The following is a 288,358-nucleotide window of genomic DNA, read 5'->3' as shown; positions in this document are numbered from 1 at the left end:
GTTCCTGGCCTTGGTCTGGGCCATCACTGAAAGATTCAAGCACTATCTGGCTTCCAGCAAGTTCACTGCCTTTACTGATAACAACCCCTTGACCCATCTTGAAACAGCTAAGTTGAGAGCTCCGGAACAACGATGGATTCGTCGGCTGTCAAACTACCAATTTACAATCAAATACCGGGTGGGCCGCAAGAACGCCAATGCCGATGCCCTGTCTAGGATGCCTCACCAGTCAGACACAGAAGAAGAAGTGGATGACCTGGAAGTGATTGAGCTACCTGCCCTTCATCGAAGTGGGATGATCCATGAGCAACGAGCCTCCAGGAATCAGCGTGGAAAAACGTTAAACCCCCTGCCTCAGCACAGCTGGAAAGAGACCCAGGATAGCGACCCGGTTGTCAGCCGCATCAAACAGCTGATAACTCAAGAAGGTGCCTCCCTGGAGAAAGATGCGTCTCTGCAAGCAAAGCAGCTGTGGAATGAGCGAAGTCGGCTGTTTATCTACCGTGAGAAGCTGTGCCGGAGGTGCGTCAATCCAAAGACTCATGAGATGGTATGGCAGATAGTAGTCCCTAAGACAGACATCCAGATGGTATTAGAGGCTTACCACGATCAGGCGGGGCACTTTGGTTGGAAAAAGCTAGAGACCCTGCTGAAATGTCGATTCTACTGGGTAGAAATGCGCAGCTCCATTGAGAGGTGGTGCTGGGACTGTGGACCCTGCGGCCTAAGAAGGAAAGACTTCAGCAGCCAGAAGGCACCCCTGCAACCCATCAAGACGACTCGACCCCTGGAGATCGTGGCCCTGGACCATGTTGAGCTCTCCCCCAGCAGGCCAGGGTACTCCTATGCTCTGACTATGGTGGATCACTACTCACGTTTCTTGGTGGTCGCCCCCGTCAAAGACCTGACGGCAGAGACAGCAGCAAAGACGTTCCAAGCGTATTTCTGCAGACCCCATGGTTACCCTGAGCAGGTGCTGACGGACCAGGGCCCGGCCTTTGAGGCTGAGCTGTTTAAGGAGTTCTGCCATCTCTACGGGTGTAAAAAGATAAGAACTACACCGTATCACCCGCAAACAAACGGTCTCTGCGAAAAGATGAACAACATTATCATCGACCTGCTAAAGACCATACCACTTGAGGAGAGAAACCAGTGGCCAGACCTACTACCTGACCTAGTGGATCTGTAGAATCATATACCAGTGAGTTCCACCAACTGCACTCCGGCATATCTCATGCGGGCAAGGCCAGGAAAGCAGCCCATGGATCTGGAGCTTGGTGTTGTTGAACCTGAAGCTGATATGACCACTGAGGACTGGGACAAAACCAGACAAGAGCAGTACAGAAGGGTACAAGCTTGTGTCAAGGACAGTCTTACTCGGGTGAGAGAAAAGCAGGAAGTTTAATACAACAAAAACGCACCCGCAGAACCTTTCACACCAGGTGAAACAGTGTTAAAAAGAAAAAGAAGTAACCACAAACTTGATGACCAGTGGGAAAAAGACCCCTACACTGTGTTACCGTCACGGTTTAACAACAAAAAGACATGCATAATTAGTCGTGATGGAGGAAGAACATCTGCTACAGTGTCCAGGGACCACCTAAAGTTGTGTCCAGACTTACAGAAACACCAAGAAAAAGTGCCTCTCACAACCCAGGAAGAACCTAAAGAAGCAGTGATCCACACTGACCTAGGAGACTTCCCAGCGGATTGGCCTCAAATAGGAGGTGCAGTAATTATTCCAGTACTCCAATTCTATGAACAGCCAGCAAACCCTCCACAGCAAGTTAAACCTGTAAGTGCTGTAGAAGAGCCAGCTCAAGAAGTATCCCCGGATGAAGGATCCCCGGCAGGAGCAGAGCAACAGGGCCTAGCCAATGGTAGACTTGCCAGTCCAAGAGAGAGGTTAAGGCAGTTTTATAACATGGTTACATGTAGAACTGGTAGAGTAACTGAGGATACAGACACTGACACTCCACCAACCACAGCACTACGCAGGTCAATATGTAGTACAAGAGGTAAACCTCCTGTTAGGTACACTCAGTAGATAGTTAAAAATCTCTGAAAATATATATAGTTACCCCTGGGGTATTGTATATTAAATTGTAATGTACTGCATGACTGTTTATTTTTATGCATGCTTATCCATTTGTGCTTTTTTCTCATTAATTTTTATTTGCCTAAGAACTTCGTGGCTGAGGACTGTGTGCAGCCCAAAAACTCTTACTATATATAATAGCGCTTCCTGGAGTGCCCTTTAGGTGACCTCAGAAGGAAAACCTGTTTGGAGTGGCTCTTTTGGAGGTCCAACTCGGGATCTTCATGCCCTGCAGCTACCCCAGGGCCAACGTAGAAGGTTTAGGACAGGTCCCTCAAAACTACCAAAGTACTCTACCTTGTGAGATGGACATCCTTGCTGGGAACCTCACCACAGGAGACTTGGATTCTGAGGACACTCTGTAATTGTTTTGTTATGCAACGTTTAAGATTCGTGCCTCCCATAAAGGGAATATTGTTCATGTATTGCTGAAGTTTACTATTGTTATTGTTTTATAAAATATACTTCAGCTCGGGAGTGCTGAGATTAACTAGGGGGGAATGTGAAGCCCAGCTGTGCTTGGTATGACAGATCCTAGAAGGGTGTATTGACGGATTCCTCCACAAGAGGCCCCCATAACCATTCACACATCTCCACCTTCCATCTCAGACCACCAGAGGGAGCCCGTTAGGGATATATAAAGAAGGGAAGGTGGAGCCAGGCAGTCAGTTCCTGCAGAGTGAGACACAGAAACAGGTCAGTCTGCAGTGGAGCTCAGTGACTCAGCAATTCCTCTGGAGAATTCAGTTAGTGCAAGCCTGAAAACAGAGTTGAGCCCGGTTGAGTCGTAGCTCAGAATAGTGAGCTTAGGTGTGCCGGCGCCATAAGATCGGTGAAGCGCGGCAAGCTGCCGTTAGTGTGAGTAGCCTATTGAGGGCCCGAGTAGGCCGAAGGCGAGAGGAGAGAGTTAGTACATAGGGGGCAGAGGAGCTTAACTAGCTCACCCCGAAGAAGAAATTACCGGACACCGGGTCCGAAGCTTACCGGGATATCCCCGACCCAGTAAGATATAACCGGAATCCCTGGAGAACTACAAGTCCCAGGATCGCTAAAGTGCTGATACGTACCAGAGCCAGGAGACACATAGGCCCCGTAGGTCGGGAGCGTGCACTCCAAGAGAAGGCCCTACCACAAGGTCAGCCAGCGCAGGACAGAGACAAAGTTAGGCCTAGCTCCAGGCAGGTCAGAAACTTACTACGCAGAGGCAAGGAACAGGAGGCCCAAAACCCGCTCACTGGGGAGGATCCGGACATACACTCTTCACCCTACAGTGCTCCGGGACGTGCCTGAATTTCCATCAGTAAAAGGTACTGAAGTGACTATCGTGTCTGTCCCTGTTCTTGCTCTGACGCGGCTGAGTCTCCTTGTCCTGCATACCCCGTCATACACTGCCCTGAGGCCTAGCTCCACCTGTGGGGAGCTATACCATCCAGCTGCTTTATCATCGGCCTCAGTGGACTGCGCAGCGCTGGTGATCCTCACCAGAAGCCACAGGTTGCGTCACGAACTTTTATAAACTTAACATCTATCAACGCCTTTTTAAAGAGAGACCCCAGAGTACGGGCCCGGGAGCCGACCACCGCGACCTCCTTAAGGCTAAAGGCCCGGGTAACCGAGTCTTCCCCCATCCCCTGGGCTAGTCACCTGCCTCTTCCTGCCTCTCTCCACACAAGCATGAGACCCGCAGTCTGCGTTTCCCACCACCCCTCCCCTTTTTTCCCATGTACAGTGTGTTTTGTTGGTATTATTTCGTTGTTCTGTATTTAAGTCACAGCAGCAGTCATTTGCTCTATCTTGATGTTTTTCTCCAGTACGAAGTAAGATATGCGCCGGGAGTCCGGCAGTGGAATATGGATTTGTACCCGTTTCAGCTGGCCAACAGTGCCTTAACCGGGTTTTATACCAGTTACGCGCTGAGCACGTCCTTTTTGGCTGTGACCGACCTCTAACCATTAAAAGGAGTTTTGGTTAAATTCTGTATGTTGTCGTTATTACATGGGACTTTTTGGGGAAATTTTGTTGTTGGGTCTCAGAAGTCATCTTACTACTGTTAATGGTAAAAATGATCATAGACATGTGCAATGTTGGTTAAAAAAAAATCTGGCCTCCTCCTCCCCTTAATAGCCGGCCATCGCACACCATGTTATTTCTTCTTAGCCCAAGACAGCACCAAAGACTGGAGCTGTTATGAGCAAGAGGAAATCCAATTACCGGTTAGTGTAAAATGTTCTGCACATGCCTATGAGTATAGTGAAGCGCAGATGTTGTGGCGCTTATACTTGCTGCCAGAATAGGAGTAGATCTGCTGGCATCTCTGTATTTGGTGTCATATATTGGGATCCTCTGTCATTGCTATGCTTATCTTCATTATTAACTGATCATTTAAAAAAAAAAAAAAAAAATCCGGCCTCCTTCCTCCCCTTAATAGCCGGCCATCACACACCTCTTCCCAACACCCATGACAGCACTTTCATGAGTGTGAGGAAATCTTACTACCGGTAATGGTAAAAATGATCATAGACATGTGCAATGTTAGTTAAAAAAAAAATCCGGCCTCCTTCCTCCCCTTAATAGCCGGCCATCGCACACCATGTTATTTCTTCTTAGCCCAAGACAGCACCGAAAGATGGAGCTGTCATGAGCAAGAGGAAATACAATTACCGGTTAGTGTAAAATGTTCTGCACATGCCTATGAGTATAGTGAAGCGCAGATGTTGTGGCGCTTATACTTACTGCCAGCGCATGATTACATTGTCTGGCTTCTTCATCTTTGGGGTCTGTGTTTTGGGTCCCTCAGTGTCGTATCCATGGTCATCTTCATTCCAGCAGTGCTTTCAGATGATCATCAAAGTGATGTCCAATCTTCAGTTCTTTAAGGTCTACTGGAGGCTGAGGAAGACAGCTGGCTCTGATGACTATGGAGCTGGTGTCTTGTCAAGGGTTTCCAAGTTGACAAAAGAAAATCCCTTGAACATGGCCTGGTCCTTTGCTGATAGAGGTGACTTTTTGGCCTCTGCTGCTTCTAATTTCTCCAGATGGTGTGGTCGAGAACTGTGATGAGCTTTAGATGGCTATAAAACAAACAAAAAAATAATTATTACCAAAATCTCAAACGTTCTGGAGAAGGATGATATGAAATGATCTGGACCATCAGACCAGGACCAGTAGCTCTGGATGATGTTGATTTTCCAATGTTAGGCTGTGTGCCCACGATGCGTTTTTAATGCGTTTCTGCAGCGTTTTTGCAGCTGCGGAAACGCATTAAAAACGCATGGTAGAAGGGCAGCAATGATAATCCGCATGTGCTGTGCACATGCTGCGGAAAAATCCGCTGTGGATTATCATTACGGAAAAAAACGCAGCACTACCAATTATTTTGCGGAAATGCTGCATTTATCGCCGCCATTGACTTGCATTAGAACGCGCCAATTCCGCAAGACTGCATCTGTACTTGCGTAATTGGTGCGTTCTAATGTGCGGATGGTACCCAGGACTAGAGGAGAGGAGACTCTCCTCCGGACCCAGGCACCATTAAAAAATCTGTAAAAAAAGAATAAAATAAAAAATAAATGTATATTTACCTTCCGGCGGCCCGCGCTGCGCTCCTACTTGCTTCCCGGCACTTTGCAGTGGATTGAAGGACCTGCGCTGACGTCAGAGTCATGTGACGGGTCATGCGACGCTGACATCGGCAGGTCTTTCAATCCACTGCAAAGTGCCGGCACCGAGCGAAGCAAGCCAGCGCGGGCCATCGGAGGGTAAGTATACATTTGTTTTTTTTATTTTTAACCACTCTCTCGGGTCACACTATATAAATCCATGCAGTTTGCATGGATTTATATAGTGTGACCTAGTTGTCACAAGCACTTTCCAAGTGATGCTAAAATCGCTTGGAAAGCGCTTGTCAATCCGCAGGCGGAAATGCATGTGAAGAACGCTTCACATCCGCATGTCCCTGGCAGGAAAAACGCATGTACAATGCGCATGTACAATCCGCATGTATGATCCGCACGTACAATCCGCATGTACAATCCGTATGTACGATCCACATGTACAATCCGCATGCGGAAATGTCAGTGAATAACGCTCCATTTCCGCATGTCCCCGGCATGAAAAACGCATGTACAATCCGCATGTACGATCCGCATGTACGATCCGCATGTACGATCCGCATGTACGATCCGCATGTACGATCCGCATGTACGATCCGCATGTACGATCCGCATGTACGATCCGCAAGTACGATCCGCATGTACGATCCGCATGTACGATCCGCATGTACGATCCGCATGTACGATCCGCATGTACGATCCGCAAGTACAATCCGCATGTACGATCCGCATGTACAATCCGCATGTACAATCCGCATGTGTTTTTTTCTGCCAGGGAGATGCAGAAACGCTCAGGAAAAAATCCTGAGCATTTCTGCATCGTGGGCACATAGCCTAAGTGTCAGCGCTAACTAATACTTAACAGAGGTGCAATGTGATCTGGCCATATACTTACTACAGGGATGTGTGGTGGAGGCACTTTCAGGGCTTCCACAGAGACCCAATCAATACACTGGAAAAACACGTGCTCTCGGATGTTACCATGGACTCCTAAGCGTCTGGCTGGATCTTTCTGTAGGAGCTAAAAACAATAAAGTAAAACCCATGAAGGTAAGCGGTAGAGGCAATAAAACATTCTTACGACATCACCATTTAAATGAATATTGTACAACCCCTAGTACTAATAACCTGGAATTATACTGACCTGTTTAATGATGTCATCAATGCCGGAGGATGCCTCATCGAGTGTCAGATGGAACGTACACTCACTGGTAACCATATCTTTTAAGATGACACCAAGAGAATACCAGTCTACTCCGGCGTTATACTCCTCGCCAGCAAAAATCTGTCATGGAAGAGAGAACAGAAAGGTCAAAATGTTAACATTCCCATGGACTGTAATTTTAGTGAAAACTAAATAGGAAAGCACTATTATCCCACCTCAGGAGCCATGTAACCGGCAGTCCCAGCGTATTCGGTGGCTGTTCGGTCTCCATGCATGTTGTCAATTGCGAGACCGAAATCTGTGATCTTAATATGGCCCGTTTCAGCCACCAAGATGTTCTCGGGCTTGAGGTCTCTGTGGATGACGCCCTTGGAGTGGAGGTACTGGATTCCACAGACCAGTTCAGCGGCATAGAATCTGACAGAAAGACATGAATGAGTGTAACTTCCCGAGGAGAAGACAAGAAACACAAAGATATTGCTTCCAGCCAATATTATCTACATTGACTAGACGATTAGAACAAGATGACCATATGCAGAACATACAACAAATCCTGCCAGATCCCACTGAAGAATAATGAGGCCACTCAGATTTCTGTCAATGTTCTGGTTAATTTCGCTGCAATCTACAGTATTTTTTATATTAAAAACACCAGAACCCAAAGGCAGATAATACAGCAGGGAAGTGAACGGATCAATGCTAGACATTTCTATAGTTATGATCAGGATTGTAGGTAACATAAAATGTACCTTGCGCTGGGGATGTCAAGCCGCCCCTTCTCCAGAAGGAAGGTGTTAAAGTCCCCGCAGCTCACGTATTCCAGACCAAGCAGCACACAGAGCTGGAGCACAGAAATACAGAAGTAGATTTGTATGCAGGTAAAGTGGCCAAAAGATCACAATATCTACACACCTACTACAGAATAGCTCCGTATAACTATAGGCCACAGGATAAATGGAAGGTGGTCTACATGTCCCATGTAAGAAGGATTACATTTCACATGTCCCATCATTTGTTTCAATGTTCTAGCTGATGACCATGAGACCCCTGTAATGACACCTTAGGGTTCATAGTGATGCTCCTGTGGAGGGTCACTTAAATATGCGGATATGTAGAATGATTTTCTTCAGGGGCATACAGAGATAGAAAGAATTGCTGTACATGTTGTTCAGTTAATGTTCAATGTCCTTTTATGTCAGATATTTATAGGGGTGTCCTGTGATTACTGATGCACAGGGCAGGCATGGTGCCAGTATCTCTTCCCCCGCAGCATCTGGCAGATTTATTATAAAATGATTCTGGTTTATGGTAAAAACACGAGGTCAGACCTTGTACAACACTTTAATAAGTAAAAAATGGAGGCATGTTTTCATGAAACTAGCTTCACGTGGCAAGACTCCTTAGATATGGTGCTCGGATTGAATCATGTTTTTCAAAGCATTTAACTCAGACAAAAGAATGAAATCTTTGTGCCCGGAGGTCTCACTAGTTGTATCAGCAGAATAATATATCATACAGAAAATACTTACACATATCTTACTGACCAACAGTCAGGGAGGCCCGACTGGACTGGACGAGTGTAGACTGCAGTGCACAAAGCATGGTTGTTGTATACCCTAATCCAAGCTACAATAATACCAGGCCATAAAAGTGGTGGTCTGAAGGACATGATGCTCCATCTGTTAACCGGTTCAGGACCGCCCACTGTACCCAGGGTCCTGCAAGCGCTGCGGTTCCGGTGCAGAGCGATAGCTCTGACATGTGAGATCATGGGGACCTGATTGGATCAGGTCCCCATGATGTTAACCTGTTCCTATCTTCTAGATGAAGCGATCCATAGCGATCGCGGCATTTAAAAGATAGTGACACCAGTGGTCGGTGATCCAGACCCCGACATACCTTAGCAGCGAGGGGATCCTGATGCTGTGACCTCTGACCTCATTGAGACCTGATTGGCTCAGGTCTCGATGATGTCAGCATCACACCAGCCAATCAGAGAGGGCGATCTGCCTGATAAATACACTGTTTCCCCTCCGATCTCAGTGAGAGAGCAGAGGAGAAACAGTGTGACAAGAGCTGTGTCAGCCTTGCCACTGTGAAAGTAGAAAAAAAGAAAGTAAGAGTTAGGTTAGGGTTAGTCAGTTCTGTCAGTCAGTCAGTCCGTCCTCTCAGGTCAGGTCAGTCAGTCCTGTCAGGTCAGTCCAGTCCAGTCAGTCCGGTCCGGTCAGTCCAGTCCCGTCCGGTCAGTCCAGTCCAGTGAGTCCAGTCCAGTTCCGTCCGGTCAGTCCAGTCCAGTCAGTCCAGTCCAGTCCAGTCAGTCCAGTCCAGTCAGTCCAGTCCGGTCAGTCCAGTCCAGTCAGTCCAGTCAGTCCGGTCCAGTCAGTCCGGTCAGTCCAGTCCGGTCAGTCCAGTCCGGTCAGTCCAGTCCAGTCAGTCCAGTCCGGTCAGTCCAGTCCGGTCAGTCCAGTCCAGTCAAAAAATATAAAAACAAATAAAATGGCCCGTCAGACTTTTACCGCAGAGGAGGTGTATGCCCTGCTATGTTCTGACACTGATGACAGTGCAATCTCAGATGGAGATGTGGATTTTGAGGGCTTTAGTAGCGGCGACACTGAGAGCTCAGAAATGAGCAGTGATTCTGGTCCATCCTCAAGCCCAAGGACCAGTACAACAATAGGGGCAAATAGCGCTACTGGAGAAACGTCTCCAAATCAGGGAACACTGCCCAGTACAAGCGCTGTCCCTGCTACTAGTGAATTGGCGCATGCCAGTGTACAAGGGGCTTTGCCACGTGATATAGCATTTCCCAGATGGGAGGCTTCTGATTCGGCTGCTCCATTCAGCCCTGATTTCAACGCCATTCCTGGTATAAATGTGGAGGTGGAAGATTTTGGACCAATTCATTTTTTTAATTTGTTTTTTACAGACAGCTTGCTAGAGCATATTGTCGTGCAAACAAATTTATACGCATCCCAATTCATAAGCCAGAATCCCCGATGTTACTATGCTAGGGCAAATTTATGGACACCAACTAATGTCCCGGAAATCAAAAAAAATTTAGGACTTACATTTGCCATGGGGCTTGTTAAAAAACCGAGCATTCGATCCTACTGGTCCAACCACCCTGTTCAAGCCACCCCTATGTTTTCAGTCGTTCTTCTTAGGACCCGTTATGAAATGCTCATGTGGTTTTGGCATTTTAACGACAATAGTCAATGCCTGCCCAGAAATGCCCCAGAACATGACAAGTTATATAAAATTAGACCCATCATTGAAAATTTGTCAGAAAAAATCTGAAGGCTCTACACCCCAACACAAAATATTTCTATAGATGAGTCCCTTGTAAAAATTCAAAGGAAGACTGCACCTCAAGTAATTTATAACATCTTAAAGGGCAAGGTTTGGAATAAAGCTCTATAAAATGTGCGAAAGTTCAACCGGATACACATCCGCTTTTCACATATATGAGGGGAAAGATAGCCAACTAAACCCACCAGGATGCCCTACTTATCTGGGGACATCTGGAAAAATTGTTTGGGAGCTGATAAGTCCATTTTTTCAAAAAGGCTACAATCTATATGTGGACAATTATTACACCAGCATACCCCTATTTAAAAGTCTGGTTGAACACAACATCGGGGCTTGTGGGACCATCCGTAAAAACCGTCAGGGGTTTCCACAACCATTGGTCAACCAAAAGTTCCAAAAGGGGCAGTCAGGGGCTGTACGCAACGGAGAGCTGCTTGCCCTGAAGTATAGGGATAAGAGGGATATTTTTGTCCTCAGCTCGATCCACACAGATGCCACAAGGGCCACTGTAGAACTAGGATCCACCACTCCGAAGCAAAAACCTGTGTCAGTCATTGACTACAACAAACACAAGGGGGGTGTGGACCTTGCAGACCAGGTTCTACAGCCATACCAGGTATCAAGAAAGTCCTATACCTGGTATAAAAAGTTGGTTATTTATTTGTTTCAGGTGGCCACATACAATTCTTTTGTGTTGTACAAAAAAGCAGGAAATTCCAATCCTTTTCTTGATTATCAAGAAAAGGTAATTGAAAATCTTGTTTTTGAAAGTGTTAGCCCCGCTCATCCATTAGAATCTGAGGATGTGAAAAGACTCACTGAGCGACATTTTATTGCACTTATTCCAGCAACGGAAACGAGAAGGAACCCTCAGAAAAGATGTCGTGTATGTACTAAGAGAGGAATGAGGCGTGATACCCGCTACTATTGCCCACAATGCCCATCATTGCCAGCCTTATGCGTCACTGACTGCTTTAAAATCTTCCACACAGAACCACGTTTTTAAACTGTAAAAATGTATCCCATTTTGTCATTCAAACATTTGGTTCATTTAGTGAATGACACATTCAAGTAGAGCTCACTTAATTTCCAGGGGTGGGGGGGTTCTCCAGAATCTAAACCTTCCATTGTGTGCTTGTTTCTGGTAATCATCCATTGAGTTAAAATGGTCACTAAACCCATAGATGAATTCCCAGACGGGTGTCAGTTCCAAAATGGGGTCACTTCAGGGGGGATTCTTTAGTTATGGTACTTAGCGCCTCTGAAAAGTGCCAGAACAGCAGAATCCCCCATGAAGTGACCCCATTTTGGAAATGACACCTCTCTGGGAATTCATCTATGGGTTTAGTGACCATTTACCTATCTACTTATTTTCCCACCACTAGATTAATTTATACAGAGGAGTAGATTGTAAAATTCGGTCACTTGTTGGGGGTTTCCTCTGTTTAGGCACCTCAGGGGCTCTCCAAATGCAACATGGCGTCCGCTATCGATTCCAGCCAAATTTCCAATCCAAAAGTCAAATGGCGCTCCTTACCTTCCGAGCCATGCCGTGCGCCCAGACAGTGGTTTTGCACCACATATGGGGTATCAGCGTGCTCAGGAGAAATTCCACAACACATTTTGGAGTCCATTTTTACCTGTTACCCTTGCGAAGATTAAAAAATATTGGCTCTAAGGTAATTTTTTGTGAAAAAAAGTTAAATGTTCATTGTTTTCTTCCACATTCCAAAAATTCCCGTGAACCACCTGAAGGGTTAATAAAGTTCTTGAATGTGGTTTTGAGCACCTTGATGGGTGCAGTTTTTAGAATGGTGTCACTTTTGGGTATTTTCTGTCATAAAGGCCCCTCAAAGTGACTTCAAATAAGATGTGGTCCCTAAAAAAATGTTTTTGTAAAGTTTGTTGTAAAAATGAGAAATCGCTGGTCAACTTTTAACCCTTATAGCTTCCTAACAAAAAAAAAATTTGGTTCCAAAATTGTGCTGATGTGAATTAGACATGTGGGAAATGTTATTTATTAACTATTTTGTGTGACATATCGCTCTGATTTAAGGGCATGAAAATTCAAAGTTTGAAAATTGCAAAATTTCCAAAATTTTCCGATTTTTTCACAAATAAACGCAAGTGATGTCGAAGAAATTTTACCACTATCATGAAGTACAATATGTCACGAAAAAACAATCTCAGAATCAGGGGAATCCGTTGAAGCGTTCCAGAGTAATTACCTCATAAAGTGACAGTGGTCAGAATTGAAAAAATTGGCTCGGTCACGAAGGCAAAAACAGGCTCTGGCGCGAAGTGGTTAACGTAGCATCTCAGGTTCTCATACAAGAAGTATTAGAAAAGCAGCTTTTCAAGAGGTTTCAGTAGACTTTGGCTGTGCCCGGGACATTTGCTTACTTGTCTGGGAGATCTCTTTTTTTCTGGAAGCCGACCATAATTTTTAACACGATTGTCTAGAATTATATATGTGTGTATATGTTGCGCCCCTGTGGGTTAAGTCGCCACAGAGGTACTGCATCTCACCCAGAGGTGTGGTATCTCACTCTCAGGTAAGGATAGAGCGCTGCCCGGGACCCTAATACCTGCATCCAACACTACACTACTCCAGACCAGCAGGAGGGGCAAGATGCGTCGCTTCCCTTCTGAGCCCTGTCCCTGGCTGGAGTGGGGGGAACCAAAATAGGAGGAACCATGTAGTGGGTGTGGGTGGAGGAAGTAAATCAGGGGAGCTCAGTAAGAAGTGCTATAAAAAGAAGGTGGAACAATCTAGAAGGGTTCTTCAGTGAGAGGAAGAGTTGGGAGCAGGAGCTCTGTAGGAGCTCTGCTCAGGAGGAGGGCCTAGCCAGAGAGGCCCAAGACTGAAGAGAGAGAGAGAGGAGCAGGAGAAAGGCTCCAGGAGCATGGAAGGGATCCCAGGGGTACGGGCAGTGCTGGAGGCCACCTGTATGCCCGAATCTGCCAGGCGGTGGAGGGATCAAGCCGCAGAGGGGACCGGCCCCTAACTAGTGAGAATTACAAAGTTCAACTAGGAACCGGAGGCTTCTGTACTTTCAGGGTGCAGTTGCCACATCCGCACTCAAGTCGCCAAAAAGGTAACCACATAGGATCCAGGGAACTCCAGGTTGCCCAGAAAGATCCGAGGATACCGACTAGGGACATTGTTTGGCGAGGCACAGGGCAAGAAGGGTGAGGGCCAGCGCAGAAAGACGGCTGAGAAGGTCATATAGAACGGGGTCCTGTCAGGCACTCTTGAAACACCTGGGAGTTTGCTGCACCCCTGCCTGGTGAAAGCAGCGCGATGTGGGAGGTCGTAGTCCAGAAAGTGTAACCTGAGGAACTAAACAACTGTGAGTAAGCCCTGAAGACTGCACCCCACTGTCTCTGTGAATTATTCTGGCCGCGCCATCACCCCCTGCACTACAACTGCAACAGCAACATCCATAACATTTCAGCACAGCCCTGGAGCTAAGCTCTACCTGTGGAGGGGTAAACCAACTCTACTGCATTTACACCAGCTCCAGAGGACCTGCTCCGCAGCGGCGGCTCCATATAGCCGCATACCACAGGTGGCGTCACGAACTGTATATAAAAACTATATATCCCCTGTAAATATCTCCTTTTATTGACCGCCCTGGGTCACGGACCGGGTCACCGCCACTGTGATATCTCCCCTGCACCGACCGGCCCTGCACCGAGTACCCCACGGCCCAGGGAGCGCGTCATATATTATAGCTAAATAGATTGTTGACTGTCAATCTTCCTTAATCTGGGGCTCCATGCAAGATCTCGCCTCATGAGATAATTCTGAGAAAGGTCAAAGGTCAAGAATGGGTCTTTCAGCAGGACAATGACCCGAAATATACAGCCAAGGCAACTAAGGTGTGGCTCCGTAAGAAGCATTTCAAGGTCCTGGAGTGGCCTATCCAATCTCCAGACCTGAACCCAATAGAAAATCTTTGGAAGGAGCTGAAACTCAATGCTGCCCAGTGACAGCCCCGAAACCTGAAAGATCTGGAGAAGATCTGTATGAAGGAGGGGGCCAAAATCCCTGCTGCAGTGCGTGCAAACCTGGTCAAGAACTACAGGAAACGTCTGACCTCTGTAATTGCAAACAAAAGTTTCTGTACCAAATATTAAGTTCTGTTTTTCTATTGTATAAAAATACTTATTTCATGCAATAATATACAAATGAATTATGTAAAAATCATACAAAGTAATTTTCTGGATTACTTTTAGATTCTGTCTCTCACAAGTGAAGTGAACTACGATAAAAATTACAGACCTCTCCATTCTTTGTAGGTGGGAAAATTTGCAAAATCGGCAAAGTATCAAATACTTATTTTCCCCACTGTAGAAATGAGCACATACAGTACAGACCAAAAGTTTGGACACACCTTCTCATTTAAAGATTGTTCTGTATTTTCATAACTATGAAAATTGTACATTCAAACTGAAGGCATCAAAACTATGAATTAACACATGTGGAATTATATACTTAACAAAAAAGTGTGAAACAACTGAAAATATGTCTTATATTCTAGGTTCTTCAAAGTAGCCACCTTTTCCTTTGATGACTGCTTTGCACACTCTTGGCATTCTCTTGATGAGCTTCAAGAGGTAGTCACCAGAAATGTCTTTCACTTCACAGGTGTGCCCTGTCAGGTTTATTAAGTGGGATTTTTTGCCTTATAAATGGGGTTGGGACCATCAGTTGTGTTGTGCAGAAGTCTGGTGGATACACAGCTGATAATCCTACTGAATAGACTGTTAGAATTTGTATTATGGCAAGAAAAAAGCAGCTAAGTAAAGAAAAACGAGTGGCCATCATTATTTTAAGAAATGAAGGTCAGTCAGTCCGAAAAATTGGGCAAACTTTGAATGTGTCCCCAAGTGCAGTTGCAAAAACCATCAAGCGCTACAAAGAAACTGGCTCACATGAGGACCGCCCCAGGAAAGGAAGACCAAGAGTCACCTCTGCTTCTGAGGATAAGTTTATCCGAGTCACCAGCCTCAGAAATCGCAGGTAACAGCAGCTCAGATTAGAGACCAGGTCAACGCCACACAGAGTTCTAGCAGCAGACACATCTCTACAACAACTGTTAAGAGGAGACTTTGTGCAGCAGGCCTTCATGGTAAAATAACTGCTAGGAAACCACTGCTAAGGACAGGCAACAAGCAGAAGAGACTTGTTTGGGCTAAAGAACACAAAGAATGGACATTAGACCAGTGGAAATCTGTGCTTTGGTCTGATGAGTTCAAATTTGAGATCTTTGGTTCCAACCACCGTGTCTTTGTGTGACACAGAAAAGGTGAACGGATGGACTCTACATGCCTGGTTCCCACCGTGAAGCATGGAGGAGGAGGTGTGATGATGTGGGGGTGCTTTGCTGGTGACACTGTTCGGGATTTATTCAAAATTGAAGGCATAATGAACCAGCATGGCTACCACAGCATCTTGCAGCGGCATGCTATTCCATCTGGTTTGCGTTTAGTTGGACCATCATTTATTTTTCAACAGGACAATGACCCCAAACACACCTCCAGGCTGTGTAAGGGCAATTTGACCAAGATGGAGAGTGATGGGGTGATACGCCAGATGACCTGGCCTCCACAGTCACCAGACCTGAACCCAATCGAGATGGTTTGGGGTGAGCTGGACCGCAGAGTGAAGGCAAAAGGGCCAACAAGTGCTAAGCATCTCTGGGAACTCCTTCAAGATTGTTGGAAGACCATTTCCGGTGACTACCTCTTGAAACTCATCAAGAGAATGCCAAGAGTATGCAAAGCAGTCATCAAAGCAAAAGGTGGCTACTTTGAAGAACCTAGAATATAAGACATATTTTCAGTTGTTTCACACTTTTTTTGTTAAGTATATAATTCCACATGTGTTAATTCATAGTTTTGAAGCCTGCAATGTGAATGCACAATTTTCATAGTCATGAAAATACAGAAAATCTTTAAATGAGAAGGTGTGTCCAAACTTTTGGTCTGTACTGTATATATATATTATATATATATTTATAATATGGTTTCCAAAAATAAAAAATCCTAATGATTGCACAGATACGTAGCACAATGTGAATGTTAATCTATATAATTGACATTAACTAAGGGGAAATGTAAGCGTCTGTAGAACTACTAAAAGGATATCTTCATAGTGTGACAAAGTCTCTGGTAGTGTGTCAGAAGGGAGGTATGTGTCGCTGAGACTCTTAGACTCAGTGATGTGAAAACATGCAAGTTCTCATGCACAAGTAGGTGCAGAGAGAGTTAATAGAACCACATTTACAAGGGAATGTTTTCAGTGGATAATGAAAGTGTAGGGTGGAACGTTATCCACCATCCTTCCAATCAGGGGAGTGTCTGGGCTTTAAATAGTCAGCCCTGACACTCAGGTGTGTTCAGTACCTGGGGAAACTTTGTTCTAGGAAGGAGCTAGCACATGCTGTGATGAACCTGTGTGTAGCTAATTGTGAGTGGCCAGACCTTGGCCGAGATAAGGACTCTGCTGAAAGTTCTGAAAGTTTAGCATTTTGTTTTGTCTCTTTAGCTGAATGGGCTGTGTTTTTATTTACGGACTCAAGGGTAGTTTATGACTGCTAAATAAACTAACCTGAGAATTTAAAGAGACAGTATCTTGTGTTTTACCTACGCATACAGCCGAGCTTGTCGCTATACCACAATAGACTCACAAGCCCAAGTGGGTACACATATATAGTATTTAATATTAAGCTCTATAAGGAATCTCCTATAAAATAAAACATCCAAAATGGATGTTTTGGGGGCCCCTGATGAAGCAAGGACGAAAGGTACATTGGTGCACATAGGACCACATCCCACATTTACTCACTTGGACATTTAAGTTGCCTTGTAACTACTGCTCCTCCATTTTGAATGTATTATTTTATAGGAGATTCTTTACAGAGTTTAATATTATATACTATATATGTGTACTCACTTGGGCTTGTGAGTGTAAGAAGCTATCTTCTTAGTAGTTCTAAAAACACTTACATTTCCTATTGGTTATTGTCAACTATATATAGACTAGATGGTGGCCCGATTCTAACGCATCGGGTATTCTAGAATATGTATGCGGCCGACCGGGCGCAATTAGCAAAGCGGTGTTTAAATTTGGCGGCAATATCGGAGATTGGTCACGGGCGGCGGCCGCGACCAATCAGCGAACCGTGTTAGTGAGAACTGGAGAGCGTGTTTAAATTTGGCACCAAAATCGCTGATTAGTCGCGACCAATCAGCAGAGCGGTTTTTAAATTTGGCGCCAATACTGCTGATTGGTCGCGACCGCTGACCGCGACCAATCAGCAGAGCGATGCAGAGCATTGTTTAAATTTGGCGCCAAAATCGCTGATTGGTCGCGGATGGCGGCCGCGACCAATCAGCAAAGCGGTGTTTAAATTTTGGGCCAAAAGCGCTGATTGGTCGCGGGCGGAGGTCGCGACCAATCAGCGAACCGTGGTAGTGAGGACTGGAGAGCGTGTTTAAATTTGGCACCAAAATCGCTGATTAGTCGCGACCGCGACCAATCAGCAAAGAGGTGTTTAAATTTGGCGACAATACTGCTGATTGGTCGCGGCCGGCGACCGCGACCAATCAGCAGAGCGATGCAGAGCGGGGTTGAAATTTGGCGCCAAAATCGCTGATTAGTCGCGACCGCGACCAATCAGCAAAGAGGTGTTTAAATTTGGCCCCAATACTGCTAATTGGTCGCGGCAAGCGACCGCGACCAATCAGCAGAGCGTTGTTTAAATTTGGCACAAAAAACGAAGATTGGTCGCAACCACCGGCCGCGACCAATCAGCAGAGTGAGGTTTAAATTTGGCGCCAATACTGCTGACTGGTCACGGCCGACAACCGCGACCAATCAGCAGAGCGGTGTTTAAATTTTGCGCCAATACTGCTGATTGATCTCGGCCAGCGACCGCGATCAATCAGCAGAGCGTTGATTAAATTTGGCACCAATCTCGTTGATTGGTCGCGGCTGGACTCCGCGACCAATCAGCAGAGCGTTGTTTAAATTTGGCGCCAATCAGCGAGATTGGTTGCGGCTGGCGTCCGTGACCAATTAGCACAGCAGTGTTTAAATGTGGCGGCAAGATCAGTGATTGGTCGCGGCCGCTATTTAAATGTGGTGCCCAAATCGGTGATTGGTCGCGGGCGCTATTTAAACGTGGCGCCCAAATCGGTGATTGGTCGCGGGCAGCAGCTGCGACCAATCAGCAGAGCGGTGTTTAACTTTAGCGCCAAGATCACTGATTGGTCGCGCTCTCCGCACGCGACCAATCAGCTAATCGTATTGGTGAGGAGCGGGGAGCGGAATTGTATTACTGAGGACTGGGGAGCGCCGCAGCCTGTGCGGGTACTTCCGCTGCGAGAACCCGGGACATGAGCGACTGCTCGCAGCAGAAGTATCCCGACCCGCAGAGCCGCTCCCCGGTCCTCCCTTCACACCCTAGCCGCTGATGTCACCACAGTATCCGCATGGTGTTACAAAGGTCTGGACATTTGTGTTAAAAATCGCTGATTGGTCGCTGGCGCTGCCCGCGACCAATCACCGATTTGGGCGCCAAATTTAAATATTGGCCGCGACCAATCACCGATCTTGGCTCCACATTTAAAGACCGCTGTGCTGATTGGTCGCCGACGTAGGGCGCGACCAATCACCGATTTTGGGGCCACATTTAAATAGCGTCCGCGACCAATCAGCACCGTAGTGTTTAACTTTTGCGGCAAGATCCGTGATTGGTCGCGGGCCAAGACAGCGACCAATCACCGATTTGTGCGGCACTTTTAAATAGAAGCCGCGACCAAATGGATGTCAGCGCCGCTCCCCGGTCCTCCCTTCACACCCTAGCCGCATGGATGTCAGCGGCGCTGCCTGTGAGGATACTTCCGCTGCGAGAACCCGGGACATGAGCGGGCGCTCGCAGCAGAAGTATCTCGACCCGCAGTGCCGCTCCCCGGTCCTCCCTTCACACCCTAGCCGCTGATGTCCCCACAGTATCCGCATGGTGTTACAAAGATCCGGACATTTATGCTAAAAATCGGTGATTGGTCGCTGGCGCTGCCCGCGACCAATCACCGATTTGGGCGCCAAATTTAAATATCGTCCGCGACCAATCACCAATCTTGGCTCCACACTTAAACACCGCTGTTCTGATTGGTCACGGCCGATATTTAAATTTGGCGCCCAAATCGGTGATTGGTCGCGGGCAGCGCCAGCGACCAATCAGCGATTTTTAACACAAATGTCCGGACCTTTGTAACACCATGCGGATACTGTGGGGACATCAGCGGCTAGGGTGAGAAGGGAGGACCGGGGAGCGGCGCTGCGGGTCCGGATACTTCTGCTCCGAGCGCCCGCTCATGTCCCGGGTTCTCGGAGCGGAAGTACCCGCACAGGCAGCGCCGCTGACATCCAATTGGTCGCGGCCGCTATTTAAATCTGGCGCACAAATCGGTGATTGGTCGCTGTCTTGGCCCGCGACCAATCACTGATTTTGGTGCCAAAGTTAAACACTATTGTGCTCATTGGTCGCGGACGCTGACCGCAACCAATCACCGATTTGGGCGCCAAATTTAAATATCGGCCGCGACTAATCACCGATCTTGGCTCCACATTTAAACACCGCTGTGCTGATTGGCCGCGGCCGATATTTAAATTTGGCGCCCAAATCGGTGATTGGTCGCAGGCAGCGTCGGCGACCAATCAGCACAGCGGTGTTTAAGTTTTGCGCTAAGATCAGTGATTGGTCGGGTCCGAAGACCGCGACCAATCATCGAATCGTCTTGGTGAGGACCGGGGAGCGGCGCTGCTTGTGCGGCTACTTACGCTGCGAGAACCCGGGACATAGCGGGCGCTCGCAGGAGAAGTATCCTGACCCGCAGCACCGCTCCCCGGTCCTCCCTTCCGCATGGAGGTCAGCGGCGCCGGCGGTCCTTCCGCTGATACCGGCCGGGAGATGAGCGCCTCGCGCCGCTCATCTCCCGGATGCATCTCAGTCCCGCAGATGGGTCCGGCGGTCGGGTTCCTTCAGCTGGTACCGGCCAGGAGATGAGCGCCTCGCGCCGGTCATCTCCCGGCTGCATCGCCGCTGAGCTCGGTCTCGCAAATGAGCCGCTAACGGCCGCCATCTTTTTTCAGAAATACCGCGGCGCTGATTGGCCGCTGGCGGACCAATGAGCGGCGCGGGATTTCCTGGACAGACAGACACACAGACAGACAGACGGGATAAGACGATTATATATATAGATTAACATTCACATTGTGCTACATATGCGTGCAATCATTAGGATTTTTTTTGGCAACCATGTTATAGGCATATATCTAATATATATAATTGTCTTATCCCGTCTGTCTGTCTGTCTAGAAAATCCCCCGTCGCTGATTGGTCCGGCCGCGGCCAATCAGCGACGCGGGATTTCAGAAAAAAGATGGCGGCCGTTAGCGGCTCATCTGCCGCACGAAGGTCAGCGGCGATGCAGCCGGGAGATGACCGGCGCTAGCCGGTCATCTCTCGGCTGATCGCAGCAGAACTACCCTGACCTCCATGCGGCTACCGTCGGGAGATCAGCGGCTAGGACCGCTGATCTCCCGATGGTAAGTGTGAAGGGAGGACCGGGGAGCAGCGGCGCCGCCGGTCGGGATGCTTCTGCTGCGAGCAGCCGGTCATCTCCCAGCTGCTAGCAGCGGAAGTACCCGCATAAGCAGCGCCGCTCCCGGGCCCACACTAATACGACGCTGATTGATCGCTGCCGACGGCGGCGACCAATCAGTTATATTGGCGCCAAGTCTAAACACTGCTCTGCGCCAATCAGCACAGCGGTGTTTAAATTGGCACCAATATCGCTGATTGGTCGGGGCCGGCGGCCGAGACCAATCAGCACAACGGTGTTTAAACTTGGCGACAATATCGCTGATTGTTCGCGGCCGTCAGCAGCGACCAAGCAGCGATATTGGCGCCAAATTTAAACACCGCTCTTCACAGAGGTCAGCGGCGATGCAGCCGAAGTACCCGACCGGCGGCGCCGCTGACCTCCATGCGGCTACCGTCAGGAGATCAGCGGCTAGGGCCGCTGATCTCCCGACGGCAAGTGTGAAGGGAGGACCGGGGAGCGGCGCCGCCGGTCGGGATACTTCTGCTGCGAGCAGCCGGTTATCTCCCGCAGCGCCGCTCCCCGGTCCTCACTAATACAATTCGCTGACTGGTCGCTGGCCGGGACCAATAAGCGATATTGGCGCCAAATTTAAACACCGCTGTGCTGATTGCGCCCGGTGTACCGCATACATATTCTAGAATACCCGATGCGTTTGAATCGGGCCACCATCTAGTATATATATATATTCACTACTGTCTCTATATATGTGATACTCATGTGTTGGTGACTTGGGGTCCTCCAATGTTATACTCTGTAGAATTGTCTTTTAATTTTTGCAATATTTATTTTAGCGTCAATAAGCACCTATTGTTTTATTTTGGTGGTATCTACAGTCATATACATGTATATACATACAGCAATATATATACTGTATAAGATCTGATGTCTGTAGTCACAGTATGTCAGCAATGTACAGTATGTACTTTATTGTGCACTGACATTAGATCATATATGCCCTGGACTGATCCTGCACCGACTACCAGACATCACATTGTATAGATGGCAGTATAGATATAATCTGTGATGTCCTGTACAGGCCGGCTCCAGGTTTTCGTAGGCTCAAAAGAGTCTCAGTGGCCCCTTTAACACATACCACAATTCATGATGCACAGATAAGGCAGAGAAATATAGATATAGTACAATGCCAAAGATTTCACTTACAGTATTTTTCGGACTATAAGACGCACTTTTTTCCCTCCAAAATTTTGGAGGAAAATGGGGGGTGTGTTTTATAGTCCAAATGTTGGGGGGTATATATATGTGGAGTGTGGGGGGAGCGGTAGAGGAGCGGGGCACAGGAGGCAGCAGCCGCCCGCTGCAGCCTACACTGTCCCCGCTGCTAAAGAAAATGAATATTCATGCTCCTTATTAGCAGCACACAGTGTAGCCGCGCTGTGGCTCCTGCCAGAATCGCCTGTGCCCGCTGTTAAAGGGCATGAATATTCAACCTCTCTCCACGTCCATGGGCATGGTGAGGGGGTGAATATTCATGCCCTTTAATAAGCGGGCACACGCGATAGCCCGGCAGTAGCAGGAGCCGCAGCGCGGCTACGGTGTGTGCCGGCTATGAAGGAGAGTGAAGTCACTGCTCCCAGCGCACACAGTCCCGGCATGGGGAGCAGTGACTTCTGGCAGCTGATCTCTCCTTGTGAGCCACGCATGGCAGTGATGTCATGCGCGGCTCACATGGAGAGATCAGTACGGGCAGACAGGACGCGGCGCTGGAGGAGAGAAGAAAGGTGAGTATCAGTGTTTATTTTCTTTTATGTGCAGCATGATAGGGATTAGGGGGACCATGCATACCAGGATAAGGAAGAGGGGGCAATACATACCAGGGTAACGCTGAGGGGGCCATACATACCAGGGTAACGCTGAGGGGGCCATACATACCAGGGTAATGCTGAGGGGGCCATACATACCAGGGTAACGTTGAGGGGGCCATGTGCAGCATGATGGGGATTAGAGGTGCCATACATACCAGGACAGCGATGAGGGGTGCCATGCATACCACTATACCAGGATAAGGATGAGGGGTGCCATGCATACCGGGACAGGGATGAGGGGTGCCATGCATACAGGGACAGGGATGAGGGGTGCCATGCATACTGGGGCAGGGATGAGGGGTGCCATGCATACTGGAGCAGGGATGAGGGGTGCCATGCATACCGGGACAGGGATGAGGGGAGCCATGCATACCGGGACAGGGATGAGGGGAGCCATGCATACCGGGACAGAGATGAGGGGTGCCATGCATATCGGGACAGGGATGAGGGGTGCCATGCATACCGGGATAGGGATGAGGGGTGCCATGCATACCGGGATAGGGATGAGGGGTTCCATGCATACCACGATGGGGACCACGTATAAAAGGAAGGAGGGGGGCATATATACCAGGATGGGGGATATTGTCAGAATTGGGGGACATTACCCCTATACCAGTGTCAGCAGAAGACCCCCTCCCCCTTAAAAGTGCATCATGAACACATTTTTGGCTTAAATTTTTATTTTTTTATTTTCCTCCTCTAAAACCTAGGTGCATCTTATGGTCTGGTGCATCTTATAGTCCGAAAAATACGGTACTTCTTACATTACATGAGTGATATCTATTGTAAATTCTATAATAGCTCAGAAACCGGCGAATCCTCACAGTGCATGGGGCGTGTCAAGGGGGGATTCAAAAGTTTTCATTTTAGACTGTACATTATAGTCCTCCATACAGTATTATGGGGACCACATAGTCCTCCATACAGTATTATGGGGACCACATAGTCCTCCATACAGTATTATGGGCACTACATAGTACTCCATACAGTATTATCGGCACCACATAGTCCTCCATACAGTATTATGGACACTACATAGTCCTCCATACAGTATTATGGGCACTACATAGTACTCCATACAGTATTATGGGCACCACATAGTCCTCTATACAGAATGGGCTCCATACTGAATAATGGACCCCATATAATGTTCCATAAAGAATAATAGGCCCCATATAATGCTCTATACACAATAATGAACCCCATATAATGCTCATTACACCATAATTGACCCCATATATTACTCCATGCAGAATAATGGGCCCCATATAATGCTCCATAGAGAATGGGCCCCATATAATGCTCCATAGAGAATGGGCTCCATACATAAAAAATAAATAAAATACTCACCTCTCCTCATACCCTGCTGGCTACAGGTCCTGTCTCTTCAACACTGAGACGTGACAGAGTCAGAAGACGCAGAGGAGACTGGACCTGCGGCCAGCAGGGTATGACGAGAGGTGAGTATTTCAAACACCGTAAAGCACGGGGGGGTTACACTGGGCCCCCCCAACTCACAGGCCCAATAGCGTTCCAGTGTCCCCAACTGTGAGTGGGCCCCCCCCCTCTTGCCCAGGGCCCTGGCACTTGCCCTGGTGCAATGGGTGGTTATGCCGGCTCTGGCCCTGTAGCTGGTGCAGGATCAGTCTGGGGCAGGGGTCTGTATAGTAAGGTCTGAAGTGTCTCGATCTCAGGTCCGATGTGATTTGAACATTCATACAGATCGAGAGCCGATGATCTCACACTGACAGCACGACCCCAACCTGCTTGAAGGGTCCATCTGCTACAATAAATCTTTCTGATCCTCAGCAGAGCGACCATAGATAACATTCAGGATCTGGCCCTGGACTTGTCAGGAGGTGAGCAGCATCCTGCCACTTCCACACTCTACAAAAAGTATAAATCTCCTGTCCTGACCACTATCCGGAGCTCAGGCTAAGGCCACGGCCCCACTATCAGTATTTGGTCAGTATATTTTCTCAGGAGTGGGAACCAAAACCAGGTCAGTAACAATCAGAGAAAAGGTATAATAGAAACAAGTCACCAATTCTGCATTTATCACCAACTCCTGGTTTTGTCTCCCACTCCTGTGAAAAAATACTGACCGAATACTGATAGTGGGGTCGTGGCCTTACAAGAATCAAAGATGTCTGCCCTCTCGTACTGCTCAGCGGCTGAAGCTTCTCTCCGGCAGGCATAAGAACGTGGCCTGTGCCGGCTGTTCTGGGCTGCAGATGCCCAGCTGGCACATGTACACAATGAAAGATACAGGGCCGCCCTGCAGTCTGTAAAGAAGCAGCTGCTTGGCCACCGGCCTGGAGGGCATGTGCCCCTCTGGCCCACCTCGCCCCTGGTCAATATGATACCATCTTTTTCATTAGTTGGTGAGGTTAGAAGAAATTTCACTCCAAGACAGTGGATTTTGTACTTTATTCCAGTATATTTATACATAGAAAACATGGCAATGAAAAACAAGTAGATGCACGTGCATAAAAATGTCCCAACATTAATTAAAAAACCCTTTAAGATACAGATAATACTTGTATACAAAAATATTAACACATTCTCAAATTGTATATAAAGTGCACAAAAGTCAATAGCCCTGACATATAGTGTACACAGGGTCCCCCACATGGTATACACAAAATACAATGTCATCCAGGAAATAACAAAAAATAACAAATACATTTAATCTATTCTGAAATCCCATGTCTATACAAGATAATAATATGTAAAATTCTACAGTGTCAAAGAAATGAGCTAGAGACTACTACATGGCGATGATGCCTACACACAAGATAATGCCCAGCTAATGCTGTAAATTATACAGATATTACCAGTCACCCAATTAGACACATGAGGTCCGGGCAAGTGATTTTCTACAGTTCATTGACCTCAATGATGACATCTAATATTTTCAATCATTTATACAGCGGGGTACATTGGGCCTCATTAATAAATCTGCTCACTAGAAAACTAGTAGCCCATACTAACCAATTAGAGCTCAGCTAAGGTTGTTTTAACGGACCTGGAAAAGTAAAAGCTGTTCTGTGATTGGCTGGGATAAGTAAAAAGGCTGTTTTAATAAATGATTCCCAATGTACCAAGCCCCGCCATAAATGTTATTGATTACAGTAGGGGCCACAATATCCCATGTGTATAGTCATCACATTCATCTTATTGTCTGCGGTTACCTTGGGACATGCTATATTGAAATGTAAGATGATATCAGTGAGGTCCATGAGGCAGAGCAGTGTGTGGTACGTGTGACATTTCCTAATATCGAGCAATCAATACTCTACCTTGGTCTGGAATGCAAAGTCTGCGTGGACAAGGAAGGGGCTCCCAGATGCCAGCTGTAAAACCCGTCGCTCCACCATCACACGCTCATCACCGTCAGCAAGCAGGGCTCTTTTGCCGATGATCTTAACAGCAAAATGTTTGCGGGTAGATGAATCTTCCGCCAGCAGGACCGTTCCATAGCATCCCCGGCCAAGCACTTGATGGAATAATAATCTCCTCTTGATGGTATCAGAGACTGTGCTTTTGGAGCCGGTTGGCCGAACACCGCTGCTTCCTGCAGCTTCTTCAGCCTTCTGCTTTAGATCCATGGGTTTCTGTCCTAATGTAATCCTTCTTCTTTTCTTCTCCTTTTTGTCCCCTGATGAGATGAAGATGGCTCCTCTCTTCTTGGCTCCCATCTTCTGACTTTCTACCTTCTCCTTTTCTTCCACTTCTTCTTTCTTCTGGACTGGTTGTTTTGTCCTGTTGACTGAAGACTTCCTCTCATCATCAGATGTGTCATGGGAAGGTCTTAGTCTCTTCGCTCCTTCTCTCCTCACCACGTTCTCCTCTACTTCTTTCTTCTGGACTGGTTGTTTTGTCCTGATGACTGAAGACTTCCTCTCATCATCAGATGTGTCATGGGAAGGTCTTAGTCTCTTCGCTGCTTCTCTCCTCACCACGTTCTCCTCTACTTCTTTCTTCTGGACTGGTGGTTTTGTCCTGTTGACTGAAGACTTCCTCTCATCATCAGATGTGTCATGGGAAGGTCTTCGTGTCTTCACTCTTTCTCTGTTCACCACAATCTCCTCCTCTTTTATATCCATATTATTGCTTTGCTTAGATTTAGCCGACATCTCCTCCACTGTTGTTGGTCAATTCCAACTGTCACTTACAACTGTCACTCAGTGCACTTCATATGGAATCATCATGCATGCACCACCACTGGTCATGTGATCAGCATCTGACCAATGATATTTAAGAGATAAATGAACATTAGCTGAGATTAAATATTCAGGTAATATTCAGATATTCTGTGGAACACAAGGTGCCACATTTACTAATAGTAATAGAACTGCACTAAGTCGCCAATTTAATTTACATTGTTACTACAGAGCATCAGATGAATGTAATATAATAAATATTAGCAAGATGTATGATTTCCATCCACTCTACGTATCATAGAAATACAGATGTACTATCTTTTTATATAGAGAAGTAGCAGAAGCCATCCTGATTGTTTGCAGCATGCTATGGTGATAGAGAAGCATGCATGACTGTGCCATGCAAATGGTGAGGAGCACCAAAATGGGACATATGATTCACGTAGCCAGGGGCGTAATGTCCGCGGTCGCAGTGGCAGTCACTGCGACCGGGCCCAGGGGGGGTTGGGACTTGTAAACGCCAGCAGAAATTTCAACAGGATGTGTGTATTGCAGTGCACAGTCGCTTCGGGTCCGTGCGTGACAAATCAGGGGCGGGCTGGGGCGGGGGCAGAGCCGGACTGGGGTGTCTGGGGCCCACCAGGGACATTGACTCCAGGGGCCCACCCACCCGGGCCCACCCTTCAGCTATTAGCAAATACCTGTTAGCCGTTATACCCATTATACTGGCGGCTCCTGCCCATCACTGTGCGCTCACCAGAACTGCGATGTACAATTACTGTAGTTTGCATTAAAGGGTTTTTATTGGTGAAAACAAGTTCTCAGCGATGCACAGGTTGGGAAGGTGATCACTTATTTATTGGTGGAATCCGCACTGTCAGAAGATTGCGGCACTTTGAGTATTTGGTGAGATTTTTACCTCTGTATTTATAAGACAAAACCAGGAGTGGAGCAATCCGAGGTCATGTTTTATGCATTTCTCACCCACTCCTGGTTTTGTCTTATAAATAGAGAGGTGAAAATCTCACCAAATGCCAACTTGCTTTCTCTGGTGAACCTCTGTAACTGCATCTCTGCTGCTGTGTAATAGTCACAGGGCAGGGAGGGGTTAAACATCTAAGTATTTAATATCTATTGGAAATAAAGAGGTTTCCCCTTATTGATATCAGATAAAACAAATGACCAACCACAATCCACTCTACCAAGACCAATATTACCAGATAGAAGGCAGAAATACCACCACACCGTGACCAGATCACATATTACCACCACATAGTGCCCAAATAATACCACATACAAGGCACAAATACCGCCACACCATGACCAAAGCACATAATACCACCACATAGTGATCAAATGCTACCAGATACAAGGTATAAATACTGACACACCATGAGACCACATATTACCACCACATAGTGACTGAATAATACCACATACAAGGGACAAATATCGTCACGTCATGACCAAAGCACATAATGCCACCACATAGTGACAAATAATGCTAAAATAATAAAAATGTAAAAAAGCTCAGTATATTGGGTCAGTGTACAGGTTATACAGTGATCACCAGTGACATTATGCACAGGAGCTCTGTATATAGTGTACAGGTTATACAGTCATCACCAGTGACATTATACACAGAAGCTCTGTATATAGTGTCAGTGTACAGGTAATGCAATGATCACCATTGATATTATACACAGGAGCTCTGTATATAGTGTACAGGTAATACAGTGTTCACCAGTGACATTATACACAGGAGCTCTGTATATAGTGTCAGTGTACAGGTAATACAGTGATCACCAGTGACATTATGCACAGGAGCTCTGTATATAGTGTCAGTGTACAGGTAATATAGTGATCACCAGTGACATTATACACAGGAGCTCTGTATATAGTGTCAGTGTGTGTGTGTATAGGTAATACACATACTCACCAGTGATGTCTCTAGGTGAAGTTCTTTATCTGCAGACCGATATATCACATCTTCTATGCAGGACTTATCTCTGCAGAAAATAACATAGTTAGCTATAACTGATCACTTCCAGAGCACAAGCCACACTTTTCCGAAGATTTCTACACTGCATGAAATGACAAAATGCAACATAGTGCCGCACTACACAGTAAAAATAAAACACAAAATACATTTAGGGACTCCATCTTTAATAAAAAAAAAAATCATGAGAGATCAGAGATTATGGGTCCCAGTCAGGGATCGTACATCGAAATCATGTGGCCCAGTCAGGGGCGTATACAGAAATCATGGGGCCAATCAGGTTAGGGGTGTACATAGAGATCATGGGGCCCAGTCAGCGGCGTACATAGAGATCATGGGGCCCAGTCAGCGGCGTACATAGAGATCATGGGGCCAATCAGGTTAGGGGTGTAGATAGAGATCATGAGGCCCAGTCAGCGGCGTACATAGAGATCATGGGGCCCAGTCAGCGGCATACATAGAGATCATGGGGCCCAGTCAGCGGTGTACATAGAGATCATGGGGCCCAGTCAGCGGCGTACATAGAGATCATGGGGCCCAGTCAGCGGCTTACATAGAGATCATGGGGCCCAGTCAGCGGCGTACATAGAGATCATGGGGCCCAGTCAGCGGTGTACATAGAGATCATGGGGCCCAGTCAGGGATCGTACATAGAGATCATGGGGCCCTATGAGGTGAGGCTCTCAGCTCCACAGTATGGTGCCCTCAGGGAGCTCCCACAGGGCATCACAGGCCTTAGTATGAAGCAATACTAGAAGACTTGTGGAATTGCTTCATACTAAGGCCTGTGATGCCCTGTGGGAGATCCTGAGGGCACCATACTGGGGAGGTGAGATCCTCACTTGGCAGTAGTAGGAGCAGCATCTCCATAGTGTGGCATTCACATCACACTACATGCTGCACTGTACAGGACTCCCAGCCGGCAGCAGGACAGATGAGGAGGTAACTGGGACCAGCGCCGGACTGGAGTACCTGGGGCCCACCAGGAAAAAATCAATCTTGGGGCCCACCAGCACCATGCAGTTACCGTATATAGGAATAACATAAGTCCACAAACTCTTTCAAAATGAATCAACTTTATTAACCAATAAATCTCTGCTGCTGTGTAGTAGTCACAACACAGGGAGAGGTTAAACATCCAAGTATTTAATATGTATTGCAAATAAAGAATGTTCCCATTCTTAATATCCGAAAAAACAAATGACTGACAACAATCCACTATACCTAGACTAATAATACCATATAGAAGAGAGACATACCGCCACACCATGACCAGAACACATACCACCACATAGTGATCAAATACTACCAAGTACAAGGTATATATACTGCCACACCATGAGAAGACCACATATTACCACAAAATAGTGACTGTCTGAATAATAACACATACAAGGGACGAATACCGCCACGCCATGACCATGGCACATAATGGCACCAGATAGTGAATGATAATGAAAATGTAAAAAAACTCTGTATATAGAGTCAGTGTACAGATACTGCAAAGATTATCAGTGACATTATACACAGGAGCTCTGTATATAGTGTCAGTGTACAGGTAATATAGTGATCACCAGTGACATTATACACAGGAGCTCTGTATATAGAGTCAGTGTACAGATAATGTAGAGATTATCAGTGACATTATACACAGGAGCTCTGTGTATAGTGTCAGTGTAGAGGTAATACAGTGATCACCAGTGACATACACAGAAGCTCTGTATATAGTGTCAGTGTACAGGTAATATAGTGATCACCAGTGACATTATGCATAGGAGGTCTGTATATAGTGTCAGTGTACAGGTAATACAGGGATCATCAGTGACATTATACACAGGAGCTCTGTGTTTGGTGTCAGTGTACAGGTAATACAGTGTTCACCAGTGACATTATACACAGGAGCTCTGTATATAGTGTCAGTGTACAGGTAATACAGTGATCACCAGTGACATTATGCATAGGAGCTCTGTATATAGTGTCAGTGTACAGGTAATAGAGTGATCACCAGTGTCATTATGCACAGGAGCTCTGTATATAGTGTCAGTGTGTGTGCGTATAGGTAATACACATACTCACCAGTGATGTCTCTAGGTGAAGTTCTTTAACTGCAGACCGATATATCACATCTTCTATACAGTACTTATCTCTGCAGAAAATAACATAGTTAGCTATAACTGATCACTTCCAGAGCACAATCCACACTTTTCCCAAGATTTCTACACTGCATGAAATGACAAAAAAAGAAACATAGCACTGTACTACACAGTAACAGTGCTCCAGTGTCATTCTGTGCCTGCTCATCTGTCAGCAGACATATTTGTCTGATGGCAAAGATCTAAGAGAGATGAAGACAGAAGACCTATGGATTACGTTGGGAGTGAGGATTTTTCTTTATTAAAGGTGGAGTCCCTAAATGTGTTTTATTTTTAATAAAAAAAAAAAAAAATTCTGTCTTTTTTTTTTTCTGTTTACTAGAAATTGATGGTGGCTATGTCTAATTTGGCGTGAAACCATGAATTTCGGGCTTAGTACCGGCTGATAAGGCAAAGCTGGCCTGGTACTAACCCTATTATTACCCAGGGTGACACTCACCACCAGGGCCGCTGGAAGAGCCGGGTAAAGCACCTGGAAATGGTGCTATGATGAATGTGCCATTTTCAAGGGTGGCTGTGGGCTGCGATTTTCAGCGTGGAGGGCCAAGAACGCTTGGGCCTTACCATGCTGCGAATCCCAGCCCCCAGCTGCCTGGTTTTATCTGGCTGGCGATCAACATATGGCGGGAAAAAAAAAAGTTAAGTAGTTTAAAACAAATATTCGGCTTCTCTGTCTTTTGATCGCCAGCCAAGGTAAAGCCAGGCAGCTGGGGGTGGCAGTACGTAGCTGTCTGCTTTATCTGCGGTGAGAATCAAAAATTCATTTTTAAAAATTTCTTTTCACACTTCTATATGTGACAGACCCAACAGCCAATTGCAGATGCTGTCAAAGAGGATGGGCTTCTGTGATTGGCTGTTTGAGTAATGAACAATCAGCCCATACATTCTAGTATGGTACTATGTATGGGCTGCTTTCAGGTTACTCAAGCAGCCAATCACAGACGCCCATTCTCTGTGTCAGCGTCTGTGATTGGCTGTTGGGACTGTCACACATATAGAAGTGTGAAAATAAATAAATAATAAAACAAAAATGACATAGCGCTCTGCAGAAATTTTGATTCTCAGCGCAGATAGAGGTGGCAGCCCGTAGCTGTCTGCTTTATCTGCCTGGTTTTACCTTGACTGGCGATCAAAAGTCAGGAAAGCCCAATGTTTTTTTTATTTAAAAAAAAAAATGCGTGGGCTCCCGCCATATTTTGATCGGGGGGGCTGGGGGCTGGGATTCTCAGCATGGTAAGGCCCAAGCATTCTGGGCCCCCCACGCTGAAAACGGCAGCCCGCAGCCACCCCTGGAATTGGCGCATTCATCGTAGCGCCATTTCCAGGCACTTTATCCGGCTCTTCCAACGGCCCTGGTGGGGGGTGGCACGCTGGGTAATAATGGAGCTAGTACCAGCTTTGTATTATCAGCTGGCACTAAGCCTGCGATTCATGGCATCACGCCAAACTAGACATGGCCACCATGAATTTCTAGTAAACAGAAAAAACACAACACAGAATTTTTTTTTTAATAAAAATAAAACACAAAACACATGTAGGGACTCCATCTTTAATTAAAAACAAAACCCTTGCTCTGACGTAATCCACGGATCTTCTGTCTCCAGCTCAGCTACATCTTTGCCATTAGACAAATATGCCTGCTGACAGAGATGAGCAGGCACAGAATAACACTAGAACCCAGTTGTCAGAGAAGCGCTCAGCTGGCCTCCAGCCGCCGACCATGTTTTCCTGATGATAATCATGCCCATTGCCCAGTAGTATTTACTGCCAGCCTCGGCCAGGGGTCCTCCCAGTCACCCCTCCCCCCTATCCCTTCCTCCCTCCCCCTCCCCGTTTCATACTCACGCGTCGAGATGAGCTGCAGCCGCTGCCTGGAGCGACGCAGGGTCCGTACTCCACAGCGCGCACAGGAAGCAGTCCCAGGGCAATGACGTCATCACCCTGAGACTGACCTCCTGCGCACGCGCCGGCAGTGTCGCGCTGCGCAGAGGAGGCAGAGGGCCCATCACTAATCATATCGGCAGTGCTGCGAACCGCGGGGGGGGGGCCCTCTGTTCAGGGGGTAGGGGGCGGGGCCATCGGGACCCGGGGGTTTTCCCAATCCTCCGGTGGGCCAGTCCCCCCTGCAGAGGGGCATATGTATACATGCAGGTCGGCCACATCCCAGTGGTGCAGACACATCCACACTGCACCCTGTATACTTGTGCACTGCCGTCTGCTGCAGTGGTAGGAGCCGCCTGAATGCATCTTCTTCCTGCCGGAGAGGAGCTTGTGGGCCTGTGCGGTGAGGAGGTGGACGCTGCGCACCTCCTGAGAAGTATATGGCACTCCATGTATCTGTGCACATAGTATACCACTCTAGTATATAGCAGAAAGGAGACATCGACCAGAAGAGTCCAGGCATGTGGGTGATGCTAATAATTATTATATTGATAACCAGGTGGAAGAGGAGGAAATGCAGAAAAAGGGGGGAATTAAAAACTATACGCAAAGGGGACGTCGAGACAGGAATTACAATTAACACCAGTGGGAATGGATCATGATTAGAACAGCAAAGGGATAATACAGAGAATCAAGCCACAAATTAATCCAGTATATAAAAATATATATACATATCATTAGCTAGATATATCTGTACATATGATTGTTTAATTATAAACTTTACATAAAGTGCAAGTGTGACGCCTCTACTCAGAGAAGCCCGTGTTTTACCCTGGGTGTTGGGGGACTCGGTGTCAGGCCCTGTGATGGAGAGGTGGGATGCAGCCGTGGCCCGGGCCCGACCCGTGCTCAGGGCCGTCACATTAGAAAGAGATGGTGTGGGCTAGTCCTGCTTGAGTGGCTGATTAACGACTACGCCACCTGTGGTGTCTGGTGAAGGGTCACCAGCGCCGCAACAGTCCGCTGAGGCACGGTGTCATGGCGGCCAAAGTTCTCACTGCTCCCCACAGGCGGAGCAGGGCCTCAGGGCAGGCAGACAGGATGGAAGGGGGGTAGTAGTGCGAGGAGTACGGGCACCGCGTTGCATGGTATGGCGCATAATGAACAGTCCGGAGGCCATAGGGGTGAACTTCCAAGGCTTTACTCACTTAGAGATGACAGCGGGAAGGCGACTCCCTGCTCCCCGCGGAGTCCTGCGGCCACCAGGGACGGGGGTCCGACTACCTCCGAGAAAGTCCAGTGTTTGGTAGCGACCCTACACCAGAGTGTTCCTGCACTACAGACTTCACCCTTTCCCGTCTGTGCGTGTGTAGCTAGGCCGAGTCTCCATCTGAGCTCCTCTCAGGATTAGGGCACGGGTGGCAATTCTTCTCCATCCGATGCCCGGTGGGATCCTCAGGGCCTAACCGGGCTTTCCTGTCCAGGACATAGAGTACAAGGTCGGGGGTCGGTACTCCTCATGCAGCCAGAATCCCTCTGAATAGATCAGGTAGGCGAGGACAGGTGGCGTACTCCGCTCCGTCTGCATCCTCCCCGGGACCCATTTGCTGGGGAGCCACACTCTACAGCTCCTGGGCCTTCTTGATCCTGGTCCTTGGCCGGGTTGAGACATTCCTTGTCTGCAACCTACCTCTCGTCCCAAGGCCAGGGTACAAGGGCTGTGTCCCATGCCGGTGCAGGCCCACACAGGATCTGTGCTCCCGGAGGGAAGTCACATTAACACGTAGTAGTTTGACAGCACAGTACGACCACTAGGACTTGACTAACCAGGACCAACGAACGACTAGCAGAAAAGGACTAAGATCAAAAATGGCTTTTCATTAAATATTAGATCTAAAGTGTAACTAACTTGTAAGTCCTCCACCCTCACCCACTAACTGGTTCCAACCACTTTGTGTTCCCCAGTCTCCCTGTAACCAGGGGAGCAGCACCTAGTGCATACTAGCTCCCTCTGGTGGAGAAGTGTGGTGTTGGATGCAAAAGGTTAGGTCACAACTATCACACTGGCCTTACCTCGGAGGAGGAACACTACACTCCACTAAAGAAATGCAGCATTCCTGTGGCGGTCGAACCCTCAGGGGCGCCACAGAAGTGCCTCCAAAGTATAAATATACATAAATTATATATCTCATATGTGAACAAATACAGGTGTTTCTCACTAAATTAGAATATCATCAAAAAGTTAATTTATTTCAGCTCTTCAATGCAAAAAGTGAACCTCATATATTATATAGAGTCATTACAGAGTGATCTATTGTTTATTTCTGTTAATGCTGATGATTATGGCTATACGAGTTTCACTTTTTTGTATTGAAGAACTGAAATAAAGTAACTTTTTGATGATATTCTAATTTAGTGAGATGCACCTGTGTATGTATATATACAAGGGCTGGTCCCTTATTATTTGGATGTCGGTGTGAATCCTGTAGAGAGTAGTGCACTGACTTGGGCATATGTGCTGTTGACAGATATGTATTTGTATCCACTTTAAGCATTTTTAAAAAAGGTGACCACATGTGCATTGTACTCACGCTATAGCAGATGCAGATCCCACTCCTGAATGGCGTCCACCCGACGTATGTTTCGGCTTCTTGTCTTCGTCAGGGGGTGGCATCATTCGGAAAGAGCTAAGAGTTAAATGGCCAACTATAGCCAATCAGGATGGAGGTATGTCTCCACCAACCAATGGGTGCTGAGGAGGCGCGGCGCGATACACAACGCGCACCAACGCTACGAGGCAACTACGGCGACATGTGACCTGTGACGCTGCGATCACGTGATGGAGACACATGATCGGGGGTCACGGGGCACATATAGACACAGTCGGGGAGGATGACGTGGAGACGTTCATGCGTATCGCCTCTTCAGCAGACATCTAATCTACTGATTGAGTGTGGATATATCGGATAAAGTGGAAAATCTTCTTAATTTATAATGATGGATAACGAGTATAGGTTATATATTACAGCAATACACAGGAATAGGGGGTAGTGAGTGTTACATGTATATAAGAATATAAAGAATATCATAAATTATTATGTGTGATCAGGTAATAAATAAATAATATATACTGTATATCATACGGATATTAGTCCCCATATACAATACAAAGATTAATGAATTAGACTAAAAATAACCATTATAATAGATGGAGAAAAAGGGGGAATAAATACTAAGTCATTATTAAAGGGGTTTTCCCACAAACAAAAGTTCATTTGAATCATTGTCTGTGTCTGACCCTGTACGGAACATACCACAGCTCCTGGGCAGGGGGGGAGCAAAAGACAATACAGACATTACAGCCGGGGATCACAGAGAATTCATTTTCTGAGGTAAAACATTTCACTGCCTGATTTATACAATATTGTCCCTCACAAAATGAATCCTCTGTTATTCCCTGCTGTAATGTCTGTATACTCCTTTGCTTCCTCCCCTGCCCAGGAGATGTGGTATGATCAGACCATGTTCTGCACACCATCAGACACAGCCATTCATTACAATTACTTCTGTTTGTGGGAAAACCCCTTTAATACATATATCGAAATCGTGAAAATCAATAGTGAATATGTTTATATAAATATATAAAAATACAGTGACATGTGAACAATAAATAAAGGGTGAAAAATATATATAAAAGAAAAAAAATGTATAAAATAATAAAATTTCAGGGACATGTGAACAATTAATAAAGGGGAAGGGAAGGAAAAAAGGAGGGGAGAGGTGTGGACGGGAGGGTTGGGGAGGGGGAAAAGGTGAACGTGAGGAAAAACTAAAAGATAATATTAATACATATATATACTGTAGAGAATTGTACTCAGCCGCGTTAGAGGTAGGCACAGGATACTGTTTCTTTAAAAATGTCCAAGGCAAGTTTATTCAGACCTCATAAACCGCACTTGCAAAGTAAACAAAAGACAACCTTGTCCAGCACAAAGTAACAAAATAGAACATAACTAGTCCATACAATACAGCAGGTTCACCTGCTCACGGTCAGTGTCCTGTAGCACAGACACGCTGGAGGTCTCCACACCTCCAGCCACAGACACTGAATGAGACACTCGGTCTCCATTTTATACACAGGCCCTTGGGTGGGGATATGTGAGCAGCCAATCCTTCCCAACTCTAATGACTGCTCGTAAAAACCAGCCCTGATACGCCCAATTAACTCTCTCTGGGTTTATATCACCGAAGCTACTAACCTTGGTAACGCATATCTCCCCTCAAGGACCTGTCCGGCAGCCATCTTACAATACATAATAACAATTAACGTAATTCTTTTATTAATATCCATATGTGTACCCTCTTAGTGTTTACACTATAGTATAACGAATAATACAGACATCAGCTGTTATACATTATAAACACTGTCATATATCTGTATATACAGTACAGACCAAAAGTTTGGACACACCTCATTTAAAGATTTTTCTGTATTTTCATGACTTTGAAAATTGTACATTCACACTGAATGAATGAATTAACACATGCGGAATTATATACTTCACAAAAAAGTGTGAAACAACTGAAAATATGTCTTATATTCTAGGTTCTTCAAAGTAGCCACCTTTTGCTTTGATGACTGCTTTGCACACTCTTGGCATTCTCTTGATGAACTTCAAGAGGTAGTCACCGGAAATGGTCTTTCAACAATCTTGAAGGAGTTCCCAGAGATGCTTAGCACTTGTTGGCCCTTTTGCCTTCACTCTGCGGTCCAGCTCACCCCAAACCATCTCGATTGGGTTCAGGTCTAGTGACTGTGGAGGCCAGGTCATCTAGCGTAGCACCCCATTACTCTCCTTGGTCAAATAGCCCTTACACAGCCTGGAGGTGTGTTTGGGGTCATTGTCCTGTTGAAAAATAAATCATGGTCCAACTAAACGCAAACCGGATGGAATAGCATGCTGCTGTAAGATGCTGTGGCAGCCATGCTGGTTCAGTATCCCTTCAATTTTGAATAAATCCCCAACAGTGTCACCAGCAAAGCACCCCCACACCATCACACCTCCTCCTCCATGCTTCACGGTGGGAACCAGGCATGTAGAGTCCATCCGTTCACCTTTTCTGCGTCGCACAAAGACACGGTGGTTGGAACCAAAGATCTCAAATTTGGACTCATCAGACCAAAGCACAGATTTCCACTGGTCTAATGTCCATTCCTTGTGTTCTTTAGCCCAAACAAGTCTCTTCTGCTCGTTGCCTGTCCTTAGCAGTGGTTTCCTAGCAGCTATTTTACCATGAAGGCCTGCTGCACAAAGTTTCCTCTTAACAATTGTTGTAGAGATGTGTCTGCTGCTAGAACTCTGTGTGGCATTGACCTTGTCTCTAATCTGAGCTGCTGTTAACCTGCGATTTCTGAGGCTGGTGACTCGGATAAACTTATCCTCAGAAGCAGAGGTGACTCTTGGTCTTCCTTTCCTGGAGCGGTCCTCATGTGAGCCAGTTTCTTTGTAGCGCTTGATGGTTTTTGCAACTGCACTTGGGGACACATTCAAAGTTTGCCCAATTTTTTGGACTGGCTGACCTTAATTTCTTAAAGTAGTGATGACCACACATTTTTCTTTACTTAGCTGCTTTTTTCTTGCCATAATACAAATTCTAACAGTCTATTCAGTAGGACTATCAGCTGTGTATCCACCTGACTTCTTCACAACACAACTGATGGTCCCAACCCCATTTATAAGGCAAGAATTCCCAGTTATTAAACCTGACAGGGCACACCTGTGAAGTGAAAACCATTTCCGTTGACAACCTCTTGAAGCTCATCAAGAGAATGCCAAGAGTGTGCAAAGCAGTCATCAAAGCAATCACCAGCGCTGCGACAGTCCTCTGAGGCAGATGATAGGGCAGCTTGAGATGGAACGGCTCCCCACAGGTGGAGCAGGACTCAGGGCAGTGTAGAATAAATGGAGGTGCGCTGGCTGGGCGTTGTAGTGCAGGGAGGGAAATGGCACCGGCGAAAGAAAGGAGCGGAGGCAGCTCAGTGCAGTCATCCAAGATTTACTCACAGTTCTTAGACAGTCCACAGGTGCACAGTACTGGTGCAAGCCTCCCACGTCGCGCCGCGTTCACCGGGCAGGGGTTCAGTCCTTCCTCAGGCAGTTCGGGTGTACCTGGCAGAACCCCACTTTCTTATGTACCTCTCTAGACCGACTTCATGCTGGGTCTTACTCCCTTCCCTGCACTTCCCACTGTGAATCCTGTTCGGGTGGCTGCGAGGTCCGCCCTGTCCGTCGGAGTTGCACAGACCTGCTTGACCTTACTTGGATTGAAGTGGGGGTTTGGCTCTTGGCTATAGAAGTCAGAAGCCTCGGGTTTTTCCAGCCGAGGCCTGAAGCTGCATGACTGGGCCAGGGGCCGGTCCCCTTCTTGCAGCCTAGATCCTCCTGACACTTGGCAGGTTCGGGGTGTACGGGTGGTGCCTGCACTCGCCGTACTCCCCTAGGATCCCTTCTACAGAACAGAGCTTACTCCCTGCTCCCCTCCTGGGCCTCAGTCCTGGGCCCTTGTAGTGGAGCAGAGCTCCTACAGAGACTCTGCTCCCAGACTGTTCCTCTGAACCACACTCCTCAACTCCCTGCTCTTGTTAAGATGTCTACCTTTTTATATATCTACTGCATGAGTGCTCCCATAAACTACTTCCTCCACCCACACCCACTACTGGTTCCCCCTAACTTTGGGTTCCCCCCACCCCAGCCAGGGCTCAGCAGAAAACTACATTGCGTCTTGCCTCTCCTGCTGGCCTGGGGTAGTGTAGTGTTGGATGTAGGTGTTGGGGTTCCATGCAGTACTCCCTCCTTACCTGAGAGAAGGGAGACACCACACCTCTGGGTGAGGTGCAGTACCTCTGTGGCGACCGAGCCCTCAGGGGCGCCACACTACTACATGGATGACTATGGAGATGCATTATACTTTATGGATGACTATGGGGCTGCATTATAGTACATGGATGATTATGGGCTGTGAATTATAATTTATGGATGACTATAGGGTGCATTATGTTTTATGGATGACTATGGGGTGCATTATATTTTATGGATGTCTATGGGGGTGCGTTATAGTACATGGATGACTATGGGCTGTGCATTATACGTTATGAATGACTATGGATTGTGCATTATAATTTATGGATGACTATGGGGTGCACTATACTACATGGATGACTATGGGCTGTACATTATACTTTATGGAGGACTAATGGCTGTGTATTATATTATATGAAGAATATGGGCTGTGTATTATGCTAATATGGATGACTATGGGCTGTGCAGTGTATTATATGGAGGACTATGGGATGTATTATACAATATAAAGGACTATGAGATGTCCATTATACTTCTTCTATGGAGCCCCGTGACTTTTATGTACGCCCCTGATGAGCATAGTTTATTTTCTTCTATACATTAAAGAACAGTAGCAGAATGGGGAAAATATACCAGGATGAGGGATATACTGTATATACCAGAATGGGCCCGGGATAAGGGACGTATACCAGAATGGGCGATATAGATACCAGGATGGGGCCAGGATGAGAGACATATATACCAGGATGAGTGATATACGGTATATACCAGGATGGAGGACGCGCATATATATATATATATATATATAATATAATAATTTATTCAAGATGGAAGGGGGACCCGGTCCAGATCTTGCACTTGGGCCCATAAGACTCTAGTTACGCCACTGCATGCAGCTATAACCAGTCAGTCAAATGTGTACATACAGTACTGTGCAATATTTTTAAGCAGGTATGGAAAACTGCTGCAAAACAACATCAAAGCATCAGGTACACTTGCATACAGTTTTGTGAAGGACCTCAACAAGGAGACTATTCCCAATATCTTGGCTCACTGAAAAATAACCACAGATCTTCTGTGGATGTAGGCTTGGACAAAAATACTTCTGTCTCTCTATGTAATCCAAGACTGACTTGATGATTTTGAGATCAGTGTTCTGTGGGGGCCATATCATCACTTCCAGGTTCGTTGTTCTTTTTTATACTGTAGATAGTACTTAGTCACATTGGCTTTATGTTTGGAGTCATTGTCCTACTTGTTAGGAATTGTGGTTCTGTGCTCCCACCTGGGAATGGATCAAGTCCAGTGCTACGCTACTTCGGTCGCAGGGGCCACCATTGTCCTGACTCTGCAGGCGAAACTACTACGCATGCAGGAAAACCGTCTCAATCTTATGGAGCATCGCGCTCTGGAGTAGTAGGATTTGTGAGGACGCGGGATGCCGTATCTCCCACTGATATAATGCCCGGTTAACATGGGATGCTGTGTTCCCCCGATTGCCAGGCAACACACGATACTGCGGTGTCTGGCACTAGGCAGTGGTGGGATTGGGTCCAAGCTGCTGTACAAGTTAGCAGGGAGTGGTTGTCTTTGGATGATTGAGAGGTATTCAACACCTGATCATTAGGCGGGCTATTTAAACCTGTTCCCTGCTCAGTCCTTTGCTGTTTATTACAGTTTCAATGTGCTGTGGTGGTGAGGGGTGCTATCATTATTAGTTGTTATCTTTCCAGCGTTTTGTCTTAGGAGTCTTCTCTTTCCCTTTTAATTTTTCCTAGGTGTTCTTATAGAGGTACCCACCCCGTTCTTGACTAAGCACCGGCCGTGTCACCAGACGCCAGCTGGCTGGCGACAGTGGGCCTGGGACGGCTCTGCCATAGTCCCCCTTCCATCACTGGGAGCTGAGTGAAAAGTGTTCCTGGTCCTAAAGAGCTCACCTAGCTGGGCAGCTTGCGCCAAGTGCGTCTGTCCCTGCGGATTTGCTGGTTTGGTGCCAGTCTTCCTGGGTCTTTCTGCGTTAGCGCATAACACTGCTGAATAATAAATTTAGAGCCAGTCAGACGCTTAACTGATGGTATTGCATGATGGATAATTATTAGTGTTGAGCGAGTATGTTCTGTTAACCCTTTCGGCGAGTATGCTTGGGCCGAGCACCGAGTAGTTACAGCTGCTCGGTGTTATGTTTAAATCACTCCCGTGTGCATGATTTGCGACTGTTTGACAGCTTTAGTACATGTAAGGAATGTCTATTTATTACACATTCCTCACATGTATTAAAGTTGTCATACTCGCCAAAAGTGTTAACAGGACATACTCGCTCAACACTAATAATTATCTGCTATATTTCTCTGCATTGAAGACACCATTAATGATGACCAAATCCCCAACTCCATTTGTTGAACTGGAGTTCCAAATATGCTAGGTCCCTCTGTAATGGTGTAGAAGATGTCTGAACACCCTCTCTGAAGACTCCTGACTGTATAGTTAGTGTGACCTGTGGTTTTATGTGTTTTATCCTTATGTAGGCTCCAGTTTTCCTCTGTACAGGGGTGGACATGGTTAACTGTAGGGCCAGCCCATAGTTTGGGGAGGAGTGAGTGGGCACCAGGAGTTAGTTCCTGTTTTAATAGAGAGTCTGAGTAGAGCTGCAGAGAAGAAAGGACAACTTCAATCGGATCTAGCCATAATTTTGTGTGTGCGAAGAGCAGACATACTAGGGAATACATTTCAGCATTCAAGTAACAGTGGCAGCAGTACTCCATACCAAAGGCAAGTTGGGGCACCCACTGAAAAATAAATCATTTTAAAGCTAGTCTCAGTGTTAGCCAGACCTGGAAGTCTTTGTGAAGAAATATGGGATCAGCCAGGCTGGTACAATGGTCACAGCGCAATACATCGACCCATGTAGCCCTGTACTGGGAATATGAAGGCCCTCGGTGGAGCTTGTTGTTCATTTGCAAAGTTCTACCCAAGTATTGCGCCACCGTCCTCAACCATCAAGTGTGAACCTCTGTCATACTATACAGATGAAAGTTTAAAGCATTATTCCTGCTACCCATTGTACATTTTTTCCAGACCTAGTAAATGAGAGTTTATTTTCGTAAACATGTCTGTCTTCTTCTTTGCGGAGTTAAAGAGTCCCAGTGTCTCACCAACTGTGGCAGAACATAGTCTGAATGTGCCATCAGCTGAATCAGTAATATGTGCACACAACGAGGAGCCCCTTGTCTCGTCCCTTACACCTTCACCATACTTCATTGTTGCTTGCAGACCCTCTATATTGGTCCACTCTCCAGCCCTTTGACAAACTAACTGTCTTCTGTGAACGGCAAATATTTCACATTTTTGCTCATTAGTCCATAGCCAAGGCTGACATTTTTCTGCACCCTTGTTTCTATGACTAAGATATTGTTTTTGATTACAATTCTTCCTTGAAGACCACTTCTGGCCAGAACTTTGGATGGGATGGGAGCATTTTTGTGCCAGCTCTGTGCTTAGGCTTGGACTGGCCGACAGGAGAACAGGAGAATCCTCCAGTGGGCCCCTGTGCAGAGTGGCCACCACCCTCTTATATGAGCAGTACTTGGCACAATAAACTTTACTCACTATGTGCAGACAAAGGTAGCATCTTATTCATTTACCAATCTACCCAGTTCATTGTTATATAAATTTGTGATTGAGGATAATGTCACATTTGCATGTAGTTGAGAAGTGGGGCCCTACAGTTGGATAGTCGGGGTCCCTGGCACCAGTCAGACACTGCTTGTGTCTCTTGTATTCGGTGGCTCGGTGTCCCGGTCTTGCATTTTTAAACTTTTCCGCAGCGGCAAAAACGCTGCAGAAACGCTTAAAAAACACATGGTAGAAGGCCTGCCATGTTCCCCAATGATAATCCGCATGTGTTGTGCACATGCTGCGGAAATTTCCGCTGCGGATTATCATTGCGGAAAAAAACGCAGCACTACCAATTATTTTGCGGAAGTGCTGCGTTTTCGCCGCCATTGACTTGCATTAGATCGCATGGATTACGCATCACTGTATATGTAGATGCGCATTCCATGCGTTCTAATGTGTGGATCGTACCCAGGTCTAGAGAAGAGGAGACTCTCCTCCGGACCCTTGTACCATAGAAAACTGTAAAAAAAAAATGAATAAAATAAGTATATATTTATTTTTTACCTTCTGGCGGCCCCCGATGCGCTCCTCCTCTCATGCCGGCAGTTCGATGGACTGAAGGACCTGCGCTGACGTCATAGTCATGTGACGGGTCACGCGACACTGACGTCGGCAGGTCCTTCAGTGTAACATGATCTGCCGGCAGCCGGGACGGTGAAGCTAGACACCGGGGGCCATAGGAAGGTAAGTATATTTATTTTTTGACATTCTCTTGGGTCACACTATATAAATCCATGCTGTTTGCATGGATTTATATAGTCTGACCAAGTTGTCAAGCACTTTCCAAGTGATGCTAAAATCGCCTGGAAAGCGCTTGTCAACCCGCATGCGGAAATGCATGTGAAGAACGCTTCACATCCGCATGTCCCTGGCAGGAAAAACGCATGTACAATCCACATGTACAATCCGCATGCGTTTTTTCTGCCAGGGGAGATGCAGAAATGCTCAGGAAAAATCCGGAGCATTTCTGCATCGTGGGCACATTGTTAGAACCCTCCTGTTAGTTTTTGCTATCTTGTGTTTTGCGGTCACGTGACGATCTGCCTATATATTCCAGCTCCGCCCTTCTGGCTTTGCTGGACTTTAGTGTTGTTTGACTGTTTTGCTAGCCAGGTGCTTCGGTGCCTATCTCTGTCAGTTTGCTTGGACCTCTAGTACTTTTTGTCAGTTTGTCTTTTGTGTTCTACAACAATTTCTGTTTAGGAGGTGTGCCATTTTTGTCCCAGCCCTTAGTGCTTTAGGGACCCCTCCCTTAATTCTATAGGTCTTCGTTCAGACTAGCCGAGGACGAAGGTGGGTCTGTTCACTATGAACAGGCAGCCCGCTACATCGTAGGGATTCAGCTTAGTCTTACTGTAGGGACAGCTTTCCCCTATCTTTCCTTAGTTCTTGTTGCAGATCACAACAGTAAGTCCAGCCCCAAAAAAAAACTAAAAGGAAAGAAATTCAGGGATCAGTATGGTTTCCGTCCAGGAGTTGGCTCAACGCCTGCAAGGATTGTCTCTGGAGGTGGTCGAGCTTCAGCAACACGTGAGTAGCTGTCCTGGAGCCCATTTTGTGGAACCGAAGGTAGGACTGCCTGATGTTTTTTATGGTAAACAGCAAGATTTTTTTCCTTTAAAAATGCTTATTTGTTATATTTTCGTTTGAGACCAAGATCCTCTGGGAATGAATCACAGCGCATTGGTTTTATTATGTCACTTTTGCGCAAAGAACCACAGGGTTGGGCCTTTTCTCTCCAGCCTAATGATCCGTGTTTAAGTTCTGTTGAAGAATTTTTTTCTGCTATGGGGCTATTATATGACGATCCTGATCGAATCTCATCTGCTGAATCAGAACTTAGACGTTTGAATCAGAGGTCTGATGATGTTGAAAATTATTGCACACACATCAGGAGATTGGCTTCAGAAGTTAAGTGGAATGATTCGGCGCTTAGATGTTTATTTCTTGCTGGTCTGAGTGAAAGGGTTAAGGATTTGCTAATTGCATTCCCTGCACCTGAGACTCTGCAGGAGGCTATGCAGTTAGCTGTTCGTATAGACAGGAGACTGAGGTGCAGGCTCAATGACGTAAAGACTCCTGTAATCTCAGGTCCTAGTCCCCAGAAAATCTGCACTGACGGCGGGGAACCGATGGAGGTTGGGGAGATGTCACTCCACTCTCAGGAAAAAGACCGGAGATTCGCCGAGGGATTGTGTCTTTATTGTGGTAAAGGTGACCATTTGATTAAGTATTGTGAGCGTCGTTTAAGTAAAGAAAAAAAAAAGGTCAGTTACGCCCGTATAGCTTGTTTATGCTCTGCAGGAGTATTTCTTTCTGGGAGTACTACTCTGCAGGGAGATTTGATTGAATTTCAGGTATTTGTGGATTGTGGTTCAGCACTTAATGTGATTGATAAAGGGTTTTTGGAAAACCTTAAATTGAAATCCAAACCTTTGTCATCACTTATTTCTGTGGTTGCAATTGATAACACTCCTTTGAACTGTATTACTCACAAGGTTGCTGCATTTTCTCTCACTATCAATGGAGTTCACCAAGAAATTTTGGACTTGGTTGTTTTGGATAATTTACCCTCTCCAGTTGTTCTAGGATTGCCTTGGTTAAAACTGCACAATCCTTTGCTGGACTGGTCTACTAATGTGATTAAGTTTTGGAGTCCGAAGTGCTATGATAAATGTTGTAATGGTCACTCTGCGGCTGTGGAAAAAGTGGAATTACCTGTACCTATTCAAGATTTTTGGAGGGTTTTTTTTGAGGAGTCGCAAGTTTTACCTCCTCATAGGGATTATGATTGCGCCATTGAGTTTGTTCTGGGTGCTACTCTTCCCAAAAGTCGCTTGTTTAATCTGACTATCCCTGAAAGAAAGGCCTTGGAGGAGTACAAAGAGACTAGCCTGGTTGCTGGTCACATTAGACCTTCTAAGTCGCCTGTGGCAGTCGGATTCTTCTTTGTTAAAAAAAAAGGACGGCGGTTTATGTCCATGTCTGGATTTTCATTAAATTAATAAGATTACCGTACGCAATTCCTACCCATTACCGTTAATTCCTGACTTGTTTAACCAGTTAGTGGGAGACAAGTGGTTCTCCAAAATTGATCTCCGGGGGGCATACAATTTGTTACGTGTGAAGGAGGGTGATGAATGGAAAACTGCTTTTAACACTCCGGTAGGTCATTTTGAGAATCTGGTGATGCCTTTTGGTCTTACCAATGCACCTGCATTTTTTCAGAACCCTATTAATGACATCCTGAGACCTCTGATTGGTAAGAATGTGGTTGTGTATTTGGATGACATTTGGATTTATTCACCAGATCTGGAGTCCCATTGGCAGAGTGTACGTGAAGTTTTGCAGTTATTGGGTGATATTTCACTCTTTGCTAATCTGGAGAAATGTGAGTTCGCTGTGCAGAAAATTAGTTTTTTGGGCTACATTGTCTCCAGCGATGGCTTTGAGATGGACCCTGTGAAGGTTCAGGCTGTGCAGGAATGGCCTAGGCCTATTGGTTTGAAATCTATACAGAGATTTTTGGGTTTTGCCAATTATTACAGGAAATTCATTAAGAATTTTTCTGTAATTGTTAAACCTCTAACCGATCTCACCAGGAAAGGTGCGAATACGGCCCAGTGGACTACTGAGGCCATTAAAGTTTTTGAGTATCTCAAAGAGAGGTTCAGTTCTGCCCCTATCCTTATGCAGCCTGATGAGACCAAGCCTTTTTTGGTCGAGGTCGATGCTTCATCGGTGGGGGTCGGAGCAGTTTTGTCTCAGGAGAACAAGGGTGGAGTACATCCTTGTGCCTTCTTTTCGAAAAAATTTTCGGAAACCGAACTGAATTATGATGTTGGAAATCGGGAGCTGCTGGCTATTAAACTCGCGTTTGAACATTGGCGTCATTTTTTGGAAGGCGCTAGATTTCCTATTCAGGTTTTCACAGATCATAAGAATTTGATTTATCTGGATGCTGCCAAGCGCTTGAATGCCCGTCAAGCTAGGTGGGCACTTTTTTTTTCTCGGTTTCATTTTTCTGTTACCTATTTCCCTGGTACTAAGAATGTTAAAGCCAATGCTTTATCTCGCAGCTTCTCTCCTACGGTCGGTGCCGAGGAGGAGGAGAGCATTTTACAAAAGGAGCTGGGTGGCGGCTTTGGACTCCGTTTTGGAGAATGGGATTCTGAAAGCTCAAGAAGATGCTCCATCTAACACTCCCCATGGGAGGTTGTTCGTGCCTGGAGCCTTTAGGAGAGATTTGTTTGTGGAGTGTCATGAGTCTCTGTTGGCAGGTCATCCAGGAATTTCGGAGACTAAGAGACTGATCAGTCGCAGTTTTTGGTGGCCTGGATGGCAGAAGGAAGTCATCAAGTGGGTGTGTCAGTGTACTGTGTGCGCTAGGTCAAAGGCTTCACATACTCCTGCTGCGGGGTTGCTTTGCCTTCTGGAGGTTCCTAGTGTGCCTTGGACGCATCTCACTATGGATTTTATTACTGATCTTCCTGTGTCCGAGGGTTTTACTGTCATCTGGGTGGTCGTGGACCGTTTTAGTAAGATGTGTCATTTGGTTCCATTCATTAAATTGCCCTGCGCCAAGACACTCGCTAAGGCATTTGTTAAGGAGATTGTCAAGCTCCATGGCGTTCCCACGGATATTGTTTCTGATAGAGGACCTCAGTTTGTGGCTCGCTTTTGGCGTGCTTTTTGTGACAGGTTGGGAGTCCATTTGTCATTTTCGTCTGGTTATCATCCTGAGTCTAATGGACAGACTGAAAGAAAGAACCAGGATGTTGAGCAGTTTTTGCGTTGCTTTGTGGCGGACAATCAAGAGGTGTGGTCGGAGTTTCTGCCTCTCGCAGAATTTGCTCTTAACAGTCATACATCCTCCTCTGCTGGGTGTTCTCCTTTTTTTTTGTTGTACTGGGAGACATCCGTGTTTTGGTTCTTTCTCCAAATTGGGGTCGGCGGTGCCGGAGGAGGAGAATTTTTCTGGTGATTTAGAGAGAGTTTGGACTAATGTACGTTGTAACCTTCAAGAGGCTAACAAAAAGTCCAAGAAGTATTTTGACAGGAAACGTAAAGAGGTTTTGTTTACTGTGGGTGACATGGTTTGGTTGTCCTTGAAGAACCTGCGTTTGAGGATTCCCTCTAAAAAACTGGGTCCTAAGTTTGTGGGTCCATTTAAAGTGCTTCAGGTTGTTAACCCGTCTGCTGTTAGGTTGGATGTCCCTACTTCCTGGAAGATTAATCCTGTGTTTCATGTTTCCTTCTTGAAAAAGGCTGACGTACAGTCATATGAAAAAGTTTGGGCACCCCTATTAATCTTAAGCTTAATGTTCTATAAAAATTGGTGTTTTTGCAACAGCTATTTCAGTTTGATATATGTAATAACTGTTGGATACAGTAATGTTTCTGCCTTGAAATGAGGTTCATTGTACTAACAGAAAATGTGCAATCTGCATTCAAACAAAATTTGACAGGTGCATAAGTATGGGCACCTCACCAGAAAAGTGACATTAATATTTAGTAGATCCTCCTTTTGCAAAAATAACAGCCTCTAGTCGCTTCCTGTAGCTTTTAATGAGTTCCTGGATCCTGGATGAAGGTATTTTTGACCATTCCTCTTTACAAAACAATTCCAGTTCAGTTAAGTTTGATGGTCGCCGAGCATGGACAGCCCTCTTCAAATGATCCCACAGATGTTCAATGATATTCAGGTCTGGGGACTGGGATGGCCATTCCAGAACATTGTAGTTGTTCCTCTGCATGAATGCCTGAGTAGATTTGGAGCGGTGTTTTGGATCATTGTCTTGCTGAAAGATCCATCCACTTTGTAACTTCATATTTATCACTGATTCTTGAACACTATTGTCAAGAATCTGCTGATACTGAGTGGAATCCATGCGTCCCTCAACTTTAACAAGATTCCCAGTGCCAGCATTGACCACACAGCCCCAAAGCATGATGGAACCTCCACCAAATTTTACTGTGGGTAGCAAGTGTTTTTCTTGGAATGCTGTGTTTTTTTGCCACCATGCATAACGCCTTTTTGTATGACCAAATAACTCAATCTTGATTTCATCAGTCCACAGGACCTTCTTCCAAAAAGAAATTGGCTTCTCCAAATGTGCTTTTGCATACCTCAGCCGACTCTGTTTGTGGCGTGCTTGCAGAAACGGCTTCTTTCGCATCACTCTCCCATACAGCTTCTCCTTGTGCAAAGTGCCTTGTATAGTTGACCGATGCACAGTGACACCATCTGCAGCAAGTTGATGCTGCAGCTCTCTGGAGGTGGTCTGAGGATTGTCCTTGACTGATCTCACCATTCTTCTTCTCTGCCTTTCTGATGTTTTTCTTGGCCTGCCACTTCTGGCCTTAACAAGAACTGTCCCTGTGTTCTTCCATTTCCTTACTATGTTCCTCACAGTGGAAACTGATAGGTTAAATCTCTGAGACAGCTTTTTGTATGCTTCCCCTGAACAACTATGTTGAATAATCTTTGTTTTCAGATCATTTGACAGTTGTTTTGAGGAGCACATGATGCCACTCTTCAGAGGAGATTCAAACAGGAGAACAACTTGCAAGTGGCCACTTTAAGTAGCTTTTCTCATGATTGCATACACCTGGCTATAAAGTTCAAAGCTCCATGAGGTTACAAAACCAAAAAAAGTGCTTTAGTAAGTCAGTAAAAAGTAGGTAGGAGTATTTAAAACAAGAAAATGATAAGGGTGCCCATACTTATGCACCTTTCAAATTTTGTTTGAATGCAGATTGCACATTTTCTGTTAGTACAATAAACCTCATTTCAAGGCAGAAACATTACTGTGTCCAACAGTTATTACATATATCAAACTGAAATAGCTGTTGCAAAAACACCAATTTTTATAAAACATTAAGCTTAAGATTAATAGGGGTGCCCAAACTTTTTCATATGACTGTATCTAATAGGGACGCCACTGTCACAGTTCCTCCTGTGGTGGAAGACGGCGAATATGAAATTTCTCGTATTTTGAATTCTAGATGGCATAGAGGGAAATTACAGTATCTTGTCTCCTGGAAGGGTTTCGGTCCCGAAGACTACTCCTGGGTAAGAACGGATGATGTCTCTGCTCCTAGGCTTGTTAAAGCTTTCCACAGGAGCTTTCCTGATAGGCCTGGAGGATTCAGAGGATCCTCATAGAAGAGGGGGTACTGTTAGAACCCTCCTGTTAGTTTTTGCTATCTTGTGTTTTGCGGTCACGTGACCATCTGCCTATATATTCCAGCTCTGCCCTTCTAGCTTTGCTGGACTTCAGTGTTGTTTGACTGTTTTGCTAGCCTGGTGCTTCGGTGCCTAGCTCTGTCAGTTTGCTTGGTCCTCTTGGACCTCTAGTACTTTTTGTCAATTTGTCTTTTGTGTTCTACAACAATTTCTGTTTAGGAAGTGTCCCATTTTTTGTCCCAGTCCTTAGTTCTTTTGGAGCCCTTCCTTAATTCTATAGGTCTTCGTTCAGACTAGCCGAAGAAAAAGGTGGGTCTGTTCACTAGGAACAGGCAGCCCGCTACATCATAGGGATTCAGCTTAGTCTTACTGTAGGGACAGCTTTCCCCTATCTTTCCTTATTTCTTCTTGCAGATCACAACACACATAGCCTTAATTTGTTATTTAGATAGACAGATAGATACTGTAGATAGAGGGCTGCCACCAGGAATTTCAGGGCCCAATATTGGCAACATTTTCAAGCTCCCTTGAGACTCCGCCCAGGCTCCACCCCAGCTCCACCTCCACCCCTCGAAACTTCCACAGTCCCACCACCCAATCTTGGAAAAACTCCACTTCTGCACCACGCCCTCACCAATCACAGATTTACAGTTTCCACTCAACCATATATCATATACATAGCCAGCAACTTTTGTTTTGGCCAAAAGATTTTTTTAATCAACCACCACGACAAGTTAGACTCTTTTGGCTGGGCCCTACTTTACTCTAACCTATTAAACCTTTCTTAAAATATCCAATACTCTTTTTAGGTATATTTTTATTTATTTTTCTTTAAAGGAATGTGTCACATAAATTTTTTAAAATGACTAATAATATCACATTCAAGGAACAAAAACCATCACACCATAGCCGGACCACAATTTACCATCGCATAGTCACCAAATAATACCACATACAAGGTATACTGCCACACCATGACCAGACCACATATTACCACCACATAGTGATCAAATAATACCACATACAAGGAAAAAATACCGCCACACCATGGCCAGACCACATATTACCACCACATAGTGACCGAATAATACCACAAGCAAGGAACAAATACCACCACACCATGACCAGACCACATATTACCACCAAGTGGTCACCAAATAATACCACATATACACTGTGTGCAAAATTATTAGGCAAATAAGTATTTTGATCACATGATACTTTTTATACATGTTGTCCTATTCCAAGCTGCATAAGTTTGAGAGCCAACTACCAATTAAGTAAATCTGGTGATGTGCATCTCTGTAATGAGGAGAGGTGTTGACTAATGACATCAACACCCTATATAAGGTGTGCTTAATTATTAGGCAACTTCCTTTCCTTTGGCAAAATGGGTCAGAAGAGAGATTTGACGGGCTCTGAAAAGTCCAAAATTGTGAGATGTTTTGCAGAGGGATGCAGCAATCTTGAAATTTCCAAACTTTTGAAGCGTGATCATCGAACAATCAAGCATTTCATGGCAAATAGCCAACAGGGTCGCAAGAAGCGTGTTGGCCAAAAAAGGCGCAAAATAACTGCCCATGAATTGAGGAAAATCAAGCGTGAAGCTGCCAAGATGCCATTCGCCACCAGCTTTGCCATATTTCAGAGCTGCAACGTTACTGGAGTATCAAAAAGCACAAGGTGTGCGATACTCAGGGACATGGCCAAGGTAAGGAAGGCTGAAAAACGACCACCTTTGAACAAGAAACATAAGATAAAAAGTCAAGAATGGGCCAAGAAATATCTTAAGACTGATTTTTCAAAGGTTTTATGGACTGATGAAATGAGAGTGACTCTTGATGGGCCAGATGGATGGGCCAGAGGCTGGATCAGTAAAGGGCAGAGAGCTCCACTCCGACTCAGACGCCAGCAAGGTGGAGGTGGGGTACTGGTATGGGCTGGTATAATCAAAGATGAACTTATGGGACCTTTTCGGGTTGAGGATGGAGTGAAGCTCAACTCCCAGACCTACTGCCAGTTTCTGGAAGACAACTTCTTCAAGCAGTGGTACAGGAAGAAGTCGGTATCGTTCAAAAAAAACATGATTTAAATGCAGGACAATGCTCCATCACATGCATCCAACTACTCCACAGCGTGGCTGGCCAGTAAAGGTCTAAAAGAAGAAAAAATAATGACATGGCCCCCTTGTTCATCTGATCTGAACCCCATAGAGAACCTGTGGCCCATTATAAAATGTGAGATCTACAGGGAGTGAAAACAGTACACCTCTCGGAACAGTGTCTGGGAGGCTGTGGTGGCTGCTGCACGCAATGTTGATCGAAAACAGATCAAGCAACTGACAGAATCTATGGATGGAAGGCTGCTGAGTGTCATCATAAAGAAAGGTGGCTATAATGATCATTAATTTTTTTGGTTTTTGTTTTTGCATGTCAGAAATGTTTATTTCTAAATTTTGTGCACTGATATTGGTTTACCTGGTGAAAATAAACAAGTGAGATGGGATTATATTTGGTTTTTATTAAGTTGCCTAATAATTCTGCACAGTAATAGTTACCTGCACACACAGATATCCTCCTAAGATAGCCAAATCTAAAAAAAAAAACACTCCAACTTCCAAAAATATTAAGCTTGGATATTTATGAGTCTTTTGGGTTGATTGAGAACATAGTTGTTGATCAATAATAAAAATAATCCTCTAAAATACAACTTGCCTAATAATTCTGCACACAGTGTAAGGGACAAATACCGCCACACCATGACCGGACCACATATTACCACCACATAGTGACCAAATAATACAATACTGATCATTAATAAAAAATAAAAAAAATACTAATATTACCATAAGTGCCATTATACACAGGAGCTCTCTACATAGTAGACGGTGTACAGTGATCACCAGTGACATTATACACAGGAGCTCTGTATATAGTGTCAGTGTAGAGGTAATACAGTGATCACCAGTGACATTATACACAGGAGCTCTGCATATAGTGTATAGTGTACAGGTAATACAGTGATCACCAGTGACATACACAGGAGCTCTGTACATTAGTATATAGTGTCATTGTACAGAGAACACACTGACTCACAAGTGACGTCTCTAGTTGAAGTCCTTCATCTTCGCTTTTTTTCACTTTCATCCAGCGCAGACCGACCTCACTTCTTACAGCCAGGACTCGTCTCTGCATAAAATAGCACACAGTTATCTAGAGCACATTCCCCAATTTCTACATTACGCAGCTGAATACAGATGTGCACCCACCATTAATATATAATTAGTTATTATGCAACCCACCATTCCAAATACAAATTGTAATCCACCACGGCACCCCCACTAACTGTAAATAGCCACTTTCTCCACCCAATAAATATATAAATTAAATAGCACCTGTACTCTTTCCCAATTCATTACCAGTCACACTCCTGCATCCTCAACACCCCCCACTCTGTACCTCCCGCTCCCCCAATTCATTATATTTACATGAACCCCTCCACTCCAATTCATTATGTCATGTTCGTGCTCTCTCCCAACCTGTATTCATAATCATTTATTCTCCCCCACTCCCAATTCATCATTTGCTCTCCCCCACTCCCAATTCATTATTTGCTCTCCCCCACTCCCAATTCACCATTAGCTCTCCCCACCCCCCATTCAACATTTGCTCTCCCCACTCCAAATTCACCATTAGCTCTCCCCACTCCCAATTCACCACTAGCTCTCCCCACCCCCCACTCCCAATTCACCATTTGCTCCCCCCATCCCCACTCCCCATTCACCATTTGCTCTCCCCATTCCCAACTCATCATTTGCTCTCCCCACTCCCAATTCACCATTTGTTCTCCCCACCCTCCACTCCCAATTAACCATCTGCTCTCTACCCCCCACTTCCAATTCAACGTTTGCTCTCCCCACCCCCCACTCACTATTTGCTCCATTCACCATTAGTTCTCCCCACCCCCTATTCCCAATTCACCATTTGCTCTTCCCACCCCCAATTCATCATGTACTCTCCACACTCCCAATTCACCATTAGCTCTCACTACCGCTCCCTCCCAATTGACCATTTGCTCTCCCCACTCCCAATTTACCATTAGCTCTCCCCACCCCCACTCCCAATGCACCATTTGCTCTCCCCACCCACCACTCCCAATTCACCATTTGCTCTCCCCACCCCAACTTCATCATTTGCTCTCCCCACCCCCAATTCACCATGTGCTCTCCACACTCCCAATTCACAATTTGCTCTCCCCACTCACCTCTCTCAATTAATCATTTGCTCTCCCCAACCACTCTCAATTCATCATTTGCTCTCCTCACCCCCCCATTCAGCATATGCTCTCCCCACCCCCCACTTCCAATTCACCATGTACTCTCCCCACCCCCCAGATCATTATCTGCTCTCCCCACCCCCAATTCACCATGTGCTCTCCCCACCCCCCACTCGCAATTCACCATTTGCTCTCTCCGCCCCCACCTTCAATTCATAATTTGCTCTCCCCACCCACCATGTGCTCTCCCCACCCCCAATTAATAATGTGCTCTATCCACTCCTCACTCCCAATTCACCATGTGCTCTCCCCACCCCCCACTCCCAGTTCACCATGTGCTCTCCCCACCCCTTAATTCCAGTTCACCATGTGCTCTCCTCACCCCCCACTTCCAATTCTCCATGTGCTCTCCCCACCCCGACTCTCAGTTCATCATGAGCTCTCCCCACCCCCCACTTCACCATTTGCTCTCCCCACCCCCACTCCAAAATCATCACTTGCTATCCCCACCCCCAATTCACCATGTGCTCTCCTCACCCCCCACTTCCAATTCTCCATGTGCTCTCCCCACCCCCGACTCTCAGTTCATCATGAGCTCTCCCCACCCCCACTCCAAAATCATCATTTGCTCTCCCCACCCCCAATTCACCATGTGCTCTCTCCCCCTCCACTCCCAATTCATCATGTGCTCTCCCCTTCCCCCACTCCCTATTCTCCAAGTGCTTTCCCCAACCTCCACTCCCAGTTCATCATGTGCTCTCCCCCAAGACCATTTAATTAATTCTATTAAAAATAAATAAATTGATACTTACCTCTCATATAATCCCCTGCAGCTGCACTTCCGTACTGGCATCTTGGCCCTCTATGCAGATGCGTACGCGATGATGTCATTGCGTACGCACCTTCACCAGCACGTCCAATAAGAGGCGGAGGGACTGCACGGCCGTTCAGGTTTTATGGCTGTGAGAGCTCCAAGGGTCTCGGCACACGATACCCCAGTGTCGGCATATAAGTAAGCAAAAAAGATGGTAGCACTTAATAGAAAATTACATAAAAAATGGTGTATTTATTGGCCCGTGTGAACAGGTGCCAATGTTTCGGCTCAAAAGCAAGTGGATTTTTAATGCAACCAAACAAGCCTTATCAGGTCTAAGAAATGTATTTATTTTAATAAAATAAACAGTTTGTATTGTGGAGTCGGCTCCACTTCAGAGTTATTACATATATTGGGAATAACTCTTTAACCCCTTCCCACTTAAGGTAGTTTTTACTTTCCTGACCAAGCCAAATTTTTTAAACTAATATGTGCCATTTTATGTGGTAATAATTTTTTTTTTAACACATTGTAGTTTATGTTCGTGGTAAATTTAGGTCAATATGATAGACATTTATATAAAAAATATCGGAAATTTGACAAATATTTAGAAAAAGTCTAATTTTTGAACTTTGAATTTTGTATGCCAATGAAATGTCCCATCCCTCAGTTTTTCAGGACCATCTACACATTTGAAAAGATTTTGAGGGATCTATATGTCATGTATACACCTCAAAATATTCAAAACCGTATTCAGAAATTTTGTATAACCCACAGGGCTTCATGCAAAGTTAAATGAAAAATTACTTTTTATTATTATTATTATTATTATTAGCATGTGAAGGTATTTGCAAAGGGGGGTAGCAGAGGAATAGTGAGGCGAGAGATGAACTAGTCGAGCAGCAGAGTTGAGGATGGACTGGAGGGGTGCGAGAGTGTTAGCAGGTAGGCCACAGAGGAGGGTGTTGCAGTAGTCGAGGCGGGAGATGATGAGGGCATGAACAAGCAGGTTAGTAGATTGAGGGTTGAGGAAAGGATGGATTCTGGGAATACTTTTGAGCTGGAGGCCACAGGAGGTGGCAAGAGCTTGGATGTGGGGTTTGAAGGACAGGGCAGAGTCAAGGGTTACTCCGGGGACAGGGGAAAGTGTGATGTAATTTATTGTGATAGAAAGATCAGGTGGGGAAGATATGCGAGATGAAGGAAACATGATGAGTTCAGTGTGCTGAAAAAGTTGGCTTATACTCGAGTATATACGGTATATACTTTAAACTGTAAAGTGTTAGTAACAAGGCAAATCAACAGTAGAACTAATAACAGTAAGCTTGGGATAGCAGAGAAAGTCTTTCACTATTTAACGTTAATGTTCTCTTCACAAAGGTGGTGTGCCCAGTCGTGTGAGTTTCCATGTAAGTTCTCTATGAAGCTCTGGCCCTAGCGGGGATCACTGGGTTTTCCGGCTAGGCCGCAAGTCTCTCTCTGATGTTCACTACTAGGACCAACCCTTCTCAATCACTATGTTTCCACAAAGTAAAATAATAGGAGCTATACTCACCTCCGGTGCTGGCACCATTCCAGCTGGATCACTGAGGGGCTCCCGCAGGAACTGAGCAGTCAATGTCTTTGATCCTAGCTGTTATCTTTAATTAACGCCTTTGATGCCGCAACCTATAATATCAGTGGCATCTAGGTTGTCAGATAAAGGTAGGGGGCTCTTTTAGTCAACCAACTCTACACAATGGCCCCCACAGCTGCAATTGTAAATCATGCCGCGCAGCATCGCGCAATAAAGCTCAACCAGGTTCACGTTCTGTAAAGGAACTAAAGTAAAAAAAGTAAAAAAACAAAACCGTTTATAGAAAAAAATAACACAAATCCCAGGTCCCGTTCTTTGATGTGGGCTTGGGAACTGAGCCGACAAATGATGGCTGCGTTATTCAGCCATCATCTGCCTCTAACAGATGCGAGTGGAGGGAAGCGACCGTTAACCTGTTATATGCCGCTAACAATCTGTGATGGCAGAATTTACAGTGACTGGTCCAGGTGGGGCACACTGTTCTAACTGTCCCTGCATCATGATTGTGGGGTGCCAAAGGGTTGTCATGACAGCTTGAGGTTTTCTGAACATCTCAGTGCTTGTCATGACAATACTCTGTAGTATCGGTGTCTCTGCGCCTTGACAGGCAGAGACGCCGTCCCTCTTACCGCCGCGCTCCCCGCCGGGCGTCCTCCGGCGCTCCTGCTTCTGCCGGCGCGCAGCTTCCGGGACATTGTGCTTAGGGGGCGCGCGCGCTCCCTCCCTCTTAAAGGGGCCGCGCACGCCGTCCTAAGGAGTCCCTGGCCAATGACCGGAGGACCTCTCATATAAAAGGCACCTCCTCCAAGATGGAGGTGCCCATGCAAGGTTGTAGCTTTGTGTGTTAAACTCTGCTTCAGCCCTCAGGTCCCGCTGCCAGCCTGACTACCAGTCCAGCCCGCCAGCCTGACTACAAGTCCAGTCCACCAGCCTGACTACAAGTCCAGTCCGCCAGCCTGACTACCAGTCCAGTCCGCCAGCCTGACTACCAGTCCAGCCCGCCAGCCTGACTACAAGTCCAGCCCACCAGCCTGACTACAAGTCCAGCTCGCCAGCCTGACTACAAGTCCAGCTCGCCAGCCTGACTACAAGTCCAGCCCGCCAGCCTGACTACAAGTCCAGCCCGCCAGCCTGACTACAAGTCCAGCCCGCCAGCCTGACTACAAGTCCAGCCCGCCAGCTTGTCTACTCTCCAGCCCGACAGTCTGTCTACAGTCAAGTCCGCCAGTCTGTCTATGGGCCTTGCCCGCCTGCTTACCTGGAAGCACATGCCTGTTACCTGCCGTGCCTACCAGCCAGCCTATCTGGAGGCTCCTGCTTGTTACCTGCTGTGTCTGCCAGTCCGCCTACCCGGATCACCCGTCAGCCTGCCTGCCGTGCTCATCTGCTGTACCGGTCAGTCCCTGCCTTCTGACCCGTGGGAGTCACCTGCTCTCATACAAGGTCGGTCCCAGAGTAGCACCTGGTCCCTCTGCTCGGTCCTTCCCTGGTCACGGAGTCGATTGAGCCGCCGTATGACCTTGGTCAGTCCGAGTTGACAGCTACTTATGCCCCTCTGGTCCCTCCTTGCACCGCAGCACAGAGGTTCCACCACCCGGATCCGTAACATACTCCTTTGAACACATGCCTGTGGAGAGTAGGAGACTGTGATTTTTACTACATACTGAAGCAGGGCTGCCACCAGGAATTTCAGCACCCCATACTGGCAACATTTCCGGGCACCCTTGAGACTCCACACCAGCCCCGCCTCCACCCCTCAAACTTTCCACCGTCCCACCTCCCACTCTTGGAAAAACTCTGCTTCTGCACCTCGGTTTCACCAATCACACATAAACAGTTCCCACTGAACACCATATCACATACACAGCCATCAGCTTTTGTTTTGGCCAAAAGATTTTTTAAGCCTGCCACCACGACAAGGTAGACTCTTTTGGCAGGGCCCTACTCTACTCTAACCTATTAAACATTTCTTAAACTATCCAATATTCTTTTTAGGTATATTTTGCTTATTTTTCTTTAAGGGAATGAGTGACGTACATTTTTGAAACTAATTGAAACCAGATTGTGATAATTTTTTTATAATCTGTATTTCTGACTTCAGATTATTGTATCCTGTTTTCTGTACATTTATGGAAATCTGCTGTCTTGCCTGTTTGGAGATATGAACAATAGACATATGGATGTATATATATCACAAGACAAAACAGGGGACTCTAATTCCTAGACAGAGTTTTCTATACATGTTCTCATGTTTAGTGACATGCAGATGTCATTGTGCAGGAAAGGGGAAGAGGTGAGCTGTGACACGACCTAATGTGAATGGTGGATTCTGTTATCTCTCATTGTAATCCTGCTGGCTATGATAATGAGGTGACTGATGAAAAGGGATCTCTTCTGGACGTGTTATTCTATTAGAAAAGCAATTTCTGTTTATTTATTATTTGTGATATAAGGGGTGACAAACTTTAAAGTAAATTCTTCCAAAAAGTTAAACTATGATTAAAAGGATTGGCAATTTTCTGGTTATTCTTTACCAATGTGTTTGAGATGATGATAAGGCACTTAGTATTATGGTCTTTCTTGAACTTCGGCACTAAATACGAAATATGGGAAATAGACTATATTTCTATGTTGAATTTCTGCATTAAGGGCCTTTTATTCATCTCACACACACATTGGTTAAGAATAACCAGAGCATGGTCAATGCCCTTAACATAAAAGTTTTGTAAAACATTCCCACTAAACATTTCGCTAATTAAATCTATTTTTCATAAGAGTCATTTAGTTAAATCCTTTGGTCAATTATGTAAAGTGCAAAATTATAATGTAATAAAACAAAGACAAAACGTATAACCAATTAATACAATGAAAATAAGGTCATTTTGTGAGGTCAGAAAACATATTAAAACAACGATCTAAGGAAATGAACCATAATAATAAAGACGTATTTCCATAAATTCAAGAACAACAAACAATAGTGCGCTCTATCCTAAAAACTGAGCCCTAATATTAAATGGGTATTCCCATCTGGGGTACCGATAGTGCATCGCAGGGTCAGTCAGGTGCAGGTCTCAGAACTGAAACATCACTATCCGATCTGTTACATCTGTCTAATGCTAGGACTTTGGGTCAGTAATCCCGCAGTCAGGCTAGGACACTCATCCATAATACAGGGGAACATAGAAGGCAATAACACACTAATGTAAAACTGGCTGCAATGTAGAAGATGTGAAGATGCAAATTTACATGTATGGAACAGGCAGTCGTTTTACCTGCTGGTTAGAAAAATCCTTAATCAGGTCTTTAATATTCAGGTGTCTGGCGAGCTCATGTTCAATTGACAGAAGGGCTCGGCTGTTTAACCGTTGTTCCGTCATTGTAGAATGCAGATAGTTCTTGAGAGTTTGCTAATGCTATCTCTCCTTCTGCTACTCAAAGTGGTTGGGTGATAAAAATTCTTACAATACACACCTCTCCAAATCTTGAAGCTCGAATTTGTAGATGGCGTTTAGTAAAGCCAGTGGACCCATGTTTTCTGTAAATGTAGCTTCATAAACTTTCCGAAGATGTTGCTACTCAGAAAGTAACGGTGATGTGAGATCTACCTGCCTTCCCATGGGTTGTTCCATCTCTTGCTATTATTTTGAATTATTTGGTTCTTTCCTAGAATGGGTGGTCAAGTATGAAACAGGTTCCTCCGCTATAATCCATTATCTTGACGATTTTCTTTTTGTGGGACCACCAGATTCCAGGTCCTGTCAATTTTTGCTGGACAATTTTATTTTTTTCGCGTCGTATTTTGGCGTTCCCTTATCCAGTGGAAAAACTTTTGCTACTACTTCGCTATCCTTTTTAGGAATTGAGATTGATTCCGTTGCCATGGTTTTTCACCTTCCCTCAGAAAAAAATTCAAAATTGCTGTCCCAGATTGAAGGATTTTGTTCTGTTCTCAAAGTAACACTATGTCAAATGCAGTCCATGCTAGGCCTCCTTAACTTTGCTTGCACAGTAATGCCTATGGGGAGAATTTTTTCCAGACGTTTATCCCTCTCGACCAAAAGCATCAAGCTTCCCCATCAAAGAATTCGGATAAAACCTCCTTTGAAAGCAGACTTGCTGGTTGGGAAGGAGTTCCTCTTGTCCTATAATGGATATACATGCTTTTAGTTATCGGAATTGACTAATGAGGATCTCTCCCTTTTTTCCGATGCCGCTGGATCTACTGGTTTCAGTGTCATTTTTGGAGACCAATGGTGTGCCGAACCTTGGCCGGAATCTTGGCGCACTGAGGGCTGGGTTAAAAACCTTACTTGGTTAGAGTTATTTCCTATCATCACAGCCATTTCTTTATGGGGCCCATCCCTCAGGGAAAAACGGATCTGTTATTGGACTGACAATATGAGTATTGTACACGCCATAAATCACTTGTCATCCTCATCTCCCCTGGTTATCAAATTACTCAGATTTCTGGTATTAAAATGCTTAAATTTAAACATCTGGTTTTAAGCCCGCCATGTTCCGGGTACAAATAATGTCATTGCTGATTCTCTTTCTCGTTTCGATTGGCAGAAATTCCGGGAATGTTTCCCCGCGGCCAAACCAGAGGGGCATCCATGCCCATCCCTCATGTGGAAGGTGGTAGAGAAAGATTGATGGAGTTGGTGAGATCTTCAGTGGCCTCGTCTACATGGCGTTCTTACGGTAAGGCATGGAATGAGTGGCATAACTTATTTGGGGATAGATCAGCAGCAGCATCCGACGCTGCCCGTCTGGAGGTCACAATCGAATATTTACTTTACTTGCGTAGCATGGGTGTTTCAGGAGCCGTTGCACAGAACCGCCTATCTGATCTCGGTGTTTATTTTCACCTCTTAGGTTGGAACGATGTTACTAAGGTTTTCATCATTCGGCAGGCTATTATGGGTTGGAGGAGGGAGCACACTCGTCAGGGGAACAGACGGCCCATTTCTTTCAGTTTACTTACCCGCCTAATCAACCCACTCCCGCTGTCCGCTCTTCTCCTTTCAAGTCTGCTCTACTCTCTGCCGCTTTTTGACTCGCGTTTTTTGGTTTGGTGCTTTGCGCATTAGTGAATTGGTGTCCCCATCCAAGCGCACTTCAGGAGGACTCCAGTATGATGGTGTCACTCCCTGTGACCGAGGTCTCCGTATCCACTTTCGGAAATCGAAAATTGACCCGTCCGGTATTTGTTCATGGGTTCCCCTTCTTACCATCCCCGGTCCTATTTGTCCTTTAACGCTTGTTAATAATTACTTATCGTTCTGGCGATCTGGTGACTCCTTTTTCTCACATGAGGATGGTTCTCCTCTTACGGTTTTTCAATTTCAATCCCTTTTTTGGAAATGTTTAGCTTTCGTAGGCCTTCCTCTCAAGGTATTTGGTACGTACTCCTTTAGGATAGCAGCTGCTACCGAAGCAGCCCGTGCTGGTTTGCCTAACTCCGAGATCCAGCGCATTGGTAGATGGCGTTCCTCCTGTTTTGCAAGATACATCAGACCGAATTTATTGCTTCACTAACTTTATTATCTCTTCATAGTTGGTGTAAAACACACAGTATGGATACTGGGCCACTCTTACATCTTCTGGGCATCCCAAAGAGCAGAACGTCGACCAGGTGGCAGAGGTCTTGGGTTCCACGGCATCAACGTTTTTTGGAGAGGAATAAGAGGCTTGACCTGGCCTCAGGTTCTTCCCGAAGTGGTGCGGATAGCTGAGACTGCTTCCTCTCCCTTAATTCTAGTCCTGCATGCGGGCGGGAATGATCTCTGCTCCTTTCACCTAGCGGAGCTCCTCACAATCATGCGCTCCGACGTGGATAAATTCCACAGACTTTTTCCAGAGCTTACTCTGATTTGGTCAGAGGTCATGTCACGTGTTGCATGGCAGGGCGCGAGAGATGCGGCGGCAGTTGAACGTTCTGTGCGCACGCTTAATGCCCGCTTGTCCCGCTTTATCCGTTTTAAGGCCGGAGTGGTCATGAGGCATCACCAACTTGAGGGAGACAATTCCAGTCTTATGCTACCCGATGGAGTCCATCTGACGGAAATAGGGCTGGATACTTTTCTCTCCGGTCTCCAGGATAGCATAGAACAAGCTTTTTACCAAATGGGTGGGGGGCGGAGCGCAGTATAAATACTCCGCTCCTCCTTAGCGGTCATTTGCTCCATCTTGATGTTTTTTTCCGGTACGAAGTCTGACTTGCGCTGGGAGTCCAGCTGCGGCATATGGATTTGCACCCGTTTCAGCTGGCTAATAGTGCCTTAACTGAGTTTTATACCAGTTACGTACTGAGCACGTCCTTTTTGGCTGTGACCGACTTCTACCCATTAAAAGGAGTTTTGGTTAAGATCTGTGTGTTGTCGTTATTCCATGGGACTTTTTGAGGAAATATTGTTGTTGGGTCTCAGCAGTCTGCAGGGCACGTCAATCTTTAATTGAATGCCCCTTGACTGCTGTGCCCTGCTGAAGGGGTTAAATTGTGTGTCCCATGTTCTTTTTCTCCTCTCCTCCTGGCTTTCACCCAATAATCCTCTTCTTCCTCCCTCTTCCCCTCATTATAAGTCCAGACCCTGTGTGAAGCCCAGCTGTGCTTGGTATCACAGATCCTAGAAGGGTGTATTGACGGATTCCTCCACAAGAGGCCCCCATAACCATTCACACATCTCCACCTTCCACCTCAGACGACCAGAGGGAGCCTGTTAGGGATATATAAAGAAGGGAAGGTGGAGCCAGGCAGTCAGTTCCTGCAGAGTGAGACACAGAAACAGGTCAGTCTGCAGTGGAGCTCAGTGACTCAGCAATTCCTCTGGAGAGTTCAGTTAGTGCAAGCCTGAATACAGAGTTGAGCCCGGTTGAGTCGTAGCTCAGAATAGTGAGCTTAGGTGTGCCGGCGCCATAAGATCGGTGAAGCGCGGCAAGCTGCCATTAGTGTGAGTAGCCTATTGAGGGCCCGAGTAGGCCGAAGGCGAGTAGAGAGAGTTAGTACATAGGGGGCAGAGGAGCTTAACTAGCTCACCCCGAAGAAGAATTTACCGGACACCGGGTCCGAAGCTTACCGGGATATCCACGACCCAGTAAGATATAACCGGAATCCCTGGAGAACTACAAGTCCCAGGATCGCTAAAGTGCTGATACCTACCAGAGCCAGGAGACACATAGGCCCCGTAGGTTGGGAGCATGCACTCCAAGAGAAGGCCCTACCACAAGGTCAGCCAGCGCAGGACAGAGACAAAGTTAGGCCTAGCTCCAGGCAGGTCAGAAACTTACTACGTAGAGGCAAGGAACAGGAGGCCCAAAACCCGCTCATTGGGGAGGATCCAGACATACACCCTTCACTCTACAGTGCTCCGGGGAGTGCCTGAATTTCCATCAGTAAAAGGTACTGAAGTGACTATTGTGTCTGTCCCTGTTCTGGCTCTGACGCGGCTGAGTCTCTCTGTCCTGCATACCCCGTCATACACTGCCCTGAGGCCTAGCTCCACCTGTGGGGAGCTATACCATCCAGCTGCCTTATCATCGGCCTCAGTGGACTGCGCAGCGCTGGTGATCCTCACCAGAAGCCACAGGTGGCGTCACGAACTTTTATAAACTTAACATCTATCAACGCCTTTTTAAAGAGAGACCCCAAAGTACGGGCCCGGGAGCCGACCACCGCGACCTCCTTAAGGCTAAAGGCCCGGGTAACCGAGTCTTCCCCCATCCCCTGGGCTAGTCACCTGCCTCTTCCTGCCTCTCTCCACACAAGCATGGGACCCGCAGTCTGCGTTTCCCACCACCCCTCCCCTTTTTTCCCATGTACAGTGTGTTTTGTTGGTATTATTTGGTTGTTCTGTATTTAAGTCACAGCAGCAGTCATTTGCTCTATCTTGATGTTTTTCTCCAGTACGAAGTATGATATGCGCCGGGAGTCCGGCAGTGGAATATGGATTTGTACCCGTTTCAGCTGGCCAATAGTGCCTTAACCGGGTTTTATACCAGTTACGCGCTGAGCACGTCCTTTTTGGCTGTGAACGACCTCTAACCATTAAAAGGAGTTTTGGTTAAATTCTGTATGTTGTCGTTATTACATGGGACTTTTTGGGGAAATTTTGTTGCTGGGTCTCAGGAGTCATCTTACTACTGTTACTGGTAAAAATGATCATAGACATGTGCAATGTTAGTTAAAAAAAAATCTGGCCTCCTCCTCCCCTTAATAGCCGGCCATCGCACACCATGTTATTTCTTCTTAGCCCAAGACAGCACCAAAGACTGGAGCTGTTATGAGCAAGAGGAAATCCAATTACCGGTTAGTGTAAAATGTTCTGCACATGCCTATGAGTATAATGAAGCGCAGATGTTGTGGCGCTTATACTTACTGCCAGCATATGAGTAGATCTGCTGGCATCTCTGTCTTTGGTGTCATATATTGGGATCCTCTGTCATTGCTATGCTTATCTTCATTATTAACTGCTAATTAAAAAAAAAAAATCCGGCCTCCTTCCTCCCCTTAATAGCCGGCCATCACACACCTCTTCCCGACACCCATGACAGCACTTTCATGAGTGTGAGGAAATCTTACTACCGGTAATGGTAAAAATGATCATAGACATGTGCAATGTTAGTTAAAAAAAAAAATCCGGCCTCCTTCCTCCCCTTAATAGCCGGCCATCGCACACCATGTTATTTCTTCTTAGCCCAAGACAGCACCGAAAGATGGAGCTGTCATGAGCAAGAGGAAATCCAATTACCGGTTAGTGTAAAATGTTCTGCACATGTCTATGAGTATAGTGAAGCGCAGATGTTGTGGCGCTTATACTTACTGCCAGAATAGGAGTAGATCTGCTGGCATCTCTATCTTCTATGTCTCCACTGGGATCTGCTGTCATCTTTATGCTCACCTGTAATTAAAAAAAAAAAAAAATCCGGCCTCCTTCCTCCCCTTAATAGCCGGCCATCACACACCTCTTCCCGACACCCATGACAGCACTTTCATGAGTGTTAGGAAATCTTACTTTTTTAAAAAAAAAAATCCGGCCTCCTTCCTCCCCTTAATAGCCGGCCATCGCACACCATGTTATTTCTTCTTACCCCAAGACAGCAACGAAAGATGGAGCTGTCATGAGCAAGAGGAAATCCAATTACCGGTTAGTGTAAAATGTTCTGCACATGCCTATGAGTATAGTGAAGCGCAGATGTTGTGGCGCTTATACTTACTGCCAGCGCATGATTACATTGTCTGGCTTCTTCATCTTTGGGGTCTGTGTTTTGGGTCCCTCAGTGTCGTATCCATGGTCATCTTCATTCCAGCAGTGCTTTCAGATGATCATCAAAGTGATGTCCAATCTTCAGTTCTTCAAGGTCTTCTGGAGGCTGAGGAAGACAGCTGGCTCTGATGACTATGGAGCTGGTGTCTTGTCAAGGGTTTCCAAGTTGACAAAAGAAAATCCCTTGAACATGGCCTGGTCCTTTGCTGATAGAGGTGACTTTTTGGCCTCTGCTGCTTCTAATTTCTCCAGATGGTGTGGTCGAGAACTGTGATGAGCTTTAGATGGCTATAAAACAAACAAAAAAATAATTATTACCAAAATCTCAAACGTTCTGGAGAAGGATGATATGAAATGATCTAGACCATCAGACCAGGACCAGCAGCTCTGGATGATGTTGATTTTCCAATGTTAGGCTGTGTGCCCACGATGCGTTTTTAATGCGTTCCTGCAGCGTTTTTGCAGCGCGGAAACGCACTAAAAACGCATGGTAGAAGGGCAGCAATGATAATCCGCATGTGCTGTGCACATGCTGTGGAAATATCCGCTGAGGATTATCATTACGGAAAAAAACGCAGCACTACCAATTATTTTGCGGAAATGCTGCGTTTATCGCCGCCATTGACTTGCATTAGAACGCGCCAATTCCGCAAGACTGCATCTGTACTTGCGTAATTGGTGCGTTCTAATGTGTGGATGGTACCCAGGACTAGAGGAGAGGAGACTCTCCTCCAGACCCAGGCACCATTAAAAAATCTGTAAAAAAAGAATAAAATAAAAAATAAATGTATATTTACCTTCCGGCGGCCCGCGCTGCGCTCCTACTTGCTTCCCGGCACTTTGCAGTGGATTGAAGGACCTGCGCTGACGTCAGAGACATGTGACGGGTCATGCGACGCTGACATCGGCAGGTCTTTCAATCCACTGCAAAGTGCCAGCACCGAGCGAAGCAAGCCAGCGCGGGCCATCGGAGGGTAAGTATACATTTTTTTTTTTATTTTTAACCACTCTCTCGGGTCACACTATATAAATCCATGCAGTTTGCATGGATTTATATAGTGTGACCTAGTTGTCACAAGCACTTTCCAAGTGATGCTAAAATCGCTTGGAAAGCGCTTGTCAATCCGCATGCGGAAATGCATGTGAAGAACGCTTCACATCCGCATGTCCCTGGCAGGAAAAACGCATGTACAATCCGCATGTACAATCCACATGTACAATCCGCATGTACGATCCGCATGTACGATCCACATGTACAATCCGCATGTACAATCCGCATGTACAATCCGCATGTACGATCCGCATGTACAATCCGCATGCGGAAATGTCAGTGAATAACGCTCCATTTCCGCATGTCCCCAGCAGGAAAAACGCATGTACAATCCGCATGTACAATCTACATGTACAATCCGCATGTACGATCCGCATGTACGATCCGCATGTACGATCCGCATGCACGATCCGCATGCACGATCCGCATGCACGATCCGCATGTACGATCCGCATGTACGATCCGCAAGTACGATCCGCATGTACGATCCGCATGTACAATCCGCATGCGTTTTTTTCTGCCAGGGAGATGCAGAAACGCTCAGGAAAAAATCCTGAGCATTTCTGCATCGTGGGCACATAGCCTAAGTGTCAGCGCTAAATAATACTTAACAGAGGTGCAATGTGATCTGGTCATATACTTACTACAGGGATGTGAGGTGGAGGCACTTTCAGGGCTTCCACAGAGACCCAATCAATACACTGGAAAAACACGTGCTCTCGGATGTTACCATGGACTCCTAAGCGTCTGGCTGGATCTTTCTGTAGGAGCTAAAAACAATAAAGTAAAACCCATGAAGGTAAGCGGTAGAGGCAATAAAACATTCTCACAACTTCACCATTTAAATGAATATTGTACAACCCCTAGTACTAATAACCTGGAACTATACTGACCTGTTTAATGATGTCATCAATGCCGGAGGATGCCTCATCGAGTGTCAGATGGAACGTACACTCACTGGTAACCATATCTTTTAAGATGACACCAAGAGAATACCAGTCTACTCCGGCGTTATACTCCTCGCCAGCAAAAATCTATCATGGAAGTAAGAACAAAAAGGTCAAAATGTTAACATTCCCATGGACTGTAATTTTAGTGAAAACTAAATAGGAAAGCACTATTATCCCACCTCAGGAGCCATGTAACCGGCAGTCCCAGCGTATTCGGTGGCTGTTCGGTCTCCATGCATGTTGTCAATTGCGAGACCGAAATCTGTGATCTTAATATGGCCCGTTTCAGAGGTCTCTGTGGATGACGCCCTTGGAGTGGAGGTACTGGATTCCACAGACCAGTTCAGCGGCATAGAATCTGACAGAAAGACATGAATGAGTGTAACTTTCCGAGGAGAAGACAAGAAACACAAAGATATTGCTTCCAGCCAATATTATCTACATTGACTGGACGATTAGAACAAGATGACCATATGCAGAACATACAACAAATCCTGCCAGATCCCACTGAAGAATAATGAGGCCACTCAGATTTCTGTCAATGTTCTGGTTAATTTCGCTGCAATCTACAGTATTTTTTATATTAAAAACACCAGAACCCAAAGGCAGATAATACAGCAGGGAAGTGAACGGATCAATGCTAGACATTTCTATACAGTTATGATCAGGATTGTAGGTAACATAAAATGTACCTTGCGCTGGGGATGTCAAGCCGCCCCTTCTCCAGAAGGAAGGTGTTAAAGTCCCCGCAGCTCACGTATTCCAGACCAAGCAGCACACAGAGCTGGAGCACAGAAATACAGAAGTAGATTTGTATGCAGGTAAAGTGGCCAAAAGATCACAATATCTACACACCTACTACAGAATAGCTCCGTATAACTATAGGCCACAGGATAAATGGAAGGTGGTCTACATGTCCCATGTAAGAAGGATTACATTTCACATGTCCCATCATTTGTTTCAATGTTCTAGCTGATGACCATGAGACCCCTGTAATGACACCTTAGGGTTCATAGTGATGCTCCTGTGGAGGGTCACTTAAATATGCGGATATGTAGAATGATTTTCTTCAGGGGCATACAGAGATAGAAAGAATTGCTGTACATTTTGTTCAGTTAATGTTCAATGTCATTTTATGTCAGATATTTATAGGGGTGTCCTGTGATTACTGATGCACAGGGCAGGCATGGTGCCAGTATCTCTTCCCCCGCAGCATCTGGCAGATTTATTATAAAATGATTCTGGTTTATGGTAAAAACACGAGGTCAGACCTTGTACAACACTTTAATAAGTAAAAAATGGAGGCATGTTTTCATGAAACTAGCTTCACGTGGCGAGACTCCTTAGATATGGTGCTCGGATTGCATCATGTTTTTCAAAGCATTTAACTCAGACAAAAGAATGAAATCTTTGTGCCCGGAGGTCTCACTAGTTGTATCAGCAGAATAATATATCATACAGAAAATACTTACACATATCTTACTGACCAACAGTCAGGGAGGCCCGACTGGACTGGACGAGTGTAGACTGCAGTGCACAAAACATGGTTGTTGTATACCCTAATCCAAGCTACAATAATACCAGGCCATAAAAGTGGTGGTCTGAAGGACATGATGCTCCATCTGTTAACCGGTTCAGGACCGCCCACTGTACATAAACGTCGGCGCTGCCTGGGCTCTGTGCAGCGCCGACGTTTAAAAACGGTGGGTGGTCCAGCAGCGCTCAGGACCCCCAGGGTCCTGCAAGCGCTGCGGTTCCGGTGCAGAGCGATAGCTCTGACATGTGAGATCATGGGGACCTGATTGGATCAGGTCCCCATGATGTTAACCTGTTCCTATCTTCTAGATGAAGCGATCCATAGCGATCGCGGCATTTAAAAGATAGTGACAGCCGGTGGTCGGTGATCCAGACCCCCACATACCTTAGCAGCGAGGGGATCCTGATGCTGTGGCCTCTGACCTCATTGAGACCTGAGTGGCTCAGGTCTCGATGATGTCAGCATCACACCAGCCAATCAGAGAGGGCGATCTGCCTGATAAATACACTGTTTCCCCTCCGATCTCAGTGAGAGAGCAGAGGAGAAACAGTGTGACAAGAGCTGTGTCAGCCTTGCCACTGTGAAAGTAGAAAAAAAGAAAGTAAGAGTTAGGTTAGGGTTAGTCAGTCCTGTCAGTCAGTCAGTCCTGTCAGGTCAGGTCAGTCAGTCCTGTCAGGTCAGTCCAGTCCAGTCCAGTCCCGTCCGGTCAGTCCAGTCCGGTCAGTCCAGTCCGGTCAGTCCAGTCCGGTCTATCCAGTCCAGTCCAGTCCGGTCAGTCCAGTCCGGTCAGTCCAGTCCGGTCAGTCCAGTCCAGTCAAAAAATATAAAAACAAATAAAATGGCCCGTCAGACTTATACCGCAGAGGAGGTGAATGCCCTGCTGTGTTCTGACACTGATGACAGCGCAATCTCAGATGGAGATGTGGATTTTGAGGGCTTTAGTAGCGGCGACACTGAGAGCTCAGAAATGAGCAGTGATTCTGTTCCATCCTCAAGCCCAAGGACCAGTACAACAATAGGGGCAAATAGCGCTACTGGAGAAACGTCTCCAAATCAGGGAACACTGCCCAGTACAAGCGCTGTCCCTTCTACTAGTGAATTGGCGCACGCCAGTGTACAAGGGGCTTTGCCACATGATATAGCATTTCCCAGATGGGAGGCTCAGGATTCGGCTGCTCCATTCAGCCCTGATTTCAACGCCATTCCTGGTATAAATGTGGAGGTGGAAGATTTTGGACCAATTCATTTTTTTAATTTGTTTTTTACAGACAGCTTGCTAGAGCATATTGTCGTGCAAACAAATTTATACGCATCCCAATTCATAAGCCAGAATCCCCGATCTTACTATGCTAGGGCAAATTTATGGACACCAACTAATGTCCCGGAAATCAAAAAAAATTTAGGACTTACATTTGCCATGGGGATTGTTAAAAAACCGAGCATTCGATCCTACTGATCCAACCACCCTGTTGAAGCCACCCCTATGTTTTCAGTCGTTCTTCCTAGGACCCGTTATGAAATGCTCATGCGGTTTTGGCATTTTAACGACAATAGTCAATGCCTGCCCAGAAATGCCCCAGAACATGACAGGTTATATAAAATTAGACCCATCATTGAAAATTTGTCAGAAAAAATCTGAAGGCTCTACACCCCAACACAAAATATTTCTATAGATGAGTCCCTTGTAAAAATTCAAAGGAACACTGCTCCTCAAGCAATTTATCCCATCTAAAAGGGCAAGGTTTGGAATAAAGCTCTATAAAATGTGCGAAAGTTCAACCGGATACACATCCGCTTTTCACATATATGAGGGGAAAGATAGCCAACTAAACCCACCAGGATGCCCTACTTATCTGGGGACATCTGGAAAAATTGTTTGGGAGCTGATAAGTCCATTTTTTCAAAAAGGCTACAATCTATATGTGGACAATTATTACACCAGCAAGTCTGGTTGAACACAACATCGGAGCTTGTGGGACCATTCGTAAAAACCGTCAGGGGTTTCCACAACCATTGGTCAACCAAAAGTTCCAAAAGGGGCAGTCAAGGGCTGTACGCAACGGAGAGCTGCTTGCCCTGAAGTATAGGATAAGAGGGATATTTTTGTCCCCAGCTCGATCCACACAGATGCCACAAGGGCCACTGTAGAACTAGGATCCACCACTCCGAAGCAAAAACCTGTGTCAGTCATTGACTACAACAAACACATGGGGGGTGTGGACCTTGCAGACCAGGTTCTACAGCCATACCAGGTATAAAGAAAGTCCTATACCTGGTATAAAAAGTTGGTTATTTATTTGTTTCAGGTGGCCACATACAATTCTTTTGTGTTGTACAAAAAAGCAGGAAATTCCGATCCTTTTCTTGATCATCAAGAAAAGGTAATTGAAAATCTTGTTTTTGAAAGTGTTAGCCCCGCTCATCCATTAGAATCTGAGGATGTGAAAAGACTCACTGAGCGACATTTTATTGCACTTATTTCAGCAACGGTAACGAGAAGGAACCCCCAGAAAAGATGTCGTGTACGTACTAAGAGAGGAATGAGGCGTGATACCCGCTACTATTGCCCACAATGCCCATCATTGCCAGCCTTATGCATCACTGACTGCTTTAAAATCTTCCACACAGAACCACGTTTTTAAACTGTAAAAATGTATCCCATTTTGTCATTCAAACATTTGGTTCATTTAGTGAATGACACATTCAAGTAGAGCTCACTTAATTTCCAGGGGTGGGGTGGGGGTTCTCCAGAATCTAAACGTTCCATTGTGTGCTTGTTTCTGGAAATCATCCATTGAGTTAAAATGGTCACTAAACCCATAGATGAATTCCCAGAGGGGTGTCATTTCCAAAATGGGGTCACTTCAGGGGGGATTCTTTAGTTATGGTACTTAGCGCCTCTGAAAAGTGCCAGAACAGCAGAATCCCCCATGAAGTGACCCCATTTTGGAAATGACACCTCTCTGGGAATTCATCTATGGGTTTAGTGACCATTTACCTATCTACTTATTTTCCCACCATTAGATTAATTTATACAGAGGAGTAGATTGTAAAATTCGGTCACTTGTTGGGGGTTTCCTCTGTTTAGGCACCTCAGGGGCTCTCCAAATGCAACATGGCGTCCGCTATCGATTCCAGCCAAATTTCCATTCCAAAAGTCAAATGGCGCTCCTTACCTTCCGAGCCATGCCGTGCACCCAAACAGTGGTTTTGCACCACATATGGGGTATCAGCGTGCTCAGGAGAAATTCCACAACACATTTTGGAGTCCATTTTTTCCTGTTACCCTTGCGAAAATTAGAAAATATTGGGTCTAAGGTAATTTTTTGTGAAAAAAAGTTAAATGTTCATTGTTTTCTTCCACATTCCAAAAATTCCCGTGAACCACCTGAAGGGTTAATAAACTTCTTGAATGTGGTTTTGAGCACCTTGAGGGGTGAAGTTTTTAAAATGGTATCACTTTTGGGTATTTTCTGTCATAAAGGCCCCTCAAAGTGACTTCAAATAAGATGTGGTCCCTAAAAAATGTTTTTGCAAATTTTGTTGTAAAAATGAGAAATCGCTGGTCAACTTTTAACCCTTATAGCTTCCTAACAAAAAAAAAATTTGGTTCCAAAATTGTGCTGATGTGAAGTAGACATGTGGGAAATGTTATTTATTAACTATTTTGTGTGACATATCTCTCTGATTTAAGGGCATGAAAATTCAAAGTTTGAAAATTGCAAAATTTCCAAAATTTTCCGATTTTTTCACAAATAAACGCAAGTGATGTCGAAGAAATTTTACCACTATCAAGAAGTACAATATGTCACGAAAAAACAATCTCAGAATCAGGGGAATCCGTTGAAGCGTTCCAGAGTAATTACTTCATAAAGTGACAGTGGTCAGAATTGAAAAAATTGGCTCGGTCACGAAGGCAAAAACAGGCTCTGGCGCGAAGTGGTTAACGTAGCATCTCAGGTTCTCATACAAGAAGTATTAGAAAAGCAGCTTTTCAAGAGGTTTCAGTAGACTTTGGCTGTGCCCGGGACATTTGCTTACTTGTCTGGGAGATCTCTTTTTTTCTGGAAGCCGACCATCATTTTTAACACGATTGTCTAGAATTATATATGTGTGTATATGTTGAGCCCCTGTGGGTTCAGTCACCACAGAGGTACTGCATCTCACCCAGAGGTGTGGTATCTCACTCTCAGGTAAGGATAGAGTGCTGCCCGGGACCCTAACACCTGCATCCAACACTACACTACTCCAGACCAGCAGGAGGGGCAAGATGAATCGCTTCCCTTCTGAGCCCTGTCCCTGGCTGGAGTGGGGGGAACCAAAATAGGGGGAACCATGTAGTGGGTGTGGGTGGAGGAAGTAAATCAGGGGAGCTCAGTAAGAAGTGATATAAAAAGAAGGTGGAACAATCTAGAAGGGTTCTTCAGTGAGAGGAAGAGTTGGGAGCAGGAGCTCTGCAGGAGCTCTGCTCGGGAGGAGGGCCTAGCCAGAGAGGCCCAAGACTGAAGAGAGAGAGAGAGGAGCAGGAGAAAGGCTCCAGGAGCGTGGAAGAGATCCCAGGGGTACGGGCAGTGCTGGAGGCCACCTGTATGCCCGAATCTGCCAGGCGGTGGAGGGATCAAGCCGCAGAGGGGACCGGCCCCTAACTAGTGAGAATTACAAAGTTCAACTAGGAACCGGAGGCTTCTGTACTTTCAGGGTGCAGTTGCCACATCCGCACTCAAGTCGCCAAAAAGGTAACCACATAGGATCCAGGGAACTCCAGGTTGCCCAGAAAGATCCGAGGATACCGACTAGGGACATTGTTTGGCGAGGCACAGGGCAAGAAGGGTGAGGGCCAGCGCAGAAAGACGGCTGAGGAGGTCATATAGAACGGGGTCCTGTCTGGCACTCTTGAAACACCTGGGAGTTTGCTGCACCCCTGCCTGGTGAAAGCAGCGTGATGTGGGAGGTCGTAGTCCAGAAAGTGTAACCTGAGGAACTAAACAACTGTGAGTAAGCCCTGAAGACTGCACCCCACTGTCTCTGTGAATTATTCCGGCCGCGCCATCACCCCCTGCACTACAACTGCAACAGCAACATCCATAACATCTCAGCACAGCCCTGGAGCTAAGCTCTATCTGTGGAGGGGTAAACCAACTGTGCTGCATTTACACCAGCTCCAGAGGACCTGCTCCGCAGCGGCGGCTCCATATAGCCGCATACCACAGATGGCGTCACGAACTGTATATAAAAACTATATATCCCCTGTAAATATCTCCTTTTATTGACCGCCCTGGGTCACGGATCGGGTCACCGCCACTGTGACATCTCCCCTGCACCGACCGGCCCTGCACCGAGTACCCCACGGCCCAGGGGGCGCGTCATATATTATAGCTATATAGATTGATGACTGTTAATCTTCCTTAGTCTGGGGCTCCATGCAAGATCTCGCCTCATGAGATAATTCTGAGAAAGGTCAAGAATGGGTCTTTCAGCAGGACAATGACCCGAAATATACAGCCAGGCAACTAAGGTGTGGCTCCGTAAGAAGCATTTCAAGGTCCTGGAGTGGCCTAGCCAGTCTCCAGACCTGAACCCAATAGAAAATCTTTGGAGGGAGTTGAAACTCAATGCTGCCCAGTGACAGCCCCGAAACCTGAAAGATCTGGAGAAGATCTGTATGGGGGAAGGGGCCAAAATCCCTGCTGCAGTGCGTGCAAACCTGGTCAAGAACTACAGGAAACGTCTGACCTCTGTAATTGCAAACAAAAGTTTCTGTACCAAATATTAAGTTCTGTTTTTCTATTGCATAAAAATACTTATTTCATGCAATAATATACAAATGAATTATGTAAAAATCATACAAAGTAATTTTCTGGATTACTTTTAGATTCTGTCTCTCACAAGTGAAGTGACCTACTAGAAAAATTACAGACCTCTCCATTCTTTGTAGGTGGGAAAATTTGCAAAATCGGCAAAGTATCAAATACTTATTTTCCCCACTGTAGAAATGAGCACATACAGTACAGACCAAAAGTTTGGACACACCTTCTCATTTAAAGATTTTTCTGTATTTTCATGACTTTGAAAATTGTACATTCACACTGAAGGCATCAAAACTATGAATTAACACATGTGGAATTATATACTTAACAAAAAAGTGTGAAACAACTGAAAATATGTCTTATATTCTAGGTTCTTCAAAGTAACCACCTTTTGCTTTGATGACTGCTTTGCACACTCTTGGCATTCTCTTGATGAGCTTCAAGAGGTAGTCACCGGAAATGGTTTTCACTTCACAGGTGTGCCCTGTCAGGTTTAATAAGTGGGATTTCTTGCCTTATAAATGGCGTTGGGACCATCAGTTGTGTTGTGCAGAAGTCTGGTGGATACACAGCTGATAGTCCTACTGAATAGACTGTTAGAATTTGTATTATGGCAAGAAAGAAGCAGCTGAGTAAAGAAAAACGAGTGGCCATCATTATTTTAAGAAATGAAGGTCAGTCAGTCCGAAAAATTGGGCAAACTTTGAATGTGTCCCCAAGTGCAGTTGCAAAAACCATCAAGCGCTACAAAGAAACTGGCTCACATGAGGACCGCCCCAGGAAAGGAATATCAAGAGTCACCTCTGCTTCTGAGGATAAGTTTATCCGAGTCACCAGCCTCAGAAATCGCAGGTAACAGCAGCTCAGATTAGAGACCAGGTCAACGCCACACAGAGTTCTAGCAGCAGACACATCTTTACAACTGTTAAGAGGAGACTTTGTGCAGCAGACCCTCATGGTAAAATAGCTGCTAGGAAACCACTGCTAAGGACAGGCAACAAGCAGAAGAGACTTGTTTGGGCTAAAGAACACAAGCAATGGACATTAGACCAGTGGAAATCTGTGCCTTGGTCTGATGAGTTCAAATTTGAGATCTTTGGTTCCAACCACCGTGTCTTTGTGCGACGCAGAAAAGGTGAACGGATGGACTCTACATGCCTGGTTCCCACCGTGAAGCATGGAGGATGAGGTGTGATGGTGTGGGGGTGCTTTGCTGGTGACACTGTTCGGGATTTATTCAAAATTGAAGGCATACTGAACCAGCATGGCTACCACAGCATCTTGCAGCGGCATGCTATTCCATCCGGTTTGCGTTCAGTTGGACCATCATTTATTTTTCAACAGGACAATGACCCCAAACACACCTCCAGGCTGTGTAAGGGCTATTTGACCAAGATGGAGAGTGGTGGGGTGCTACGCCAGATGACCTGGCCTCCACAGTCACCAGACCTGAACCCAATCGAGATGGTTTGGGGTGAGCTGGACCGCAGAGTGAAGGCAAAAGGGCCAACAAGTGCTAAGCATCTCTGGGAACTCCTTCAAGATTGTTGGAAGACCATTTCCGGTGACTACCTCTTGAAGCTCATCAAGAGAATGCCAAGAGTGTGCAAAGCAGTCATCAAAGCAAAAGGTGGCTACTTTGAAGAACCTAGAATATAAGACATATTTTCAGTTGTTTCACACTTTTTTTGTTAAGTATATAATTCCACACGTGTTAATTCATAGTTTTGAAGCCTGCAATGTGAATGCACAATTTTCATAGTCATGAAAATACAGAAAATCTTTAAATGAGGTGTGTCCAAACTTTTGGTCTGTACTGTATATATATATTATATATATATTTATAATATGGTTGCAAAAAATAAAAAATCCTAATGATTGCACAGATACGTAGCACAATGTGAATGTTAATCTATATAATTGATATTAACTAAGGGGAAATGTAAGCGTCTGTAGAACTACTAAAAGGATATCTTCATAGTGTGACAAAGTCACTGGTAGTGTGTCAGAAGGGAGGTATGTGTCGCTGAGACTCTTAGACTCAGTGATGTGAAAACATACAAGTTCTCATGCACAAGTAGGTGCAGAGAGAGTTAATAGAACGATATTTACAAGGGAATGTTTTCAGTGGATAATGAAAGTGTAGGGAGGAACGTTATCCACCATCCTTCCAATCAGGGGAGTGTCTGGGCTTTAAATAGTCAGCCCTGACACTCAGGTGTGTTCAGTACCTGGGGACACTTTGTTCCAGGAAGGAGCTAGCACATGCTGTGATGAACCTGTGTGTAGCTAATTTTGAGTGGCCAGACCTTGGCCGAGATAAGGACTCTGCTGAAAGTTCTGAAAGTTTTGCATTTTGTTTTGTCTCTTTAGCTGAATGGGCTGTGTTTTTATTTATGGACTCAAGGGTAGTTTATGACTGCTAAATAAACTAACCTGAGAATTTAAAGAGACAGTATCTTGTGTTTTACCTACGCATACAGCCGAGCTTGTCGCTATACCACAATAGACTCACAAGCCCAAGTGGGTACACATATATAGTATTTAATATTAAGCTCTATAAGGAATCTCCTATAAAATAAAACATCCAAAATGGATGTTTTGGGGGCCCCTGATGAAGCAAGGACGAAAGGTACATTGGTGCACATAGGACCACATCCCACATTTACTCACTTGGACATTTAAGTTGCCTTGTAACTACTGCTCCTCCATTTTGAATGTATTATTTTATAGGAGATTCTTTACAGAGTTTAATATTATATACTATATATGTGTACTCACTTGGGCTTGTGAGTGTAAGAAGCTATCTTCTTAGTAGTTCTAAAAACACTTACATTTTCCCTTGGTTATTGTCAACTATATATAGACTAGATGGTGGCCCGATTCTAACGCATCGGGTATTCTAGAATATGTATGCGGCCGACCGGGCGCAATTAGCAGAGCGGTGTTTAAATTTGGCGCCAAAATCGCTGATTGGTCGCGTTTGGCAACCGCGACCAATCAGCAAAGCGGTGTTTAAATTTGGCGGAAATATCGGAGATTGGTCACGGGCGGCGACCGCGACCAATCAGCGAACCGTGTTAGTGAGAACTGGAGAGCGTGTTTAAATTTGGCACCAAAATCGCTGATTAGTCGCGACCAATCAGCAGAGCGGTTTTTAAATTTGGCGCCGATACTGCTGATTGGTCACGACTGCCGACCGCGACCAATCAGCAAAGCGATGCAGAGCGTTGTTTAAATTTGGCGCCAAAATCGCTGATTGGTCGCGGATGGCGGCTGCGACCAATCAGCAGAGCGGTGTTTAAATTTGGCACCAATCTCGCTGATTGGTCGCGGCTGGCGGCCGCCACCAATCAGCAAAGCGGTGTTTAAATTTTGGGCCAAAAGCGCTGATTGGTCGCGGGCGGCGGTCGCGACCAATCGGTGAACCGTGGTAGTGAGGACTGGAGAGCGTGTTTAAATTTGGCGACCGCGACCAATCAGCAAAGAGGGAGGTGTTTAAATTTGGCCCCAATACTGCTAATTGGTCGCGGCAAGCGACCGCGACCAATCAGCAGAGCATTGTTTAAATTTGGCACAAAAAACGAAGATTGGTCGCGGCCGGTGGTTGCGACCAATTAGCAGAGTGAGGTTTAAATTTGGCGCCAATACTGCTGACTGGTCACGGCCGACAACCGCAACCAATCAGTAGAGCGGTGTTTAAATTTTGCGCCAATACTGCTGATTGATCTCGGCCAGCGACCGCGATGAATCAGCAGAGCGTTGATTAAATTTGGCGCCAATCTTGCTGATTGGTCGCGGATGCCGGACGAGTCCAATCAGCAGAGTGGTGTTTAAATTTGGCGCCAAAATCGCTGATTAGTCGCGGCTGACGGCCGCGACCAATCAGCAGAGCGGGGTTTAAATTTGGCCCCAATACTGCTAATGGGTCGCGGCAAGCGACCGCGACCAATCAGCAGAGCGTTGTTTAAATTTGCCACAAAAAACGAAGATTGGTCGCGGCCGGTGGTTGCGACCAATCAGCAGAGTGAGGTTTAAATTTGGCGCCAATACTGCTGACTGGTCACGGCCGACAACCGCGACCAATCAGCAGAGCGGTGTTTAAATTTTGCGCCAATACTGCTGATTGATCTCGGCCAGCGACCGCGATCAATCAGCAGAGCGTTGATTAAATTTGGCGCCAATCTCGTTGATTGGTCGCGGCTGGACTCCGCAACCAATCAGCAGAGCGTTGTTTAAATTTGGCGCCAATCTTGCTGATTGGACGCGTCCGGCATCTGCGACCAATCAGCAGAGCGTTGTTTAAATTTGGAGCCAAGGTCGTTGATTGGTTGCGGCTGGCGTCCGCGACCAATTAGCACAGCAGTGTTTAAATGTGGCGGAAAGATCAGTGATTGGTCGCGGCCGCTATTTAAATGTGGCACCCAAATCGGTGATTGGTCGCGGGCAGCGGCCGCGACCAATCAGCAGAGCGGTGTTTAACTTTAGCGCCAAGATCACTGATTGGTCACGCTCTCCGCACGCGACCAATCAGCTAATCGTATTGGTGAGGAGCGGGGAGCGGAATTGTATTAGTGAGGATCGGGGAGCGCCGCAGCCTGTGCGGGTACTTCCGCTGCGAGAACCCGGGACATGAGCGACTGCTCGCAGCAGAAGTATCCCGACCCGCAGCGCCGCTCCCCGGTCCTCCCTTGACACGCTAGCCGCTGATGTCACCACAGTATCCGCATGGTGTTACAAAGGTCTGGACATTTGTGTTAAAAATCGCTGATTGGTCGCTGGCGCTGCCCGCGACCAATCACCGATTTGGGCGCCAAATTTAAATATCGGCCGCGACCAATCACCGATCTTGGCTCCACATTTAAACACCGCTGTGCTGATTGGTCGCCGACGTAGGGCGCGACCAATCACCGATTTTGGCACCACATTTAAATAGCGTCCACGACCAATCAGCACAGCGGTGTTTAAATGTGGAGCCAAGATCGGTGATTGGTTGCGGCCGATATTTGAATGTGGCGCCCAAATCGGTGATTGGTCGCGGACGCTGCCCGAGACCAATCAGCACCATAGTGTTTAACTTTTGCGGCAAGATCCGTGATTGGTCGCAGGCCAAGACAGCGACCAATTACCGATTTGTGCGGCACTTTTAAATAGCGGCCGAGACCAATTGGATGTCAGTGCCGCTCCCCGGTCCTCCCTTCACACCCTAGCCGCATGGATGTCAGCGGCGCTGCCTGTGCGGATACTTCCGCTGCGAGAACCCGGGACATGAGCGGGCGCTCGCAGCAGAAGTATCCCGACCCGCAGCGCCGCTCCCCGGTCCTCCCTTCACACCCTAGCCGCTGATGTCCCCACAGTATCCACATGGTGTTACAAAGATCCGGACATTTGTGTTAAAAATCGGTGATTGGTCGCGGGCGCTGCCCGCGACCAATCACCGATTTGGGCGCCAAATTTAAATATCGGCCGCGACCAATCACCGATCTTGGCTCCACATTTAAACACCGCTGTGCTGATTGGTCGTGGCCGATATTTAAATTTGGCGTCCAAATCGCTGATTGGTCGCGGGCAGCGCCGGCGACCAATCAGCGATTTTTAACACAAATGTCCGGACCTTTGTAACACCATGCGGATACTGTGGGGACATCAGCGCTAGGGTGTGAAGGGAGGACCGGGGAGCGGCGCTGCGGGTCCGGATACTTCTGCTCCGAGCGCCCGCTCATGTCCCGGGTTCTCGGAGCGGAAGTACCCGCACAGGCAGCGCCGCTGACATCCAATTGGTCGCGGCCGCTATTTAAAACTGGCGCACAAATCGGTGATTGGTCGCTGTCTTGGCCCGCGACCAATCACCGATTTGGGCGCCAAATTTAAATATCGGCCGCGACCAATGACCGATCTTGGCTCCACATTTAAACACCGCTGTGCTGATTGGTCGCTGCCGATATTTAAATTTGGTGCCCAAATCGGTGATTGGTCGCGGGCAGCGTCGGCGACCAATCAGCACAGCGGTGTTTAAGTTTTGCGCTAAGATCAGTGATTGGTCGGGTCCGAAGACCGCGACCAATCATCGAATCGTCTTGGTGAGGACCGGGGAGCGGCGCTGCCTGTGCGGCTACTTACGCTGCGAGAACCCGGGACATAGCGGGCGCTCGCAGGAGAAGTATCCCGACCCGCAGCGCCGCTCCCCGGTCCTCCCTTCCGCATGGAGGTCAGCGGCGCCGGCGGTCCTTCTGCTGATACCGGCCGGGAGATGAGCGCCTCGCGCCGCTCATCTCCCGGATGCATCTCAGTCCCGCAGATGGGTCCGGCGGTCGGGTTCCTTCTGCTGGTACCGGCCGGGAGATGAGCGCCACGCGCCGGTCATCTCCCGGCTGCTTCGCCGCTGAGCTCCGTCCCGCAAATGAGCCGCTAACACAGACAGACAGACAGACGGGATAAGACGATTATATATATAGATTAACATTCACATTGTGATACATATGCGTGCAATCATTAGGATTTTTTTTGGCAACCATGTTATAGCCATATATATAATATATAGAATTGTCTTATCCCGTCTGTCTGTCTGTCTAGAAAATCCCGCGTCGCTGATTGGTTCGGCCGCGGCCAATCAGCGACGCGGGATTTCAGAAAAAAGATGGCGGCCGTTAGCGGCTCATCTGCCGCACGAAGGTCAGCGGCGATGCAGCCGGGAGATGACCGGCGCTAGCTGGTCATCTCCCGGCTGATCGCAGCAGAACTACCCTGACTGGCGGCGCCGCTGACCTCCATGCGGCTACCGTCGGGAGATCAGCGGCTAGGACCGCTGATCTCCCGACGGTAAGTGTGAAGGGAGGACCGGGGAGCGGCGGCGCCGCCGGTCGGGATGCTTCTGCTGCGAGCAGCCGGTCATCTCCCAGCTGCTAGCAGCGGAAGTACCCGCATAAGCAGCGCCGCTCCCAGGCCCACACTAATACGACGCTGATTGGTCGCTGCCGACGGCCGCGACCAATCAGCTATATTGGCGCCAAGTCTAAACACTGCTCTGCGCCAATCAGCACAGCGGTGTTTAAATTGGCGCCAATATCGCTGATTGGTCGGGGCCGGTGGCCGAGACCAATCAGCACAACGGTGTTTAAACTTGGCGACAATATCGCTGATTGTTCGCGGCCGTCGGCAGCGACCAATCAGCGATATTGGCGCCAAATTTAAACACCGCTCTTCAAAGAGGTCAGCGGCGATGCAGCCGAAGTACCCCGACCGGCAGCACCGCTGACCTCCATGCGGCTACCGTCAGGAGATCAGCGGCTAGGGCCGCTGATCTCCCGACGGCAAGTGTGAAGGGAGGACCGGGGAGCGGCGCCACCGGTCGGGATACTTCTGCTGCGAGCAGCCGGTCATCTCCCGCAGCGCCGCTCCCCGGTCCTCACTAATACAATTCGCTGATTGGTCGCGGCCGGGACCAATAAGCGATATTGGCGCCAAATTTAAACACCGCTGTGCTGATTGCGCCCGGTGTACCGCATTCATATTCTAGAATACCCGATGCGTTTGAATCGGGCCACCATCTAGTATATATATATTCACTACTGTCTCTATATATGTGATACTCATGAGTTGGTGACTTGGGGTCCTCCATTGTTATTCTCTGTAGAATTGTCTTTTAATTTTTGCAATATTTATTTTAGCCTCAATAAGCACCTATTGTTTTATTTTTATATCCTGACGAAGGACGTGGTGTCCGAAACGCGCGTCGGGGTTTGCCGCGGAGTGCCACTCACACTAGCTGCTGTAGACACAGGTACGCTATACATCTTTCTCATATACATTTTTTTCTCTAATTGATTGTACGTTGCCCCTTTGGTATTGCTTGTACACATATATTGGATATTTGATATAGATATGGTCAGTATTATAGTACACATAGTACTTTTATAGATGTTGGTTGAATATATTTCTAATACTGGTACCTGTTGTATTACCATTATGTTTTTTATATTATGCAGCTCATCATGTATATCTTACTCTGTGATTTATTTCTGTGTTTTGGACTCTACAATGCGGCTCTCTCTTTGCATGTAGTGCCACTTGTTACCCTTATTTAATAAAGTGATTTATTTAATCCTTTGTATGATTGGACCTATCATTCGGTGGTTCTCTTGTTTCCATGTTTTATTTTGGTGGTATCTACAGTCATATACATGTATATACATACAGCATATATATACTGTATAAGATCTGATGTCTGTAGTCACAGTATGTCAGCAATGTACAGTATGTACTTTATTGTGCACTGACATTAGATCATATATGCCCTGGACTGATCCTGCACCGACTACCAGACATCACATTGTATAGATGGCAGTATAGATATAATCTGTGACGTCCTGTACAGGGCCGGCTCCAGGTTTTCGTAGGCTCAAAAGAGTCTCAGTGGCCCCTTTAACACATACCACAATTCATGATGCACAGATAAGGCGGAGAAATATAGATATAGTACAATGCCAAAAATTTCACTTACAGTATTTTTCGGACTATAAGACGCACTTTTTTCCCTCCAAAATTTTGGAGGAAAATGGGGGGTGCGTTTTATAGTCCAAATGTTGGGGGGGGGTATATATATGTGGGGTGTGGGGGGAGCGGTAGAGGAGCGGGGCACAGGAGGCAGCAGCCGCCCGCTGCAGCCTACACTGTCCCCGCTGCTAAAGAAAATGAATATTCATGCTCCTTATTAGCAGCACACAGTGTAGCCGCGCTGTGGCTCCTGCCAGAATCGCCTGTGCCCGCTGTTAAAGGGCATGAATATTCAACCTCTCTCCACGCCCATGGGCATGGTGAGGGGGTGAATATTCATGCCCTTTAATAAGCGGGCACACGCGATAGCCCGGCAGTAGCAGGAGCCGCAGCGCGGCTACGGTGTGTGCCGGCTATGAAGGAGAGTGAAGTCACTGCTCCCAGCGCACACAGTCCCGGCATGGGGAGCAGTGACTTCTGGCAGCTGATCTCTCCTTGTGAGCCACGCATGGCAGTGATGTCATGCGCGGCTCACATGGAGAGATCAGTACGGGCAGACAGGACGCAGCGCTGGAGGAGAGAAGAAAGGTGAGTATCAGTGTTTATTTTCTTTTATGTGCAGCATGATGGAGATTAGGGGGACCATGCATACCAGGATAAGGAAGAGGGGGCAATACATACCAGGGTAACGCTGAGGGGGCCATACATACCAGGGTAACGCTGAGGGGGCCATACATACCAGGGTAATGCTGAGGGGGCCATACATACCAGGGTAACGCTGAGGGGGCCATACATACCAGGGTAACGCTGAGGGGGCCATGTGCAGCATGATGGGGATTAGAGGTGCCATACATACCAGGACAGCGATGAGGGGTGCAATGCATACCACTATACCAGGATAAGGATGAGGGGTGCCATGCATACCGGGACAGGGATGAGGGGTGCCATGCATACCGGGACAGAGATGAGGGGTGCCATGCATACTGGGACAGGGATGAGGGGTGCCATGCATACTGGGACAGGGATGAGGGGTGCCATGCATACCGGGACAGGGATGAGGGGTGCCATGCATACCGGGACAGGGATGAGGGGTGCCATGCATACCAGGGTAACGCTGAGGGGGCCATATGCAGCATGATGGGGATTAGGGGTGCCATGCATACCGGGACAGGGATGAGGGGTGCCATACATACCAGGACAGTGATGAGGGGTGCCATGCATACTACTATACCAGGATAAGGATGAGGGGTGCCATGTATACCGGGACAGGGATGAGGGGTGCCATGCATACAGGGACAGGGATGAGGGGTGCCATGCATACTGGGACAGGGATGAGGGGTGCCATGCATACCGGGACAGGGATGAGGGGAGCCATGCATACCGGGACAGGGATGAGGGGTGCCATGCATACCGGGACAGGGATGAGGGGTGCCATGCATATCGGGACAGGGATGAGGGGTGCCATGCATACCGGGATAGGGATGAGGGGTGCCATGCATACCGGGATAGAGATGAGGGGTTCCATGCATACCAGGATGGGGACCACGTATAAAAGGAAGGGGGGGCATATATACCAGGATGGGGGATATTGTCAGAATTGGGAGACATTACCCCTATACCAGTGTCAGCAGAAGACCCCCTCCCCCTTAAAAGTGCATCATGAACACATTTTTGGCTTAAATTTTTATTTTTTTATTTTCCTCCTCTAAAACCTAGGTGCGTCTTATGGTCTGGTGCATCTTATAGTCCGAAAAATACGGTACTTCTTACATTACATGAGTGATATCTATTGTAAATTCTATAATAGCTTAGAAACTGGCGAATCCTCACAGTGCATGGGGCGTGTCAAGGGGGGATTCAAAAGTTTTCATTTTAGACTGTACATTATAGTCCTCCATACAGTATTATGGGCACCACATAGTCCTCCATACAGTATTATGGACACCACATAGTCCTCCATACAGTATTATGGGTACTACATAGTATTCCATACAGTATTATGGGCACCACATAGTCCTCCATACAGTATTATGGACACCACATAGTCCTCCATACAGTATTATGGGCACTACATAGTACTCCATACAGTATTATGGGCACCACATAGTCCTCTATACAGAATGGGCTCCATACTGAATAATGGACCCCATATAATGTTCCATAAAGAATAATAGGCCCCATATAATGCTCTATACACAATAATGAACCCCATATAATGCTCATTACACCATAATTGACCCCATATATTACTCCATGCAGAATAATGGGCCCCATATAATGCTCCATAGAGAATGGGCCCCATATAATGCTCCATAGAGAATGGGCTCCATACATAAAAAATAAATAAAATACTCACCCCTCCTCATACCATGCTGGCTACAAGTCCTGTCTCTTCAACACTGAGACGTCACAGAGTCAGAAGACGCAGAGGAGACTGGACCTGCGGCCAGCTGGGTATGACGAGAGGTGAGTATTTCAAACACCGTAAAGCACGGGGGGGGGGGGGGGGTTTACCCGGCCCCCCCAACTCTCAGGCCCAATAGCGTTCCAGTGTCCCCAACTGTGAGTGGGCCCCCCCCCCCTCTTGCCCAGGGCCCTGGCACAATGGGTGGTTATGCCGGCTCTGGCCCTGTAGTTGGTGCAGGATCAGTCTGGGGCAGGGGTCTGTATAGTAAGGTCTGAAGTGTCTCGATCTCAGGTCCGATGTGATTTGAACATTCATACAGATCGAGAGCCGATGATCTCACACTGACAGCACGACCCCAACCTGCTTGAAGGGTCCATCTGCTACAATAAATCTTTCTGATCCTCAGCAGAGCGACCATAGATAACATTCAGGATCTGGCCCTGGACTTGTCAGGAGGTGAGCAGCATCCTGCCACTTCCACACTCTACAAAAAGTATAAATCTCCTGTCCTGACCACTATCCGGAGCTCAGGCTAAGGCCACGGCCCCACTATCAGTATTTGGTCAGTATATTTTCTCAGGAGTGGGAGCCAAAACCAGGTCAGTAACAAATCAGAGAAAAGGTATAATAGAAACAAGTCACCAATTCTGCATTTATCACCAACTCCTGGTTTTGTCTCCCACTCCTGTGAAAAAATACTGACCGAATACTGACCAAATACTGATAGTGGGGTCGTGGCCTTACAAGAATCAAAGATGTCTGCCCTCTCATACTGCTCAGCGGCTGAAGCTTCTCTCCGGCAGGCATAAGAACGTGGCCTGTGCCTGCTGTTCTGGGCTGCAGATGCCCAGCTGGCACATGTACACAATGAAAGATACAGGGCCGCCCTGCAGTCTGTAAAGAAGCAGCTGCTTGGCCACCGGCTTGGAGGGCATGTGCCCCTCTGGTCCACCTCGCCCCTGGTCAATATGATACCATCTTTTTCATTAGTTGGTGAGGTTAGAAGAAATTTCACTCCAAGACAGTGGATTTTGTACTTTATTCCAGTATATTTATACATAGAAAACATGGCAATGAAAAACAAGTAGATGCACGTGCATAAAAATGTCCCAACATTAATTAAAAAAACCTTTAAGATACAGATAATACTTGTATATAAAAATATTAACACAATTTCAAATTGTATATAAAGTGCACAAAAGTCAATAGCCCTGACATATAGTGTACACAGGGTCCCGTCCCCCCACATGGTATACACAAAATACAATGTCATCCAGGAAATAACAAAAAATAACAAATACATTTAATCTATTCTGAAATCCCATGTCTATACAAGATAATAATATGTAAAATTCTACAGTGTCAAAGAAATGAGCTAGAGACTACTACATGGCGATGATGCCTCCAAACAAGATAATGCCCAGCTAATGCTGTAAATTATACAAATATTACCAGTCACCCAATTAGACACATGAGGTCCGGGCAAGTGATTTTCTACAGTTCATTGACCTCTATGATGACATCTAATATTTTCAATCATTTATAGAGCGGGGTACATTGGGCCTCATTAATAAATCTGCTCACTAGAAAACTAGTAGCCCATACTAACCAATTAGAGCTCAGCTAAGGTTGTTTTAACGGACCTGGAAAAGTAAAAGCTGTTCTGTGATTGGCTGGGATAAGTAAAAAGGCTGTTTTAATAAATGATTCCCAATGTACCAAGCCCCGCCATAAATGTTATTGATTACAGTAGGGGCCACAATATCCCATGTGTATAGTCATCACATTCATCTTATTGTCTGCGGTTACCTTGGGACATGCTATATTGAAATGTAAGATGATATCAGTGGGGTCCATGAGGCAGAGCAGTGTGTGGTACGTGTGACATTTCCTAATATCGAGCAATCAATACTGTACCTTGGTCTGGAATGCAAAGTCTGCGTGGACAAGGAAGGGGCTCCCAGATGCCAGCTGTAAAACCCGTCGCTCCACCATCACACGCTCATCACCGTCAGCAAGCAGGGCTCTTTTGCAGATGATCTTAACAGCAAAATGTTTGCGGGTAGATGAATCTTCCGCCAGCAGGACCGTTCCATAGCATCCCCGGCCAAGCACTTGATGGAATAATAATCTCCTCTTGATGGTATCAGAGACTGTGCTTTTGGAGCCGGTTGGCCGAACACCGCTGCTTCCTGCAGCTTCTTCAGCCTTCTGCTTTAGATCCATGGGTTTCTGTCCTAATGTAATCCTTCTTCTTTTCTTCTCCTTTTTGTCCCCTGATGAGATGAAGATGGCTCCTCTCTTCTTGGCTCCCATCTTCTGACTTTCTACCTTCTCCTTTTCTTCCACTTCTTCTTTCTTCTGGACTGGTTGTTTTGTCTTGTTGACTGAAGACTTCCTCTCATCATCAGATGTGTCATGGGAAGGTCTTAGTCTCTTCGCTGCTTCTCTCCTCACCACGTTCTCCTCTACTTCTTCTTTCTTCTGGACTGGTGGTTTTGTCCTGTTGACTGAAGACTTCCTCTCATCATCAGATGTGTCATGGGAAGGTCATAGTCTCTTCGCTGCTTCTCTCCTCACCACGTTCTCCTCTACTTCTTTCTTCTGGACTGGTGGTTTTGTCCTGTTGACTGAAGACTTCCTCTCATCATCAGATGTGTCATGGGAAGGTCTTCGTGTCTTCACTCTTTCTCTGCTCACCACAATCTCCTCCTCTTTTATATCCATATTATTGCTTTGCTTAGAGTTAGCCGACATCTCTTCCACTGTTGTTGGTCAATTCCAACTGTCACTTACAACTGTCACTCAGTGCACTTCATATGGAATCATCATGCATGCACCACCACTGGTCATGTGATCAGCATCTGACCAATGATATTTAAGAGATAAATGAACATTAGCTGAGATTAAATATTCAGGTAATATTCAGATATTCTGTGGAACAGAAGGTGCCACATTTACTAATAGTAATAGCACTGCACTAAGTCGCCAATTTAATTTACATTGTTACTACAGAGCATCAGATGAATGTAATATAATAAATATTAGCAAGATGTATGATTTCCATCCACTCTACGTATCATAGAAATACAGATGTACTATCTTTTTATATAGAGATGTAGCAGAAGCCATCCTGATTGTTTGCAGCATGCTATGGTGATAGAGAAGCATGCATGACTGTGCCATGCAAATGATGAGGAGCACCAAAATGGGACATATGATTCACGTAGCCAGGGGCGTAATGTCCGCGGTCGCAGTGGCAGTCACTGCGACCGGGCCCAGGGGGGGTTGGGGCTTGTAAACGCCAGCAGAAATTTCAACAGGATGTGTGTATCGCAGTGCACAGTCGCTTCGGGTCCGTGAGTGACAAATCAGGGGCGGGCTGGGTCGGGGGCAGAGGGGCAGCGCCGGACTGGGGTGTCTGGGGCCCACCAGGGACATTGACTCCAGGGGCCCACCCACCCGGGCCCACCCTTCAGCTATTTGCAAATACCTGTTAGCCGTTATACCCATTATATTGGCGGCTCCTGCCCATCACTGTGCGCTCACCAGAACTGCGATGTACAATTACTGTAGTTTGCATTAAAGGGTTTTTATTGGTGAAAACAAGTTCTCAGCGATGCACAGGTTGGGAAGGGGATCACTTATTTATTGGTGGAATCCGCACTGTCAGAAGATTGTGGCACTTGAGTATTTGGTGAGATTTTTACCTCTGTATTTATAAGACAAAACCAGGAGTGGAGCAATCTGAGGTCATGTTTTATGCATTTCTCACCCACTCCTGGTTTTGTCTTATAAATACAGAGGTGAAAATCTCACCAAATGCCAACTTGCTTTCTCTGGTGAACCTCTGTAACTGCATCTCTGCTGCTGTGTAATAGTTACAGGGCAGGGAAGGGTTAAACATCCAAGTATTTAATATCTATTGGAAATAAAGAGGTTTCCCCTTATTGATATCAGATAAAACAAATGACCAACCACAATCCACTCTACCAAGACCAATATTACCAGATAGAAGGCAGAAATACCACCACACCATGACCAGATCACATATTACCACCACATAGTGCCCAAATAATGCCACATACAAGGCACAAATACCGCCACACCATGACCATAGCACATAATACCACCACATAGTGATCAAATGCTACCAGATACAAGGTATAAATACTGACACACCATGAGACCACATATTACCACCACATAGTGACTGAATAATACCACATAGAAGGGACAAATATCGTCATGTCATGACCAAAGCACATAATGCCACCACATAGTGACAAATAATGCTAAAATAATAAAAATGTAAAAAAGCTCAGTATATTGGGTCAGTGTACAGGTTCTACAGTGATCACCAGTGACATTATGCACAGGAGCTCTGTATATAGTGTACAGGTTATACAGTGATCACCAGTGACATTATACACAGAAGCTCTGTATATAGTGTCAGTGTACAGGTAATGCAATGATCACCATTGATATTATACACAGGAGCTCTGTATATAGTGTACAGGTAATACAGTGATCACCAGTGACATTATACACAGGAGCTCTGTATATAGTGTCAGTGTACAGGTAATACAGTGATCACCAGTGACATTATGCACAGGAGCTCTGTGTATAGTGTCAGTGTAGAGGTAATACAGTGATCACCAGTGACATTATGCACAGGAGCTCTGTATATAGTGTCAGTGTGTGTGTATAGGTAATAAACATACTCACCAGTGATGTCTCTAGGTGAAGTTCTTTATCTGCAGACCGATATATCACATCTTCTATACAGGACTTATCTCTGCAGAAAATAACATAGTTAGCTATAACTGATCACTTCCAGAGCACAATCCACACTTTTCGCAAGATTTCTACACTGCATGCAATGACAAAATGCAACATAGTGCCGCACTACACAGTAAAAATAAAACACAAAATACATTTAGGGACTCCATCTTTAATAAAAAAAAATAAATCATGAGAGATCAGAGATTATGGGGCCCAGTCAGGGATCGTACATAGAAATCATGTGGCCCAGTCAGGGGCGTATACAGAAATCATGGGGCTAATCAGGTTATGGGTGTACATAGAGATCATGGTGCCCAGTCAGTGGTGTACATAGAGATCATGGGGCCCAGTCAGCGGTGTACATAGAGATCATGGGGCCCAGTCAGCGGCGTACATAGAGATCATGGGGCCCTATGAGGTGAGGCTCTCACCTCCTCAGGGAGCTCTCACAGGGCATCACAGGCCTTAGTATGAAGCAATACTAGAAGACTTGTGGAATTGCTTCATACTAAGGCCTGTGATGCCCTGTGGGAGCTCCTGAGGGCACCATACTGGCGAGGTGAGATCCTCACTTGGCAGTAGTAGGAGCAGCATCTCCATAGTGTGGCATTCACATCACACTACATGCTGCACTGTACAGGACTCCCAGCCGGCAGCAGGACAGATGAGGAGGTAACTGTCTGGGACCAGCGCCGGACTGGAGTACCTGGGGCCCACCAGGAAAAATCAATCTTGGGGCCCACCAGCACCATGCAGTTACCGTATATAGGAATAACATAAGTCCACAAACTCTTTCAAAATGAATCAACTTTATTAACCAATAAATCTCTGCTGCTGTGTAGTAGTCACAACACAGGGAGAGGTTAAACATCCAAGTATTTAATATGTATTGCAAATAAAGAATGTTCCCATTCTTAATATCCGAAAAAACAAATGACTGACAACAATCCACTATACCTAGACTAATAATACCATATAGAAGAGAGAAATACCGCCACACCATGACCAGAACACATACCACCACATAGTGATCAAATACTACCAAGTACAAGGTATATATACTGCCACACCATGAGAAGACCACATATTACCACAACATAGTGACTGTCTGAATAATACCACATACAAGGGACAAATACCGCCACGCCATGACCATGGCACATAATGGCACCAGATAGTGACTGATAATGAAAATGTAAAAAAGCTCTGTATATAGAGTCAGTGTACAAATAATGTAGAGATTACACAGGAGCTCTGTGTATAGAGTCAGTGTACAGGTAATATAGTGATCACCAGTGACATTATGCATAGGAGCTCTGTATATAGCGTCAGTGTACAGGAAATACAGGGATCACCAGTGACATTATACACAGGAGCTCTGTGTTTGGTGTCAGTGTACAGGTAATACAGTGTTCCCCAGTGACATTATACACAGGAGCTCTGTATATAGTGTCAGTGTACAGGTAATATAGTGATCACCAGTGACATTATGCATAGGAGGTCTGTATATAGTGTCAGTGTACAGGTAATATAGTGATCACCAGTGACATTATACACAGGAGCTCTGTATATAGTGTCAGTGTACAGGTAATACAGTGATCACCAGTGACATTATACACAGGAACTCTGTATATAGTGTCAGTGTAGAGGTAATACAGTGATCATCAGTGACATTATACACAGGAGCTCTGTATATAGTGTCAGTGTACAGGTAAGATAGTGATCACCAGTGACATTATACACAGGAGCTCTGTATATAGAGTCAGTGTACAGATAACGTAGAGATTATCAGTGACATACACAGGAGCTCTGTGTATAGTGTCAGTGTAGAGGTAATACAGTGATTACCAGTGACATTATACACAGGAGCTCTGTATATAGTGTCAGTGTACAGGTAATATAGTGATTATCAGTGACATTATACACAGGATCTCTGTGTATAGTGTCAGTGTAGAGGTAATACAGTGACCACCAGTGACATTATACACAGGAGCTCTGTATATAGTGTCAGTGTACAGGTAATATAGTGATCACCAGTGACATTATGCATAGGAGCTCTGTATATAGTGTCAGTGTACAGGTAATACAGGGATCATCAGTGACATTATACACAGGAGCTCTGTGTTTGGTGTCAGTGTACAGGTAATACAGTGTTCACCAGTGACATCATACACAGGAGCTCTGTATATAGTGTCAGTGTACAGGTAATACAGTGATCATCAGTGACATTATGCATAGGAGCTCTGTAAATAGTGTCAGTGTACAGGAAATACAGGGATCACCAGTGACATTATACACAGGAGCTCTGTGTTTGGTGTCAGTGTACAGGTAATACAGTGTTCCCCAGTGACATTATACACAGGAGCTCTGTATATAGTGTCAGTGTACAGGTAATATAGTGATCACCAGTGACATTATGCATAGGAGCTCTGTATATAGTGTCAGTGTACAGGTAATATAGTGATCACCAGTGACATTATACACAGGAGCTCTGTATATAGTGTCAGTGTACAGGTAATATAGTGATCACCAGTGACATTATGCACAGGAGCTCTGTATATAGTGTCAGTGTACAGGTAATATAGTGATCACCAGTGACATTATACACAGGAGCTCTGTATATAGTGTCAGTGTACAGGTAATATAGTGATCACCAGTGACATTATACACAGGAGCTCTGTGTATGGTGTCATTGTACAGGTAATACAGGGATCACCAGTGACATTATGCACAGCTCTGTATATAGTGTCAGTGTGTGTGTGTATAGGAAATACAGGGATCACCAGTGACATTATACACAGGAGCTCTGTATATAGTGTCAGTGTACAGGTAATACAGTGATCACCAGTGACATTATGCACAGGAGCTCTGTATATAGTGTCAGTGTGTGTGTGTATAGGTAATACAGGGATCAGCAGTGACATTATGCACAGGAGCTCTGTATATAGTGTCAGTGTGTGTGTGTGTGTATAGGTAATACACATACTCACCAGTGATGTCTCTAGGTGAAGTTCTTTAACTGCAGACCGATATATCACATCTTCTATACAGGACTTATCTCTGCAGAAAATAACATAGTTAGCTATAACTGATCACTTCCAGAGCACAATCCACACTTTTCCCAAGATTTCTACACTGCATGAAATGACAAAAAAAGAAACATAGCACTGCACTACACAGTAACAGTGCTCCAGTGTCATTCTGTGCCTGCTCATCTGTCAGCAGACATATTTGTCTGATGGCAAAGATCTAAGAGAGATGAAGACAGAAGACCTATGGATTATGTTGGGAGTGAGGATTTTTCTTTATTAAAGATGGAGTCCCTTAATGTGTTTTATTTTTAATAAAAAAAAAAAAAAATTCTGTCTTTTTTTTTCTGTTTACTAGAAATTGATGGTGGCTATGTCTAATTTGGCGTGAAACCATGAATTTCGGGCTTAGTACCAGCTGATAAGGCAAAGCTGGCCTGGTACTAACCCTATTATTACCCAGGGTGCCACTCACCACCAGGGCCGCTGGAATAGCCGGGTAAACCACCTGGAAATGGTGCCATGATGAATGCGCCATTTTCAGGGATGGCTGTGGGCTGCGATTTTCAGCGTGGAGGGCCAAGAACGCTTGGGCCTTACGATGCTGCGAATCCCAGCCCCCAGCTGCCTGGTTTTATCTGGCTGGCGATCAACATATGGCGGGAAAAAAAAAAGTTAAGTTTAAAACAAATATTCGGCTTCTCTGTCTTTTGATCGCCAGCCAAGGTAAAGCCAGGCAGCTGGGGGTGGCAGTACGTAGCTGTCTGCTGTCTGCTTTATCTGCGGTGAGAATCAAAAATTCGTTTTTAAAATTTTCTTTTCACACTTCTATATGTGACAGACCCAACAGTCAATCGCAGATGCTGTCAAAGAGGATGGGCTTCTGTGATTGGCTGTTTGAGTAATGTACAATCAGCCCATACATTCTAGTATGGTACTATGTATGGGCTGCTTTCAGGTTACTCAAGCAGCCAATCACAGACGCCCATTCTCTGTGTCAGCGTCTGTGATTAGCTGTTGGGACTGTCACATATAGAAGTGTGAAAATAAATAAATAATAAAACAAAAATGACATAGCGCTCTGCAGAAATTTTGATTCTCAGAGCAGATAGAGGTGGCAGCCTGTAGCTGTCTGCTTTATCTGCCTGGTTTTACCTTGACTGGCGATCAAAAGTCAGGAAAGCCCAATGTTTTTTTTAAATTTAAAAAAATAATTAAAAAAAAAAAATGCGTGGGCTCCCGCCATATTTTGATCGGGGGGGCTGGGATGCTCAGCATGGTAAGGCCCAAGCATTCTGGGCCCCCCACGCTGAAAATGGCAGCCTGCAGCCACCCCTGGAATTGGCACATTCATCGTAGCGCCATTTCCAGGCACTTTATCCGGCTCTTCCAATGGCCATGCTGGGTAATAATGGGGTTAATACCAGCTTTGTATTATCAGCTGGAACTAAGCCTGAAATTCATGGCGTCACGCCAAACTAGACATGGCCACCATGAATCTCTAGTAAACAGAAAAAAACACAACACAGAATTTTTTTTTTAATAAAAATAAAACACAAAACACATGTAGGGACTCCATCTTTAATTAAAAACAAAACCCTTGCTCTGACGTAATCCACGGATCTTCTGTCTCCAGCTCTGCTACATCTTTGCCATTAGACAAATATGCCTGCTGACAGAGATGAGCAGGCACAGAATAACACTAGAACCCAGTTGTCAGAGAAGTGCTCAGCTGGCCTCCAGCCGCCGACCATGTTTTCCTGTGCGTTGCAAATAATGCATACTTTCAAACGCATGCCTATTTTTGCTATGCAAGTCTACAGTACATTGCGTCTGCACTGATTTACAACGGATGCGTTGTAACGCACAGCATAAACGCAATGATAACCCAGCCTAACAGCAGCGAGAAGGGGAGACGGAGCCCTGGAGACCGCCTAGTCAGTCTACTGGTGGTACTATCATGCCCATTGCCCAGTATGTACTGCCAGCCTCTGTGGTATTAGCATTCAAGCTCACATGGCATGTCCTGCCAGCCAGCCACTGGTGTTAGTACTAGCATGATAGTACCACACCACCAGTGGCTGGGCAATGGGCATGCATGATGGTACCAACAGTGGCTGGCAGGACATGCTGGGCATGATTCATGCCTAGTGTGTCCTGCCAGCCTCCTTGGTACTATCATGCCCACCCACTATGTCCTGCCAGCCCCTGGTGGTAGTACATGCTGCTGGGCATAGTACCAGTAACCAGAGGCTGGCAGCAGGACATGCTGAGAACCATGCCCATTGTCCAGTAGTATTTACTGCCAGCCTCGGCCAGGGGTCCTCCCAGTCACCCCTCCCCCCTATCCCTTCCCCCTCCCCCTCCCCGTTTCATACTGACGCGTCGAGATGAGCTGCAGCTGCTGCCTGGAGCGACGCAGGGTCTGTACTCCACAGCGCGCACAGGAAGCAGTCCCAGAGCAATGACGTCATCACCCTGAGACTGACCTCCTGCGCACGCGCCGGCAGTGTCGTGCTGCGCAGAGGAGGCAGAGGGCCCTTCACTAATCATATCGGCAGTGCTGCGAACCGGGGGGGGCCCTCTGTTCAGGGGGTAGGGGGCGGGGCCATCGGGACCCGGGGGTTTTCCCGATCCTCCGGTGGGCCAGTCCCCCCTGCAGAGGGGCATATGTATACATGCAGGTCGGGCACATCCCAGTGGTGCAGACACATCCACACTGCACCCTGTATACTTGTGCACTGCCGTCTGCTGCAGTGGTAGGAGCCGCCTGAATGCATCTTCTTCCTGCCGGAGAGGAGCTTGTGGGCCTGTGCGGTGAGGAGGTGGACGCTGCGCACCTCCTGAGAAGTATATGGCACTCCATGTATCTGTGCACATAGTATACCACTCTAGTGTATAGCAGAAAGGAGACACCGACCAGAAGAGTCCAGGCATGTGGGTGATGCACATAATTATTATATTGATAACCAGGTGGAAGAGGAGGAAATGCAAAAAAAGGGGGGAATTAACTATACGCAAAGGGGACGTCGAGACAGGAATTACAATTAACACCAGTGGGAATGGATCATGATTAGAACAGCAAAGGGATAATACAGAGAATCAAGCCACAAATTAATCCAGTATATAAAAATATATATACATATCATTAGTTAGATATATCTGTACATATGATTGTTTAATTATCATAAACTTTACATAAAGTGCAAGTGCCTCCAAAGAATAAATCTACATAAATTATATATCTCATATGTGAACAAATACAGGTGTTTCTCACTAAATTAGAATATAATCAAACAGTTATTGTTTATTTCTGTTAATGCTGATGATTATGGCTATACGAGTTTCACTTTTTTGTATTGAAGAACTGAAATAAATTAACTTTTTGATGATATTCTAATTTAGTGAGATGCATCTGTATATGTATATATACAAGGGCTGGTCCCTTATTATTTGGATGTGGGTGTGAATCCTGTAGAGAGTAGTGCACTGACTTGGGCATATGTGCTGTTGACAGATATGTATTTGTATCCACTTTAAGCATTTTTAAAAAAGGTGACCACATGTGCATTGTACTCACGCTATAGCAGATGCAGATCCCACTCCTGATTGGCGTCCACCCGATGTATTTTTTCGGCTTCTTGTCTTCGTCAGGGGGTGGCATCATTCAGAAAGAGCTAAGAGTTAAACGGCCAACTATAGCCAATCAGGATGGAGGTATGTCTCCACCAACCAATGGGTGCTGAGGAGGCGTGGCGCGATACACAACGCGCACCAACACTACGAGGAAACTATGTGACCTGTGATGCTGCGAGCTCGTGATGGAGACACTTGATCGGGGGTCACGGGGCACATATAGATACAGTCGGGGAGGATGACGAGACGTTCATGCGTATCGCCTCTTCAGCAGACATCTAATCTACTGATTGAGTGTGGATATATCGGATAAAGTGGAAAATCTTCTTAATTTATAATGATGGATAACGAGTATAGGTTATATATTACAGCAATACACAGGAATAGGGGGTAGTGAGTGTTACATGTATATAAGCATAGGCGGATTATAATGAGGACGATCTGGGCTACCGCCCAGGGCCCCGAACCTCCAGGGGGCTTCGGGGTGTCTATGGCCAGATTGTCCTCATTATATGTGCGGCGCCACGGCACATACCAGCAGACAGTGGGGGGGGGGGCCCAGGATCGCTCCCCCAGCAGCGGCACACAGCCGCTGCTTCTTCTTCGGCCGGGCCAACACTGCAGCAGTTAACTTCCCTGTGCTGGCCCGGCCGCGTCACTGCTAGGAGACACGGCCCTGTGCGCGGCCGTGTCTCCTAGCTGTGACGTCACGCAGTGCGCACCCGGCCTACAGTGCTGCACTGGAAAAGAGCTGGAGCCGAGTCGGGGGATGGTGAGTGTGTGTGTGTGTATGTATATGTATGTGTGTGTGTGTGTGCAGGCAGATGTCATTGTGTGATGTCTGTTTATATGTATTTTTGTGTTTCAAATGTGTTTATGCGTGTATGTATATTTCTGTATATGTTTGTGTGTGCGTGACTGCGTGCGGCCTCCTGCTGAGTATAGATGGCGCCGTGCGGCCTCCTGCTGTCTCTGGGCGGGCGCCGTGTGGCCTCCCGCTGTGTATAGATGGCGCTGTGCGGCCTCCTGCTGTTTCTGGGGGGGGGGGGCGCCGTGCGGCCTCCCGCTGTGTATAGATGGCGCCGTGCGGCCTACTGCTGTCTCTTGGGGGGGGGGCGCCGTGCAGCCTCCCGCTGTGTACATATGGCGCCGTGCAGCCTCCCGCTGTGTATAGATGGCGCCGTGCGGCCTCCCGCTGGGTATAGATGGCATTGTGCGGCCCCCTGTGTATAGATGGCATCGTGCGGCCTTCCGCTGTTTATAGGTGGGGCCTCCCGCTGTGTATAGGTGGCGCCGTGCGGCCTCCCGCTGTGTATAGGTGGCGCCGCCCGCTGTGCATAGGTGGCGCCGTGCGGCCTCCCGCTGTGTATAGGTGGCGCCTCCCGCTGTGTATAGGTGGCGCCGTGCGGCCTCCCGCTGTGTATAGGTGGCGCCGTGCGGCCTCCCGCTGTGTATAGGTGGCGCCGTGCGGCCTCCCGCTGTGTATAGGTGACGCCGTGCGGCCTCCTGCTGAGTATAGATGGCGCCGTGCGGCTTCCTGCTGTCTTTGGGGTCGGGGTTGCCGTGCGGCCTCCTGCTGAGTATAGATGGCGCCGTGCGGCCTCCTGCTGTCTCTGTGGGGGGGCGCTGTGCGGCCTCCCGCTGTGTATAGGTGGCGCCGTGTGGCCTCCCGCTGTGTATAGATGGCGCCGTGCGGCCTCCCGCTGTGTATAGATGGCTACGTGCGGCCTCCCGCTGTGTATAGATGGCTACGTGCGGCCTCCCAGTCCTCCTGTCCCGGCACAATGTGCGCACTGCTGCAGCAGCAGGTGGAATAGTGTCCACTGGACTGAGAAGGCCCCGCCCCTTCTGGTGACATCATGATTCCATGAAATCACTCCTCCCCCTCAAGAAATCAACTCCAATCTAGACACTCCCTTGTTGCTGGGGCGTGGTGACGCTGTAGCTGGGTGATTGCAGGCAGAGTAGTGGTGTTTGGCGTCTGTACTACAGGTAAGAAGATGGGAATGTGCCAAGGTGATTACTACATTCAGGACAATAAGTAGCTAGCTGTAGGTGTGCAGAATCCCACTCCCAATATTGTCAGGGTCTCGCACCCCTTCGTGTCGTGGGCTGTCAGGCTCCCGCACCCCTTCATGTCGTGGGCTGTCAGGCTCCCGCACCCCCTCGTGTCGTGGGCTGCCAGGCTCCCGCATCCCCTCGTGCTGTGGGCTGTCAGGCTCCCGCACCCCCTCGTGTCATGGGCTGCCAGGCTCCCGCACCCCCTCGTGTCGTGGGCTGCCAGGCTCCCGCATCCCCTCGTGTCGTGGGCTATCGGGCTCCCGCACCCCCTCGTGTCGTGGGCTGTCAGGCTCCCGCACCCCCTCGTGTCGTGGGCCGCCAGGCTCCCGCACCCCCTCGTGTCGTGGGCTGCCAGGCTCCCGCATCCCCTCGTGTCGTGGGCTATCGGGCTCCCGCACCCTCTCGTGTCGTGGGCTGTCAGGCTCCCGCATCCCCTCGTGTCGTGGGCTGCCAGGCTCCCGCACCCCCTCGTGTCGTGGGCTGTCAGGCTCCCGCACCCCCTCGTGTCGAGGGCTGTCAGGCTCCCGCACCCCCTCGTGTCGTGGGCTGCCAGGCTCCCGCACCCCCTCGTGTCGTGGGCTGTCAGGCTCCCGCACCCCCTCGTGTCATGGGCTGTCAGGCTCCCGCACCCCCTCGTGTCGTGGGCTGTCAGGCTCCCGCACCCCCTCTTGTCGTGGGCTGTCAGGCTCCCGCACCCCCTCTTGTCGTGGGCTGCCAGGCTCCCGCACCCCCTCGTGTCGAGGGCTGTCAGGCTCCCGCACCCCCTCATGTCGTCGGCTGTCAGGCTCCCGCACCCCCTCGTGCCGTGGGCTGTCGGGCTCCCGCACCCCCTCGTGTCATGGGCTGTCAGGCTCCCGCACCCCCTCGTGCCCTGGGCTGTCAGTCTCCCTCACTCCCTCATGCCGTGGGCTGTCAGGCTCCCGCACTCTCCCCTTGTCGTTGTCTGTGGAGAAGATTAACACACTATATAGGAGTAGATAGAGACATTTTTTTGGTCTTGCAGCGCTAGTGCACAGTGCTCTGCATCTGTACTGTTCACCGCTGTCTGCAAGGTCTGGTGTGTGAGTGCAGCTCACCCTGTAGTGTGTGCTTCAACCACGTCTGGTTGTAGTGCACTCAGTGTGTGTCACTGCCTCATACATTGTCCTTTTTTGCCAATTCATAATTTTTCCTGATTTCTCCTATTAGTGTGGTGGTTCCATCCGTATTCAGCTAAACTGGTTCCAAACACACTATATAGGAGTAGTTAGAGGAGCCTTTCTGCAGCATTGGGCCCTGCAGCCCCAGCCAGATTAGTATTAGCCTATTTTTTGCAGCCTCATCTATTGCATTGTAGGTTACCTTCCTACATTGTAATAGCTACAAAAAGTTTGTGATACTATCGTTATTACATCTTTAGGCACATCCAGTGTCTTTTTGTGACAAAAAAAACCTAAATAAAGTTCACCAAACACTCCACTTTACAGTTGTGTAGGCCACATTAGCTCATATTAAAGTCTAGTCCACACTTTATAAAATTAGTGTTTCTTATACCTGTTAGCAGCTGTTCAGGAATAAGCACACTAAGCCCTTAGTACTTTTCTGCCTATCTTTATCAGTCTACCAAGATGAAGAAGGCAGGGAGTAAGGCATGTGGGCGTGGGCGTGGAGTTTCTGCAGGGAGAGGACGTGAGGATTCTGTGCCTGCAGGGAGAGGACGTGGGGATTCTGTGCCTGCTGCGGGCACCAGTGACTCAGCATCCCCCAGTTTTACCAGGGAACAGTCCTTTATGCGCAGCTTTGTATGAGCTAGCCGTACCCCACTGCTGCGGGAGGACCAAATTGAAGCCGTTGTCGGATGGATGGCAGCTAACGCATCGACTTCAATTAGTTCCTGATCCTCTCAGGTCCTGAGCACTGAAGAGCACCCATCTGTCTCTTCACCACCTGCCAAATTGCCCAGGCAGTCAGAGAGCCCTGGACAGGAGCCATCTCTACTTCTGTTCTCTGAATCTCTTGGCTTGGAAAGAGGGGGCCAGCCAAGCAGAATTCGAGAATTTGAAGAAGAGGTAGTATGCAGTGATGTGCAACCGTTTTGTCTCTCTGAATCTGAAGAGGCGGGTGGGCCAGTGCCTATGGTCAGCAGCACACCTCAGTACGCATCTGATGATGAGACTCAGGTGCCACTTTCTGGTGCGTAGTGCTGTCGAGACTACCCAGGAGAAGCAGTTGTTTGAAGAGGGTGGTGTAGATGATGAGGTCCTTGACCCATCATGGCGTGAGGGACAGGAAGGTGGTGGGAGCAGCTCTGAGGAAGAGATTCCCCGAACAGCCCAAAAAGGAGGGAGAGGGAGGGGGCAGACTTGGTTGCCTGTAGCCTCCACTTCGGCACCCATTAGGAGCATGGCTCTTCCAAAATCCAAAGCGGGCTCTCCCAAGACTTGCAGTGCCTGGTCCTTTTTTGACACAGTTGCAGATGACATTTGCTTTGTCAAATGCAAGCTGTGTAATCAGAAGGTGAAAAGAGGGAAAAGTGTCAGCAACCTCAATACCACAAATATGTGGAAACATGTGCGGACCAAGCACGTGGTGGAGTTACAAAAACACCCTGAAGACCTAGGCCAACCTACAGCGCCACCTACCACCTCTTCAGCTCGTGTTGTAGCCTCTTCCTCCAGCTCACACACAGCTGGTTCGGCTTCCTCACAGGATCGCCATGGAAGAATCTCTGGCACTGTTGTACAGAGACACAGTGTAATTCCACCCACAGCACCACTTTCCCAGTCATCCTCACACTCCCAGGCCAGTCTACAGCCATCGTTAGCACAGGCATGGGAGAAAAGGCGCCCATACTCGGCAAACCACCCCCGAGCACAGGCTCTGAATGCTGGCATTGCTAAACTACTGGCCCTTGAAATGCTATCATTCAGGCTGGTGGAGACTGACACATTCTGTAACTTTATGGCATTGGCAGTCCCACAATACAAAGTGCCCAGCCGATTTTATTTCAGCAGGCAAGCCGTCCCTGCCCTGCAACATCATGTGGAGGGAAAAATTAAACATGCGCTACAAAACGCCGTCAGTAGCAAGGTCCACCTGACCACCGATGCGTGGACCAGTAAGCATGGACAGGGACGATACCTTTCCCTCACTGCCCATTGGGTAAATGTTGTGGAGCCGGGTACAGATCTTGAGAGTGGCGCTGTACGTGTTCTGCCAACTCCAAGGATTGCAGGAATCCAGTCTGTACACATTGACTCCTCCTCATACTCCAGTTCCTCTGAATCAGCGCTGCAGGAGCCGTCACGGTCTACCTCCACATCGACCCGTGAACGGTTACCTGTTATGGTGACCAATATGAGCACAGCCGTGGCCAAACGTCAAAAGGCCGTATTAAAATTAATTTCTTTGGGGAATCGAAGCCACACAGCGCAGGAGCTCTGGAATGCCATCAAGCAGCAGAGCGACGTGTGGTTTGTGCCAGCGAATCTCCAGCCAGGCATGGTAGTGTGTGACAATGGCCGAAATCTGGTGGCAGCTCTGGGCCTAGGCAACCTCACTCACATCCCATGTCTGGCACATGTGCTCAACTTGGTCGTGCAGAGTTTTTTGAGGGACTATCCGGATCTTGATGCACTGCTTCACAAGGTCCGCATAGAGTGCGCTCACTTGCGGCGTTCCAGCAATGCAAGATCACGCATTGCAGCTCTGCAGCGCCGATTACGTCTTCCGGAACATCGCATCATATGTGACCTACCCACCAGGTGGAATTCAACGTTACATATGTTGGAGAGGTTGTGTGAGCAGCAGGCAGCAGTAATGGAGTACCAGCTGCAGCAGGCGCAAAGAAGTCGCAGTGCGCGCCGTTCACACTTCACCACCACTGAGTGGGCCTCTATGAAGGACATTTGCCACGTTTTGCGTGCCTTCGATTATTCCACGCGGATGGCGAGTGCAGATGATGCACTAGTCAGCATGACTATCCCCCTTATCTGCCTGCTTGAAAAAACACTGCAAGCACTAAGGGACGAGGTTTTGGAAGAGGTGGAGGATGAGGAGTCACAAATGCCATCTGCTTCTCTACAGTCTGCGCAACGTGGTTCCTCACAAAGGCCTAGGCAGGGGACACTTTGTGAGGAGGAGTCAATGGATGAGGAAGACATCTGTCCAGAGGAGGGAGGTACACAATGCTCTAGTAGTCAGTATCTAGAGCGAGGGTGGGGTGATGCAGAGCAGGCAGAGATCACGCCTCAAGCAGGGGACAGCGTTTCTTGGCCAGTTGGCAGTCTGCAGCACATGGTTGATTTCATGCTGCAGTGCCTGAGAAACGACCGCCGCATCGCCCACATTCTCAACACGGCTGATTATTGGGTGTCCACCCTCCTAGATCCTCGCTACCGGGACAACTTACAAAGCCTCATAACACCGTTGAACCGGGAGCGTAAAATGCGGGAGTACCAAGACGCACTGGTGCATTCCATCATGTTCTCCATTCCAACCGAGAGCAGTGCTGCTAGTGCTTTACAAAGCAGCTCAGTGCGTCGAGGCAGTGGAGGAAGCTCTGCACAAAGAGGGAGCAGAAGCAGCGCCTCAGCACAAGGCAAGACCAGCATGGCCGAAATGTGGCAAAGTTTTGTGTCCCCGCCGCCACAAATGTCTACACCATCACAGACGGCTCCAGTCAGCAGGAGGCAACATTTCCGTCAGATGGTGACAGACTACATGTCTTGCCCTCTTAGTGTACTCCCAGACGGCTCTTCTCCCTTCAAGTTTTGGGTCTGTAAGCTAGATACATGGCCAGAGCTAAGTCAGTATGCATTGGAGGTGCTAGCTTGCCCTGCTGCTAGTGTATTATCGGAACGCGTCTTTAGTGCCGCAGGTGGTGTACTAACAGACCGTCGCATGCGACTATCCTCCGATAACGTTGACCGGCTTACTTTTCTCAAAATGAACAAGGCCTGGATCTCTCATGAATTTGCCAGTCCTCTTCCAGAATAAATAATTGTTGGCAAAAGTATCCAGGTCTCCTGTTCTGTTCATGTTTCTACCACCTGAACTGTAATCCCTGAGCTCCAACACCGCCAGTTGGCGCTCGGAAGTGCCGTCTGCACAGTCAACACTTGCTGCCGTGTCATTGGGGTTCAGTAACGTCAGCTGTTCCCCGGCTGTGCGGATGGCAATTTCTCCTGCTCTGTCCACATTCTCACTACTACAGATTTTAAAGTTGCTCCAATTACACCTCTGGCTCCTCTGTTTTCAGTATTATCCCTGAGCTCCAACACCGCCAGTTGGCGCTTGGAAGTGCCGTCTGCACAGTCAACACTTGCTGCCATGTCATTGGGGTTCAGTAACGTCAGCTGTTCCCCTGCTGTGCGGACGGCAATTTCTCCTGCTCTGTCCACATTCTCACTACTACAGATTTTAAAGTTGCTCCAATTACACCTCTGGCTCCTCTGTTTTCAGTATTATCCCTGAGCTCCAACACCGCCAGTTGGTGCTCGGAAGTGCCGTCTGCACAGTCAACACTTGCTGCCGTGTTATTGGGGTTCAGTAACGTCAGCTGTTCCCCTGCTGTGTGGACGGCAATTTCTCCTGCTCTGTCCACATTCTCACTACTACTGATTTTAAAGTTGCTCCAATTACACCTCTGGCTCCTCTGTTTTCAGTATTATCCCTGAGCTCCAACATCGCCAGTTGGCGCTCGGAAGTGCCGTCTGCACAGTCAACACTTGCTGCCGTGTTATTGGGGTTCAGTAACGTCAGCTGTTCCCCTGCTGTGCGGACGGCACTTTCTCCTGCTCTGTCCACATCCACTGTACTACTGATTTAAAACCTCCTCCAAATACACCTCTGGCTCCTCTGTTTTCAGTATTATCCCTGAGCTCCAACACCGCCAGTTGGCGCTCGGAAGTGCCGTCTGCACAGTCAACACTTGCTGCCATGTTATTGGGGTTCAGTAACGTCAGCTGTTCCCCTGCTGTGCGGACGGCAATTTCTCCTGCTCTGTCCACATCCACTGTACTACTGATTTAAAACCTCCTCCAAATACACCTCTGGCTCCTCTGTTTTCAGTATTATCCCTGAGCTCCAACATCGCCAGTTGGCGCTCCGAAGTGCCGTCTGCACAGTCAACACTTGCTGCCATGTTATTGGGGTTCAATAACGTCACCTGTTCCCCTGCTGTGCGGACGGCAATTTCTCCTGCTCTGTCCACATTCACTGTACTGCTGATTTAAAACCTCCTCCAAATACACCTCTGGCTCCTCTGTTTTCAGTATTATCCCTGAGCTCCAACACCGCCAGTTGGCGCTCGGAAGTGCCGTCTGCACAGTCAACACTTGCTGCCGTGTCATTGGGGTTCAGTAACGTCAGCTGTTCCCCTGCTGTGCGGACGGCAATTTCTCCTGCTCTGTCCACATTCTCACTACTACAGATTTTAAAGTTGCTCCAATTACACCTCTGGCTCCTCTGTTTTCAGTATTATCCCTGAGCTCCAACACCGCCAGTTGGTGCTCGGAAGTGCCGTCTGCACAGTCAACACTTGCTGCCGTGTTATTGGGGTTCAGTAACGTCAGCTGTTCCCCTGCTGTGCGGACGGCAATTTCTCCTGCTCTGTCCACATTCTCACTACTACTGATTTTAAAGTTGCTCCAATTACATCTCTGGCTCCTCTGTTTTCAGTATTATCCCTGAGCTCCAACACCACCAGTTGGCGCTCGGAAGTGCCGTCTGCACAGTCAACACTTGCTGCCGTGTTATTGGGGTTCAGTAACGTCAGCTGTTCCCCTGCTGTGCGGACGGCACTTTCTCCTGCTCTGTCCACATCCACTGTACTACTGATTTAAAACCTCCTCCAAATACACCTCTGGCTCCTCTGTTTTCAGTATTATCCCTGAGCTCCAACACCGCCAGTTGGCGCTCGGAAGTGCCGTCTGCACAGTCAACACTTGCTGCCATGTTATTGGGGTTCAGTAACGTCAGCTGTTCCCCTGCTGTGCGGACGGCAATTTCTCCTCCTCTGTCCACATTCTCACTACTACAGATTTTAAAGTTGCTCCAATTACACCTCTGGCTCCTCTGTTTTCAGTATTATCCCTGAGCTCCAACACCGCCAATTGGTGCTCGGAAGTGCCGTCTGCACAGTCAACACTTGCTGCCGTGTTATTGGGGTTCAGTAACGTCAGCTGTTCCCCTGCTGTGCGGACGGCAATTTCTCCTGCTCTGTCCACATTCTCACTACTACTGATTTTAAAGTTGCTCCAATTACACCTCTGGCTCCTCTGTTTTCAGTATTATCCCTGAGCTCCAACATCGCCAGTTGGCGCTCGGAAGTGCCGTCTGCACAGTCAACACTTGCTGCCGTGTTATTGGGGTTCAGTAACGTCAGCTGTTCCCCTGCTGTGCGGACGGCACTTTCTCCTGCTCTTTCCACATCCACTGTACTACTGATTTAAAACCTCCTCCAAATACACCTCTGGCTCCTCTGTTTTCAGTATTATCCCTGAGCTCCAACACCGCCAGTTGGCGCTCGGAAGTGCCGTCTGCACAGTCAACACTTGCTGCCATGTTATTGGGGTTCAGTAACGTCAGCTGTTCCCCTGCTGTGCGGACGGCAATTTCTCCTGCTCTGTCCACATCCACTGTACTACTGATTTAAAACCTCCTCCAAATACACCTCTGGCTCCTCTGTTTTCAGTATTATCCCTGAGCTCCAACATCGCCAGTTGGCGCTCCGAAGTGCCGTCTGCACAGTCAACACTTGCTGCCATGTTATTGGGGTTCAATAACGTCACCTGTTCCCCTGCTGTGCGGACGGCAATTTCTCCTGCTCTGTCCACATTCACTGTACTACTGATTTAAAACCTCCTCCAAATACACCTCTGGCTCCTCTGTTTTCAGTATTATCCCTGAGCTCCAACACCGCCAGTTGGCGCTCGGAAGTGCCGTCTGCACAGTCAACACTTGCTGCCGTGTCATTGGGGTTCAGTAACGTCAGCTGTTCCCCTGCTGTGCGGACGGCAATTTCTCCTGCTCTGTCCACATTCTCACTACTACAGATTTTAAAGTTGCTCCAATTACATCTCTGGCTCCTCTGTTTTCAGTATTATCCCTGAGCTCCAACACCGCCAGTTGGTGCTCGGAAGTGCCGTCTGCACAGTCAACACTTGCTGCCGTGTTATTGGGGTTCAGTAACGTCAGCTGTTCCCCTGCTGTGCGGACGGCAATTTCTCCTGCTCTGTCCACATTCTCACTACTACTGATTTTAAAGTTGCTCCAATTACACCTCTGGCTCCTCTGTTTTCAGTATTATCCCTGAGCTCCAACACCACCAGTTGGCGCTCGGAAGTGCCGTCTGCACAGTCAACACTTGCTGCCGTGTTATTGGGGTTCAGTAACGTCAGCTGTTCCCCTGCTGTGCGGACGGCACTTTCTCCTGCTCTGTCCACATCCACTGTACTACTGATTTAAAACCTCCTCCAAATACACCTCTGGCTCCTCTGTTTTCAGTATTATCCCTGAGCTCCAACACCGCCAGTTGGCGCTCGGAAGTGCCGTCTGCACAGTCAACACTTGCTGCCATGTTATTGGGGTTCAGTAACGTCAGCTGTTCCCCTGCTGTGCGGACGGCAATTTCTCCTCCTCTGTCCACATTCTCACTACTACAGATTTTAAAGTTGCTCCAATTACACCTCTGGCTCCTCTGTTTTCAGTATTATCCCTGAGCTCCAACACCGCCAGTTGGCGCTCGGAAGTGCCGTCTGCACAGTCAACACTTGCTGCCGTGTTATTGGGGTTCAGTAACGTCAGCTGTTCCCCTGCTGTGTGTCCGGCAAATTCTCCTGCTTTGTCCACATCCACTGTACTACTGATTTAAAACTTGCTCCAATTACACCTCTGGCTCCACTCTGGGTTCCAGCACCGCCAGCTGGTTCTTGGTAGTTCCATTTGCTCTTGTACCTTCTACTACCCATCCGGGTTCCAGTACCGTCAGCTGGTTCTCGGCAGTGCCTTTGGATTAGGTGCCTCCTTCTCGGTATCCAAGTTCCACCAACGTCTGCTGGTTCTTGGTAGTGCTTTCTGGCACAGGTACCTCCTGCTCAGTAACCGAGTTCCAGTACCGTCAGCTGGTCTTCGGCAGTTCCATTGGCTCTTGTACCTTCTGCTATCCATCCGGGTTCCAGTACCGTCAGCTGGTCCTCGGTAGTTCAATTTGCTCTTGTACCTTCTACTACCCATCCGGGTTCGAGTACCGTCAGCTGGTTCTCGGCAGTGACTTTGGCACGGGTACTCCCTCCTGCCCAGCCTGGTTCCAGCACGCCAGCTGTTTCCGGGTAGTGTCAACGTCACTTTGCCTCCAATGCGTTGTCCTGTCGTGTTGCGGTCGGGTTAGCCGACTCTATGGTGCCTGCAGTTTAGGTGACTCCTATGTGGGCTGCGGGATCTGGCAATGAAGGCTGGTTCCATAGTGCCAATAGGACAAGCACCCCCTGTAGGACTGTGGGTTTTGGTAACTGCGGCCGGCTCGCGGCCTTGAACTTTTTTTTACATGGGTACCTTCTGCTACCCATTCGGGTTCCAGTACCGTCAGCTGGTTCTCGGCAGTGCCTTTGGATTAGGTGCCTCCTTCTCGGTATCCAAGTTCCACCAACGTCTGCTGGTCCTTGGTAGTGCTTTCTGGCACAGGTACCTCCTGCTTAGTAACCGAGTTCCAGTACCGTCAGCTGGTCTTCGGCAGTTCCATTGGCTTTTGTACCTTCTACTACCCATCCGGGTTCCAGTACCGTCAGCTGGTTCTCGGCAGTGTCTTTGGCACGGGTACTCCCTCCTGCCCAGCCTGGTTCCAGCACGCCAGCTGTTCCGGGTAGTGTCAACGTCACTTTGCCTCCAATGCGTTGTCCTGTCGTGTTGCGGTCGGGTTAGCCGACTCTATGGTGCCTGCAGTTTAGGTGACTCCTATGTGGGCTGCGGGATCTGGCAATGAAGGCTGGTTCCATAGTGCCTATAGGACAAGCACCCCCTGTAGGACTGTGGGTTTTGGTAACTGCGGCCGGCTCGCGGCCTTGAACTTTTTTTTACATGGGTACCTTCTGCTACCCATCCGGGTTCCAGTACCGTCAGCTGGTTCTCGGCAGTGCCTTTGGATTAGGTGCCTCCTTCTCGGTATCCAAGTTCCACCAACGTCTGCTGGTCCTTGGTAGTGCTTTCTGGCACAGGTACCTCCTGCTTAGTAACCGAGTTCCAGTACCGTCAGCTGGTCTTCAGCAGTTCCATTGGCTCTTGTACCTTCTGCTACCCATCCGGGTTCCAGTACCGTCAGCTGGTTCTCGGTAGTTCCTCAGCTTTCTTGTACCTTCTGCTACATTTCCAAGTTCAAGCTTTTTGAAATGGTTCTTGGTAATCACTCTGGATCTCCCTGACGAGGACCCTGAAGACGAGGACCCTGAAGACCAACCCTAAGAAGACGAGGACCCCGAAGACAATGACCCTGAAGACGAGGACCCTGAAGACCACCCCGAAGAAGACGAGGACCCTGAAGACCACCCCGAAGAAGACGAGGACCCTGAAGACCACCCCGAAGAAGACGAGGACCCCGAAGACGAGGACCCAGAAGACCAACCCGAAGAAGACGAGGACCCCGAAGACGACGACCCCCGAAGACGACGACCCTGAAGACCACCCCGAAGATGACCAAGAAGATGACCCTGAAGAAGTTGACCAAGAGGACAAAGAAGAGAAGACAAGCACCAAGATACAGAAGAACAAGAGACAGAAAACCAAGAAGCAGAAATACAAGAAGCTGCAGAACAAAAAGCGGAAGAACATTAAGCATAAGACAAAAAATCAGAGCAAAAGATAATATCTAAATTATAAGCAGAAGATGACTAAGCAGTGTATGGGGGTGAGTCCGTTCCACCTCGTGGTGCCCCTGGAAAAGACCTGCTGCTGCAGGCCAAACTGAACGCGGACAAATCCTGTTGTAAATCTTTTGTGACGGGCAGAACGAAAGGTGTAATGTCCAACCTTTTATAGATAACAACTACAGGAATGCCTGTCACAAATAAGAATATGATGAAGAAGAAGAATGTGAAGAAGATGAAGAAGTAGAATATGAAGAATGTAAAAAAAAAGAATAATACGAAGAAGGTGAAGAAGAAGAAGATGAAGAAGGTGAAGAAGAAGAGGATGAAAAAGATGCTGAGGATGATGAAGGAGAAAGTGTGGGAGAAGTAAAAAAGAAGTTGAAGAGCATAGAAGTAGTGAAACATAAATATCTGACAAAATATAAAAATACTTAACATAGTCAATATTTCCGTAACTCAGAACGTCTTAAAAAAATATTAATTCCTGCTATTCCATTTGATTGGGCTAAACCTCTATGCCTTTATTGTCTCCCCCACCTCCCCCAATACATTCTACATTATTCTTAGTTGTTTTCCTTCATGTAGAATTAACCTACAAGGAAAGAAATGGTTTATTTTCATTCCGATATTTCTGTCCCATTGACTTGCATTGGTTTCCGGTATCGGTCCGATCCAATCCGATCCGATATTTCCCGATATCGGAAGGTATCGCTCAACACTAGCTATTACTGATGCAGGGTCCAAGTATTAACCCTTTCATCATTGGTAATTCACTTTCATTATGGAGGCAAATAACTGCACTTGTTACCAAGCAGGAGTCTTATCATTACGGCTTCCCTTAGGCACCATAAGAAATACAGATTATAGAACATACGTACAAGTGTTTCAGGAGTGTTTTGCACTTTTTAGATGCATAGATTGGGCTTATAACTAGCACTTTACAAAGCGGAAAATTAAGAGGAAATTACTTGTAAAATAATATTATAGGGAATTGCATTTCTAGCATTTTCCTAATGTGCATTCTGCATACTTGCATAGTTACATAGGTTGAAAAAGTTTTAACTTTAATGTCCTAGGTCTATCTCCAAAGTTATACATTTTCTATTACTAGATTATTTATAACCCACAATGTCATGTTTTGTTAAAAACGTATCCAGCCCTTCTATAAATGCTGTTATGCTATCTGCCATTACTATATCTTGTGGTTGGCATTCCACAGTCTGACTGCTCTAACTGTAAAGAATCCTTTCCTATTAATTTGCCAGAATCGCTTCACCTCCGCTTCTTATGAATGTTCCTGGTGCTTTGTAAGGTCCTGGAAAGTGATAAGTCATGTGCCAGTACTATGCATTGACCACATGTGTATTTATACATATAAATGTATATTTATGAAGGAGATGATAATTACCCTTCATAGAGGTGTTACGATCATTCATAAATTGCTTTCATAGGTTTGATCTCCAGGATTAGGAGAGATTTGGGGTGTAAACGTAATAAACAATGAGTAAAACATCAAAGCAAATGAAAAAGGGCTTGTGACCCAAACTGGTAGGTGAGACCGGCTAGCCCCATATTATACGAGGTCACAACCAGGTTTCGCCTGAGGAGGGCAGCACTAATGAGTCGTCAGGAGCGCATATCCCTGAAATATGCAGCGATTCTACACTACCCATTATAAAAGGGTTTAATATGCTACTTACTACCATGTTTTAGCTAAGATACAAGGCATACTTGTAAGGAGAGATGAAAAAGGTGACGGGGGACAACATATAAATATACTGAGGAACTCTATACACTAGTGGCCAAAATTGAGGCAACACCCCCAAGATTTATGAATTTTTAGCATTTTGCCAATACCAATACAAATTTCATAAATGTTTTTTCATTTCACAGTAAAGTTTTTAAGTAGAAATAAAATCTCATATAGAAACACAATATTAGCTGGAAATTTGTTCATTTGTCAACAAATTGGACACTATTGTCACTCAGATGACTGTGGGAGAAAAGCCATTGATTTGTCCTATTTTCATATCTAACACTAAATGTTAATACTCAGTTGGACAGCCCTCGGCCTTGATGACGGCCTGGCATCTACTTGGCATGCTATCTACCAGTTTGTGTAAATCAGATGGTGTGATGATATGAAGCCATGATTTGATGATGGCTGCAGTGAGTTCCTACTTGTGTGAAGCCCGCTGTTTTGACACCGCTCTTTTGAGCCGAGCCCAGAGATTCTCAATAGGATTGAGATCTGGGCTGTTTCCTGGCCAATTCAATAGCTGGACATTTTTGTCCTTGAACCAAGAGAGCCATTTTTTAGCTGTATGGCATGGGGCTCCATCTTAAAATAAACGGTGTCCCTTCACCAAATACATCGTGTGCCGAAGGAATGAGTTTAGGCTGAAGGACGTCCTTGATGTACTTTTCAGCATTAACTGTTTCTTCAATTACCTGCAGCCGACCACCTGCATCTCTGGACACGCAGCCCCCTACCATAACACTCAGAGGAGGCTTCATGGTGGGTATTGTACCCTCTGGCAACCAGTCCTCTCCAGGTCGTCGTCGAACGTAGCAGACACCGTCACTGCCAAAGATGGATATGCGTGTCTCATCGCTCCGTATAACATTTCTCCATTGTTCAATGGTCCATTTACAATGTTCTTTGGCCCCTGCAGACGTTTCTGACGCTGTGAGGTTTTCAAAAATGGCTTTTTACCTGGTATTCTGGCTCTTAACCCTGCGTTTACCAGTCGTCGTCGAACCGTCCGATCAGACACTGTCACTCCGGTGTTGACAAGCTCCTTGTTGATGTTAACAGCCGTTTATTTCCTGTTATTTAGGGCGATTCTAACAATTCTTCTATCAGTCTGAGGAGTTGTAGCCTTCTTCCTTTCTCTACCTGGTTTATTCTTTATCGAACCAGTCTCTTGAAACCGCTTACACACTTTGAGAACGAAAACATGTAATTGCTTACCTTCTGATGACAAACTGGCTTTAATATATAAAAACCGCATTTTAATCGCACAATATCTGTCTTACAACCCACACCCAGGTCACTATAAACCAACATAGAATACATATCGCAGAAGAGGGCGTGTGTACAAGTAAGTAGGTCAGTGAAAACTTCCATTAAATATTGGTCATGGAGAAAAACTGAAAGTGTTGCCTCAATTTTGGCCACTAGTGTATAACACAAAATATAAACAAAAAAGAAAGGGAAGAACATTTCTGCACAAAAAACCTGTCGCTCAGCAGGAAAATCCCCTTGAAATTGCGTTTTTTGAGATTTTTTTTTCCCGTTCTTTAGAAACGCTGCAAAAATACTGAAAGAATAGACATGAAACTGCTTCAAATCTGCAAGGATTCACTTTTCCTGCTTTTCCTGGTACTATCAAACATAGCGTTATTGGGAACTTGGAGCTCTATATTACAAATATGTCCACCCCCCCAGTTGAAAGAAATTAACATTTTCCTGGAGGGAAGTTTATATTTTACATTATGTCAGTTTTTGTCTATCGATGATAAAGTGCAGTTTGCAGCAATTTTTATTGTGACATATACCCAAATCATTCATGAAAATATTTTACATTCAACGCGCGTCGGGCGGGCCTGCGTGTTCTCACATGCCAGGGCTGAGTTTCAGTTCCAGTCCGACCCTGTTAATCATCTATGGTTTCCCTTCAGAGTGGAAAATGCTGAAAAATCGGAAGTTCCTGGGATCCATTTTTGAACAGAATATCAGAACCAAATCAAAACCGATGATTCATAATAGGGGTAAGTCCCAACTCTAAGGTACAAGTCTATGGCATACAGTCTGTAAAAGACGACAGAGTAGGCTGCTGTTGAGCATCGGCGGCTTCTTCTCTGATGTTCCTCGCTCATCCATGCAGTACATAGTCGGCCATTCAATTGATTGGATGTCTTATAATACCACATTTCCTCTAGGTACACAAAGTATGACGAGCGCCACTCCTCCTGGTGATAGGTTATACCCAACAGATGGGGCAGCGCCACTCCTCGTGGTGATGGGTTACACCCAACAGATGGGGGAGCGCCACTCCTCGTGGTGATGGGTTACACCCAACAGATGGGGGAGCTCCACTCCTCTTGGTGATGGGTTATACCCAACAGATGGGGGAGCGCCACTCCTTGAGGTGATAGGTTATACCCAACAGATGGGGGGGCGCCACTCCTCGTAGTGATGGGTTATACCCAACAGATGGGGGAGCGCCACTTCACGAGGTGATGGGCTGCACCCAACAGATGGGGGAGCTCCACTCCTTGTGGTGATGGGTTACACCCAACAGATGGGGGAGCTTCACTCCTTGAGGTGATGGGTTATACCCAACAGATGGGGGAGCGCCACTCCTCGTGGTGATGGGTTATACCCAACAGATGGGGGAGTGCCACTCCTCGTGGTGATGGGTTATACCCAACAGATGGGGGAGCCCCACTCCTCGTGGTGATGGGTTAAACCCAACAGATGGGGGAAGTTGCAGAATGGCTTGTTATGGTGCAAGAACAATGTGGACATTGTTTTTTTTTGTTTTTGTTTTAACTATTATGCCTTTATGTTCTTTATTTTTTTCCTACAGACCCTCCCAGCTAACTCCAAGCAAGTCCCTAATCTCAGAAGTTGAAAGGTTTGGGTTTCTTTGAGGTTTAATGCATGTGTGGAACCCCAGGGGTCTGGTTACCACAGTAATAGCAATATTACATCTGTGAGCAGGTGGGAGGTCTCCTGGTCAGGAATCCTAAGCATGCTACACCTCCTGCCCAGTCCTGGGAGGGGAAGAACTTCCCCTATATAAACTGGGGCTGAGGTGGGGTTAGAAAAGAACACAGACAGAGACAGAGACACAGTCTGGTCTGGAGTGGTTCAGCAGCAGGGAGAGCAAGATCAGGAGCTCTGTGGGAGCAGTGATAAAAGGAGTCAGAGACTGGAAGCTGTAGAGCTCGTCCTGACTGAAGAGATCTCACCGGACACGGAGTCCGAGGCTGTGGGGACTGTTCCATACCCAGCAGCAGAAACCGACCGGCAGGGGATTTCAGGTCCTCTGGCCAAGAAACCCGAAGGCACGGTCACACGCAAGGGACCAGCACCGCTGTCGTGGAGCGGAGGCTACCAGAAGGCCCCGAGTCACCGGCCATACGGGTGAGCACCACACGGTACACTCAGGGACGTGGGCTACTTTTACCCGCTTCTAGCAAGGTAGCCAGGAAGAGTACAATTAGTGGGGAGGCCTACAACTCCGCCTGGCCAGGGGAGATCCTGTCTGCTCACGGACTGACCAGGCCCCGATCGCTAGCCAGTACTCCCGGGAGGGTCTACCTTTGCCACCAGTAAAGACCCTGAACTACACCGCACCGTCTCTGAGTGGTTCCTGGTGCCTGCGTGCAATTCTACCATCCCCATCATCCACGTCCGCTGCCCTGAGGCCATACCCCTCCCGTTGGGGGTTATACTACCCACGCTGCACAACTGTACCACCGGCCTCAGCGGTCTGCCCTGCAGCGGCGGTTTCGTAACCGCATTCAACGGGTGGCGTAGTCGAGCAATATCACATCTGCCACTAAAAACATCGCCACTTAGTTTGACACCCTGGGCACGGACCGGGTCACCGCCACGAGGACTACCACCCCCAACAGATCCGGCTCCGGGTATTCCCCAAACATGGCCCAGGGGGCGCGTCAACTTTTGGCGTAGTCGACAGGATCTCGTGCCCGCAACCACCGGGTACTGCGTGCCTGAAAAAGACTGTTAAACTTACCTGTGGTGAAGATTCCCGCCATCCGTGGAGTTTTCCCGCCATCCGACGCCATCTTTTGCCTTCTTCCCGCCATCCGTGGAGTTTTCCCGCCATTGGACGCCATCTCGAGGACGCCGCGCGGAAAGAAGAGGGGCGTGGACTCCGAAAGCGCGCTAGAACTGAAGCCCCGCCTCACGTCCGGACGTTGCGTAAGGTCCTGGAAGGAGCCCAGCAGACGCCGACGTCACAGGAGCGCGACGGAAGGTCCTCAACCCTGACGATCTACTGCGGAGCCGCGGCCTACGGAAGAGGATCATCGCAAGGTAGGCCACGGTCCACTAGGGGGGAGGAGGATGTCGGATACGGAGGAGAGCTTCACTGCTACAGCCACCGCCAGCACCACCGCTGCTGCGGTCATGCCTTTCACCATGCCCTACATCCCGGGGGCAGCCTGGCTACCCCAGTACTCAGGGGAGTCCCATACCCTAAATGACTTCAGAGAAAGGCTGGATAGCCTCTTCCAGGTGTACCCCCTCACAGAAGAGCAAAAAGTGAGCATCCTGGTGGCTCAATTAACAGGGGCAGCCCAAAGGGAGGTAAAGTCCTGGCCACTTGGGAGGAGGAGGACTGTCGCAGAGATACTAGCCCGGCTGAAGGACACCTTTGATACCCGTACCTCAGCCGAGATCAAGCTTAGATTCTACGGGTGCAAGCAGCGAGCACATGAGAATATAAGGGACTATGCACTAAATCTACAAGAGGCCCTGAGAGCCGTTAAGCAGGCCGACCCTGACGGCGTGGGAAACGAAGACAAGCTGTTGACTGAACAATTTATAGAGGGTCTACATTGCAATGCCCACCGAACCCAGTTGCGAGCAATGGCCTTACAGAACCCTCATCTGGACTTTGCACAGTTCAAGGACAGAGCCATCCGGGTGCTCCGAGAACCGGCACCAGGTGGCGCTGTGACCCACAAACGCCCTGCTACCACTTACCACCAGGAGACGGCGCCCTTGTCGGCAGGGCCTGTGGGAGCTGATGCGCAGGCTTTAAACAATGACCCGGCTACAGACCTGCACCATCAGGTCCAAGAGCTAACTAAAAACGTTGCCGCGCTAACCCGAACTGTGCAGTCTTTACAGGTTTCTACTCCAGGGAAGATCCAGCTGGCATCCGGACCGGAGGATATCCCGTGGCGCCGACCAAGGAGGACCCCACCGGCCAGAGGAAGACCCAGCGACCGATACAACGAGGACGGACAACCCATCTGCCGCCGCTGCAATCAACCCGGACATATGGCAAGGTACTGTCCTTTTAAACTGGCGCAACCTGGGGTAGAGGGCCAACCCCTAGGAATAAGATCACCAGGCCCATCGAACTGGCGTGACAAATACGTGGGAGGACGTCCAGTCTTGCCTGTAGTACTGGATGGCATTCCTATGAGTGCCCTACTTGACACCGGGTCACAGGTCACCACCATCCCGTACGTGCTCTTTAAGCAGTACTGGAATGACTCGGATATAACCCGCTACCCAGACGACGACTTGAGTATCATCGCCAGCAATGGTCAGCCCGTGCCACAGATCGGATTTAAAGAGATGACCATTAAAATCGATAAAGTCGAACTGGCAGCACAGGGACTGATCATTGTGGACATTGACAAGCGCGAGAGTCACCCAAAGATAACTCTAGGAACTAATGTGATTGAAAATTGTCTTGCGGAGGTGATTCTCATTTTACAGCAGGTTGCCAAGAACGCCTGCTCCGGCCAGCAGCGAGTGCTCCAAAAAGAGATCCGGGCACTGATGCGACGGCAACAAGTGGAACTCTCCGGTGGTGAGATTGGTAGCATGAGAATGTGTGACCCTTTCCCTATTGCCATGCCCCCGAAAAGTGAAATGATGATTTGGTGCCGGGCAGCTATTGGTCTGAGAGGTAGAGATTACCAGGCAATGGTAGAACCAGTCTACTCAGATAGTAGGCCCACCATTTTGACGGCACGGGGGGTGGTTGATGTACGCCATGGGAGGGTGCCCGTTCGCATAATAAATATCGGGAAGAGGGAAGTGTACCTGCCCCGGTATGCTACGCTAGCCAAATTGTATACCATCAACCAAAATTCTGTACAGTCCGTGGAACCCTTGCCTCCATCTCATCCAGAGGAAGGTAACGGCTCTAAACAACAAATGGAGGACTGGTGTCAGCAACTGCATTTGGGTACTGACTCCACACCCGCTCACTAAAAGCAGGGAGTCTACCGGGTGCTCCAGGAATACGAGAGAGTGTTCAGTAAACACCCGCTAGACTTCGGGCGAGTGAAGGGAGTGGAACATCACATCCCCACGGGAGACCATCCTCCCATAAAGGAGAGGTATCGTCCCGTACCCCCTGCACACTACCAACACGCCAAGGGGATGCTTAGAGACATGAAGGAGGCTGGGGTAATCAGGGATAGCTGTAGCCCCTGGGCAGCTCCACTAGTCTTGGTTAAAAAGAAAGACAACACCATGAGAATGTGTGTAGATTACCGGAAAATCAACCGTATCACACACAAAGATGCGTACCCCTTACCAAGGATAGAGGAGTCTTTGGCTGCTTTAAAATCTGCTAACTTCTTCTCCACTTTGGATCTCACTAGCGGGTACTGGCAGGTCCCTGTAGCAGAGGCGGACCGGGAGAAGACCGCATTCACCACCCCGATGGGACTTAGCGAGTTTACCTGCATGCCGTTCGGACTCTGCAACGCACCAGGAAGCTTCCAACGATTAATGGAATGCTGTCTGGGACACCGGAACTTTGAGACGGTCCTGCTGTACCTGGACGATGTTATAGTTTATTCCAAAACCTACGAGGACCACCTGAAACACCTGGCGGAAGTGTTTGAAGCCCTGGCAAACTACGGTCTGAAGGTGAAACCGTCGAAGTGTCACCTGCTAAAACCAAAAGTGCAGTACCTGGGACACGTGGTGAGTGCTGACGGAGTGGCCCCCGACCCTGATAAGATCACCGCGATTAAGGAATGGCCAAGACCCTCCAGCGTAAAGGAAGTGCGGCAGTTCCTCGGGTTGGTAGGCTACTACCGAAGATTCATTCCCGGTTTCACCAAAAAGGCAGCTCCTATGCAGGACCTCCTGATAGGCCAGTCCAGGAAGGCCAAGAACCAGAAGCCGCCCTTCAGATGGGAGAAGCTGGAAGAAGAGTCCTTCCGCCAGCTGAAGATGGCCCTCACGGGGGATGAAATCCTGGCGTACCCTGATTACAGCCAGCCCTTTATCCTCTACACCGACGCAAGTAACATCGGGCTGGGAGCCGTACTGTCCCAGATCCAGCAGGGGAGAGAACGGGTAATTGCTTACGCCAGCCGAAAACTGCGACCCACCGAAAGAAACCCTGAGAATTACAGCTCATTCAAGCTAGAGTTCCTGGCAGTGGTGTGGGCAGTCACCGAACGCTTTAAGCACTACCTCGCCTCTTCCCGGTTCACCGTGTACACGGATAACAACCCGTTGACACACCTGGACACTGCAAGACTCGGTGCCCTGGAGCAGGGATGGATGGCCCGCCTGTCCAACTATGAGTTCACGATTAAATACCTGGCAGGACGCTCCAATACCAACGCGGATGCCTTGTCCAGAATGCCAAACCTACCGGACGTAGGGGAAGATCCAGAGGAACTGGAAGAAGTTGAACTCCCCGCGTTTCACCGTCATGGGACTACCCAGTATTCCCACCGTGTAAGGGGTAAGCAATCCGCTACGTTCAACCCCTTACCTCATTACAACTGGGCAGAAACGCAAGACAGTGACCCCGCCGTCCGACTGGTGAAGGAGATGCTGACTCAGCCAGATGCCCGCCTTGACCCAGACGCTCCGGAGGAGACCAAGCAACTATGGGCAGAGAAGAGTCGACTGTTCCTTTACAAGGGGAAGTTGTGCCGCAGAATGGTTAACTCCCGGACGCATGAACTGGTCTGGCAAGTAGTGGTGCCAAGAAGAGACGCGGCAATGGTACTGGAGGCATACCACGACGGAGCTGGGCACTTCGGATGGAAGAAGCTGGAGTCCCTGCTGCGCGGGCGGTTCCACTGGGTAGGCATGAGAGGAACCATCGAAAGGTGGTGCAGAGACTGTGGCCCATGCAACCTAAGAAGGAAGGACCGTGCCAGCCAGAAGACTCCCCTGCAGTCCATCGTCACCAGGCAGCCATTGGAACTGGTAGCCTTGGACCATGTAAAACTGACCCCCAGCAGAAGTGGCTACGTCTATGCGTTAACCATCGTGGATCACTACTCCCGGTTCTTGGTTGTAGTCCCCGTCAAGGACTTAACGGCTCAAACAGCAGCTAGAGCCTTCCAGCAGCACTTCTGCCGTCCACACGGATACCCAGAGCAGGTGCTGACGGACCAAGGACCTGCCTTTGAAGCGGAAGTCTTCCAGGAGTTCTGCACTCTGTATGGCTGCCGGAAGATAAGAACAACACCCTATCATCCGCAAACCAATGGACTCTGCGAGAAGATGAACCAGGTGGTGATAGACCTTCTGAAAACATTGCCCCTGGAAGAACGCAGTCTGTGGCCTGAGAAACTGCCTGATCTGGTGGACCTATACAACCACATCCCTGTAGGTTCTACCAACTGTACCCCGGCTTACCTAATGAGAGCAAGACCTGGTAAGCTGCCTGTTGATCTGGATATGGGAGTCCTGACACCCGAGGACACTTCACCAGAAGCAGACTGGGACACAGAGAGGCAGCAGCAGTACCGGAAAGTACAGGAGAGCGTTGAGCGAAGTCTCCGTCAAGCAAGAGAAAGACAGGAGAAGACTTACAACCAGTGTGCTCCCGCTGTTCCCCTGGTACCTGGAGAGCAGGTCTTGAAGAGGAAAAGACGGCTCCACAAGTTGGACGACCAGTGGGAGAAGGACCCGTACACCGTACTGCCCTCAAGCCATGAAAACCCGAAAGTCTGCACAATCAGTAAGGATGGAGGAGAAACCACAGCCATTGTCTCCCGAGATCACCTGAAGAAGTGTCCCGAGCAGCTACGAAACCCTGAAGAAGATCAAGAAAACCCTCGACCCGCAGAGGAAAGGGAAGAGATGGTCAGTACTGTACTCGGAGACTTCCCTCGGTCTTGGACACAAGTAAATGGCGCTGTTGTGGTACCCGTCCTCACCTTCCTCCAGCCAGCATCCCAAGTGCCTACGGAAAAACAGGTAGAGCTGGAAGAGCAGCCGGTCCAGGAGGCAGAAGACCCCACACAAGCAGACCAGGAGAATCGACCCTCTGCTTATAGTGAGCCTGCCGTGCCCCTAGTGAGCCAAAGAGTCCGTAGACAGCTGCCCAGCTTACCTTTAACAGCTCCTACACCCTGTAGTGCAGGACCAGTTAGTGAGCTCCGTAGGTCCACTAGAGCCACTAGAGGCCAGTTGCCCGTACGTTGGAGGATCTAAAGTGTTTAGACTGTTTTATTAATATTTACCTGTTTACTGTTGCTTGTAAATAATTATGTTTTTCCAGTTATTTTATAGGTATCTTTTGTGGATTTACTAGAACTCTATTGTATATATGTTTGGAGCGTAACCCAGGAACGGACTAAAGACTGTTAAAGACTCGGGGCAGGACAGACCCTTACCTGGTTACGGCTCCCTGTTCTTTGGTGAAATGGACACCCTGTTGCTTCAAAAATTGCACCCGGTTGCGGACACGCCGTGACCACTTTAACATGTTTTTCCTTATTGTATTGTTCCTGTTTATACCCTGTTATGTTTTCAAAAAATATGTTTAGTCCCGGAGTACTAAATTTTACTAGGGGGGAATGTGGAACCCCAGGGGTCTGGTTACCACAGTAATAGCAATATTACGTCTGTGAGCAGGTGGGAGGTCTCCTGGTCAGGAATCCTAAGCATGCCACACCTCCTGCCCAGTCCTGGGAGGGGAAGAACTTCCCCTATATAAACTGGGGCTGAGGTGGGGTTAGAAAAGAACACAGACAGAGACAGAGACACAGTCTGGTCTGGAGTGGTTCAGCAGCAGGGAGAGCAAGATCAGGAGCTCTGTGGGAGCAGTGATAAAAGGAGTCAGAGACTGGAAGCTGTAGAGCTCGTCCTGACTGAAGAGATCTCACCGGACACGGAGTCCGAGGCTGTGGGGACTGTTCCATACCCAGCAGTAGAAACCGACCGGCAGGGGATTTCAGGTCCTCTGGCCAAGAAACCCGAAGGCACGGTCACACGCAAGGGACCAGCACCGCTGTCGTGGAGCGGAGGCTACCAGAAGGCCCCGAGTCACCGGCCATACGGGTGAGCACCACACGGTACACTCAGGGACGTGGGCTACTTTTACCCGCTTCTAGCAAGGTAGCCAGGAAGAGTACAATTAGTGGGGAGGCCTACAACTCCGCCTGGCCAGGGGAGATCCTGTCTGCTCACGGACTGACCAGGCCCCAATCGCTAGCCAGTACTCCCGGGAGGGTCTACCTTTGCCACCAGTAAAGACCCTGAACTACACCGCACCGTCTCTGAGTGGTTCCTGGTGCCTGCGTGCAATTCTACCATCCCCATCATCCACGTCCGCTGCCCTGAGGCCATACCCCTCCCGTTGGGGGTTATACTACCCACGCTGCACAACTGTACCACCGGCCTCAGCGGTCTGCCCTGCAGCGGCGGTTTCGTAACCGCATTCAACGGGTGGCGTAGTCGAGCAATATCACATCTGCCACTAAAAACATCGCCACTTAGTTTGACACCCTGGGCACGGACCGGGTCACCGCCACGAGGACTACCACCCCCAACAGATCCGGCTCCGGGTATTCCCCAAACATGGCCCAGGGGGCGCGTCACATGCATTTACTTTTTTTAGAATCCCATCTTACAAAAGATATAGGATATCCAACTTCTTGGACTCCAAGAATAAGGGGGCTGCAGCCTGGAAGTAACCCCGCTGCCCTTTTTAAAGAATATGCTGGTGTGGGGCAGCTACCCGGATATTCACTATGCAGGAGAACTGCAGCTAAGCCCATTCACTTTGCGGATCTATGCTGTCGTTCCGCTGCACAGTGGAGGCCATGATGCCGATGTGCAGGGAATGACTGTGAAAGGGGCTGTTCCTCATTACCAGCATCAGTGCCCCTTTATTATATTAGAGATCGACCCCAACAGATCATAAATTGATGGTGTACCCTTGCAATATACTGCTGCCTTCCTTTTTTTTATCAGTTCACCCGTGAAACCAGATTACATGATTGTGGCGGAACCTCCTGTAGGACACCCAAGTTTTCTGGTGGCTGAAATCTCTTTACCTAAAGTGGTGAGAGCCTTAGATGTGGTTTAGGATTGTGACCTTTTTGTATTTCATGTGATTTCCAATAGTCTTCCCTTATTAAAAGTCTGTGCCAACCTCGTGCTACCGGTCCTCCTCTGCCAACTTTTATCATCACAGCTTTGATGTGTCCACAGTAGCCAATCGCTGGCAGCTGTGACACATTTGCTGGATGATGATGATCTAATTTTTTTTTCATACCATGGTGGGTTGTTTGCAAGCTGTTGGAATGGGAAAGAAGATCTCTGTAAACGACTCTGTCAGCAGAGAACGACTGTTCAAACCAAGCACAGACGCCCAGTGCTTCACGGCGGGACCAGTCATTTATATAAGCCTCCCCCCCTGCTTGTTTCCCCTCCATCTCCACCATCACCTCTTCTTTGACAGTTCTGGCTTCATAGATCCAGAGAGGAGATAGAGGGAAAACAAGCTGGTGGGAAGATGTATATATTATTATTATTATTTAATTATATAGTGCCATTGATTCCATGGTGCTGGTGCATATAAATGATGTTATAATGATGATATAAATGATGAAAGAGGCTTGTTGCAATAGTGTAGAACACGCCGCTCTTTATTTTTTCTATATTAATGCGACATTTGGAGGAATCGCACAGAAAATGCTTTAAATGTATTTATTTTTTAATTTGATTTTTCTCATGTCCATGATTCACATTGCGTTAAATGAGGCATAATGAAGATGAAGAATGTTTCAGCTAATGTAGCCTTCATCAGACAGGATAATGTAGCTTAACGGGACCCACTTGGTTAAATATAGGGGTCAGTTCTGGTCTTCCCAAAAAGCAGATTAAGTAGTCACCACACGGGAATCTGGTGATTACTGGGTTTGCTTTTGGGGACCCCAGATTTCTTCATATAACCGAGTGGGCCTTCTGCCTAATGAAGGCTACATTATGTGAAATTCTGGTACCATTCATTATGCCTCACTTAAAGGGGTTGTCTGGCACTTTAATATTGATGACTTATCCTAAGGATATTCCATTAGTATTAAAGTGGTGGACAACCCCTTTTAATGCAGTGTGAATCCTAAAAAATATTTTTCAGCATTTTCTGTGAGCAGTTCCTCCACGTGTCAGATTTAATGTAGGAGACGTCTGGAGCTACACAGTAACTTCTAGTTGGCCACGTATCAAGATAAAAGTTTAGATTTTTGTGCACTTGTTGGTTACAACTTTCTTTCCCGTACAGAAGCATTCAGCGACATAAGCGTTGTTACCTCTCTGGTCTTCTCTTTACAGTCTTCTGCTAGATCTCTTGTGTTGGACTTGGGTGAAGACAGAATAGTCGGACTTCCCGATTTGTATCATCTAGACGTCTTCATTCCTTACAATATCATCCAAGAACAAAGTGGAGCTCAGTTCAACAAGGACAGTAAGGTGAGACAATTAAGCAAAGCTGGACATGTCTTATAGCCCATTCTGAAATCATCTTCTTAAAGAGGTTCTCTGAGAAAATGTATAAAATAAAATTTTAAAAAATGTATACATTTATTTAGCAAAAATAAATTCTTTTAATTAGTGGATAATTCTATGTGAATACTTTTATGCCCAAAAATGGCAAAAGTATTCTCGGAGTGATACCTTTATTGGCTAACCAGAAAAAAAAATATATGCAAGCTTTCAGAGCACAGAGGCTCCTTCTTCAGGCAATATTACAAATGAATTCATAACATTTGTAATCCTGCCTGAAGAAGGAGCCTGTGTGCTCTGTAAGTTTGCATATATATATTTTTTTTTCTGGTTAGCCAATAAAGGTATCACTCCGAGAATACTTTTGCCATTTTTGGGCATAAAATTATTTCCATCAAATTTTCTGGCTAACACGGTACCACAATATAAATTTGTATTGTACATCACAATTAGGGGATAATAATTGCATATGGACATAATGGCCAACGATGTCAGCAGCCATCCATCCTAGATGGGTGAAGGTAAACTGTTTGAGACGGACTTCTCTGACCTACCTGTCGGAATCAAGAACGTGCATCTATGTCATCGATTGACTGACTGATCACGTCCATGAGTCAACATGTTGTAAACCTGTCATGATGAGTGAGTAGATAGGATGCTGCCCCTCACCCTGACAGGGACTTATCTATCACAACATATAGTTGCCCAGAGACATCTGAATGCATCGGCTTTCCTTTATGCCATTCATCAAACATGTCGTATATTTTGTGTATAGCGAGTCACAAGCCTCGCACTGCTCTGCGTCTTATCATTTGGTTCTATGAGCTGCAGTAAAACGTGACGTATATTCCAGGTGCTGACGATCACAATGCCGGTCCAGCCAGCATAGCGGTGGGCTCAGAAGATCAGCTTTGGAAAACGTTCCTCTTATATCGATCCAGTGGATCCTACTTACATTTGCTGCTGTTTACATTGTATGGTTACAATTCTATTTAGACTTCAATATGACTCCAGAATAAATTTTTGTCTTTCTTATACTTGCCGTATATTTTTCCCAAGGAAGGGGTTTAGGTATTGTGCTTTTTTTTTTTTATTTCTACTGTAATATTTCATAATATCTGTGAATAAGTCTTGAAAATAATTTGCATTGAAAAGGTTGAGATCCTCTGAATCTACAGGGATTTTTAGGAATTAAAAATCTACAGCAGTAAATCTGCAGCAGAATTTACATTTTGCACCATGTCTGGATTTAGTAGCAGCTGTCCCTTTAAATGGAATATGTCAGCAGGTTTTTGCTATCCCATTTGAGAGCAGCATAATCCGAGGCCCTGATTCCAACGATGTATCACTTACTGGGCTGCTTGGTGTTATTTTGATAAAATTGCAGTTTTTTTTTTCTCATGCAGATCTCTGAATGCTGAGCTCTGTATAATAACCCCACCCACACCTCTGATTGGCAGCTTTCTGTGTACACTGTATATAAACTGCCAATCAGTGGTGGGGGGCGTGGTTGGACTACCTGGCTGCAGGTTTACTAGTCCTCTAGTGATAATCTTCTGCTAATAAAAGTGTGATTTTTATCAAAACTACAACCAGCAGCCCTGTAAGTGAGACGTCCCTAGAATCAGGGTCTTTGTCTCTACATCATGCTGCTCTCAACAACAACCAATATATAGTACATCCGACAAGGGGTCAATGTGTTAAAAAAGACCTTTATTATAATAATTTGGGTACATGGCGGGAAAGAAAAGAGCACACACACATATATATAGTAATACCATATAATAGTGAGGAGGTATAATGTAAATATTTGAATTGCAGAGACACCAGGGCTAAATAGTAGTAGCTCCAATTGTGCTAATGCATACTGATAGTATATCCTAGGTCACATAGTAAAAGGATATAATCCCAAATAATAAAAGCCAATATAGGCATTCCCAAGATAATGACCTTTTGGTATATACATATCAAGGGATGTATTATATCCAAGTAGGTTAATTCCCAAGTAACAATAATGTTGTATTGGATTCATTCATACCTGGTATATATTGTCTGCACGTCTTGCAATAGCTCTGGGCTCGGTGGTCCTACTCCTAGTGTGGCGCTCACCCCATCATGCTGCTCTCAGAATAGCCAAGAAAACCTGCTGACAGATTCCCTTTACAAATAGCTGAAATGGCTCCTAGATACCAGAGAAGGAAAACGTTATTAAAACGGTTTTGTTTCCTCAATAGGAAAGCAAATTAAACACCACTGGATAATGTGGTGTGTGAAACCGTCCATTGGATTGCTGTTTCGGGTGGGCTCAGGAGCAGAGCCCCCATCCTACACAGCTGACATCTTGCTGTAACAGCAGCGGCCAGAGCGGAGCGTCAATCACTGCTGTTTAACCATTTATATGCTGTCAATCACTGATGGCAAGTTAAATAGCGCAATCGCCGGTACGCTATACAATGTTACTAGCATTTTTTTTTTACTTTTCCATTTCCTTGAATTACTTGTTGTGATTTGCGGATCCATTGACTGGCCAAGTGGAAGGGCTGCAGCCGATCATTCATGTCCGTAGCAGATACACATTTACATGTGTAAATAGGCCCTTATAGAAATCAATCAATAGAACGTATACCTGGATATCCAGGTTTATCCTTTGCATACATTTAAAGAGGTATAAGTCATGGCATATTACTAGGATGTCATTCTTGGGGGTCTGACAGCCTAATTTAGAAAGAAGTGGATGCATTATTTTTTTCACGCTCCCAATTTAACAATTTGAGTACAGTTGGATCTATTGTTTTTTTTATTTTTTGCACTGTGGGTGGGTGGTTGGGAGCACAGCTGTGCAGGAAAAAAAAAGCTTACAGGTTCTCAATTCCTTCATTCTTGGGATTGGTGGCGGAACCACAGGTCGGACCATCGCCAATCAAGATATTATATCCCTTCACACTCATCATTGCTCCCAATTAACAATTTGAGTAGGTGCATTTTTTTAGGGTATTTTTGCGCAATGGGTGGGAGCACAGCTGTGCAGGAAAAAAAGCTGATAGGTTCCCCATTCCTTCTTTCTCAGAATCAGTGGATGGAACATCGCCAATCACAATATTATATCCCTCACACTAATCGTTGCTCCCAATTATCAATTTGAGTACGGTTATACCTATTGTTTTTTTAGGGTTTTTTTTTGCACTGTGGGTGGTTGGGAGCACAGCTGTGCAGTTAAAAAAAAAGCTGATAGGTTCCCCATTCCTTCATTCTCAGGATCAGTGGTGGAACCAGAGGTTGGATCATCTCCAATCAAAATATTATATTATTCACACTAATCATTGCTCCTAGTTAACAATTTGAGTACGGTTGAACCCATTGTGTTTTTTTAGGGTTTTTGTTTTTTTTGCACTATGGGTGCAAGTTATAGTAATATGTGTCACCGTAAAAAAAAACAACTAATAGTGTCTCCTGATTGTTCAGACACAAATATATCTGTTGAAAATAGTCTGGTATACACCAGTAAATTATAACTGTGGTTTTGCTGTTCCACAGTAAAAAATCTCTATTATCCTGCTTTTGGCATTTTTTGCCGCAAAGAAAAACAGTAGTAGTGTCTCCTGATTGTTCAGACACAAATATATCTGTTGAAAATAGTCTGGTGTAGGCCCGAGAAATACAAGTGTGGTTTTGCAGTTCCACGGGTCAAATCTCTGTATTATCCTGCTTTTTTGCATTTTTTGCTGTAAAGAAAAACAGTACTGTCTCCTGATTGTTCAGACACAAATATATCTATTTAAAATTTTCTGGTATACCCCAGTAAACAATAACTGTGGTTTTGCCATTCCACGGTAAAAAATCTCTATTATTCACCTTTTGGTATTTTTTCCGTAAAGAAAAACAGTAATAGTTTCTCCCTGATTGTTCAGATTGTTTAAAAGAGTCGGGTGTAGGCCAGAGAAATAGAACTGTGGTTTTCCTCTTCCACGGTTCTAATCTACTTTATTACCCTTTTTCCATTGATGGTGCGAGTGTAAGCTATTTTACTTACTTTACAATGGGCAAGGCGCGTGGCAAGGGACATGGAAGTGGACGTTCTGGTGATGGTGCATGCAGAGGACGGGGCCGTGGCCAAGGTGAAAATGTGCCACAACCAACAGCCATATCTTCTCACTCCCACTTCTTGACCGAATTACTAGGGAAGCACAGAACAACACCAGATCAGTGTGAACAGGTTATTAATTGGATAGCAGATAATACTTCCAGTTACCTGGGCACCACCACCTCCGGTCTGTCTTCCACACGGTCAACTCTTAGTAGCCATGAGTCTCGACCGCATACTCCTCCTCACCCTGATGCTCCTCCCTCCCATCATGCCGAGTGTCGTCAGACAGCAACTGATCCCACACTTGGACACTCTGAAGAGCTGTTCACTGGTCCATTTCCAGATTTGTGCCCCTCGCCTGCTCCGCTTGAAGTGGTGGAAGAGGAGATCCCATGTAGAGATGCCGAAATATTTGAACAGCCACGGCCAGAGGAAGTCAACGCTGGCAATTTGTCACAAGAGGTTGACGATGACGAGACACAATTGCCAGGAAGTGAGGAGGAGGATCGTGGTGCGCAAGTGGAAGAGGAGGAGGTGTTGGATGATCTAGTAACTGACCCAATGTGGCAGGAGGACATGCAGAGCGAGGCCAGCAGCAGACAGGGTGAGGGAGGCAGAGTACCCCAACAGGCAGAAAAAAGCAGTGTGGTGGCCGCACACAGAAGGCCGGCAACAGTTCCCCGTAACACCAACACGAGGGACGTTGCCAGTACAACCTGTAGGTCTTCCAGAGTCTGGAATTTTTTTAAAGACTCTGCTGATATCCCCAAAAAGGCCATTTGTACCACCTGCCATGCCAGCATCAGCAGGGGTGACAAAACTACCAGCCTGACCACCACCAGCATGATCAGGCACATGGCAGCAAAGCACCCGACTTTGTGGGGCGAACCCCAGGGTCCATGACCAGTGTCAGCGGGTGTCACCTGTTGTGTGTGCATGGCAATCCCCTGTCCATACTGCATGCAAAGATGCCCCCTCCTCTCAGTCTTTATGGCAGTCTCTCAAGAGTGTGCAAAGCAGTCATCAAAGCAAAAGGTGGCTACTTTGAAGAACCTAGAATATAAGACATATTTTCAGTTGTTTCACACTTTTTTGCTAAGTATATAATTCCACATGTGTTAATTCATAGTTTTGATGCCTTCAGTGTGAATGTACAATTTTCATAGTCATGAAAATACAGAAAAATCTTTAAATGAGAAGGTGTGTCCAAACTTTTGGTCTGTACTGTATGTACCATCTTGACAAACTTTGAGGAGTCCACCAAGATGGTGAGTGGCGATGACGCCATCATTAGCGTCAGCATTCCACTTGTCTGTCTTTTGCAATGCTCTCTGCAGAGAATTAAAGAGGAGGCATTGCAGCCAGAGTATGATGAAATGGATCAAGAAGCCGTAGCGGTCGATTACACACAGCCCAGCTTCATCTCATCCCAACGTGCATTGGGGGACAATGAGGGAGAGGAGGAGGAGGAAGAACAGGAGCTTGTATCATGCGCTGTAGACGGTAGTACCTGTACAACTGTCATACTGTCAGTTCAGCGTGGGTGGCCTGAGGACAGGGGGGGGGGGGGAGGAGGAGGAGAGCATGGTCAGTCGTCATCTTGGTGAGGACACGGAAGTCTTGCCCGTTACCAGTCTGGCACGCATGGCTGACTTTATGTTACTCTGCCTTAACCGTGACCCTCGCGTTGTCAAAATGTTGGGTGACAGTCATTACTGGTTGGTGACACTTTTAGACCCCCGCTACAAGGAGAACTTTCACTCTCTTATTCCTGAGGTGGAGAGGTCTACGAAAATGGGGCAGTACCAGAAGGCCCTTGCTGCAGAACTGTTAAAAAAAATTCCCATCTGAACACGCTAGCGGCAGAGGTCACAGTTCGTTGACCAACCAAGGCGTACAAGCGAGAGAGAGGCAACTCCAATCCAGCAGAGGCAGGGGAACACTGTCAACATTCTGGGACAGTTTTCTGAGACCTGCCCAGCTTACAGGCCCTGAGGCGCGGGGTACTCTCACAAGCAGTGGAAAGTTTCAAAAGATGGTGAGGGAGTACCTTGCCGACCGTACCAGCGTCCTCCGTGATTCCTCTGTGCCTTTTAATTATTGGGTATCCAAGCTGGACACTTGGAATGAAATCGCTCTGTACGCCTTGGAGGTCCTGGCCTGCCCTGCCGCTAGCGTGTTATCGGTGCGTGTTTTTAGTGCTGCTGGGGTAATTATAACTGATAAGCGCACTCGCCTGTCAACTGACAATGCTGACAAGCTGACCCTTATCAAAATGAACAGTAGCTGGATTGGGCCAGACTTCTCATCACCACCAAATGACAGCAGAGTAACATAAAGTCAAATCCACTGTGTTATTTCGGAAGGTGTATTCACATGCACCGCTTCACACCCACACATGGGTATACGCTTCCTCATTTCGGCTGTTTTATGTTCTTCTCCTTATCCTCAGCCTCCACCACCACTATACCACCAGGGTGACCGTGGTCCGTGTTGCCATTATTGAAAGTTCCTCCGTCCTTATTTTTGTCAGCTTTTGCTTGGAAGGCATAAGCAAAGACTGTGGGAGACCCACTCCCCAATAATGGGAATAATATTTTTAAAATGCTGTACTGTATGGCTCTTGTAAGGGGCATTAAAAGCGTCTTGTTAAGCTACTGCGACCTCCACCACTTTTCCGAGGAGCATTAAAACCGTCTTGTTAATCTACTGGGACTTCCACATCTCTTCCAAGGGGCATTCAAACCGTCTTGTTAAGCTACTGGGACCTCCACCACTTTTCTGAGGGGCATTAAAAGCGTCTTATTAAGCTACTGGTACGTCCACCACTTTTCCGAGGGGCATTAAAAACGTCTTGTTAAGCTAGTGGGACCTCCACGTCTCTTCCAAGGGGCATTCAAACTGTCTTGCTAAGCTACTGGGACCTCCACATCTCTTCCAAGGGGCATTCAAACCGTCTTGGTAAGCTACTGCGACCTCCACCACTTTTTCGAGGGGAATTAAAAGCGTCTTATTAAGCTACTGGGATCTCCACCACTTTTCCGAGAAGCATTAAAACCGTCTTGTTAAGCTACTGGGACCTCCACGTCTCTTCCAAGTGGCATTCAAACCGTCTTCTTAAGCTACTGGGACCTCCACGTCTCTTCCAAGGGGCATTCAAACCGTCTTGTTAAGCTACTGGGACCTCCACCACTTTTCCGAGGGGCATTAAAACCGTCTTGTTAAGCTAGTGGGACCTCCACCACTTTTCCGAGGGGCATTAAAACCGTCTTTTTAAGCTACTGGTACCTCCACGTCTCTTCCAAGGGGCATTCAAACCATCTTGTTAAGCTACTGGGACCTGCACCACTTTTCCCAGGGGCATTCAAACAGTCTTGTTAAGCTACTACGACCTCCACCACTTTTCCAAGGGGCATTAAAACCGTCTTGTTAAGCTACTGGGACCTCCACTTTTCCGAGGGGTATTAAAAGCATCTTGTTAAGCTACTGGGACCTCCACCACTTTTCCGAGGAGCATTAAAACCATCTTGTTAAGCTACTGTGACCTCCACGTCTCTTCCAAGGGGCATTCAAAGCGTCTTGTTAAGCTACTGGGACCTCCACCACTTTTCCGAGGGGCATTAAAAGCATCTTGTTAAGCTACTGGGACCTCCACCACTTTTCCGAGGAGCATTAAAACCATCTTGTTAAGCTACTGGGACCTCCACGTCTCTTCCAAGGGGCATTCTAACCGTCTTGTTAAGCTACTGTGACCTCCACGTCTCTTCCAAGGGGCATTCAAACCGTCTTGTTAAGCTACTGGGATCTCCACTTCTCTTCTGAGGGGCATTAAAAGCGACTTGTTAAGCTACTGTGACCTCCACCACTTTTCCGAGGGGCATTAAAACCGTCTTGTTAAGCTACTGGGACGTCCACGTCTCTTCCAAGGGGCATTCAAACTGTCTTGTTAAGCTACTGGGACCTCCACGTCTCTACCAAGGGGCATTCAAACCGTCTTGTTAAGCTACTGCGACCTCCACCACTTTTTCACGGGGCAGTAAAAGCGTCTTTTTAAGCTACTAGGACCTCCACCACTTTTCCGAGGGGCATTAAAACCGTCTTGTTAAGCTAGTGGGACCTCCACCACTTTTCCGAGGGGCATTAAAACCGTCTTTTTAAGCTACTGGTACCTCCACGTCTCTTCCAAGGGGCATTCAAACCATCTTGTTAAGCTACTGGGACCTGCACCACTTTTCCCAGGGGCATTCAAACAGTCTTGTTAAGCTACTACTACCTCCACCACTTTTCCAAGGGGCATTAAAACCGTCTTGTTAAGCTACTGGGACCTCCACTTTTCCGAGGGGTATTAAAAGCATCTTGTTAAGCTACTGGGACCTCCACCACTTTTCCGAGGAGCATTAAAACCATCTTGTTAAGCTACTGTGACCTCCACGTCTCTTCCAAGGGGCATTCAAAGCATCTTGTTAAGCTACTGGGACCTCCACCACTTTTCCGAGGGGCATTGAAAGCATCTTGTTAAGCTACTGGGACCTCCACCACTTTTCCGAGGAGCATTAAAACTATCTTGTTAAGCTACTGGGACCTCCACGTCTCTTCCAAGGGGCATTCTAACCGTCTTGTTAAGCTACTGTGACCTCCACGTCTCTTCCAAGGGGCATTCAAACCGTCTTGTTAAGCTACTGGGATCTCCACTTCTCTTCTGAGGGGCATTAAAAGCGACTTGTTAAGCTACTGTGACCTCCACCACTTTTCCGAGGGGCATTAAAACCGTCTTGTTAAGCTACTGGGACGTCCACGTCTCTTCCAAGGGGCATTCAAACTGTCTTGTTAAGCTACTGGGACCTCCACGTCTCTACCAAGGGGCATTCAAACCGTCTTGTTAAGCTACTGCGACCTCCACCACTTTTTCACGGGGCAGTAAAAGCGTCTTTTTAAGCTACTGGGACCTCCACCACTTTTCCGAGAAGCATTAAAACCGTCTTGTTAAGCTACTGGGACCTCCACTTCTCTTCCAAGGGGCATTCAAACCATCTTGTTAAGCTACTGGGACCTCCACGTCTCTTCTGAGAGGCATTAAAAGCATCTTGTTAAGCTACTGTGACCTCCACAACTTTTCCGAGGGGCATTAAAACTGTCTTGTTAAGCTACTGGGACCTCCACGTCTCTTCCAAGGGGCATTCAAACCGTCTTGTTAAGCTACTGGGACCTCCACGTCTCTTCCAAGGGGCATTCAAACCGTCTTGTTAAGCTACTTGGACCTCCACGTCTCTTCCGAGGGGCATTAAAAGCGTCTTGTTAAGCTACTGTGACCTCCACCACTTTTCCGAGGGGCATTAAAAGCATCTTGTTAAGCTACTGGGACCTCCACGTCTCTTCCAAGGGGCATTCAAACCGTCTTGTTAAGCTACTGGGACCTCCATGTCTCTTCCAAGGGGCATTCAAACCGTCTTGTTAAGCTACTGCGACCTCCACCACTTTTCCAAGGGGTATTAAAACCGTCTTGTTAAGCTGCTGGGACCTCCACCACTTTTCTGAGGAGCATTAAAACCGTCTTGTTAAGCTACTGGGACCTCCACGTCTCCTCCAAGGGGCATTCAAACCGTCTTGTTAAGCTACTGCGACCTCCACCACTTTTCCAAGGGGCATTAAAACCGTCTTGTTAAGCTACTGGGACCTCCACCACTTTTCTGAGGAGCATTAAAACCGTCTTGTTAAGCTACTAAGACCTCCACGTCTCTTCTGAGGGGCATTAATAGCGTTTTGTTAAGCTACTGTGACCTCCACCACTTTTCCAAGGGGCATTTAAACCGGCCAGTTAAGCTACTGGGACCTCCACGTCTCTTCCAAGGGGCATTCAAACAGTCTTGTTAAGCTACTGGGACCTCCACTACGTTTCTGAGGGGCATTAAAACCATCTTGTTAAGCTACTGGGACCTCCACCACTTTTCTGAGGAGCATTAAATCCGTCATGTTAAGCTGCTGGAACCTCCACGTCTCTTCTGAGGGGCATTAATAGCGTCTTGTTAAGCTACTGTGACCTCCACGTCTCTTCCAAGGGGCATTCAAACCGTCTTGGTAAGCTACTGCGACCTCCACCACTTTTTCGAGGGGAATTAAAAGCGTCTTATTAAGCTACTGGGATCTCCACCACTTTTCCGAGAAGCATTAAAACCGTCTTGTTAAGCTACTGGGACCTCCACGTCTCTTCCAAGGGGCATTCAAACCGTCTTCTTAAGCTACTGGGACCTCCACGTCTCTTCCAAGGGGCATTCAAACCGTCTTGTTAAGCTACTGGGACCTCCACGCCTCTTCTGAGAGGCATTAAAAGCGTATTGTTAAGCTACTGGGACCTCCACCACTTTTCCGAGGGGCATTAAAACCGTCTTGTTAAGCTAGTGGGACCTCCACCACTTTTCCGAGGGGCATTAAAACCGTCTTTTTAAGCTACTGGTACCTCCACGTCTCTTCCAAGGGGCATTCCAACCATCTTGTTAAGCTACTGGGACCTGCACCACTTTTCCCAGGGGCATTCAAACAGTCTTGTTAAGCTACTACGACCTCCACCACTTTTCCAAGGGGCATTAAAACCGTCTTGTTAAGCTACTGGGACCTCCAATTTTCCGAGGGGTATTAAAAGCATCTTGCTAAGCTACTGGGACCTCCACCACTTTTCCGAGGAGCATTAAAACCATCTTGTTAAGCTACTGTGACCTCCACGTCTCTTCCAAGGGGCATTCAAAGCGTCTTGTTAAGCTACTGGGACCTCCACCACTTTTCCGAGGGGCATTAAAAGCATCTTGTTAAGCTACTGGGACCTCCACCACTTTTCCGAGGAGCATTAAAACCATCTTGTTAAGCTACTGGGACCTCCACGTCTCTTCCAAGGGGCATTCTAACCGTCTTGTTAAGCTACTGTGACCTCCACGTCTCTTCCAAGGGGCATTCAAACCGTCTTGTTAAGCTACTGGGATCTCCACTTCTCTTCTGAGGGGCATTAAAAGCGACTTGTTAAGCTACTGTGACCTCCACCACTTTTCCGAGGGGCATTAAAACCGTCTTGTTAAGCTACTGGGACGTCCACGTCTCTTCCAAGGGGCATTCAAACTGTCTTGTTAAGCTACTGGGACCTCCACGTCTCTACCAAGGGGCATTCAAACCGTCTTGTTAAGCTACTGCGACCTCCACCACTTTTTCACGGGGCAGTAAAAGCGTCTTTTTAAGCTACTGGGACCTCCACCACTTTTCCGAGGGACATTAAAACCGTCTTGTTAAGCTTGTGGGACCTCCACCACTTTTCCGAGGGGCATTAAAACCGTCTTGTTAAGCTACTGGGACCTCCACTTCTCTTCCAAGGGGCATTCAAACCATCTTGTTAAGCTACTGGGACCTCCACGTCTCTTCTGAGAGGCATTAAAAGCATCTTGTTAAGCTACTGTGACCTCCACAACTTTTCCGAGGGGCATTAAAACTGTCTTGTTAAGCTACTGGGACCTCCACGTCTCTTCCAAGGGGCATTCAAACCGTCTTGTTAAGCTACTGGGACCTCCACGTCTCTTCCAAGGGGCATTCAAACCGTCTTGTTAAGCTACTTGGACCTCCACGTCTCTTCCGAGGGGCATTAAAAGCGTCTTGTTAAGCTACTGTGACCTCCACCACTTTTCCGAGGGGCATTAAAAGCATCTTGTTAAGCTACTGGGACCTCCACGTCTCTTCCAAGGGGCATTCAAACCGTCTTGTTAAGCTACTGGGACCTCCATGTCTCTTCCAAGGGGCATTCAAACCGTCTTGTTAAGCTACTGCGACCTCCACCACTTTTCCAAGGGGTATTAAAACCGTCTTGTTAAGCTACTGGGACCTCCACCACTTTTCTGAGGAGCATTAAAACCGTCTTGTTAAGCTACTGGGACCTCCACGTCTCCTCCAAGGGGCATTCAAACCGTCTTGTTAAGCTACTGCGACCTCCACCACTTTTCCAAGGGGCATTAAAACCGTGTTGTTAAGCTACTGGGACCTCCACCACTTTTCTGAGGAGCATTAAAACCGTCTTGTTAAGCTACTAAGACCTCCACGTCTCTTCTGAGGGGCATTAATAGCGTTTTGTTAAGCTACTGTGACCTCCACCACTTTTCCAAGGGGCATTTAAACCGGCCAGTTAAGCTACTGGGACCTCCACGTCTCTTCCAAGGGGCATTCAAACAGTCTTGTTAAGCTACTGGGACCTCCACTACGTTTCTGAGGGGCATTAAAACCATCTTGTTAAGCTACTGGGACCTCCACCACTTTTCTGAGGAGCATTAAATCCGTCATGTTAAGCTGCTGGAACCTCCACGTCTCTTCTGAGGGGCATTAATAGCGTCTTGTTAAGCTACTGTGACCTCCACGTCTCTTCCAAGGGGCATTCAAACCGTCTTGTTAAGCTGCTGGGACCTCCAAGTCTCTTCTGAGTGGCATTAATAGCGTCTTGTTAAGCTACTGCGACCTCCACCACTTTTCCAAGGGGCATTAAAACCATCTTGTTAAGCTACTGGGATCTCCACGTTTCTTCTGAGGGGCATTAAAAGCGTCTTCTTAAGCTACTGTGACCTCCACCACTTTTCCGAGGGGTATTAAAACCGTCTTGTTAAGCTACTGGGACCTCCACCACTTTTCCAAGGGGTATTAAAACCGTCTTGTTAAGCTACTGGGACCTCCACATCTCTTTTGAGGGGCATTAATAGCGTCTTGTTAAACCACTCTGAACTCCACAGCTCTTCCAAGGGGCATTGATATGTTGTTTTTAATTAACTCTAACCTCCACGACTCTTCGAACGGGCATTGCAGTTCCTCTTAATTTTTGGCAGCTTTTTCTTGGAAGGCATAAGCATATACTATGGGAGACCCACTCCCCAATAATGGGAATAATGTTTGTAATATGCTGTACTGCATGGCTCTTGTAAGGGGCATTGCAAGCTCCTTCGTCCTAATTTTTGGCAGCTTTTGCTTGGAAGGCATAAGCAAAGACTATGGGAGACCCACTCCCCAATAATGGGAATAATGTTTGGAATATGCTGTACTGCATGGCTCTTGTAAGGGGCATTGCAAGTTCCTCCGTCCCAATTTTTGGCAGCTTTTGCTTGGAAGGCATAAGCAATGACTATGGGATACACACTCCCCAATAATGGGAATAATGTTTGTACTATGCTGTACTGTATGGCTCTTGGAAGGGGCATTAAAAGCCCCTCTTCCGAGGGGCATTCAAACCGTCTGGTTAAGCTACTGGGACCTCCACGTCTTTTCCGAGGGGCATTGAAACCATCTTGTTAAGCTACTGTGACCTCCATGTCTCTTCAAAGGGACATTAAAACAGTCTTCTTAAGCCACTCTGAACTCCACAGCTCTTCCTAGGGGCATTGAAATGTTGTTTTTAATTACCTCTAACCTTCACAACTCTTCCAACGGACATTGCATTTCCTCCTAATTTTAGTCAGCTTTTGCTTTTCAATGCAAAGGCTAATACTAAGGGAGACCCACTCCCCAATAGTGGGTAGAAGGTTTTTAGTACGCTGTAATCCACGTCTGTTTCAAGGGGCATTGCAGTTCCTCATAATTTTTGGAAAGCCTTTCATTCACTGTTTAGGCCAACAGTGTACAGGAGACCCAGTTGCTATAAATGGAAAAAACTGTTTAGTTAAGGCCCTCTGACCTTCATGTCATTTCCAAGGTACATTGGAGTGCCTCGAAATTTTTGGTAGGCATTGCACTCACTGTATGCCCTATAACTGTGTAGCCAAACCGCTCCTTTTGTTACAGAAACATATCCTACAAGACATATGTGGTTGACTGGCCTGATATTGATGTGAATGATCCCTGTTCCTCCTGCTCTTTCTCCTTTGCCACCACCTCATCCATCATTCATCACCTGAAGCTTTGTTTTAATGGGAGTCATAGAACTTGGATAGTAGCAGGAAAACATCCAGCAATCCTCAGAGGAGGTAGGATATGCGCCAAAACGCTGACCACCTCAGGCCTTGCCGCTACTACATACATGCGCTTGCATTCCAACAAAACAAAGCAGATGCTAACTTGTATCATCATCATGGTCCTCACCTTGGCACTCTCAACTCCCCTGATGGAGAAGCCAGGGCCCACCGGAGGAGTCTGGTTCTCTGGTGGGCTCGTCCAATGCTGCCCTAAAGCAGGCCAGGCTAAGAAAAGTGTGTGGGGGGATGTTCCAAGGAGAAATAGGGGCGGCTGGGGACCGTTTATGGACACCCGGCTGCCCCCAGGCGGCTGGCGACCGGATATGGACACCCGGCCGCCCCCTGGCGGTTGGGGACCGAGTGTGGACACCCCACCGCCGGGCGGCTGGGGACTGAGTATGGATACCAACGCTGCCATGACATGGTGGCCAGATTCCGCCTCCACATGCCTAAAAGGCCCAATTTCAAGTGCAAGCAAGCAGTATGGTATTGCAGCCTGGGGGTGGGTGGGTGGTTGGCTGCATATTTGCACTTGCATTGCAAGGAATGGGGGAGGTACAATTGAACCCTGCCCTGGGACAAGAACTTGCACGGGGATAGTTGCAAGTCTGCATCTTCTGATGCGGCAAGGATGACTTCTGATGGGCACACTTTTAGGCAGTGACCGGGGAGTCAGAGATGCTTCCAGGGGTCTTCCCTATGCTGTCCCCATGTCTTTTCAGCACTGTATGCATGTGTCACACAGCACATGGCCAGATAAGGTTGTAAAATGTTAAAATGACATTTCCCGGTGAATGCATTTGTCACGGTTGAAGCAATACAAAAGTGCAAAAACACATTAAAAATGCTACTTGTGAACATAGCCCAAGGTGTGGAGGAGTATTTTTTTTTTTTTGTTATTTATTTTACCTTATACACAAGTCTTTACCCTGGAAAGGAACTTCCTTAACATATTTCACAGGAAAGCAGTTTCAGTTTAGTTTTTGAACGTTTTATTGTGAGCCCTTAAAAGTGGCTTAATACCTCTGACCACGTTGTTGACAGAAGTGACCTGGGGGTCAGAAATGCTTCCTGGGGCGATCCCCATGCTGTCCCCATGTCATTTGAGCACTGTCACTATCGTTTTGGGCACTTGTTAGGCTTTTAAAAGACAGCCGGGGATGCCGCCGCGAAAATGCTCGGGTCTCCCATAGACTAACATTGGGCTCGTGGCTCAGGTCGAGCAACCGAGTATCATGGCGAGCTCGGCCCGAGCTTTGAGCACCCGAGCATTTTAGTGCTCGCTCTTCACTACTAAATACCCTTCATTATTTATTATTTTTGCACTTTGCGATTTACCCATTTACTTCTACTTACTTGGGTATTTTGCTTGCCTTTGGTTTTTCTTTGTCTAGTGTCCTTGTGTGAGCATGCATTTACATTTTGCATGCACATCAATTTATGTTTCAGTTCAGACTTCTAGGTTTTTTCTTTGTAGTGTGCTTTAGTACATATAAGGGTGTGGCCGCCCTTTGTCTGAGCTGAAATGTTTATTCTGCCTCAGGTCTATGCTTCTACTAGGGGGTCAGTCTCTCTGTCCTTATCCATATGTACGTCACTTGACAAATGGTAAGGTTTTAATATTAGAGTTAGGACTGTCCCATAAGGGTTGCCGTGATGTGGCGGGATAGTTTTTGCATTATTTTTATCAAAATTATGTTAACTAAATACCCTTCATTATTTATTATTTTTGCACTTTGCGATTTACCCATTCACTTCCGGTTACTTGGGTATTTTGCTTGTCTTTGGTTTTTCTTTGTCTAGTGGCCTTGTGTGAACATGCATTAACATTTTGCATGCACATCAATTTATGTTTCAGTTCAGACTTCTAGGTTTTTTCTTTATATGCTATATATGCTGTATGTGCGGGAAGGGAGCTTGTCTGTACACTGCTTGCTATGTGTGGGGGAGGGAAGCTGTCGGACAAAGAGGGGTCCTGCAAACATCCAACTAATGGCCCCCCATATATATTACAGGAAGGTAGGTCAAACCCAAGGATTTTTGCTGGAGCAGCCGACCATGTGCTGTGTATGGGGCCATCTCCCCCACACATATAACCACATTCATGTATATGGGGGAGTCGGGATGTGTTGTGTGGACAAGCGTCCGGTCTAAAGCTAACTAGTGTATGGGCATCTGAGACTAAGGCAAGTTATCATCCAGAAAGTCTTTCTCCAGCCTGCTGAAAAAATGCCGGATAGAGAAAGGCTTTTATCACCTAAGCCAGATCTCACTGGAGGGGAAGCAAGAAGAAAAAAGGAGAAATGTAAAATAAGACACAAGTCCAGACAGTTGTCATCCAAAACTTTATCTGGTATCGACCAAGAAAATTACAATCAGTAAAAGTATAAACCACATTTAGGAAAAACACAGATGAGCTGCGGGACCATCGCTTCTTCTTCTGGGACTTTTTGGCGGACAGGTTGCTCTGCTGTCGGAGGCCTTTCTTGTTCTTGGACTTCTCCTTCATGTGGATTCTGAAGACTAGGAGGCTCCTGAGGGTCCATCTCTCCTGCCAGCAGCTCAGAATGACTTGGAGATATGTTTCCTTTAGTCCAGGAAAGCAAGAGAGGGAAAAGATGAATGTGATGTAATAACAAGACAAACCTAAAAAAAAAACATGTATAAAAAATCATGTAACTGCAAACTGCACAAAAATGACCCCAATAACATAAGTGCTGTAGTATTAAAGAACCTGCAAAACGAGTGGTGTGAAAAGACCTGGGACTTGTCAGAAATATGTAATGTTTTGTCTAAAATGACAAAAAAAAAGAAAAGATTCAAGGGATCAGCAGCATTTTATAACAGGTAAAAAATATACAAATTTGTGACAAGTGATCGGTATTAAGTATTGTGGATGATAACCAGACGTTTATTTCAAATGAAGAGTTTAATGAACGTCTTGTATTCGGCCAATTGGAACCTTCCCGGAAATGTCTGCGCCGGTGATAAAATCTACTTACTAATAGAGTTCCCGACTGGACACAAAGAACTGCAGCTCATGGAGGAATGAAGCTTCTTTCCTTCTCAGCCAAGAACTTCTTATATCAGTCCCGTACGGCCTCTATCATGTCCTGATATCTAGCAGAAAGAGAAAAAATCAATTATAAACTAAATAAAATTTATTAAAGAAAAAAAAACCACCTGCGAACATGAAGCATTTGTAGCAAAGCACAGCCATTATTTACAGAGCACAATTGTTTTACTTTATTCTATATTAGTGGCCGCTCTGTGCAAAAACTTGTGGGAAATTACTGCAGCACTAATATTGTCCGTCCAGAGAGCACCCAAGTATTCCCCAATTTCTGACTCCACCGCCCGATTGCCCTCACAAGCACAATGCTGCACCGCTGTCACCTGCCTGGTACAGGCTCCTTTATAGGGTCCTTTCAGCTGTTGTTCACCAAGATGTGAAGTAATCCGAGTACAGGGTTTCCCATGTCTGAGTGTAGGGGTGGAGAACAGAGAGGATCAGACAGAGACAGGCCCATACACAGACTGCTGGTATATAGAGGACAAATCTCACTGAACAGCAGCTACAAGAAGCTTCTGGATGGGGGCAGTGGGGGTGAGACAGCACTTCAGCAACGTGTTTGGGAGAGAAGGAAGAAAATAAGCAAATGAAGAAAATTTATAAAGTTCACAAGTCTGCAATGTGAGGAGGATAATTACATGAAGAAAACCCTCTAGGTGCAGCATCGGCAACCGGAAAACCGCCCCAAGGTCCACCTGTGTCATCAGCGCCCCCCTGCTGGACCCCTAATCAGTTGTACTGCAGACTCAGATGATTGATAGTGACACTAGGTCAGCTCTTTCCCTATGGCAGCACTAGCTGACCATCCTGTGGATAGGACAGGTGCCGGATCATTCAGTCCTTTCCCTCTTCCCCAACGTGAAGCAAACATCCCTCTGACCAGACAAACATCCCCCTGACCAGGCAAACATCCCCCTGACCAGGCAAACATTCCCCTGACCAGGCAAACATCCCCCTGACCAGGCAAACATCCCTCTGACCAGGCAAACATCCCTCTGACCAGGCAAACATACAACCCCTTATTTTCTTTCCCATTTTACTTCCTTTATTAATTTCTCCTCCAACATTACTGACAACTCCAAGTTCAATAGTTTGATAGTCTCATCTCCTGCCTTTGTATGTGGAGGAGACAATAAACAGCCGTATACATCCTAAACCTGTCACAAGGACTTTCTCTGCAACTCCCTACTCTCAGCTTTCCCCCTGTAACAATCCATCTTTTTCTCTTTCTCGCTCATACATTTCAGACACTTTATTAACATGTTAATCATATTTCCAAACTTACTGCATTCCACTTCATCTGATCATACAACACCGTTTAAAAGAATCACAATCACTTACTTGTCTGCTGCTGTAATTCTTGGATTGTTTTCTTGCTGTTACTTGGTCTTATTTTGCTTCTTTGCTGTCCTTAAACCACCATCTGCCGCACAGTGTCCACATCTTGTTCCACCGGGTCGCTCTTTTGATCCCTGCAACAACAGACACTATGCGAGTATGACTTCACATGTGACATTTCCAAGTCCCTTTACCATTGTGGTGCCAATGGAGTACACCTTTTCCCGTTAGTATGCCACCGGGCACACCTATTCCCGTTAGCATGCCACCGGAGCACACCTTTACCATTAGCATGTGACCGGAGCACACCTTTACCGTTAGCATGCCACCGGAGCACCCCTTTACCATTAGCATGCCACCGGAACACGCCACTTTCCCGTTGGCTTGCCACCGGAGCACGCCACTTCCCAGTTGGCTTGCCACCGGAGCACGCCACTTCCCCGTTGGCTTGCCACCAGAGCACGCCACTTCCCCGTTGGCTTGCCACCGGAGCACGCCACTTTCCCGTTTGGTTGCCACCGGAGCACGCCACTTTCCCGTTGGCTTGCCACCGCAGCACGCCACTTTCCCGTTGGCTTGCCACCGCAGCACGCCACTTTCCCGTTGGCTTGCCACCGGAGCACGCCACTTTCCCGTTGGCTTGCCACCGGAGCACGCCTCTTTCCCGTTGGCTTGCCACCGGAGCACGCCACTTTCCCGTTGGCTTGCCACCGGAGCACGCCACTTTCCCGTTGGCTTGCCACCGGAGCACGCCACTTTCCCGTTGGCTTGCCACCGGAGCACGCCACTTTCCCGTTGGCTTGCCACCGGAGCACGCCACTTTCCCGTTGGCTTGCCACCACAGCACGCCACTTTCCCGTTGGCTTGCCACCGCAGCACGCCACTTTCCCGTTGGCTTGCCACCGCAGCACGCCACTTTCCCGTTGGCTTGCCACCGGAGCACGCCACTTTCCCGTTGGCTGGCCACCGGAGCACGCCACTTTCCCGTTGGCTTGCCACCGGAGCACGCCACTTTCCCGTTGGCTTGCCACCGGAGCACGCCACTTTCCCGTTGGCTTGCCACCGGAGCACGCCTTTTTCCCGTTGGCTTGCCACCGGAGCACGCCACTTTCCCGTTGGCTTGCCACCGGAGCACGCCACTTTCCCGTTGGCTTGCCACCGGAGCACGCCACTTTCCCGTTGGCTTGCCACCGGAGCACGCCACTTTCCCGTTGGCTTGCCACCGCAGCACGCCACTTTCCCGTTGGCTTGCCACCGCAGCACGCCACTTTCCCGTTGGCTTGCCACCGGAGCACGCCACTTTCCCGTTGGCTGGCCACCGGAGCACGCCACTTTCCCGTTGGCTTGCCACCGGAGCACGCCACTTTCCCGTTGGCTTGTCACCGGAGCACGCCACTTTCCCGTTGGCTTGCCACCGGAGCACGCCACTTTCCCGTTGGCTTGCCACCGGAGCACGCCACAGTCCCGTTGGCTTGCCACCGGAGCACGCCACTTTCCCGTTGGCTTGCCACCGGAGCACGCCACTTTCCCGTTGGCTTGCCACCGGAGCACGCCACTTTCCCGTTGGCTTGCCACCGCAGCACGCCACTTTCCCGTTGGCTTGCCACCGCAGCACGCCACTTTCCCGTTGGCTTGCCACCGCAGCACGCCACTTTCCCGTTGGCTTGCCACCGCAGCACGCCACTTTCCCGTTGGCTTGCCACCGGAGCACGCCACTTTCCCGTTGGCTTGCCACCGGAGCACGCCACTTTCCCGTTGGCTTGCCACCGGAGCACGCCACTTTCCCGTTGGCTTGCCACCGGAGCACGCCACTTTCCCGTTGGCTTGCCACCGGAGCACGCCACTCTCCCGTTGGCTTGCCACCGGAGCACGCCACTCTCCCGTTGGCTTGCCACCGGAGCACGCCACTTTACCGTTGGCTTGCCACCGGAGCACGCCACTTTCCCGTTGGCTTGCCACCGGAGCACGCCACAGTCCCGTTGGCTTGCCACCGGAGCACGCCACAGTCCCGTTGGCTTGCCACCGGAGCACGCCACAGTCCCGTTGTCTTGCCACCGGAGCACGCCACAGTCCCGTTGGCTTGCCACCGGAGCACGCCACTTTCCCGTTGGCTTGCCACCGGAGCACGCCACTTTCCCGTTGGCTTGCCACCGGAGCACGCCACTTTCCCGTTGGCTTGCCACCGGAGCACGCCACTTTCCCGTTGGCTTGCCACCGGAGCACGCCACTTTCCCGTTGGCTTGCCACCGGAGCACGCCACTTCCCCGTTGGCTTGCCACCGGAGCACGCCACTTCCCCGTTGGCTTGCCACCGGAGCACGCCACTTCCCCGTTGGCTTGCCACCGGAGCACGCCACTTCCCCGTTGGCTTGCCACCGGAGCACCCACTTTCCCGTTGGCTTGCCACCGGAGCACGCCACTTTCCCGTTGGCTTGCCACCGGAGCATGCCACAGTCCCGTTGGCTTGCCACCGGAGCACGCCACTTTCCCGTTGGCTTGCCACCGGAGCACGCCACTTTCCCGTTGGCTTGCCACCGGAGCACACCACTTTCCCGTTGGCTTGCCACCGGAGCATGCCACTTTCCCGTTGGCTTGCCACCGGAGCACGCCACTTTCCCGTTGGCTTGCCACCGGAGCACGCCACTTTCCCGTTGGCTTGCCACCGGAGCACGCCACTCTCCCGTTGGCTTGCCACCGGAGCACGCCACTTTCCCGTTGGCTTGCCACCGGAGAACGCCACTTTCCCGTTGGCTTGCCACCGGAGCACGCCACAGTCCCGTTGGCTTGCCACCGGAGCACGCCACAGTCCCGTTGGCTTGCCACCGGAGCACTCCACAGTCCCGTTGGCTTGCCACCGGAGCACGCCACTTTCCCGTTGGCTTGCCACCGGAGCACGCCACTTTCCCGTTGGCTTGCCACCGCAGCACGCCACTTTCCCGTTGGCTTGCCACCGCAGCACGCCACTTTCCCGTTGGCTTGCCACCGGAGCACGCCACTTTCCCGTTGGCTTGCCACCGGAGCACGCCACTTTCCCGTTGGCTTGCCACCGGAGCACGTCACTTTCCCGTTGGCTTGCCACCGGAGCACGCCACTTTCCCGTTGGCTTGCCACCGGAGCACGCCACTCTCCCGTTGGCTTGCCACCGGAGCACGCCACTCTCCCGTTGGCTTGCCACCGGAGCACGCCACTTTACCGTTGGCTTGCCACCGGAGCACGCCACTTTCCCGTTGGCTTGCCACCGGAGCACGCCACAGTCCCGTTGGCTTGCCACCGGAGCACGCCACAGTCCTGTTGGCTTGCCACCGGAGCACGCCACAGTCCCGTTGGCTTGCCACCGGAGCACGCCACAGTCCCGTTGGCTTGCCACCGGAGCACGCCACTTTCCCGTTGGCTTGCCACCGGAGCACGCCATTTTCCCGTTGGCTTGCCACCGGAGCACGCCACTTTCCCGTTGGCTTGCCACCGGACCACGCCACTTTCCCGTTGGCTTGCCACCGGAGCACGCCACTTCCCCGTTGGCTTGCCACCGGAGCACGCCACTTCCCCGTTGGCTTGCCACCGGAGCACGCCACTTTCCCGTTGGCTTGCCACCGGAGCACGCCACTTTCCCGTTGGCTTGCCACCGGAGCACGCCACTCTCCCGTTGGCTTGCCACCGGAGCACGCCACTTTCCCGTTGGCTTGCCACCGGAGCACGCCACTTTCCCGTTGGCTTGCCACCGGAGCACGCCACAGTCCCGTTGGCTTGCCACCGGAGCACGCCACAGTCCCGTTGGCTTGCCACCGGAGCACTCCACATGTCCCGTTGGCTTGCCACCGGAGCACGCCACTTTCCCGTTGGCTTGCCACCGGAGCACGCCACTTTCCCGTTGGCTTGCCACCGGAGCACGCCACTTTCCCGTTGTCTTGCCACCGGAGCACGCCACAGTCCCGTTGGCTTGCCACCGGAGCACGCCACTTTCCCGTTGGCTTGCCACCGGAGCACGCCACTTTCCCGTTGGCTTGCCACCGGAGCACGCCACTTTCCCGTTGGCTTGCCACCGGAGCACACCACTTTCCCGTTGGCTTGCCACCGGAGCACGCCACTTTCCCGTTGGCTTGCCACCGCAGCACGCCACTTTCCCGTTGGCTTGCCACCGCAGCACACCACTTTCCCGTTGGCTTGCCACCGCAGCACGCCACTTTCCCGTTGGCTTGCCACCGCAGCACGCCACTTTCCCGTTGGCTTGCCACCGGAGCACGCCACTTTCCCGTTGGCTTGCCACCGGAGCACACCACTTTCCCGTTGGCTTGCCACCGGAGCACGCCACTTTCCCGTTGGCTTGCCACCGGAGCACGCCACTCTCCCGTTGGCTTGCCACCGGAGCACGCCACTCTCCCGTTGGCTTGCCACCGGAGCACGCCACTCTCCCGTTGGCTTGCCACCGGAGCACGCCACTTTCCCGTTGGCTTGCCACCGGAGCACGCCACAGTCCCGTTGGCTTGCCACCGGAGCACGCCACAGTCCCGTTGGCTTGCCACCGGAGCACGCCACAGTCCCGTTGGCTTGCCACCGGAGCACGCCACTTTCCCGTTGGCTTGCCACCGGAGCACGCCACTTTCCCGTTGGCTTGCCACCGGAGCACGCCACTTTCCCGTTGGCTTGCCAACGGAGCACGCCACTTCCCCGTTGGCTTGCCACCGGAGCACGCCACTTCCCCGTTGGCTTGCCACCGGAGCACGCCACTTCCCCGTTGGCTTGCCACCGGAGCACGCCACTTCCCCGTTGGCTTGCCACCGGAGCACGCCACTTTCCCGTTGGCTTGCCACCGGAGCACGCCACTTTCCCGTTGGCTTGCCACCGGAGCACGCCACAGTCCCGTTGGCTTGCCACCGGAGCACGCCACTTTCCCGTTGGCTTGCCACCGGAGCACGCCACTTTCCCGTTGGCTTGCCACCGGAGCACGCCACTTTCCCGTTGGCTTGCCACCGGAGCACGCCACTTTCCCGTTGGCTTGCCACCGGAGCACGCCACTTTCCCGTTGGCTTGCCACCGGAGCACGCCACTCTCCCGTTGGCTTGCCACCGGAGCACGCCACTTTCCCGTTGGCTTGCCACCGGAGCACGCCACTTTCCCGTTGGCTTGCCACCGGAGCATGCCACTTTCCCGTTGGCTTGCCACCGGAGCACGCCACAGTCCCGTTGGCTTGCCACCGGAGCACGCCACTTTCCCGTTGGCTTGCCACCGGAGCACGCCACTTTCCCGTTGGCTTGCCACCGGAGCACGCCACTTTCCCGTTGGCTTGCCACCGGAGCACACCACTTTCCCGTTGGCTTGCCACCGGAGCACGCCACTTTCCCGTTGGCTTGCCACCGCAGCACGCCACTTTCCCGTTGGCTTGCCACCGCAGCACGCCACTTTCCCGTTGGCTTGCCACCGCAGCACGCCACTTTCCCGTTGGCTTGCCACCGCAGCACGCCACTTTCCCATTGGCTTGCCACCGGAGCACGCCACTTTCCCGTTGGCTTGCCACCGGAGCACGCTACTTTCCCGTTGGCTTGCCACCGGAGCACGCCACTCTCCCGTTGGCTTGCCACCGGAGCACGCCACTCTCCCGTTGGCTTGCCACCGGAGCACGCCACTCTCCCGTTGGCTTGCCACCGGAGCACACCACTCTCCGGTTGGCTTGCCACCGGAGCACGCCACTTTCCCGTTGGCTTGCCACCGGAGCACGCCACAGTCCCGTTGGCTTGCCACCGGAGCACGCCACAGTCCCGTTGGCTTGCCACCGGAGCACGCCACAGTCCCGTTGGCTTGCCACCGGAGCACGCCACAGTCCCGTTGGCTTGCCACCGGAGCACGCCACTTTCCCGTTGGCTTGCCACCGCAGCACGCCACTTTCCCGTTGGCTTGCCACCGCAGCACGCCACTTTCCCGTTGGCTTGCCACCGGAGCACGCCACAGTCCCGTTGGCTTGCCACCGGAGCACGCCACAGTCCCGTTGGCTTGCCACCGGAGCACGCCACAGTCCCGTTGGCTTGCCACCGGAGCACGCCACTTTCCCGTTGGCTTGTCACCGGAGCACGCCATTTTCCCGTTGGCTTGCCACCGGAGCACGCCACTTTCCCGTTGGCTTGCCACCGGAGCACGCCACTTTCCCGTTGGCTTGCCACCGGAGCACGCCACTTTCCCGTTGGCTTGCCACCGGAGCACGCCACTTTCCCGTTGGCTTGCCACCGGAGCACGCCACTTTCCCGTTGGCTTGCCACCGGAGCACGCCACTTTCCCGTTGGCTTGCCACCGGAGCACGCCACTTCCCCGTTGGCTTGCCACCGGAGCACGCCACTTCCCCGTTGGCTTGCCACCGGAGCACGCCACTTCCCCGTTGGCTTGCCACCGGAGCACGCCACTTCCCCGTTGGCTTGCCACCGGAGCACCCACTTTCCCGTTGGCTTGCCACCGGAGCACGCCACTTTCCCGTTGGCTTGCCACCGGAGCACGCCACAGTCCCGTTGGCTTGCCACCGGAGCACGCCACTTTCCCGTTGGCTTGCCACCGGAGCACGCCACTTTCCCGTTGGCTTGCCACCGGAGCACACCACTTTCCCGTTGGCTTGCCACCGGAGCACGCCACTTTCCCGTTGGCTTGCCACCGGAGCACGCCACTTTCCCGTTGGCTTGCCACCGGAGCACGCCACTTTCCCGTTGGCTTGCCACCGGAGCACGCCACTCTCCCGTTGGCTTGCCACCGGAGCACGCCACTTTCCCGTTGGCTTGCCACCGGAGAACGCCACTTTCCCGTTGGCTTGCCACCGGAGCACGCCACAGTCCCGTTGGCTTGCCACCGGAGCACGCCACAGTCCCGTTGGCTTGCCACCGGAGCACTCCACAGTCCCGTTGGCTTGCCACCGGAGCACGCCACTTTCCCGTTGGCTTGCCACCGGAGCACGCCACTTTCCCGTTGGCTTGCCACCGCAGCACGCCACTTTCCCGTTGGCTTGCCACCGCAGCACGCCACTTTCCCGTTGGCTTGCCACCGGAGCACGCCACTTTCCCGTTGGCTTGCCACCGGAGCACGCCACTTTCCCGTTGGCTTGCCACCGGAGCACGTCACTTTCCCGTTGGCTTGCCACCGGAGCACGCCACTTTCCCGTTGGCTTGCCACCGGAGCACGCCACTCTCCCGTTGGCTTGCCACCGGAGCACGCCACTCTCCCGTTGGCTTGCCACCGGAGCACGCCACTTTACCGTTGGCTTGCCACCGGAGCACGCCACTTTCCCGTTGGCTTGCCACCGGAGCACGCCACAGTCCCGTTGGCTTGCCACCGGAGCACGCCACAGTCCTGTTGGCTTGCCACCGGAGCACGCCACAGTCCCGTTGGCTTGCCACCGGAGCACGCCACAGTCCCGTTGGCTTGCCACCGGAGCACGCCACTTTCCCGTTGGCTTGCCACCGGAGCACGCCATTTTCCCGTTGGCTTGCCACCGGAGCACGCCACTTTCCCGTTGGCTTGCCACCGGACCACGCCACTTTCCCGTTGGCTTGCCACCGGAGCACGCCACTTCCCCGTTGGCTTGCCACCGGAGCACGCCACTTCCCCGTTGGCTTGCCACCGGAGCACGCCACTTTCCCGTTGGCTTGCCACCGGAGCACGCCACTTTCCCGTTGGCTTGCCACCGGAGCACGCCACTCTCCCGTTGGCTTGCCACCGGAGCACGCCACTTTCCCGTTGGCTTGCCACCGGAGCACGCCACTTTCCCGTTGGCTTGCCACCGGAGCACGCCACAGTCCCGTTGGCTTGCCACCGGAGCACGCCACAGTCCCGTTGGCTTGCCACCGGAGCACTCCACATGTCCCGTTGGCTTGCCACCGGAGCACGCCACTTTCCCGTTGGCTTGCCACCGGAGCACGCCACTTTCCCGTTGGCTTGCCACCGGAGCACGCCACTTTCCCGTTGGCTTGCCACCGGAGCACGCCACAGTCCCGTTGGCTTGCCACCGGAGCACGCCACTTTCCCGTTGGCTTGCCACCGGAGCACGCCACTTTCCCGTTGGCTTGCCACCGGAGCACGCCACTTTCCCGTTGGCTTGCCACCGGAGCACACCACTTTCCCGTTGGCTTGCCACCGGAGCACGCCACTTTCCCGTTGGCTTGCCACCGCAGCACGCCACTTTCCCGTTGGCTTGCCACCGCAGCACACCACTTTCCCGTTGGCTTGCCACCGCAGCACGCCACTTTCCCGTTGGCTTGCCACCGCAGCACGCCACTTTCCCGTTGGCTTGCCACCGGAGCACGCCACTTTCCCGTTGGCTTGCCACCGGAGCACACCACTTTCCCGTTGGCTTGCCACCGGAGCACGCCACTTTCCCGTTGGCTTGCCACCGGAGCACGCCACTCTCCCGTTGGCTTGCCACCGGAGCACGCCACTCTCCCGTTGGCTTGCCACCGGAGCACGCCACTCTCCCGTTGGCTTGCCACCGGAGCACGCCACTTTCCCGTTGGCTTGCCACCGGAGCACGCCACAGTCCCGTTGGCTTGCCACCGGAGCACGCCACAGTCCCGTTGGCTTGCCACCGGAGCACGCCACAGTCCCGTTGGCTTGCCACCGGAGCACGCCACTTTCCCGTTGGCTTGCCACCGGAGCACGCCACTTTCCCGTTGGCTTGCCACCGGAGCACGCCACTTTCCCGTTGGCTTGCCACCGGAGCACGCCACTTCCCCGTTGGCTTGCCACCGGAGCACGCCACTTCCCCGTTGGCTTGCCACCGGAGCACGCCACTTCCCCGTTGGCTTGCCACCGGAGCACGCCACTTCCCCGTTGGCTTGCCACCGGAGCACGCCACTTTCCCGTTGGCTTGCCACCGGAGCACGCCACTTTCCCGTTGGCTTGCCACCGGAGCACGCCACAGTCCCGTTGGCTTGCCACCGGAGCACGCCACTTTCCCGTTGGCTTGCCACCGGAGCACGCCACTTTCCCGTTGGCTTGCCACCGGAGCACGCCACTTTCCCGTTGGCTTGCCACCGGAGCACGCCACTTTCCCGTTGGCTTGCCACCGGAGCACGCCACTTTCCCGTTGGCTTGCCACCGGAGCACGCCACTCTCCCGTTGGCTTGCCACCGGAGCACGCCACTTTCCCGTTGGCTTGCCACCGGAGCACGCCACTTTCCCGTTGGCTTGCCACCGGAGCATGCCACTTTCCCGTTGGCTTGCCACCGGAGCACGCCACAGTCCCGTTGGCTTGCCACCGGAGCACGCCACTTTCCCGTTGGCTTGCCACCGGAGCACGCCACTTTCCCGTTGGCTTGCCACCGGAGCACGCCACTTTCCCGTTGGCTTGCCACCGGAGCACACCACTTTCCCGTTGGCTTGCCACCGGAGCACGCCACTTTCCCGTTGGCTTGCCACCGCAGCACGCCACTTTCCCGTTGGCTTGCCACCGCAGCACGCCACTTTCCCGTTGGCTTGCCACCGCAGCACGCCACTTTCCCGTTGGCTTGCCACCGCAGCACGCCACTTTCCCATTGGCTTGCCACCGGAGCACGCCACTTTCCCGTTGGCTTGCCACCGGAGCACGCCACTTTCCCGTTGGCTTGCCACCGGAGCACGCCACTCTCCCGTTGGCTTGCCACCGGAGCACGCCACTCTCCCGTTGGCTTGCCACCGGAGCACGCCACTCTCCCGTTGGCTTGCCACCGGAGCACACCACTCTCCGGTTGGCTTGCCACCGGAGCACGCCACTTTCCCGTTGGCTTGCCACCGGAGCACGCCACAGTCCCGTTGGCTTGCCACCGGAGCACGCCACAGTCCCGTTGGCTTGCCACCGGAGCACGCCACAGTCCCGTTGGCTTGCCACCGGAGCACGCCACAGTCCCGTTGGCTTGCCACCGGAGCACGCCACTTTCCCGTTGGCTTGCCACCGCAGCACGCCACTTTCCCGTTGGCTTGCCACCGCAGCACGCCACTTTCCCGTTGGCTTGCCACCGGAGCACGCCACAGTCCCGTTGGCTTGCCACCGGAGCACGCCACAGTCCCGTTGGCTTGCCACCGGAGCACGCCACTTTCCCGTTGGCTTGTCACCGGAGCACGCCATTTTCCCGTTGGCTTGCCACCGGAGCACGCCACTTTCCCGTTGGCTTGCCACCGGAGCACGCCACTTTCCCGTTGGCTTGCCACCGGAGCACGCCACTTCCCCGTTGGCTTGCCACCGGAGCACGCCACTTCCCCGTTGGCTTGCCACCGGAGCACGCCACTTCCCCGTTGGCTTGCCACCGGAGCACGCCACTTTCCCGTTGGCTTGCCACCGGAGCATGCCACTTCCCCGTTGGCTTGCCACCGGAGCACGCCACAGTCCCGTTGGCTTGCCACCGGAGCACGCCACTTTCCCGTTGGCTTGCCACCGGAGCACGCCACTTTCCCGTTGGCTTGCCACCGGAGCACGCCACTTTCCCGTTGGCTTGCCACCGGAGCACGCCACTTTCCCGTTGGCTTGCCACCGGAGCACGCCACTCTCCCGTTGGCTTGCCACCGGAGCACGCCACTTTCCCGTTGGCTTGCCACCGGAGCACGCCACTTTCCCGTTGGCTTGCCACCGGAGCACGCCACAGTCCCGTTGGCTTGCCACCGGAGCACGCCACAGTCCCGTTGGCTTGCCTCCGGAGCACTCCACAGTCCCGTTGGCTTGCCACCGGAGCACGCCACTTTCCCGTTGGCTTGCCACCGGAGCACGCCACTTTCCCGTTGGCTTGCCACCGGAGCACGCCACTTTCCCGTTGGCTTGCCACCGGAGCACGCCACAGTCCCGTTGGCTTGCCACCGGAGCACGCCACTTTCCCGTTGGCTTGCCACCAGAGCACGCCACTTTCCCATTGGCTTGCCACCGGAGCATGCCACTTTCCCGTTGGCTTGCCACCGGAGCACACCACTTTCCCGTTGGCTTGCCACCGGAGCACGCCACTTTCCCGTTGGCTTGCCACCGCAGCACGCCACTTTCCTGTTGGCTTGCCACCGCAGCACGCCACTTTCCCGTTGGCTTGCCACCGGAGCACGCCACTTTCCCGTTGGCTTGCCACCGCAGCACGCCACTTTCCCGTTGGCTTGCCACCGGAGCACGCCACTTTCCCGTTGGCTTGCCACCGGAGCACGCCACTTTCCCGTTGGCTAGCCACCGGAGCACGCCACTTTCCCCTTGGCTTGCCACCGGAGCACGCCACTCTCTCGTTGGCTTGCCACCGGAGCACGCCTCTCTCCCGTTGGCTTGCCACCGGAGCACGCCACTCTCCCGTTGGCTTGCCACCGGAGCACGCCACTTTCCCGTTGGCTTGCCACCGGAGCACGCCACAGTCCCGTTGGCTTGCCACCGGAGCACGCCACAGTCCCGTTGGCTTGCCACCGGAGCACGCCACAGTCCCGTTGGCTTGCCACCGGAGCACGCCACTTTCCCGTTGGCTTGCCACCGGAGCACGCCACTTTCCCGTTGGCTTGCCACCGGAGCACGCCACTTTCCCGTTGGCTTGCCACCGGAGCATGCCACTTTCCCGTTGGCTTGCCACCGGAGCACGCCACTTTCCCGTTGGCTTGCCACCGGAGCACGCCACTTCCTCGTTGGCTTGCCACCGGAGCACGCCACTTCCCCGTTGGCTTGCCACCGGAGCACGCCACTTCCCCGTTGGCTTGCCACCGGAGCACGCCACTTTCCCTTTGGCTTGCCACCGGAGCACGCCACTTTCCCGTTGGCTTGCCACCGGAGCACGCCACAGTCCCGTTGGCTTGCCACCGGAGCACGCCACTTTCCCGTTGGCTTGCCACCGGAGCACGCCACTTTCCCGTTGGCTTGCCACCGGAGCACGCCACTTTCCCGTTGGCTTGCCACCGGAGCACGCCACTTTCCCGTTGGCTTGCCACCGGAGCACGCCACTTTCCCGTTGGCTTGCCACCGGAGCACGCCACTCTCCCGTTGGCTTGCCACCGGAGCACGCCACTTTCCCGTTGGCTTGCCACCGGAGCACGCCACTTTCCCGTTGGCTTGCCACCGGAGCATGCCACTTTCCCGTTGGCTTGCCACCGGAGCACGCCACAGTCCCGTTGGCTTGCCACCGGAGCACGCCACTTTCCCGTTGGCTTGCCACCGGAGCACGCCACTTTCCCGTTGGCTTGCCACCGGAGCACGCCACTTTCCCGTTGGCTTGCCACCGGAGCACACCACTTTCCCGTTGGCTTGCCACCGGAGCACGCCACTTTCCCGTTGGCTTGCCACCGCAGCACGCCACTTTCCCGTTGGCTTGCCACCGCAGCACGCCACTTTCCCGTTGGCTTGCCACCGCAGCACGCCACTTTCCCGTTGGCTTGCCACCGCAGCACGCCACTTTCCCGTTGGCTTGCCACCGGAGCACGCCACTTTCCCGTTGGCTTGCCACCGGAGCACGCCACTTTCCCGTTGGCTTGCCACCGGAGCACGCCACTCTCCCGTTGGCTTGCCACCGGAGCACGCCACTCTCCCGTTGGCTTGCCACCGGAGCACGCCACTCTCCCGTTGGCTTGCCACCGGAGCACGCCACTCTCCGGTTGGCTTGCCACCGGAGCACGCCACTTTCCCGTTGGCTTGCCACCGGAGCACGCCACAGTCCCGTTGGCTTGCCACCGGAGCACGCCACAGTCCCGTTGGCTTGCCACCGGAGCACGCCACAGTCCCGTTGGCTTGCCACCGGAGCACGCCACAGTCCCGTTGGCTTGCCACCGGAGCACGCCACTTTCCCGTTGGCTTGCCACCGCAGCACGCCACTTTCCCGTTGGCTTGCCACCGCAGCACGCCACTTTCCCATTGGCTTGCCACCGGAGCACGCCACAGTCCCGTTGGCTTGCCACCGGAGCACGCCACAGTCCCGTTGGCTTGCCACCGGAGCACGCCACAGTCCCGTTGGCTTGCCACCGGAGCACGCCACTTTCCCGTTGGCTTGTCACCGGAGCACGCCATTTTCCCGTTGGCTTGCCACCGGAGCACGCCACTTTCCCGTTGGCTTGCCACCGGAGCACGCCACTTTCCCGTTGGCTTGCCACCGGAGCACGCCACTTCCCCGTTGGCTTGCCACCGGAGCACGCCACTTCCCCGTTGGCTTGCCACCGGAGCACGCCACTTCCCCGTTGGCTTGCCACCGGAGCACGCCACTTCCCCGTTGGCTTGCCACCGGAGCACGCCACTTTCCCGTTGGCTTGCCACCGGAGCATGCCACTTCCCCGTTGGCTTGCCACCGGAGCACGCCACAGTCCCGTTGGCTTGCCACCGGAGCACGCCACTTTCCCGTTGGCTTGCCACCGGAGCACGCCACTTTCCCGTTGGCTTGCCACCGGAGCACGCCACTTTCCCGTTGGCTTGCCACCGGAGCACGCCACTTTCCCGTTGGCTTGCCACCGGAGCACGCCACTTTCCCGTTGGCTTGCCACCGGAGCACGCCACTCTCCCGTTGGCTTGCCACCGGAGCACGCCACTTTCCCGTTGGCTTGCCACCGGAGCACGCCACTTTCCCGTTGGCTTGCCACCGGAGCACGCCACAGTCCCGTTGGCTTGCCACCGGAGCACGCCACAGTCCCGTTGGCTTGCCACCGGAGCACTCCACAGTCCCGTTGGCTTGCCACCGGAGCACGCCACTTTCCCGTTGGCTTGCCACCGGAGCACGCCACTTTCCCGTTGGCTTGCCACCGGAGCACGCCACTTTCCCGTTGGCTTGCCACCGGAGCACGCCACAGTCCCGTTGGCTTGCCACCGGAGCACGCCACTTTCCCGTTGGCTTGCCACCAGAGCACGCCACTTTCCCATTGGCTTGCCACCGGAGCATGCCACTTTCCCGTTGGCTTGCCACCGGAGCACACCACTTTCCCGTTGGCTTGCCACCGGAGCACGCCACTTTCCCGTTGGCTTGCCACCGCAGCACGCCACTTTCCTGTTGGCTTGCCACCGCAGCACGCCACTTTCCCGTTGGCTTGCCACCGGAGCACGCCACTTTCCCGTTGGCTTGCCACCGCAGCACGCCACTTTCCCGTTGGCTTGCCACCGGAGCACGCCACTTTCCCGTTGGCTTGCCACCGGAGCACGCCACTTTCCCGTTGGCTAGCCACCGGAGCACGCCACTTTCCCCTTGGCTTGCCACCGGAGCACGCCACTCTCTCGTTGGCTTGCCACCGGAGCACGCCTCTCTCCTGTTGGCTTGCCACCGGAGCACGCCACTCTCCCGTTGGCTTGCCACCGGAGCACGCCACTTTCCCGTTTGCTTGCCACCGGAGCACGCCACAGTCCCGTTGGCTTGCCACCGGAGCACGCCACAGTCCCGTTGGCTTGCCACCGGAGCACGCCACAGTCCCGTTGGCTTGCCACCGGAGCACGCCACTTTCCCGTTGGCTTGCCACCGGAGCACGCCACTTTCCCGTTGGCTTGCCACCGGAGCACGCCACTTTCCCGTTGGCTTGCCACCGGAGCATGCCACTTTCCCGTTGGCTTGCCACCGGAGCACGCCACTTTCCCGTTGGCTTGCCACCGGAGCACGCCACTTCCTCGTTGGCTTGCCACCGGAGCACGCCACTTCCCCGTTGGCTTGCCACCGGAGCACGCCACTTCCCCGTTGGCTTGCCACCGGAGCACGCCACTTCCCCGTTGGCTTGCCACCGGAGCACGCCACTTTCCCGTTGGCTTGCCACCGGAGCACGCCACTTTCCCGTTGGCTTGCCACCGGAGCACGCCACAGTCCCGTTAGCTTGCCACCGGAGCACTCCACTTTCCCGTTGGCTTGCCACCGGAGCACGCCACTTTCCCGTTGGCTTGCCACCGGAGCACGCCACTTTCCCTTTGGCTTGCCACCGGAGCACGCCACTTTCACGTTGGCTTGCCACCGGAGCACGCCACTTTCCCGTTGGCTTGCCACCGGAGCACGCCACTCTCCCGTTGGCTTGCCACCGGAGCACGCCACTTTCCCGTTGGCTTGCCACCGGAGCACGCAACTTTCCCGTTGGCTTGCCACCGGAGCACGCCACAGTCCCGTTGGCTTGCCACCGGAGCACGCCACAGTCCCGTTGGCTTGCCACCGGAGCACTCCACAGTCCCGTTGGCTTGCCACCGGAGCACGCCACAGTCCCGTTGGCTTGCCACCGGAGCACTCCACAGTCCCGTTGGCTTGCCACCGGAGCACGCCACTTTCCCGTTGGCTTGCCACCGGAGCACGCCACTTTCCCGTTGGCTTGCCACCGGAGCACGCCACTTTCCCGTTGGCTTGCCACCGGAGCACGCCACAGTCCCGTTGGCTTGCCACCGGAGCACGCCACTTTCCCGTTGGCTTGCCACCGGAGCACGCCACTTTCCCGTTGGCTTGCCACCGGAGCACGCCACTTTCCCGTTGGCTTGCCACCGGAGCACGCCACTTTCCCGTTGGCTTGCCACCGGAGCACGCCACTTTCCCGTTGGCTTGCCACCGCAGCACGCCACTTTCCCGTTGGCTTGCCACCGCAGCACGCCACTTTCCCGTTGGCTTGCCACCGCAGCACGCCACTTTCCCGTTGGCTTGCCACCGCAGCACGCCACTTTCCCGTTGGCTTGCCACCGGAGCACGCCACTTTCCCGTTGGCTTGCCACTGGAGCACGCCACTTTCCCGTTGGCTTGCCACCGGAGCACGCCACTTTCCCGTTGGCTTGCCACCGGAGCACGCCACTCTCCCGTTGGCTTGCCACCGGAGCACGCCACTCTCCCGTTGGCTTGCCACCGGAGCACGCCACTCTCCCGTTGGCTTGCCACCGGAGCACGCCACTCTCCCGTTGGCTTGCCACCGGAGCACGCCACAGTCCCGTTGGCTTGCCACCGGAGCACGCCACAGTCCCATTGGCTTGCCACCGGAGCACGCCACAGTCCCGTTGGCTTGCCACCGGAGCACGCCACTTTCTCGTTGGCTTGCCACCGGAGCACGCCACTTTCCCGTTGGCTTGCCACCGGAGCACGCCACTTTCCCGTTGGCTTGCCACCGGAGCATGCCACTTTCCCGTTGGCTTGCCACCGGAGCACGCCACTTTCCCGTTGGCTTGCCACCGGAGCACGCCACTTCCCCGTTGGCTTGCCACCGGAGCACGCCACTTCCCCGTTGGCTTGCCACCGGAGCACGCCACTTCCCCGTTGGCTTGCCACCGGAGCACGCCACTTTCCCGTTGGCTTGCCACCGGAGCACGCCACTTTCCCGTTGGCTTGCCACCGGAGCACGCCACAATCCCGTTGGCTTGCCACCGGAGCACGCCACTTTCCCGTTGGCTTGCCACCGGAGCACGCCACTTTCCCGTTGGCTTGCCACCGGAGCACGCCACTTTCCCGTTGGCTTGCCACCGGAGCACGCCACTTTCCCGTTGGCTTGCCACCGGAGCACGCCACTTTCCCGTTGGCTTGCCACCGGAGCACGCCACTCTCCCGTTGGCTTGCCACCGGAGCACGCCACTTTCCCGTTGGCTTGCCACCGAAGCACGCCACTTTCCCGTTGGCTTGCCACCGGAGCACGCCACAGTCCCGTTGGCTTGCCACCGGAGCACGCCACAGTCCCGTTGGCTTGCCACCGGAGCACTCCACAGTCCCGTTGGCTTGCCACCGGAGCACGCCACTTTCCCGTTGGCTTGCCACCGGAGCACGCCACTTTCCCGTTGGCTTGCCACCAGAGCACGCCACTTTCCCGTTGGCTTGCCACCGGAGCACGCCACAGTCCGGTTGGCTTGCCACCGGAGCACGCCACTTTCCCGTTGGCTTGCCACCGGAGCACGCCACTTTCCCGTTGGCTTGCCACCGGAGCACGCCACTTTCCCGTTGGCTTGCCACCGGAGCACGCCACTCTCCCGTTGGCTTGCCACCGCAGCACGCCACTTTCCCGTTATCTTGCCACCGCAGCACGCCACTTTCCCGTTGGCTTGCCACCGCAGCACGCCACTTTCCCGTTGGCTTGCCACCGCAGCACGCCACTTTCCCGTTGGCTTGCCACCGGAGCACGCCACTTTCCCGTTGGCTTGCCACCGGAGCACGCCACTTTCCCGTTGGCTTGCCACCGGAGCACGCCACTTTCCCGTTGGCTTGCCACCGGATCACGCCACTTTCCCGTTGGCTTGCCACCGGAGCACGCCACTTTCCCGTTGGCTTGCCACCGGAGCACGCCACTTTCCCGTTGGCTTGCCACCGGAGCACGCCACTCTCCCGTTGGCTTGCCACCGGAGCACGCCACTTTCCCGTTGGCTTGCCACCGGAGCACGCCACTTTCCCGTTGGCTTGCCACCGGAGCACGCCACAGTCCCGTCGGCTTGCCACCGGAGCACTCCACAGTCCCGTTGGCTTGCCACCGGAGCACGCCACTTTCCCGTTGGCTTGCCACCGGAGCACGCCACTTTCCCGTTGGCTTGCCACCGGAGCACGCCACTTTCCCGTTGGCTTGCCACCGGAGCACGCCACAGTCCCGTTGGCTTGCCACCGGAGCACGCCACTTTCCCGTTGGCTTGCCACCGGAGCACGCCACTTTCCCGTTGGCTTGCCACCGGAGCACGCCACTTTCCCGTTGGCTTGCCACCGGAGCACGCCACTTTCCCGTTGGCTTGCCACCGCAGCACGCCACTTTCCCGTTGGCTTGCCACCGCAGCACGCCACTTTCCCGTTGGCTTGCCACCGCAGCACGCCACTTTCCCGTTGGCTTGCCACCGCAGCACGCCACTTTCCCGTTGGCTTGCCACCGGAGCACGCCACTTTCCCGTTGGCTTGCCACCGGAGCACGCCACTTTCCCGTTGGCTTGCCACCGGAGCACGCCACTCTCCCGTTGGCTTGCCACCGGAGCACGCCACTCTCCCGTTGGCTTGCCACCGGAGCACGCCACTCTCCCGTTGGCTTGCCACCGGAGCACGCCACTCTCCCGTTGGCTTGCCACCGGAGCACGCCACTTTCCCGTTGGCTTGCCACCGGAGCACGCCACAGTCCCGTTGGCTTGCCACCGGAGCATGCCACAGTCCCGTTGGCTTGCCACCGGAGCACGCCACAGTCCCGTTGGCTTGCCACCGGAGCACGCCACAGTCCCGTTGGCTTGCCACCGGAGCACGCCACTTTCCCGTTGGCTTGCCACCGCAGCACGCCACTTTCCCGTTGGCTTGCCACCGCAGCACGCCACTTTCCCGTTGGCTTGCCACCGGAGCACGCCACTTTCCCGTTGGCTTGCCACCGGAGCACGCCACTTTCCCGTTGGCTTGCCACCGGAGCACGCCACTTTCCCGTTGGCTTGCCACCGGAGCACGCCACTTTCCCGTTGGCTTGCCACCGGAGCACGCCACTCTCCCGTTGGCTTGCCACCGGAGCACGCCACTCTCTCGTTGGCTTGCCACCGGAGCACGCCACTTTACCGTTGGCTTGCCACCGGAGCACGCCACTTTCCCGTTGGCTTGCCACCGGAGCACGCCACAGTCCCGTTGGCTTGCCACCGGAGCACGCCACAGTCCCGTTGGCTTGCCACCGGAGCACGCCACAGTCCCGTTGGCTTGCCACCGGAGCACGCCACTTTCCCGTTGGCTTGCCACCGGAGCACGCCACTTTCCCGTTGGCTTGCCACCGGAGCACGCCACTTTCCCGTTGGCTTGCCACCGGAGCACGCTACTTTCCCGTTGGCTTGCCACCGGAGCATGCCACTTTCCCGTTGGCTTGCCACCGGAGCACGCCACTTCCCCGTTGGCTTGCCACCGGAGCACGCCACTTCCCCGTTGGCTTGCCACCGGAGCACGCCACTTCCCCGTTGGCTTGCCACCGGAGCACGCCACTTCCCCGTTGGCTTGCCACCAGAGCACGCCACTTTCCCGTTGGCTTGCCACCGGAGCACGCCACTTTCCCGTTGGCTTGCCACCAGAGCACGCCACAGTCCCGTTGGCTTGCCACCGGAGCACGCCACTTTCCCGTTGGCTTGCCAACGGAGCACGCCACTTTCCCGTTGGCTTGCCACCGGAGCACACCACTTTCCCGTTGGCTTGCCACCGGAGCATGCCACTTTCCCGTTGGCTTGCCACCGGAGCACGCCACTTTCCCGTTGGCTTGCCACTGGAGCACGCCACTTTCCCGTTGGCTTGCCACCGGAGCACGCCACTCTCCCGTTGGCTTGCCACCGGAGCACGCCACTTTCCCGTTGGCTTGCCACCGGAGCACGCCACTTTCCCGTTGGCTTGCCACCGGAGCACGCCACAGTCCCGTTGGCTTGCCACCAGAGCACGCCACAGTCCCGTTGGCTTGCCACCGGAGCACTCCACAGTCCCATTGGCTTGCCACCGGAGCACGCCACTTTCCCGTTGGCTTGCCACCGGAGCACGCCACTTTCCCGTTGGCTTGCCACCGGAGCACGCCACTTTCCCGTTGGCTTGCCACCGGAGCACGCCACTTTCCCGTTGGCTTGCCACCGGAGCACGCCACAGTCCCGTTGGCTTGCCACCGGAGCACGCCACTTTCCCGTTGGCTTGCCACCGGAGCACGCCACTTTCCCATTGGCTTGCCACCGGAGCACGCCACTTTCCCGTTGGCTTGCCACCGGAGCACGCCACTTTCCCGTTGGCTTGCCACCGGAGCACGCCACTTTCCCGTTGGCTTGCCACCGCAGCACGCCACTTTCCCGTTGGCTTGCCACCGCAGCACGCCACTTTCCCGTTGGCTTGCCACCGCAGCACGCCACTTTCCCGTTGGCTTGCCACCGCAGCACGCCACTTTCCCGTTGGCTTGCCACCGCAGCACGCCACTTTCCCTTTGGCTTGCCACCGGAGCACGCCACTTTCCCGTTGGCTTGCCACCGGAACACGCCACTTTCCCGTTGGCTTGCCACCGGAGCACGCCACTTTCCCGTTGGCTTGCCACCGGAGCACGCCACTCTCCCGTTGGCTTGCCACCGGAGCACGCCACTCTCCCGTTGGCTTGCCACCGGAGCACGCCACTCTCCCGTTGGCTTGCCACCGGAGCACGCCACAGTCCCGTTGGCTTGCCACCGGAGCACGCCACAGTCCCGTTGGCTTGCCACCGGAGCACGCCACAGTCCCGTTGGCTTGCCACCGGAGCACGCCACAGTCCCGTTGGCTTGCCACCGGAGCACGCCACTTTCCCGTTGGCTTGCCACCGGAGCACGCCACTTTCCCGTTGGCTTGCCACCGGAGCACGCCACTTTCCCGTTGGCTTGCCACCGGAGCACGCCACTTTCCCGTTGGCTTGCCACCGGAGCACGCCACTTTCCCGTTGGCTTGCCACCGGAGCACGCCACTTCCCCGTTGGCTTGCCACCGGAGCACGCCACTTCCCCGTTGGCTTGCCACCGGAGCACGCCACTTCCCCGTTGGCTTGCCACCGGAGCACGCCACTTCCCCGTTGGCTTGCCACCGGAGCACGCCGCTTTCCCGTTGGCTTGCCACCGGAGCACGCCGCTTTCCCGTTGGCTTGCCACCGGAGCACGCCACAGTCCCGTTGGCTTGCCACCGGAGCACGCCACTTTCCCGTTGGCTTGCCACCGGAGCACGCCACTTTCCCGTTGGCTTGCCACCGGAGCACGCCACTTTCCCGTTGGCTTGCCACCGGAGCACGCCACTTTCCCGTTGGCTTGCCACCGGAGCACGCCACTTTCCCGTTGGCTTGCCACCGGAGCACGCCACAGTCCCGTTGGCTTGCCACCGGAGCACGCCACAGTCCCGTTGGCTTGCCACCGGAGCACGCCACAGTCCCGTTGGCTTGCCACCGGAGCACGCCACTTTCCCGTTGGCTTGCCACCGGAGCACGCCACTTTCCCGTTGGCTTGCCACCGGAGCACGCCACTTTCCCGTTGGCTTGCCACCGGAGCACGCCACTTTCCCGTTGGCTTGCCACCGGAGCACGCCACTTTCCTGTTGGCTTGCCACCGGAGCACGCCACTTCCCCGTTGGCTTGCCACCGGAGCACGCCACTTCCCCGTTGGCTTGCCACCGGAGCACGCCACTTCCCCGTTGGCTTGCCACCGGAGCACGCCACTTCCCCGTTGGCTTGCCACCGGAGCACGCCACTTTCCCGTTGGCTTGCCACCGGAGCACGCCACTTTCCCGTTGGCTTGCCACCGGAGCACGCCACAGTCCCGTTGGCTTGCCACCGGAGCACGCCACTTTCCCGTTGGCTTGCCACCGGAGCACGCCACTTTCCCGTTGGCTTGCCACCGGAGCACGCCACTTTCCCGTTGGCTTGCCACCGGAGCACGCCACTTTCCCGTTGGCTTGCCACCGGAGCACGCCACTTTCCCGTTGGCTTGCCACCGGAGCATGCCACTTTCCCTTTGGCTTGCCACCGGAGCACGCCACTCTCCCGTTGGCTTGCCACCGGAGCACGCCACTTTCCCGTTGGCTTGCCACCGGAGCACGCCACTTTCCCGTTGGCTTGCCACCGGAGCACGCCACAGTCCCGTTGGCTTGCCACCGGAGCACGCCACAGTTCCGTTGGCTTGCCACCGGAGCACTCCACAGTCCCGTTGGCTTGCCACCGGAGCACGCCACAGTCCCGTTGGCTTGCCACCGGAGCACGCCACAGTCCCGTTGGCTTGCCACCGGAGCACGCCACTTTCCCGTTGGCTTGCCACCGAAGCACGCCACTTTCCCGTTGGCTTGCCACCAGAGCACGCCACTTTCCCGTTGGCTTGACACCGAAGCACGCCACTTTCCCGTTGGCTTGCCACCGGAGCACACCACTTTCCCGCTGGCTTGCCCCCGGAGCACAACATCATCCATTTAATAAAATGATTGACTGTGGTCAATCCGCGACGTGGGATTTCAGAAAAAGATGGCGGCCATTAGCGGCTCATCTGCCGCATGGAGGTCAGCGGCGATGCAGCCGGGAGATGACCGGCGCTAGCGGTCAACTTCCGGCTCGCAGCAGAAGTACCCCGACCGGCGGCGCCGCTGACCTCCATGCGGCTACCATCGGGAAATCAGCGGTTAGGGCTGCTGATCTTTCGACGGCAAGTGTGAAGGGAGGATCGGGGAGCGGCGCCACCGGTCGGGATACTTCTGCTGCGAGCAGCCGGTCATCTCCCGGCTGCTCGCAGCGGAAGTACCCGCACAGGCAGCGCCGCTCCCCTGTCCTCACTAATACGATTCGGCGGCCGCGACCAATCAGCGATATTGGCTCCAAATTTAAACACCGCTCTGCACAGAGGTCAGTGGCGATGCAGCCGGTCATCTCCCAGCTGCTCGCAGCAGAAGTACCCCGACCGGCGGCGCCGCTGACCTCCATGCGGCTACCGTCGCTAGATCAGTGGCTAGGGCCGCTTATCTCCCGACGGCAAGTGTAAAGGGAGGACCGGGGAGCGGCGCCGCCGGTTGGGATACTTCTGCTGCGAGCAGCCGGTCATCTCCCGGCTGCTCACAGTGGAAGTACCCGCTCCCCGGTTCTCACTAATACGATTCGTTGATTGGTCGCGGCCGCCGTCCGTGACCAATCACCGGTTTTGGCGCCAAATTTAAACATGCTCTCCGGTCCTCACTAACACGGTTCGCTGATTGGTCGCGGCCGGCCGCATACATATTCTAGAATAACCGATGAGTTAGAATCGGGCCACCATCTAGTTTAATATAATGGGCCACAAATTGCCTTCTAGTTATTACAAGAGGTCCTGCATAGTCTTCCATTTATTTTAATAGGCCCCATATAACCTTTCAGCATCTGAAACAACGGATACTGAAAGCCTGTGCTAGCATTTCTTCTGCGGTGTTGCTATCAGTGTGTCAAGAGTGGGAGAAGAGGGTTGCATTGACAATCCAACACAATGCGCAGTACTTTGAACACATTTTATAAGTGGTCATAAACTTGTAAAAAATTCATGAAAGAATAAAGTTATGTTAAAACCAAGCACACCATTGTATTTTCTTATGAAATTCTCAATGAGTTTGATGTGTCACATGACCCTCTTCCCATTGAAAAAAATAAAGTTAGATCCAAAATGGCCGACTTCAAAATGGCCGCCATAGTCACCACCCATCTGGAAAAGTTTCCCCCTCCCATATACTAATGTGTCATAAACAGGAAGTTGACATCACCAACCATTCCCTTTTAATTTAGGTGTATCCATATAAATAGCCCACCCTGTATTATTACCATTTTTATTATTGCTGTACATACTGTAGCTTTTCATTTAATTTATTGGGCCCCATATAGGCTTCCATTTAATATAATGGGCCCCACATAGCCTTCCATTTAATATAATGGGCCCCACATAGCCTTCCATTTAATTTAATGGGGTCCACATAGCCTTCCATTTAATTTAATGGGGTCCACATAGCCTTCCATTTAATTTAATGGGGCCCACATATGTTTTTATTTAATATAAAGAGCCCCACATAAGCCCCTAATTAATATAATGGGCCCCACCTTGCTTTCCATATAAAATAATGGGTCCCACATAGCCCTCCCTTTTGTTATCATGAGCCTTACATATCACACCATTTCCCGATGGTCTGCCACCGAAGTACACCATTGGCTGCTGGGGTGCCACTGGAACACACTCTTTACAGTTGGGGTGCCAACAGAGCATACCTTTCAACATTAGCATGCCACCGGAGTACACTTTTTGCCACTGGCATGCCACTGAAGCACACCCTTTACCATTGGAGTACCATCGGGCACACCCTTTACCGTTGGCGTGCCATCGGAGAACTCTATTTCCCGTAGGCCTACCAGAGGGGCCCAATATGTGACCTTTTTTGCTTACCACTGGGGCACCCATCTTGAGCTTTTTAGCTTCCACCGGGGTGCACTCTTTGGCCTTTTAGCTTACCACCGGGGCACCCATCTTGGGCTTTTTAACTGCGACCGGGGTACACTCTGACCATTTTGCTTACCACCGGGGCACTCTTAGGCTTTTTTAGCCTGCTACCGGAGTGCACTTTTTGGCCTTATTGCTTACCACTGGGGCGCACTCTAGGGCTTTTTAGCCTGCCACCAGGGTGCATTCTTTGGCCCCTATTGCTTACCACTGGGGCGCATTCTAGGGCTGCTCAGTCTGCCACCAGGGTCTACTCTTTGGCCTTTTTGCCATTGGTGTGCCACCAGAGCACACCCTATGACGTTGGAGTGCCACCGGAGCACACCCTTTACCTTTGGAGTGCCACCGGAACACACAATTTGCCATTGGCAAAAGTATAATGGACCCCCACATAGAATTCTATAAAGTATAATGGCCCCCACATAGCCCTCTATATAGTATAATGAGCCGCACATTGCCTTCCATGTACTATAATTTAATTTATTGGGCTCCACATAGCTTTTCATTTAATTTATTGAACCCCATATAACCTTCAATTTAATATAATAGGCCGCACTGGACTCCATTTAATATATTGGACCTGACATAGCCTTCCATTTAATAAAATGGGGCCAAAATATCCCTCTATTTAATATAATGGGCACCAAAAAGCCTTCCATGTTTTATATTGGGCACCACATAGCCCTCTATTTAATACAATTGGCCCCACTTAACCTTCCATTTAAAATATTGGGCCCCACATAGCTTTACATTTAATTTACTGGGCTCCATATAGGCTTCCATTTAATATAATGGGCCCCACATAACCCTCCATTTAATATAATGGTCCCCACATTGCCTTCCATTTATTATAATGGAGGCAAGATACATCTCTATTTAATATAATGGACAAAACATAGGCTTCCATTTAATATAATTGGCGCTACATAGCCCTTTATTTGATAAATGTGCCTCACATAGCCCTCCATATAATATGGGCCCCGCAACGCTTTCCATTTAATTTAATAGGCCTCACATAGCCCTCAATTTAATACAGAGGGCCCCACAAAACCTTCCAGATAACATAGTGGGCCCCAATATAGCTTTCTTTTTAATGTATTGGTCCCCACATAGCCCTCTATTAAATATAATGGGCTCCACATAGCCTTCCATTTAATATCATGTGCCCCACATAGAATTTATCATAATTAAATGGGCCCCGCATAGCCTTCCATTAAATATAATGGAACACACATAGTCATCCATTTAATATAATGGGCCCCATATAGTCATACATTTATTATAATGGGCCATACGTAGCTCTCTCTTTAATATAATGGGCCCCACATAGCCATCCATTTAATATAATGGGCCCTACGTAGATGTCCCTTTAAGATAACGGGCCCCACATAGCTTTCCCTTTAATATAATGGGCCCCACATAGCTTTCCCTTTAATATAATAGGCCCCACATAGCTTTCTCTTTAATATAATGGGCCCCACATAGCTTTCCCTTTAATATAATGGGCCCACATAGCTTTCTCTTTAATATAATGGGCCCCACATAGCTTTCCCTTTAATATAATTGGCCCCACATAGCTTTCTCTTTAATATAATGGGCCCCACATAGCTTTCCCTTTAATATAATGGGCCCCACATAGCTTTCTCTTTAATATAATGGGCCCCACATAGCTTTCCCTTTAATATAATGGGCACCACATAGATTTTATTATTATATAATGGGCCCCACATAGCTTTCCCTTTAATATAATGGGCCCCACATAGCTTTCTCTTTAATATAATGGGCCCCACATAGCTTTCTCTTTAATATAATGGGCCGCACATAGCTTTCCCTTTAATATAATGGGCCCCACATAGCTATCCCTTTAATATAATGGGCCCCACATAGCTTTTACTTTAATATAATGGGCCCCACACAGCTTTCTCTTTAATATAATGGGCCCCACATAGCTTTCTCTTTAATATAATGGGCCCCACATAGCTATCCCTTTAATATAATGGGCCCCACATAGCTTTCCCTTTAATATAATGGGCCCCACATAGCTTTCTCTTTAATATAATGGGCCCCACATAGCTATCCCTTTAATATAATGGGCCCCACATAGCTTTCTCTTTAATATAATGGGCCCCACATAGCTTTCTCTTTAATATAATGGGCCCCACATAGCTTTCTCTTTAATATAATGGGCCCCACATAGCTTTCTCTTTAACATAATGGGCCCCACATAGCTTTCCCTTTAATATAATGGGCCCCACATAGCTTTCTCTTTAATATAATGGGCCCCACATAGCTTTCTCTTTAATATAATGGGCCCCACATAGCTTTCCCTTTAATATAATGGGCCCCACATAGCTTTATCTTTAATATATTGGGCCCCACATAGCTTTCCCCTTAATATAATTGGCCCCACATAGCTTTCCCTTTAATATAATGGGCACCACATAGATTTTATTATTATATAATGGGCCCCACATATCCGTCCCTTTAATATTATAGACCCCACATAGATTTATTATAATATAATGGGCCCCACATAGATTTATTATAATATAATGGGCCCCACCTAACCCTCCAGTTTATACACTGCAGTCGCTCTCTTTCTTCTCTTCTTTACCTAGTCCAGTCTTTCGTGACGACTTCCCGCCATGATTCGTCTTTGCAGTTTGCTGTCCAGGTTTCGGCTGCTCCGCACTTTTCAGCAGATCACCGCACTCCTGAAAAACAAAAATGTTACAAATATAAGCGACTTAAATAAATAATGCCACCCACTGTGCCACCAAATGCAAATATGTGCCACACTGTGCCCATGAGTATATCATTCACCGCAATGAAGTCTGCTCCACTGAGAATATAAATCAGTCACTAGCTTGTGCCCCCGTTATAAATAGTGTTGAGCGAGCACTAAAATGCTCGGGTGCTCGAAGCTTGGCCCGAGCTCGCCGTGATACTCGGGTGCTCGACCTGAGCAACGAGCCCATGTTAGTCTATGGGAGACCCGAGCATTTTTGCGGCGGCACCCCCGGCAGTCTGTAGAAAGCCTAAAAAGTGCCCAAAATGATAGTGACAGTGCTCAGATGACATGGGGACAGCATGGGGATCGCCCCAGGAAGCATTTATGACCCCCAGGTCACTGTTGTCAACTATGTGTTCAGAGGTATTAAGCCACTTTTACAGGCTCATAAGAAAACGTTCAAAAACGAAAGTGAAACTTTTTTCCTGTGAAATATGTTAAGGAACATCCTTTCCAGGGTAAAGACTTGTGTATAAGGTAAAATAAATAACCAAAAACAAAAATACTCCTCCACACCTTGGGCTATGTTCACAAGTAGCATTTTTATGCGTTTTTGCACTTTTGTATTGCTTTCAACTGTGACAAATGCATTCACCAGGAAATGTCATTTTAACATTTTACAACCTTATCTGGCCATGTGCTGTGTGACACATGCATACAGTGCTGAAAAGACATGGGAACAGCATGGGGAAGCATCTCTGACTCCCAGGTCACTGCCTAAAAGTGTGCCCATCAGATGTGATCCTTGCCGCATCAGAAGATGCAGACTTGCAACTATCCCCGTGCAAGTCCTTGTCCCAGGGCAGTGTTCAATTGTACCTCCCCCATTCCTTGCAATGCAAGCGCAAATATGCAGCCAACCACCCACCCCCAGGCTGCAATACCATACTGCTAGCTTGCACTTGAAATGGGGCCTTTTAGTTTTGAGGAGGCCGAAGCTGGCCACTACCTCATGGCTGCTTCGGCAGCGAGGTATCCATACTCAGTCCCCAGCCGCCCGGCAGCCGGGTGTCCACACTCGGTCCCCAGCCGCCCCGCGGCTGGGTGTCCACACCTAGTCCCCAGCCGCCTGGGGGCAGCGGGGTGTCCATAGACAGTCCCCAGCCACCCCGATTTCTCCGCGGAACATCCCCACACACTTTTCTTAGACTGGCCTGCTTTAGGGCAGCATTGGACGAGCCCACTAGAGAACCCGACTCCATCAGGGGAGGTGAGAGTGTCAAGGTGAGGAGCATGATGATGATAGAAGTTAGCATCTGCATTGTTTTGTTGGAATGCAAGCATAAGTGTGCAACCTGCCACCAACCCACCCCCAGGCTGCAATACCATACTGCTAGCTTGCGGGCACTTGAAATTGGGCCTTTTAGGCATGTGGAGGCCGAAGCTGGCCACTACCTCATGGCTGCTGCGGCAGCGAGGTATCCATACTCAGTCCCCAGCCGCCCGGCGGCTGGGTGTCCACGCACGGTCCCCAGTCGCCAGGGGGCGGCCGGGTGTCCACACTCGGTCCCCAGCCGCCCCGCGGCCAGGTGTCCATAAACGGTCCCCAGCCGCCCCGATTTCACCGCGGAACATCCCCACACACTTTTCTTAGACTGGCCTGCTTTAGGGCAGCATTGGACGAGCCCACCAGAGAACCCGACTTCTCCGGTGGGCCCCGGCTTCTCTATCAGGGGAGTTGAGAGTGCCAAGGTGAGGAGCATGATGAGGATGATAGAAGTTAGCATCTGCTTTGTTTTCAAGGAATGCAAGCGCATGTATGTAGTAGCGGCTAGGCCTGAGGTGGTCAGCGTTTTGGTGCATATCCTACCTCCTCTGAGGATTGCTGGATGTTTTCCTGCTACTATCCAAGTTCTATGACTCTCGTTAAAACAAAGCTTCAAGTGATAAATGATGGATGAGGTAGTGGCAAAGGAGAAAAAGCAGGAGGAACAGGGACCATTCACATCAATATCAGGCCAGTCAACCACATATGTCTTGTAGGATATGTTTCTGTAATAAAAAGAGCGGTTCGGCTACACAGTTATAGGGCATACAGTGAGTGCAATGCCTACCAAAACTTTTGAGGCACTCCAATGCCCCTTGGAAATGACATGGAAGTCAGAGGGCCTTAACTAAACCTTTTTTTCCATTTATAGCAACTGGGTCTCCTGTGCACTGTTGGCCTAAGCAGTGAATGGAAGGCTTTCCAAAATTATGAGGAACTGCAATGCCCCTTGGAAATGACATGGAGATCAGAGGGCCTAAACTAACCGTTTTTCCATTTATAGCAACTGGGTCTCCTGTACACTGTTGGCCTAAGCAGTGAATGGAAGGCTTTCCAAAAATTATGAGGAACTGCAATGCCCCTTGAAACAGACGTGGATTACAGCGTACTAAAAACCTTCTACCCATTATTGGGGAGTGTGTTTCCCTTAGTTTTCACCTTTGCATTGAAAAGCAAAAGCTGACTAAAATTAGGAGGAAATGCAATGCCCGTTGGAAGAGTCGTGGAGATTAGAGGTAAGGTAATTAAAAACAACATTTCAATGCCCCTTGGAAGAGCTGTGGAGTTCAGAGTGGCTTAAGAAGACGCTTTTAATGCCCCTTTGAAGAGACGTGGAGGTCACAGTAGCTTAACAAGATGGTTTTAATGCCCCTTACAAGAGCCATACAGTACAGCATCTTAAAAACATTATTCCCATTATTGGGGAGTGGGTCTCCCATAGTATTTGCTTATGCCTTCCAAGCAAAAGCTTCCAAAAATTATGAGGAAATGCAATGCCCGTTCGAAGAGTCGTGGAGGTCCCAGTAGCTTAACAAGATGCTTTTAATGCCCCTCAGAAGAGACGTGGATGACAGAGTGGTATAAGAAGACGATTTTAATGCCCCTTACAAGAAACGTGGAGGTCAGAGTGGTATAACAAGACGCTTTTAATGCCCCTTACAAGACAACTGGAGGTCAGAGTGGTATAACAAGACGCTTTTAATGCCCCTCAGAAGAGACGTGGAGGTCAGAGTGGTATAACAAGACGGTTTTAATGCCCCTTACAAGAGACGTGGAGGTAAGAGTGGTATAACAAGATGGTTTTAATGCCCCTCAGAAGAGACGTGGAGGTCAGAGTGGTATAACAAGATGGTTTTAATGCCCCTTACAAGACACGTGGAGGTCAGAGTGGTATAACAAGACGGTTTTAATGCCCCTTACAAGAGACGTGGAGGTCAGAGTGGTATAACAAGACTCTTTTAATGGCCCTCAGAAGAGACGCGGAGGTCAGAGTGGTATAGCAAGACGCTTTTAATGCCCCTTACAAGACACGCTCATTATTCTGGCATTTGGCAAATATTAAAAATTATGGTAATCGTAATTGACCTAAAATGGGAAAGGTTTATTCTGATTTCATGTCAGATGTTGAGAAAAACATGCAGATGTGTCTATTTATACAGTGTATGGAAACTTCTGATTTCAACTGTATATATATATATATATATATATATATATATATATATATATATATATATATATAATATATACACGGCGAAGCTCACACACCACAACACCCACAGCAGAGGAACGGGCTGCACACACACCTGCTCCTGTCAGTGCTGTGAGCGCCCCTCATATCGCTGCTGGCTCTGCCCCTCATATCGCTGCTGGCTCCGCCCCTCATATCGCTGCTGGCTCTGCCCCTCATATCGCTGCTGGCTCTGCCCCTCATATCGCTGCTGGCTCCGCCCCTCATGTCGCTGCTGGCTCCGCCCCTCATATCGCTGCTGGCTCCGCCCCTCATGTCGCTGCTGGCTCTGCCCCTCACATCGCTGCTGGCTCTGCCCCTCATATCGCTGCTGGCTCCGCTCCTCATATCGCTGCTGGCTCCGCCTCTCATATCGCTGCTGGCTCCGCCCCTCATGTCGCTGCTGGCTCCGCCCCTCATATCGCTGCTGGCTCCGCCCCTCATGTCGCTGCTGGCTCTGCCCCTCACATCGCTGCTGGCTCCGCCCCTCGTGTCGCTGTTGGCTCAGCCGCTCATATCGCTGCTGGCTCTGCCCCTCACATCGCTGCTGGCTCCGCCTCTCATATCGCTGCTGGCTCCGCCCCTCACGTCGCTGTTGGCTCCGCCCCTCATATCGCTGCTGGCTCCGCCCCTCATGTCGCTGCTGGCTCCGCCCCTCATGTCGCTGCTGGCTCCGCCCCTCACATTGCTGCTGGCTCCTCCCCTCATGTCGCTGCTGGCCCCGCCCCTCATATCGCTGCTGGCTCCGCCCCTCATGTCGCTGCTGGCCCCGCCTCTTATATCGCTGCTGGCTCTGCCCCTCACATTGCTGCTGGCTCCGCCCATCAGCCGCTCACAGTCCTCAGCAATATGGAGACATCCGCACTGATCAGAATCCTCGGGGGCGTGGCCTGTCACTGTAGTCACACAAGGGTTGTCATGGAGATCTCAAGGGAAGGCAGGAGGGCGGGGCTTAGAGCAGGAAATAGAAGCCGTGCAGTGTGATTGGCTTCTTACCTTCTGCCAGTAATGGAGCAGATATATGGCTCCTATATAATGGAGGGGGCTCAGGAGGGGTTCCCCACCCAAAAGGTCAGGGGATAAATAATACTGGACATGAGCGAGGGCAGGAGGACATTATTCTATATTGTAAGAAATCTGATTTCTTCTTTCCTCACAGTTTTTCCTGTGCAAGGCCACATGTATTGTGCGATAATCTGTGAATATGGGGGGGATCTGCTCCTCACATCCACATCAATCCCCCCACGTCTGAGCTCTCCCTTACAGGGGTCTTCTGCTCTGCACATTGATGCCGTATCCATGGAGATGACATCATGGCCGGTACATGCGGATCTCCCCGATGGGACCCTCATGTATCTGGAGGACGAGGCACTGCTGCTCCTCGGGGAGAGGGGGCACAATTCCTGTACACATGATACAGGGGCTTCTGCCATCTCTGGGCTGAGAATAATGCTGGCAGCGCGCAGTCTACATGATGTGAGGATTACAAGTCTGCAGTCACAGAGAGTCACACAGATGACTGCAGCCTTCAGCTTCACACCGGACAATCCCTTTAAATACATGTATATTGCTCTAAAAATACTTTTTACTATTTTGCTTCATGTAACATTTGCTCTGTTCGGCCTTTACCAGCTTTTTGTTTCCCAGCAGCACATTGATGGCTGCAGAATGAGTTAACTTGAGATTCAGTCAGTGAGCTCCTTATGATGTGGAGTTTCCAGCTCTTTTATTTCTGCCATGATTTATGACTGAATCAGAGATCAGCCCAACTTTCATGCTGGTCTGTGAACATAATCAGCACAGAGAAGGTCAGAATGAGCTCACTGATAAATTCTCAGTGAGCTCATTCTGCAACTAGCAATGCAAAGGAAATAAAAAAGCCAAATTGTTTATGAAACGTTATTGAAAAAATATTTGTATGTATATATTTAGCCCAAAATGTCTGAGTGTCCATATCCTTAGTACCAGCACAGCTGAGGATTTGGTACAATCAGGGGCGTACATAGGAATCATGGGGCCCCATAGCAGAAGTTCTAATTGGGCCCCCCCCCCAAAAATTTTTTTTTAAAAAATGTAAATAATTGTCGGGGTCGCAGAAGATCAGATCTCACAACCTTCCAGCCTTTACATAGTAATTTTCCTCCTGCTGAAGTCCTAGATCCCTTTTTCATTGCCCATAAAGTGTGGTGCCAACAAAAGTGCCCCCCAAACACGGTATGATACCCCCATGGTGAATTCCTCCATATGCACAGTATAATGACCCTACTGTACCCCACCTCAACTCCCAGGGTAAAGTATGATCCCCCAACTGCCCCACACCTCTCCACACTCCATAGAGTATAATGCATTCGCCATGGTCCTCCACACAGTACAAGACTCTCGCCATGGTTCTCCACGCAGTATAATGCACTCCCTCGTGGTCCTCCACGCAGTATAATGCACTCCCTCGTGGTCCTCCACGCAGTATAATGCACTCTCACGTGGTCCTCCACACAGTACAATGCACTCCCCCATGGTCCTCCACACAGTACAATGCACTCCCCCATGGTCCTTCACACAGTACAATGCACTCCGCCATGGTCCTCCACACAGTATAATGCACTCCTCCATGGTCCTGTACGCAGTATAATGCAGTCCCCCATAGGGTAAAATGCAGCCCCCCCCCACACCCGTAGGGTAAAATGCAGCCCCCCCCCACCCCGTAGGGTAAAATGCAGCCCCAGTCCTCCAGTATTATCAGTACACACTGATTTAAAAAATAAATACATACTTACCGCTCCTCGTTCCCTGCTGCTTCAGTCTCTGCAGCTGATCACCTCAGCAGCTGCCAGCTCCACTGTCTGACACAGCGTGGCGCGTCATCATGCCGCTGCGTCAGACGCAGAGGAGGAATGATGGGAGAGGGAGTGTCACATGATGCTCCCTCCTCCAGGTTTTCGTGGGCCCCGGGCGAAAGAGTCTCAGTGGCCCCTTTAACACATCCAACCATTCATGATGCACAGATACAGCAGAGAAATTATAGATATAGATATAGTACAATACCAAAAATGTCACTGACTTCTTACATTTCATGAGTGATATCTATTGTAAATTCTACAATAGCTCAGAAACCGGTGAATCCTCACAGCGCACAGTGCAGACCGGACAGTATAGTCCTCCATACAGTGTTATGGCACCACTAAGTCCTCCATACAGTATTATGGGCACCACATAGTCCTCCATACAGTATTATGAGCCCCATATAATGCTCCATACAAAATACTGGATCCCATATAATTCACCATAGAGAATACTGCCTGGTCCCCATGTAATGCCATATGCAGGCTGGACCCCATACAGAGGCCCCACAAGCCCGCTGCATCCTCTCCGGGGCCCCCACAAGCCGGCTGCATACCCCCGGGGCCCCCACAAGCCTGCAGCACCCCCCCCAGAGCCCCCACAAGCCTGCAGCATCCCCCCCAGAGACCCCACAAGCCTGCAGCATCCCCCCCAGAGCACCCACAAGCCCGCAGCATTCCCCCCTAGAGCACCCACAAGCCCGCAGAATCCCCCCCAGGGCCCCACAAGCCCGCAGCATCCCCTTAGGGCCCCCACAATCCTGCAGCATCTCCCCGGGGCCCCCAGAAGCCCTGGACCGTACCTGCATCACCACCAGTAAAGGTATTGAAGTTTACCCTTGTGTGTGTGCCTGTACTTCCTCTGGGACCGTCCTGCCGTCTCCCTCCTGCTTCCACCATCTTTCTACACCTCTACACTGCCCTGAGGCCTGCTCCACCTGTGGGGAGCCGTCCCATCATAGCTGCCCCTAACATCAGCCTCAGTGGACTGTCGCAGCGCTGGTAACCTCTTACCAGAATCCACAGGTGGCGTCACGACAAATTCCCCTATAAGCATTCCCCCCCTTTTGAGTGACCGCCCTGAGCCACGGACCGGGCCAGCCACCGTGATATCCCCCGGCAACCAGAGGCCCGGCTGCCGAGTGCCCCACGGCCCTGGGGGCGAGTCACTATGCACTGTGGTTCATGAATTAATATTCACAGTGACCCTCCATCCTGTGATTAAAAGGGTCCGTACATTTGACACCTCCGTCTGACTCCCACAGTCTCCTCCGCACAGATCGATATTAAGATGGCCACCGCAATGGCATGGGGAGTGCAGCGGTGAGTCCAGAGCACAGCTCCTCGCTCTAAAATGCCCATCAGAAAGAAGAGGTCAGACATTTATTTTCTATGAGCGCTCTATTATCCTATTTATCAAACATCAGCACTACAAGAATCCGTCCTGAGCCGTGCTGGGATCTTTGAACGTGGGCCCCCGGGAGGATCGGGCCCCTCATGGTGGAGCAGATCACACTCATTATAATCCATCACTGATAGAAGATACATAAACAACAACACAGGATGATTGTAAAACAGTGAGATAATATTTTATTGAGCCACCAAACACACAATAAACATATCGAACAGTCCCAGCAAATACCTAATATGGTGCAAATTACAGAGTCTCACCCTTCCGCTGACTCGCCGGGATTAAAGCAGCTGCCAATCCGAGGGGATTCTGGGGCTGACTACCCCCACCAATGGCACCCCCACCAAAGAGCACCCACAAAGAGGAGGTAACAACAAGCTTAGAAAGCTGACAGTCCATTGAGGTACGTGGCCAGGAGACCAGAAAGTTCCAACCTGGCTTCTCCGAACATATCCATGGAACTAGGTGACCGGAAGGTCCCGACTTGGCTTTTTCCGAGCATATTCACGAGTTCCAGGTGGCCGGAGTGTCCCAACCTGGCTACTCCAAACATCTCCATGGGACCAGGTGACTGGTGGTCCCAACCTGGTTTTCCCAGATGTATCCATGGGTTCTATAGTAGTCAATGGAGCAGATCTGTATTCCTCCAGCCAGGGCTGTGGTCCCTTAAGCTGGCATCCTGTAGAAACCAAATCTGTGTCCCTCTTAATGGATTCATGGTGTTCTGTAGAGCTGTCCCATAGAGTGTTCCTGGCAGTGGTTTTGTAAAAAGACTCCTTTATGTAGTTCACAACTGTCCTTCTTCAAGACTTCATTCACAGGTCAAGAGAAAGGGGTGGTGTTACTAATTCTCATTACTGGAGCATCCACAGTTCATCCCCCAATGTTGACTTGCAAACATTGCAAACATTGAAGGATAAACTATAAATTCCGAAACAATGCAAGTCAACAAATTGCATGGACTTCTAAAATGGTAATCAACATATTTAGCAAACATCCATTGTTCAAAGAGCCTGCGTCCCTGTATTGCAAAGATAACAGTACAATAAACCAGAAGAGTTGATATAAGAGGTAAATAACCATTTATCAATTAACAAATATCACTTCAACCTACAAGATGAGTCAACATTCGGACTAATGACAAAAGATCATGTGCGTTGACCAACCGAAGAAAGAAACACATAAATTCAATAGTTAATAATTCAGGCAATAGTCTATCATTCTGGGCCTATGGAATTTACATCTGGATAATTACGATTAAATGCTGTGTCGTCACAGGCCCCTTTAGTTTTAGGGACTGGCAGGGGTCCTTTACAGTTGCTCTCCCACTAGTTCATCCTTCTTCCCTTTACTCCGTTTCAATAAAATATTTGGAAATATACAAAGTAAAAACTCAAATATAATTTTTTTTCTTACATTAAAACTTGATTTTATTAAAATAAACCCACAAAAAACAAGAACAAAAAAACTAAACCTGATTAACATCGCAGAGAACAACAATCCAAACTGTACAACGATCACATGATTTATCCGGCACGAAAAACAGCATAAGAATAAAATAGTAAGAATTAATGGCAAAATTGTAGCTTTTGTTCATTTTGTCTCTATACTGCACGATAAACGCTGGAAAGAAAAAATATAAGAACCATTCCTGGGGTTTTGCCATTGAATGCTGGAAAAAATAAAAAAACATCAGCAGAATTGTTTTTTTTATTAATCTCACGCAAAAGAAAAATGGAATAAAAATTATAAAAACTTTGTCTGTTCCCCAAAATGTTACCAGTGAATCCTATAGCTGCTGGTAAACTAAAAACTCCTGCATGCCCCGTGTGTGTGTATGTATATATATATATATATATATACATACACATATATATATACTCCTCTGTACTATATACACGACAGAGCTCACACACCACAACACGCTCCGCTGCGGCGCCACAAAAAGAGCGGACCTGGCTGCACACACACCTGCTCCTGTCACCTGTATACACAGTTGAAACCAGAAATTTACATACACTATATAAATGTTAGAACCCTCCTGTTTGTTTTTTCCATCTTGTGTTTTGCGGTCACAAGACCATCTGCCTTTATATTCCAGCTCCGCCCTTTTGGCTGTGTTGGACTTCAGTGTTGTTTGACTGCTTTGCTAGCCAGGTGCTTCTGTGCCTTTCTCTGTCAGTTCGCTTGGTCCTTCTGGGACCTCTAGTACCTTTTTGTCAGTTTATCTTTTTGTGTTCTGTAACAACTTCTCTGTTTAGGAGATGTCCCATTTTTGTTCCAGTCCTTAGTTCTTTTAGGGACCCCTCTCCTTTATGCTATAGGTCTTCGTTCAGACTAGCCGAGGACTAAGGCGGGTCTGTTCGCTAGGAACAGGCAGCCCGCTACATCATAGGGATTCAGCTTAGTCTTACTGTAGGGATAGCTTTCTCCTTTCTTTCCTTAGTACTTGTTGCAGATCATAACAATAAAAAGACACATATGCATGTTTTTCTAAATATCTGACATGAAATCAGAATAAACCTTCACGTTTTAGGTCAATTAGGATTACCATAATTTTTAAGATTTGCCAAATGCCAGAATAATAAGAGAGAGAGAATGTTTTAAAACATTTTTATTACTTACTGCAAAGTCATAAGTTTACATACACTAATATTGCTATACCTTTAAAAAATTCTGGACTGCCCATATGATGATGTCATGTGCTTGGAAACTTCTGATAGCTTTTTTGGCAACATCTCAGTTAATTAGAGACACACCTGTGGATGTATTTTAATGCACACCTGAAACACACTGCTTCTTTGTGTAGCATCATGGGAAAGTCTAAAGAAATCAACCAAGATATCAGGAAGAGAATTGTGGACTTGCACAAGTCTGGCGCATCCTTGGGTACAATTTCAAGATACCTGAAGGTGTCTCGTTAATCTGTACAAACAATTATATGCAAGTACAAACAAGATGGGAATGTCCAGCCATCATACCGCTCAGGAAGGAGACGGGTTCTATGTCCCAGAGATGAACGTGCTTTGGTCCGATATGTGCATATCAAGGACAAAAGCAAAAGATCTTGTGAAGATGATAGGGGAAGCTGATAAGATTGTGTCAATATCCACAGTGAAATGAGTTCTGTATCAATATAGGCTGAAAGGCCACTGTGCCAGGAAGAAGCCATTACTCCAAAAGAAAGCTAAAAAAGCCAGATTAATGTTTGCAAATGCACACAGGAACAAAGACCTTAATTTTTGGAGACATGTCCCGTGGTCTGATGAAACTAAAATTGAACTTTTTGGGCATAGTGACCATCGTTACTTTTGGAAGAAAAAAGGAGAAGCTTGGAAGCCTAAGAACACCATCCCAACTGTGAAACATGGGGGTGGCAGCATCATGTGGGGTTGATTTCCTGTAGGAGGGACTGGCGATAGCGCCCCTCACAGGCATCACGTGACCCCCCGGCTGCAGCCGCCTCTTTCTTCCGCTGATGTCACGTCAAATGAGGGGTGACATTAGAGTCGCGGACCCCGCGGTGGATGTTGGGCTGTGGGCGGGGGTTACCCCGCACGTCCCACCCAGCATCCTCCGCGCCCCACTCCCAATGAATGAGGAGAGGGAAAGAGGGAAACTTTTGACTTAGCAGTAAGTAATAAAAATGTCCTAAAACATTCTCTCTCTCTCATTATTCTGGCATTTGGCAAATATTAAAAATGATGGTAATCCTAATTGACCTAAAATGGGAAGGTTTATTCTGATTTCATGTCAGATATTGAGAAAAACCTGCAGATGTGTCTATTTATACAGTGTATGGAAACTTCTGATTTCACCTGTGTATGTATATATATATATATATGTGTATATTATATACACGGCGAAGCTCACACACCACAACACCCACAGCAGAGGAACTGGCTGCACACACACCTGCTCCTGTCAGTGCTGAGAGCGCTCCTCATATCGCTGCTGGCTCCTCCCCTCATGTCGCTGCTGGCTCCGCCCCTCATATCGCTGCTGGCTCCGCCCCTCACATCGCTGCTGGCTCCGCCCATCAGCCGCTCACAGTCCTCAGCAATATGGAGACATCCGCACTGATCAGAATCCTCGGGGGCGTGGCCTGTCACTGTAGTCACACAAGGGTTGTCATGGAGATCTCAAGGGAAGGCAGGTGGGCGGGGCTTAGAGCAGGAAGTAGAAGCCGTGCAGTGTGATTGGCTCCTTACCTTCTGCCAGTAATGGAGCAGATATATGGCTCCTATATAATGGAGGGGGCTCAGGAGGGGTTCCCCACCCAAAAGGTCAGGGGATAAATAATACTGGACATGAGCGAGGGCAGGAGGACATTATTCTATATTGTAAGAAATCTGATTTCTTCTTTCCTCACAGTTTTTCCTGTGCAAGGCCACATGTATTGTGCGATAATCTGTGAATATGGGGGGATCTGCTCCTCACATCCACATCAATCCCCCCACGTCTGAGCTCTCCCTTACAGGGGTCTTCTGCTCTGCACATTGATGCCGTATCCATGGAGATGACATCATGGCCGGTACATGTGGATCTCCCCGATGGGACCCTCATGTATCTGGAGGACGAGGCACTGCTGCTCCTCGGGGAGAGGGGGCACAATTCCTGTACACATGATACAGGGGCTTCTGCCATCTCTGGGCTGAGAATAATGCTGGCAGCGCGCAGTCTACATGATGTGAGGATTACAAGTCTGCAGTCACAGAGAGTCACACAGATGACTGCAGCCTTCAGCTTCACACCGGACAATCCCTTTAAATACATGTATATTTCTCTAAAAAGACTTTTTACTATTTCTCTTCATGTAATATTTGCTCTGTTCGGCCTTTACCAGCCTTTAGTTTCCCAGCAGCACATTGATGGCTGCAGAATGAGTTAACTTGAGATTCAGTCAGTGAGCTCCTTATGATGTGGAGTTTCCAGCTCTTTTATTTCTGCGATGATTTATGACTGAATCAGAGATCAGCCCAACTTTCATGCTGGTCTGTGAACATAATCAGCACAGAAGGTCAGAATGAGCTCACTGATAAATTCTCAGTGAGCTCAATCTGCAACTAGCAATGCAAAGGAAATAAAAAAGCCAAATTGTTTATGAAACGTTATTGAAAAAATATTTGTATGTATATATTTAGCCCAAAATGTCTGAGTGTCCATATCCTTAGTACCAGCACAGCTGAGGATTTGGTATAATCAGGGGCGTACATAAGACGCAGAAGTTCTAATTGGGCCCCCCCCCAGCAACAAAAATGTAAATAATTGTCGGGGTCGCAGAAGATCAGATCTCACAACCTTCCAGCCTTTACATAGTAATTTTCCTCCTGCTGAAGTCCTAGATCCCTTTTTCATTGCCCATAAAGTGTGGTGCCAACAAAAGTGCCCCCCAAACACGGTATGATACCCCCATGGTGAATTCCTCCATATGCGCAGTATAATGACCCTACTGTACCCGACCTCAACTCCCAGGGTAAAGTATGATCCCCCAACTGCCCCACACCTCTCCACACTCCATAGAGTATAATGCACTCAGTATAAGACTCTCGCCATGGTTCTCCACACAGTATAAGGCACTCGCCATGGTCCTCCACGCAGTATAATGCACTCCCTCGTGGTCCTCCACGCAGTATAATGCACTCCCACGTGGTCCTCCACGCAGTATAATGCACTCCCTCGTGGTCCTCCACACAGTACAATGCACTCCCCGTGGTCCTCCACACAGTATAATGCACTCCCCCATGGTCCTCCACACAGTACCATGCACTCCCCCATGGTCCTCCACACAGTATAATGCACTCCCCCATGGTCCTCCACACAGTACAATGCACTCCCCCATGGTCCTCCACACTGTACAATGTACTCCCCCATGGTCCTCCACACAGTATAAAGCCCCCGTCTCACATAGCGATATCGCTAGCGAGATCGCTGCTGTGTCACGGTTTTGGTGACTCACCAGCGACCTCACCAGAGATGTCGCTATGTGTGACAGTTTGCAACGATCAGGCCCCTGCTGTGAGGTCGCTGATCGCTGCAAAGTGTCCTGGACCATTTTTTGGTCGTTGGCCTCCCGCTGGCCAGCACACATCGCTGTGTGTGACCAGCGGGACCAACGATCTGGCTGGTAACCATGGTAAACATCGGGTTACTAGGGGCACGCGCGCACTTAGTAACCCGCTGTTTACCATGGATACCACTCTGCTACGGTGCGCGGAGGCTACCGTTCACCTTAGCAGAGTGGTATCCATGATAAACAGCGGGTTACTAGGGGCACACGCGCACTTAGTAACCCGATGTTTACCATGGTTACCAGCCTGCTCCTGCTTAAGCAGTAGGCTGGTAACAGGAGCAGGACATCGTGGAACGATTCTTTCCACGATGTCGCTGCTCCCCTGATCGCTGGTGAGCCTGCCTGTTTGACAGCTCACCAGCGATGTATTAGCGATGCAGCAACGATCCCTGACAGGTCGTATCGTTGTCGGGATCGCTGCTGCATCGCTTAGTGTGACGGGGCCTTAAGACACTCGCCATGGTTCTCCACTCAGTATAATGCATTCCCCCATGGTCCTGTACGCAGTATAATGCAGCCCCCCATAGGGTAAAATGCAGCCCCCCCCCACCCGTAGGGTAAAATGCAGCCCCAGTCCTCCAGTATTATCAGTACACAATGATTTAAAAAATAAATACATACTTACCACTCCTCGTTCCCTGCTGCTTCAGTCTCTGCAGCTGATCACCTCAGCAGCTGCCACCTCCACTGTCTGACACAGCGTGGCGCGTCATCATGCTGCTGCGTCAGATGCAGAGAAGGAATGATGGGAGAGGGAGTGTCACATGATGCTCCCTCCTCCAGGTTTTCGTGGGCCCCGGGCGAAAGAGTCTCAGTGGCCCCTTTAACACATCCAACCATTCATGATGCACAGATACAGCAGAGAAATTATAGATATAGATATAGTACAATGCCAAACATTTCACTGACTTCTTACATTTCATGAGTGATATCTTTTGTAAATTCTACAATAGCTCAGAAACCGGTGAATCCTCACAGCGCACAGTGCAGACCGGACAGTATAGTCCTCCATACAGTGTTATGGCACCACTAAGTCCTCCATACAATATTATGGGCACCACATAGTCCTCCATACAGTATTATGAGCCCTATATAATGCTCCATACAAAATACTGGATCCCATATAATTCACCATAGAGAATACTGCCTGGTCCCCATGTAATGCCATATGCAGGCTGGACCCCATACAGAGGCCCCACAAGCCCGCTGCATCCTCCCCGGGGCCCCCACAAGCCGGCTGCATCCCCCCAGGGCCCCCCTCAAGCCTGCATCACCCCCCCCAGAGCCCCCACATGCCTGCAGCATCCCCCCATAGACCCCACAAGCCTGCAGCATCCCCCCCAGAGCACCCACAAGCCCACAGCATCCCCTCCAGGGCCCCACAAGCCCGCAGAATCCCCCCCAGGGCCCCACAAGCCCGCAGCATCCCCTTAGGGCCCCCACAAGCCCGCAGCATCCCCCCGGGGCCCCCACAAGCCCTGGACCGTACCTGCATCACCACCAGTAAAGGTATTGAAGTTTACCCTTGTGTGTGTGCCTGTACTTCCTCTGGAACCGTCCTGCTGTCTCCCTCCTGCTTCCACCATCTTTCTACACCTCTACACTGCCCTGAGGCCTGCTCTACCTGTGGGGAGCTGTCCCATCATAGCTGCCCCTAACATCAGCCTCAGTGGACTGTCGCAGCGCTGGTAACCTCTTACCAGAATCCACAGGTGGCGTCACGACAATTTCCCCTATAAGCATTCCCCCCCCCTTTGAGTGACCGCCCTGGGCCACGGACTGGGCCAGCCACCCGGCAACCAGAGGCCCGGCTGCCGAGTGCCCCACGGCCCTGGGGGCGAGTCACTATGCACAGTGGTTCATGAATTAATATTTACAGTGACCCTCCATCCTGTGATTAAAAGGGTCTGTACATTTGACACCTCCGTCTGACTCCCACAGTCTCCTCCGCACAGATCGATATTAAGATGGCCACCGCAATGGCATGGGGAGTGCAGCGGTGAGTCCAGAGCGCAGCTCCTCGCTCTAAAATGTCCATCAGAAAGAAGAGGTCAGACATTTATTTTCTATGAGCGCTCTATTATCCTATTTATCAAACATCAGCACTACAAGAATCCGTCCTGAGCCGTGCTGGGATCTTTGAACGTGGGCCCCCAGGAGGATCGGGCCCCTCATGGTGGAGCAGATCACACTCATTATAATCCATCACTGATAGAAGATACATAAACAACAACACAGGATGATTGTAAAACAGTGAGGTAATATTTTATTGAGCCACCAAACACACAATAAACATATCGAACAGTCCCAGCAAATACCTAATATGGTGCAAATTACAGAGTCTCACCCTTCTGCTGACTCGCTGGGATTAAAGCAGCTGCCAATCCGAGGGGCTTCTGGGGCTGACTACCCCCACCAATGGCACCCCCACCAAAGAGCACCCACAAAGAGGAGGTAACAACAAGCTTAGAAAGCTGACAGTCCATTGAGGTACGTGGCCAGGAGACCAGAAAGTTCCAACCTGGCTTCTCCGAACATATCCATGGAACTAGGTGACCGGAAGGTCCCGACTTGGCTTTTTCCGAGCATATTCACGAGTTCCAGGTGGCCGGAGTGTCCCAACCTGGCTACTCCAAACATCTCCATGGGACCAGGTGACTGGTGGTCCCAACCTGGTTTTCCCAGATGTATCCATGGGTTCTATAGTAGTCAATGGAGCAGATCTGTATTCCTCCAGCCAGGGCTGTGGTCCCTTAAGCTGGCATCCTGTAGAAACCAAATCTGTGTCCCTCTTAATGGATTCATGGTGTTCTGTAGAGCTGTCCCATAGAGTGTTCCTGGCAGTGGTTTTGTAAAAAGACTCCTTTATGTAGTTCACAACTGTCCTTCTTCAAGACTTCATTCACAGGTCAAGAGAAAGGGGTGGTGTTACTAATTCCCATTACTGGAGCATCCACAGTTCATCCCCCAATGTTGACTTGCAAACATTGCAAACATTGAAGGATAAACTATAAATTCCGAAACAATGCAAGTCAACAAATTGCATGGACTTATAAAATGGTAATCAACATATTTAGCAAACATCCATTGTTCAAAGAGCCTGCGTCCCTGTATTGCAAAGGTAACAGTACAATAAACCAGAAGAGTTGATATAAGAGGTAAATAACCATTTATCAATGAACAAATATCACCTCAACCTACAAGATGAGTCAACATTCAGACTCATGACAAAAGATCATGTGCGTTGACCAACCGAAGAAAGAAACACATAAATTCAATAGTTAATAATTCAGGCAATAGTCTATCATTCTGGGCCTATGGAATTTACATCTGGATAATTACGATTAAATGCTGTGTCGTCACAGGCCCCTTTAGTTTTAGGGACTGGCAGGGGTCCTTTACAGTTGCTCTCCCACTAGTTCATCCTTCTTTCCTTTACTCCGTTTCAATAAAATATTTGGAAATATACAAAGTAAAAACTCAAATATAATTTTTTTTCTTACATTAAAACTTGATTTTATTAAAATAAACCCCCCGAAAACAAGAACAAAAAAACTAAACCTGATTAACATCGCAGAGAACAACAATCCAAACTGTACAACGATCACATGATTTATCCGGCACAAAAAAACAGCATAAGAATAAAATAGTAATAATTAATGGCAAAATTGTAGCTTTTGTTCATTTTGTCTCTATACTGCACGATAAACGCTGGAAAGAAAAAATATAAGAACCATTCCTGGGGTTTTGCCATTGAATGCTGGAAAAAATAAAAAAACATCAGCAGAATTGTTTTTTTATTAATCTCACGCAAAAGAAAAATGGAATAAAAATTATAAAAACTTTGTCTGTTCCCCAAAATGTTACCAGTGAATCCTATAGCTGCTCCGCATGGACCCAAACTGGTAAACTAAAAACTCCTGCATGCCCCGTGTGTGTGTGTGTATGTATATATATACATACACATATATATATACTCCTCTGTACTATATACACGACAGAGCTCACACACCACAACACGCTCCGCTGCGGCGCCACAAAAAGAGCGGACCTGGCTGCACACACACCTGCTCCTGTCACCTGTATACACGGTTGAAACCAGAAATTTACATACACTATATAAATGTTAGAACCCTCCTGTTTGTTTTTTCCATCTTGTGTTTTGCGGTCACAAGACCATCTGCCTTTATATTCCAGCTCCGCCCTTTTGGCTGTGTTGGACTTCAGTGTTGTTTGACTGCTTTGCTAGCCAGGTGCTTCTGTGCCTTTCTCTGTCAGTTCGCTTGGTCCTTCTGGGACCTCTAGTACCTTTTTGTCAGTTTATCTTTTTGTGTTCTGTAACAACTTCTCTGTTTAGGAGATGTCCCATTTTTGTTCCAGTCCTTAGTTCTTTTAGGGACCCCTCTCCTTTATGCTATAGGTCTTCGTTCAGACTAGCCGAGGACTAAGGCGGGTCTGTTCGCTAGGAACAGGCAGCCCGCTACATCGTAGGGATTCAGCTTAGTCTTACTGTAGGGATAGCTTTCTCCTTTCTTTCCTTAGTACTTGTTGCAGATCATAACAATAAAAAGACACATATGCATGTTTTTCTAAATATCTGACATGAAATCAGAATAAACCTTCACGTTTTAGGTCAATTAGTATTACCATAATTTTTAAGATTTGCCAAATGCCAGAATAATAAGAGAGAGAGAATGTTTTAAAGCATTTTTATTACTTACTGCAAAGTCATAAGTTTACATACACTAATATTGCTATACCTTTAAAAAATTCTGGACTGCCCATATGATGATGTCATGTGTTTGGAAACTTCTGATAGCTTTTTTGGCAACATCTCAGTTAATTAGAGACACACCTGTGGATGTATTTTAATGCACACCTGAAACACACTGCTTCTTTGTGTAGCATCATGGTAAAGTCTAAAGAAATCAACCAAGATATCAGGAAGAGAATTGTGGACTTGCACAAGTCTGGCGCATCCTTGGGTACAATTTCAAGATACCTGAAGGTGTCTCGTTAATCTGTACAAACAATTATATGCAAGTACAAACAAGATGGGAATGTCCAGCCATCATACCGCTCAGGAAGGAGACGGGTTCTGTGTCCCAGAGATGAACGTGCTTTGGTCCGATATGTGCATATCAAGGACAAAAGCAAAAGATCTTGTGAAGATGATAGGGGAAGCTGATAAGATTGTGTCAATATCCACAGTGAAATGAGTTCTGTATCAATATAGGCTGAAAGGCCACTGTGCCAGGAAGAAGCCATTACTCCAAAAGAAAGCTAAAAAAGCCAGATTAATGTTTGCAAATGCACACAGGAACAAAGACCTTAATTTTTGGAGACATGTCCCGTGGTCTGATGAAACTAAAATTTAACTTTTTGGGCATAGTGACCATCGTTACTTTTGGAAGAAAAAAGGAGAAGCTTGGAAGCCTAAGAACACCATCCCAACTGTGAAACATGGGGGTGGCAGCATCATGTGGGGTTGATTTCCTGTAGGAGGGACTGGCGATAGCGCCCCTCACAGGCATCACGTGACCCCCCGGCTGCAGCCGCCTCTTTCTTCCGCTGATGTCACGTCAAATGAGGGGTGACATTAGAGTCGCGGACCCCGCGGTGGATGCTGGGCTGTGGGCGGGGGTTACCCCGCACGTCCCACCCAGCATCCTCCGCGCCCCACTCCCAATGAATGTGGAGAGGGAAAGAGGGAAACTTTTGACTTAGCAGTAAGTAATAAAAATGTCCTAAAACATTCTCTCTCTCTCTCATTATTCTGGCATTTGGCAAATATTAAAAATGATGGTAATCCTAATTGACCTAAAATGGGAAGGTTTATTCTGATTACATGTCAGATATTGAGAAAAACCTGCAGATGTGTCTATTTATACAGTGTATGGAAACTTCTGATTTCACCTGTGTATGTATATATATATATATATGTGTATATTATATACACGGCGAAGCTCACACACCACAACACCCACAGCAGAGGAACGGGCTGCACACACACCTGCTCCTGTCAGTGCTGAGAGCGCTCCTCATATCGCTGCTGGCTCCTCCCCTCATATCGCTGCTGGCTCCGCCCCTCATATCGCTGCTGGCTCCGCCCCTCATGTCGCTGCTGGCTCCGCCCCTCATATCGCTGCTGGCTCCGCCCCTCACATCGCTGCTGGCTCCGCCCATCAGCCGCTTACAGTCCTCAGCAATATGGAGACATCCGCACTGATCAGAATCCTCGGGGGCGTGGCCTGTCACTGTAGTCACACAAGGGTTGTCATGGAGATCTCAAGGGAAGGCAGGTGGGCGGGGCTTAGAGCAGGAAGTAGAAGCCGTGCAGTGTGATTGGCTCCTTACCTTCTGCCAGTAATGGAGCAGATATATGGCTCCTATATAATGGAGGGGGCTCAGGAGGGGTTCCCCACCCAAAAGGTCAGGGGATAAATAATACTGGACATGAGCGAGGGCAGGAGGACATTATTCTATATTGTAAGAAATCTGATTTCTTCTTTCCTCACAGTTTTTTCTGTGCAAGGCCACATGTATGGTGCGATAATCTGTGAATATGGGGGGATCTGCTCCTCACATCCACATCAATCCCCCCACGTCTGAGCTCTCCCTTACAGGGGTCTTCTGCTCTGCACATTGATGCCGTATCCATGGAGATGACATCATGGCCGGTACATGCGGATCTCCCCGATGGGACCCTCATGTATCTGGAGGACGAGGCACTGCTGCTCCTCGGGGAGAGGGGGCACAATTCCTGTACACATGATACAGGGGCTTCTGCCATCTCTGGGCTGAGAATAATGCTGGCAGCGCGCAGTCTACATGATGTGAGGATTACAAGTCTGCAGTCACAGAGAGTCACACAGATGACTGCAGGCCTTCAGCTTCACACCGGACAATCCCTTTAAATACATGTATATTGGTCTAAAAATACTTTTTACTATTTTGCTTCATGTAACATTTGCTCTGTTCGGCCTTTACCAGCTTTTTGTTTCCCAGCAGCACATTGATGGCTGCAGAATGAGTTAACTTGAGATTCAGTCAGTGAGCTCCTTATGATGTGGAGTTTCCAGCTCTTTTATTTCTGCCATGATTTATGACTGAATCAGAGATCAGCCCAACTTTCATGCTGGTCTGTGAACATAATCAGCACAGAGAAGGTCAGAATGAGCTCACTGATAAATTCTCAGTGAGCTCATTCTGCAACTAGCAATGCAAAGGAAATAAAAAAGCCAAATTGTTTATGAAACGTTATTGAAAAAATATTTGTATGTACAGTACAGACCAAAAGTTTGGACACGTCTTCTCATTTAAAGATTTTTCTGTATTTTCATGACTATGAAAATTGTACATTCACACTGAAGGCATCAAAACTATGAATTAACACATGTGGAATTATATACTTATCAAAAAAGTGTGAAACAACTGAAAATATGTCTTATATTGTAGGTTCTTCAAAGTAGCCACCTTTTGCTTTGATGACTGCTTTGCACACTCTTGGCATTCTCTTGATGAGCTTCAAGAGGTAGTCACCGGAAATGGTCTTCCAACAATCTTGAAGGAGTTCCCTGAGATGCTTAGCACTTGTTGGCCCTTTTGCCTTCACTCTGTGGTCCAGCTCACCCCAAACCATCTCGATTGGGTTCAGGTCTGGTGACTGTGGAGGCCAGGTCATTTAGCGTAGCACCCCATCACTCTCCTTCTTGGTCAAATAGCCCTTACACAGCCTGGAGGTGTGTTTGGAGTCATTGTCCTGTTGAAAAATAAATGATGGTCCAACTAAACGCAAACCGGACGGAATAGCATGCCGCCGAAAGATGCTGTAGTAGCCATGCTGGTTCAGTATGCCTTCAATTTTGAATAAATCCCCAACAGTGTCACCAGCAAAGCACCCCCACACCATCACACCTCCTCCATGCTTCACGGTGGGAACCAGGCATGTAGAGTCCATCCGTTCACCTTTTCTGCGTCGCACAAAGACACGGTGGTTGGAACCAAAGATCTCAAATTTGGACTCATCAGACCACAGCACAGATTTCCACTGGTCTAATGTCCATTCCTTGTGTTCTTTAACCCAAACAAGTCTCTTCTGCTTGTTGCCTGTCCTTAGCAGTGGTTTTCTAGCAGCTATTTTACCATGAAGGCCTGCTGCACAAAGTCTCCTCTTAACAGTTGTTGTAGAGATGTGTCTGCTGCTAGAACTCTGTGTGGCATTGACCTGGTCTCTAATCTGAGCTGCTGTTAACCTGCGATTTCTGAGGCTGGTGACTCGGATAAACTTAGCCTCAGAAGCAGAGGTGACTCTTGGTCTTCCTTTCCTGGGGTGGTCCTCATGTGAGCCAGTTTCTTTGTAGCGCTTGATGGTTTTTGCAACTGCACTTGGGGACACTTTCAAAGTTTGCCCAATTTTTCAGTCTGACTGACCTTCATTTCTTAAAGTAATGATGGCCACTCGTTTTTCTTTACTTAGCTGCTTTTTTCTTGCAATAATACAAATTCTAACAGTCTATTCAGTAGGACTATCAGCTGTGTATCCACCTGACTTCTGCACAACACAACTGATGGTCCCAACCCCATTTATAAGGCAATAAATCCCACTTATTAAACCTGACAGGGCACACCTGTGAAGTGAAAACCATTTCCCGTGACTACCACTTGAAGCTCATCAAGAGAATGCCAAGAGTGTGCAAAGCAGTCATCAAAGCAAAAGGTGGCTACTTTAAAGAACCTAGAATATAAAACATATATTTTCAGTTGTTTCACACTTTTTTGTTAAGTATATAATTTCACATGTGTTAATTCATAGTTTTGATGCCTTCAGTGTGAATGTACAATTTTCAAAGTCATGAAAATACAGAAAAATCTTTAAATGAGAAGGTATGTCCAAACTTTTGGTCTGTACTGTATATATATAGCCCAAAATGTCTGAGTGTCCATATCCTTAGTATCAGCACAGCTGGGATTTGGTACAATCAGGGGCGTACATAGGAATCATGGGGCCCCATAGCAGAAGTTCTAATTGGGCCCCCCAACAAAAAAATGTAAAAATGTAAATAATTGTCGGGGTCACAGAAGAGCAGATCTCACAACCTTCCAGCCTTTACATAGTAATTTTCCTCCTGCTGAAGTCCTAGATCCCTTTTTCATTGCCCATAAAGTGTGGTGCCAACAAAAGTGCCCCCCAAACACGGTATGATACCCCCATGGTGAATTCCTCCATATGCGCAGTATAATGACCCTACTATACCCCACCTCAACTCCCAGGGTAAAGTATGATGACACCAACACAGTATGAACCCCCAACTGCCCCACACCTCTCCACACTCCATAGAGTTAAATGCACTCACCATGGTCCTCCGCACAGTATAAGACTCTCGCCATGGTCCTCCACACAGTGTAAGGCACTCGCTATGGTCCTCCACGCAGTATACTACACTCCCATGGTCCTCCACGAAGTATAATGCACTCCCTCGTGGTCCTCCACACAGTATAATGCACTCCCTTGTGGTCCTCCACGCAGTATAATGCACTCCCACGTGGTCCTCCACACAGTATAATGCACTCCCCCATGGTCCTCCACACAGTACAATGCACTCCCCCATGGTCCTCCACACAGTATAATGCACTCCCCCATGGTCCTCCACACAGTACAATGCACTCCCCCATGGTCCTCCACACAGTACAATGCACTCCCCCATGGTCCTCCACACAGTATAAGACACTCGCCTTGGTCCTCCACTCAGTATAATGCATTCCCCCATGGTCCTGTACGCAGTATAATGTAGCCCCCCATAGGGTAAAATGCAGCCCCCCCCACCCGTAGGGTAAAATGCAGCCCCAGTCCTCCAGTATTATCAGTACACACTGATTTAAAAATAAATACATACTTAGCGCTCCTCGTTCCCCGCTGCTTCAGTCTCTGCAGCTGATCACCTCAGCAGCTGCCAGCTCCACTGTCTGACACAGCGTGGCGCGTCATCATGCCGCTGCGTCAGACGCAGAGGAGGAATGATGGGAGAGGGAGTGTCACATGATGCTCCCTCCTTATTTCTTTGAGCAGTGTATATATATATATATATATATATCTATGAGCCCCAAACCTAAACCTTTGCAAATATATATATATACATACGCTACCGTTCAAAAGTTTGGGGTCACCCAGACAATTTTTTTTTTCCATGAAAACTCATACTTTTATTTATCAAATGAGTTGAGAAATGAATAGAAAATAGTCCAGACATTGACAAGGTTAGAAATAATGATTTTTATTAGAAAGAATAATTTCTGCTTCAAACTTTGCTTTCGTCACAGAATGCTCCTTTGCAGCAATTGCAGCATTGCAGATCTTTGGCATTCTAGCTGTTAATTTGCTGAGGTAATCTTGAGAAATCCCCCCCCCCCATGCTTCTTGAAGCCCCTCACACAAGTTGGATTGGCTTGATGGGCACTTTTTGCGTATCATACGGTCAATCTGATCTGATCCCACAACAGCTCAATGGGGCTGAGATCTGGTGACTGCTGGCCACTCCATTACAGATAGAATACCAGCTGCCTGCGTCTTCCCTAAATAGTTCATGCATAATTTGGAGGTGTGCTTTGGGTCATCTTCCTGTTGTAGGATGAAATTGGCTCCATTCAAGCGCTGTCCACAGTGTATGGCATGGCGTTGCAAAATGGAGTGATAGCCTTCCTTATTCAAAATCCCATTTATCTTGTACAAATCTCACACTTTACCAACACCAAAGCAACCCCAGACCATCACATTACCTCCACCATGCTTGACAGATGGCGTCAGGCACTCTTCCAGCATCTTTTCAGTTGTTCTGCATCTCTCAAATGTTCTTCTGTGTGATCCAAACACCTCAAACTTTGATTCGTCTGTCCATAAAACTTTTTTCCAATCTTCCTCTGTCCAATGTCTGTGTTCTTTTGCCCATATTAATCTTTTCCTTTTATTAGCCAGTCTCAGATATGGTTTTTCTTTGCCACTTTGCCCTGAAGGCCAGCATCCCGGAGTCGCCTCTTCACTGTAGACTTTGACACTGGCGTTTTGCGTGTACTATTTAATGAAGCTGTCAGTTGAGGAGCTGTGAGGCGTCGATTTCTCAAACTAGAGACTCTAATGTATTTGTCTTGTTGCTCAGTTGTGCAGCGGGGCTCCCACTTCTCTTTCTACTCTGGTTAGAGCCTGTTTGTTCTCTCCTCTGAAGGGAGTAGTACACACCGTTGTAGAAAATCTTCAGTTTCTTGTCAATTTCTCACATGGAATAGCCTTCATTTCTAAGAACAAGAATAGACTGTCGAGTTTCACATGAAAGTTCTCTTTTTCTGGCCATTTTGAGAGTTTCATAGAACAAACAAATGCAATGCTCCAGATTCTCAACTAGCTCAAAGGAAGGTCAATTTTATAGCTTCTCAAATCAGCCAAACCGTTTTCAGCTGGGCTAACATACTTGTGCAAGGGTTTTCTAAACATCCATTAGCCTTCTTACACAGTTAGCAAACACAATGTACCATTAAAACACTGGAGTGGTGGTTGTTGGAAATGGGCCTCTATACACCTATGTAGATATTGCAATAAAAACAAGACGTTTGCAGCTAGAATAGTCATTTACCACATTAACAATGTATAGATAGTGTTGAGCGATACCTTCCGATATCAGGAAATATCGTATCGGATTGGATCGGACCGATACTCAAAAAGTATCGGATATCGCAGATTCCGATACCGGAAACCAATGCAAGTCAATGGGACAGAAATATCGGAATGAAAATAAACCCTTTCTTTCCTTGTAGGTTAATTCTACTTGAAGTAAAACAACTAAGAATAATGTAGAATGTATTATGCGAAAAGCCGGCAATTCATCAGCGCATACACCGGTACCCGACAATTTACAACAGAAAGAATAGAGCTTCACACATAGATTAGATAGATAGAAACATGTCAGTCACATATATATGAAGTACAGTGACAGTGCTGCTTAATGTACTTGTCATTTAGTGCAAAGGATTTATTAAAAAAAATATTAGTGTTTTCTTGTACCGTCTCTTTAAAAAAGCCGGCCGGCAATTCAGCAGCGGTACCCGACAATTTAGAAAAGAAGGAATAGAGAATCATACATAGATTAGATAGATAGAAACATGTCAGTCACATATATAAGAAGTACAGTGACAGTGTTGCTTACTGTACTTGTCATTTAGTGTTAAAATAAAGGATTTATTTAAAAAAAAATTGGCGTGGGGTTCCCCTTAATTTTAGTCTCTAGCGGAGGTTAAGCAGACGGCTGGGGCAGATGTTTGAAGCCTGGGAAGGGGGTAATACCCACGGAGCTTCCCAGGCTGCTAATATCAGCCCCCAGTGGAATACTTAGCCTTTTCTAGCTATTAAAATGTGGGACCCCCCCAAAAAAATGACGTGGGGTTCCCCCTAATTTAATAGCTAGCAAAGGCTAGGCAGACAGCTGGGGGCTGATATAAATAGCCCAGGAAGGGTGCCATGAATATTGGCCCCCTCCCAGGCTAGAAACACCAGCCGTCAGCCGCCCCAGAAATGGCGCATCCATAGGATGCGCCAATTCTGGCACTTAGCCTCGCTCTTCCCACTGCCCTGTAGCGGTGGCAGTGGGGTAATAGGGCTGGGGTTGATGTCAGCTTATAATACCAGCTGACATCAAGCCCAGGTTAGTAATGGAGAGGCGTCTATAAGACTCCCCCATTACTAACCCCATAGTCAAAGTTAAAAAAAAAAACACAAACACCCAGAATAAAGTCCTTTAATTGAAATAAACACACAATTCTTTATTGTTCTAAATTAAACTATACTTACCATCACGCCCATTCCAGCTGAAGCCAACGATCTCCTGCAATAAAAGAAAAATAATAAAGCAACCTCATCCTTACCTTTCCATGGTTCCCACGATGGCTCCAGCTCTGCTACATCGAGATGACAGGCTGGACCGCAGCAGAACGCTGCCATCCAGCCTGTCATCCCGCAGACACTGAGAAGCGCAGGCATGCTTGCGCTCCTCAGTGTCTCTCTGTGACGTCATCCAGATGAGCCGAGTTCATGTCCAATGAACTCAGCTCACCTCATGCACGTCACTGACAGCGTGGGAAAATTCACACGCTGAAGCGCTGAGTGCAGGAGAATTTTCCCACGCTGTCAGTGACGTGCATGAGGTGAGGTCATGTCCAATGAACTCAGCTCACCTCATGCACGTCACTGACAGCGTGGGAGAATTCTCACGCTGAAGCGCTGAGTGCAGGAGAATTTTCCCACGCTGTCAGTGACGTGCATGAGGTGAGCCGAGTTCATTGGACATGACCTCACCTCATGCACGTCACTGACAGCGTGGGAAAATTCTCCTGCACTCAGCGCTTCAGCGTGAGAATTTTCCCACGCTGTCAGTGACGTGCATGAGGTGAGCTGAGTTCATTGGACATGAACTCGGCTCATCTGGATGACGTCACAGAGAGACACTGAGGAGCGCAAGCATGCCTGCGCTTCTCAGTGTCTGCGGGATGACAGGCTGGATGGCAGCGTTCTGCTGCGGTCCAGCCTGTCATCTCGATGTAGCAGAGCTGAAGCTGTCGTGGGATCCATGGGAAGGTAAGGATGAGGTTGCTTTATTATTTTACTTTTATTGCAGGAGATCGTTGGCTTCAGCTGGAATGGGCGTGATGGTAAGTATGGTTTAATTTAGAACAATAAAGAATTGTGTGTTTATTTCAATTAAAGGACTTTTTTCTGGGTGTTGTGTTTTTTTTAAATACTTTACTAGAAATTCATGGTGGTCATGTCTAATATTGGCGTGACCCCATGAATTTCGGGCTTAGGGCCAGCTGATAATGCCAAGCTGGCCTTAACCCCTTTATTACCCAGTGAGCCACCGCACCAGGGCCCTGGATGAGTTGGGTACAGCGCCTGAAGATGGCGCTTCTATGAACGCGCCATTTTCCGGGGCGGCTGCGGACTGCAATTTGCAGCGGGTGGGGCCCAGAAAGCTTGGGCCTCCCTGCGCTGCAGATTCCAGCCCCCAGCTGCCTAGTTGTACCTGGCTGGACACAAAAATAGGGCGAAGCTCCACGTATTTTTTTTTTTAATTATTTCATGAAATTCATGAAATAATTAAGAAAAAAAGGGCTTCCCTATATTGTTGTGTCCGGCCAGGTACAAATAGGCAGCTGGTGGTTGGGGGCAGTCCGTTCCTGCCTGCTGTACCTGGCTGGACACAAATATAGTGCGAAACCCCACGTCAATTTTTTTTTAATTATTTCATGAATTTCCTGAAATAATTAAAAAAAAATTGCCCTGGGGCTTCGCACTATATTTGTGTCCAGCCAGGTACAGCAGGCAGGAACGGGCTGCCCCCAACCACCAGCTGCCTATTTGTACCTGGCCGGACACAACAATATCGGGAAGCCCTTTTTTAAAAAAAATATTTCATGAAATAATTTAAAAAAAAAATACGTGGGGCTTCTCCCTATTTTTGTGTCCAGCCAGGTACAACTAGGCAGCTGGGGGCTGGAATCTGCAGCGCAGGGTGACCCAAGCTTTCTGGGCCCCACTCGCTGCAAATTGCAGTCCGCAGCCACCCCAGAAAATGGCGCGTTCATAGAAGCTGGATGCTGTACCTGGCTGGCATACAAAAATATGGCAAAGCCCACGTCAAAATTTTTGGGAAAAATTAATTAAGAAATAAATAATAATTTAGGGACTGCATCTTTATTAACTCCTCAAATGTCATTTAGTGTTAAAATAAAGGATTTATTTTAAAAAAAAAATGGCGTGGGATGCCCCATAATTTTAGTCTCTAGCGGAGGTTAAGCAGACGGCTGGGGCAGATGTTTGAAGCCTGGGAAGGGGGTAATACCCACGGAGCTTCCCAGACTACTAATATCAGCCCCCAGCTGAATACCTAGCCTTTACTAGCTATTAAAATGGGGGACCCCCCAAAAAAAATGACTTGGGGTCCCCCCTATTTTAATAGCTAGCAAAGGCTAGGCAGACAGCTGGGGGCTGATATTAATAGCCCAGGAAGGGTGCCATGAATATTGGCCCCCTCCCAGGCTAGAAACACCAGCCGTCAGCCGCCCCAGAAATGGCGCATCCATAGGATGCGCCAACTCTGGCACTTTGCCTCGCTCTTCCACGCTGCCCTGGTGCGGTGGCAGGGGGTAATGGGGCTGGGGTTCATGTCAGCGCCAGCTGCCATGAAGCCCAGGTTAGTAATGATGGGCGTCTATAAGACACCCCCATTACTAACCTACAAAGTGTTAAAAAGAAAACACACACTACACCCAGAAAAAAATAATTTATTTGAAATAAAACACACCATTTTATTTAATTCTTAGTTTACTAAAAAAAAATAGTTACCTGTCCACGTTCCTGCGCTGATCTCCCATGCACAGCTGTCACATCTGGAGATGGTGACAGCTGTGCATGGCTGCTGTAAGCTCACACTGCCGGGAACACGTCCGCTCTCGGCAGCGGGAGCCACTGACTGAGGTCACCGGAGTGCATTCAGGCAGCGCAGCTCCGGAGACCTCCTTTACGGCACTGCTGTACCGTGGGAATTTCTCACGATACAGCAGGGCCGTAAAGGAGCTGACCGGAGCAGCGCTGCCTGAACTCCAGTGAACCCGCTTATGCAATGACGGGGCTGCTTTACGGCCCCATCATTCTAGCGGCAGCAGCGGTTCAGAGCGGTCACATTCTATGTGGCTGCTCTGAACTGGAGATCATCGTGGGACACTCGTGGACTACTATGGAGGGGTAAGGATAAGGTTGTGGTTTATTATTTTATATTTTATTACAGGAGATCGATGGCTTCGGGGAATTAGGTGTCTAGGTGAGTATAGGTGTAGTTTTTTATTTTTTACTTTATTTTAGGTGGCGATCGGCGGGGACAGGTAATGTATAAACTAATTTATTGTAGGCAACCACTGGCCACCAATGACATGTATTTAAAATTTATTGGGGACACAGTAGGGCAATTTATATATCAGGATCAGGCTGATGGGAACTACTGCTCCCATCGAGCTGATCCTGCTGGCACGAGTGGACGGGGGACAGACATAGGCCGATGTCTGCCTGCACGCACACACCCGCAGACATCGCACAGACACCGCGCACACCCGCACACATCGCACAGAAACCGCGCACACCCACACACACTCGCAGACATCGCGCAGACACCGCACAGACACCGCACACACCCGCAGACACCGCGCACACCCGCACAGACACCCACACACACCAATCATGACCAGTCTGGGAGGTGAGGCTGACCTGTGCGGCCGTGGGAAAGTTCATGTGAGTTCATGCAATGCAGTGAAGCATGAACTCACATGAACCCTCTGAGGGCACCGCGGCGACTTCAAATGAACAGCTGATCGGCATCACCTGATACCTCAGCTGTTCATTTGAAATAACCGGCGGGAAAGCGCAGCACAGAACGGAAAAGCCGGCGGTGAAGTCTTTTCACTGCCGGCTTCCCCGCCCGGGTCCTTCGCTCCCCGCTCCTTTGTGCTGCACTCCCCGCCCGGTCCTAGCTTACGATCGGGATGGGAGGTGGCGAGGGGAGCGGAGGATTGGGGTGGGAGGCTGCGGGGAAGCAGTATGGGGCTGTGTGATTGTTTAAAAGCCGGCGGCTTTTTACCGCCCGCCGGCTTTTAAACAATCAGGAGAATTCTCCCACGCTGGGATGGCATTCTGATGACAGGCTGGATCTCAGCTGAGCGCTGCCATCCAGCTTGTCATCCTTCAGAGACACTGCAGAGCGCAGGCATTATGGGAACTTCCGATTCCTGTATTCGATATTGTAAAAGTATCGGAATTAAGTATCGGAATTCCGATACCGCGAATATCGGCCGATACCCGATATTTCAGTATCGGAATGCTCAACACTATGTATAGAGTGTATTTCTGATTCATTTAATGTTAGCTTCATTGAAAAAAAATGTGCTTTTCTTTCAAAAATAATGAAAGGTCAATACATTTCCAGGAGAAACAATATGGGAACATCAATAAAAAAAAAATATGTTCCAGAATAACTATTTCCCATGTTGTTCCTCTTGAAATGTCTTCACCTTACATTTCCAGGAGGAACAACATGGGAACAGAAAAAAAAATATGTTCCAGAATTGTTATTTTATAGGTTGCGTCAGTGAGGCGTGTCCCTACACAATGTCCCTGTCCAATCACGGCTGACAATGTTAGTCACGCCCTATTATAAGGTAAATACATTTCCAAGAGGAACAACAGGGGGAATGTCTATTTTAGAACACATTTTGTTTTTTATTTTTTTATTTATTTTTGCTGTTCACCTGTTGTTCCTCCTGGAAATGTACTAACCTTACAACAGGGCGTGACTAACATTGTCAGTAGTGATTAGAGAGGGTCATTCTGTGTAGAGACACGCCCCATTGACACACCGACTTACTTTTCAATAGGGCGTGGCTATCGTAATCAGCAGCACTGATAGGACAGAAACATTCTCAAAGACAAAGGAACGGTAACATGAAGTTGTCAATTTGGTCATACATTTCCAGGAAGAATAACAGAGGAAAAATATTCCCAAATTATTGTTTTTTTGGGGGAAGTATCAGTGATATGTCAGGACAGATCCTTTATGTAAATCCAATGCACTACACTATAACATTGTCGATTTAGTCATACATTTCCAGGAAGAATAACAGAGGAGTGGCACAATTTTAAGAAGAAAAAAAAAATGCTGCAAAATCCATCTCACTAACCTATAACATTGGGCCAATAAAATACCTGAAATGCTGGAAATAAGTGTCATTTTGGATCAAATACTGATTAATTCTCCTGTCTTGTCCTCTGTTATTCCTCTTGGAAATGTGTGCATCAATTAATAACTTGGCACAATCATTCCCATTTAAAACAGAGTGTGACTAATATTGTCAGTACTGATTGGACACTCATGAATAATGGAACGATAAGACCCAGTTGCCTATTTAGTCATTTCCAGGAGGAATAATAGAGGAACGGCACTTTTTTTTTTAAAGTCAAATTCTTTTCACTGATCTATATAACAATGGGCCGATAAAGTAAAATAAAATTTTAAAATATTTTATCTAAATAATGATTATTTCTCCCGTCTTGTCCCCTCAAATTTTTTGAGTCACTCAATTAGTGCAGAAGTTGGAGAGACTTTAGGTGCAGTATTTCCTACATGCCAGGGGGGGGGCGCTGCGTCCTGGCACTATGGGGTCTGGGAATAGTGCAGATTCCCTGGTGGTCACAGACAGGGGTTAGTCCTGACCGGGCACTTGACTCAGTGACAAGGACAGATATAGCCCTGGATGTAGAACTCTACTTTGTGCATTTCCTCTATAATTCCTCCTGGAAATGTAAGAACTTTACTTTATGCACTTCCTCTGTAATCCCTCCTGGAAATGTAAGAAATTTACTTTATGCACTTCCTCTGTAATCCCTCCTGGAAATGTAAGAACGTTGTGCATTTCCTCTGTAATTGCTCCTGGAAATGTAAGAACTCTACTTTGTGCACTTCCTCTGTAAATACTCCTGGAAATGTAAGAACTCTACTTTGTGCACTTCCTCTTTAATTCCTCATGGAAATGTAAGAACTTTACTTTATGCACTTCCTCTGTAATCCCTCCTGGAAATGTAAGAACTTTACTTTTTCCACTTCCTCTGTAAATACTCCTGGAAATGTAAGAACTCTACTTTGTGCACATCCCCTGTAATCCCTCCTGGAAATGTAAGGACTCTACTTTGTGCACTTCCTCTGTAATCCCTCCTGGAATTGTAAGAACTAGTGTTGAGCTAACATGCTCGACACTGCTCGGTAATCGCCCGAGCATCACGCTACTCGGGATGTTTGGCGAGCACCGAACATTTCCGGGTTACTCGGGCGGGAGCTCGGGTCTCCGCCCTGCATGTTTGGCGCTCTTTACAGAGCCAATGAACATGCAGGGATTGCCAGCCAGTCACTGTAATGCTGCAGCCATGTTGGTTGTGGGCATTACAGTGATTGGCTGGCTGCACAGCGTCACCTCGAGTATTTAAAACGGGGCGCCGCCATCTTGGACACAGTCGCTCCGGATTAGACAGTGTAGGGACAGCGCTGCTGATTTAGGGAGAGATATAAACTGCGAAATAGCTAGTGTAGGGTCTGTAAAGGCTGCCAGAACAAACAAACCGTCCTTTTCAGGACTAATATCCATCCCAGATACCAGGCAGGCAGGCTGTATAGGAGACACAGTGGTTATACCAGCAAACGCTGCATTACAGTCCTGTGTGCTCCTGTTGCTGAAATTGCTGGACTTAGCACCAGGTGTCGGGGGCCAGGAAAAATCCTTTTTTTTTCATCTAAATCCTCCTTTTTTTTTCCTCCTTCACACTGTACAAATACCCGTCTTATTAACCTTTTGGTGTCCCCCCCCCCCCAAAAAAAAGCGTGTCTCTGATTTTTCAGACACAAATATAACTGTTGAAAATAGTCTGGTGTAGGCTAGAGAAACAGAAGTGTTGTTTTGCACTTCCACGGTTCAAACCTCTGTATTATCCATTTTGGGCCATTTGTATCTAAAAAAAAAACAGTTTGAGTGTGTCGCTCACTGTTCAGACGCAAATATCTCTATTTAAAAAAGTGTGGTATACCCCAGTAAACAATAACTGTGGTTTTCCTCTTCCACGGTTCTAACCTACTCTTTATTACCCTTTTCCATTGATAGTGCAAGTGTAAGCTATTTTACTTCATTTACAATGGGCAAGGCGCGTGGCAAGGGACGTGGAAGTGGACGTTCTGGTGATGGTTCGTACAGAGGACGGGGCCGTGGCCAAGGTGAAAATGTGCCACAACCAACAGCCATATCTTCTCGCTCCCACTTCTTGACCGAATTACTAGGGAAGCACAGAACAACACCAGTATTGAGAACTGATCAGTGTGAACAGGTTATTAATTGGATAGCAGATAATACTTCCAGTTACCTGGGCACCACCACCTCCGGTCTGTCTTCCACACGGTCAACTCTTAGTAGCCGTGAGTCTCGACCGCATACTCCTCCTCACCCTGATGCTCCTTCCTCCCACCATGCCGAGTGTCGTCAGACAGCAAGTGATCCCACACTTGGACACTCTGAAGAGCTGTTCACTGGTCCATTTCCTTATTTGGGCCCCTCGCTGATCGTCAGACAGCAAGTGATCCCACACTTGGACACTCTGAAGAGCTGTTCACTGGTCCATTTCCATATTTGGGCCCCTCGCCTGATACGCTTGAAGTGGTGGAAGAGGAGATCCCATGTTGCGATGCCCAAATATTTGAACAGCCACGGCCACAGGAAGTCGACGTTGGCAATCTGTCACAAGAGGTGGATGATGACGAGACACAATTGCCAGGAAGTGAGGAGGAGGATCGTGGTGCGCAAGTGGAAGAGGAGGAGGTGGTGGATGATCTAGTAACTGACCCAACGTGGCAGGAGGACATGCAGAGTGAGGCCAGCAGCACACAGGGGGATGGCGGCAGAGTACCCCAACAGGCAGGAAGAAGCAGTGTGGTGGCCGCAGACAGAAGGCAGGCAACCGTTCCCCGTAACACCAACACGAGGGACGTTGCCAGTACAAGCGGTAGGTCTTCCAGAGTCTGGAATTTTTTTAAAGACTGCTGATAACCCCAAAAAGGCCATATGTTCCACCTGCCATGCCAGCATCAGCAGGGGTGACAAAACTACCAGCCTGACCACCACCAGCATGATCAGGCACATGGCAGCAAAGCACCCGACTTTGTGGGGCGAAACCCAGGGTCCACGACCAGTGTCAGCGGGTGTCACCACTGCTTCTTCCACTGTTGTACGTGCAATAGAACCCCCTGTTGTGTGTGCAAGGCAATCCCCTGTCCATACTGCATGTAAAGGTGCCCCCTCCTCTCAGTCTTCACTTGTTATGGCAGTTTCTCAAGAAACAGCATCAACGTCCACGTCCCACTGCAGCGTTCAATTGTCCATATCCCAGACCTTTGAACGAAAGCGGAAATTCGCAGCTAACGCCCCACAGGCCACAGTCCTAAATTCGCACATTTCACGACTGCTTGCATTGGAAATGCTGCCTTTTAGGCTGGTGGAAACGGAATCCTTCCGCAATCTTATGGCGGTGGCCGTCCCTCGGTACTCGGTCCCCAGCCGACACTATTTTGCCCGGTGTGCCATCCCCGCACTGCACAAGCACGTGTCCCAAAGCATCTGCCGTGCCCTCAACAACGCAGTTACTGGGAGAGTCCACCTGACAACGGACACTTGGACAAGTGATTGTGGCCAGGGACGGTACCTCTCTCTGACGGCACACTGGGTAAACATAGTGGAAGCCGGGACCCAGTCGGACCTTGGGACGGAACACATCCTCCCCACACCGAGGATTGCGGGCCCTATGTCAGTCAGAGTTGCCCCCACAGTGTACAGCTCCTGCGCATCCTCCTCCTCCTCCTCCTCCTCATGTTCAGCCTCCATCTCAGATATCACCACATCAGTTACAAGCTGGAAGCATTGCAGTACTGCCTCCGCCAAGCGGCAACAGGCTGTGCTGAAACTCATAAGCTTAGGTGATAAACCTCACACTGCTTGTGAGTTGTGGACAGCTGTGAAAGAGCAGGCAGAACTGTGGCTGAGACCGCTGAACCTACATCCCGGCATGGTCGTGTGTGACAATGGCCGTAACCTGGTGGCGGCTCTGAGGCGAGGTGAGATCACACACGTACCATGCCTGGCTCATGTGCTTAACCTCGTGGTTCAGCGGTTTCTTAAATTGTACCCCGAGTTGCCAGATCTGCTCGTGAAAGTACGCCGCCTGTCAGCTCATTTTCGCAAGTCGGCTACAGCTTCCGCCGCCCTTGCTGTGTTGCAGCAGCGTTTGCAGCTTCCGGCACACCGACTGGTGTGTGATGTCCCCACACGTTGGAACTCTACCCTCCACATGTTGCAAAGGATTTGTGAGCAGAAGAGAGCAGTTGTGGAGTACCAGCTGCAACAAGGCCGTCGATATTCAGGTCAGACTCCACACATAAGACCTCAGGAGTGGACCTGGATGTCTGACATATGTACCATCCTGACAAGCTTTGAGGAGGCCACCAAGATGGTGAGTGGCGATGAAGCCATCATTAGTGTCAGCATCCCACTTGTCTGTCTTTTGCAACGCTCTCTGCAGAGAATTAAAGAGGACGCATTGCAGCCAGAGTATGATGAGATGGATCAAGAAGCCGTAGCGGGCGATTACACACAGCCCAGCCTCATCTCATCCCAACGTGCATTGGGGGACAATGAGGGAGAGGAGGAGGAGGAGGAGGAGGAAGAACAGGAGCTGCTATCATGCGTTGTAGACGGTAGTACCTGTACAAGTGTCATACCGTCGGTTCAGCGTGGGTGGCCTGAGGACAGGGGGGAGGAGGAAGAGGAGGAGGAGAGCATGGTCAGTCGTCATCTTGGTGAGGACACGGAAATCTTGCCCGTTACCAGTCTGGCACGCATGGCTGACTTTATGTTACGGTGCCTTAACCGTGACCCTCGCGTTGTCAAAATGTTGGGTGACAGTCATTACTAGTTGGTGACACTTGTAGACCCCCGCTACAAGGAGAACTTTCACTCTCTTATTCCTGAGGTCGAGAGGTCTACAAAAATGGGGCAGTACCAGAAGGCCCTTGCTGCAGAACTCTTAAAAAAATTCCCATCTGAACACGCTAGCGGCAGAGGTCACAGTTCGTTGCCCAACCAAGGCATACAGGCGAGAGAGATGCAACTCCAATCCAGCAGAGGCAGGGGAACACTGTCAACGTTCTGGGACAGTTTTCTGACACCCGCCCAGCTTACAGGCCCTGAGGCGCGGGGTACTCTCACAAGGAGTGGAAAGTTTCAAAAGATGGTGAGGGAGTACCTTGCCGATCGTACCAGCGTCCTCCGTGATTCCTCTGTGCCTTTTAATTATTGGGTATCCAAGCTGGACACTTGGAATGAACTCGCTCTGTGCGCCTTGGAGGTCCTGGCCTGCCCTGCCGCTAGCGTGTTATCGGAGCGTGTTTTTAGTGCCGCTGGGGGAATTATAACTGATAAGCGCACTCGCCTGTCAACTGACAATGCTAACAAGCTGACCCTTATCAAAATGAACAAGGGCTGGATTGGGCCAGACTTCTCATCACCACCAAATGACAGCAGAGTAACATAAAGTCAAATCCACTGTGTTATTTTGGGAAGTGTATTCACATGCACCGCTTCACACCCACACATGGGTATACGCTTCCTCGTTTCGGCTGTTTTATCTTCTTCTCCTTATCCTCAGCCTCCACCACCACTATACCACCAGGGTGCCAGCATTGAAAGTTCCTCCGTCCTTATTTTTGGCAGCTTTTGCTTGGAAAGCATAAGCAAATACTATGGGACACCCACTCCCCAATAATGGGACTTATGTTTGTAATATGCTGTACTGCATGGCTCTTGTAAGGGGCATTGCAAGTTGCTCCGTCCTAATTTTTGGCAGCTTTTGCTGGGAAAGCATAAGCAAATACTATGGGACACCCACTCCCCAATAATGGGACTTATGTTTGTAATATGCTGTACTGCATGGGTCTTGTAAGGGGCATTGCAAGTTGCTCCGTCCTAATTTTTGGCAGCTTTTGCTTGGAAAGCATAAGCAAATACTATAGGAGACCCACTCCCCAATAATGGGACTTATGTTTGTAATATGCTGTACTGCATGGCTCTTGTAAGGGGCATTTCAAGTTGCTCCGTCCTAATTTTTGGCAGCTTTTGCTTGGAAAGCTTAAGCAAATACCATGGGACACCCACTCCCCAATAATGGGACTTATGTTTGTAATATGCTGTACTGCATGGCTCTTGTAAGGGGCATTGCAAGTTGCTCCGTCCTAATTTTTGGCAGCTTTTGCTGGGAAAGCATAAGCAAATACTATGGGACACCCACTCCCCAATAATGGGACTTATGTTTGTAATATGCTGTACTGCATGGCTCTTGTAAGGGGCATTGCAAGTTGCTCCGTCCTAATTTTTGGCAGCTTTTGCTTGGAAAGCATAAGCAAATACCATGGGACACCCACTCCCCAATAATGGGACTTATGTTTGTAATATGCTGTACTGCATGGCTCTTGTAAGGGGCATTGCAAGTTGCTCCGTCCTAATTTTTGGCAGCTTTTGCTGGGAAAGCATAAGCAAATACTATGGGACACCCACTCCCCAATAATGTGACTTATGTTTGTAATATGCTGTACTGCATGGCTCTTGTAAGGGGCATTGCAAGTTGCTCCGTCCTAATTTTTGGCAGCTTTTGCTGGGAAAGCATAAGCAAATACTATGGGACACCCACTCCCCAATAATGGGACTTATGTTTGTAATATGCTGTACTGCATGGCTCTTGTAAGGGGCATTGCAAGTTGCTCCGTCCTAATTTTTGGCAGCTTTTGCTGGGAAAGCATAAGCAAATACTATGGGAGACCCACTCCCCAATAATGGGACTTATGTTTGTAATATGCTGTACTGCATGGCTCTTGTAAGGGGCATTGCAAGTTGCTCCATCCTAATTTTTGGCAGCTTTTGCTTGCAAGGCATAAGCAAATACTATGGGACACCCACTCCCCAATAATGGGACTTATGTTTGTAATATGCTGTACTGCATGTGATGCGCCCCCTGGGCCGTGTGTACACGTGTGTGGGATACCCGGTGCCGGATCTCTGGGGTCTGTAGTCTCCGTGGCGGTGACCCGGTCCCGTGTCTCAGGCTGGTCAAACCAATGGCAGTCTTTCTTAGGTTTTGAGGTTAATTTTCCGACTGCGCCACCCGTGGATTGCGGTCAGGGATTACCACCGCTGCGAGGCAGACCGCTGAGGCTGGTGTTGTGTGCGCAGCATAGAATGGGATAACTCCCCTCGGGAGGAGTATAGCCTCAGGGCAGTGAGTGTGGATGATGTGGGTGATGGTGCACGAGTGCAGCAGGAACGACTCAGAGTCTTTGCAGTGCAGTTCAGGGTCTTTACTGATGATTATAAGGTAGACCCTCCCGGGAGTACTGGCTAGCATAAGAGGCCTGATCAGTCTGTGAGCAAGCAGGAGTTCCCCTGGCCAGGTGGAGTTGTAGGCCTCCCCGTCTGTCTGCACTCTTCCTGGCTACCTTGCTGTAAGCGGGTAGAAGTAGCCCACGTCCCTGAGTGTACCGTGTAGTGCTCACCTGTATGGCTGGTGACTTGGGGCCTTCTGTTTGCCTCCGCTCCACGACGGCGGTGCTGGTCCCTTGCTTGTGACTGAGCCTCCGGGCTTCTATGGCCAGAGGACCTGAAATCCCCTGCCGGCTGGTTTCTGCTGCTGGATATATAAGTCCTCACAGCTTTGGACTCCTGTGTCCGGTTCCTATTGTCTTCTGCCAGGGCGAGCTCTGCTCAGCTTCCAGCCCCTGGTCTTTAGCTCCTAGCTCCTACAGAGCTCCTTGCTGTTACTTTCCCTTGCTCTCACTCTGACTCTGACTGTTCTCTGACTCACTCAACCCCGCCCCAGATCCAGTTTATAAGGGCAGAATTCTCCCCTCCCAGGACTGGGGCAGGAGGATGTTGCATGTTTAAGGGATCCTGACCAGGAAACCTCCCACTTGCTCTCCGACGTAATATCTCTATTACTGTGGTGACCAGACCCCTGGGGTGCCACACATGGCTCTTGTAAGGGGCATTGCAGTTCCTCATAATTTTTGGAAAGTCTTCAATTCACTGCTTAGGCCAACAGTGAACGGGAGACCCAGTTGCTATAAATGGAAAAAAAGGTTTAGTTAACGCCCTCTGACCTCCATGTCATTTCCAAGGGGCATTGGAGTGGCTCGAAATTTTTGGTAGGCATTGCACTCACTGTATGCCCTATAACTGTGTAGCCGAACCGCTCCTTTTGTTACAGAAACATATCCTACAAGACAAATCTGGTTGACTGGCCTGATATTGATGTGAATGGTCCCTGTTCCTCCTGCTCTTTCTCCTTTGCCACTACCTCATCCATCATTTATCACCTGAAGCTTTGTTTTAACGGGAGTCATAGAACTTGGATAGTAGCAGGAAAACATCCAGCAATCCTCGGAGGAGGTAGGATATGCGCCAAAACGCTGACCACCTCAGGCCTAGCCGCTACTACATACATGCGCTTGCATTCCTTGAAAACAAAGCAGATGCTAACTTCTATCATCCTCATCATGCTCCTCACCTTGGCACTCTCAACTCCCCTGATGGAGAAACCAGGGCCCACCGGAGGAGTCTGATAGTCCGGTGGGCTCGGCCAATGCTGCCCTAAAGCAGGCCAGGCTAAGAAAAGTGTGGGAAAGGTTACCAGGACAAATAGGGGTGGCTGGGGACCGAGTATGGACACCCGGCCACCCCCTGGAGGCCTGGGAGCAAGCGGGGACACCCAGCCACCAGGCGGCTGGGGACTGAGTATGGATACCAGGCCGCCGACACAGCCATGGCGTGGTGGCCAGATTCCGCCTCCACATGCCTGAAAGGCCCAATTTAAAGTGCAAGCAAGCAGTATGGTATTGCAGCCTGGGGGTGGGTGGGTGGCAGGCTGCATACTTGCGCTTGCATTGCAAGGAATGGGAGAGGTACAATTGAACACTGCCCTGGGACAAGGACTTGCATGGGGATAGTTGCAAGTGTGCAACGACAGGTGCAAGGTGGGAGGCATCTTCGCATGTACCATGAACAGGGGTTTGGCATGCACACACTACAGCGGAATAGGCTCTCCTTCCCACTAAATGCACTGGGGAGGGCACAGGTAATGTTTTGGTATACTCGCTTAATCTTATGTATAAGGCACACCAGGACAAATATGGTCGGCTGGGGACTGAGTATGGATACCTCGCTGCCGAAGCAGCCATGAGGTAGTGGCCAGCTTCGGCCTCCTCCAAACTAAAAGGCCCCATTTCAAGTGCAAGCTAGCAGTATGGAATTGCAGTCTGGGGGTGGGTGGGTGGCAGGCTGCACACTTACACTTGCATTAAAAGAAAACATAGCAGATGCTAACTTCTGTCATCATCATCATGCTCCTCACCTTGGCACCCTCAACTCCACCGATGGAGAAGTCAGGGCCCACCGGAGGAGTCTGTTTCTCTGGTGGGCTCGTCCAATGCTGCCTAAAGCAGGCCGGGCTAAGAAAAGTGTGTGGGGGGATGTTCCAAGGAGAAATAGGGGCGGCTGGGGACCGTTTATGGACACCCGGCTGCCCCCAGGCGGCTGGGGACCGTGTGTGGACACCCGGCCGCGGGGCGGCTGGGGACCGAGTATGGACACCCGGCCGCCGGGCGGCTGGGGACTGAGTATGGATTCCAGGCCGCCAACACAGCCATGACGTGGTGGCCAGATTCCGCCTCCACATGCCTAAAAGGCCCAATTTCAAGTTCAAGCAAGCAGTATGGTATTGCAGCCTGGGGGTGGGTGGGTGGCAGGCTGCATACTTGAGCTTGTATTGCAAGGAATGGGGGAGGTACAATTGAACACTGCCCTGGGACTAGAACTTGCATGGGGATAGTTGCAAGTTTGCATCTTCTGATGCGGTAAGGATCACCTATGATGGGCACACTTTTAGACAGTGACCTGGGAGTCAGAGATGCTTCCAGGGGTCTTCCCCATGCTGTTCCCTTGTCTTTTCAGCACTTTATGCATGTGTCACACAGCACATGGCCAGATAAGGTTGTAAAATGTTAAAATGACATTTCACGATGAATGCATTTGTCATAGTTGAAAGCAATACAAAAGTGCAAAAACGCATAAAAAATGCTACTTGTGAACATAGCCGAAGGTGTGGAGGAGTATTTTTGTTTTTGGTCATTTATTTTAACTTATACACAAGTCTTTTCCCTGGAAAGGATGTTCCTTAACATATTTCACAGGAAAAAAGTTTCACTTTCGTTTTTGAACGTTTTATTGTGAGCCTGTAAAAGTGGCTTAATAACTCTGAGCACGTTGTTGACAACAGTGACCTGGGGGTCAGAAATGCTTCCTGGGGCGATCCCCATGCTGTCCCCATGTCATTTTAGCACTGTCACTATCGTTTTGGGCACTTGTTAGGCTTTTAAAAGACTGCCGGGGGTGCCACCGAAAAATGCTCGAGTCTCCCATAGACTAACATTGGGCTCGTTGCTCGGGTCGAGCACCCGAGTATCACGGCGAGCTTGGCCCGAGCTTCGAACACCCGAGCATTTTAGTGCTCGCTAAACACTAGTAAGAACTTTACTTTGTGCACTTCCTCTGTAATCCCTCCTGGAAATGTAAGGACTCTACTTTGTGCACTTCCTCTTTAATTACTCCTGGAAATGTAAGAACTTTACTTTATGCACTTCCTCTGTAATCCCTCCTGGAAATGTAAGAACTTTACTTTATGCACTTCCTCTGTAATCCCTCCTGGAAATGTAAGAACTTTACTTTATGCACTTCCTCTGTAATCCCTCCTGGAAATGTAAGAACTTTACTTTATGCACTTCCTCTGTAATCCCTCTTGGAAATGTAAGAACTTTACTTTATGCACTTTCTCTGTAATCCCTCCTGGAAATGTAAGAACTTTACTTTATGCACTTCCTCTGTAATCCCTCCTGGAAATGTAAGAACTCTACTTTATGCAATTCCTCTGTAAATCCTCCTGGAAAAGTAAGAACTTTACTTTATGCACTTCCTCTGTAATCCCTCCTGGAAATGTAAGAACTCTGCTTTGTGCGTTTCCTCTATAATTCCTCCTGAAAATGTAAGAACTTTATGCACTTCTTCTGTAATCCCTCCTGGAAATGTAAGAACTTTAATTTATGCACTTCCTCTGTAATCCCTCCTGGAAATGTAAGGACTCTACTTTGTGCACTTCCTCTGTAATCCCTCCTGGAAATGTAAGGACTCTACTTTCTGCACTTCCTCTTTAATTCCTCCTGGAAATGTAAGAACTTTACTTTATGCACTTCCTCTGTAATCCCTCCTGGAAATGTAAGAACTCTACTTTATGCACTTCCTCTGTAAATCCTCCTGGAAATGTAAGAACTTTACTTTATGCACTTCCTCTGTAATCTCTCCTGGAAATGTAAGAACTCTACTTTATGCACTTTCTCTGTAATCCCTCCTGGAAATGTAAGAACTTTACTTTTTGCACTTCCTCTGTAAATCCTCCTGGAAATGTAATAACTCTACTTTGTGCACTTCCTCTATAAATCCTCCTGGAAATGTAAGAACTTTACTTTGTGCACTTCCTCTGTAAATCCTCCTGGAAATGTAAGAACTTTACTTTATGCACTTCCTCAGTAATCCCTCCTGGAAATGTAAGAACTTTACTTTGTGCACTTCCTCTGTAAATCCTCCTGGAAATGTAAGAACTATACTTTATGCACTTCCTCTGTAAATACTCCTGGAAATGTAAGAACTCTACTTTGTGCACTTCCTCTGTAATCCCTCCTGGCAATGTAAGAACTTTACTTTATGCACTTCCTCTTTAATCCCTCCTGGAAATGTAAGAACTTTACTTTATGCACTTCCTCTTTAATCCGTCCTGAAAATGTAAAAACTCTACTTTGTGCACTTCCTCTGTAATCCCTCCTGGAAATGTAAGAACTTTGTGCACTTCCTCTGTAATTCCTCCTGGAAATGTAAGAACTCTACTTTATGCAGTTCCTCTGTTATTCCTCCTGGAAATGTAAGAACTCTACTTTGTGCATTTCCTCTATAATTCTTCCTGGAAATGTAAGAACTTTACTTTATGCACTTCCTCTGTAATCTCTCCTGGAAATGTAAGAACTTTACTTTATGCACTTCCTCTGTAATCCCTCCTGGAAATCTAAGAACTCTACTTTGTGCATTTCCTCTATAATTCCTCCTGGAAATGTAAGAACTTTACTTTATGCACTTCCTCTGTAATCCCTCCTGGAAATGTAAGAACTTTACTTTTTGCACTTCTTCTGTAAATATTCCTGGAAATGTAAGAACTTTACTTTGTGCACTTCCTCGGTAATCCCTCCTGGAAATGTAAGAACTTTAAATTATGCACTTCCTCTGTAATCCCTCCTGGAAACGTAAGGACTCTACTTTGTGCACTTCCTCTGTAATCCCTCCTGGAAATGTAAGGACTCTACTTTCTGCACTTCCTCTTTAATTCCTCCTGTAAATGTAAGAATTTTACTTTATGCACTTCCTCAGTAATCCCTCCTGGAAATGTAAGAACTTTACTTTGTGCACTTCCTCTGTAAATCCTCCTGGAAATGTAAGAACTTTACTTTATGCACTTCTTCTGTAAATACTCCTGGAAATGTAAGAACTCTACTTTGTGCACTTCCTCTGTAATCCCTCCTGGAAATGTAAGGACTCTACTTTCTGCACTTCCTCTTTGATTCCCCCTGGAAATGTAAGAACTTTACTTTATGCACTTCCTCTTTAATCCCTCCTGGAAATGTAAAAACTCTACTTTGTGCACTTCCTCTGTAATCCCTCCTGGAAATGTAAGAACTTTGTGCACTTCCTCTGTAATTCCTCCTGGAAATATAAGAACTCTACTTTATGCAGTTCCTCTGTTATTCCTCCTGGAAATGTAAGAACTCTACTTTGTGCATTTCCTCTATAATTCCTCCTGGAAACATAAGAACTTTACTTTATGCACTTCCTCTGTAATCCCTCCTGGAAATGTAAGAACGTTGTGCATTTCTTCTGTAATTGCTCCTGGAAATGTAAGAACAATACTTTATGCACATCCCCTGTAATCCCTCCTGGAAATGTAAGAACTTTACTTTATGCACTTCCTCCTGGAAATGTAAGAACTTTACTTTGTGCACATCCCCTGTAATCCCACCTGGAAATGTAAGAACTTTACTTTATGCACTTCCTCTGTAAATCCTCCTGGAAATGTAAGAACTTTACGTTATGCACTTCCTCTGTTATCCCTCCTGGAAATGTAAGAACTCTACTTTGTGCATTTCCTCTATAATTTCTCCTGGTAATGTAAGAACTTTATGCACTTCTTCTGTAATCCCACCTGGAAATGTAAGAACTCTACTTTGTGCACTTCCTCTGTAAATCCTCCTGGAAATGTAAGAACTTTACTTTATGCAATTCCTCTGTAATACCTCCTGGAAATGTAAGAACTCTACTTTGTGCACTTCCTCTTTAATTCCTCATGGAAATGTAAGAACTTTACTTTATGCACTTCCTCTGTAATCCCTCCTGGAAATGTAAGAACTCTACTTTGTGCACATCCCCTGTAATCCCTCCTGGAAATGTAAGGACTCTACTTTGTGCACTTCCTCTGTAATCCCTCCTGGAAATGTAAGAAATTTACTTTATGCACTTTCTTTGTAATCCCTCCTGGAAATGTAAGGACTCTATTTTATGCATTTCCTCTATAATTCCTCCTGGAAATGTAAGAACTTTACTTTATGCACTTCCTCTGTAATCTCTCCTGGAAATGTAAGTACTTTACTTTATGCACTTCCTCTGTAATCCCTCCTGGAAATGTAAGAAATCTACTTTGTGCACTTCCTCTGTAATCCCTCCTGGAAATGTAAGAAATCTTCTTTGTGCACTTCCTCTGTAATCCCTCCTGGGAATGTAAGAATGTTGTGCATTTCCTTTGTAATTCTTCCTGGAAATGTAAGAACTTTACTTTATGCACTTCCTCTGTAAATCCTTCTGGAAATGTAAGAACTTTACTTTGTGCACTTCCTCTGTAATCCCTCCTGGAAATGTAAGGACTCTACTTTGTGCACTTCCTCTGTAATCCCTCCTGGAAATGTAAGAACTTTACTTTATGCACTTCCTCTGTAATCCCTCCTGGAAATGTAAGAACTTTACTTTATGCACTTCTTCTGTGATCCCTCCTGGAAATGTAAGAACTCTACTTTGTGCACTTCCTCTGTAATCCCTCCTGGAAATGTAAGAACTTTACTATTCTGCACTTCCTCTTTAATCCCTCCTGGAAATGAAAAAACTCTACTTTGTGCACTTCCTCTGTAATCCCTCCTGGAAATGTAAGAACTTTGTGCACTTCCTCTGTAATTCCTCCTGGAAATGTAAGAACTCTACTTTATGCAATTCCTCTGTAATTCCTCCTGGAAATGTAAGAACTCTACTTTGTGCATTTCCTCTATAATTGCCCCTGGATATGTAAAAACTTTACTTTATGCACTTCCTCAGTAATCCCTCCTGGAAATGTAAGATCTTTACTTTGTGCACTTCCTCTGTAAATTCTCCTGGAAATGTAAGAACTTTACTTTATGCACTTCCTCTGTAATCCCTCCTGGAAATGTAACGACTCTACTTTGTGCATTTCCTCTATAATTCCTCCTGGAAATGTAAGAACTTTACTTTATGCACTTCCTCTGTAATCCCTCCTGGAAATGTAAGAAATCTACTTTGTGCACTTCCTCTGTAATCCCTCCTGGATATGTAAGAACGTTGTGAATTTCTTCTGTAATTGCTCCTGGAAATATAAGAACATTACTTTATGCACATCCCCTGTAATCCCTCCTGGAAATGTAAGAACTTTACTTTATGCACTTCCTCCTGGAAATGTAAGAACTTTACTTTGTGCACATCCCCTGTAATCCCTCCTGGAAATGTAAGAACTTTACTTTATGCACTTCCTCTGTAAATCCTCCTGGAAATGTAAGAACTTTACTTTATGCACTTCCTCTGTTATCCCTCCTGGAAATGTAAGAACTCTACTTTGTGCACTTCCTCTGTAAATCCTCCTGGAAATGTAAGAACTTTACTTTATGCACTTCCTCTGTAATACCTCCTGGAAATGTAATAACTCTACGTCATGCACTTCCTCTTTAATTCCTCATGGAAATGTAAGAACTTTACTTTATGCACTTCCTCTGTAATCCCTCCTGGAAATGTAAGAACTCTACTTTGTGCACATCCCTTGTAATCCCTCCTGGAAATGTAAGGACTCTACTTTGTGCACTTCCTCTGTAATCCCTCCTGGAAATGTAAGAAATTTACTTTATGCACTTTCTCTGTAATCCCTCCTGGAAATGTAAGGACTTTACTTTATGCACTTCCTCTGTAATACCTCCTGGAAAGGTAAGAGATCTATTTTGTGCATTTCCTCTATAATTCCTCCTGGAAATGTAAGAACTTTACTTTATGCACTTCCTCTGTAATCTCTCCTGGAAATGTAAGTACTTTACTTTATGCACTTCCTCTGTAATCCCTCCTGGAAATGTAAGAAATCTACTTTGTGCACTTCCTCTGTAATCCCTCCTGGAAATATAAGAAATCTACTTTGTGCACTTCCTCTGTAATCCCTCCTGGGAATGTAAGAATGTTGTGCATTTCCTCTGTAATTCTTCCTGAAAATGTAAGAACTCTACTTTATGCACTTCCTCTGTAATCCTTCCTGGAAATGTAAGAACTCTACTTTGTGCACTTCCTCTTTAATTCCTCATGGAAATGTAAGAACTTTACTTTATGCACTTCCTCTGTAATCCCTCCTGGAAATGTAAGAACTCTACTTTGTGCACATCCCCTGTAATCCCTCCTGGAAATGTAAGGACTCTACTTTGTGCACTTCCTCTGTAATCCCTCCTGGAATTGTAAGAAATTTACTTTATGCACTTTCTCTGTAATCCCTCCTGGAAATGTAAGGACTCTATTTTGTGCATTTCCTCTATAATTCCTCCTGGAAATGTAAGAACTTTACTTTATGCACTTCCTCTGTAATCTCTCCTGGAAATGTAAGTACTTTACCTTATGCACTTCCTCTGTAATCCCTCCTGGAAATGTAAGAAATCTACTTTGTGCACTTCCTCTGTAATCCCTCCTGGAAATGTAAGCAATCTACTTTGTGCACTTCCTCTGTAATCCCTCCTGGGAATGTAAGAATGTTGTGCATTTCCTCTGTAATTCTTCCTGGAAATGTAAGAACTTTACTTTATGCACTTCCCCTGTAATCCCTCCTGGAAATGTAAGAACTTTACTTTATGCACTTCCTCAGTAATCCCTCCTGGAAATGTAAGAACTCTACTTTGTGCACTTCCTCTGTAATCCCTCCTGGAATTGTAAGAACTTTATGCACTTCTTCTGTAATCCCACCTGGAAATGAAAGAACTCTACTTTGTGCACTTCCTCTGTAAATCCTCCTGGAAATGTAAGAACTTTACTTTATGCACTTCCTCTGTAATACCTCCTGTAAATGTAAGCACTCTACTTTGTGCACTTCCTCTTTAATTCCTCATGGAAATGTAAGAACTTTACTTTATTCACTTCCTCTGCAATCCCTCCTGGAAATGTAAGAACTCTACTTTGTGCACATCCCCTGTAATCCCTCCTGGAAATGTAAGGACTCTACTTTGTGCACTTCCTCTGTAATCCCTCCTGGAAATGTAAGAACTTTACTTTATGCACTTCCTCTGTAATCCCTTCTGGAAATGTAAGAACTTTACTTTATGCACTTCTTCTGTAATCCCTCCTGGAAATGTAAGAACTCTACTTTGTGCACTTCCTCTGTAATCCCTCCTGGAAATGTAAGAACTTTACTATTCTGCACTTCCTCTTTAATCCCTCCTGGAAATGAAAAAACTCTACTTTGTGCACTTCCTCTGTAATCCCTCCTGGAAATGTAAGAACTTTGTGCACTTCCTCTGTAATTCCTCCTGGAAATGTAAGAACTCTACTTTATGCAATTCCTCTGTAATTCCTCCTGGAAATGTAAGAACTCTACTTTGTGCATTTCCTCTATAATTGCCCCTGGATATGTAAGAACTTTACTTTATGCACTTCCTCAGTAATCCCTCCTGGAAATGTAAGATCTTTACTTTGTGCACTTTCTCTGTAAATCCTCCTGGAAATGTAAGAACTTTACTTTATGCACTTCCTCTGTAATCCCTCCTGGAAATGTAACGACTCTACTTTGTGCATTTCCTCTATAATTCCTCCTGGAAATGTAAGAACTTTACTTTATGCACTTCCTCTGTAATCCCTCCTGGAAATGTAAGAAATCTACTTTGTGCACTTCCTCTGTAATCCCTCCTGGAAATGTAAGAACGTTGTGCATTTCTTCTGTAATTGCTCCTGGAAATATAAGAACATTACTTTATGCACATCCCCTGTAATCCCTCCTGGAAATGTAAGAACTTTACTTTATGCACTTCCTCCTGGAAATGTAAGAACTTTACTTTGTGCACATCCCCTGTAATCCCTCCTGGAAATGTAAGAACTTTACTTTATGCACTTACTCTGTAAATCCTCCTGGAAATGTAAGAACTTTACTTTATGCACTTCCTCTGTTATCCCTCCTGGAAATGTAAGAACTCTACTTTGTGCACTTCCTCTGTAAATCCTCCTGGAAATGTAAGAACTTTACTTTATGCACTTCCTCTGTAATACCTCCTGGAAATGTAAGAACTGTACTTCGTGCACTTCCTCTTTAATTCCTCATGGAAATGTAAGAACTTTACTTTATGCACTTCCTCTGTAATCCCTCCTGGAAATGTAAGAACTCTACTTTGTGCACATCCCCTGTAATCCCTCCTGGAAATGTAAGGACTCTACTTTGTGCACTTCCTCTGTAATCCCTCCTGGAAATGTAAGAAATTTACTTTATGCACTTTCTCTGTAATCCCTCCTGGAAATGTAAGGACTTTACTTTATGCACTTCCTCTGTAATCCCTCCTGGAAATGTAAGAAATCTATTTTGTGCATTTCCTCTATAATTCCTCCTGGAAATGTAAGAACTTTACTTTATGCACTTCCTCTGTAATCTCTCCTGGAAATGTAAGTACTTTACTTTATGCACTTCCTCTGTAATCCCTCCTGGAAATGTAAGAAATCTACTTTGTGCACTTCCTCTGTAATCCCTCCTGGAAATATAAGAAATCTACTTTGTGCACTTCCTCTGTAATCCCTCCTGGGAATGTAAGAATGTTGTGCATTTCCTCTGTAATTCTTCCTGAAAATGTAAGAACTTTACTTTATGCACTTCCTCTGTAATCCTTCCTGGAAATGTAAGAACTCTACTTTGTGCACTTCCTCTTTAATTCCTCATGGAAATGTAAGAACTTTACTTTATGCACTTCCTCTGTAATCCCTCCTGGAAATGTAAGAACTTTACTTTATGCACTTCCTCTTTAATACCTCCTGTAAATGTAAGCACTCTACTTTGTGCACTTCCTCTTTAATTCCTCATGGAAATGTAAGAACTTTACTTTATTCACTTCCTCTGCAATCCCTCCTGGAAATGTAAGAACTCTACTTTGTGCACATCCCCTGTAATGCCTCCTGGAAATGTAAGGACTCTACTTTGTGCACTTCCTCTGTAATCCCTCCTGGAAATGTAAGGAATTTACTTTATGCACTTTCTCTGTAATCCCTCCTGGAAATGTAAGGACTCTATTTTGTGCATTTCCTCTATAATTCCTCCTGGAAATGTAAGAACTTTACTTTATACACTTCCTTTGTAATCTCTCCTGGAAATGTAAGTACTTTACTTTATGCACTTCCTCTGTAATCCCTCCTGGAAATGTAAGAAATCTACTTTGTGCACTTCCTCTGTAATCCCTCCTGGAAATGTAAGAAATCTACTTTGTGCACTTCCTGTGTAATCCCTCCTGGGAATGTAAGAATGTTGTGCATTTCCTCTGTAATTCTTCCTGGAAATGTAAGAACTTTTCTTTATGCACTTCCTCTGTAAATCCTCCTGGAAATGTAAGAACTTTAATTGTGCACTTCCTCTGTAATCCCTCCTGGAAATGTAAGGACTCTACTTTGTGCACTTCCTCTGTAATCCCTCCTGGAAATGTAAGAACTTTACTTTATGCACTTCCTCTGTAATCCCTTCTGGAAATGTAAGAACTTTACTTTATGCACTTCTTCTGTAATCCCTCCTGGAAATGTAAGAACTCTACTTTGTGCACTTCCTCTGTAATCCCTCCTGGAAATGTAAGAACTTTACTATTCTGCACTTCCTCTTTAATCCCTTCTGGAAATGAAAAACTCTACTTTGTGCACTTCCTCTGTAATCCCTCCTGGAAATGTAAGAACTTTGTGCACTTCCTCTGTAATTCCTCCTGGAAATGTAAGAACTCTACTTTATGCAATTCCTCTGTAATTCCTCCTGGAAATGTAAGAACTCTACTTTGTGCATTTCCTCTATAATTGCCCCTGGATATGTAAGAACTTTACTTTATGCACTTCCTCAGTAATCCCTCCTGGAAATGTAAGATCTTTACTTTGTGCACTTCCTCTGTAATCCCTCCTGGAAATGTAACGACTCTACTTTGTGCATTTCCTCTATAATTCCTCCTGGAAATGTAAGAACTTTACTTTATGCACTTCCTCTGTAATCCCTCCTGGAAATGTAAGATCTTTACTTTATGCACTTCCTCCTGGAAATGTAAGAACTTTACTTTGTGCACATCCCCTGTAATCCCATCTGGAAATGTAAGAACTATACTTTATGCACTTCCTCTGTAAATCCTCCTGGAAATGTAAGAACTTTACTTTATGCACTTCCTCTGTTATCCCTCCTGGAAATGTAAGAACTCTACTTTGTGCATTTCCTCTATAATTCCTCCTGGTAATGTAAGAACTTTATGCACTTCTTCTGTAATCCCACCTGGAAATGTGAAAACTCTACTTTGTGCACTTCCTCTGTAAATCCTCCTAGAAATGTAAGAACTTTACTTTATGCAATTCCTCTGTAATACCTCCTGGAAATGTAAGAACTCTACTTTGTGCACTTCCTCTTTAATTCCTCATGGAAATGTAAGAACTTTACTTTATGCACTTCCTCTGTAATCCCTCCTGGAAATGTAAGAACTCTACTTTGTGCACATCCCCTGTAATCCCTCCTGGAAATGTAAGGACTCTACTTTGTGCACTTCCTCTGTAATCCCTCCTGGAAATGTAAGAAATTTACTTTATGCACTTTCTCTGTAATCCCTCCTGGAAATGTAAGGACTCTATTTTGTGCATTTCCTCTATAATTCCTCCTGGAAATGTAAGAACTTTACTTTATGCACTTCCTCTGTAATCTCTCCTGGAAATGTAAGTACTTTACTTTATACACTTCCTCTGTAATCCCTCCTGGAAATGTAAGAAATCTACTTTGTGCACTTTCTCTGTAATCCCTCCTGGAAATGTAAGAAATCTACTTTGTGCACTTCCTCTGTAATCCCTCCTGGGAATGTAAGAATGTTGTGCATTTCCTCTGTAATTCTTCCTGGAAATGTAAGAACTTTGCTTTTTGCACTTCCTCTGTAAATCCTTCTGGAAATGTAAGAACTTTACTTTGTGCACTTCCTCTGTAATCCCTCCTGGAAATGTAAGGAATTTACTTTATGCACTTTCTCTGTAATCCCTCCTGGAAATGTAAGGACTCTATTTTGTGCATTTCCTCTATAATTCCTCCTGGAAATGTAAGAACTTTACTTTATACACTTCCTCTGTAATCTCTCCTGGAAATGTAAGTACTTTAATTTATGCACTTCCTCTGTAATCCCTCCTGGAAATGTAAGAAATCTACTTTGTGCACTTCCTCTGTAATCCCTCCTGGAAATGTAAGAAATCTACTTTGTGCACTTCCTGTGTAATCCCTCCTGGGAATGTAAGAATGTTGTGCATTTCCTCTGTAATTCTTCCTGGAAATGTAAGAACTTTTCTTTATGCACTTCCTCTGTAAATCCTCCTGGAAATGTAAGAACTTTACTTTGTGCACTTCCTCTGTAATCCCTCCTGGAAATGTAAGGACTCTACTTTGTGCACTTCCTCTGTAATCCCTCCTGGAAATGTAAGAACTTTACTTTATGCACTTCCTCTGTAATCCCTTCTGGAAATGTAAGAACTTTACTTTATGCACTTCTTCTGTAATCCCTCCTGGAAATGTAAGAACTCTACTTTGTGCACTTCCTCTGTAATCCCTCCTGGAAATGTAAGAACTTTACTATTCTGCACTTCCTCTTTAATCCCTCCTGGAAATGAAAAAACTCTACTTTGTGCACTTCCTCTGTAATCCCTCCTGGAAATGTAAGAACTTTGTGCACTTCCTCTGTAATTCCTCCTGGAAATGTAAGAACTCTACTTTATGCAATTCCTCTGTAATTCCTCCTGGAAATGTAAGAACTCTACTTTGCGCATTTCCTCTATAATTTCCCCTGGATATGTAAGAACTTTACTTTATGAACTTCCTCAGTAATCCCTCCTGGAAATGTAAGATCTTTACTTTGTGCACTTCCTCTGTAAATCCTCCTGGAAATGTAAGAACTTTACTTTATGCACTTCCTCTGTAATCCCTCCTGGAAATGTAGCGACTCTACTTTGTGCATTTCCTCTATAATTCCTCCTGGAAATGTAAGAACGTTGTGCATTTCTTCTGTAATTGCTCCTGGAAATGTAAGAACAATATTTTATGCACATCCCCTGTAATCCCTCCTGGAAATGTAAGAACTTTACTTTATGCACTTCCTCCTGGAAATGTAAGAACTTTACTTTATGCACTTCCTCTGTAATCCCTCCTGGAAATGTAACGACTCTACTTTGTGCATTTCCTCTATAATTCCTCCTGGAAATGTAAGAACGTTCTGCATTTCTTCTGTAATTGCTCCTGGAAATGTAAGAACAATACTTTATGCACATCCCCTGTAATCCCTCCTGGAAATGTAAGAACTTTACTTTATGCACTTCCTCCTGGAAATGTAAGAACTTTACTTTGTGCACATCCCCTGTAATCCCTCCTGGAAAAGTAAGAACTTTACTTTATGCACTTCCTCTGTAAATCCTCCTGGAAATGTAAGAACTTTACGTTATGCACTTCCTCTGTTATCCCTCCTGGAAATGTAAGAACTCTACTTTGTGCATTTCCTCTATAATTCCTCCTGGTAATGTAAGAACTTTATGCACTTCTTCTGTAATCCCACCTGGAAATGTAAGAACTCTACTTTGTGCACTTCCTCTGTAAATCCTCCTGGAAATGTAAGAACTTTACTTTATGCACTTCCTCTGTAATACCTCCTGGAAATGTAAGAACTCTACTTTGTGCACTTCCTCTTTAATTCCTCATGGAAATGTAAGAACTTTACTTTATGCACTTCCTCTGTAATCCCTCCTGGAAATGTAAGAACTCTACTTTATGCACATCCCCTGTAATCCCTCCTGGAAATGTAAGGACTCTACTTTGTGCACTTCCTCTGTAATCCCTCCTGGAAATGTAAGAAATTTACTTTATGCACTTTCTCTGTAATCCCTCCTGGAAATGTATGGACTCTATTTTGTGCATTTCCTCTATAATTCCTCCTGGAAATGTAAGTACTTTACTTTATGCACTTCCTCTGTAATCCCTCCTGGAAATGTAAGAAATCTACTTTGTGCACTTCCTCTGTAATCCCTCCTGGAAATGTAAGACATCTACTTTGTGCACTTCCTCTGTAATCCCTCCTGGGAATGTAAGAATGTTGTGCATTTCCTCTGTAATTCCTCCTGGAAATGTAAGAACTCTACTTTGTGCATTTCCTCTATAATTCCTCCTGGAAATGTAAGAACTTTACTTTATGCACTTCCTCTGTAATCCCTCCTGGAAATGTAAGAAATCTACTTTGTGCACTTCCTTTGTAATCCCTCCTGGAAATGTAAGAACGTTGTGCATTTCTTCTGTAATTGCTCCTGGAAATGTAAGAACATTACTTTATGCATATCCCCTGTAATCCCTCCTGGAAATGTAAGATCTTTACTTTATGCACTTCCTCCTGGAAATGTAAGAACTTTACTTTATGCACATCCCCTGTAATCCCTCCTGGAAATGTAAGAACTTTACTTTATGCACTTCCTCTGTAAATCCTCCTGGAAATGTAAGAACTTTACTTTATGCAATTCCTCTGTTATCCCTCCTGGAAATGTAAGAACTCTACTTTGTGCACTTCCTCTGTAAATCCTCCTGGAAATGTAAGAACTTTACTTTATGCACTTCCTCTGTAATACCTCCTGGAAATGTAAGAACTCTACTTTGTGCACTTCCTCTTTAATTCCTCATGAAAATGTAAGAATTTTACTTCATGCACTTCCTCTGCAATCCCTCCTGGAAATGTAAGAACTCTACTTTGTGCACATCCCCTGTAATCCCTCCTGGAAATGTAAGGACTCTACTTTGTGCACTTCCTCTGTAATCCCTCCTGGGAATGTAAGAATGTTGTGCATTTCCTCTGTAATTCTTCCTGGAAATGTAAGAACTTTACTTTATGCACTTCCTCTGTAAATCCTTCTGGAAATGTAAGAACTTTACTTTGTGCACTTCCTCTGTAATCCCTCCTGGAAATGTAAGGACTCTCCTTTGTGCACTTCCTCTGTAATCCCTCCTGGAAATGTAAGAACTTTACTTTATGTACTTCCTCTGTAATCCCTCCTGGAAATGTAAGAACTTTACTTTATGCACTTCTTCTGTAATCGCTCCTGGAAATGTAAGAACTCTACTTTGTTCACTTCCTCTGTAATCCCTCCTGGAAATGTAAGAACTTTACTATTCTGCACTTCCTCTTTAATCCCTCCTGGAAATGAAAAAACTCTACTTTGTGCACTTCCTCTGTAATCCCTCCTGGAAATGTAAGAACTTTGTGCACTTCCTCTGTAATTTCTCCTGGAAATGTAAGAACTCTACTTTATGCAATTCCTCTGTAATTCCTCCTGGAAATGTAAGAACTCTACTTTGTGCATTTCCTCTATAATTGCCCCTGGATATGTAAGAACTTTACTTTATGCACTTCCTCAGTAATCCCTCCTGGAAATGTAAGATCTTTACTTTGTGCACTTCCTCTGTAAATCCTCCTGGAAATGTAAGAACTTTACTTTATGCACTTCCTCTGTAATCCCTCCTGGAAATGTAATGACTCTACTTTGTGCATTTCCTCTATAATTCCTCCTGGAAATGTAAGAACTTTACTTTATGCACTTCCTCTGTAATCCCTCCTGGAAATGTAAGAAATCTACTTTGTGCACTTCCTCTGTAATCCCTCCTGGAAATGTAAGAACGTTGTGCATTTCTTCTGTAATTGCTCCTGGAAATGTAAGAACATTACGTTATGCACATCCCCTGTAATCCCTCCTGGAAATGTAAGAACTTTACTTTATGCACTTCCTCCTGGAAATGTAAGAACTTTACTTTGTGCACATCACCTGTAATCCCTCCTGGAAATGTAAGAACTTTACTTTATGCACTTCCTCTGTAAATCCTCCTGGAAATGTAAGAACTTTACTTAATGCACTTCCTCTGTTATCCCTCATGGAAATGTAAGAACTCTACTTTGTGCATTTCCTCTATAATTTCTCCTGGTAATGTAAGAACTTTATGCACTTCTTCTGTAATCCCACCTGGAAATGTAAGAACTCTACTTTGTGCACTTCCTCTGTAAATCCTCCTGGAAATGTAAGAACTTTACTTTATGCACTTCCTCTGTAATACCTCCTGGAAATGTAAGAACTCTACTTTTTGCACTTCCTCTTTAATTCCTCATGGAAATGTAAGAACTTTACTTTATGCACTTCCTCTGTAATCCCTCCTGGAAATGTAAGAACTCTGCTTTGTGCACATCCCCTGTAATCCCTCCTGGAAATGTAAGGACTATACTTTGTGCACTTCCTCTGTAATCCCTCCTGGAAATGTAAGAAATTTACTTTATGCACTTTCTCTGTAATCCCTCCTGGAAATGTAAGGACTCTATTTTGTGCATTTCCTCTATAATTCCTCCTGGAATTGTAAGAACTTTACTTTATGCACTTCCTCTGTAATCTCTCCTGGAAATGTAAGTACTTTACTTTATGCACTTCCTCTGTAATCCCTCCTGGAAATGTAAGAAATCTACTTTGTGCACTTCCTCTGTAATCCCTCCTGGAAATGTAAGAAATCTACTTTGTGCACTTCCTCTGTAATCCCTCCTGGGAATGTAAGAATGTTGTGCATTTCCTCTGTAATTCTTCCTGGAAATGTAAGAACTTTACTTTATGCACTTCCTCTGTAAATCCTTCTGGAAATGTAAGAACTTTACTTTGTGCACTTCCTCTGTAATCCCTCCTGGAAATGTAAGAACTTTACTTTATGCACTTCTGTAATCCCTCCTGGAAATGTAAGAACTCTACTTTGTGCACTTCCTCTGTAATCCCTCCTGGAAATGTAAGAACTTTACTATTCTGCACTTCCTCTTTAATCCCTCCTAGAAATGAAAAAACTCTACTTTGTGCACTTCCTCTGTAATCCCTCCTGGAAATGTAAGAACTTTGTGCAGTTCCTCTGTAATTCCTCCTGGAAATGTAAGAACTCTACGTTATGCAATTCCTCTGTAATTCCTCCTGGAAATGTAAGAACTCTACTTTGTGCATTTCCTCTATAATTCCTCCTGGATATGTAAGAACTTTACTTCATGCACTTCCTCAGTAATCCCTCCTGGAAATGTAAGATCTTTACTTTGTGCACTTCCTCTGTAAATCCTCCTGGAAATGTAAGAACTTTACTTTATGCACTTCCTCTGTAATCCCTCCTGGAAATGTAACGACTCTACTTTGTGCATTTCCTCTATAATTCCTCCTGGAAATGTAAGAACTTTACTTTATGCACTTCCTCTGTAATCCCTCCTGGAAATGTAAGAAATCTACTTTGTGCACTTCCTTTGTAATCCCTCCTGGAAATGTAAGAACGTTGTGCATTTCTTCTGTAATTGCTCCTGGAAATGTAAGAACATTACTTTATGCATATCCCCTGTAATCCCTCCTGGAAATGTAAGATCTTTACTTTATGCACTTCCTCCTGGAAATGTAAGAACTTTACTTTATGCACATCCCCTGTAATCCCTCCTGGAAATGTAAGAACTTTACTTTATGCACTTCCTCTGTAAATCCTCCTGGAAATGTAAGAACTTTACTTTATGCAATTCCTCTGTTATCCCTCCTGGAAATGTAAGAACTCTACTTTGTGCACTTCCTCTGTAAATCCTCCTGGAAATGTAAGAACTTTACTTTATGCACTTCCTCTGTAATACCTCCTGGAAATGTAAGAACTCTACTTTGTGCACTTCCTCTTTAATTCCTCATGAAAATGTAAGATTTTTACTTTATGCACTTCCTCTGCAATCCCTCCTGGAAATGTAAGAACTCTACTTTGTGCACATCCCCTGTAAACACTCCTGGAAATGTAAGGACTCTACTTTGTGCACTTCCTCTGTAATCCCTCCTGGAAATGTAAGAAATTTACTTTACGCACTTTCTCTGTAATCCCTCCTGGAAATGTAAGGACTCTATTTTGTGCATTTCCTCTATAATTCCTCCTGGAAATGTAAGAACTTTACTTTATGCACTTCCTCTGTAAATCCTTCTGGAAATGTAAGAACTTTACTTTGTGCACTTCCTCTGTAATCCCTCCTGGAAATGTAAGAACTTTACTTTATGCACTTCTGTAATCCCTCCTGGAAATGTAAGAACTCTACTTTGTGCACTTCCTCTGTAATCCCTCCTGGAAATGTAAGAACTTTACTATTCTGCACTTCCTATTTAATCCCTCCTGGAAATGAAAAAACTCTACTTTGTGCACTTCCTCTGTAATCCCTCCTGGAAATGTAAGAACTTTGTGCACTTCCTCTGTAATTCCTCCTGGAAATGTAAGAACTCTACTTTATGCAATTCCTCTGTAATTCCTCCTGGAAATGTAAGAACTCTACTTTGTGCATTTCCTCTATAATTCCTCCTGGATATGTAAGAACTTTACTTTATGCACTTCCTCAGTAATCCCTCCTGGAAATGTAAGATCTTTACTTTGTGCACTTCCTCTGTAAATCCTCCTGGAAATGTAAGAACTTTACTTTATGCACTTCCTCTGTAATCCCTCCTGGAAATGTAACGACTCTACTTTGTGCATTTCCTCTATAATTCCTCCTGGAAATGTAAGAACTTTACTTTATGCACTTCCTCTGTAATCCCTCCTGGAAATGTAAGAAATCTACTTTGTGCACTTCCTTTGTAATCCCTCCTGGAAATGTAAGAACGTTGTGCATTTCTTCTGTAATTGCTCCTGGAAATGTAAGAACATTACTTTATGCATATCCCCTGTAATCCCTCCTGGAAATGTAAGATCTTTACTTTATGCACTTCCTCCTGGAAATGTAAGAACTTTACTTTATGCACATCCCCTGTAATCCCTCCTGGAAATGTAAGAACTTTACTTTATGCACTTCCTCTGTAAATCCTCCTGGAAATGTAAGAACTTTACTTTATGCAATTCCTCTGTTATCCCTCCTGGAAATGTAAGAACTCTACTTTGTGCACTTCCTCTGTAAATCCTCCTGGAAATGTAAGAACTTTACTTTATGCACTTCCTCTGTAATACCTCCTGGAAATGTAAGAACTCTACTTTGTGCACTTCCTCTTTAATTCCTCATGAAAATGTAAGAATTTTACTTTATGCACTTCCTCTGCAATCCCTCCTGCAAATGTAAGAACTCTACTTTGTGCACATCCCCTGTAATCACTCCTGGAAATGTAAGGACTCTACTTTGTGCACTTCCTCTGTAATCCCTCCTGGAAATGTAAGAAATTTACTTTACGCACTTTCTCTGTAATCCCTCCTGGAAATGTAAGGACTCTATTTTGTGCATTTCCTCTAATTCCTCCTGGAAATGTAAGAACTTTACTTTATGCATTTCCTCTGTAATCTCTCCTGGAAATGTAAGTACTTTACTTTATGCACTCCTCTGTAATCCCTCCTGGAAATGTAAGAAATCTACTTTGTGCACTTCCTCTGTAATCCCTCCTGGAAATATAAGAAATCTACTTTGTGCACTTCCTCTGTAATCCCTCCTGGGAATGTAAGAATGTTGTGCATTTCCTCTGTAATTCTTCCTTGAAATGTAAGAACGTTGTGCATTTCTTCTGTAATTGCTCCTGGAAATGTAAGAACATTACTTTATGCATATCCCCTGTAATCCCTCCTGGAAATGTAAGATCTTTACTTTATGCACTTCCTCCTGGAAATGTAAGAACTTTACTTTATGCACATCCCCTGTAATCCCTCCTGGAAATGTAAGAACTTTACTTTATGCACTTCCTCTGTAAATCCTCCTGGAAATGTAAGAACTTTACTTTATGCAATTCCTCTGTTATCCCTCCTGGAAATGTAAGAACTCTACTTTGTGCACTTCCTCTGTAAATCCTCCTGGAAATGTAAGAACTTTACTTTATGCACTTCCTCTGTAATACCTCCTGGAAATGTAAGAACTCTACTTTGTGCACTTCCTCTTTAATTCCTCATGAAAATGTAAGAATTTTACTTTATGCACTTCCTCTGCAATCCCTCCTGGAAATGTAAGAACTCTACTTTGTGCACATCCCCTGTAATCACTCCTGGAAATGTAAGGACTCTACTTTGTGCACTTCCTCTGTAATCCCTCCTGGAAATGTAAGAAATTTACTTTACGCACTTTCTCTGTAATCCCTCCTGGAAATGTAAGGACTCTATTTTGTGCATTTCCTCTATAATTCCTCCTGGAAATGTAAGAACTTTACTTTATGCATTTCCTCTGTAATCTCTCCTGGAAATGTAAGTACTTTACTTTATGCACTCCTCTGTAATCCCTCCTGGAAATGTAAGAAATCTACTTTGTGCACTTCCTCTGTAATCCCTCCTGGAAATATAAGAAATCTACTTTGTGCACTTCCTCTGTAATCCCTCCTGGGAATGTAAGAATGTTGTGCATTTCCTCTGTAATTCTTCCTGGAAATGTAAGAACTTTACTTTATGCACTTCCTCTGTAATCCTTCCTGGAAATGTAAGAACTCTACTTTGTGCACTTCCTCTTTAATTCCTCATGGAAATCTAAGAACTTTACTTTATGCACTTCCTCTGTAATCCCTCCTGGAAATGTAAGAACTCTACTTTGTGCACATCCCCTGTAATCCCTCCTGGAAATGTAAGGACTCTACTTTGTGCACTTCCTCTGTAATCCCTCCTGGAATTGTAAGAAATTTACTTTATGCACTTTCTCTGTAATCCCTCCTGGAAATGTAAGGACTCTAGTTTGTGCATTTCCTCTATAATTCCTCCTGGAAATGTAAGAACTTTACTTTATGCAATTCCTCTGTAATCTCTCCTGGAAATGTAAGTACTTTACTTTATACACTTCCTCTGTAATCCCTCCTGGAAATGTAAGAAATCTACTTTGTGCACTTCCTCTGTAATCCCTCCTGAAAATGTAAGCAATCTACTTTGTGAACTTCCTCTGTAATCCCTCCTGGGAATGTAAGAATGTTGTGCATTTCCTCTGTAATTCTTCCTGGAAATGTAAGAACTTTACTTTATGCACTTCCTCTGTAATCCCTCCTGGAAATGTAAGAACTTTACTTTATGCACTTCCTCAGTAATCCCTCCTGGAAATGTAAGAACTCTACTTTGTGCACTTCCTCTGTAATCCCTCCTGGAAATGTAAGAACTTTACTTTATGCATGTCCTCTGTAATTCCTCCTGGAGATGTAAGAACTCTACTTTGTGCATTTCCTCTATAATTCCTCCTGGAAATGTAAGAACTTTATGCACTTCTTCTGTAATCCCACCTGGAAATGTAAGAACTCTACTTTGTGCACTTCCTCTGTAAATCCTCCTGGAAATGTAAGAACTTTACTTTATGCACTTCCTCTGTAATACCTCCTGTAAATGTAAGCACTCTACTTTGTGCACTTCCTCTTTAATTCCTCATGGAAATGTAAGAACATTACTTTATTCACTTCCTCTGCAATCCCTCCTGGAAATGTAAGAACTCTACTTTGTGCACATCCCCTGTAATCCCTCCTGGAAATGCAAGGACTCTACTTTGTGCACTTCCTCTGTAATCCCTCCTGGAAATGTAAGGAATTTACGTTATGCACTTTCTCTGTAATCCCTCCTGGAAATGTAAGGCCTCTATTTTGTGCATTTCCTCTATAATTCCTCCTGGAAATGTAAGAACTTTACTTTATACAGTTCCTCTGTAATCTCTCCTGGAAATGTAAGTACTTTACTTTATGCACTTCCTCTGTAATCCCTCCTGGAAATGTAAGAAATCTACTTTGTGCACTTCCTCTGTAATCCCTCCTGGAAATGTAAGAAATCTACTTTGTGCACTTCCTCTGTAATCCCTCCTGGGAATGTAAGAATGTTGTGCATTTCCTCTGTAATTCTTCCTGGAAATGTAAGAACTTTACTTTATGCACTTCCTCTGTCAATCCTCCTGGAAATGTAAGAACTTTACTTTATGCACTTCCTCTGTAAATCCTTCTGGAAATGTAAGAACTTTACTTTGTGCACTTCCTCTGTAATCCCTCCTGGAAATGTAAGAACTTTACTTTATGCACTTCTGTAATCCCTCCTGGAAATGTAAAAACTCTACTTTGTGCACTTCCTCTGTAATCCCTCCTGGAAATGTAAGAACTTTACTATTCTGCACTTCCTCTTTAATCCCTCCTGGAAATGAAAAAACTCTACTTTGTGCACTTCCTCTGTAATCCCTCCTGGAAATGTAAGAACTTTGTGCAGTTCCTCTGTAATTCCTCCTGGAAATGTAAGAACTCTACTTTATGCAATTCCTCTGTAATTCCTCCTGGAAATGTAAGAACTCTACTTTGTGCATTTCCTCTATAATTCCTCCTGGATATGTAAGAACTTTACTTTATGCACTTCCTCAGTAATCCCTCCTGAAAATGTAAGATCTTTACTTTGTGCACTTCCTCTGTAAATCCTCCTGGAAATGTAAGAACTTTACTTTATGCACTTCCTCTGTAATCCCTCCTGGAAATGTAACGACTCTACTTTGTGCATTTCCTCTATAATTCCTCCTGGAAATGTAAGAACTTTACTTTATGCACTTCCTCTGTAATCCCTCCTGGAAATGTAAGAAATCTACTTTGTGCACTTCCTTTGTAATCCCTCCTGGAAATGTAAGAACGTTGTGCATTTCTTCTGTAATTGCTCCTGGAAATGTAAGAACATTACTTTATGCATATCCCCTGTAATCCCTCCTGGAAATGTAAGATCTTTACTTTATGCACTTCCTCCTGGAAATGTAAGAACTTTACTTTATGCACATCCCCTGTAATCCCTCCTGGAAATGTAAGAACTTTACTTTATGCACTTCCTCTGTAAATCCTCCTGGAAATGTAAGAACTTTACTTTATGCAATTCCTCTGTTATCCCTCCTGGAAATGTAAGAACTCTACTTTGTGCACTTCCTCTGTAAATCCTCCTGGAAATGTAAGAACTTTACTTTATGCACTTCCTCTGTAATACCTCCTGGAAATGTAAGAACTCTACTTTGTGCACTTCCTCTTTAATTCCTCATGAAAATGTAAGAATTTTACTTTATGCACTTCCTCTGCAATCCCTCCTGCAAATGTAAGAACTCTACTTTGTGCACATCCCCTGTAATCACTCCTGGAAATGTAAGGACTCTACTTTGTGCACTTCCTCTGTAATCCCTCCTGGAAATGTAAGAAATTTACTTTACGCACTTTCTCTGTAATCCCTCCTGGAAATGTAAGGACTCTATTTTGTGCATTTCCTCTAATTCCTCCTGGAAATGTAAGAACTTTACTTTATGCATTTCCTCTGTAATCTCTCCTGGAAATGTAAGTACTTTACTTTATGCACTCCTCTGTAATCCCTCCTGGAAATGTAAGAAATCTACTTTGTGCACTTCCTCTGTAATCCCTCCTGGAAATATAAGAAATCTACTTTGTGCACTTCCTCTGTAATCCCTCCTGGGAATGTAAGAATGTTGTGCATTTCCTCTGTAATTCTTCCTGGAAATGTAAGAACGTTGTGCATTTCTTCTGTAATTGCTCCTGGAAATGTAAGAACATTACTTTATGCATATCCCCTGTAATCCCTCCTGGAAATGTAAGATCTTTACTTTATGCACTTCCTCCTGGAAATGTAAGAACTTTACTTTATGCACATCCCCTGTAATCCCTCCTGGAAATGTAAGAACTTTACTTTATGCACTTCCTCTGTAAATCCTCCTGGAAATGTAAGAACTTTACTTTATGCAATTCCTCTGTTATCCCTCCTGGAAATGTAAGAACTCTACTTTGTGCACTTCCTCTGTAAATCCTCCTGGAAATGTAAGAACTTTACTTTATGCACTTCCTCTGTAATACCTCCTGGAAATGTAAGAACTCTACTTTGTGCACTTCCTCTTTAATTCCTCATGAAAATGTAAGAATTTTACTTTATGCACTTCCTCTGCAATCCCTCCTGGAAATGTAAGAACTCTACTTTGTGCACATCCCGTGTAATCACTCCTGGAAATGTAAGGACTCTACTTTGTGCACTTCCTCTGTAATCCCTCCTGGAAATGTAAGAAATTTACTTTACGCACTTTCTCTGTAATCCCTCCTGGAAATGTAAGGACTCTATTTTGTGCATTTCCTCTATAATTCCTCCTGGAAATGTAAGAACTTTACTTTATGCATTTCCTCTGTAATCTCTCCTGGAAATGTAAGTACTTTACTTTATGCACTCCTCTGTAATCCCTCCTGGAAATGTAAGAAATCTACTTTGTGCACTTCCTCTGTAATCCCTCCTGGAAATATAAGAAATCTACTTTGTGCACTTCCTCTGTAATCCCTCCTGGGAATGTAAGAATGTTGTGCATTTCCTCTGTAATTCTTCCTGGAAATGTAAGAACTTTACTTTATGCACTTCCTCTGTAATCCTTCCTGGAAATGTAAGAACTCTACTTTGTGCACTTCCTCTTTAATTCCTCATGGAAATCTAAGAACTTTACTTTATGCACTTCCTCTGTAATCCCTCCTGGAAATGTAAGAACTCTACTTTGTGCACATCCCCTGTAATCCCTCCTGGAAATGTAAGGACTCTACTTTGTGCACTTCCTCTGTAATCCCTCCTGGAATTGTAAGAAATTTACTTTATGCACTTTCTCTGTAATCCCTCCTGGAAATGTAAGGACTCTAGTTTGTGCATTTCCTCTATAATTCCTCCTGGAAATGTAAGAACTTTACTTTATGCACTTCCTCTGTAATCTCTCCTGGAAATGTAAGTACTTTACTTTATACACTTCCTCTGTAATCCCTCCTGGAAATGTAAGAAATCTACTTTGTGCACTTCCTCTGTAATCCCTCCTGAAAATGTAAGCAATCTACTTTGTGAACTTCCTCTGTAATCCCTCCTGGGAATGTAAGAATGTTGTGCATTTCCTCTGTAATTCTTCCTGGAAATGTAAGAACTTTACTTTATGCACTTCCTCTGTAATCCCTCCTGGAAATGTAAGAACTTTACTTTATGCACTTCCTCAGTAATCCCTCCTGGAAATGTAAGAACTCTACTTTGTGCACTTCCTTTGTAATCCCTCCTGGAAATGTAAGAACTTTACTTTATGCATGTCCTCTGTAATTCCTCCTGGAGATGTAAGAACTCTACTTTGTGCATTTCCTCTATAATTCCTCCTGGAAATGTAAGAACTTTATGCACTTCTTCTGTAATCCCACCTGGAAATGTAAGAACTCTACTTTGTGCACTTCCTCTGTAAATCCTCCTGGAAATGTAAGAACTTTACTTTATGCACGTCCTCTGTAATACCTCCTGTAAATGTAAGCACTCTACTTTGTGCACTTCCTCTTTAATTCCTCATGGAAATGTAAGAACATTACTTTATTCACTTCCTCTGCAATCTCTCCTGGAAATGTAAGAACTCTACTTTGTGCACATCCCCTGTAATCCCTCCTGGAAATGCAAGGACTCTACTTTGTGCACTTCCTCTGTAATCCCTCCTGGAAATGTAAGGAATTTACGTTATGCACTTTCTCTGTAATCCCTCCTGGAAATGTAAGGCCTCTATTTTGTGCATTTCCTCTATAATTCCTCCTGGAAATGTAAGAACTTTACTTTATACAGTTCCTCTGTAATCTCTCCTGGAAATGTAAGTACTTTACTTTATGCACTTCCTCTGTAATCCCTCCTGGAAATGTAAGAAATCTACTTTGTGCACTTCCTCTGTAATCCCTCCTGGAAATGTAAGAAATCTACTTTGTGCACTTCCTCTGTAATCCCTCCTGGGAATGTAAGAATGTTGTGCATTTCCTCTGTAATTCTTCCTGGAAATGTAAGAACTTTACTTTATGCACTTCCTCTGTCAATCCTCCTGGAAATGTAAGAACTTTACTTTATGCACTTCCTCTGTAATCCCTCCTGGAAATGTAAGAACTTTACTTTATGCACTTCTTCTGTAATCCCTCCTGGAAATGTAAGAACTCTACTTTGTGCACTTCCTCTGTAATCCCTCCTGGAAATGTAAGAACTTTACTTTCTGCACTTCCTCTTTAATCCCTCCTGGAAATGTAAAAACTCTACTTTGTGCACTTCCTCTGTAATGCCTCCTGGAAATATAAGAACTTTGTGCACTTCCTCTGTAATTCCTCCTGGAAATGTAAGAACTCTACTTTATGCAATTCCTCTGTAATCCCTCCTGGAAATGTAAGAGCTCTACTTTGTGCATTTCCTCTATAATTCCTCCTGGAAATGAAAGAACTTTACTTTATGCACTTCCTCAGTAATCCCTCCTGGAAATGTAAGAACTTTACTTTGTGCACTTCCTCTGTAAATCCTCCTGGAAATGTAAGAACTTTACTTTATGCACTTCCTCTGTAATCCCTCCTGGAAATGTAATGACTCTACTTTGTGCATTTCCTCTATAATTCCTCCTGGAAATGTAAGAACTTTACTTTATGCACTTCCTCTGTAATCCCTCCTGGAAATGTAAGAAATCTACTTTGTGCACTTCCTCTGTAATCCCTCCTAGAAATGTAAGAACGTTGTGCATTTCTTCTGTAATTGCTCCTGGAAATGTAAGAACATTACTTTATGCACATCCCCTGTAATCCCTCCTGGAAATGTAAGAACTTTACTTTATGCACTTCCTCCTGGAAATGTAAGAACTTTACTTTGTGCACATCCCCTGTTATCCCTCCTGGAAATGTAAGAACTTTACTTTATGCACTTCCTCCTGGAAATGTAAGAACTTTACTTTATGCACTTCCTCTGTTATCCCTCCTGGAAATGTAAGAACTCTACTTTGTGCATTTCCTCTATAATTCCTCCTGGTAATGTAAGAACTTTATGCACTTCTTCTGTAATCCCACCTGGAAATGAAAGAACTCTACTTTGTGCACTTCCTCTGTAAATCCTCCTGGAAATGTAAGAACTTTACTTTATGCACTTCCTCTGTAATACCTCCTGGAAATGTAAGAAATCTACTTTGTGCACTTCCTCTGTAATCCCTCCTGGAAATGTAAGAACTCTACTTTGTGCACATCCCCTGTAATCCCTCCTGGAAATGTAAGGACTCTACTTTGTGCACTTCCTCTGTAATCCCTCCTGGAAATGTAAGGACTCTATTTTGTGCATTTCTTCTATAATTCCTCCTGGAAATGTAAGAACGTTATGCACTTCCTCTGTAATCTCTCCTGGAAATGTAAGTACTTTACTTTATGCACTTCCTCTGTAATCCATCCTGGAAATGTAAGAAATGTACTTTGTACTCTTCCTCTGTAATCCCTCCTGGAAATGTAAGAAATCTACTTTGTGCACTTCCTCTGTAATCCCTCCTGGGAATGTAAGAATGTTGTGCATTTCCTCTGTAATTCTCCCTGGAAATGTAAGAACTTTACTTTATGCACTTCCTCTGTAATCCCTCCTGGAAATGTAAGAACTTTACTTTATGCACTTCCTCAGTAATCCCTCCTGGAAATGTAAGAACTTTACTTTATGCACTTCCTCTGTAAATCCTTCTGGAAATGTAAGAACTTTACTTTGTGCACTTCCTCTGTAATCCCTCCTGGAAATGTAAGGACTCTACATTGTGCACTTCCTCTGTAATCCCTCTTGGAAATGTAAGAACTTTACTTTATGCACTTCCTCTGTAATCCCTCCTGGAAATGTAAGAACTTTACTTTATGCACTTCTTCTGTAATCCCTCCTGGAAATGTAAGAACTCTACTTTGTGCACTTTCTCTGTAATCCCTCCTGGAAATGTAAGAACTTTACTTTCTGCACTTCCTCTTTAATCCGTCCTGGAAATGTAAAAACTCTACTTTGTGCACTTCCTCTGTAATCCCTCCTGGAAATGTAAGAACTTTGTGCACTTCCTCTGTAATTCCTCCTGGAAATGTAAGAACTCTACTTTATGCAATTCCTCTGTAATTCCTCCTGGAAATGTAAGAACTCTACTTTGTGCATTTCCTCTATAATTCCTCCTAGAAATGTAAGAATTTTACTTTATGCACTTCCTCAGTAATACCTCCTGGAAATGTAAGAACTTTACTTTGTGCACTTCCTCTGTAAATCCTCCTGGAAATGTAAGAACTTTACTTTATGCACTTTCTCTGTAATCCCTCCTGGAAATGTAAGAACTTTACTTTATGCACTTCCACTGTAATCCCTCCTGAAAATGTAACGAATCTACTTTGTGCATTTCCTCTATAATTCCTCCTGCAAATGTAAGAACTTTACTTTTGCCCTTCCTCTGTATTCCCTCCTGGAAATGTAAGAAATCTACTTTGTGCACTTCCTCTGTAATCCCTCCTGGAAATGTAAGAACGTTGTGCATTTCCTCTGTAATTGCTCCTGGAAATGTAAGAACATTACTTCATGCACATCCCCTGTAATCCCTCCTGGAAATGTAAGAACTTTACTTTATGCACTTCCTCTGTAAATCCTCCTGGAAATGTAAGAACTTTACATTGTGCACATCCCTTGTAATCCCTCCTGGAAATGTAAGAACTTTACTTTATGCACTTCCTCTGTAAATCCTCCTGGAAATGTAAGAACTTTACTTTATGCACTTTCTCTGTAAATCCTCCTGGAAATGTAAGAACTTTTCTATATGCAATTCCTCTGTAAATCCTCCTGGAAATATAAGAACTTTACTTTATGCACTTCCTCTGTAATACCTCCTGGAAATGTAAGAACTCTACTTTGTGCACTTCCTCTTTAATTCCTCATGGAAATGTAAGAACTTTACTTTATGCACTTCCTCTGTAATCCCTCCTGGAAATGTAAGAACTCTACTTTGTGCACATCCCATGTAATCCCTCCTGGAAATGTAAGGACTCTACTTTGTGCACTTCCTCTGTAATCCCTCCTGGAAATGTAAGAAATTTACTTTATGCACTTTCTGTGTAATCCCTCCTGGAAATGTAAGGACTCTATTTTGTGCATTTCCTCCATAATTCCTCATGGAAATGTAAGAACTTTACTTTATGCACTTCCTCTGTAATCTCTCCTGGAAATGTAAGTACTTTACTTTATGCACCTCCTCTGTAATCCCTCCTGGAAATGTAAGAAATCTACTTTGTGCACTTCCTCTGTAATCCCTCCTGGAAATGTAAGAAATCTACTTTGTGCACTTCCTCTGTAATACCTCCTGGGAATGTAAGAATGTTGTGCATTTCCTCTGTAATTCTGCCTGGAAATGTAAAAACTTTCCTTTATGCACGTCCTCTGTAATCCCTCCTGGAAATGTAAGAACTTTACTTTATGCACTTCCTCTGTAAATCCTTCTGGAAATGTAAGAACTTTAATTTGAGCACTTCCTCTGTAATCCCTCCTGGAAATGTAAGGACTCTACTTTGTGCACTTCCTCTGTAATCCCTCCTGGAAATGTAAGAACTTTACATTATACACTTCCTCTGTAATCCCTCTTGGAAATGTAAGAATTTTACTTTATGCTCTTCTTCTGTAAATCCTTCTGGATATGTAAGAACTTTACTTTATGCACTTCTTCTGTAATCCCTCCTGGAAATGTAAGAACTTTACTTTATGCACTTCCTCTGTAAATCCTTCTGGAAATGTTAGAACTTTACTTTGTGCACTTCCTCTGTAATCCCTCCTGGAAATGTAAGGACTCTACTTTGTGCACTTCCTCTGTAATCCCTCCTGGAAATGTAAGGACTCTACTTTGTGCACTTCCTCTGTAATCCCTCCTAGAAATGTAAGAACTTTACTTTCTGCACTTCCTCTTTAATCCCTCCTGGAAATGTAAAAACTCTATTTTGTGCACTTCCTCTGTAATCACTCCTGGAAATGTAATAACTTTGTGCACTTCCTCTGTAATTCCTCCTGGAAATGTAAGAACTCTACTTCATGCAATTCCTCTGTAATTCCTCCTGGAAATGTAAGAACTCTACTTTGTGCATTTCCTCTATAATTCCTCCTGGAAATGTAAGAACTTTACTTTATGCACTTCCTCAGTAATCCCTCCTGGAAATGTAAGAACTTTACTTTGTGCACTTCCTCTGTAAATCCTCCTTTAAATGTAAGAACTTTACTTTATGCACTCACTCTGTAATCCCTCTTGGAAATGTAAGAACTTTACTTTATGCACTTCCTCTGTAATCCCTCCTGGAAATGTAAGAAATCTACTTTGTGCACTTCCTCTGTAATCCCTCCTGGGAATGTAAGAATGTTGTGCATTTCCTCTGTAATTCTTCCTGGAAATGTAAGAACTTTCCTTTATGCACGTCCTCTGTAATCCCTCCTGGAAATGTAAGAACTTTACTTTACGCACTTCCTCTGTAAATCCTTCTGGAAATGTAAGAACTTTACTTTGAGCACTTCCTCTGTAATCCCTCCTAGAAATGTAAGGACTCTACTTTGTGCACTTCCTCTGTAATCCCTCCTGGAAATGTAAGAACTTTACTTTATGCACTTCCTCTGTAATCCCTCTTGGAAATGTAAGAACTTTACTTTATGCACTTCTTCTGTAAATCCTTCTGGAAATGTAAGAACTTTACTTTATGCACTTCTTCTGTAATCCCTCCTGGAAATGTAAGAACTTTACTTTATGCACTTCCTCTGTAAATCCTTCTGGAAATGTAAGAACTTTACTTTGTGCACTTCCTCTGTAATCCCTCCTGGAAATGTAAGAACTCTACTTTGTGCACATCCCCTGTAATCCCTCCTGGAAATGTAAGGACTCTACTATGTGCACTTCCTGTGTAATCCCTCCTGGAAATGTAAGGACTCTATTTTGTGCATTTCCTCTATAATTCCTCCTGGAAATATAAGAACATTATGCACTTCCTCTGTAATCTCTCCTGGAAATGTAAGTACTTTACTTTATGCACTTCCTCTGTAATCCATCCTGGAAATGTAAGAAATCTACTTTGTACACTTCCTCTGTAATCCCTCCTGGAAATGTAAGAAATCTACTTTGTGCACTTCCTCTGTAATCCCTCCTGGGAATGTAAGAATGTTGTGCATTTCCTCTGTAATTCTTCCTGGAAATGTAAGAACTTTACTTTATGCACTTCCTCTGTAATCCCTCCTGGAAATGTAAGAACTTTACTTTATGCACTTCCTCAGTAATCCCTCCTGGAAATGTAAGAACTTTACTTTATGCACTTCCTCTGTAAATCCTTCTGGAAATGTAAGAACTTTACTTTGTGCACTTCCTCTGTAATCCCTCCTGGAAATGTAAGGACTCTACATTGTGCACTTCCTCTGTAATCCCTCTTGGAAATGTAAGAACTTTACTTTATGCACTTCCTCTGTAATCCCTCCTGGAAATGTAAGAACTTTACTTTATGCACTTCTTCTGTAATCCCTCCTGGAAATGTAAGAACTCTACTTTGTGCACTTCCTCTGTAATCCCTCCTGGAAATGTAAGAACTTTACTTTCTGCACTTCCTCTTTAATCCCTCCTGGAAATGTAAAAACTCTACTTTGTGCACTTCCTCTGTAATCCCTCCTGGAAATGTAAGAACTTTGTGCACTTCCTCTGTAATTCCTCCTGGAAATGTAAGAACTCTACTTTATGCAATTCCTCTGTAATTCCTCCTGGAAATGTAAGAACCCTACTTTGTGCATTTCCTCTATAATTCCTCCTAGAAATGTAAGAATTTTACTTTATGCACTTCCTCAGTAATACCTCCTGGAAATGTAAGAACTTTACTTTGTGCACTTCCTCTGTAAATCCTCCTGGAAATGTAAGAACTTTACTTCATGCACTTTCTCTGTAATCCCTCATGGAAATGTAAGAACATTACTTCATGCACATCCCCTGTAATCCCTCCTGGAAATGTAAGAACTTTACTTTATGCACTTCCTCTGTAAATCCTCCTGGAAATGTAAGAACTTTACATTGTGCACATCCCCTGTAATCCCTCCTGGAAATGTAAGAACTTTACTTTATGCACTTCCTCTGTAAATCCTCCTGGAAATGTAAGAACTTTACTTTATGCACTTTTTCTGTAAATCCTCCTGGAAATGTAAGAACTTTACTATATGTAATTCCTCTGTAAATCCTCCTGGAAATATGAGAACTTTACTTTATGCACTTCCTCTGTAATACCTCCTGGAAATGTAAGAACTCTACTTTGTGCACTTCCTCTTTAATTCCTCATGGAAATGTAAGAACTTTACTTTATGCACTTCCTCTGTAATCCCTCCTGGAAATGTAAGAACTCTACTTTGTGCACATCCCATGTAATCCCTCCTGGAAATGTAAGGACTCTACTTTGTGCACTTCCTCTGTAATCCCTCCTGGAAATGTAAGAAATTTACTTCATGCACTTTCTGTGTAATCCCTCCTGGAAATGTAAGGACTCTATTTTGTGCATTTCCTCTATAATTCCTCCTGGAAATGTAAGAACTTTACTTTATGCACTTCCTCTGTAATCTCTCCTGGAAATGTAAGTACTTTACTTTATGCACCTCCTCTGTAATCCCTCCTGGAAATGTAAGAAATCTACTTTGTGCACTTCCTCTGTAATCCCTCCTGGAAATGTAAGAAATCTACTTTGTGCACTTCCTCTGTAATCCCTCCTGGGAATGTAAGAATGTTGTGCATTTCCTCTGTAATTCTTCCTGGAAATGTAAGAACTTTCCTTTATGCACGTCCTCTGTAATCCCTCCTGGAAATGTAAGAACTTTACTTTATGCACTTCCTCTGTAAATCCTTCTGGAAATGTAAGAACTTTAATTTGAGCACTTCCTCTGTAATCCCTCCTGGAAATGTAAGGACTCTACTTTGTGCACTTCCTCTGTAATCCCTCCTGGAAATGTAAGAACTTTACTTTATGCACTTCCTCTGTAATCCCTCTTGGAAATGTAAGAACTTTACTTTATGCACTTTTTCTGTAAATCCTTCTGGAAATGTAAGAACTTTACTTTATGCACTTCTTCTGTAATCCCTCCTGGAAATGTAAGAACTTTACTTTATGCACTTCCTCTGTAAATCGTTCTGGAAATGTAAGAATTTTACTTTGTGCACTTCCTCTGTAATCCCTCCTGGAAATGTAAGGACTCTACTTTGTGCACTTCCTCTGTAATCCCTCCTGGAAATGTAAGGACTCTACTTTGTGCACTTCCTCTGTAATCCCTCCTGGGAATGTAAGAACTTTACTTTCTGCACTTCCTCTTTAATCCCTCCTGGAAATGTAAAAACTCTATTTTGTGCACTTCCTCTGTAATCACTCCTGGAAATGTAATAACTTTGTGCACTTCCTCTGTAATTCCTCCTGGAAATGTAAGAACTCTACTTTATGCAATTCCTCTGTAATTCCTCCTGGAAATGTAAGAAATCTACTTTGTGCATTTCCTCTATAATTCCTCCTGGAAATGTAAGAACTTTACTTTATGCACTTCCTCAGTAATCCCTCCTGGAAATGTAAGAACTTTACTTTGTGCACTTCCTCTGTAAATCCTCCTGAAAATGTAAGAACTTTACTTTATGCACTCACTCTGTAATCACTCCTGGAAATGTAAGAACTTTACTTTATGCACTTCCTCTGTAATCCCTCCTGGAAAAGTAACGACTCTACTTCGTGCATTTCCTCTATAATTCCTCCTGGAAATGTAAGAACTTTACTTTATGCACTTCCTCTGTAATCCCTCCTGGAAATGTAAGAAATCTACTTTGTGCACTTCCTCTGTAATCCCTCCTGGAAATGTAAGAACGTTGTGCATTTCCTCTGTAATTGCTCCTGGAAATGGAAGAACATTACTTTATGCACATCCCCTGTAATCCCTCCTGGAAATGTAAGAACTTTACTTTATGCACTTCCTCTGTAAATCCTCCTGGAAATGTAAGAACTTTACTTTATGCACTTCCTCTGTAATCCCTCCTGGAAATGTAAGAAATCTAATTTGTGCACTTCCTCTGTAATCCCTCCTGGAAATGTAAGAACGTTGTGCATTTCCTCTGTAATCCCTCCTGGAAATGTAAGGACTCTACTTTGTGCACTTCCTCTGTAATCCCTCCTGGAAATGTAAGAACTTTACTTTATGCACTTCCTCTGTAATCCCTCCTGGAAATGTAAGAACTTTACGTTATGCACTTCTTCTGTAATCCCTCCTGGAAATGTAAGAACTCTACTTTGTGCACTTCCTCTGTAATCCCTCCTGGAAATGTAAGAAATTTACTTTCTGCACTTCCTCTTTAATCCCTCCTGGAAATGTAAAAACTCTACTTTGTGCACTTCATCTGTAATCCCTCCTGGAAATGTAAGAACTTTGTGCACTTCCTCTGTAATTCCTCCTGGAAATGTAAGAACTCTACTTTATGCAATTCCTCTGTAATCCCTCCTGGAAATGTAAGAACTCTACTTTGTGCATTTCCTCTATAATTCCTCCTGAAAATGAAAGAACTTTACTTTATGCACTTCCTCAGTAATCCCTCCTGGAAATGTAAGAACGTTGTGCATTTCTTCTGTAATTGCTCCTGGAAATGTAAGAACATTACTTTATGCACATCCCCTGTAATCCCTCCTGGAAATGTAAGAACTTTACTTTATGCACTTCCTCCTGGAAATGTAAGAACTTTTCTTTGTGCACATCCCCTGTTATCCCTCCTGGAAATGTAAGAACTTTACTTTATGCACTTCCTCCTGGAAATGTAAGAACTTTACTTTATGCACTTCCTCTGTTATCCCTCCTGGAAATGTAAGAACTCTACTTTGTGCATTTCCTCTATAATTCCTCCTGGTAATGTAAGAACTTTATGCACTTCTTCTGTAATCCCACCTGGAAATGAAAGAACTCTACTTTGTGCACTTCCTCTGTAAATCCTCCTGGAAATGTAAGAACTTTAATTTATGCACTTCCTCTGTAATACCTCCTGGAAATGTAAGAACTCTACTTTGTGCACTTCCTCTGTAATCCCTCCTGGAAATGTAAGAACTCTACTTTGTGCACATCCCCTGTAATCCCTCCTGGAAATGTAAGAAATCTACTTTGTGCACTTCCTCTGTAATCCCTCCTGGGAATGTAAGAATGTTGTGCATTTCCTCTGTAATTCTTCCTGGAAATGTAAGAACTTTACTTTATGCACTTCCTCTGTAATCGCTCCTGGAAATGTAAGAACTTTACTTTATGCACTTCCTCAGTAATCCCTCCTGGAAATGTAAGAACTTTACTTTATGTACTTCCTCTGTAAATCCTTCTGGAAATGTAAGAACTTTACTTTGTGCACTTTCTCTGTAATCCCTCCTGGAAATGTAAGAACTTTACTTTGTGCACTTCCTCTGTAATCCCTCCTGGAAAAGTAACGACTCTACTTCGTGCATTTCCTCTATAATTCCTCCTGGAAATGTAAGAACTTTACTTTATGCACTTCCTCTGTAATTCCTCCTGGAAATGTAAGAAATCTACTTTGTGCACTTCCTCTGTAATCCCTCCTGGAAATGTAAGAACGTTGTGCATTTCCTCTGTAATTGCTCCTGGAAATGTAAGAACATTACTTTATGCACATCCCCTGTAATCCCTCCTGGAAATGTAAGAACTTTACTTTATGCACTTCCTCTGTAATCGCTCCTGGAAATGTAAGAACTTTACTTTATGCACTTCCTCAGTAATCCCTCCTGGAAATGTAAGAACTTTACTTTATGTACTTCCTCTGTAAATCCTTCTGGAAATGTAAGAACTTTACTTTGTGCACTTTCTCTGTAATCCCTCCTGGAAATGTAAGAACTTTACTTTATGCACTTCCTCTGTAATCCCTCCTGGAAAAGTAACGACTCTACTTCGTGCATTTCCTCTATAATTCCTCCTGGAAATGTAAGAACTTTACTTTATGCACTTCCTCTGTAATTCCTCCTGGAAATGTAAGAAATCTACTTTGTGCACTTCCTCTGTAATCCCTCCTGGAAATGTAAGAACGTTGTGCATTTCCTCTGTAATTGCTCCTGGAAATGTAAGAACATTACTTTATGCACATCCCCTGTAATCCCTCCTGGAAATGTAAGAACTTTACTTTATGCACTTCCTCTGTAAATCCTTCTGGAAATGTAAGAACTTTACTTTGAGCACTTGCTCTGTAATCCCTCCTGGAAATGTAAGGACTCTACTTTGTGCACTTCCTCTGTAATCCCTCCTGGAAATGTAAGTACTTTACTTTATGCACTTCCTCTGTAATCCCTCTTGGAAATGTAAGAACTTTACTTTATGCACTTCTTCTGTAAATCCTTCTGGAAATGTAAGAACTTTACTTTATGCACTTCTTCTGTAATCCCTCCTGGAAATGTAAGAACTTTACTTTATGCACTTCCTCTGTAATCTCTCCTAGAAAAGTAAGTACTTTACTTTAGGCACTTCCCCTGTAATCCCTCCTGGAAATGTAAGAAATCTACTTTGTGCACTTCCTCTGTAATCCCTCCTGGGAATGTAAGAATGTTGTGCATTTCCTCTGTAATTTTTCCTGGAAATGTAAGAACTTTACTTTATGCACTTCCTCTGTAATCCCTCCTGGAAATGTAAGAACTTTACTTTATGCACTTCCTCAGTAATCCCTCCAGGAAATGTAAGAACTCTACTTTGTGCACTTCCTCTGTAATCCCTCCTGGAAATGTAAGAACTCTACTTTATGCAATTCCTCTGTAAATCCTTCTGGAAATGTAAGAACTGTACTTTGTGCACTTCCTCTGTAATCCCTCCTGGAAATGTAAGGACTCTACTTTGTGCACTTCCTCTGTAATCCCTCCTGGAAATGTAAGAACTTTACTTTATGCACTTCCTCTGTAATCCCTCCTGGAAATGTAAGAACTTTACTTTATGCACTTCTTCTGTAATCCCTCTTGGAAATGTAAGAACTCTACTTTCTGCACTTCCTCTTTCATCCCTCCTGGAAATGTAAAAACTCTACTTTGTGCACTTCCTCTGTAATCCCTCCTGGAAATGTAAGAACTTTGTGCACTTCCTTTGTAATTCCTCCTTGAAATGTAAGAACTCTACTTTATGCAATTCCTCTGTATTTCCTCCTGGAAATGTAAGAACTCTACTTTGTGCATTTCCTCTATAATTCCTCCTGGAAATGTAAGAACTTTACTTTATGCACTTCCTCAGTAATCCCTCCTGGAAATGTAAGAACTTTACTTTATGCACTTACTCTGTAATCCCTCCTGGAAATGTGAGAACTTTATTTATGCACTTCCTCTGTAATCCCTCCTGGAAATGTAACGACTCTACTTTGTGCATTTCCTCTATAATTCCTCCTGGAAATGTAAGAACTTTACTTTATGCACTTCCTCTGTAATCCCTCCTGGAAATGTAAGAACGTTGTGCATTTCCTCTGTAATTGCTCCTGGAAATGTAAGAACATTACTTTATGCACATCCCCTGTAATTCCTCCTGGAAATGTAAGTACTTTACTTTATGCACTTCCTCTGTAAATCCTCCTGGAAATGTAAGAACTTTACTTTGTGCACATCCCCTGTAATCCCTCCTGGAAATGTAAGAACTTTACTTTATGCACTTCCTCTGTAAATCCTCCTGGAAATGTAAGAACTTTACTTTATGCACTTCTTCTGTAATCCCACCCGGAAATGTAAGAACTCTACTTTATGCAATTCCTCTGTAAATCCTTCTGGAAATGTAAGAACTGTACTTTGTGCACTTCCTCTGTAATCCCTCCTGGAAATGTAAGGACTCTACTTTGTGCACTTCCTCTGTAATCCCTCCTGGAAATGTAAGAACTTTACTTTATGCACTTCCTCTGTAATCCCTCCTGGAAATGTAAGAACTTTACTTTATGCACTTCTTCTGTAATCCCTCTTGGAAATGTAAGAACTCTACTTTCTGCACTTCCTCTTTCATCCCTCCTGGAAATGTAAAAACTCTACTTTGTGCACTTCCTCTGTAATCCCTCCTGGAAATGTAAGAACTTTGTGCACTTCCTTTGTAATTCCTCCTTGAAATGTAAGAACTCTACTTTATGCAATTCCTCTGTATTTCCTCCTGGAAATGTAAGAACTCTACTTTGTGCATTTCCTCTATAATTCCTCCTGGAAATGTAAGAACTTTACTTTATGCACTTCCTCAGTAATCCCTCCTGGAAATGTAAGAACTTTACTTTATGCACTTACTCTGTAATCCCTCCTGGAAATGTGAGAACTTTATTTATGCACTTCCTCTGTAATCCCTCCTGGAAATGTAACGACTCTACTTTGTGCATTTCCTCTATAATTCCTCCTGGAAATGTAAGAACTTTACTTTATGCACTTCCTCTGTAATCCCTCCTGGAAATGTAAGAACGTTGTGCATTTCCTCTGTAATTGCTCCTGGAAATGTAAGAACATTACTTTATGCACATCCCCTGTAATTCCTCCTGGAAATGTAAGTACTTTACTTTATGCACTTCCTCTGTAAATCCTCCTGGAAATGTAAGAACTTTACTTTGTGCACATCCCCTGTAATCCCTCCTGGAAATGTAAGAACTTTACTTTATGCACTTCCTCTGTAAATCCTCCTGGAAATGTAAGAACTTTACTTTATGCACTTCTTCTGTAATCCCACCCGGAAATGTAAGAACTCTACTTTGTGCACTTCCACTTTAATTCCTCATGGAAATGTAAGAACTTAACTTTATGTACTTCCTCTGCAATCCCTCCTGGAAATGTAAGAACTCTACTTTGTGCACATCCTCTGTAATCCCTCCTGGAAATGTAAGGACTCTATTTTGTGCACTTCCTCTTTAATTCCGCATGGAAATGTGAGAACTTAACGTTATGTACTTCCTCTGCAATCCCTCCTGGAAATGTAAGAACTTTACTTTGTGCACTTCCTCTGTAATCCCTCCTGGAAATGTAAGGACTCTATTTTGTGCATTTCCTCTTTAAATCCTCCTGGAAATGTAAGAACTTTACTTTATGCACTTACTCTGTAATCCCTCCTGGAAATGTGAGAACTTTATTTATGCACTTCCTCTGTAATCCCTCCTGGAAATGTAACGACTCTACTTTGTGCATTTCCTCTATAATTCCTCCTGGAAATGTAAGAACTTTACTTTATGCACTTCCTCTGTAATCCCTCCTGGAAATGTAAGAACGTTGTGCATTTCCTCTGTAATTGCTCCTGGAAATGTAAGAACATTACTTTATGCACATCCCCTGTAATTCCTCCTGGAAATGTAAGTACTTTACTTTATGCACTTCCTCTGTAAATCCTCCTGGAAATGTAAGAACTTTACTTTGTGCACATCCCCTGTAATCCCTCCTGGAAATGTAAGAACTTTACTTTATGCACTTCCTCTGTAAATCCTCCTGGAAATGTAAGAACTTTACTTTATGCACTTCTTCTGTAATCCCACCTGGAAATGTAAGAACTCTACTTTGTGCACTTCCACTTTAATTCCTCATGGAAATGTAAGAACTTAACTTTATGTACTTCCTCTGCAATCCCTCCTGGAAATGTAAGAACTCTACTTTGTGCACATCCTCTGTAATCCCTCCTGGAAATGTAAGGACTCTATTTTGTGCACTTCCTCTTTAATTCCTCATGGAAATGTGAGAACTTAACTTTATGTACTTCCTCTGCAATCCCTCCTGGAAATGTAAGAACTTTACTTTGTGCACTTCCTCTGTAATCCCTACTGGAAATGTAAGGACTCTATTTTGTGCATTTCCTCTATAATTCCTCCTGGAAATGTAAGAACTTTAATTTACGCACTTCCTCTGTAATCTCTCCTGGAAATGTAAGTACTTTACTTTATGCACTTCCTCTGTAATCCCTCCTGGAAATGTAAGAAATCTACTTTGTGCACTTCCTATGTAATCCCTCCTGGAAATGTAAGAAATCTACTTTGTGCACTTCCTCTTTAATCCCTCCTGGAAATGTAAGAAATCTAATTTGTGCACTTCCTCTGTAATCCCTCCTGGGAATGTAAGAATGTTGTGCATTTCCTCTGTAATTCCTCCTGGAAATGTAAGAACTTTACTTTATGCACTTCCTCTGTAATCCCTCCTGAAATGTAAGAACATTATTTTATGCACTTCCTCTGTAATCCCTCCTGGAAATGTAAGAAATCTACTTTGTGTACTTCCTCTGTAATCCCTCCTGGAAATGTATGAAATCTACTTCATGCACTTCCTCAGTAATCCCTCCTGGAAATGTAAGAACTCTACTTTGTGCACTTCCTCTGTAATCCCTCCTGGAAATGTAAGAACTTTACTTTATGCACTTCCTATGTAATCCCTCCTGGAAATGTAAGAAATCTACTTTGTGCACTTCCTCTGTAATCCCTCCTGGAAATGTAAGAAATCTACTTTGTGCACTTCCTCTGTAATCCCTCCTGGGAATGTAAGAATGTTGTGCATTTCCTCTGTAATTCCTCCTGGAAATGTAAGAACTTTACTTTCTGCACTTCCTCTTTAATCCCTCCTGGAAATGTAAGAACTTTACTTTCTGCACTTCCTCTTTAATCACTCCTGGAAATGTAAAAACTCTACTTTGTGCACTTCCACTGTAATCCGTCCTGGAAATGTAAGAACTTTGTGCACTTCCTCTGTAATTCCTCCTGGAAATGTAAGAACTCTACTTTATGCAATTCCTCTGTAATTCCTCCTGGAAATGTAAGAACTCTACTTTGTGCATTTCCTCTATAATTCCTCCTGGAAATGTAAGAACTTTACTTTATGCACTTCCTCAGTAATCCCTCCTGGAAATGTAAGAACTTTACTTTGTGCACTTCCTATGTAAATCCTCCTGGAAATGTAAGAACTTTACTTTATGCACTTACTCTGTAATCCCTTCTGGAAATGTAAGAACTTTACTTTATGCACTTCCTCTGTAATCCCTCCTGGAAATGTAAGAAATCTACATTGTGCACTTCCTCTGTAATCCCTCCTGGAAATGTAAGAAGATTACTTTATGCACATCCCCTGTAATCCCTCCTGGAAATGTAAGAACTTTACTTCATGCACTTCCTCTGTAAATCCTCCTGGAAATGTAAGAACTTTACTTTGTGCACATCCCCTGTAATCCCGCCTGGAAATGTAAGAACTTTACTTTATGCACTTCCTCTGTAAATCCTCCTGGAAATGTAAGAACTTTACTTTATGCACTTCATCTGTAAATCCTCCTGGAAATGTAAGAACTTTACTTTGTGCATTTCCTCTATAATTCCTCCTGGAAATGTAAGAACTTTAAGCACTTCTTCTGTAATCCCACCTGGAAATGTAAGAACTCTACTTTGTGCACATCCTCTGTAAGTCATCCTGGAAATGTAAGAACTTTACTTTATGCACTTCCTCTGTAATACCTCCTGGAAATGTAAGAACTTTACTTTGTGCACTTCCTCTTTAATTCCTCATGGAAATGTAAGAACTTTACTTTATGTACTTCCTCTGCAATCCCTCCTGGAAATGTAAGAACTCTACTTTGTGCACATCCCCTGTAATCCCTCCTGGAAATGTAAGGACTCTACTTTGTGCACTTCCTCTGTAATCCCTCCTTTAAATGTAAGAACTTTACTTTATGCACTTCCTCTGTAAATCCTCCTGGAAATGTAAGAACTTTACTTTGTGCACATCCCCTGTAATCCCTCCTGGAAATGTAAGAACTTTACTTTATGCACTTCCTCTGTAAATCCTCCTGGAAATGTAAGAACTTTACTTTATGCACTTCATCTGTAATCCCTCCTGGAAATGTAAGAACTTTACTTTATGCACTTCCTATGTAATCCCTCCTGGAAATGTAAGAAATCTACTTTGTGCACTTCCTCTGTAATCCCTCCTGGAAATGTAAGAAATCTACTTTGTGCACTTCCTCTGTAATCCCTCCTGGGAATGTAAGAATGTTGTGCATTTCCTCTGTAATTCCTCCTGGAAATGTAAGAACTTTACTTTCTGCACTTCCTCTTTAATCCCTCCTGGAAATGTAAGAACTTTACTTTCTGCACTTCCTCTTTAATCCCTCCTGGAAATGTAAAAACTCTACTTTGTGCACTTCCTCTGTAATCCGTCCTGGAAATGTAAGAACTTTGTGCACTTCCTCTGTAATTCCTCATGGAAATGTAAGAACTCTACTTTATGCAATTCCTCTATAATTCCTCCTGGAAATGTAAGAACTCTACTTTGTGCATTTCCTCTATAATTCCTCCTGGAAATGTATGAACTTTACTTTATGCACTTCCTCAGTAATCCCTCCTGGAAATGTAAGAACTTTACTTTGTGCACTTCCTATGTAATTCCTCCTGGAAATGTAAGAACTTTACTTTATGCACTTACTCTGTAATCCCTCCTGGAAATGTAAGAACTTTACTTTATGCACTTCCTCTGTAATCCCTCCTGGAAATGTAAGAAATCTACTTTGTGCACTTCCTCTGTAATCTCTCCTGGAAATATAAGAACGTTGTGCATTTCCTCTGTAATTGCTCCTGGAAATGTAAGAACATTACTTTATGCACATACCCTGTAATCCCTCCTGCAAATGTAAGAACTTTACTTTATGCACTTCCTCTGTAAATCCTCCTGGAAATGTAAGAACTTTACTTTGTTCTCATCCCCTGTAATCCCTCCTGGAAATGTAAGAACTTTACTTTATGCACTTCCTCTGTAAATCCTCCTGGAAATGTAAGAACTTTACTTTATGCACTTCATCTGTAAATCCTCCTGGAAATGTAAGAACTTTACTTTATGCACTTCTTCTGTAATCCCTCCTGGAAATGTAAGAACTCTATTTTGTGCATTTCCTCTATAATTCCTCCTGGAAATATAAGAACTTTATGCACTTCTTCTGTAATCCCACCTGGAAATGTAAGAACTCTACTTTGTGCACATCCTCTGTAAGTCATCCTGGAAATGTAAGAACTTTACTTTATGCACTTCCTCTGTAATACCTCCTGGAAATGTAAGAACTTTACTTTGTGCACTTCCTCTTTAATTCCTCATGGAAATGTAAGAACTTTACTTTATGTACTTCCTCTGCAATCCCTCCTGGAAATGTAAGAACTCTACTTTGTGCACATCCCCTGTAATCCCTCCTGGAAATGTAAGGACTCTACTTTGTGCACTTCCTCTGTAATCCCTCCTGGAAATGTAAGGACTCTATTTTGTGCATTTCCTCTATAATTCCTCCTGGAAATGTGAGAACTTTACTTTATGCACTTCCTCTGTAATCCCTCCAGGAAATGTAAGAACTTTACTTTATGCACTTACTCTGTAAATACTCCTGGAAATGTAAGAACTCTACTTTCTGCACTTCCTCTTTAATTACTCATGGAAATGTAAGAAGTTTACTTTATGCGCTTCCTCTGTAATCCCTCCTGAAAATGTAAGGACTCTATTTTGTGCACTTCCTCTGTAATCCCTCCTGGAAATGTAAGGACTCTACTTTCTGCACTTCCATTTTAATTCCTCATGGAAATGTAAGAACTTTACTATATGCACTTCCTCTGTAATCCCTCCTGGAAATGTAAGAACTTTACTTTATGCACTTCCTCTGTAATCCCTCCTGGAAATGTAAGAGCTTTACTTTATGCACTTCCTCTTTAATCCCTCCTGGAAATGTAAGACATCTACTTCGTGCACTTCCTCTGTAATCCCTCCTGGAAATGTAAGAATGTTGTGCATTTCCTCTGTAATTCCTCCTGGAAATTTAAGAACTTTACTTTATGCACTTCCTCTGTAATCCCTCCTGGAAATGTAAGAACTTTACTTTATGCACTTCCTCTGTAATCCCTCCTGTAAATGTAAGAACTTTACTTTATGCACTTCCTCTGTAAATCCTCCTGGAAACGTAAGAACTTTACTTTATGCACTTCCTCTGTAATCCCTTCTGGAAATGTAAGAACTATACTTTGTGCATTTCCACTATAATTCCTCCTGGAAATGTAAGAACTTTACTTTATGCAAGTCCACTGTAATCCCTCCTGGAAATGTAAGAACTTTACTTTATGCACTTCCTCTGTAATCCCTCCTGGAAATGTAAGAAATCTACTTTGTGCACTTCCTCTGTAAGTCCTCCTGGAAATGTAAGAACTTTACTTCATGCACTTCCTCTGTAATCCCTTCTGGAAATGTAAGAACTTTACTTTATGCACTTCCTCTGTAATCCCTCCTGGAAATGTAAGAACTTTACTTTGTGCACTTCCTCTGTAAGTCCTCCTGGAAATGTAAGAACTTTACTTTATGCACTTCCTCTGTAATCCCTTCTGGAAATGTAACAACTTTACTTTGTGCACTTCCTCTGTAAGTCCTCCTGGAAATGTAAGAACTTTACTTTATGCACTTCCTCTGTAATCCCTTCTGGAAATGTAAGAACTTTACTTTATGCACTTCCTCTGTAATCCCTCCTGGAAATGTAAGGACTCTACTTTGTGCATTTCCTCTATAATTCCTCCTGGAAATGTAAGAACTTTACTTTATGCACTTCCTCTGTAATCCCTCCTGGAAATGTAAGAACTTTACTTTATGCACTTCCTCTGTAATCCCTCCTGGAAATGTAAGAAAATTACTTTGTGCACTTCCTCTGTAATCTCTCCTGGAAATATAAGAACGTTGTGCATTTCCTCTGTAATTGCTCCTGGAAATGTAAGAACATTACTTTATGCACATACCCTGTAATCCCTCCTGCAAATGTAAGAACTTTACTTTATGCACTTCCTCTGTAAATCCTCCTGGAAATGTAAGAACTTTACTTTGTGCTCATCCCCTGTAATCCCTCCTGGAAATGTAAGAACTTTACTTTATGCACTTCCTCTGTAAATCCTCCTGGAAATGTAAGAACTTTACTTTATGCACTTCATCTGTAAATCCTCCTGGAAATGTAAGAACTTTACTTTATGCACTTCTTCTGTAATCCCTCCTGGAAATGTAAGAACTCTACTTTGTGCATTTCCTCTATAATTCCTCCTGGAAATATAAGAACTTTATGCACTTCTTCTGTAATCCCACCTGGAAATGTAAGAACTCTACTTTGTGCACATCCTCTGTAAGTCATCCTGGAAATGTAAGAACTTTACTTTATGCACTTCCTCTGTAATACCTCCTGGAAATGTAAGAACTTTACTTTGTGCACTTCCTCTTTAATTCCTCATGGAAATGTAAGAACTTTACTTTATGTACTTCCTCTGCAATCCCTCCTGGAAATGTAAGAACTCTACTTTGTGCACATCCCCTGTAATCCCTCCTGGAAATGTAAGGACTCTACTTTGTGCACTTCCTCTGTAATCCCTCCTGGAAATGTAAGGACTCTATTTTGTGCATTTCCTCTATAATTCCTCCTGGAAATGTGAGAACTTTACTTTATGCACTTCCTCTGTAATCCCTCCAGGAAATGTAAGAACTTTACTTTATGCACTTACTCTGTAAATACTCCTGGAAATGTAAGAACTCTACTTTCTGCACTTCCTCTTTAATTACTCATGGAAATGTAAGAAGTTTACTTTATGCGCTTCCTCTGTAATCCCTCCTGAAAATGTAAGGACTCTATTTTGTGCACTTCCTCTGTAATCCCTCCTGGAAATGTAAGGACTCTACTTTCTGCACTTCCACTTTAATTCCTCATGGAAATGTAAGAACTTTACTATATGCACTTCCTCTGTAATCCCTCCTGGAAATGTAAGAACTTTACTTTATGCACTTCCTCTGTAATCCCTCCTGGAAATGTAAGAGCTTTACTTTATGCACTTCCTCTTTAATCCCTCCTGGAAATTTAAGACATCTACTTCGTGCACTTCCTCTGTAATCCCTCCTGGAAATGTAAGAATGTTGTGCATTTCCTCTGTAATTCCTCCTGGAAATTTAAGAACTTTACTTTATGCACTTCCTCTGTAATCCCTCCTGGAAATGTAAGAACTTTACTTTATGCACTTCCTCTGTAATCCCTCCTGTAAATGTAAGAACTTTACTTTATGCACTTCCTCTGTAAATCCTCCTGGAAACGTAAGAACTTTACTTTATGCACTTCCTCTGTAATCCCTTCTGGAAATGTAAGAACTATACTTTGTGCATTTCCACTATAATTCCTCCTGGAAATGTAAGAACTTTACTTTATGCAAGTCCACTGTAATCCCTCCTGGAAATGTAAGAACTTTACTTTATGCACTTCCTCTGTAATCCCTCCTGGAAATGTAAGAAATCTACTTTGTGCACTTCCTCTGTAAGTCCTCCTGGAAATGTAAGAACTTTACTTCATGCACTTCCTCTGTAATCCCTTCTGGAAATGTAAGAACTTTACTTTATGCACTTCCTCTGTAATCCCTCCTGGAAATGTAAGAACTTTACTTTGTGCACTTCCTCTGTAAGTCCTCCTGGAAATGTAAGAACTTTACTTTATGCACTTCCTCTGTAATCCCTTCTGGAAATGTAAGAACTTTACTTTGTGCACTTCCTCTGTAAGTCCTCCTGGAAATGTAAGAACTTTACTTTATGCACTTCCTCTGTAATCCCTTCTGGAAATGTAAGAACTTTACTTTATGCACTTCCTCTGTAATCCCTCCTGGAAATGTAAGGACTCTACTGTGTGCATTTCCTCTATAATTCCTCCTGGAAATGTAAGAACTTTACTTTATGCACTTCCTCTGTAATCCCTCCTGGAAATGTAAGAACTTTACTTTATGCACTTCCTCTGTAATCCCTCCCGGAAATGTAAGAAATCTTCTTTGTGCACCTCCTCTGTAATCCCTCCTGGAAATGTAAGAAATCTACTTTGTGCACTTCCTCTGTAATCCCTCCTGTATATGTAAAAATGTTGTGCATTTCCTCTGTAATTCCTCCTGGAAATGTAAGAACTTTACTTTATGCACTTCCTCTGTAATCCCTTCTGGAAATTTAAGAACTTTACTTTATGCACTTCCTCTGTAATCCCTCCTGGAAATGTAAGAACTTTACTTTATGCACTTCCTCTGTAAATCCTTCTGGAAATCTAAGAACTTTACTTTGTGCACATCCCCTGTAATCCCTCCTGGAAATGTAAGGACTCTACTTTGCGCACTTCCTCTGTAATCCCTCCTGGAAATGTAAGAACTTTACTTTCTGCACTTCCTCTTTAATCCCTCCTGGAAATGTAAAAACTCTACTTTGTGCACTTCCTTTGTAATCCCTCCTGGAAATGTAAGAACTTTACTTTATGCACTTCCTCTGTAATCCCTCCTGGAAATGTAAGAACTTTACTTTATGCACTTCCTCTGTAATCCCTCCTGGAAATGTAAGAAATCTTCTTTGTGCACTTCCTCTGTAATCCCTCCTGGAAATGTAAGAAATCTACTTTGTGCACTTCCTCTGTAATCCCTCCTGGAAATGTAAGAATGTTGTGCATTTCCTCTGTAATTTCTCCTGGAAATGTAAGAACTTTACTTTATGCACTTCCTCTGTAATCCCTCCTGGAAATGTAAGAACTTTACTTTATACACTTCCTCTGTAAATCCTTCTGAAAATGTAAGAACTTTACTTTGTGCACATCCCCTGTAATCCCTCCTGGAAATGTAAGGACTCTACTTTGTGCATTTCCACTATAATTCCTCCTGGAAATGTAAGAACTTTACTTTATGCAAGTCCACTGTAATCCCTCCTGGAAATGTAAGAACTTTACTTTATGCACTTCCTCTGTAATCCCTCCTGGAAATGTAAGAAATCTACTTTGTGCACTTCCTCTGTAAGTCCTCCTGGAAATGTAAGAACTTTACTTCATGCACTTCCTCTGTAATCCCTTCTGGAAATGTAAGAACTTTACTTTATGCACTTCCTCTGTAATCCCTCCTGGAAATGTAAGAACTTTACTTTGTGCACTTCCTCTGTAAGTCCTCCTGGAAATGTAAGAACTTTACTTTATGCACTTCCTCTGTAATCCCTTCTGGAAATGTAAGAACTTTACTTTGTGCACTTCCTCTGTAAGTCCTCCTGGAAATGTAAGAACTTTACTTTATGCACTTCCTCTGTAATCCCTTCTGGAAATGTAAGAACTTTACTTTATGCACTTCCTCTGTAATCCCTCCTGGAAATGTAAGAATGTTGTGCATTTCCTCTGTAATCCCTCCTGGAAATGTAAGAACTTTACTTTATGCACTTCCTCTGTAATCCCTCCTGGAAATGTAAGAACTTTACTTTATACACTTCCTCTGTAAATCCTTCTGGAAATGTAAGAACTTTACTTTGTGCACATCCCCTGTAATCCCTCCTGGAAATGTAAGGACTCTACTTTGTGCACTTCCTCTGTAATCCCTCCTGGAAATGTAAGGACTCTACTTTGTGCACTTCCTCTGTAATCCCTCCTGAAAATGTAAGAACTTTACTTTCTGCACTTCCTCTTTAATCCCTCCTGGAAATGTAAAAACTCTACTTCGTGCACTTCCTTTGTAATCCCTCCTGGAAATGTAAGAACTTTGTGTAGTTCCTCTGTAATTTCTCCTGGAAATGTAAGAACTCTACTTTATGCAGTTCCTCTGTAATCCCTCCTGGAAATGTAAGAACTCTACTTTGTGCATTTCCTCTATAATTCCTCCTGGAAATGTAAGAACTTTACTTTATGCACTTCCTCTGTAATCCCTCCTGGAAATGTAAGAATTTTACTTTATGCACTTCCTCTGTAATCCCTCCTGGAAATGTAAGAACTCTACTTTGCGCATTTCCTCTATAATTCCTCCTGGAAATGTAAGAACTTTACTTTATGCACTTCCTCTGTAATCCCTCCTGGAATTGTAAGAACTTTACTTTATGCCCTTCCTCTGTAAATACTCCTGGAAATGTAAGAACTCTACTTTCTTCACTTCCTCTTTAATTTCTCATGGAAATGTAAGAACTTTACTTTAGGCACTTCCTCTGTAATCCCTCCTGGAAATGTAAGAACTTTACTTTTTGCACTTCCTCTGTAAATACTCCTGGAAATGTAAGATCTTTGCTATATGCACTTCCTCTGTAATCCCTCCTGGAAATGTAAGAAATCTACTTTGTGCACTTCCTCTGTAATCCCTCCTGGAAATGTAAGAACGTTGTGCATTTCCTCTGTAATTGCTCCTAGAAATGTAATAAATTTACTTTATGCACTTCCTCTGTAAATCCTCCTGGAAATGTAAGAACTTTACTTTATGCACTTCCTCTATAATCCCTCCTGGAAATGTAAGAACTTTACTTTATGCACTTCCTCTGTAAATCCTCCTGGAAATGTGAGAACTTTACTTTATGCACTTCCTCTGTAAATCCTCCTGGAAATGTAAGAACTTTACTTTATGCACTTCCTCTCTAATCCCTCCTGGAAATGTAAGAACTCTACTTTGTGCATTTCCTCTATAATTCCTCCTGGAAATGTAAGAACTTTATGCACTTCCTCTGTAATCCCTCCTGGAAATGTAAGAACTTTACTTTATGCACTTCCTCTGTAAATCCTCCTGGAAATGTAAGAACTTTACTTTATGCACTTCCTCTGTAATTCCTCCTGGAAATGTAAGAACTTTACTTTGTGCACATCCCCTGTAATCTCTCCTGGAAATGTAAGGACTCTACTTTATGCACTTCTTCTGTAATCCCTCCTGGAAATGTAAGAACTTTACTTTATGCACTTCCTCTGTAATCCCTCCTGGAAATGTAAGAACTTTACTTTATGCACTTCTTCTGTAATCCCACCTGGAAATGTAAGAACTCTACTTTGTACACTTCCTCTGTAATCCCTCCTGGAAATGTAAGAACTTTACTTTCTGCACTTCCTCTTTAATCCCTCCTGGAAATGTAAAAACTCTACTTTGTGCACTTCCTCTGTAATCACTCCTGGAAATGTAAGAACTTTGTGCACTTCCTCTGTAATTCCTCCTGGAAATGTAAGAACTCTACTTTATGCACTTCCTCTGTAATTCCTCCTGGAAATGTAAGAACTCTACTTTGTGCATTTACTCTATAATTCCTCCTGGAAATGTAAGAACTTTACTTTATGCACTTCCTCTGTAATCTCTCCTGGAAATGTAAGAACTTTACTTTATGCACTTCCTCTGTAATTCCTCCTGGAAATGTAAGAACTCTACTTTGTGCATTTCCTCTATAATTCCTCCTGGAAATGTAAGAACTTTACTTTATGCACTTCCTCTGTAATCTCTCCTGGAAATGTAAGAACTCTACTTTATGCACTTCCTCTGTAATCCCTCCTGGAAATGTAAGAACTCTACTTTGTGCATTTCCTCTATAATTCCTCATGGAAATGTAAGAACTTTACTTTATGCACTTCCTCTGTAATCCCTCCTGGAAATGTAAGAACTTTACGTTATGCACTTCCTCTGTAAATACTCCTGGAAATGTAAGAACTCTACTTTCTGCACTTCCTCTTTTATTCCTCATGGAAATGTAAGAACTTAACTTTATTCTCTTCCTCTGTAATCCATCGTGGAAATGCAAGAACTTAACATTTTGCAATTCCTCTGTAAATACTCCTGGAAATGTAAGAACTTTACTTTATGCACTTCCTCTGTAATCCCTCCTGGAAATGTAAGAACTTTACTTTGTGCACTTCCTCTGTAATCCCTCCTGGAAATGTAAGGACTCTACTTTGTGCACTTCCTCTGTAATCCCTCCTGGAAATGTAAGAACTTTACTTTATGCACTTCCTCTGTAATCCCTCCTGGAAATTTAAGAAATCTACTTTGTGCACTTCCTCTGTAATCCCTCCTGGAAATGTAAGAACGTTGTGCATTTCCTCTGTAATTCCTCCTGGAAATGTAAGAACTTTATTTTATGCACATCCCCTGTAATCCCTCCTGGAAATGTAAGAACTTTACTACATGCACTTCCTCTGTAATCCCTCCTGGAAATGTAAGAACTTTACTTTATGCACTTCCTCTGTAATTCCTCCTGGAAATGTGAGAAATCTACTTTGTGCACTTCCTCTGTAATCCCTCCTGGAAATGTAAGAACGTTGTGCATTTCCTCTGTAATTCCTCCTGGAAAGGTAAGAACTTTACTTTATGCACTTCCTCTGTAATCCTTCCTGGAAATGTAAAAAAAAACATAAAAAATTGACAGCTCTCCTGACAGGTTTATTTTAGTCTATTCCTCAATGAAATACCAATTTAGAAACCTCATTTTTTAAGTAAGGTTTATGCAGTTCCTCTGTTATCCCTCCTGGAAATGTGTGATTAATTTGATTGTTGGTGTTTCCATTCTCCTTGTCAATGGGATGTATCCCTATTCCCTAACCATTCTGTCTTGTCTTTAATGGGGAGGTTTTCCAACCAGTTTTTAATTTATTCATACATTTCCAGGATGGATAACTGAGGAACAGCACAAACCAGTGTTTGATAAAAGATGCTACAGATTTCAGCTCTCCTGACAAGTTTGTTTTAGTGTATTCTTGTCTACCCATTGAAATACCGATTCAGAAACCTCATATTTTAGAAGGTTTTTGCAGTTCCTCCGTTATCCCTTCTGGAAATTTATGACTAAATTGACTGTTGGTGTTATCATTCTCTTCGTCAATGGGTTGTATCCATACATATACTGTCTTTCCTTAATGGGGAGGGTTACACCCAGCTTTCATTTATTCATACATTTCCAGGAGGGCTAACAAGAGGAACAGTACTGTATAAAGCAGAGTTAAATAAAAGATATTACAAAATTCAGCTATCCAGACATGTTTGTTTTTAATAAATTCCCATATTTCTCATGAAATACCTTTTCAGAAGCCTCATTTCTAAGAACTAAGCTCTATGCAGTTCCTCTGTTATAAATTGACAGCCAAAGTCCCCATTCTGTTTGTCAATGGGATGTCCAATCAAGTGTGTCAATGGCAGACTGTGTAGAGACATCTCCATGGGGAAAGGCAAAGCCTAGCTGTCAATTTAAAAAAAAAAAAAATTCCAGGAGGGGTAAAAGAGGAAAAGCACAAAACAGAGTTCAATAAAATATTTTATAGAATTATCCTTTCCAGACATATCTGTTTTAGTACACTCCCATATTCTGCATGAAATGACAATTTTAGATTATCTCTACTTTCACCCTCTGTTGTCCCTCCTGGGAATGAATGAGTAATCTGAAAACTGGGTGTTGCCATTCCCTTGTCCATACCCACTGTGCAATCAATGATAAAACTGTGTAGAATAACATCCCATGGAGCACAGTAATACTAAGCTGTCAATTTATTTCTACATTTCCAGGAGGGATAACAGAGGAACGGCACAACAGTGAGTGCTAAAATGCTCAGAAGTATCTACTAAAACAGATGGAATTAAGCCCATAGAGATCGTTTGTAAATTGCCGACTTCTCGGAGTCATTTCTCTACACCTAAAAATGCAAATTTTCCTTTCGTACAACAAATAAAAAAAACATTATTATTCGTTTTATGCAGAACGGAGCGAAATAAATAAGGGATTATTATTATCGATCTCCTCTGCCCTCCGCGTATATAGCAGGAGGAAACATCCAAGGATTGTTTTTTAATATGGTTTCACATAAAAGGTTGGATGACAAACATCTTCAAGGAGTTCAACCCCTATTATGTGCAGCATAAAGCAGGATGGAACAGCCACTCGCTCAGTGAGCTCTGCTCGCTCTGCGGCTGCTGCCAGGGGATTATACACAGTGACATATTATTTTTTAGCCAATAGATTACTCATCTAAATGGCAGTAAATAAAGATTACCCAAAATAAGGTGCACGTAAGCCGTCCAGTATTGTTATGGGTGTTTTCTAAAAAATAGAGTGAGGAAGCACAGGAATGGTGGAGGAGTGAGGAAGCACAGGAATGGTGGTGGACTGAGGAAGCACAGGAATGGTGGAGGAGTGAGGAAGCACAGGAATGGTGGTGGACTGAGGAAGCACAGGAATGGTGGTGGACTGAGGAAGCACAGGAATGGTGGAGGGGTGAGGAAGCACAGGAATGGTGGAGGAGTGAGGAAGCACAGGAATGGTGGGGGAGTAAGGAAGCACAGGAATGGTGGACTGAGGAAGCACAGGAATGGTGGAGGAGTGAGGAAGCACAGGAATGGTGGAGGGGTGAGGAAGCACAGGAATGGTGGAGGAGTGAGGAAGCACAAGAATGGTGGAGGAGTGAGGAAGCACAGGAATGGTGGAGGGGTGAGGAAGCACAAGAATGGTGGAGGAGTGAGGAAGCACAGGAATGGTGGAGGAGTGAGGAAGCACAGGAATGGTGGAGGGGTGAGGAAGCACAGGAATGGTGGAGGAGTGAGGAAGCACAAGAATGGTGGAGGGGTGAGGAAGCACAGGAATGGTGGAGGGGTGAGGAAGCACAGGAATGGTGGAGGAGTGAGGAAGCACAGGAATGGTGGAGGGGTGAGGAAGCACAGGAATGGTGGAGGAGTGAGGAAGCACAAGAATGGTGGAGGAGTGAGGAAGCACAGGAATGGTGGAGGGGTGAGGAAGCACAGGAATAGTGGAGGAGTGAGGAAGCACAGGAATGGTGGAGGGGTGAGGAAGCACAGGAATGGTGGAGGGGTGAGGAAGCACAGGAATGGTGGAGGGGTGAGGAAGCACAGGAATGGTGGAGGGGTGAGGAAGCACAGGAATGGTGAAGGAGTGAGGAAGCACAGGAATGGTGAAGGAGTGAGGAAGCACAGGAATGGCAGAAGACTGAGGAAGCACAGGAATGGTGGAGGGGTCAGGAAGCACAGGAATGGTGGAGGGGTGAGGAAGCACAGGAATGGTGGAGGAGTGAGGAAGCACAGGAATGGCAGAAGACTGAGGAAGCACAGGAATGGCAGAAGACTGAGGAAGCACAGGAATGGCAGAAGACTGAGGAAGCACAGGAATGACAGAGGACTGAGGAAGCACAGGAATGGCAGAGGACTGAGGAAGCAGAGAAATGGGGGAGGACTGACTGAGGAAGCACAGGAATGGCAGAGGACTAAGGAAGCACAGGAATGGCAGAAGACTGAGGAAGCAGAGGAATGGTGGAGGACTGACTGAGGAAGCACAAGAATGGCGGAGGACTGACTGAAGAAGCACAGGATTGGCGGAGGACTAAGGAAGCACAGGGATGGCAGAAGACTGAGGAAGCACAGGAATGGCAGAAGACTGAGGAAGCACAGGAATGGTGAAGGAGTGAGGAAGCACAGGAATGGTGGAGGAGTGAGGAAGCACAGGAATGGCAGAAGACTGAGGAAGCACAGGAATGGTGGAGGAGTGAGGAAGCACAGGAATGGTGGAGGATTGAGGAAGCACAGGAATGGCAGAAGACTGAGGAAGCACAGGAATGGCAGAAGACTGTGGATGCCCAGGAATGGCAGAAGACTGAGGAAGCAAAGTTGTTAGCTAACCATTACTTACAAATTGCAGGGGATCCTTCCACTGGACGTCCCACCAAGAACCTGTCACCTCCTAAAAATGGGGCTCTGGGTCCTGGAAGCCAGGCTCTCAGCCTAAAAGGAGCAGTAGGGCACATGCTTGACCTCAGCTCCATTCATACAGGACTGTTGGAAACGGTGGAGCGCTGTACTGGGCTTTCTCCAGCAGTAGCAGTCCTATAGACAATGATTCACATGGAGGTTGAGCATTCAAGATGGGACTGATCCTCAAGATCCATAACCGTCTTCCATGGGGAACCTCAAGTAGTGAGTAAACTACCCCCCCCCCGCTATCCTGTAATTTTGGGATTACTTTAAATTCTGGGAATCCTCTCTTCGTAGGGTCTGCAGTGGGATCTCTGAAGGTCAAGGAACCTATGGAGTACTCCCTTTTCTATGGCCCCTGCAATAAAACAATTGAAAGGGGAGAATGGTCCAAGGATCAAGGAGGGGCCAGCACCCTTTTCTCTATGTACGCCCCTGAATATGTCACCGCATTTTTATGAAGAACCACAAATCCTGAAATCCTGTAGGTTCTTGAAATTTGCTGGTGGGTAATCGGAGCCCACTTTTACTCAGCTCCCAATTAACCCTTTGCATGCTACACCGTATATATATATGTGTATATATATATATATATATCTGTAGCTTTGTCGCGATAAAAACATGGGGGCTCGGACACATTTCTTGCACTTGGGCCCCAAGCTGTTAATGTCCACCCCAACTTTTTTCAACCTATGTAACTATGTAGAATGCACATAAGGAAAATGCTTGAAATGCAATTCCCAATAATATTATTGGTGTATGGCATTACATGTTAAGCAGTTGTCTTTGGTGTATGGCATTGTCTGTTAAGCAGTTGTCTTTAGTTTTTGGCATTGTCTGCTAAGCAGTTGTCTTTAGTTTATGGCGTTGCCTGTTAAGCAGTTGTCTTTGGTGTATGGCATTGCCTGTTAAGCAGTTGTCTTTGGTGTATGGCATTGTCTGTTAAGCAGTTTTCTTTGGTGTATGGCATTGTCTGCTAAGCAGTTGTCTTTAGTTTATGGCGTTGTCTGTTAAACAGTTGTCTTTGGTGTATGGCATTGTCTGTTAAGCAGTTGTGTTTGGTGTATGGCATTGTCTGTTAAGCAGTTGTCTTTGGTGTATGGCATTGTCTGTTAAGCAGTTGTCTTTGGTGTATGGCATTGTCTGTTAAGCAGTTGTCTTTGGTGTATGGCATTGCCGGTTAAGCAGTAATCTTTGGTGTATGGCATTGTCTGTTAAGCAGTTGTCTTTAGTTTATGGCGTTGTCTGTTAAGCAGTTGTCTTTGGTGTATGGCATTGTCTGTTAAGCAGTTGTCTTTAGTGTATGGCATTGTCTGTTAAGCAGTTGTATTTGGTGTATGGCATTGTCTGTTAAGCAGTTGTCTTTAGTTTATGGCGTTGTCTGTTAAGCAGTTGTCCTTGGTGTATGGCATTGTCTGTTAAGCAGTTGTCTTTGGTGTATGGCATTGTCTGTTAAGCAGTTGTCTTTGGTGTATGGCATTGTCTGTTAAGCAGTTGTCTTTGGTGTATGGCAGTGTCTGTTAAGCAGTTGTCTTTGGTGTATGGCATTGTCTGTTAAGCAGTTGTCTTTAGTTTATGGCGTTGTCTGTTAAGCAGTTGTCTTTGGTGTATGGCATTGTCTGTTAAGCAGTTGTCTTTGGTGTATGGCATTGTCTGTTAAGCAGTTGTCTTTGGTGTATGGCATTGTCTCTTAAGCAGTTGTCTTTGGTGTATGGCGTTGTCTGTTAAGCAGTTGTCTTTGGTGCATGGCATTGTCTGTTAAGCAGTTGTCTTTGGTGTATGGCATTGTCTGTTAAGCAGTTGTCTTTGGTGTATGGCATTGTCTGTTAAGCAGTTGTCTTTGGTGTATGGCATTGTCTGTTAAGCAGTTGTCTTTGGTGTATGGCATTGTCTGTTAAGCAGTTGTCTTTGGTGTATGGCAGTGTCTGTTAAGCAGTTGTCTTTAGTTTATGGCGTTGTCTGTTAAGCAGTTGTCTTTGGTGTATGGCATTGCCTGTTAAGCAGTTGTCTTTGGTGTATGGCATTGTCTGTTAAGCAGTTGTCTTTAGTTTATGGCGTTGTCTGTTAAGCAGTTGTCTTTGTTGTATGGCATTGCCTGTTAAGCAGTTGTGTTTGGTGTATGGCATTGTCTGCTAAGCAGTTGTCTTTAGTTTATGGCGTTGTCTGTTAAGCAGTTGTCTTTGGTGTATGGCATTGTCTGTTAAGCAGTTAGTTGTCTTTGGTGTATGGCATTGTCTGTTAAGCAGTTGTATTTGGTGTATGGCATTGTCTGTTAAGCAGTTGTCTTTAGTTTATGGCGTTGTCTGTTAAGCAGTTGTCTTTGGTGTATGGCATTGTCTGTTAAGCAGTTGTCTTTGGTGTATGGCATTGTCTGTTAAGCAGTTGTCTTTGGTGTATGGCATTGTCTGTTAAGCAGTTGTCTTTGGTGTATGGCATTGTCTGTTAAGCAGTTGTCTTTAGTGTATGGCATTGTCTGTTAAGCAGTTGTCTTTGGTGTATGGCATTGTCTGTTAAGCAGTTGTATTTGGTGTATGGCATTGTCTGTTAAGCAGTTGTCTTTAGTTTATGGCGTTGTCTGTTAAGCAGTTGTCTTTGGTGTATGGCATTGTCTGTTAAGCAGTTGTCTTTGGTGTATGGCATTGTCTGTTAAGCAGTTGTATTTGGTGTATGGCATTGTCTGTTAAGCAGTTGTCTTTAGTTTATGGCGTTGTCTGTTAAGCAGTTGTCTTTGGTGTATGGCATTGTCTGTTAAGCAGTTGTCTTTAGTGTATGGCATTGTCTGTTAAGCAGTTGTATTTGGTGTATGGCATTGTCTGTTAAGCAGTTGTCTTTGGTGTATGGCATTGTCTGTTAAGCAGTTGTCTTTAGTTTATGGCATTGTCTGTTAAGCAGTTGTCTTTGGTGTATGGCATTGTCTGCTAAGCAGTTGTCTTTAGTTTATGGCGTTGTCTGTTAAGCAGTTGTCTTTGGTGTATGGCATTGTCTGTTAAGCAGTTGTCTTTGGTGTATGGCATTGTCTGTTAAGCAGTTGTCTTTGGTGTATGGCATTGTCTGTTAAGCAGTTGTCTTTGGTGTATGGCATTACCTGTTAAGCAGTTGTCTTTGGTGTATGGCATTGCCTGTTAAGCAGTTGTCTTTGGTGTATGGCATTGTCTGTTAAGCAGTTGTCTTTGGTGTATGGCATTGTCTGTTAAGCAGTTGACTTTGGTGTATGGCATTACCTGTTAAGCAGTTGTCTTTGGTGTATGGCATTGCCTGTTAAGCAGTTGTCTTTGGTGTATGGCAGTGTCTGTTAAGCAGTTGTATTTGGTGTATGGCATTGTCTGTTAAGCAATTGTCTTTGGTGTATGGCATTGTCTGTTAAGCAGTTGTCTTTGGTGTATGGCGTTGTCTGTTAAGCAGTTGTCTTTGGTGTATGGCATTGTGTGCTAAGCAGTTGTCTTTAGTTTATGGCGTTGTCTGTTAAGCAGTTGTCTTTAGTTTATGGCGTTGTCTGTTAAGCAGTTGTCTTCGGTGTATGGCATTGTCTGTTAAGCAGTTGTCTTTGGTTTATGGCATTGTCTGTTAAGCAGTTGTCTTTGGTGCATGGCATTGTCTGTTAAGCAGTTGTCTTTGGTGTATGGCATTGTCTGCTAAGCAGTTGTCTTTGGTGTATGGCGTTGCCTGTTAAGCAGTTGTCTTTAGTTTTTGGCATTGCCTGTTAAGCAGTTGTCTTTGGTGTATGGCATTGTCTGTTAAGCAGTTGTCTTTGGTGTATGGCATTGTCTGTTAAACAGTTGTCTTTGGTGTATGGCGTTGTCTGCTAAGCAGTTGTCTTTAGTTTATGGCGTTGCCTGTTAAGCAGTTGTCTTTGGTGTATGGCATTGCCTGTTAAGCAGTTGTCTTTGGTGTATGGCATTGCCTGTTAAGCAGTTGTCTTTGGTGTATGGCGTTGCCTGTTAAGCAGTTGTCTTTAGTTTTTGGCATTGCCTGTTAAGCAGTTGTCTTTGGGGTATGGCATTGCCTGTTAAGCAGTTGTCTTTGGTGTATGGCGTTGTCTGCTAAGCAGTTGTCTTTAGTTTATGGCGTTGCCTGTTAAGCAGTTGTCTTTGGTGTATGGCATTGCCTGTTAAGCAGTTGTCTTTGGTGTATGGCATTGTCTGTTAAGCAGTTGTCTTTGGTGTATGGCATTGTCTGTTAAGCAGTTGTCTTTGGTGTATGGCATTGCCTGTTAAGCAGTTGTCTTTAGTTTTTGGCATTGTCTGCTAAGCAGTTGTCTTTAGTTTATGGCGTTGCCTGATAAGCAGTTGTCTTTGGTGTATGGCATTGCCTGTTAAGCAGTTGTCTTTAGTTTATGGCATTGTCTGTTAAGCAGTTGTCTTTGGTGTATGGCATTGCTTGTTAAGCAGTTGTCTTTGGTGTATGGCATTGCCTGTTAAGCAGTTGTCTTTGGTGTATGTCATTGTCTGCTAAGCAGTTGTCTTTAATTTATGGCGTTGTCTGTTAAGCAGTTGTCTTTGGTGTATGGCGTTGTCTGTTAAGCAGTTGTCTTTGGTGTATGGCATTGTCTGTTAAGCAGTTGTCTTTGGTGTATGGCATTGTCTGTTAAGCAGTTGTCTTTGGTATATGGCATTGTCTGTTAAGCAGTTGTCTTTGGTGTATGGCATTGCCTGTTAAGCAGTTGTCTTTGGTGTATGGCATTGTCTGTTAAGCAGTTGTATTTGGTGCATGGCATTGTCTGTTAAGCAGTTGTCTTTTGTGCATGGCATTGCCTGTTAAGCAGTTGTCTATAGTGTATGGCACTGCCTGTTAAGCAGTTGTCTTTGGTGTATGGCAGTGTCTGTTAAGCAGTTGTCTTTGGTGTATGGCATTGCCTGTTAAGCAGTTGTCTTTGGTGTATGGCATTGTCTGTTAAGCAGTTGTCTTTGGTGTATGGCATTGTCTGCTAAGCAGTTGTCTTTAGTTTATGGTGTTGCCTGTTAAGCAGTTGTCTTTGGTGTATGGCATTGCCTGTTAAGCAGTTGTCTTTGGTGTATGGCATTGTCTGTTAAGCAGTTGTCTTTGGTGTATGGCATTGCCTGTTAAGCAGTTGTCTTTGGTGTATGGCATTGTCTGTTAAACAGTTGTATTTGGTGTATGGCATTGTCTGTTAAGCAGTTGTCTTTGGTGTATGGCATTGCCTGTTAAGCAGTTGTCTTTGGTGTATGGCAGTGTCTGTTAAGCAGTTGTCTTTGGTGTATGACATTGCCTGTTAAGCAGTTGTCTTTGGTGTATGGCATTGCCTGTTAAGCAGTTGTCTTTGGTGTACGGCATTGCCTGTTAAGCAGTTGTCTTTAGTTTTTGGCATTGTCTGCTAAGCAGTTGTCTTTAGTTTATGGCGTTGCCTGTTAAGCAGTTGTCTTTGGTGTATGGCATTGCCTGTTAAGCAGTTGTCTTTGGTGTATGGCATTGTCTGTTAAGCAGTTGTCTTTGGTGTATGGCATTGCCTGTTAAGCAGTTGTCTTTAGTGTATGCCATTGTCTGTTAAGCAGTTGTATTTGGTGTATGGCATTGTCTGTTAAGCAGTTGTCTTTGGTGTATGGCATTGCCTGTTAAGCAGTAATCTTTGGTGTACGGTAGTGTCTGTTAAGCAGTTGTCTTTGGTGCATGGCATTGTCTGTTAAGCAGTTGTCTTTTGTGTATGGCATTGCCTGTTAAGCAGTTGTCTATAGTGTATGGCATTGTCTGTTAAGCAGTTGTCTTTGGTGTATGGCATTGTCTGTTAAGCAGTTGTCTTTGGTGTATGGCATTGTCTGTTAAGCAGTTGTCTTTGGTGTATGGCATTGCCTGTTAAGCAGTTGTCTTTGGTGTATGGCAGTGTCTGTTAAGCAGTTGTCTTTGGTGTATGGCATTGTCTGTTAAGCAGTTGTCTTTGGTGTATGGCATTGTCTGTTAAGCAGTTGTCTTTGGTGTATGGCATTGTCTGTTAAGCAGTAGTCTTTGGTGTATGGCATTGTCTGTTAAGCAGTTGTCTTTGGTGTATGGCATTGCCTGTTAAGCAGTAATCTTTGGTGTATGGCAGTGTCTGTTAAGCAGTTGTATTTGGTGCATGGCATTGTCTGTTAAGCAGTTGTCTTTTGTGTATGGCATTGCCTGTTAAGCAGTTGTCTATAGTGTATGGCATTGCCTGTTAAGCAGTTGTCTTTGGTGTATGGCAGTGTCTGTTAAGCAGTTGTCTTTGGTGTATGGCATTGCCTGTTAAGCAGTTGTCTTTGGTGTATGGCATTGTCTGTTAAGCAGTTGTCTTTGGTGTATGGCATTGTCTGTTAAGCAGTTGTCTTTGGTGTATGGCATTGCCTGTTAAGCAGTTGTCTTTAGTTTTTGGCATTGTCTGCTAAGCAGTTGTCTTTAGTTTATGGCGTTGCCTGTTAAGCAGTTGTCTTTGGTGTATTTCAGTGTCTGTTAAGCAGTTGTCTTTGGTGTATGGCATTGTCTGTTAAGCAGTTGTCGTTGGTGTATGGCATTGCCTGTTAAGCAGTTGTCTTTAGTTTATGGCATTGTCTGTTAAGCAGTTGTCTTTGGTGTATGGCATTGCCTGTTAAGCAGTTGTCTTTGGTGTATGGCATTGCCTGTTGAGCAGTTGTCTTCAGTGTATGGCATTGCCTGTTAAGCAGTTGTCTTTAGTGTATGTCATTGCCTGTTAAGCAGTTGTCTTTGGTGTATGGCATTGCCTGTTAAGCAGTTGTCTTGGTGTATGTCATTGTCTGCTAAGCAGTTGTCTTTAGTGTATGGCGTTGTCTGTTAAGCAGTTGTCTTTGGTGTATGGCGTTGTCTGTTAAGCAGTTGTCTTTGGTGTATGGCATTGCCTGTTAAGCAGTTGTCTTTGGTGTATGGCATTGCCTGTTAAGCAGTTGTCTTTGGTGTATGGCATTGTCTGTTAAGCAGTTGTCTTTGGTGTATGGCATTGTCTGTTAAGCAGTTGTCTTTGGTGTATGGCATTGTCTGTTAAGCAGTTGTCTTTGGTGTATGGCATTGCCTGTTAAGCAGTTGTCTTTGGTGTATGGCATTGCCTGTTAAGCAGTTGTCTTTAGTGTATGACATTGTCTGTTAAGCAGTTGTATTTGGTGTATGGCATTGTCTGTTAAGCAGTTGTCTTTGGTGTATGGCATTGCCTGTTAAGCAGTTGTCTTTAGTGTATGGCATTGTCTGTTAAGCAGTTGTATTTGGTGTATGGCATTGTCTGTTAAGCAGTTGTCTTTGGTGTATGGCAGTGTCTGTTAAGCAGTTGTATTTTCTGCATGGCATTGTCTGTTAAGCAGTTGTCTTTTGTGTATGGCATTGCCTGTTAAGCAGTTGTCTATAGTGTATGGCATTGCCTGTTAAGCAGTTGTGTTTGGTGTATGGCAGTATCTGTTAAGCAGTTGTCTTTGGTGTATGGCAGTGTCTGTTAAGCAGTTGTCTTTGGTGTATGGCATTGCCTGTTAAGCAGTAATCTTTGGTGTATGGCAGTGTCTGTTAAGCAGTTGTCTTTGGTGTATGGCATTGTCTGTTAAGCAGTTGTCATTGGTGTATGGCAGTGTCTGTTAAGCAGTTGTCTTTCGTGTATGGCATTGTCTGTTAAGCAGTTGTCTTTGGTGTATGGCATTGCCTATTAAGCAGTTGTCTTTCGTGTATGGCATTGCCTGTTAAGCAGTTGTCTTTGGTGTATGGCATTGTCTGCTAAGCAGTTGTCTTTAGTTTATGGCTTTGTCTGTTAAGCAGTTGTCTTTGGTGTATTTCAGTGTCTGTTAAGCAGTTGTCTTTGGTGTATGACATTGTCTGTTAAACAGTTGTCTTTGGTGTATGGCATTGCCTGTTAAGCAGTTGTCTTTAGTTTATGGCATTGTCTGTTAAGCAGTTGTCTTTGGTGTATGGCATTGCCTGTTAAGCAGTTGTCTTTGGTGTATGGCATTGCCTGTTGAGCAGTTGTCTTTGGTGTATGGCATTGCCTGTTAAGCAGTTGTCTTTAGTGTATGTCATTGCCTGTTAAGCAGTTGTCTTTGGTGTATGGCATGGCCTGTTAAGCAGTTGTCTTTGGTGTATGTCATTGTCTGCTAAGCAGTTGTCTTTAGTTTATGGCGTTGTCTGTTAAGCAGTTGTCTTTGGTGTATGGCGTTGTCTGTTAAGCAGTTGTCTTTGGTGTATGGCATTGTCTGTTAAGCAGTTGTCTTTGGTGTATGGCATTGTCTGTTAAGCAGTTGTCTTTGGGGTATGGCATTGTCTGTTAAGCAGTTGTCTTTGGTGTATGGCATTGCCTGTTAAGCAGTTGTCTTTGGTGTATGGCATTGCCTGTTAAGCAGTTGTCTTTAGTGTATGGCATTGTCTGTTAAGCAGTTGTATTTGGTGTATGGCATTGTCTGTTAAGCAGTTGTCTTTGGTGTATGGCATTGCCTGTTAAGCAGTCATTTTTGGTGTACAGTAGTGTCTGTTAAGCAGTTGTCTTTGGTGTATGCCATTGTCTGTTAAGCAGTTGTCTTTGGTGTATGGCATTGTCTGTTAAGCAGTTGTCTTTGGTGTATGGCATTGCCTGTTAAGCAGTCATCTTTGGTGTACAGTAGTGTCTGTTAAGCAGTTGTCTTTGGTGTATGCCATTGTCTGTTAAGCAGTTGTCTATGGTGTATGGCATTGTCTGATAAGCAGTTGTCTTTGGTGTATGGCATTGCCTGTTAAGCAGTTGTCTTTAGTGTATGGCATTGTCTGTTAAGCAGTTGTATTTGGTGTATGGCATTGTCTGTTAAGCAGTTGTCTTTGGTGTATGGTATTGCCTGTTAAGCAGTCATCTTTGGTGTACGGTAGTGCCTGTTAAGCAGTTGTCTTTGCTGTATGGCATTGTCTATTAAGCAGTTGTCTTTGGTGTATGGCAGTGTCTGTTAAGCAGTTGTATTTGCTGCATGGCATTGTCTGTTAAGCAGTTGTCTTTTGTGTATGGCATTGCCTGTTAAGCAGTTGTCTATAGTGTATGGCATTGCCCGTTAAGCAGTTGTCTTTGGTGTATGGTAGTGTCTGTTAAGCAGTTGTCTTTGGTGTATGGCAGTGTCTGTTAAGCAGTTGTCTTTGGTGTATGGCATTGCCTGTTAAGCAGTAATCTTTGGTGTATGGCAGTGTCTGTTAAGCAGTTGTCTTTGGTGTATGGCATTGTCTGTTAAGCAGTTGTCTTTTGTGTATGGCAGTGTCTGTTAAGCAGTTGTCTTTGGGGTATGGCATTGCCCGTTAAGCAGTTGTCTTTGGTGTATGGCAGTGTCTGTTAAGCAGTTGTCTTTGGTGTATGGCAGTGTCTGTTAAGCAGTTGTCTTTGGTGTATGGCATTGCCTGTTAAGCAGTAATCTTTGGTGTACGGTAGTGTCTGTTAAGCAGTTGTCTTTGGTGTATGGCATTGCCTGTTAAGCAGTTGTCTTTGGTGTATGGTATTGTCTGTTAAGCCGTTGTCTTTCGTGTATGGCATTGTCTGTTAAGCAGTTGTCTTTGGTGTATGGCATTGCCTATTAAGCAGTTGTCTTTGGTGTATGGCATTGCCTGTTAAGCAGTTGTCTTTGGTGTATGGCATTGTCTGTTAAGCAGTTGTCTTTGGTGTATGGCATTGTCTGCTAAGCAGTTGTCTTTAGTTTATGGCGTTGTCTGTTAAGCAGTTGTCTTTAGTTTATGGCGTTGTCTGTTAAGCAGTTGTCTTTGGTGTATAGCATTGTCTGTTAAGCAGTTGTCTTTGGTGTATGGCATTGTCTGTTAAGCAGTTGTCTTTGGTGTATGGCATTGTCTGTTAAGCAGTTGTCTTTGGTGTATGGCATTGCCTGTTAAGCAGTTGTCTTTGGTGTATGGCATTGCCTGTTAAGCAGTTGTCTTTGGTGTATGGCGTTAAGCAGTTGTCTTTGGTGTATGGCATTGGCTGTTAAGCAGTTGTCTTTGGTGTATGGCATTGTCTGTTAAGCAGTTGTCTTTGGTGTATGGCATTGTCTGTTAAGCAGTTGTCTTTGGTGTATGGCATTGCCTGTTAAGCAGTTGTCTTTGGTGTATGGCATTGCCTGTTAAGCAGTTGTCTTTGGTGCATGGCATTGCCTGTTAAGCAGTTGTCTTTGGTGTATGGCATTGTCTGTTAAGCAGTTGTCTTTGGTGTATGGCATTGTCTGTTAAGCAGTTGTCTTTGGTGTATGGCATTGCCTGTTAAGCAGTTGTCTTTGGTGTATGGCATTGTCTGTTAAGCAGTTGTCTTTGGTGTATGGCATTGTCTGTTAAGCAGTTGTCTTTAGTGTATGGCATTGTCTGTTAAGCAGTTGTCTTTGGTGTATGCCATTTCCTGTTAAGCAGTTGTCTTTGGTGTATGGCATTGTCTGTTAAGCAGTTATCTTTGGTGTATGGCATTGTCAGTTAAGCAGTTGTCTTTGGTGCATGGCATTGTCTGTTAAGCAGTTGTCTATTGTGTATGGCATTGTCTGTTAAGCAGTTGTCTTTGGTGTATGGCATTGTCTGTTAAACAGTTGTCTTTGGTGTATGGCATTGTCTGTTAAGCAGTTGTCTTTGGTGCATGGCTTTGTCTGTTAAGCAGTTGTCTTTGGTGTATGGCATTGTCTGTTAAGCAGTTGTCTTTGGTGTATGGCATTGTCTGTTAAGCAGTTGTCTTTGGTGCATGGCATTGTCTGTTAAGCAGTTGTCTTTTGTGTATGGCATTGTCTGTTAAGCAGTTGTCTTTGGTGTATGGCATTGCCTGTTAAGCAGTTGTCTTTAGTGTATGGCATTGCCTTAAGCAGTTGTCTTTGGTGTATGGCGTTGCCTGTTAAGCAGTTGTCTTTGGTTTATGGCGTTGCCTGTTAAGCAGTTGTCTTTGGTGTATGGCATTGTCTGTTAAGCAGTTGTCTTTGGTGTATGGCATTGTCTGTTAAGCAATTGTCTTTGGTGCATGGCATTGCCTGTTAAGCAGTTGTCTTTGGTGCATGGCATTGCCTGTTAAGCAGTTGTCTTTGGTGTATGGCGTTGCCTGTTAAGCTGTTGTCTTTGGTGTATGGCTGTGTCTGTTAAGCAGTTGTCTTTGGTGTATGGCATTGTCTGTTAAGCAGTTGTCTTTGGTGTATGGCATTGCCTGTTAAGCAGTTGTCTTTGGTGTATGGCAGTGTCTGTTAAGCAGTTGTCTTTAGTGTATGGCATTGCCTGTTAAGCAGTTGTCTTTGGTGTATGGCAGTGTCTGTTAAGCAGTTGTCCTTGGTGTATGGCAGTGTCTGTTAAGCAGTTGTCTTTGGTGTATGGCATTGTCTGTTAAGCAGTTGTCTTTGTTGCATGGCGTTACGTGTTAAGCAGTTGTCTTTGGTGTATGGCAGTGTCTGTTAAGCAGTTGTCTTTGGTGTATGGCATTGTCTGTTAAGCAGTTGTCTTTGGTGTATGGCATTGCCTGTTAAGCAGTTGTCTTTGGTGTATGGCATTGCCTGTTAAGCAGTTGTCTTTGGTGTATGGCAGTGTCTGTTAAGCAGTTGTCTTTGGTGTATGGCATTGTCTCTTAAGCAGTTGTCTTTGGTGTATGGCATTGCCTGTTAAGCAGTTGTCTTTGGTGTATGGCAATGCCTGTTAAGCAGTTGTCTTTAGTGTATGGCATTGTCTCTTAAGCAGTTGTCTTTGGTATATGGCATTGCATGTTAAGCAGTTGTCTTTGTTGTATGGCATTGTCTGTTAAGAAGTTGTTTTTGGTATATGGCATTGCCTGTTAAGCAGTTGTCTTTGGTGTATGGCAGTGTCTGTTAATCAGTTGTCTTTGGTGTATGGCATTGTCTCTTAAGCAGTTGTCTTTGGTATATGACATTGTCTGTTAAGCAGTTGTCTTTGGTGTATGGCATTGTCTGTTAAGCAGTTATCTTTGGTGTATGGCATTGCCTGTTAAGCAGTTGTCTTTGGTGTATGGCATTGCCTGTTAAGCAGTTGTCTTTGGTGTATGGCATTGTCTGTTAAAGAGTTGTCTTTGGTGTATGGCATTGCCTGTTAAGCAGTTGTCTTTGGTGTATGGCATTGTCTGTTAAGCAGTTGTCTTTGGTGTATGGCATTGCATGTTAAGCAGTTGTCTATAGTGTATGGCATTGCCTGTTAAGCAGTTGTCTTTGGTGTATGGCAGTGTCTGTTAAGCAGTTGTCTTTGGTGTATGGCAGTGTCTGTTAAGCAGTTGTCTTTGGTGTATGGCATTGCCTGTTAAGCAGTAATCTTTGGTGTATGGCAGTGTCTGTTAAGCAGTTGTCTTTGGTGTATGGCATTGCCTATTAAGCAGTTGTCTTTGGTGTATGGCATTGCCTGTTAAGCAGTTGTCTTTGTTGTATGGCATTGTCTGCTAAGCAGTTTTCTTTAGTTTATGGCGTTGTCTGTTAAGCAGTTGTGTTTGGTGTATGGCATTGCCTGTTAAGCAGTTGTCTTTAGTTTATGGCATTGTCTGTTAAGCAGTTGTCTTTGGTGTATGGCATTGTCTGTTAAGCAGTTGTCTTTGGTGTATGGCATTGTCTGTTAAGCAGTTGTCTTTAGTTTATGGCGTTGCCTGTTAAGCAGTTGTCTTTGGTGTATGGCATTGCCTGTTAAGCAGTTGTCTTTGGTGTATGGCATTGCCTGTTAAGCAGTTGTCTTTGGTGTATGGCATTGTCTGTTAAGCAGTTGTCTTTGATGTATGGCATTGTCTGTTAAGCAGTTGTCTTTGGTGTATGGCATTGTCTGTTAAGCAGTTGTCTTTAGTGTATGGCGTTGTCTGTTAAGCAGTTGTCTTTGGTGTATGCCATTGCCTGTTAAGCAGTTGTCTTTGGTGTATGGCATTGTCTGTCAAGCAGTTATCTTTGGTGTATGGCATTGTCTGTTAAGCAGTTGTCTTTGGTGCATGGCATTGTCTGTTAAGCAGTTGTCTTTGGTGTATGGCACTGTCTGTTAAGCAGTTGTCTTTGGTGTATGGCACTGTCTGTTAAGCAGTTGTCTTTGGTGTATGGCATTGTCTGTTAAGCAGTTGTCTTTGGTGTATGGCATTGTATGTTAAGCAGTTGTCTTTGGTGCATGGCTTTGTCTGTTAAGCAGTTGTCTTTGGTGTATGGCATTGTCTGTTAAGCAGTTGTCTTTGGTGTATGGCATTGTCTGTTAAGCAGTTGTCTTTGGTGCATGGCATTGTCTGTTAAGCAGTTGTCTTTTGTGTATGGCATTGTCTGTTAAGCAGTTGTCTTTGGTGTATGGCATTGCCTGTTAAGCAGTTGTCTTTAGTGTATGGCATTGTCTTAAGCAGTTGTCTTTGGTGTATGGCGTTGCCTGTTAAGCAGTTGTCTTTGGTGTATGGCGTTGCCTGTTAAGCAGTTGTCTTTGGTGTATGGCATTGTCTGTTAAGCAGTTGTCTTTGGTGTATGGCATTGTCTTAAGCAGTTGTCTTTGGTGTATGGCATTGCCTGTTAAGCAGTTGCCTTTTGTGTATGGCATTGCCTGTTAAGCAGTTGTCTTTGGTGTATGGCATTGCCTGTTAAGCAGTTGTCTTTAGTGTATGGCGTTGCCTGTTAAGCAGTTGTCTTTGGTGTATGGCATTGTCTGTTAAGCAGTTGTCTTTGGTGTATGGCATTGTCTGTTAAGCAGTTGTCTTTGGTGCATGGCATTGCCTGTTAAGCAGTTGTCTTTGGTGTATGGCATTGCCTGTTAAGCAGTTGTCTTTGGTGCATGGCGTTGCCTGTTAAGCTGTTGTCTTTGGTGTATGGCTGTGTCTTTTAAGCAGTTGTCTTTGGTGTATGGCATTGTCTGTTAAGCAGTTGTCTTTGGTTTATGGCATTGCCTGTTAAGCAGTTGTCTTTGGTGTATAGCATTGTCTGTTAAGCAGTTGTCTTCGGTGTATGGCATTGTCTGTTAAGCAGTTGTCTTTGTTGCATGGCGTTACGTGTTAAGCAGTTGTCTTTGGTGTATGGCATTGCCTGTTAAGCAGTTGTCTTTGGTGTATGGCATTGCCTGTTAAGCAGTTGTCTTTGGTGCATGGCAGTGTCTGTTAAGCAGTTGTCTTTGGTGTATGGCATTGTCTCTTAAGCAGTTGTCTTTGGTGTATGGCATTGCCTGTTAAGCAGTTGTCTTTGGTGTATGGCATTACCTGTTAAGCAGTTGTCTTTAGTGTATGGCATTGTCTCTTAAGCAGTTGTCTTTGGTATATGGCATTGCCTGTTAAGCAGTTGTCTTTGGTGTATGGCATTGTCTGTTAAGCAGTTATCTTTGGTGTATGGCATTGTCTGTTAAGCAGTTATCTTTGGTGTATGGCATTGCCTGTTAAGCAGTTGTCTTTGGTGTATGGCATTGCCTGTTAAGCAGTTGTCTTTGGTGTATGGCATTGTCTGTTAAGCAGTTGTCTTTGGTGTATGGCGTTGCATGTTAAGCAGTTGTCTATAGTGTATGGCATTGCCTGTTAAGCAGTTGTCTTTGGTGTATGGCAGTGTCTGTTAAGCAGTTGTCTTTGGTGTATGGCATTGCCTGTTAAGCAGTTGTCTTTGGTGTATGGCAGTGTCTGTTAAGCAGTTGTCTTTGGTGTATGGCAGTGTCTGTTAAGCAGTTGTCTTTGGTGTATGGCATTGTCTCTTAAGCAGTTGTCTTTGGTGTATGGCATTGCCTGTTAAGCAGTAATCTTTGGTGTATGGCAGTGTCTTTTAAGCAGTTGTCTTTGGTGTATGGCATTGTCTGTTAAGCAGTTGTCTTTGGTGTATGGCAGTGTCTGTTAAGCAGTTGTCTTTGGTGTATGGCATTGTCTGTTAAGCAGTTGTCTTTGGTGTATGGCATTGCTTATTAAGCAGTTGTCTTTGGTGTATGGCATTGCCTGTTAAGCAGTTGTCTTTGGTGTATGGCATTGCCTGTTAAGCAGTTGTCTTTGGTGTATGGTATTGCCTGTTAAGCAGTTGTCTTTGGTGTATGGCATTGTCTGTTAAGCAGTTGTCTTTGGTGTATGGCATTGTCTGTTAAGCAGTTGTCTTTGGTGTATGGCATTGTCTGTTAAGCAGTTGTCTTTGGTGTATGGCATTGCCTGTTAAGCAGTTGTCTTTGGTGTATGGCATTGCCTGTTAAGCAGTTGTCTTTGGTGTATGGCATTGCCTGTTAAGCAGTTGTCTTTGGTGTATGGCATTGTCTGTTAAGCAGTTGTCTTTGGTGTATGGCATTGTCTGTTAAGTAGTTGTCTTTGGTGTATGGCATTGTCTGTTAAGCAGTTGTCTTTTGTGTATGGCATTGCCTGTTAAGCAGTTGTCTTTGGTGTATGGCATTGCCGGTTAAGCAGTTGTCTTTGGTGTATGGCATTGCCTGTTAAGCAGTTGTCTTTGGTGTTTGGCATTGTCTGTTAAGCAGTTGTCTTTGGTGTATGGCATTGTCTGTTAAGTAGTTGTCTTTGGTGTATGGCAGTGTCTGTTAAGCAGTTGTCTTTGGTGTATGGCATTGTCTGTTAAGCAGTTGTCTTTAGTGTATGGCGTTGTCTGTTAAGCAGTTGTCTTTGGTGTATGCCATTGCCTGTTAAGCAATTGTCTTTGGTGTATGGCATTGTCTGTTAAGCAGTTATCTTTGGTGTATGGCATTGTCTGTTAAGCAGTTGTCTTTAGTTAATGGCGTTGTCTGTTAAGCAGTTGTCTTTGGTGTATGGCATTGTCTGTTAAGCAGTTGTCTTTGGTGCATGGCATTGTCTGTTAAGCAGTTGTCTTTTGTGTATGGCATTGTCTGTTAAGCAGTTGTCTTTTGTGTATGGCATTGTCTGTTAAGCAGTTGTCTTTGGTGTATGACATTGTCTGTTAAGCAGTTGTCTTTGGTGTATGGCATTGTCTCTTAAGCAGTTGTCTTTGGTGTATGACATTGTCTGTTAAGCAGTTGTCTTTGGTGTATGGCATTGCCTGTTAAGCAGTTGTCTTTGGTGTATGGCATTGTCTGTTAAGCAGTTGTCTTTGGTGCATGGCTTTGTCTGTTAAGCAGTTGTCTTTGGTGTATGGCATTGTCTGTTAAGCAGTTGTCTTTGGTGTATGGCATTGTCTGTTAAGCAGTTGTCTTTGGTGCATGGCTTTGTCTGTTAAGCAGTTGTCTTTGGTGTATGGCATTGTCTGTTAAGCAGTTGTCTTTGGTGCATGGCATTGTCTGTTAAGCAGTTGTCTTTGGTGCATGGCATTGTCTGTTAAGCAGTTGTCTTTTGTGTATGTCATTGTCTGTTAAGCAGTTGTCTTTGGTGTATGGCATTGCCTGTTAAGCAGTTGTCTTTAGTGTATGGCATTGTCTTAAGCAGTTGTCTTTGGTGTATGGCGTTGCCTGTTAAGCAGTTGTCTTTGGTGTATGGCGTTGCCTGTTAAGCAGTTGTCTTTGGTGTATGGCATTGTCTGTTAAGCAGTTGTCTTTGGTGTATGGCATTGCCTGTTAAGCAGTTGTCTTTGGTGTATGGCAGTGTCTGTTAAGCAGTTGTCTTTAGTGTATGGCATTGTCTCTTAAGCAGTTGTCTTTGGTGTATGGCATTGCCTGTTAAGCAGTTGTCTTTGGTGTATGGCATTGCCTGTTAAGCAGTTGTCTTTAGTGTATGGCATTGTCTCTTAAGCAGTTGTCTTTGGTATATGGCATTGCATGTTAAGCAGTTGTCTTTGGTGTATGGCATTGTCTGTTAAGAAGTTGTCTTTGGTATACGGCATTGCCTGTTAAGCAGTTGTCTTTGGTGTATGGCATTGTCTGTTACGCAGTTGTCTTTGGTATATGGCATTGCCTGTTAAGCAGTTGTCTTTGGTGTATGGCAATGTCTGTTAATCAGTTGTCTTTGGTGTATGGCATTGTCTCTTAAGCAGTTGTCTTTGGTATATGGCATTGCCTGTTAAGCAGTTGTCTTTGGTGTATGGCATTGTCTGTTAAGCAGTTGTCTTTGGTGTATGGCATTGTCTGTTAAGCAGTTGTCTTTGGTGTATGGCATTGCCTGTTAAGCAGTTGTCTTTAGTGTATGGCATTGCCTGTTAAGCAGTTGTCTTTAGTGTATGGCATTGCCTGTTAAGCAGTTGTCTTTAGTGTATGGCATTGCCTGTTAAGCAGTTGTCTTTAGTGTATGGCATTGTCTGTTAAGCATTTATCTTTGGTGTATGGCATTGCCTGTTAAGCAGTTGTCTTTGGTGTATGACATTGTCTGTTAAGCAGTTGTCTTTGGTGTATGGCATTGTCTGTTAAGCAGTTGTCTTTGGTGTATGGCATTGCCTGTTAAGCAGTTGTCTTTAGTGTATGGCATTGCCTGTTAATCAGTTGTCTTTAGTGTATGGCATTGCCTGTTAAGCAGTTGTCTTTAGTGTATGGCATTGCCTGTTAAGCAGTTGTCTTTAGTGTATGGCATTGCCTGTTAAGCAGTTGTCTTTAGTGTATGGCACTGTCTGTTAAGCAGTTGTCTTTGGTGTACCGCATTGTCTGTTAAGCAGTTGTCTTTGATGTATGGCATTGTCTGTTAAGAATTTATCTTTGGTGTATGGCATTGCCTGTTAAGCAGTTGTCTTTAGTGTATGGCACTGTCTGTTAAGCAGTTGTCTTTGGTGTATGGCATTGCCTGTTAAGCAGTTGTCTTTGGTGTATGGCATTGTCTCTTGAGCAGTTGTCTTTGGTGTATGGCATTGTCTGTTAAGCAGTTGTCTTTGGTGTATGGCATTGTCTGTTAAGCAGTTATCTTTGGTGTATGGCATTGCCTGTTAAGCAGTTGTCTTTGGTGTATGGCATTGTCTGTTAAGCAGTTGTCTTTGGTGTATGGCATTGTCTGTTAAGCAGTTGTCTTTGGTGTATAGCACTGTCTGTTCAGAAGTTGTCTTTAGTGTATGGCATTGCCTGTCAAGCAGTTGTCTTTAGTGTATGGCATTGCCTGTTAAGCAGTTGTCTTTGGTGTATGGCATTGTCTGTTAAGCAGTTGTCTTTGGTGTATGGCATTGCCTGTTAAGCAGTTGTCTTTGGTGTATTGCATTGCCTGTTAAGCAGTTGTCTTTGGTGTATGGCATAGCCTGTCAAGCAGTTGTCTTTGGTGTATGGCATTGCCTGTTAATCAGTTGTATTTGGTGTATGGCATTGTCTGTTAAGCAGTTGTCTTTGGTGTATGGCATTGTCTGTTAAGCAGTTGTCTTTGGTGTCTGGTATTGTCTGTTAAGCAGTTGTCTTTGGTATATGGCGTTGCCTGATAAGCAGTTGTCTTTGGTGTAAGGCGTTGCCTGATAAGCAGTTGTCTTTGGTGTATGGCATTGCCTGTTAAGCAGTTGTCTTTAGTTTATGGCATTGTCTGTTAAGCAGTTGTCTTTGGTGTATGGCAGGGTCTGTTAAGCAGTTGTCTATAGTGTATTGCATTGCCTGTTAAGCAGTTGTCTTTGGTGTATGGCAGTGTCTGTTAAGCAGTTGTCTTTGGTGTATGGCATTGTCTGTTAAGCAGTTGTCTTTGGTGTATGGCATTGTCTGTTAAGCAGTTGTCTTTAGTTTTTGGCATTGTCTGCTAAGCTGTTGTCTTTAGTTTATGGCGTTGCCTGATAAGCAGTTGTCTTTGGTGTATGGCATTGCCTGTTAAGCAGTTGTCTTTAGTTTATGGCATTGTCTGTTAAGCAGTTGTCTTTGGTGTATGGCATTGCTTGTTAAGCAGTTGTCTTTGGTGTATGGCATTGCCTGTTAAGCAGTTGTCTTTGGTGTATGTCATTGTCTGCTAAGCAGTTGTCTTTAGTTTATGGCGTTGTCTGTTAAGCAGTTGTCTTTGGTGTATGGCGTTGTCTGTTAAGCAGTTGTCTTTGGTGTATGGCATTGTCTGTTAAGCAGTTGCCTTTGGTGTATGGCATTGTCTGTTAAGCAGTTGTCTTCGGTGTATGGCATTGTCTGTTAAGCAGTTGTCTTTGTTGCATGGCGTTAGGTGTTAAGCAGTTGTCTTTGGTGTATGGCATTGCCTGTTAAGCAGTTGTCTTTGGTGTATGGCATTGCCTGTTAAGCAGTTGTCTTTGGTGCATGGCAGTGTCTGTTAAGCAGTTGTCTTTGGTGTATGGCATTGTCTCTTAAGCAGTTGTCTTTGGTGTATGGCATTGCCTGTTAAGCAGTTGTCTTTGGTGTATGGCATTACCTGTTAAGCAGTTGTCTTTAGTGTATGGCATTGTCTCTTAAGCAGTTGTCTTTGGTATATGGCATTGCCTGTTAAGCAGTTGTCTTTGGTGTATGGCATTGTCTGTTAAGCAGTTATCTTTGGTGTATGGCATTGTCTGTTAAGCAGTTATCTTTGGTGTATGGCATTGCCTGTTAAGCAGTTGTCTTTGGTGTATGGCATTGCCTGTTAAGCAGTTGTCTTTGGTGTATGGCATTGTCTGTTAAGCAGTTGTCTTTGGTGTATGGCGTTGCATGTTAAGCAGTTGTCTATAGTGTATGGCATTGCCTGTTAAGCAGTTGTCTTTGGTGTATGGCATTGCCTGTTAAGCAGTTGTCTTTGGTGTATGGCAGTGTCTGTTAAGCAGTTGTCTTTGGTGTATGGCAGTGTCTGTTAAGCAGTTGTCTTTGGTGTATGGCATTGTCTCTTAAGCAGTTATCTTTGGTGTATGGCATTGCCTGTTAAGCAGTTGTCTTTGGTGTATGGCATTGCCTGTTAAGCAGTTGTCTTTAGTGTATGGCATTGTCTCTTAAGCAGTTGTCTTTGGTGTATGGCATTGCCTGTTAAGCAGTTGTCTTTGGTGTATGGCAGTGTCTGTTAATCAGTTGTCTTTGGTGTATGGCATTGTCTCTTAAGCAGTTGTCTTTGGTGTATGGAATTGCCTGTTGAGCAGTTGTCTATAGTGTATGGCATTGCCTGTTAAGCAGTTGTCTTTGGTGTATAGCATTGTCTGTTAAGCAGTTGTCTTCGGTGTATGGCATTGTCTGTTAAGCAGTTGTCTTTGTTGCATGGCGTTACGTGTTAAGCAGTTGTCTTTGGTGTATGGCATTGCCTGTTAAGCAGTTGTCTTTGGTGTATGGCATTGCCTGTTAAGCAGTTGTCTTTGGTGCATGGCAGTGTCTGTTAAGCAGTTGTCTTTGGTGTATGGCATTGTCTCTTAAGCAGTTGTCTTTGGTGTATGGCATTGCCTGTTAAGCAGTTGTCTTTGGTGTATGGCATTACCTGTTAAGCAGTTGTCTTTAGTGTATGGCATTGTCTCTTAAGCAGTTGTCTTTGGTATATGGCATTGCCTGTTAAGCAGTTGTCTTTGGTGTATGGCATTGTCTGTTAAGCAGTTATCTTTGGTGTATGGCATTGTCTGTTAAGCAGTTATCTTTGGTGTATGGCATTGCCTGTTAAGCAGTTGTCTTTGGTGTATGGCATTGCCTGTTAAGCAGTTGTCTTTGGTGTATAGCATTGTCTGTTAAGCAGTTGTCTTTGGTGTATGGCGTTGCATGTTAAGCAGTTGTCTATAGTGTATGGCATTGCCTGTTAAGCAGTTGTCTTTGGTGTATGGCAGTGTCTGTTAAGCAGTTGTCTTTGGTGTATGGCATTGCCTGTTAAGCAGTTGTCTTTGGTGTATGGCAGTGTCTGTTAAGCAGTTGTCTTTGGTGTATGGCAGTGTCTGTTAAGCAGTTGTCTTTGGTGTATGGCATTGTCTCTTAAGCAGTTGTCTTTGGTGTATGGCATTGCCTGTTAAGCAGTTGTCTTTGGTGTATGGCATTGCCTGTTAAGAAGTTGTCTTTAGTGTATGGCATTGTCTCTTAAGCAGTTGTCTTTGGTGTATGGCATTGCCTGTTAAGCAGTTGTCTTTGGTGTATGGCGTTGCCTGTTAAGCAGTTGTCTTTGGTGTATGGCATTGTCTGTTAAGCAGTTGTCTTTGGTGTATGGCATTGCCTGTTAAGCAGTTGTCTTTGGTGTATGGCAGTGTCTGTTAAGCAGTTGTCTTTAGTGTATGGCATTGTCTCTTAAGCAGTTGTCTTTGGTGTATGGCATTGCCTGTTAAGCAGTTGTCTTTGGTGTATGGCATTGCCTGTTAAGCAGTTGTCTTTAGTGTATGGCATTGTCTCTTAAGCAGTTGTCTTTGGTATATGGCATTGCATGTTAAGCAGTTGTCTTTGGTGTATGGCATTGTCTGTTAAGAAGTTGTCTTTGGTATACGGCATTGCCTGTTAAGCAGTTGTCTTTGGTGTATGGCATTGTCTGTTACGCAGTTGTCTTTGGTATATGGCATTGCCTGTTAAGCAGTTGTCTTTGGTGTATGGCAATGTCTGTTAATCAGTTGTCTTTGGTGTATGGCATTGTCTCTTAAGCAGTTGTCTTTGGTATATGGCATTGCCTGTTAAGCAGTTGTCTTTGGTGTATGGCATTGTCTGTTAAGCAGTTGTCTTTGGTGTATGGCATTGTCTGTTAAGCAGTTGTCTTTGGTGTATGGCATTGCCTGTTAAGCAGTTGTCTTTAGTGTATGGCATTGCCTGTTAAGCAGTTGTCTTTAGTGTATGGCATTGCCTGTTAAGCAGTTGTCTTTAGTGTATGGCATTGCCTGTTAAGCAGTTGTCTTTAGTGTATGGCATTGTCTGTTAAGCATTTATCTTTGGTGTATGGCATTGCCTGTTAAGCAGTTGTCTTTGGTGTATGACATTGTCTGTTAAGCAGTTGTCTTTGGTGTATGGCATTGTCTGTTAAGCAGTTGTCTTTGGTGTATGGCATTGCCTGTTAAGCAGTTGTCTTTAGTGTATGGCATTGCCTGTTAAGCAGTTGTCTTTAGTGTATGGCATTGCCTGTTAAGCAGTTGTCTTTAGTGTATGGCATTGCCTGTTAAGCAGTTGTCTTTAGTGTATGGCATTGCCTGTTAAGCAGTTGTCTTTAGTGTATGGCACTGTCTGTTAAGCAGTTGTCTTTGGTGTACCGCATTGTCTGTTAAGCAGTTGTCTTTGATGTATGGCATTGTCTGTTAAGAATTTATCTTTGGTGTATGGCATTGCCTGTTAAGCAGTTGTCTTTAGTGTATGGCACTGTCTGTTAAGCAGTTGTCTTTGGTGTATGGCATTGCCTGTTAAGCAGTTGTCTTTGGTGTATGGCATTGTCTCTTGAGCAGTTGTCTTTGGTGTATGGCATTGTCTGTTAAGCAGTTGTCTTTGGTGTATGGCATTGTCTGTTAAGCAGTTATCTTTGGTGTATGGCATTGCCTGTTAAGCAGTTGTCTTTGGTGTATGGCATTGTCTGTTAAGCAGTTGTCTTTGGTGTATGGCATTGTCTGTTAAGCAGTTGTCTTTGGTGTATAGCACTGTCTGTTCAGAAGTTGTCTTTAGTGTATGGCATTGCCTGTCAAGCAGTTGTCTTTAGTGTATGGCATTGCCTGTTAAGCAGTTGTCTTTGGTGTATGGCATTGTCTGTTAAGCAGTTGTCTTTGGTGTATGGCATTGCCTGTTAAGCAGTTGTCTTTGGTGTATTGCATTGCCTGTTAAGCAGTTGTCTTTGGTGTATGGCATAGCCTGTCAAGCAGTTGTCTTTGGTGTATGGCATTGCCTGTTAATCAGTTGTATTTGGTGTATGGCATTGTCTGTTAAGCAGTTGTCTTTGGTGTATGGCATTGTCTGTTAAGCAGTTGTCTTTGGTGTCTGGTATTGTCTGTTAAGCAGTTGTCTTTGGTATATGGCGTTGCCTGATAAGCAGTTGTCTTTGGTGTAAGGCGTTGCCTGATAAGCAGTTGTCTTTGGTGTATGGCATTGCCTGTTAAGCAGTTGTCTTTAGTTTATGGCATTGTCTGTTAAGCAGTTGTCTTTGGTGTATGGCAGGGTCTGTTAAGCAGTTGTCTATAGTGTATTGCATTGCCTGTTAAGCAGTTGTCTTTGGTGTATGGCAGTGTCTGTTAAGCAGTTGTCTTTGGTGTATGGCATTGTCTGTTAAGCAGTTGTCTTTGGTGTATGGCATTGTCTGTTAAGCAGTTGTCTTTAGTTTTTGGCATTGTCTGCTAAGCTGTTGTCTTTAGTTTATGGCGTTGCCTGATAAGCAGTTGTCTTTGGTGTATGGCATTGCCTGTTAAGCAGTTGTCTTTAGTTTATGGCATTGTCTGTTAAGCAGTTGTCTTTGGTGTATGGCATTGCTTGTTAAGCAGTTGTCTTTGGTGTATGGCATTGCCTGTTAAGCAGTTGTCTTTGGTGTATGTCATTGTCTGCTAAGCAGTTGTCTTTAGTTTATGGCGTTGTCTGTTAAGCAGTTGTCTTTGGTGTATGGCGTTGTCTGTTAAGCAGTTGTCTTTGGTGTATGGCATTGTCTGTTAAGCAGTTGCCTTTGGTGTATGGCATTGTCTGTTAAGCAGTTGTCTTCGGTGTATGGCATTGTCTGTTAAGCAGTTGTCTTTGTTGCATGGCGTTAGGTGTTAAGCAGTTGTCTTTGGTGTATGGCATTGTCTGTTAAGCAGTTATCTTTGGTGTATGGCATTGTCTGTTAAGCAGTTATCTTTGGTGTATGGCATTGCCTGTTAAGCAGTTGTCTTTGGTGTATGGCATTGCCTGTTAAGCAGTTGTC

This window comes from Phyllobates terribilis, unplaced genomic scaffold, assembly GCF_046119375.1.
Source record: "Phyllobates terribilis strain yellow unplaced genomic scaffold, ASM4611937v1 Scaffold_66__1_contigs__length_7565176, whole genome shotgun sequence".
Taxonomy (NCBI): Eukaryota; Metazoa; Chordata; class Amphibia; order Anura; family Dendrobatidae; genus Phyllobates; species Phyllobates terribilis.
This window is presented reverse-complemented; position numbering follows the sequence as displayed.